The 288,358-nt window shown below is 42.3% G+C and overlaps 4 protein-coding genes across 5 annotated transcripts; 3 read left to right on the top strand and 1 right to left on the bottom strand.

Moving 5' to 3' along the window:
* Window positions 1–65,173: 65,173 nt before the first annotated feature.
* Window positions 65,174–175,026, top strand: exoc3l1 (exocyst complex component 3-like 1). Its single transcript, XM_059992541.1, has 13 exons — window positions 65,174–68,708; window positions 110,243–110,403; window positions 122,491–122,710; window positions 130,131–130,803; window positions 142,486–142,606; window positions 147,634–147,759; window positions 149,396–149,496; window positions 150,074–150,181; window positions 150,696–150,846; window positions 151,903–152,025; window positions 154,232–154,387; window positions 165,072–165,196; window positions 167,203–175,026. Exons 1-13 carry the CDS (start codon window positions 68,675–68,677, stop codon window positions 167,384–167,386), a joined length of 2,283 nt encoding a protein of 760 aa, XP_059848524.1. The 5' UTR covers window positions 65,174–68,674; the 3' UTR covers window positions 167,387–175,026.
* A 10,266-nt stretch (window positions 175,027–185,292) lies between these two features.
* On the top strand, window positions 185,293–205,982 carry tmem208 (transmembrane protein 208). The gene is made up of 6 exons (XM_059992545.1): window positions 185,293–185,399; window positions 185,646–185,744; window positions 189,140–189,199; window positions 194,768–194,904; window positions 199,495–199,579; window positions 203,436–205,982. Exons 1-6 carry the CDS (start codon window positions 185,394–185,396, stop codon window positions 203,571–203,573), a joined length of 525 nt encoding a protein of 174 aa, XP_059848528.1. The 5' UTR covers window positions 185,293–185,393; the 3' UTR covers window positions 203,574–205,982.
* Window positions 205,983–224,838: 18,856 nt separating this feature from the next.
* LOC132406689 (uncharacterized) lies at window positions 224,839–234,229 on the bottom strand. 2 transcript variants are annotated; one of them, XM_059992544.1, is made up of 2 exons: window positions 234,098–234,229; window positions 224,839–228,856 (listed from the first exon to the last, which is right to left on the bottom strand). In XM_059992544.1, exon 2 carries the CDS (start codon window positions 225,935–225,937, stop codon window positions 224,978–224,980), a length of 960 nt encoding a protein of 319 aa, XP_059848527.1. In that variant the 5' UTR covers window positions 225,938–228,856; window positions 234,098–234,229; the 3' UTR covers window positions 224,839–224,977. The 2 variants fall into 2 exon arrangements, 1 of the variants encoding a protein (XP_059848527.1); XR_009516222.1 differs by lacking the exon at window positions 224,839–228,856 and adding an exon at window positions 232,586–233,027 and having other exon boundaries at window positions 234,098–234,228.
* Window positions 233,509–281,752, top strand: trim71 (tripartite motif containing 71, E3 ubiquitin protein ligase). The gene is made up of 4 exons (XM_059992540.1): window positions 233,509–234,571; window positions 257,796–257,963; window positions 273,829–273,963; window positions 274,949–281,752. Exons 1-4 carry the CDS (start codon window positions 233,657–233,659, stop codon window positions 276,398–276,400), a joined length of 2,670 nt encoding a protein of 889 aa, XP_059848523.1. The 5' UTR covers window positions 233,509–233,656; the 3' UTR covers window positions 276,401–281,752.
* Window positions 281,753–288,358: the final 6,606 nt, after the last annotated feature.

Raw genomic sequence — 288,358 nt, 5'->3', positions numbered from 1 at the left:
AAAAAGGGCAGATATATTCTGGTAAGGGGGAATATAGATGGCAATTCAGTTACTCTATTGAATACACACCCCCGGGAAGTGATATTGATTTCTTTCAGAAAATTACTGATATTATGGTAGCGGAAACAGAAGGTCTCCTGATATGGGGGGAGACAACCAAATTTAGACTCCTCCAATAGAAAAACCTATGAAACAAAATCTTTACATAAGAAAGTTAATACACTTTTTGAGGATGTTGGTTTAATTAATATAAGAAGGGTCCTTTTCCCTGACAGAAGGGATTACATTCATTATTCTGCTCCCCATTCTGTTATACAAGAATAGACTATTTCATAACATTTGGAAAAGACAGAAAAAATAAACACCTGCGGAATTGGGACAATAGATGTAAATGACCATGCTCCTATATATTTATCTGTTGATTTTGACCTACAACTAAAAAATACTATTTGGAAACTAAATTCAAGTCTACTCAATGATCCGTACTTTATGGAACAAATTAAAAAAGAAATTGGTCTCTATACAACAATGCCAAACACGACAATATGCGAAGGACACTTCACATTATGGATCATATACAAAAATATAAAATCGAAGCAATAGTGATAAGTGTGGATGCTGAAAAGACATTTGATTCAGTTAATTGGAATTTTCTTTAGAGTTTTACATAGATTTGACACAATTATTAAAACTATACAGACACTATATGACAACCCTACTGCTAGGATTAAAATCAATGGATATTTATCAAATAGCCTTACCCTAGAAAGGGGCATGAGAGGGTTGTGCATGGTCACTGCTACTCTTTGTACTATATATGGAACCATTAGCTCAATACATCAGACAAAATGAAGATATCAGGGGAATTACTATAAAAGGGACACAGCGTAAATTGGCTTGTTATGCGGATGACATTTTGATCGATCTAGAGCAACCAACATACTCTTTACCTAAATTGATGCAATCCTTTGAACAATATGGTCAATTATCAGGATACAAGATCAACATGGATAAGACCCAATTATTTTCATATTACTATAGCCCACCAAGAGAAATTGAAAGTTGATGCCCCTGGGCATGGCACACAGAGTCTTTCAAATATTTGGGCATCATTATGTCAAAAGATTTGGAAAAGTTATCAGAATGTAATTATCAGCCTTTATATAAAAAAATTAAGGAAGATATGGCAAGATGGAACCTGATTCCTACAGCCCAGACTGTTATATCTCTTTTAGACCCTACCAATAGAGATTAATCAAAATCAATTCAATGAATGGAACAAGATGCTATCAAGGTATATTTGGCAGGGTAAAAGGCCTAGAGTTCATCTCAAAACTTTGCAATTAGCAAAGGAAAAGGGGGGATGGGGCCTACCTTCCCTTAGAGATTATTATTTTGCAGCACGGTTGAGAGCTGTGATATGTTGGTGCAACCCATCATATGACACTCAATGGAAAAGCATTGAGGAGCGGGTACTTCCCATCCCCATACAAGCAATTTTGGCTGATAACAACCTGCAATGGTACATAAATACTATTGATAACCCATGGGTGAAATTGACTCTTAAAGTATGGAAAACTACTATAAAAGAATATAATCTAGAGGGAGGTATTGCAATTTGTAAATGGTGTGCGTATGACTTGGATCTTACATTAAATAAATTGGATGCTAGATTTAAGCTGGACAGCTAAAGAAATAACAGTTCTTTGCAACATAATGAAAGAAGGAACACTGTTCAGTTTTGAAATGCTTAAAGAGAAACACATTAGAAAATCAAGATTTTTATCTGTATTTACTGATGTGACAATATGTTAATAAGATGCTTAAAAATGTAACCAAAGCAAGTACGTGCTTGATAGAGCTATTTAGAAAAGCATATAATTCAGATAACGGTAGTGGAATCTTTTCAAGCATGTATAAAGGGTTGTCAAATCTTAAAACACATTCGACTTCATACATTAAAACAAAATGGGAGAAGGAAGCAGGGATAATTATATCTGAGGAAGAATGGACAATAATATGGAGGTGTCAATGGAAGTGTACCAGTTCACAGAAATGGAGGGAGTTTGGATGGAAAAACTTGATATTTTATTACACCCTTTCAGAAATCCCATTATGATGGTAACCTCCCTGTTTGCTGGAGAAATTGTGGAAATCAAAATGCAAATCATTATCATATGTTTTGGGACTGCCCTGTTATCAAACACTATTGGAGGGGGATACACAATGCCCCACAAGACATCTTTAAATGAGAAATACCCTTAGAGAGTAAGGCCCATAAACCTCAAGAATGGTTGAAAAGAGATAAATATTTAATATACTGTTGGTGGCTGGTTTAAAAAAAACTCTTACTAGGAAATGGTTATCACAGGAGAGTTCAACTTTAAATCCATGGATGGAAATTACAATGGACGTTTACAAAATGGAGAAGATAACAGCATCTGTTAATCATAAGCTGGAACAATTTGATTCATACTGGGAAAAATGGTTTAACTACATAATGCCTCATCGGCCTGATTTTATTCTCACAAATCAATGAATATGTTGTAAAAAAAAAGATCACTCCCTACTTGTACATAGTTTTTTCCTTTTGCTGGTTTTTTCTTTCTACTCTTTTCTATGAGAATATACCTCAGATAAATACTTTGTGGAGATTTGTGACATATATGATTGTATGATATACATGTACAATGTCTGAAATACATCTTATGGAAATGTTTGTTTGATGATGAACTTCAATAAAAAAAATAAATTACAATTTTTTTTTTTTTGGAAAAAAAAAATTGGTGACTGACCTCTAATCTACAGGAAGAAGCACTGTTGACGTTTTGAGCCAAAACTCTTTGTCAGGACTAACTGAAAGAAAAGATAGTAAGAGATTTGAAAGTAGGAGGGGGAGAGGGGAAATCCAAAATGATAGGAGAGGACAGGAGGGGGTGGGGTGAAGCTAAGAGCTGGAAAGGTGATTGGCAAAAGAGATATAGAGCTGGAGAAGGGAAAAGATCATGGATGGGGGGCCTAGGGAAAAAGAAAGGGGGAGGGGAGCATCAGAGGGAGATGGAGAACAGGCAAAGAATGATGGGCAGAGAGAGAAAAAATAAGAGGAGGGGGAAATAAATAAATCAGGAATGGGATAAGAAGGGGAGGAGGGGCATTAATGGAAATTAGAGAAATCAATGTTCATGACATCAGGTCGGAGGCTACCCAGACGGAATATAAGTGTTGTTCCTCCAGTCTGAGTGTGGCTTTATCTTGACAGTGGAGGAGGCCATGGATTGATCCCCCCCCCTCTTTTTTTCCTCTCTCTTTGCCCATCACTCTGTTTGTTCTCCATCTCATTTGATCCTTTCCCTTCTCCAGCTCTGTATCCCCTTTGCCAATCACCTTTCCAGCTCTTAGCTTCACCCCACCCTCTCCTGTCCTCTCCTATCATTTTGGATTTCCCCTCTCCCCCTCCTACTTTCAAATCTCTTACTATCTTTTCTTTCAGTTAGTCCTGACAAAGGCTCTTGGCCCGAAACGTCAGCAGTGCTTCTTCCCATAGATGCTGCCTGGGCTGCTGCATTCCACCAATATTTTGTGTGTGTTGCTTGGCTAAGGACTGGTTGGACAACAAATATTTGCTCATAGAGTCACCATCCCAGAAGACTTTTCCTTTTCCAGTTTGAAGTTCCCAACCTTGACAACCTTGTTCTCAGGGTAAGGCAAGCATGTTGCCTTCCCTTCTGAAATACGTATTCTTTTATCTTATGGGTAATGTGCTTCTGTGATTAAATTTGCAGTCTGATGTCATCAATCAGAGTGTCTTTAAGCTGATCCACACAGAAGACAGTGAAAAGTTCTGACTTCAGCTTCACCGGAGTTGTAGGTCATCCTCATCTACAACAGAAGGAGAAAAGGCAAAAGGTGGGTTGCACCTCACCAAATTATTAGTTACAGTGTTGAGCAAAACCCCTTTGTATGTACAACCATGGGAGAGGATTCAGCCTCTGTGCTAGACATAGAAAAATCATATGCACATTTATTATGTCTGTTTGTTGTGTGCAACACACAAGGTGCCTTCCAGATGCTCACTGAGTAGTGAATAACAACTTACCACTGATTTATTAACTAACATTTGAAAGGCATTTGGATAAGTACATGGACAAGTTTCAGAATCAGAATGGCAATCAGTTTAATATCACATAGGTCATGAAATTTGTTGTTTTACTGCAGCTGTACAGTACAATACACCAAAAATACCATAAATTACAATAAGAAATATAGATTTAAAAGTTAAATTAAATAAGTAGAGCAAAAAGGAGGAAAAATAGTGATGTGGTGTTCATGGGTTGGTTCATTGTCAGTTCAAATATCTGATGGTGGAGAGGAAGAACTGCTCCTGAAACATTGAATGTGTGGCTTCAGGGCTAAATATTCTCCTTAGTTACTTTCACTGAGTAGTCTGCTCCTCTCCTCAAGGACGGCATCGAAGCCTTACTCTCTGTGCTGCCCATGAGCCTCATTCTATCTTACATGGCCACACGGTACCCTCAGCCATTACCTTTATTTAGGAGCGACCAGGTGGTGCATGTGTCCTTCTTGCAATCACATCAAATAAATGGGGGGGGCGTAGTGTTGGAATTTTGAAAATACTGCTCCTTTAATACAGAGCCATAAGCTGCTTCCTGTCTTTTATTACAAACAAAAATTCTATTCTAATCTTGCTGTCCATTATTGCCCATTCCTAGTTGCCAGCAAGAAGGTGCTTGTGATTCAAGCCCTTGAACTATGAAAGTGCTTATGAGATGCTGCCACTGTGCTCAGAGCATCCACTGCTGTCGGGTCTGAGAGTTTAAACCAAATCCATCTTGGGCTAGGTTGCTGAAGTGAGCTTTGAATCAGAATCAGGTTTACTATCACTGACAGATATTGTATTGTGGCAGCAGTACAGTGCAAGACATAAAAATGAATAAAAGTTACAATAAATGAATACTGCAGAGGGGGATAGTCAGATCATGTTCATGAGTTCACAGACAGTTCAAGAAATTTAATGGCAGAAGGGGAAAAGCCGTTCTTGAAACATTTGGTGTAAGTCTTCAGGCACCTGTACCTTCTCTCTGATGGCTGTAATGAGAAGAGGATATGTCCCAGATGGTGAGGGTCCCCTCCTTCTCTCTGCCACTTTTGAGTCTCCGTTGTCAAAGCAGCTTATTCTGCTGGTGATTCTGATGGTCTTCACCTACCATTAAGGCTCCAAACTTCTGTTACACAATCATAAAAGGGAATATATGAAATAGATTTTCATATATATGGGGAATCTAAAGATTGGAGTTAAATACAAGAAAGTACAACCTGCTTAATCCTGCTTCTGTTCTTTTGTGTTCTGCCAGAAGATGGAGCTTTCAGTAGGTTTGCTATCATTCAAAGCATTGCTGTGTTTAAGCTGAAGAATAGTTTGTTTTCCTGGTCACTGCACAATTGATCTTTAAACCAGATCAGAACTGTTGTCTCTCTGTTTGGTTTACTGGCCCAGACTTGGCAGACAGGGTGAAGACAGTGTGCCCGAGCAGTCAGCTACCACCAGAGAACTTGGATGTAGTGGACTGCAGCTTTGAGTGTCGCTTCTGATGCCTGCTGGACAATGTATCAGGATTCCTGGTACAGTTGTGCTGACAGATACGTATAAAGATAATCCATGATCAATCTAATGCTTCCCTCCTATGTGCATTTTTATATATCAGAGTGCCTATCCAAGAGTTCTTAAGTATCCCTATTGTTAATAACTCTACCCCTATCCCTGGCAGTGTTTTCCAGGCAACTACCACTTTCTGTGTATATAAAAAAAATCTTCCTCTGACATCTCCCCTAAACTTTCCTTCACTCATACGTGTCCTCTGTTATTGGCATTGCCGCTTTGGAAAAAAGCTGTTGGCTGCCCACTCTATCTATGCCTCTCAATATCTTTCACACTCTTCCTATAATGAGGCCACCCAAACTGATCACAGTATTCCAAGTGTGGTCTAACCAAGGTTTTATAGAGCTGCAACATTCCCTCATGGTTCTTGAACTCAATCCCCCTGACTAATGCAGGCCAGCACACCATACACCTTCTTAACAACCCTATCAATTTGCGCAGCAATTTTGAAGCATCTGTGAACTTGGATCACAAGCTTGATACTGCTAAGAATCTTGCTTTTGATCTTGTACTCCACCTTCAAGTTTGATCTTCCAATGTGTATTACTTAACACTTTTATGGATTAAACTAAATCTACCACTTCTCCGCCCAACTCTGCATCCTATCCCTGTTGTGATCTTTGACAACCTTCTACACTATCCACAATACTTCCAAGCTTTGTGTCATCTGCAAGCATACTAACCCACCTATCTACTTGCTATCCCAGTCATTTATAAAAATCATAAAGAGCAGGAGTCCCAGAGCAGATTCTATGGAACACAACTTGTAGTCTAGAAACATAGTAAACCTACAACAGGCCTTTTGACGACAATGCTGTGCCAAACATATACTTATTTTAGAGATTACCTAGGGTTACACATAGCCCTCTATTTTTCTGAACTCCATGTACCTATCCAGGAGACTCTTAAAAGACCCTATTGTATCTGCCTCCACTACCATCGCCAGCAGCCCATTCCATGCACTCACCACTCTGCGTTTTAAAAAAAAAAGCTTACCCCTAACATCTCCTCTGTACCTACTTTCAAGTACCTTAAAACTGTGCCTTCTCATGTTAGCCACTTCAGCCCTGGGCAAAAGCCTCTGACTATATACACGATCAATGTCTCTCATTATCTTATACACCTCTATCAGATCACCTCTCATCCTCCGTCACTCCAAGGAGAAAAGGCCAAGTTCATTCAACCTATTCTCATAAGGCATGCTTCCCAATCAGGTAACATCCTTGTAAATCTCCTCTGCACCCTTTCTATGGCTTCCACATCCTTCCTGTAGTGAGGCGACCAAAACTGAGCACAGTACTCCAAGTGGGGTCTGACCAGGGTCCTATATAGCTGCAACATTACCTCTTAGCTCCTAAATTCAATTCCATGATTGATGAAGGGCAATACACCGTATGCCTTCTTAACCACACAGTCAACCTGCGCAGCAGCTTTGAGTGTCCTATGGACTCGGACCCCAAGACCCCTTTGATCCTCCACACTGCTGAGTCTTACCATAAATACTATATTCTGCCATCATATTTGACCTACCAAAATGAACCACTTCACACTTAACTGGGTTGAACTCCATCTGCCACTTCTCAGCCCAGTTTTGCATCTTGTCAAAGTCCTGCTGTAACCCCTGACCACCCTCTACACTATCCACAACACCCCCAACCTTGTGTCATCAGCAAATTTACTAACCCATCTGCCCACTTCCTCATCTGGGTAATTTATAAAAATCGCGAAGAGATGGGGTCCCAGAACAGATCCCTGAGGCACATCACTGGTCACTGACCACCATGCGCAATATGACCTGACTACAACCACTCTTTGCCTTCTGTGAGCAAGCCAGTTCTGAATCCACAAAGCAATGTCTCCCTGGATCCCATGCCTTCTTACTTTCTCAATAAGCCTTGCATGGGGTACCTTATCAAATGACTTACTGAAATTCATATACACTACTTCTACTGCTCTACTTCATCAAAGTGTTTAGTCACATCCTCAAAAAATTCAATCAGGCTTGTAAGGCACAAGGTGCCTTTGACAAAGCCATGCTGACTATTCCTACTATGATACCTCTCCAAATGTTCATAAATCCTGCCTTTCAGGATCGTTTCCATCAACTTACCAACCAGTGAAGTAAGACTCACTGGTCTATAATTTTCTGAGTTGTCTCTACTCCTTTGAATAAGTGAACAACATCCTCAACCCTCCAATCCTCTGGAACCTCTCCCATCCCCATTGATGATGCAAAGATCTTTGCCAGAGGCTCAGCAATCTCCTCCCTCGCCTCCCACAGTATCTTGGGGTACATCTCGTTCAGTCCCGGTGACTTATTCAACTTGATGCTTTCCAAAAGCTCCAGTGCATCCTCTTTCTTAATATCTATATGTTCAAGCTATTCAGTCCACTGTAAATCATCCCGACAACTGCCAAGATCCTTTTTCATAGTAAGTACTGAAGCAAAGTATTCGTGAAGTACCTCTGCTATTTCCTTCGGTTCCATACACACTTTCCCACTGTCACACTTGCTTGGTCCTATTCTCTGATGTCTTATCCTCTTGCTCTTCACATACTTGTAGAATACCTAGGGGGTTTCCTGCCTTCTGATTGAGCCGACCATGGGATTCCTTGTCAAACCATTTACAAAAATCTATATGCACCACATTCACCACTCCATGTTCACCATTTCGTTTTGTGGCCTCCTTCAAAAATCTCAATTAGGCTTGTGAGGCACTTGGTTTTACAAAACCATGTTGACCATTCATAATTAGACTATGGTTCTTCCTATGCTTATAAATCCTGTCCAATAGTTTTCCCATGGAGTTTGAGAAAAGCTTTCTAAACCAAAAATACAACCTGGAAGTTATACCTAGCATAACTTTGCTTTTTTTAAATTTACATTGGCATGTAAAAGTTTGGGCACACCTGGTCAAAATTTCTGTTACTGTGAATAGCTAAGTGAGTAGAAGATAAAGGCATAAAGTTAAAGATGAAACATTCTTTTCAACATTTTAAGCAAGATTAGTATATTATTTTTGTTTTGTACAATTTTAGAGTTAAAAAAGGAAAGGAGCACCATGCAAAAGTTTGGGCACCGCAAGAGATTTGAGCTTTCAGATAACTTTTACCAAGATCAGTGGATGCATTAGTGATAATTTTTCAAAACTCTTTAGATTCTGGATTAGTTCCTGAGGATTGGACAGTGGCTAATGTAACTCCACTTTTTAAAAAAAGGAGGGATAGAGAAACCGGGAGGGAGGGAGATAGATCGGTTAGCCTGACGTTGGTGGTGGGGAAAATGCTAGAGTCAGTTATCAAAGATGTGATAACAGCACATTTGGAAAGCGGTGAAATCATCAGACAAAGTCAGCATGGATTTGTGAAAGGAAAATCATGTCTGACGAACCTTATAGAATTTTTTGAGGATGTATCTAGTAGAGTGGATCGGGGAGAACCAGTGGATGTAGTATACTTGGATTTTCAAAAGGCTTTTGACAAGGTCCCACACAGGAGATTAGTGTGCAAACTTAAAGCACATGGTATTGGGGGTATGGTATTGATGTGGATAGAGAATTGGTTGGCAGACAGGAAGCAAAGAGTGGGAATAAACGGAACCTTTTCAGAATGGCAGGCAGTGACTAGTGGGGTACTGCAAGGCTCAGTGCTGGGACCCCAGTTGTTTACAATATATATTAATGATTTAGATGAGGGAATTAAATGCAGCATCTCCAAGTTTGCGGATGACACGAAGCAGGGCGGCAGTGTTAGCTATGAGGAGGATGCTAAGAGAATGCAGGGTGACTTGGATAGGTTAGGTGAGTGGGCAAATTCATGGCAGATGCAATTTAATGTGGATAAATGTGAGGTTATCCACTTTGGTGGCAAGACCAGGAAAACAGATTATTATCTGAACAGTGGCCGATTAGGAAAAGGGGAGATGCAACCAGTACACCAATCATTGAAAGTGGGCATGCAGGTATAACAGGCGGTGAAAACGGCGAATGGTATGTTGGTATTCATAGCAAGAGGATTCGAGTACAGGAGCGGGGAGGTTCTATTGCAGTTGTACAAGGCCTTGGTGAGACCGCACCTGGAGTATTCACCTGGAGTATTGTGTGCAGTTTTGGTCCCCTAATCTGAGGAGAGACATTCTTGCCATAGAGGGAGTACAAAGAAGGTTCACCAGATTGATTCCTGGGATGGCAGGGTTTTCATATGAAGAAAGACTGGATCGACTGGGCTTCTACTCGCTTAATTTAGACGATTGAGGGGGGATCTTATCGAAACGTATAAAATTCTAAAGGGATTGGACAGGTTAGATGCAGGAAGATTGTTCCCAATGTTGGGGAAGTCCAGAATGAGGGGTCACAGTTTAAGGATAAAGGGGAAGCCTTTTAGGACCGAGATGAGGAGAAACTTCTTCACACAGAGTGGTGAATCTGTGGAATTCTCTGCCACAGGAAGCAGTTGAGGCCAGTTCATTGGCTATATTTAAGAGGGAGTTAAATATGGCCCTTGTGGCTAAAGGGATCGCGGGGTATGGAGAGAAAGCAGGTACAGGGTTCTGAGTTGGATGATCAGCCATGATCATACTGAATGGTTGTGCAGGCTCGAAGGGCCGAATGGCCTACTCCTGCACCTATTTTCTATGTTTCTGTGTCTCAGACCTTAATTAGCTTGTTAGGGCTATTTCTTGTTCACAGTCATCATTAGGAAAGGCCAGGTGATGCAAATTTCAAAGCTTTATAAATACCCTGACTTCTCAAACCTTGTCCCAACAATTAACAGCCATGGGCTCCTCTAAGCAGCTACCTAGCAGTCTGAAAATTAAAATAAATGATGCCCACAAAGCAGGAGAAGGCTATAAGAAGATAGCAAAGCGTTTTCGAGTAGTTGTTTCCTCAGTTCATGATGTAATTAAGAAAGGGCAATTAACAAAAATGGTGGATGTCAAATTGAGGTCTGGAAGACCAAGAAAACTTTCTGAGAGAACTGCCCGTAGGATTGCTAGAAAGGCAAATCAAAATGCCCGTTTGACTGCAAAAGACCTTCAGGAGGATTTAACAGACTCTGGAGTGGTGGTGCACTGTTCTACTGTGCAGCGACACCTGCACGAATATGACCTTCATGGGAGAGTCATCAGAAGAAAACTTTTCGTGCATCCTCACCACAAAATTCAGTGTCACAAGTTTGCAAAGGAACAGCTAAACAGCCTGATGCATTTTGGAATCAAGTCCGGTGGACTGATGAAGTTAAAATAGAACTTTTGGCCACAATGAGCAAAGGTATGTTTGGAGAAAAAAAGGGTGCAGAATTTCATGAAAAGAACTCCTCTCCAACTGTTAAGCACGGGGATGGATCAATCAGGCTTTGGGCTTGTGTCACAGCCAGTGGCATGGGCAACATTTCACTAGTAGAGGGAAGAATGAATTCAATTAAATAACAGCAAATTCTGGAAGCAAACATTGCACAGTCTGTAAAAAAAAAAAAAAAAAAAAAAAAAAAAAAAAGCTGAAGCGGAAAAGAGGATGGCTTCTACAACGGGATAATGACCCTAAGCACACCTCAAAATCCAAAATGGACTACCTCAAGAGGTGCAAGCTGAAGGTTTTGCCATGGCCCTCAAAGTCCCCCGACCTAAACATCATCGAAAATCTGTGGATAGACCTCAAAAGAGCAGTCCATTCAAGATGGCCCAAGAAACTCACAGAACTAGAAGCCTTTTGCAAGGAAGAATGGGTGAAAATCCCCCAAACAAGAATTGAAAGACTCTTAGCTGGCTGCAGAAAACATTTACAAGCTGTGATACTTGCCAAAGGGGGTGATACTGAGTACTGACCATGCAGGGTGCCCAAAATTTTGCTTCAGCCCTTTTCCTTTTTTGTTATTTTGGAACCATAAAAGATGGAAATAAAAATAGTAATATTGCTTAAAATATTAAGGAAATGTGTTATCTTTAACTTTATGCCTTTTGGAAATCAGGTCATCTTTTACTCACTTAGCTTTTCACAGTAACAGAAATTTTGACCGGGGTACCGAAACTTTTGCATTTCATTTAAAAGTAATGGGTGGATTAAAGAGAATCAGATTGACCAATATACTTCTAGGCTTTAGAAAGTATTGGCCCAGAGTACTAAATCGATTCAAATTAAATTTATTATCAAAGTATGTATATGTCATCATATACCACACTGATTAATTTTATTGCGAGTGTTTACAGGAAAATAAAAATACAGTAGAATTTGTGAGAAAATATACATAAATAAAGACCGACAGACAACCATTGAGTGGAGAAGAAACTTTCAGTTGTAGGGTGCTGGGTTTGGAATTGTCTAGTTTGGTTTTGTCTGGCTTTGGAATTCAAATGCCCAGGAATGCAAAAATCTATAGAAAGTGGTTGATACAGCTTAGACCATCTCAAGAAAAGCCATCCCCACCATCATCATCATCATTATGTGCCATGTTGTATGACTTGGGTGATCATGGCCCATGACTATGGTTGTTCTTGGCAAATTTTTCTATGTAAGTGGTTTGCCATTGCCACCTTCTGGGCAGTGTCTTCACAAAACTGGTACCCCAGCCATTATCAATATTCTTCAGAGATTGTCTGCTTGGCAGCAGTGGTCACATAACCAGGACTTGTGATGTGCATCATACGACCATTTACCGCCTGTTACCTTATCTTCATGGGAGACCCTGATTGGAAGAGGGGCAGACACCAAACACCTTGCCTAAGTCTGGCCTGCAGGCTAGCAGAGGGAAGGTAGAGACATGTAATGCCCTGGTTGAGATCTCTATTCCTATGCAGAGAGGTATTTTTATTTAGCAGTTTTCTGAGAAAGCGGTGTGTCTTGCTAGTAAGAGTGTTTTGGCTTCGGCTAAAGATAGGAGCCATGTTGTTCAACTTAGGAATGTTGTGTCAGCCACTCAGGGTTGTCTTGGTATGTGTCGTAACTTTGCCCTGTGGACCGCCATGGAGCATTTGAGAGAACTGATTGGATGAGACTTCTGAAGGACAGTAGTCTGGTTTGGAGTCTTTTGGCAGGAACTGCAAAGCAAGGGAAGATGCTCGCAGAATGCTGTTCAAAGGAGAGACCCCGTTGTAAGCTTTATGCAGATGAATGGCTCCAAGAAGGAAGATATAGGGCTAGGGAAGGAGGAATCTGATAGGAGAGGACAGAAGGAGAAAAGGAGAAGGAGCACCAGAGGGAGGTGATGGCCAGGTAAGGAGATAAGAGGGGAAATGGTGAGGGGGGGGGGGGGGGGAGTCAATACTGGAAGTTTGAGACATTGATCTTCATGCCATCAGGTTAGAGACTACCCAGGAGGAATATAAGGTGTTGCTACTCCAACCTGAATGTGGCCTCATTGTGCAATGGATTGATATGTTGTAATGGGAATGGGAAGTGTAATTAAAATGGAATTAAAATCTCTGCCCTCTTGGTTGCTCACATGTGGAGAGGGTATGTATGTAGACATACAAGGACAGCACAAGTTCTACAACTGCCACTGAGGTTTGAAAATGCTTTTCACTTGTTCTCTTATTTATCCCAGTCTTTGGTTCCAAACAACCACTGCTGCCAAAGCTGCAGGTGATACCACCCTCTGCTGGCCAAGGCTGGAAGTTCCAGGGCCATGTATGACGGAGTTCACTCCTACAACAGGAGCTTTCAGTAGCTTAGTGTAATTTCTCTAACATGTTTTTATTATGCTATCCTGCCAGTTCTAATGTGTTAATGTGTGAGTTTTTGAAATTATTTCCTTTTTTAGTTAGTTTCTGCAAGAGGTTTCTGTCATTCAAAAGTAATTCTACATGGATAGTAATTGTTGGCTGATTCTGCGGGCTGTTGGGGGGAAGCGAAGTCTGTGTCTGATATGGACCACATCTGGTGTTGCCTCTCTTCTTGCTGACCAGTAGGCTCTCAGCATAGAGATGGTGAGGAAGATATCTGATGAGTTTTCTCTCTCCCTTAATAATACCACAGTGGGTTAGGGTTTGGCACCAGCTGTAAAACTGGGGCTCGATTTCCACTACTGTCTGTAAGGAGTTTATACATTCTCCATCTGATCCTGTGGGTTTACTCTAGTTTCCTCCCACATTCCAAAGATGTATGGATTAAGGGTTTGTGAGTTGTGGGCACGCTATGTTGGCACCAGAAGCATGGTGACATTTGCAGGCTGTTCTCAGCACCATCCTAGTTGATGCATTTCACAGTTTCTTTTGATGTACATGTGATAAGTAAAGCTATCTTTAACTTTATCCTTGCCAAGGAGAATTAAAACACCTTACATGTAGCTTAACAAAGTGGAGACTGATTCTCAAGACTTCCTGGACAATTGGACCACTGTAGAATACCTACAACAGATTACCAGCAAGGGATTTGCAGGCCTTAATCTGCATTTTAATGTAAAGAAGCTAAGACAGGATTCCAATGCATGGTTTCAAAGTGAGAGATTGCCAATTCCTTTCCCACCACAGATGCTGCCACTGACCCACCACTGAGTCCTTTGAGCAGTTTGATAATGTTCCAGATTCCAACACCTGCAGTCTCTGGTCTGAGTTACATTAGACATGGGCAATGTCTTAATCCACAAAATCATAGGAAGGCATGTGCTAGAGTCTACTAAACAGACTTGCTCCTTGCAAGATTTAAAACAAGTAATTTAAAAAGTGGGAGGCCTTCAAAGGAGAAATTTTGAGAGTGCAGAGTTTGTGTGTTCCTGTCAGGGTTAAAGGCAAAGTGAATAAGGATAAGGAACCTTGGTTCTCTAGGAATATTGGAACTCTGATAAAAAAAAAGAAGAGAGAGATGTATGACATGTATAGGAAGCAGGGAGCAAATAAGGTACTTGAGGAGTATAAAAAGTGCAAAAAAAAACCTAAGAAAGAAATCAGGAGGGCTAAAAGAAGACATGAGGTAGCTTTGGCAGTCAAGGTGAAGGATAATCCAAAGAGCTTCTACAGATATATTAAGAGCAAAAGGTTAGTAAGGGATAAAGTTGGTCCTGTTGAAGATCAGAGTGGTCGGCTATGTGTGGAACCAAAAGAAATGGGGGAGATCTTAAATGGGTTTTTTTGAATCTGTATTTACTAAGGAAACTGGCATGGAGTCAATGGAAATAAGGCAAACAGGTTGTGAGGCCATGGAATCTATACAGATTGAAGAGGAAGAGGAGCTTGCTATCTTGAGGCAAATCAGAGTAGATAAATCCCCAGGACCTGACAAGGTATTCCCTCAGACCTTGAAGGAGACTAGTGTTGAAATTGCAGGGGCCCTGGCAGATATATTTAAAATGTTGTTATCTATGGGTGAGATGCCGGAGGATTGGAGGATAGCTCATGTTGTTCCGTTGTTTTAAAAAGGCTCTAAAAGTAATCTGGGAAATTATAGGCCTGTAAATTTGACATCAGTAGTAGATAAATTATTGGAAGGAGTACTAAGAGATAGGATCTACAAATATTTAGATAGACAGGGACTTGTTAGGGAGAGTCAACATGGCTTTATGCGAGGTAGGTTATGTTTAACAAATCTATTAGAGTTTTTCAAGGAGATTACAAGGAAAGTGGATGAACGGAAGGCATGTTATCTACATGGACTTCAGTAAGGCCTTTGACAGGGTCCCGCATGGAAGGTTGGTTAGGAAGATTCAGTTGCCAGGTATACATAGTGAAGTAGTAAATTGGATTAGACATTGGCTCAGTGGGAGAAGTCAGAGAGTGGTAGTGGAGGATTGTGTCTTTGAGTGGAGGCCTGTGACTAGTGGTGTGCCACAGGGATCAGTGCTGGGTCCATTGTTATTTGTCATCTATGTCAATGATCTGGATGATAATGTGGTAAATTGGATCAGTAGATTTGCTGATGATACAAAGATTGGAGGAAGGTTTTCAAAGCTTGCAGAGGGATCTGGACCAGCTGGAAAAAATGGGCTGAAAAATGGCAGATGGAGTTTAATATAGATAAGTGTGAGGTATTGCACTTTGGAAGGACAAATCAAGGTAGAATATACAAGGTAAATGGTAGGGCACTGAGGAGTGCAGTAGGACAGAGGGATCTAGGAATCCAAAATTCCCTAAAAGTGGTGTCAGAGGTAGTAGATAGGGTAGTAAAGAGAGCTTTTGGTACATAGGCCTTTATAAATCAAAGTAATGAGTATAAGAGTTGGAATGTAATGGTGGGGTTGTATAAGACACTGGTGAGACTGAATTTGGAGTATTGTGTGCAGTTTTGGTCACCAAATTACAGGAAGGATATTAATAAGGTTGAAAGAGTGCAGAAAAGTTTTACAAGGATGTTGCTGCGACTTAGGAAACAGAGTTATAGAGAAAGGTTGAATAGGTGAGGACTTTATTCCCTGGAGCATAGAGGAATGAGGGGATACTTGTTAGAGGTATATAAAATTATTATGGGTATAGATAGAGTGAATGCAAGCAGGCTTTTTCCACTGAGGCTAGGGGAGAAAAAAAACAGAGGACATGGGTTAAGGGTGAAGGGGGAGAAGTTTAAAGGGATCATTAGGGGTGGGGCTTCTTCACACAGAGAGTGGTAGGAGTATGGAATAAGCTGCCAGATGAAGTGGTAAATGCGGGGTCATTTTTAACACTTAAGAAAAACTTGGACAGGTACATGGATGAGAGGTGTATGGTGGAATATGGACTGGGTGCAGGTCAGTGGGACTAGGCAGAAAAATGGTTCGGCACAGCCAAGAAGGGCCAAAAGGCCTGTTTCTGTGCTGTAATGTTCTATGATTCTATGTAAGAGAGCCAAAGCAGTAAGGTAGTGTTCATGGGTTAATTGATATTTGATGGCGGAGCGGAAGATGCTGTTCCTAATATGAAAGGTGATTGATAGGTTTGTGGCCTAAGGTGGAAGGAGAGGAGTTGTACAGCTCTTGTTACATGCACATGCAGGTCATCTCTTTGAGTGATTATGCAGGAAGTTTGAAGTTAATAATTCATCTCCTACTTTAGGCCACAAACTATAACAGGATCTACCAGAGTGCAGAAGACAACAAAGTGTTCAAATGCGAATATAAATAAATAGTAATAAATAACAAGAACATGAAATAACAAGATAAAAAGCCTTTAAATTGAGGTCATAGGTTGTGGGAACATTTCAATGATGGGGCAACTGAAGTTGAATGAAGATATTCTCATTTGTTCAAGAGCCTGATGGTTATGGCTGACTGTTCCTGAGCCTGGTGGTGTGAGTCCTGAGATTCTAGTGTATTCTACCTGAGATTCTTGTATATTCTACCTGAGAGCATGGCCTGGGTGGTGTGGGTCTCTGATGATGGATGCTGCTTTCCTTTGACAGTGTTTCATCTAGATATGCAGGAGAATGGGGATGAGGGGTATCGTAAATCAGCCATGATGGAACGGCAAAGCAGACTCTATGGGCCAAATGGACTAATTCTGCTCTTATTCTTATGGTCTTTTGTCTTAAGAGTCTGCAGCCAGAACTAAAGGTCTGGCCTGCTTGTTCTAGCTGCTCTCCTTGGGTTCACTGGAAAATTGATTGCACTCCTGTGCAACACATTTAAAAACAGAGAAATGTAAGTGAGTTTAAGCATTACCAGGAATGTCATCCGATAGGGGCAGAATGGTAGTTGAGTGTTTTTTTTTTGTTCCTTTCCATGCCTTGTGGCACAATGGGCGACAACTTTGCTGTTTCTTTCGCATTTTTGTCTGTTTTTATGAATTGGAATTGCTAGTTCGATGCTCAATCCAGGACCATTCGCCTTGAAATCCGGTACAAATGGCACTACAGCACCGGCTGGTTAGCATAACACTATTACGCACCATCTAACTGGGTTCAATTGTCACTAAGGAGCTTGTATGTTCTCCCCGTGCCCTTGTGGGTTTCCTCTGGGTGCTCTGGTTTCCTCCCACAGATGTACAGATTAGGGTCAGTAAATTATATTTGTGCTAGAACCTGTGGGCTGTTCCCAGCACATTGTTGGACTGTGTTGGTCATTGATGCTACAGACTCATTTCACCTTATGATTTGATGTTTCAATGTACATGTGACAAATAAAGCTAATCTTTCTTTAGTCTAGATAATCTGCCAATCTGGCATTGACAGTCCTGAGAGTGTAGGATGATTAGAGTTTTACTAATGGGCTTGCTCTCATTGAAGTCAGTATAGACTCAACGAGTCCATTGGCTGACTGCTCTGTTATTATAATCATTCTTAAGGCTTAAATCAACAATAAGTTGAATATTAGAAAGTATTGCAACCGTTCTGTTTATAATTTTAAACTATGAGATTTTCATAAGAAAAACAATTATTGTTGTGAATGTTTTGAAACAGCATCTAGAACAGAGAGAAAATATGACTCGAGTTGCAAGAACCTAATTTGGAACTGCTAAGTAAGTCTTTGATTAGGCAATTTGGAGGACCTTGAAGGCAGGTGGAGCTTAGAGGGGTTTATGGAGAGGAATTCAGGGTTGAAGCCTCTACTACTGGCTCTGTTGCATTTGCTTGATGGTTAGAGGGTTAAAGATGAATCAAAGGGAAAAATAGAAATGATTCATCCAACATGATACAAACTATAATCAATTTACCTGTGGGCTGTCCCAGTACATCCTTGGGTGTGTTGGTTGTTAATGCAAATGAGGCATTACACTGTATATTTTGATGTACATGTGATAAATAAATCTGAATCTAGTACATTTATAAACTTCGCACTTTTTAAAAATTGATAGTTTCTGGAACCTGCCTAACATATTAGTGTAACAATGGCAATGCAGCAAGGCATGTTGGTGCTCACATAAATGTAAAATGATACAGTATGGAAACAAGCCATTCAGCCTTACTCATCCATGTTGACCAATGGGGATCCTTCCATATTAACCCTATTTCCCAGTATTTGGCCCATTGCCTTCCATGTCTAAATGATTCAGTTCAAATCTAAATGCTGTCTGTGACCCAACTTCCACCATTCTCACCAATTTCTGAGACCCTCTCAGATCCCTTCTTAATCTTTTCCCCCTTACCCTATGCCCTCTCACTTTGTCTAGACCACAAGACTTTAACACATAGGAGCAGAATTTAGGTCATGTAGCCCATCATGGCTGATTTATTTTCCCTCTCAGCCTCATTCTCCTTTGATACCCTGACTAATCAAGAAATTGTCAACTTCCATTTTAAATATACCCAATGACATGATGGCTGTCATCTGTGGCAATGAATTCCAAAGATTCACCACCCTCTGGCTGAAGAAATTCCTTTTCATCTTTGTTCTAAAGGGATATCCTTCTATTCTGAGGTTGTGGCCTCTGGTCCTAGTTTCACCTACTATAGGAAACTTCCTCTCCATGCCCAGTCTTTTGAGACCTTTCAATATTCAATGGATTTCAATGACATCCCCCACCCCCCACCCACCGCTCCAACAACTTTCAAAACTCCAGTGAGTATAGGCCCAGAGCCATCAAATGTTAGACATTCTCAGATTTTAACCCTTTTTTCCCACAGAATCATTCTTGTTATCCACCTCCAGACCCTCTCCAATGCCAACACATCCTTCCTTAGATATTGGGACCAAAACTGCTCACAGTACTCCAAGTGCTGTGTGATCAATGCCTGAAAAAACCTTAGCAATACATCCTTGTTCTTATATTTTAGTCCTGAACTGAATGCTAACGTTGATTACCACCAACTCAACCTGTGTGTTAACTTATAGGAAATCTTGCATCTGCCCCTCCTAATTTTATACTGTACTTCAATCATGCCTTTTCTTAACCTCCTCCACTCCAGTGAGAGTAACATCTCTGGTCTCTCCTAAGTAAACTGTCACATCCCTCATAATGTCCTGGTGAATCTCCTTTGTACTCTCTCCAATGCTAAGAGTCAAGTCAAGGAGATTTTATTGTCATGTGCACAACTAGAAACTGTGGAAAGTTTCACAACCATTTAAATTATAATTTTAAAATTACTCAAAAAATTTTCATCAAATGTATTTTTTTTTTGTTCTGCTTTTTTTTCCATTCACTTATTCAGATGATTCAGGTTAGCATGGTAGTGTAGTGGTTAGCATAATGCAACTACAGTACCAGTGACCCGAATTTAGTTGCTGCCGCTGTACATTCTCTCTGTGACCGTGTGGGTTTTCTGTACATTCCAAAGGGTTGGTCACATAGGTGTAATTGGGCAGGGCATGGTCATTGGCTAGAAGGGCCTGTTACCATGTTGTGTCTCTAAATAAATCAAAATAAATTCCAATCAATTGTGCTTTCTTAGTCGCACCACCTCCCAGCCCAATATTCAATGTTCCTAACGACTTACTGCCTTCTGGTATCCCTTGCATACTGCTGTTGGACTGTAGACATTCCCAGCAGTTCTGCGTGTCTGTTGTAGCTGAAATGATGCAGAGAGTGAGGTCATTGCTTGTCTTTGCTGCCGCAGTGCTGGTATTATTGATTGTATTCCCATCTGGCTGCTTCAGTTTCATTTCTGGACAGTTACCCACCTCCTTTGGAGGTTTATATTAATGTTTCCCAACTAGGTGAAGTTCTGTACTACTCTGCAAAGCTGGAGAGGTAAGGGCACTTCCTCAACTTTCATAGAGGTTCATTTTGGTGCTCTTTCATTAAATACGCATTGTTTATTTACCATCAAAACTCAAGTGAAATGTGTTTTACTTAGCTCAATGCAGACCTGGTGTACTTGCTGCTCATAACAAGATTCACAGTTAGAACCAAGGGGAAAGGTTGACTCAAGTTCTTATGTTTGAAGGTGGGCTAATAGCTGAGGTAATCTAACAGATTGTATAACATCCCAGCATAGATCTAGAAGATGAAAGAAGAAGGGAATGACTTGTATTTACAGAGTGTCTGTATTTACACAATGTTCTAAAGCGCATCACACACACTGAAGGACTGGGGTTAAATTTCCTTCCTGAAAAGGCATTATTGAACTAGAAGAACTTTTATTACAATCCATAGATTCATGGTGACAATTACTAATGTTATATTTCTATTTCACATACTACATACACTGGAGGGTGCTGCTCTCTGGTGTTCGCTCCCAGGAAGACAAGTGAGATGGCATTCATCTGCAGCTACAGTTGTGCGAAATGAGGAACTGCTGTAGCTTGTTCTTGCAGAAGCATGGTACCGGGGCAACATTCATGTTCCTTTAATCTATAGGCAATGATTTGGGGACTTGGGCTATGTTATTATTTTATATATATATAGTAACTATATATATTTGTCTCATCATAATTATATGTGCTCTGTGAAACACTGTTTTGCTTTTCCTGTGAGTGGTTGAGTGACAATTAGTTTTGACCTTGAACTTGTTCAGTGAACATCCCTCAGGATCATAACACCTGGTGTTACAGTCACTTCTGGAATGTCATCACTGTATCATCAAATACCATATTCCACTGTGATGTCAATATGAAGGAAGGGTCAGGCCATATGAAGTTAGTATTAAGGGAAGCATCATTGATGCGCTGTTAGAAATAAGCCAAAAGCTAAGCATCCTGGGAGCTCTCACCAGACCAACGTTGAATAATGACCACTTGGGGATGTTACTGCCAGGTTTTTTTTGGTGGGGGAGCTTGGAATTGGTAGTACAGTGAAGAAGTGTATGAATATGTCATAGGAAGTGGGGTTATTTTGTAATCCAATGAACATTTGGTTTAAATGTGATAAAGGCTAATAGATGCTAAGAGGTATAGTTTGAGTGGATAGCCAGAAACTTTTTTTTTCCCCAGAGTGGAAATAGCTAAAATAGCTAAAATGCAGGGCTATAATTTTAAGCCGATTGGAGGAAAGAGAAGGGGGATGTCAGATATATTTCTTTTTTACACAGAGTGGTGGGCACATGAAATATTCTGCCAGAGATGGTGGCAGAGACAAATACATTAGATATGTTTATGAAACTCTTAGAAAGGCACCTGGGTGATAGAAAAATGAAGGGCTATGTACAAGGAAAGGGTTAGATTGATCTTAGAATAGGTTAAAAGGTCAGCATAATATAATGGACTGAAGGGCCTGTACTGTGCTGTGATGTTCTGTGTTCTAAACCATTTAATTTTGTGCCATCCCACTCCCCCAGCCCACTGCAAGTTTTGCTTCCTAGTTTTGGATTTGGGCAGGTTTTATTGCTCACTGCTAATTCTCTAAGAATTACATCTGGCAATGGTGCCCTCAACCAGCTGGTGGGTTGGGCATTCCATGGTTTGGACCCAGCAATGATAAAAGAATTGTGATATATCCCCAACTCAGGATGGTGTCTGACATGGAAGGCAAACTGCAAGTGCTGAGGTGCCTATAAGCTGGGCTGTGAAGATATCAATCAAGATGTAAGGCAGATCCACTGCATGGATGCCTAGCTCTGAATTTGTATTTTTTTATGGCTTTGGTTTATTATTGTCTCATGTACCAAGATACAGTGTGAAAGTCCAGCATGCTACCATTGTACCACAGAAGACTGCAAACCGAGCCAATTGCAGAAACCATGATGCAGACAGGGGTTGATGTGCAGATTCTAAAGCAAATTTTACTTTCTTTAAGCCAAAGTAAGCAAGAAACAGGCCTAGGCAAAAAGAGGCAACTGGTCTAACTGAAAGCTACAGTCATCCAAACACCAATATCTTGATGCACAAATAAGATCCAGAAACAGCAGGCGTAAGCAGACTTCCCAAAAAACACAGCTTACCCAAAGACTGAGCAAAATAAGGTACAGGAAGCAGGGTTTAAATACACAAATGTTAATCAAGAACACATGCAGATAATGATCAATAATAGTTTGGAAAAAAAACCCTGGGGAACTATGTCCCTACTGGCCAACCCCAGAATAGACCGGAGTTCCAACACTGTAACTTCTGCACGAAGAGGGGGAAGAAGAGAAAATGTCTGTGGTGGGTGGGGTCTTTGATTATGTCGATACAGCAAGAAGTATAGATTGAGTCCATAGAGGGAAGACATGTTTCTGTGAATGTGCTGTGCTTTGTCCACAACTTTCTGGATTTTCTTGCAGTCACATGCAGAGCAGTTGCCATACCAGGCCTTTTGCATCCAGATGAAATGTTTGTTATAATGCATCGATAAAAATTGGTAAGAGTTGTTGAGACATGCTGAATTTCTTCAGCCTCCAGAGGAAGTAGAATTGCCAGATCTATTCTGAGTCTGTATTCTTTAGCACAACAGGATGGAGGAGGGGTCTTTGCATCCTCATGATCCGTGCGACAGTCAGCTCTAACCATACTGTTAGCACCCAAGGTAGAAAGGTTGGTGAGGCTAAGGTCAAGAAGACTTTTCCATCCTCTTGGTCAGGTTTGGCAGTTGGCTCTTTCTGACCCGGGCTAACATCAGCACTGCTGTGACTTTATCTGATGAACTCTGAGATCACACATGTTATGATCTTGCACTTAGATTAATTCTGAGTTGTTCAGCAATGAGAGGGAAGGGGGAGCTACTAATCAGGAGCAGTTGGCTCTTTGATTCTTTACAGTCAATGCTGAGGCTGAAGTCGAACTCAAGACAGAAAATGTTTGACACTTTCAGCTGGTAAGGCAGCACTAGTGGAGTGAGAAACAGAGAAAATTTCAGGGATATTTCCCTTTAACAGAGGATACTTGACCCAAAATGTTAATTGTTTCTCTTTCTTATTCCCTTCCTCTGCTGTCATGACCTGCCCACTTCTCTTGGTTCCTTCCCTTTATTGCACTGTCCTCTCCTGTTGGATTCTTTCTTCAACCATTTACCTCTCAGCTTCTCACATCATCCCTCCTTCCCTACCCACCTACCTTCCCTCTTACCAATAACTTGCGGACTTGTACAGCTCCCCTTCCCCCACCTCTGTTGCTGACTACTACCTCATTCCTTTCCAGCCCTGATGAAGGGTCTTGGCCCAAAACGCTGTTTGGTCATTTCCCTCCATAGATGCTGCCTGACCTGTTGAGTTCAAAGTCAAAGTAAGTTCATTCATTTGACATTGAATGAACTTCAATGACACTATCCTGGCATTCATTTTCTTGCAGAACTTTACATTACAAGAAAATAAATAAATACAAATAGAATTTATGAAAAACTATACATAAGCAAAGACTGACGAGGGAAAGGTATGTGGAAAGGAAGACACATTCTGCAAATAAAATAAATATGCACACAAATCAGTAAATAATACCAAGAATATGAGTTTGAGTCCTTACAAGTGAGGCTGTAGATTGTGCTGCTCTCCTGCATTTGTGGGTGTTAATTAAGATTTCCAGAATCTCCTTGGGTCAAATGTCTAACAAGAGCAGATTTTTATATTTTCTCAAGTTGGTAGCTGGGGGCAATCCCACCATTTCTTCTGTGTGGACCACCATATCATACAGTCATAGAGTAAGGCAGTGCAGACACAAGCCCTTTGGCCCAACTAGTCTATGCCAACCACAGTGCCCACTCACAACATGATCAGGAATTCAAAGGGAAAACTGTTAATTGTGGCTCATCTGTGAAGGATGGTTTCTACTGTTACACAAGTGAGAAACATTTCTCTTGTTGCTTTTCTGCTTTCTCAAAGCACCCCATTATTCTGTGATGCAGAGAGAAAGATGCAAGAGCCTATGTCACGGTTTATCTCTGATCTTTGGGCTGTTCCCAGGGACATGCATGGAGATGGACATCGAGTGCTGCTGGCAGATCTTCATCTTGGTGATTGATACCCTTTGGTCTGCCTGAAGCTTGTTCTTCTAGTAGAGTGCTGAGATGTCTGAAGAGGAACCTTATACTGTTTTACATAAACATGTAACTCGTACTTTGTATCAGCCTTTGGCCAAGCCACTCAGGGACTTGTGCTAATATTGTTTTGTGACTGCATGTGCTGGATTGTCACTAAGAGTGCTACATTTGATTGTATGTACTGTGTTCCTGCACCTTGGCCCTGAAGAAATGATGTTTCATTATGCTGTATACGTGTGTGTGGTTGAATGACAGTAAGTTTGAACCTGAATGCTACTGAACTGACAAGTTCCAGGCTGCAGGGCTACGTGCTTTGGGGCATATGAGGCTTGGTGCAGCCATCACATGGGCTTAGTGGGAAGGGACCACATAACGGGTTCTTCTGCTACTGGACAAGGAGGGGCCGAGATGGGTGAGGAAGCCCCTCAATTATTATAGTCATGTACTTTATGAGAGAGCCACATGAGTGGCAACAGTTCTCTTTGTTTTAAGGAATGTAATCAAACATTGCTTAAAGCATTGTCTATGAATGTAGGAATGAAAAGGCATTGCATGGTTTATTCTTATAAATAATTTCTTATTATGAGTAAAGTTTATTCTGATATATAAAAAAAATTAACCCTGTTGAAATGGTTACCTGCCATTGTAGCCAATGGTACAATGATTACCTGCCATTGATGATCGGGACACTTCAGTAGCAATAGCACTGAGAATTTGTAGAAATGCACTAATTTATTGGAAGTTTTTGTTCCTGTTGTAGAACGAGTCTGGTCCTGGGCTGGCCAGAGTCAGAGCTACAGATGCACACAGGTTACCAGTTCATTCATTACCAAGATTTGCTTTACTGTGCTGAGAACCACCTGAAAAGTAAGTTTAACCTGTTCTCTTTCTCCTGTGATGGTTTTCACCCCCAACCTCAACCTTACATTTCTCCTCTCACACCTTCACCTCTACAATTTTTTTCTACAAGTGACCCCTTTCAAGTATCTACTCACCTTGTTGTGTGGACTTGAAAGGTTGGTTTCCCATTCATTAACCAAGTGGGTGAGTGCCAAGTCATCTTCTCTCCAATGTTCAGTATATACTAAGGAAAAGAATATGAAGGACTAAGAGATCAGTACTGAGTGTATGATTACATGAGGGCATTTAGAGGGCAAGGAGGAGCTCAAGTGTTGGGACTCCTAATGAGTATTAAGGTGAATGGCCCCAGGGCCTAATGGGATTTATACCAAGTTATTGAAGAAGGCAAGAGATGAGATTGCTGGGGCCTTGACCAGTATCGCTGTATCATCTCTAGACTCAACTGAGGTCCCTGAGGACTGGCAAGTCGCTAATTTTGTACCTCTATTTCAGAAGGGAACAAGGAAAATCCTGGGAACTATAGACTGGCGAGTCTCACATCAGTAGGGAAATTGCTGGAGGAAATCCTTGGGGTTAGGATATATAACCATATAACAATCACAGCACGGAAACAGGCCATCTCGGCACTCCTTGTCCATGCCGAACACTTAATCTCACCTAGTCCCACCTACCCGCACTCAGCCTATAACCCTCCACTCCTTTCCTGTCCATATACCTATCCAATTTTACCTTAAATGAAACAACTGAACTGGCCTCTACTACTTCTACAGGAAGCTCATTCCACACAGCTATCACTCTCTGAGTAAAGAAGTACCCCCTCGTGTTTCCCTTAAACTTTTGCCCCCTAACTCTCAAATCATGTCCTCTCATTTGAATCTCCCCTACTCTCAATGGAAACAGCCTATTCACGTCAACTCTATCTATCCCCTTCATAATTTTAAATACCTCGATCAAATCCCCCCTCAACCTTCTACGCTCCAATGAATAGAGACCTAACTTGTTCAACCTTTCTCTGTAACTTAAGTGCTGAAACCCAGGTAACATCCTAGTAAATCGTCTCTGCACTCTCTCTAATTTATTGATATCTTTCTTATAATTCGGTGACCAGAACTGTACACAATATTCCAAATTTGGCCTTACCAATGCCTTGTACAATTTTAACATTACATCCCAACTTCTGTACTCAATGCTCTGATGTATAAAGGCCAGCGTTCCAAAAGCCTTCTTCACCACCCTATCTACATGAGACTCCACCTTCAGGGAACTATGCACTGTTATTCCTAGATCTCTCTGTTCCACTGCGTTCCTCAGTGCCCTACCATTTACCCTGTATGTTCTATTTGGATTATTCTTGCCAAAATGTAGAACCTCACACTTCTCAGCCTTAAACTCCATCTGCCAATGTTCAGCCCATTCTTCTAACCGGCATAAATCTCCCTGCAAGCTTTGAAAACCCACCTTATTATCCACAACACCTCCTACTTTAGTATCATCGGCATACTTACTAATCCAATTTACCACCCCATCATCCAGATCATTCAGAAAACTATGGCCTAATAGGGAGAGACAGCATGGCTTTGTGCATGGCAGGCCGTGCCTTACCATCTTGATTGAGTTTTTGACAAGGTGACGAGAGAGATTGATGAGGGTAGGGCAGTGGATGTTGTCTACATGGATTTTAGTAAGGCATTTGACAAAGTCCCTCGTGGAGGGTAATCCAAAAGATTAAGATGCATGGGGTCCGTGGCAAATTGGCTGTTTGGATTCAGAACTGGCTGACACATAGAAGACAGGATAGTGATTGAAGGGACTTGTTCAAGCTGGAGGTCAGTAATTCGAGGTGTTCTGCAGGGATCTGTGCCGGGAACTCTGCTGTTTGTTATGTATATAAATGACCTGGATGAAAATGTAGATCAGTGGGTTAGTAAATTTGTGGATTATACCAAGATCATTAGAGTTGTGGATAGAGTAGAAGATTGGTTAAGAATATAGCACAATATAGATCATAAAACCATAGAAAAATAGAAAACCTACAGGCTCTTCAGCCCACAATGCTGTGTTGAACTTGTACTTACCTTAGAAATTACCTAGAGATACCGATAACCCTCTATTTTTTTAAACTCCATGTACCTATTCAGGGGTCTCCTAAAGGATCCTATTGTATCCATCTGCAAATATGGGCAGAGAAATGGCATGTGGAGTTTAACCAGGTGTTGCACATCGGTAGGGTAAATGCAAGGAGACAGTACACTAGTGAGGGCAAGATCCTTAATGGTGTTGCTGAGCAGAGAAATATTAGGATGCACGCCAATAGCTCCTTGAAAGTGGCTACACAGATTAATAAGGTACTTAAGAAGACTTTTGGGTGCATGCTTTTATTAGTCGGGCATTGAGGTCAGAAGTCAAGAGGTTATGCTGCAACTTTATAAAACTTTGGTCTGTCCACATCTGGTGTATTGCATGCAGTTCTGGTCACCCCACTATAAGATGGATGTTGAGGCTTTGGAGAGAGAGATCTGATAGAGGCTTACAAGGTTATGAGAGGCATAGATAAAGTGGACGAAGAGCATCTGTTTCCCAGGGTTAAAATGTCTAATACAGAGGGCATGAATTGAAGACAAGAGGGAGTAGATGTGAGGGGGAGTTTTTTTACGCAGATAGGAAGTAGGAATTTTATCAATGAAACCATTTTCACAAAGAAATAATGGAAGGCATATAATAAACAAGGGGTTGATTCAAAATATACAGGTTCTTTCCTGCTTGGTTACACATAGCCTTTATTTTTCTGTAAGGTGGAGGAACTGTGTTCTTGTCCAGTCAGATAACAAATAAAGCTGCTCCACAGTGCTTTGTAGCACTGACCCATGGTCTTGTATACTTGGGACGAAAGGAGGCATTTCTTTGATAAAACAAACAATCTACTTGAAGAACTCAGCAGACCAAACAGCATCTGTGGGAGGGAAGGATATGGCAATGTTGTACATATGCTCCTTAGAGACATACCTTTAAGATAAAGTGATATAGTAGAGTCATAGAGAGAGACGCAGCATGGAAACACCCAGCCCATCCATTAACCACCCATTTTCATGAAATTTTACATTAATCCATTTCATTATTATTCTCTCATCAACTCCCTCCAGGATCTACCACTTACCCTCACACCAGGAACAGCTTACTCCACCAATTAACTTGCCAGCACACATGTCTTTGGAATAAGGGAGTAAACTGGAGCACTTGGAAGAAACCAAGGAAGAACAGTCACATAGAGAATAACTGAGGTTATTATCTATGCCACCCAGTATTGGTTTTGGCAACTAAACTTGTTGACTGCATGAGTTTACAGAGGTTGCTTTCCTGATTGCACATTGAACTTTGCAACCAATCACATGGGAGAGTTACACATAACCTTTGTGTGATTTGAAGAAGCTGTCTCTTCTGATGAAGGCTCCATTACACTTAGCAAGGCAAATGTGTAAACTGCAGCTTGTAACCATTACTTAGTCTGTGAAACACATTAAAGTATTTTGTCCTTCGTGAATTCGTGCAGATAACATCAAAACAAGTCACTCAAAATCCAATAACACATCTTAAGTGAAGGCTGGATTCTGTTGAAAATTTGGTACTAGAATTTCCAACATCTAGAACATTCAGGTTCAGAGAAACTTTCCATTGTCTTAGAAAGGTATACTTTGGCTGCCTTAGCCTAGTTTCCAAATAACCTGACAATATTGGCACTTTCATTTGGAGAGCTCAGAGAATGTTTGGATTGTTGATGCTTAGGCATATTGTTCAGATGGACGAGAAGGAATTGGCAGTGCATCAGCTATGCCTAAATTTTAATATCTGAACTTGGAAATGTGTTCCCCGATATTAATCTCTTGATGAAAATCTCTCAATAGCATGCTCATGAAATCAGAAGTAAAATTCATTCTTTGCTGCTAATTCCATCCCTGTGGTTTCAGTGATGATAACAGGATCCAGTGGAGTAACCATTTGTCGAATTCTCTGTAAAGATAATCGCTGGCGGTGAATACAAGCCAGCGCATGCCTTGTGCACAAGGATGGACAACCAGATTACATTGTGTCCAATCAGCACACTTTATCGTAAGCATCACAGGCTCCCAGGGAGAGGGGAAATTCTTGCCTGTAAGAAATGAGCATGGGATTTTTGCCAATTTCAGATCATCTCTGAGTAACCCTTTAATGTCATTGGCAAACTTTTAGTAGCACCACTTTCTAATGCAGCATATACATTTCCTTTCACTTGAACTTGCTACAAAGGGATGTGCAAGAGCAATATTTGGTAGGGAGGGACATATTATAATTGCTTCTTCCTCCTATGTGTGCTGAAGGGGGTCTTTTTTTCTGCAGCATTTTCTGGATGTAATTTATGGAGGAGGTGGCCGGACAAATTACCAATAAGGGTCTGCATTAAAGGTTAGGAAAACCTAGCAATCATGGTCTCTGAACTACTGTTATTAAAGGGTACTGTGACTTTATTGTTTAAGCCACCTCAAAGCTGAAACTGAAAGTGAGATCAATGCACTGCTTTGAAATCCCTGATCCAGGGAAACAAAACTGTTTGCAGGGCATTTCTCAAAATGGGTGTAAGTATTTAGGTAACATTAATAACTCAGCTTGAGTAGCTTGGTTCAATGTGTTTTCTGTGATACATGGTTGGTATCACTGTGGCCTGTTGACTTTATCTTTGGTCTCTGGTGCAGGGATGCAGAGGGTGAAGAGCATCTTCAGAAACGCATAGGTCAAGCCTCCAGCTTCACACAGTCAGAATACGCTTCACTCTGTGAATGCTCCAGTGGCAATCTTCCTCGACCCCAGCAGTATACTCAGCTTCAAGTGGTCAAAATGGATCGCAGAAAAATTGAAAAGCAATTTTCCTTGAAGGCAGAGAAAGATCTTGGTGGAACTAAAACTGTCCACTTGACTATGGTCACCCTTCTACCTGTTGAGGACACCATGGAGAGAAACAGCAAACTTCCAACTCTGCTATGTGATGAGTTGTTATCTGACAGTGACAATGAAGGAGCTGTTGAGTTGGTTGACTTTCAAAGGAATGAAAACTCTCCAGTCAACAGTTCCTCCAACATTTCCCCGGAGGGCTTGGAACAGATGTTGCAATATTATGGTTTGATGCCAGAAGATTTGGAGCTAATTCACCAAGATGAATTGATAAAACATATTGACTCTGAGAACAGGAAGAGTGAGCTCACTTCCAGTTCTGTTCCCAATAAATCTTTTACTAAAACTTCTAACTCGTGTATTGGGCCCAGCTTGTCACTGGTGAGAGAGGACAGAGGCTGTGATCAGTCATGCTCACTTTATTCCTCAGACCTCGGCTCCAGCTGGATAGCAACAGGTGAGGTGTCCACAAGCAGTCAGTTGCTCTCACCACAATACCCTCAAGGGATTCACGATCACTTCCAGTCATCTCCAGGCCCTGAAGTTCCCAGTCTACAAATTCCCTCCATGGATTACATTCCCAACATAACTTTTTCTGTGTCACAACCAGTTTTGCAGTTTAGCAAACCAGGGAAGAAGCAAAGTGAGAACTTTCCTTTTAACAGAGTGGACTCCACTACATTCTCTCAACTGAATATTTGTGACAGTCTATCTAACTGGATGAATGATTCAACCCAATAAAGCTGATTCAGCTTTTATTATAGTGAAGATGCATCAAAGTTGGATGGGCGTCAGCCCTAAACAACTCCAACCCAAAAAGGTAATAGGTTTCATCACTAGTGTTGGTGATCAGCGTGTTTGAGATAAGGATTGGTCTAATGGAGACATGTACTTAAATTGTAGCATCCAGATGCAATTTCCAGTTTCTCCATTATCATCCTTGGAATTGGAGTTCTATGTCTTTAAAACTTTGCTAATCTGGCATAGGGACAGTGATCATATTTGTTTCAAATACATAGCACAATGAAGGGAAATCTCCAATAATAACTTTTTTTACAAATGTCCAAACCCTAATTTGAGTGAAGAAGGCATCTCAATGAATCTGGCTTGCAAAAGAAGAATATGAACATGGGACAAGGAGAAGAACATACAACCCATCAGATTTGGATCTTTAATCCTTCAGCCACTCCATTTCAGAACTACAAAATGGATTTTGTTAAGATGATGTGATGCAAAGCTTTTAAAGTGCCTTTTTGGAGTTATGTAAGGAAGGAATTCTCCTTCTCTCTTCACTTTGGAGAATCAATATTCTGCATTTGTGCAAATGATATTGGATCGCTTTCCAGTCCTCTGGCCTTAAAGTTTTATGTGTTTGTCTGTAGTTTTTGAGTGTTAGCACTTGGATTTTTCACTTCTGCTTGTAGGATAATCTTGCGCCTGTTTGGCTCTTTATTTATCTCAGCACCAGGAAAGTATTGAATGAGTGAGGTCTTTGAGCATTGACCCCTGATTTATTCTTGTACTATAGAAACTGCCTTTTAGACACATTGAATCTCCTGTAGGAAGTTGGTTTAACCCCTTGCAACTTTCACCCGTTAGTGAATAGATACTTCTCTGATGAAGGAAGAGTGTTGGCATCTGATTTCATATCTTGTGTCACTATAGGCTTAATATCTATAACTACTGATATTAAGAGAGAAGGTGCAAGGGTGAGCAAAACCAAAAATTCATCATAGGAGATCTGGTTAAGTGAAAATGCTGGAGAAATTTAAGCTCTTCGGTCTGGATAGGAGAGACTCTCTAAAGTGCAATATTGCTTTTAAGTATGACTGTATTGTAAGAAGAGAATAATGAGATGGCTGTTCAAACTAATCAAAAACAAATGTTATACCTAACTTCATGTTCATCAAATTTCAAAGCTCAAAGTACACTTATTATCAAAGTATGTATACATTAAACAACTTTGAGATTCATCTCCTAACAGGCAGCCACAAGACAAAAAGCACAAAGAACCTATTAAGAAGGACTGTGTTATCATAGAAACATAGAAAACCTACAGCACAATACAGGCCCTTTGGCCCACAATACTGTGCTGGACATGTACTTTATCAGCGCATGACTACAAAGTAGAACAGAGGAGATTAAAATTTATGATAGTTTATGACTCAGAGAATTATAATGACAAAGTACTGGCTCTCTTTCAAAAGGATGTCTCAATTGATCTTCTTGAAATTTATAATGTACACAGTTACATGCTCAATGTAGGACAAATGTCAGAAGAAAGGTCCAATATACATTGCTGTTTCTGGCTGATTAAGAGTGTTGTCTAGTGTTTCATTAAGCTAAAGAGCCTAGGGATACCTGGTTAGTTTGATCTGTCTGATGCTTCATTGGTTTTGGCCAAGCAATACATTTGTTGATTGACAGAGAGGCTAACCTGTGATCTCATCCCGCAAGAAGTTTAAAAAGAATATTTGCCCAAATGTTGCTGTAAAATGTCCTCATCAACTGCAGAATTTCTAGGAGCAGGAAAACACAAACCTTTACCGTTCAGTGAATGTGACTGCTCTGGGAATGAATTTCATATGTATGCAGATTTGTCCCCTGTCCCTCAAACCTTTGCTGAACTAAATCCTGACTGTCTCAGATTTATAATTAAGAATTAATCTAGAAATAACTAACTTAAAAACTTCGAGTGATTTGAGAAACAAGGATTTGGAAAATATGGTACCTGTTTGCATTACATGAAAACTTTACAACAATGTTTCTTTTCATTTATATGCAATCAGGTTCTGTTATATTTCATTCTAGTATCTTTTTCTCTGTGGAATAACTGTACTCTGTAGAAACTAGTGATTCATGTGTGAATACATAAATTTCTCTGATATTAATTCCAGAATCACATCTTTCCCTCGCTTTCCAAGTTTGAAACATAAGCTCCACCCTTCATCAACCTCAGAACTTCACAATCACCTTCAACACCCCTTTCCGTCCCACATTGGTTGGCATGAATAGTAGTGTAGTGATTAGCACAACACTTTACTGTACCAGGGACCCAGGTTCAATTCCCGCTGCTGCCTGTAGGGAGTTTGTACATTCTTGCCTTTAACACATGAGTCTTCTCCAGGTGCTCCAGTTTCCTCCCACAGTCTGAAACCTATCATTGGTAGGTTAATTGGTTATTGTAAATTGTCCCTTGATTAGGTTGGGGTTAAATCAGGGGATTGCCTGGCAGTGCAGCTTGAAGGGTTGGAACAGCAGCCTTTCCTGCGCTATAGCTCAGTAAATAAATAAACAAACAAATAAATGAACCTACTCTAAGCCGTCTGCACTGTCAGGATGATGCCCAACATAAACTGGAGGAACACCTTATAAGACCATAAGACTATGGAGCAGAATTAGGCCATTCAGCCCACAGAGTGTGCAGCACCATTCAATTGTGCCTGATTTATTCCCAATTTATTATCCTTCTCAACTCCATTCTCCTGCCTTTTCCCCATAACTAATCATCCCCTGCTTTAAATGTAAAGTCAAAGTACAAAGTACGTTTATTATCAAACTATGTATACTATATACTGTACAACTTTGAGATTCGTCACAGGCAGCCACAAAACAAAGAAACCCAATAGAACTCATTAAAATAGACCATCAAACAGCCAAAATGCAGAATATGTTCACAAAAGTGAGAGCTTAGCTACAAAGCCAGTTGTCACTGCAGCCAATTCACGAGCCTATTAGTTGAAGGTCACATCCTCAGTTCACCGCAGAGATGAGTAACCCTCATAGTGAAGCAAGCTGACTTGACACATTCCTCTTCTCCAGTCCTGATACCTTGAACTTTTCAATCTGACAAGGCACTTAAATTGTCCAAACCTCAGGTTCTTCCTGACTTTTGGACTCCGCTGCCACTTTGATATGCTCTTGGGTCTGGGCCCCTTTGCCTTGATACAATGACTTGGCCTCTATAGTCTCCTGTGGCAATGAATTCTACAGATTAACTACTAAAGTAATTCCTTCTCATCTCTGTTCTAAAGAGACATCCTTGCATTATGAGGCTGTGCTCTCTGGTCCTAGACTCCTCCACTATTGGAAATATCCTTTCCATCTCCACTCTAGCCCTTTATGCATTTGATAAGTTTCAGTAAGATTACCCCCTCATTCTTCTAAACTCCAGTGAGTACAGGCTGCAGAATCAAACTCTGCTCATATATTAACCCTTTCCTGTCTGGACAGACTACAGCCTAACGGCATGAATCTTGGGTTTTCCAATTTTAGGTATACCCTCTTTATTTTTTCCTTCTCTTCCCCTCTGTCTCCTCCTCCCCCACCCCCACTCCAGTGTTTTGTCCATTTATCCTCACTACCCCCAGACTCTTTCACCCCTTCCCCCCCCTCCTGGTTCCATCCACCTACTTCACACACAACTTCCCTACCCCTCACTATCTGGTTCCAGCTGTCCCCTAATAATTCCTATTTTCATCTTGTTTACTTATCAGTGTCCCACTCTAGTAGCCCTTTGTGTTTCCTGCTTACAACACCGATATCCTGACTCAATCTCCACACTCCCCTTACACACTCCCACTTGCTCCATCAGTTTTTTCTCCCATTTCTCCTTTTCTTCATCTTCCTCCGTCTATCATTCACCTGCCCCAGTCTTTCATCTTCACCAAGCCCACCTCCCCTACTTTGTACATCTTACCCATCTCGTCAGTCCACTGAACATCTCGGACTCCTGCTTTCTTCTTATTGTGATTTATTCTTTATTTATTTATTTAATTATTTATTATTGATGATACATTCTTCTCCATATTTGCCATCTCGCTGATGCAGGGTCTTGGCCTGAAACTTTGACAATCCCTTTCCTCCCTCAGAGGCTGCTCAACTGGCTGAATTCCTCCAGCAGACTAGTTCTTGCACCAAATCTTGATGTATAGCATTTTTATATATCAAAACTTAATTCAAAATAAAAAATAGTTACATCCTTACATTCATAGTCAATCTATTAAGTGATGTTTTATTAGATTCTGTACTGGGTTCAACTCAGCCCTGTAAATAACAGACAAAAATGCTAAAGAAACAACAGGGTTGCCACCCAATGCGCCACAAGGCGAGGAAAGAAACAACACATTTAAACCCAAAGGGCTGCTGTCGCTCATGTGGCCCTCTGGGGTGATTCAATACTACAATAATTGTGGGGCATCTTCACTCAACTGGGCCCGATCCTGTCCAGTAGGGAAAGAACCCAATACTGTAGTCCTTACCCACTCAGCCAGTCTCAATGTGGTGGCATTTGATCTCTATACGAAGCCACTAATTAAAGCAAGAGTTACATCTATATCCATGTGACCAGAGATCAGGCCGTGAATCAAGGAATCTTGTTACACAGCTTCTCTGGATGAACCGTGACACAGGCCCTTCATCTTTCTCTACAGCCTCTTTGTGTGTACACCAGATAACTAGAAGCCTTTTCTTAGGAGCTCAATCCCAACCTTCAAGCCATTCTCACATATGGGACCGTGAATTGTCGTCTCCTTGTTGAAACTGAAAAGAGATGATTTTCACTGAGACACTGGAAGTAGTGGCCTTGTGGAAGTAAGGGATTTCCAAGATGGCGGCGCGACGCAGCTTGCAGCAGCCACTCCAGAGCTGATTATCTGTTATTTGTGAAGTGGGGTGCCATGCGCAATCATAATCGATTGAAAATGGATGTGGCAGCACGGAGGAACATTGGGAAATCTCCAGGAAGCTCTTCTTCGTTGCTGCAGCTGTAAGGTCGTGGACTCTGCTGGGAAGAACAGGCCTCCAGTCCTTGGGGTCACGTTGCTAATGGCCGTTTGCAGGGCTGTCTTAACACGCTTGGCAGAGGATGGTGCTCAGAGAAGCTGTGCCGGAGGGCATGGTCGTCGGCTTGGAGGTTCGACGGACTCGGAGTCCGCTGCAGTCAGGTCGCTTTCGGTGTGTGCTGCGTCTGCGAGGCTGGTTTTGATGGAGCTTTCATTGTGTGCTGCGTCTGTGAGGCTGAGTCGGGCGGCGCCGTGGAAGTCCATAGCGGGGGTATTCTCTTCTGCTGCCAGCATGGGATGGCGAGTCTGTCGGGACTTGTGGAAACTGTGTGGTTTTTTAACTTATAGTTTTTTTTTAACTTGTAGTCCTTTAACATCTTTGGACTATTTTTACTGTGCCCATGGTCTGTTTTTTTTTATCATTTATGCTATTGTTTGCACTGTTGTAACTATATGCTGTAACTATGTGGTTTTGGGCAGATTTTGTAGCTTTAGTTTTTGGTCTTGTTTTGTCTGGTGGATTTGGAGCTCCTTTCCAGGGAACGCGCTAAGACAGTAGCGCGATATTAATACGCAGCAGCCACTCCAGACTCTGGATTGGGGATCGCCAAACGTTATGTGGATTTTCTGGTGTAGTCTGTTTTGTCATATGCTTTTGTGATATCATTCTGGAGGAACGTTGTCTCATTTTTGTGGTTTCTAAATGACAATAAACTAAATCTGAATATGATGTGGAAATCATATAAGTTCTGTGTCTGTATTGTTAATTTAAATAAAGCTTTTCACTTTGTTACAAAATATCCACCTAATAGAATCCCCTCTCTTTTCACTGGAAAATGGGAGCAACACTGAAGCCAAATTGATTGATGTGGAATTATGACATCATAGCCATTACTGAAACTTGGCTACAGGAAGGTCAGGACAGGCAGCTCAGTGTTCCAGGGTTTTGATGTTTCAGACGTGATAGAGGCAGAGGGATGAAGGTTGGGGGGGTGGCTTTGCTAGTCAGGGAAAATATTACAGCAGTGCTTCGGCAGGACAGATTAGAGGGCTTGTCTACTGAGGTCATATGGGTGGAACCAAGAAACAGAAAAGGTATGAGCACATTAATAGGGTTGTATTATATTCCACCCAATAGTCAGCGAGAATTGGAGGAACAAATCTTCAGAGAGATAACAGACATCTACAGGATACAGAACATTGTGATTGAAGGGAATTTTAATTTTCCACACATTGATTGAGACTCCCATACTGTTAAAGGTCTAGATGGGTTAGAGTTTGTGAACTGTGTTCAAGAAAGTTTTCTAAATCAATATATAGAGGTACCAACTAGGGAGGAGCAATATTAGATCTCCTATTAGGAAATGAGTTAGGGCAGGTGACGGAAGTGTGTGTAGGGGAACACTTTGGTTCTAGTGATCATAACGTCATTAGTTTCAACTTGATCATGGATAAAGATAGATCTGGTCCTCCGGTTGAAGTTCCAAACTGGAAGAAGGCTGAATTTGAAAAAATGAGAAAGGATCTAAAAAGCGTAGATTGGGACAGGTTGTTCTCTGGCAAGGATGTGATTGGTAAGTGGGAGGCCTTCAAAGGAGAAATTTTGGGAGTGCAGAGTCTGTATGTTCCTGTCAGGGTTAAAGGCTAAATGAATAAGAGTAAGGAACCTTGGTTCTCGAGGGTTATTGGAACTCTGATAAAGAAGAAGAGAGAGATGTATAACATGTATAGGCAACAGGGAGGAAATAAGATGCTTGAGTATAAAAAGAGTAAGAAAATACTTAAAGAAATCAGAAGGGCTAAAAGAAGACATGAGGTTGCTTTGGCAGTCAGGGTGAAGGATAATCCTAAGAGCTTCTACAGGTATGTTAAGAGCAAAAGGATAGTAAGGGATAAAATTGGTCCTTTTGAAGATCAGAGTGGTTGGCTATGTATGGAACCAAAAGAAATGGGGGAGATATTAAATGGGTTTTTTGCATCTGTATTTACTAACAAAACTGGAATGGAGTCTATGGAAACAAGGCAAACAAGTAGGGAGGTCATGGAACTTATACAGATTGAAGAGGAGGAGGTGCTAGCTGTCTTGAGGCAAATCAGAGTAGATAAATCCCCAGGACCTGACAGGGTATTCCCTTGGATCTTGAAGGAGACTATTGTTGAAATTGCAGAGGCCCTGGCAGAAATATTTAAAATGTTGATATGCATGGGTCAGGTGCCGGAGGATTGGAGCATAGCTCATGTAGTTCCATTGTTTAAAAAAGGCTCAAAAAGTAAGCCGGGAAATTATAGGCCGGTAAGTTTGACATTGGTAATAGGTAAATTATTGGAAGGAATACTAAAAGATAGGATCTACAAGTATTTGGATAGACAGGGACTTACTAGAAATTTCTAAGTCAGCATGGCTTTGTACATGGTAGGTCATGTTTAACCAATCTATTAGAGATTTTCGAGGAAGTTACCAGGAAAGTGGATGAAGGGAAGGCAGTGGATATAGTATATATGGACTTCAGTAAGGCCTTTGTCAAGGTCCCGCATGAGAGGTTAGTTATGAAGATTCAGACGCTAGGTATACATGGAGAGGTAGTAAATTGGATTAGACATTGGCTCAATGGAAGAAGCCAGAGAGCGGTAGTGGAGGATTGCTACTCTGAGTGGAAACCTGTGCCACAGGGATCAGTGCTGGGTCCATTGTTATTTGTCATCTATATCAATGATCTGGATGATAATGTGGCAAATTGAACTAGCAAATTTGCTGATGATACAAAGATTGGAGGTGTAGTGGACAGTGAGGAAGGTTTTCAAAACTTGCAGAGGGATTTGGTCCAGTTGGAGGAATGGGCTGAAAAATGGCAGATGGAGTTTAATGCGGACAAGTGTGAGGTATTGCACTTCGGAATGTCAAACCAAGGTAGAACATACAAGGTAAATGGTAGAACACTGAGGAGTGCAGTAGGACAGAGGGATCTGGGAGTACAGATACATAATTGGCGTCGCAAGTAGATAAGGGTGTGAAGAGAGCTTTTGGTACATTGGCCTTTTATACTCAATACTTTTGATTTATAAAGTTGGAATGTAATGATGAGGTTGTATAAGACATTGGTGAGACCAAATTTGGAGTGTTGTGTGCAGTTTTGTCACCTAATTACAGGAAGGATATTAATAAGGTTTTAAGACTGCAGAGAAGGTTTACAACGATGTTGCCACAACTTGAGAAATTGAGTTACAGAGAAAGGTTGAATAGGTTAGAATTTTATTCCCTGACGTGTAGAAGAATGAGGGGTGATTTGATAGAGTTGTATAAAATTATGATGGGTATAGATAGAGTGAATGCAAGCAGGCTTTTTCCACTGAGACCAGGGAAGAAAAAAAACAGAGGTCATGGGTTAAGGGTGAAGGGGAAAAGTTTAAAGGGAATATTAGAGGGGCTACTTCACGCAGAGAGTGGTGGGAGTGTGGAATGAGCTGCCAGATGAAGTGGTGAATGCGGGCTCACTTTTGACATTTAAGAAAAACTTTGACAGGTCTATGGATGAGAGCGATTTGGAGAGATATGGCCCAGGTGCAGGTCAGTGGGACTAGGCAGAAAAACGGTTCAGCACAGTCAAGAAGGGCCAAAAGGCCTGTTTCTGTGCTGTAATGTTCTGCAGTTCTATAGTTCTAAATTCACTCAACTTCAGTATTCCTGACACCACATTTGAATGCTAGAACCACACAGTTCCACATCCAGGAGGCCATTATTTTTGTCTGTCTTTTAACTTGGAAGTACTCTTTATTTGGTATTGGTATTGTATTATTATTTTGATGTCTACTGAGATATCATGAAAATCTTGCCTTGCATACTGTTTATACAGATCAGAGTGGCAAGATAGCATAGCGGTTAGTGTAACACTATTACAGCACCACTGATGTGGGCTCAATTCTGCTGCCCTCTATAAGGAGTTTGTACAGTCTCCACATGACGGTGTGGGTTTACTCTGGTTACTCCAATTTTCTCCCAAATCCCAAAGACATGCAGGTTGATAGATTAATTAGTCATATGGCTGCTTTTGGACAACATGAGTTTGATGGCCCAGTAGGCAAAAGGTCAAATCGTTACACAGTGCTTAAGGTAGAATAAGGTAAAACAGTAATAATTAAGAATAAATTGTAAATGCTACAGAAAAATTACAGTGTAGGTAAACAAAGTGCAAGATCATAACAAGGTAGATTGTGAGGTCCATCTTGTTGTCCAAGAAGTCCATTCATAAGTCTGATAACAATGGGATGGAAGCTGTCCTTGAGCCAGTTGGTATGTGCTATCAGGCTTTTGTTATCTTTTGTCTGATACGAGAGTGGAGAGAATGCCGGGGTGGGTGGGATTGTGCTGGCTGCTTTACTGAGGCCGCAAACAGACTCCATAGAGTGGACAAACTCGAGGAAATCTGTAGATGCTGGAAATTCAAACAACAACACACACAAAATGCTGGTGGAACACAGCAGACCAGGCAGAATCTATAGGGAGAATCTGTCAAAGTTTCAGGCCGAGACCCTTCATCAGGACTACCTGAAAGGAAAGGTAGTAAGAGATTTGAAAGTAGGAGGGGGAGGGGAAAATGTGAAATGATAGGAGAAGACCGGAGGGGTTGGGATGAAACTGAGAGCTGGAAAGATGATATCATCCCACCCCCTCTAAGCATTTACATGAATATCCTGCAGTGTGCTGTTCCTTTCTGAGCCTTTGCTATCTCAATGCTCAACCCAGCATGCATGGAAAGCGTGCAAGGAGTTGGCCAGATTCAAAGCCAAAACCACCCTCCTCAAATATCAGATGCTACTACACCTCTGGCCTGCATATACTTTAGCTGATTATACAAAAATATAAGCAAGTATAAGGAAGTTATATTACCCAAAAAATAACAATTCTACACCCCAATCCACTATGGCCTCTGACTGTTCAAGAAAGCACCTCAGTGTGACAATCCTATCTTTTGAGATTCCTCTCTGGGCATTTTGTCTTCACAATATCTCTTACTTTGATCTATCTCCTCCTGAATAACGAGAACATCAGAATTGGAACTTCACAGCAAGGTCAGTTTCATGCCGTTAGTCTTTCTTCAGAACATGGGAAAGTTAGAGAACTCAAGTTCTAAGATGCAGAGAAAGGTGGCAAAGAGGACAAAGTGAAAGGGAAAGACAGAAAAGACATAAGATTGACTGAGATGTTAGATGGACGAAACTACATTACTGTATAAGGGAGCAAATGTTCGGTCTGATGGAAATGCCATTGAGTGAAACATTTTTTATCTGAAATTATCAGAGGAAGGTTAGCTGAAATCAATATGTTGGAAACAGTGATGAAATTGAGCTCAGATTGCATTTGGAGGCTATGGTGTACCTAGTCAGAAGGTTAGGTGCTACTCCTCAGTTTATGCTGAGTTTGATTGCAACTGAGTTCAGACTGGGAGTGGGATGAGGGATTAAAGACACAGCTGATTGGAAGCTCAGGTTCTCCTTTGCAGAGGGCTCTAAACCCAATCTGCTCACTCAGCCATCTCAGGTACAGGAGCCTGAAGAGACACATTCAACACTTTAGGAACAGCTTCTTCCCTTCCACCATTTCTGAATGGAGTGTGAACCCCTGAATGCTACCTCACTTTTTGCTCTACTTTTGCACTACTTGCTTCTTTATATATTTCTTATGGTAGCCTATAGCAATTTTTGTATGTATTAATCTATACTGCTACAGCAAATCAACGAATTTCACAACAGGTCAGGTCAGTGATAGTAAACGATTTTGATTCTGAAAAAAAGACTGGGCAGAGGTGCTCTGCAAAGATCTCGCTCAGAAAATTTAGTTTTATATGCATACACAGACAGTATTTCCTCTTATACCATATTGTCTTCTTTGCCACCTTTCTCTGTGTCTCATATAAAAGACAGCTGATGAACTGCACTCATGAAGCCAGGACAATGGGTGTGGCATCTTGCGAGGTTCTTTGGGGCACTGTAAGTGAAGGGGAAAGGAATATGCATTTGTCAGGGATGCTGGAAATGACAAAGGATTATCTACTAAAGGTTCAGGCCAGTAGGCTGGATCATGAAGAAACAGGGAAGTGTTTCCCGGTTCTTGGAGGGGGGAAGAGGTGGAAATAATCATGTGGAGAAGGTCCTGAAGAATTACATCCAAAGCCACTGTTCCCTTTTTTTTATATACAACCCTTCCAGTTTTTGCTTCGATGGTGCTGTATGTTATCGCTTGCCTAGTAATTTCTTTTTGTGAATGAAACTTTATTTGCATCGTATACATTGCATCAAAATGATCAGCAGCATTGCATGTAAGCTGATGCTTCATGCGTCATATGAGTGTTGTGAAATTCAGTGCACCATTCAAGCTAATATTTGTTCTCATCTTCACGCTTTTGAGGAGAAATTACTTTAGTCAGAGGGTGGCAAATCTGTGGAATTTGTTGCCATGAACGGCTGTGGAGGCCAAGTCATTGGGTGCATTTAAGGCAGAGATAGATAGGCTCTAGATTAGCCAGGGCATCAAAGGGTATGGGGAGAAGGGACGGAGCTGGGATTCTCCGTGCGAAAAGTATAGTTCGACTGGGAATCGCAGCGACACGACGTGAAGGAGAATTTAAATCATCTTTAAAAGTTCTCTCCCTTAAATGGACTGTAAGCATTTTGAACTTTTGCAATACTACTTTGAAGAACTGTTTTTGCGACATCGCTTTAAGAACTGTTTAAGCTTCATTGCTTTAAGAACTATTTAAGCTGCCGCACAGCAGCTTATTTCCGGTTATGTTAGTGATTTGTTTACTTTTGGCGGTTTGTTTTTCAGTGTTTAATAAATGTTTTATTTGTTATAAAAAACCCTGCCTCATTCATATATTTATTGTTGCTGAATCCGTAACATAAATATGGGGGCTCGTCTGGGATGAATCATTTGAGTTTAAATGCTTGTTAAATTTTGAATTGATGTTTTGGAAAAGGGGAATACTTGATTCTTTTGTTTGATTGGCTTGTGAGTGGTATTTGGCAACAATGAATATTGATGAGTTTCTGGCTTCGCCAGACGCGGAGTTGTTAGCGAAGGCGAAAAAAACGGAGGTGTCTGAGATAACTATCAGTAGATTGCAACTTAAAGGTATTTTGAAGTCTACATCAAAGGCTCTAATACAGAGAAAAATTGCATCACACTATGTGGATTCAGGTGATTTTGATGAATCAATTTTAGAGTCGTTTCCAATAAGTAATCTGGAGATGCAGTTGCAAATCGAACAAATGAAGTTGAGGCGTTTAGGGTTGGAAGCTGAAAGTAAACAGAGGGGATTTGAATATGCAACGGTGGAATTAAGGTCTGGGAATCAGTCTTCTGGTTCTAGAAAACCGTTTGTTGCTAGTCAAGAAATTAAATTGGTCCCTCCATTTAGTGAAACAGAAGTGGAAAGATATTTCCAACATTTTGAAATGATTGCTCAGATTTCAGAGTGGCCGAAAGATAGATGGTCAGTGTTGTTACAGAGTGTAATTAAAGGTAAAGCACAACAAGTTTATACAGCTTTAACTGCTGCGCAAGCACTTGATTATGATATTGTGAAGATGCATATTTTGAAAGCATACGAATTGGTCCCAGAAGCATATAGAGAAAGATTCAGAAGTTTGAAGAAGTCTGTGGAAAAAACTTATGTGGAATTTGCCTATGATAAAGCTGTGTGTTTTCAGAGATGGGTTTCTTCTAAAAATGTAAATGGGGACTATGATACATTGAAAGAGCTGATTTTAATGGAGAAATTTAAAAGAAGCATCCCTGTTGGACCTACTTAAATGAGAGGGATACAGATACGTTGCAGGACTCTGCTAGATTAGCTGATGAGTATGTTTTAATCCGTAAGAATAAATTTCATCAGGGCAGAATTTTTAAGAGGGAAAATAACACAGAGACTCAAGGTAAATCAGAAATTAAATCAGAAGTTAATGAGAAATGTAAGGAGGAAGGAAACCCTGTGAAGGAAAGACAGTTTGGTCTTATTTGTAACTATTGTAAGAAACCTGGCCATGTAATAGCTAACTGTTTCAGATTGAAAAATAAAGAGAAGGAAGCAGTTCCAGATGCTTGTGTGCGACATACTGAAGCACCTGTAAAATTACAAGGTCTGATAAACACAAATGAGGTTTTGTTAGAGTCTGACCAAGTTAAAAAGGGATATGATTATTTTATAACTGAAGGGTTTGTATCCTTGAAAGAAGGATCTACCCTGGTGCCAATAAAAATCCTTAGGGATGCTGGAGCTTCTCAATCACTGATGTTAGACAGTGTATTGAAGTTTAATGAAGAGTCTGATTCTGGTGAGGTAAATTATATAAGAGGTGTTGGGAGTGATTTTATGCCTGTACATTTGCATAAAGTAAATTTAAAGTCAGGGTTAGTTACAGGATTTGTTAAAGTAGGATTATAGCATAGCTTACCTGTGAAGGATATTTCTTTATTGTTAGGTAATGACTTGGCAGGTGGACAAGTTTTTCCTGAAGTACATTTGACAATAGAGTCAGAGGAACCAGAGATGAATTCTAACACAGATTCTTCCTGTGATGTGACTAGAGCTATGGCTAAAAAGATTGATGCGCAGAATAAGGTTGTTACTCATGACTGCTCAACTCAGGATTCCAGTTTTGAGGATGTGTCAGAGACTTTCTTACCTTCGTTGTTTGAACAAGATTCTTGGAGTAAGTCTGATTATGAAGATTTATCTCTGTCTCAGAAGGAGATGATAGCAGAGCAGAATAGAAACCCTTAAATTATAAAGTTAAGAGAACAAGCTCTACTAGATAGTGAAATTGAGAAGGTGCCAGTAGGATATTACTTGGAAAAAGGAGTGTTGATGAGGAAGTGGAGATCACCTGTGATTCCTGCAAGTGAGGAATGGAATATTGTTTACCAGGTAGTTGTCCCTAAAGTTTATCAAAATGAGATTTTGACTTTAGCTCATAGTGTGCCTTTAGGTGGACATCAAAGGGTAAGGAAAACTGTGGATAAGATTTTAAAACATTTTTACTGGCCTGGTCTAAGAAAAGATGTGGTGATGTTTTGTAAAACGTGCCATACTTGTCAAATTGTGGGTAAACCAAATCAAGTTACACCAGTGGCTCCATTACAACCTATTCCAGCATTTGGTGAACCATTTTCTAAAGTTATTGTAGATTGTGTCGGTCCATTACCAAGGACAAAAACTGGTTATCAGTACTTGTTGACTATTATGTGTCACGTATTCAGGCAACAATAAATATATGGGTTCGGCAAGGGTTTCTTATAACAAACAACACGTTTATTAAACACAGAAAACAAACCCCCCAAAAGTAAACAAACACTAACGTAACCAGAAACAGCTATGGTGCGGCAGCCCAAACAGTTCTTTAAAAAGCGATATTGCAAAAACAGTTCTTAAAGTGATATTGCCAAAAGTTCGATATGCTCACAGTCCATTTAGAAAAGGAGAGACTTTATAAGACGATTCAAATTCTATTTCACGTCGCTTGCTTCGATCCCCGATGTCGAACTTCCCACGAAGAATTCACGAAACAGAATGGCTTAAAGGCACTGACCTTTCCTTCTTCACTACCTTCAATCCTTTCTGGTTAAACCCAGGGATTAACACGAAGATAGTCAATGAAATCCTTCCGAATAAGGATCAAACAAAGGTTGAAACCCGTTTCACCATAGAAAGCGATTCTCCTCAATCTTTAACTTCCGAACTTTGATCTTCACTCTCCACTGTCTCGAACTAGCAGAATTGTAAAAAACCTGCTGGCAATGACCTTTTAAACTTTAGGCATTAAATAAAACTTCATCTTTAAACTAAACTGCGTCATCACTTAAAACACGCAGTGGCATGAAGTCAACCTGGCAAATCCAGCCATGAACTGCCCCTCCTCGCAGGGTGGGGTCTACCTTTTATAACCTGTAAAAAAAAACCTGTCACATGATCTCTACTGGCGGGAAAATGACGTCATTCCACCATCACAAGACCATCACCTCAAGTCCAGTATAGCTTCAACCCCAGTCACGTGACAAGGGCACCACTGTCATGTGTCACGAGTACGTAACATATGTGTACTTTGTCTAGGTTTCCAGAGGCAGTACCACTTAGGAATATAACAGCTAAAACTGTGACAAAGGCCCTTATAAAGTTCTTTACTTATTTTGGATTACCTAAGGAAATACAAACTGATCAAGGCAGTAATTTTATGTCTGGATTGTTTCAACAGATTGTTTATAAATTGGGAGCTAAGCAAATCACTTTGTCTGCATACCATCCAGAATTGCAAGGTGCCTGGGAGAGGTTTCATTCTACCCTCAAGAATATGATTAGGACATATTGTGTGGAAAATGAAAGTGATTGGGATGAGGGTATAAACTTACTTTTATTTGCAGTAAGGGAATCGGTACAAGAATGTTTAGGTTTCAGTCCATTTGAACTTGTATTTGGGCATAGAGTTAGAGGACCTTTAGCTTTATTAAAAGAACAGTGGATTAGTAAGGAAATACACACTACTTTGTTGGACTATGTTTTGAAATTTAAGGACAGGTTACATAAAGCTTGTAGCTTAGCCAAGGAAAATTTTAAATTGGCTCAGGAGAAAATGAAAATTTGGTATGATAAAGGAACTAGGATGAGGATGTTTAAGCCTGGAGATGAGGTGTTGGTTCTTTTCCCAGTGCAAATGAATCCTTTACAAGCTAGATTTCATGGACCTTATGAAATTGTGTCTAAAATCAATGCTGTGGATTACATGATAAAAACTCCAGATCGTAGAAGGCCAATACAACATTGCCATATAAATATGATAAAACCATATTATGAGAAACAATCTGATACTGTGACTGTTGTGGTTAGTGAGAATTAGTTTGATTTAACTAGGAACATGATAGATGATTCATCTGAATTTCATTTTAAATCCAACATTGTTTCTGTCAGGTTACCAAATTCAACCATTCTGGAAAATATTGATGAGAAATTAGCACATTTACAGCTAGAGCAGAAACAGCAGATGAAGGAATTAATTTTTAAATATAAAGATTTGTTTACAGATGTTCCGAGAAGGGCTATTATAGCTTCACATGATGTAGATGTTGGAGATGCCAGACCTATTAAACAACACCCATATAGGATGAACATAGAAAAATATGAACTTGCTGAGAAAGAAATTAAATATATGTTAGAGAATAATATCATTAGACCTTCTAACTCGAATTGGAGTTCACCCTGTGTTATGGTGCCAAAACCAGATGGTAGTATTAGGTTTTGTACGGACTATAGGAAGGTGAATGCTGTAACGAAAACAGATGCCTATCCAATTCCTAAAGTAAATGATTGTGTAGATAAAGTTGGAAAAGCAAAGTTCCTTACAAAGATTGATTTATTGAAAGGGTATTGGTGTGTTCCATTAATGGACAGAGGTAGAGAGATTTCTGCATTTGTAACTCCATCTGGGCTATATGAATATAACGTTCTTCCATTTGGGATGAAGAATGCCCCAGGTACTTTCCAAAGGATGATTAACTCTGTGATTCAGGGATTGAAAGATACTGATGCTTATATTGATGATTTAGTGACAGGAAATGATACTTGGGAAGCACACATTATTGCGGTGGAGAAATTGTTTGAAAGGCTTTCAAAAGCTAACTTAACTATTAATTTAGCTAAGAATGAATTTGGACATGCCACTGTGACTTACCTTGGTTATGTTGTGGGTCAAGGTTAGGTAGCTCCTGTTCAGGCAAAAGTTCGGGCAATTTTAGAGATTCCCACTCCAACGGGGTAAAAAACTCTCAGAAGATTCTTGGGAATGGTAGGATATTATTGAAAATTTTGTAAGAATTTTGCTAATGTTGCCCTTCCATTAACTAACCTTTTGCAGAAGAATGTGAAGTTTGTGTAGACAGTGCCTTGTCAAGAAGCAGTTGAAAAACTGAAAACAATGATATGTCAACAACCTGTGCTCAAGGCACCTGACTTTGAAAAACCTTTTTCATTAGCTGTAGATGTTAGTGATGAGGCTGCAGGAGCAGTATTAATGCAAAGGGATAAGGGTGATGAAGTTGATCATCCAGTAGCTTACTTTTCTAAGAAATTTCATAAGCATCAAAGAAACTATTTGACAATAGAGAAAGAATTGTTATCTCTTGTTTTAGCTTTAGAATATTTTGAGGTATATGTTGGTACAACTCAAAAACCACTTATTGTTTACACTGATCATAATCTGTTAGTTTTTCTAAGATGAAAAACAAAAACAGAAGATTAATAAATTGGAGTTTGATGTTACAAGAGCACAATATTGTGATAACTCATATTAAAGGTAAAGATAATGTGGTTGCTGATTGTCTATCTCGATGTTGAATGTACAATGTAATTTTTTTACAGAATGGTTTTTTTTACAATTGTAACACTCCTACTGTGTTGTAAGATGTTATATGATGATACTATGTATATTGTGTATGTTATAAAATTTATACATTTGTTTTTTTTTCCTTGTAAATAATTGTTAAATTTTTGTTCTTGACAGACCAAAATTTTTTTTTGGAGGGAGGTGTTACGTACCCGTGACACGTGACAGTGGTGTACTTGTCACGTGACAGGTGTTGAAGCTATACTGGACTTGAGGTAATGGTCTTGTGATGGTGGAGTGATGTCATTTTCCTGCCAGTAGAGGTCATGTGACAGGTTTTTTTTTACAGGGTATAAAAGGAGGACCCCTCCCTGTGAGGAGGGGCAGTTCGTGGCTGGATTTGCCATGTTGACTTCATGCCACTGCGTGATTTAATGTGATGACGCAGTTTAGTTGAATGATGGAGTTTTGTTTAATGCCTAAAGTTTAAAAGGTCATTGCCAGCAGTTTCTTTATAATACTGCTAGTTGAGAATCAGTGGAGAGTGAAGATCAGAGCTCAGGAGTTAAAAGATCGAGGAAAGTCGATTTCAACGGTGAAACAGGTTCGACCTTGTTTGATCCTCATTCGGAAGGAATTCGTTGACTGTGCTCGTGTTAATCCCTGTGAAATAGCAGAAAGGATTGAGTACAGTTTTGTAAAGGAAAGGTCAGTGCCTTTAAGTCTTCGTAAATTCTCCATGGGAAAAGTATAGTTCGACTGGGAATTGCAGCGACACGAAGTGAAGGAGAATATAAATTGTCTTTAAAAAGTCTCTCCCTTAAATGGACTGTAAGCATTTTGAACTTTTGCAATACTACTTTGAAGAACTGTTTTTGCGACATCGCTTTAAAACTGTTTAAGCTTCATTGCTTTAAGAACTATTTAAGCTGCCGCACAGCAGCTGATTTCCGGTTACATTAGTGATTTGATTTCTTTTGGTGGTTTGTTGTTCAGTGTTTAATAAATGTTTTATTTGTTATAAAAACCCCTGCCTCACTCATATATTTATTGTTGCTGAATCCGTAACACTTGTTTGAGACAGAAATCCACACTTAGACACAATATTTCAGGGAACCATTCAGGATGTCATCCAGAGACAACCTTCATATAGAACACATTTGAAATCCAGAACTCTCAAAAGGCAATGGTTTTAATAGAGTCAGAGCTGAGGTGGATTTTCATTAGGTTAAGTGTTGTTGGGGAAAGAACAGTGAGATTAAATAGGGTTGTGGATTGTGCTAATCTGGTGACAGGCAACCACAGAGAAAGCCCAGAAGTAGAGACATGGAATGCAGAGACAATACCCAAGTTTCAGGAACCTCATTATTGTGTTATAGTGTGCACCAATTGATGTAATGGATAATTGGATTTGCTGTTAGACCTTTAGATAATCATATTATTCTGTAATCAGGACCTAGTCTGTTACTTAACTAAGTCTTTCTATAGCCACCATTCTGTTATCAAAATATAATTTCACTGGTAATCTCATCAACTGAGAATGTAAAAGCTATGCCAAACTCATGCTCACATAGATCAGGTTGGACTGGTCTCCTGGTTTTAGTAAATCACCTGTTATTTTGAACATTAACTCCCTGTGGCCTTTCAATTTGCTCCTACAATAAGGTATGGAGGGATGTAATGTAAAGGGAGATGCCCAGAGAAAGGACTAGGCTTGAATGAAAGGGATGGCAAAGCAGGATCAAGGATGTGAGTGTTCCTCTGTTCCTTTGCAGCTGAAATCCAAAATATTGTCAAATTCTGTTAATCCAGACTGTGGTGATGCCAGATTAAGAGATTTTCCAGATATGTTTTCCTCTGAACCTTAAAGGAAGTGCAGGAAGGAGTTTAGACTAATATGAGGGGTATCTTATTGAAACTTATCAAATATTGAAAGACCAAGATAGAGTGGACATTGAGAGGAGGCTTCCATTTGTGGGGGGAATCCAGGACCAGAGGGCACAGACTCATAATGTAAGGATATCCCCTTAGAAGAGAGATAAGGAGGCATTTCTTTAGCCAGAGGGTGGTGAATCTGTGGAATTCATTGCCACAGATCCTGTGGAGGACAAGTCATTGAGTATATTTAAAGCAGAAGATGGTAAGTTCTTGATTAGTAAGGACGTCAAATGTTACGGAAAGAAGGTTGTTAAAAGGATTTGAAAAGGATGATAAACCAGCCATGATGGAACAGATTTGATAGGCTGAATGGCCTAATTATGTTCCTATGTCTTGCAGTCTTATAGAACCAGGACCTTGATGAGTGAAAGGAAGTCTGGAACCAACGCCTCAGTCTGTAACAGGGAGAATGGGTGCATCCGAATTGTCAGATGGTGGATTATTGAAGTTCTCCTGCATATCCTGAAAGGAAATGGGAAAAGAAGGGAAAGCGAAACACTTAGATATATAGAACAGGTGTCTCCTTCCATTGTGACAGAACAGTATTGTTGGAAGATCATCAAACTGAAGCCTTAGCTCTGCCTGAGCTAGCTTGTTCCCATTTTTATTTCAGCTTTTTGGCATCTGCAGCCTTTAATTCGTATGCCTTTTAGAGACTTTGATGATCTGAACTAAGACAACAGATTGTCAGTCACATTAACAAGTCAATTTTGACTCAGTAATGAAAGGCATGGAAATTCACTATTCTCAGGAGGAAGATGTTATTTCATTTTGACACTTGACATTTGTGACTATATTCTAAAAAAAAGTCCTGAAGAGATGAGGCTTCAGGCATACTCTCTTACCCAGCTGCCATCAGGTTATATCCTTCACGAAGTGATGAACCTACTATGTAGATTGTATTGGTGATTACTCCAATAGCTGTCAGATCATTTAGTAGATCAGATAAAACAGCCCATGTAGAAAGTAGTGGTCACAGCCCAGTCTATCACAGACACATACCTCCCCACCTTTGCAAGCATCAATGTGGGAGGAGATCTGATAGAGGTATACAAAATTATGAGGGGTATAGACTGGGTAAATGCAAGCGTTTCCCACTGAGAATCTGCAAGACTAGAACTAGAGGTCATAGTTTAAGGGTGAAAGATGAAATAGTTAAGGGGAACCTGAGAGGGAACTTCTTCACTCAGATAATGGAATGAATTACCAGCAGAAATTATGGATGCAGGTTTGATTCCAACATTTGTGTTAGAGAAATTTGGATAGGTACATGCATAGGAAGGGTATGGAGGGCTAAGTTATGGGTGCAGGTCGATGGGATGAGGCAAGGTAACAGTTCAGTTCAGTCTGTTTGGGCTGAGGGACCTATTTCAGTGCTGCAGTGCGCTAAGGCTCTGTGACACTATAATGAAGTGCTTCTTCAAGAATCTGTTATCTATCCTCAAAGATCCCCACCATCTCAGTCATGTCCTCTTCTTACTCACTTCTAAATGGTAAAAGCTACAAAATCCTGAAGCCCCACATCACCAGGCTCAGGAACAGATTTCCTATGTTAGAAAATCTCCTGATGAAGGGTTTCGGCCCAAAACGTCGTCACTACTTCCTCCCATAGATGCTGTCTGGCCTACTGAGTTCTGCCAGCATTTTGTGTTTTTTATTTTTTTCCTATAGTAGATTAGCTTTATCTGTCACCTGCATTGAAACATTAAAGCATACAGTACAGTGAAACACTTTGTAGTGTCAATGACCAACATAGACTAAGGAATGTGTTGCAGCAACCAGCACAACCCTAATCCTATCTCAGCAACAGAACTGTGGGCTTGTATTTTTTCCTTACACTAATATCTTGTTTTGCACAGTCTTGTATAGCATTGGTATAATTTATGTTCTGTGTGACGCTGCTGCAATCAGGAGTTTCATTGTTACCATACCTGAGCCAACTTGAGCCCATGACAATACACTCAAAATGACTTCACTTGACATAATTCTAGGATACTTGGTTGGTTTTGACTCATGCTTGATTGAGCCTCCCTCGAAGTTCAAAGCACGTCAAAGTTCAAAGTAACTGTATTATCAAATTTCAGTGGCATATGCCACCTTGAGATTCAATACAGTAGAATCAATGAAAAAGTATACATAAACAAAGATTGACAAACAACCAATGTGCAAAAGAAGACAAACTGCAAATAAATAGATACAGTACACAGGTAGATAGATAGATAGATAGACAGACAGACAGACAGACAGATAAATAGGCAGATAAAGCTGAGAACATGATTTGTAGAGTCCTTGAAACTGAGACCATAGTTTATGGAATCAATTCAGAGTTGTGAGTGAAGTTATCCACACCAGTTCAGGAGCTCGATGTTTAAAGGATAATGACTGTCCCTGAACCTGGTAGTGTGGTCCCTAGGTCTCCTGTACCTCATTTGGTTTTCCACTCACAACTGTCCAAAATTCTAATAACCCTGGCACGCTTAGATGATTGGTGATGCCAGGCTGATAGGTTTTCTAGAAAATTGAAAGTTATTTCTATTAACACTTCATCATTCTTAATTCTTTGCTTTGATAGTATGATAATCAAATTTTCCAGAGAAAAGATAAGTTGATTGGAACCCGACCCTGGTGTCACTCACTAAAGCTCATGCGGCAAGCATCATCTTATGTGCAAGAGGTCAAACAAGTTGGAATCCGAGTCAGAGTCTTACCGTTGTCTGTGTTTTACTAATGCAAGTAGAGGAACATACTGTTCCCCATTAATGAGGAATTTGGCAGAGATATGGGAGCTTTGCTGCGCAATGTCATGTTACATCTGAAAAAACTTATCAAATTGTTAATCAGGACACAGCTCCCAGGATATAAATGGCTCTCTTCCTGGAGCATCCCTGCTTCAAGTAAAAAGCCCTTGTAGTGGCGAAGCCAAACTACGTCTGATACTTGAAGTTCTATACTGCCAGACATTCATTCTTGAACAGGATACATGGAATAGGTTGACTCCTCTCCAACACATACAAAGCAAAAAATGTTTTGACAATTTGGATTGACTGACATAATGCACATTGGATGCACAGTGGAGAGTAGCCTAACTGGTTGCATCATGGAAAGACCAATGCCAGGAATGAAAAGTCAACAGCCCAGTTTATCACAGGCAAAGCCCTCACCACCATAATGCGCTGTCATTATGACATATGACATAAAGCACTGTCATAAAAAGCACTATCCATTATCAAGGACCCCACCATCCAAGTTAGGAAAGCATTTAATTGGAGTAAGGGGATATATAAAACTATCAGACAGGAACTTGGAAGCATAAATTGGGAAGAAATGTTCTCAGGGAAATATATGGCAGAAATGTGGCAAATGTTCTAGGGATATTTGCATGGCGTTCTGCATAGGTATGTTCCAATGAGACAGGGAAAGGATGGTAAGGTACGGGAACCATAGTGTATAAAGGCTGTTGTAAATCTAGTCCAGTAGAAAAGAAGAGCTTAAGAAAGGTTCAAAAAACTGGGTAATAATACAGATCTAGATTATAAGGCTAGCAGGAAGGAGCTTAAGAATGAGATTAGAAGAACCAGAAGGGGCCATGAGAAAGCCTTGGTGAGCAGGATTAAGGAAAACCCCAAGGCATTCTACAAGTATGTGAAGGGCAAGAGGATAAGACGTGAGAGAACAGGGCCAATCAAGTGTGTCAATGGAAAAGTGTGTATGGAACCAGAGGAGATAGCAGAGATACTTAATGAATACCTTGCTTCAGAATTCACTATGGAAAAGGATCTTGGTGGTCTTACAGATGACTTAAGCAGATTGAAATGCTTGAACATATAGACATTAAGAAAGAGGATGTGCTGGAACTTTTGGAAAGCATCAAGTTGGATAAGTCTTCAGGAGTGGATGAGATGTACCCCAGGCTACTGTGGGAGACGGAGGAGGAGATTACTGACCTTCTGGTGATGATCTTTGCATCATCAATGGGGGTGAGAGAGGTTCCGGAGGATTGGAAAGTTACAGATGTTGTTCCCTTATTCAAGAAGGGGAATAGAGATAGCCCAGGAAATTATAGACCAGTAAGTCTTACTGCAGTGGTTGGTAAGTTGATGGAAAAATTACTGAAAGGCAGGATTTATGAACATTTGGAGAGGTATAATATGATTAGGAATAGTCAGCATGGCTTTGTCAAAAGCAGGTCGTTTCTTACAAGCCTGACTGAATTTTTTGAGGATGTGACTAAACACATTGATGAAGGAAGAGCAGTAGATGTAGTGTATATGGATTTCAGCAAGGCATTTGATAAGGTACCCCATGCAAGGCTTTTTGAGAAAGTAAGGAGGCATGGGATACAAGGGGACATTGATTTGTGGATCCAGAATTGGCTTGCCCACAGAAGGCATAGAGTGGTCATAGTTGGGTCATCTTCTGCATAGAGGTCAGTGACCAATGGAGTTCCTCAGGGATCTGTACTGGGATCCCTTCATGGTTTTTATAAATGACCTGGATGAGAAAGTGGAGGGATGGGTTAGTAAATTTGCTGACGATACAAAGGTTGAGGTGTTGCGGTTAGTAAGGAGGGCTGCCAGAGGTTACAGCAGGACAATAATAGGATGCAAAACTTGGCCTAAGAAATAGCAGATGGAGTTCAACCCAGATAGGTGTGAGGTGGTTCATTTTGGTAGGTCAAATATGATGGCAGAATATAGTATTAATGCTCTTGACGGTGTGGAGGATCAGAGGGATCTTGGGGTCCGAGTCCATAGGACACTTAAAGCTGCTGTACAGATTGACTCTATGGTTAAGAAGGTGTATGCTGTATTGGACTTCATCAATCGTGGGATTGAATTTAGGAGCCGAGAGGTAATGCTGCAGCTATATAATATGCTGGTCAGGCTGCACTTGAAGTACTGTGTTCACTTCAGGAACAATGTCGAACCATAAAAGGGGTGCAGAGGAGATTTACAAGGATGTTGCCCAGATTGGAGAGCATGCCTTATGAGAATAGGTTTAACTGGGGTTGGTTCTATCTGCATTATGAACCAGGAATGGTTCTTTCCCCATCATGAACCAGGGTTGGTTTTATGCCCATCATGCACTAGGGTTGGTTCTGTCCCCAACATTAACCAGGGTTGGTTCTTTCTCCATCATGAACCAGGGTTGGCTTTATCCTCATCATGAACCATAGTTGGTTTTATCCCCATCATGAACCAGGGTTGGTTCTTTCCCCATCATGAACCAGGGTTGTGTTTATCCTCATCATGAACCAGGATTAGTTTTATCCCCATCATGAACCAGGTTTGGTTCTTCCACATCATGAACCAGTGTTGGTTTTTCCCCATCATGAACCAGTGTTGGTTTTTCCCCATCATGAACCAGGGTGGTTTTCATCCCCATCATGAACCAGTGTTGGTTTTTCCCCATCATGAACCAGGGTTGTTTTCATCCCCATCATCAACCAGGATTGGTTCTTTCCCCATCATGAACCAGGGTTGGTTTAATGCCAATCATGAACCAGGTTGGTTCCATCCCCATCATGAACCAGGATTGGTTCCTTCCCCATCATGTGCCAGGGTTGGTTTTATACCCATCATGAACCAGGGTTGGTTCTGTCCCGATCATGAACAGGGGGTGTTTCTGTCCCCATCATGAACAGGGGTTGGTTTTGTCCCCATCATGAACAGTGGTTGGTTCTTCCCCATCATAAACTAGGATTGGTTCTTTCCCACTTATGAACCAGGGTTGGTTCTGTCGCCATCGTGAACCTTGGTTGGTTTTATCTCCGTCATGAACCTGTTTTAGTTCTTTCCGCATTATGAACCAGGGTTAGTTGTATCCCCATCATGAACCAGGATTGTTTCTTTCCCAATCATGTAACAGGGTTGGTTTAATGCCAATCATGAACCAGGGTTGTTTCCGTCCCCATCATGAACCACAATCGGTTCTTTCCCCATCATGAACCAGGGTTGGTTTTGTCACCATCATGAACCAGGGTTGGTTTGTTCCGCATCATGAACCAGGGTTGGTTTTAAACCCATCATGAACCATGGTTGGTTCTTTCCCCATCATGAACCAGGCTTGGTTTTATGCCCATAATGAACCAGTGTTGGTTTTTCCCCAGCATGAACCAGTGTTGGTTCATTCCCCATCATGAACCAGATTTGATTGATTCCCCATCATCAACCAGGATTGGTTCTTTCCCATCATTATCCAGGGTTGGTTTTGTCCCCATCATGAACCAAGGTTGGTTCCTTCCCCATCATGAACCAGGGTTGGTTCTTTCCCCATCATGAAGCAGGTTTGGTTCTTTCCCCATCATGAACCAGGGTTGATTCTTTCCCCATCATGAAGCAGGATTGGTACTTCCCCATCATAAACCTGGGTTGGTTCTTTCCCCATCATGAACCAGGGTTGGTTCTTCCCCATCATGAAGCAGGATTGGTTCTTTCCCCATCATGAACCAGGGTTGGTTCTTCCCCATCATGAAGCAGGATTGGTACTTCCCCATCATAAACCTGGGTTGGTTCTTTCCCCATCATGAACCAGGGTTGTGTTTATCCTCATCATGAACCAGGATTGGTTTTATCCCCATCATGAACCAGGGTTGCTTTTATGCCTATCATGAACCAGTGTTGGTTTTTCCCCATCATGAACCAGGGTTGTTTTCATCCCCATCATCAACCAGGATTGGTTTTTCCCCATCATGAACCAGGGTTGGCTTTATCACCATCAAGAACCGGGGTTGGTTCTTCCCCATCATAAACCAGGATTAGTTCTTTCCCCATCATGAACCAGGATTGGTTCTGTCCCCATCATGAACCAGGGTTGCTTTTATGCCTATCATGAACCAGTGTTGGTTTTTCCCCATCATGAACCAGGGTTGGTTCATACCCCATCATGAACCAGGGTTGTTTTCATCCCCATCATCAACCAGGATTGGTTTTTCCCCATCATGAACCAGGGTTGGCTTTGTCACCATCAAGAACCGGGGTTGGTTCTTCCCCATCATAAACCAGGATTAGTTCTTTCCCCATCATGAACCAGGATTGGTTCTGTCCCCATCATGAACCAGGGTTGGTTCCGTCCCCATCATGAACCACGATCGGTTCTGTCCCCATCATGAACCACGATCGGTTCTTTCCCCATCATGAACCAGAGTTGGTTCTGTCCCCATCATGAACCAGGGTTGGTTCCGTCCCCATCATGAACCACGATCGGTTCTGTCCCCATCATGAACCACGATCGGTTCTTTCCCCATCATGAACCAGAGTTGGTTCTGTCCCCATCATGAACCAGGGTTGGTTCCGTCCCCATCATGAACCACGATCGGTTCTTTCCCCATCATGAACCAGGGTTGGTTTTGTCCCCTTCATGAAGCAGGGTTGGTTCATTTCCCATCATGAACCAGGGTTGTTTTCATCCTCATCATCAACCAGGATTGGTTCCTTCCCAACCATGAACCGGGGTTGGTTCTTCCCCATCATAAACCAGGATTAGTTCTTTCCCCATCATGAACCAGTATTGGTTCTGTCCCCATCATGAACCAGGGTTGGTTCCGTCCCCATCATGAACCACGATTGGTTCTTTCCCCATCATGAACCAGGGTTGGTTTTGTCCCCTTCATGAACCGGGGTTGGTTCTTCCCCATCATAAACCAGGATTGGTTTGTTCGGCATCATGAACCAGGGTTGATTTTAAACCCATCATGAACCATGGTTGGTTCTTTCCCCATCATGAACCAGGATTGGTTCTTCCCCATCATGAACCAGGCTTGGTTTTATGCCAATTATGAAACAGTGTTGGTTTTTCCCCATCATGAACCAGGGTTGGTTCTTTCCCCATCATGAACCAGGGTTGATTCTTTCCCCATGATGAAGCAGGTTTGGTTCTTTCCCCATCATGAACCAGGGTTGGTTCTTTCCCCATCATGAACCAGGATTGGTTCTTTCCCCATCATGAACCAGGGTTGGTTCTTTCCCCATCATGAACCAGGATTGGTTCTTTCTCCATCATGAACGGGGTTGGTTCTTTCGCCATCATGAACCAGGGTTGGTTCTTCCCCAACATGAAGCAGGATTGGTACTTCCCCATCATAAACCTGGGTTGGTTCTTTCCCCATTATGAACCAGGGTTGTGTTTATCCTCATATTGAACCAGGATTGGTTTTATCTCCATCATGAACCAGGTTTGGTTCTTACACATCATGAACCTGGGTTGGTTCTGTCCCGATCATGAACAGTGGTTGGTTCTTCCCCATCATAAACCAGGATTGGTTCTTTCCCCATCATGAACCTTGGTTGGTTTTATCTCCATCATGAACCTGTTTTAGTTCTCTCCGCATTATGAACCAGGGTTAGTTGTATCCCCATCATGAACCAGGATTGTTTCTTTCTATATCATGATCCAGTGTTGGCTTTATCCCCATCATGAACCAGGATTGTTTTATCCCCGTCATGAACCAGAGTTGGTTTTATCCCCATCATTAACCAGGATTGGTCCTTACCCCATCATGAACCAGGGTTGGTTCCTTCCCCATCATAAACCCGGATTGCTTCTTTCCCTAACATGATCCAGGGTTAGTTGTATCCCTATGATGAAACAGGGTTGCCTCATTCCCCTTCATGAACTGGTTTTGCTTCTCTCCAAATCATAAATCATAAATTATAAATCTTTTCCCATCATTAACCAGGGTTGGGTTTACCCCAATCATGAACCATGGTTGGTTTTATTCCTATCATGAACCATGGTTGGTTCTTTCACTATCATGAATCAAGTTTGGTTCTTACCCCATCAAGAACCAGGGTTGATTCTTTCCCCATGATGAAGCAGGGTTGGTTCCTTCCCCATCATGAACCAGGGTTGGTTCTTTCCCATCATGAACCAGGATTGTTTCTTTCTATATCATTATCCAGTGTTGGCTTTAGCCCCATCATGAACTAGGGTTGGTTCTGTCCCCATCATGAACCAGGGTTGGTTTTATCCCCATCATGAACCAGGGTTTGTTGTATCCCCATCATGAACAAGTGTTGGTTCCTTCCTCATCACGAATCCGGGTTGGTTCTTTCCCCATCATGAACCAGGGTTGGTTTTATCCCCATCATGAACCAGGGTTTGTTGTATCCCCATCATGCACAAGTGTTGGTTCCTTCCTCATCACGAATCAGGGTTGGTTCTTTCCCCATCATGAACCAGGGTTGGTTCTTCCCCGTCATGAAGCAGGATTTGTACTTGCCCATCATAAACATGGGTTGGTTTAATTCCAATCATGAACCAGGGTTGATTCTTTCCCCATGACGAAGCAGGGTTGGTTCTTTCCCCAAAATGAGCAGGGTTGGTTTTATCCCCATTGTGAACCAGGCTTTGTTCTTCCAATATCATGAATCAGGGTTGGTTCTATCCCCATCGTGAACCAGGCTTTGTTCTTCCAATATCGTGAATCAGGGTTGGTTTTTACCCGATATGAACCAGGGCTGGTTGTATTCCCATCCTGAACCAGGTTTGTTTCTCTCTCCATCATGAACCAGGACTGTTTCCTTCCTCATCAAGAACCAGGGTTGTTTCTTTCCCCATCATGAACCAGGATTTCTTTTATCCCTGTCATGAACCAGGGTTGGTTCCTTCCCCATCATGAACCAGGGTTGGTTCTTTTCCATCTTGAGCCAGGGTTGATTCTTTCCCCATGATGAAGCAGGCTTTGTTCTTTCCCCATCATGAACCAGGGTTGGTTTAATTCCAATCATCAACCAGGATTGGTTCTTTCCCCATCATGAACCAGGGTTTCTTTTATCCCTATCAAGAACCAGTGTTGGTTTTTCCCCATCATGAACCAGGATTGGTTCTTTCTTTCTTTTTCAATCTTTTTATTATCATTAATGATATGAACAAAATACAATTGATATATTAATAAAGGGATTACAAACATACAAATTACCATTGCACATGAAAGAATACATAAGCAATGATTACAATATAAATGAGTTTTCCCAAAACATGAACCATACAGTATATGTATGAACAAGGTAAATCTAGGTATTTCATAATATATAATATAAAAAAACACAGAAAAAAGAAAAAAGAAATATTATGCAAAAATAACTAAACTACTAATCTAATCGCTAATAAAGAAGAAAAAAAAGAAAAAAGAAAGAAAGAAAAACTAGAAAAGGAAAAAAAAGGGCTGTCTATAAGGGCTGTATCTCACAAGAATACATAATCATCAGTGTCATCAACTCTGATCCTCTCAACATAAATAAGATTAAAGCTGGAAAATCAAATAAGCCTGGAACAGGGTCATATTACATCATATGAAAATATTGAATAAATGGTTTCCATATCTTTTCAAATTTAATAGAAGTATCAAATACACCATTTATAATTTTTTCTAAATTTAAACATAACATAGTTTGAGAAAACCAATGAAATACAGTGGGAGGATTAATTTCCTTCCAATTCAGCAAAATAGATCTTCTAGCCATCAGAGTGAGAAATGCAATCATTCGACAGGCGGAAGAAGATAAATGCAGTAAGTCCATCATTGGTAAACCAAAAATTGCGGTAATAGGATGGGTTGTAAATCTATGTTCAATACCACAGAGATAATATCAAAAATATCCTTCCAATATTTTTTTCAAAAGCGGACATGACCAAAACATATGAGTTAAAGACGCAGTTTCAAATTGACATCTATTACAAATAGGATTTATATAAGAATAAAAATGAGCTAATTTATCCTTGGACATTTATCCTATGTACAACCTTAAATTGTATTAATGAATGTTTGGCACATATAGAAGATGTATTAATTAATTGAAGAATTCTATCGCAATTCTCAATAGGAATAATAAGATTAAGCTCTCTTTCCCAATCATTTTTTGTCTTATAAAGGGGCTCTGAACGTATATTCATAATTATATTATAAAGTTTTGATATAAGCCCTTTTTGAAAAGGGTTTAATTCAAACAAACTCTCCAAAATATCTGAAGACACAAAATTTGGAAACGTAGGAAGTACAGTACTTAAAAAATGCCTAATCTGTAAATATCTAAAAAAATGAAATCTAGGCAAATTATATTTATTAGATAATTGCTCAAAAGACATAAAACAATTGTCCAAAAATAAATCAGAAAATCTTAGTAATCCCTTAGTTTTCCAAGCTGAATAAGCTTAATCTATAATTGAAGGGTGGAAAAAGCAATTAGACACAATAGGAATATTTAAAACGAATTGAGTCAACCCAAAAAATTTCCGAAATTGAAACCATATACGTAAAGTATGTTTAACTATCGAGTTGGCAATTAGTTTCAGCAACTTAGAAAGAGCAAAAGGGAGAGAAGTCCCTAAAATAGAACCCAGAGCATAACCTGGTACCGATTTAATTTCCAAACGCACCCAATGAGGGCCAGAAGATCCATCCCAATCTTTCAACCAACATAACAAATATCTAATATTAACTGCCCAATAATAAAATCTGAAATTAGGTAATGCTAACCCACCTTCCTTCTTTGTCTTCTGTAAATATACTTTACCTAACCTGGGATTTTTATTCTGCCATATATATGAGGAAATTTTTGAATCAACATTAGTAAAAAAAAGAATTCGGAATAAAAATTGGTACCGCTTGAAAAAATATAAAAACTTAGGTAAAATAACCATCTGAATAGCATTAATCCTACCTATCAGAGATAAAGATAATGGTGACCACTGTAAACAAACCTTTAATCTGATCAATTAAGGGTAAAAAAATTAAACCAAAATAATTCTTTATGATTTTTTGTGATTTTAATCCCTAAGTAAATAAAAGAGTCATTAACTAATTTAAAAGGGAAATTTCCATAAATTGGGACCTGTCTATTCAAAGGAAACAATTCACTCTTATTAAGATTTAACTTATACCCAGAAAACTCACTAAATTGAGCCAACAATGATAGAACTGCTGGAATAGATTTCTCAGGGTTAGAAATGTATAATTATAAATCATCTGCATACAAAGATAACTTATGAATATCTGTCCCACGATTAATACCCGAAATATCTTGTGATTCTCTGATGGCAATTGCCAAGGGTTCTAAAGCAATGTTAAATAGTAATGGGCTAAGAGGACAGCCTTGTCTAGTGCCCCGAAATAAACGAAAAAAGGGAGATCTTTGATTATTAGTAAACACTGAGGCTGCTGGAGTGTGATAAATCAGTTTAATCCAGGAAATGAATGTCGGACTAAAATTAAACTTCTCCAACACATTAAATAAGTAAGGCCATTCTACTCTATCAAATGCTTTCCCTGCATCTAATGAAATAACACATTCTGAAGCGCTATGTGAAGGAGTGTAAACAATATTCAGTAATCTCGTAACATTGAAAAAAGAATAGCGATTTTTAATAAAACCGGTTTGATCTTCTGAAATAACTTGGGGTAAAACCTTCTCCAACCTGGATGCCAGTAACTTGGAAAAGATCTTGGAGTCTACATTCAATAAAGATATTGGTCTATAGGATGCACAGTCAGTAGGGTCTTTATCTTTCTTCAGTATTAAAGAAATAGAAGCTCTATAAAAAGATTGTGGCAAATTCCCCAATCTAATCGCTTCTTCAAAAACCCTGCATAACCAAGGAGAAAGAATAGTGGAAAAACATTTAAAAAATTCTACTGTATACCCATCTGGACCTGGTGCTTTCCCAGAATTCATTGAGGAAATAACCCCTTTGATTTCTGCGTCTGTAATAGGAGTATCTAATATTGAAAGATCATCGGATGATAATTTTGGAAAATTCAATTTCCCAAGAAAATCACACATGGTATTACGATCCTGAGGGAATTCAGATCAATACAGGAAACCAGGATTGGTTCTTTCCCCATCAAGAACCAGGTTTGGTTTTTCCCCATCATGAACCAGGGTTTCTTTTATCCCCGTCATGAACCAGGGTTGGTTTTATCCCCGTCATGAACCAGGGTTGGTTTTATCCCCATCATGAACCAGGATTGGTTGTATCCCCATCATGAACCAGGACTGTTTCTTTCTGCATCATGAACCAGGGTTGGTTCTTTCCACATCATAAACCAGGGTTGGTTTAATGCCAATCATGAACCAGGATTGGTTCCATCCCCATCATGAACCAGGATTGGTTCTTTCCCCATCATGAACCAGGGTTTGTTTTATCCCCACCACGAACCAGGGTTGATTGTATCCCCATCACGAACCAGGGTTGATTGTATCCCCATCATGAACCAGGGTTGGTTCTTTCCCCATCATGAAACAGGGTTGTTTCTTTCCCCATCACGAACCAGGGTTGGTTGTACCCTTATCATGAACTGGGGTTGGTTCTTTCCCCATCGTAAGCCAGGATTGGTTCTTTCCCCATTATGGACCCGTATTGGTTCTTTCCCCATAATGAACCAGGGTTGTTTCTCTCTCCATCATGAACCAGGACTGTTTCTTTCTGCATCATGAACCAGGGTTGGTTCTTTCCCCATCACGAACCAGGGTTGGTTCTTTCCCCATTATGAACCCGTATTGGTTCTTTCCCCATCATGAACCAGGGTTGGTTTTTTCCCCATCATAAACCAGAGTTGGTTCTTTCCCCATCATGAAGCAGGCTTGGTTCCTTCCACATCATAAACCAGAGTTGGTGCTTCCCCTTCATCAACCAGGATTGGTTCTTTCCCCATCATGAACTAGGATTGGTTCTTTCCACATCATGAACCTGGGTTGGTTCTATCCCCATCATGAACTAGGATTGGTTCTTTCCCCATCATGAACCAGGATTGGTTTTATACCCATCATGAACCAGTTTGGTTGAGTCAGGGCACAACTGTCTTTAGCATCCCAACTCTTTACCTCTGCCCTGCAATCTCATTTACATTGTAAGCGTATACTTGTGAACTCATGTTACATTGTATATATGTGGAGTCATAGAATACTACAGCACAGAAGTAGGCCTTCCAGCCCTTCTAGTCTGTACTGAATTGTTACTCTAATAGTTCCATCGACCCACACCTGGACCATAGCCTTTATACCCCTCCTGTCTGTGTACTTATCCAAACTTCTCTTAATTGTTGAAATCAAACCCACATCCACCACTTCTGCTGACAACTCATTCCACACTTTCACATCTCTCTGAGTAAAGAAGTTCCCCTTTAGGTTCCCTTTAGATACTTAATCTTTCACTTTTAGACTTTGACCTCTAGTCTACATCCTCTAGTTGTAGTCTCATCCAACCTCAGTGGAACAAGCCTGCTTGCATTTACCCTGTCCATACCCCTCATCATTTTTTATACCAATCTGCCCTCATTTGTCTATGCTCCAGAGAGTAAATTCCTGACCTATTCAACCTTTCCCTAGGACTCAGGTCTTCAAGGTCCAGCAACATCCTTGTAAATTTTTTCTGTTTCCTTTCAGACTTGTTGATATAGGTAGGTGTCCAGAACTGCTTGTAGTATGCCACATAAGTATTGGCCATTGAGATACAATAAGTATTGAGCTCTGCCCTTCCAAGTCGTTTTCTTCTTAAAGCTGTCTCTTAAAGGCTCCTTTTTACCATCTTTCCAACTACCTCCATATTTAGCTCAGAATTAAGTTTTGGCTGGTGATGGATCTTTGGACACTTTGATATGGTGAAGGCTCCACACAATGCAAGCTATCATAACATCCAACATCATCACTTGTTTCAAACGCCAGCTTGGAAGGACTGATCACTGGGCTAAGTTTCCAGGGAACTGCAACTAAATTTGAATTTAGAGAGGAAGGAACCTGGAAAACATTTAATGCATTTAATAACATTTAATACAGGGTGAAAAATATCATTTCTGTCCATGACATTGCAGAATTCAGAAACGTCATGCTTTATTACTAACATATCCTGTGGAATTTGTTATTTTGCAGTACAGTATAAGACATAAAATATACTATAAATTACAATAAAAATATTTATACACTATAATATTTAAAAAATCATAATTAGTACAAAACTAGTGAGGTAGTGTTCATGGACTGTTCAGAAAACGGATTGCTTCTGTACTTCCACCCTGATGTTAGTAATGAGAAGAGGGTATGTCCTGATTGGTGAGCATCCTTAATGATGAATGCCATCTTTATGAGTCATCTTCTTTTGAAGATGTCCTTGATAGTGGGGAGGCTTGTACCCGTGATGGAGCTGGCTGAGTTTATAACCCTATGCATCTTTTTTTCCATTCCTGTGCAGTAGCCTCTCCATATGAGATGGAGATGTAACTAGTTAGAATGATCTGTAGACATTTGCTGGAGCCTTTGTCGGCATACCAAATCTCATCAAACTCAATGAATTAGATGTTTGTCATATTAATAATACACAAAAACTAGACAAGGAAAAATTAAAACAAAAATAGAGGTGTATAAGATGATGAGAGGCATTGATTGTGTGGATAGTCAGAGGCTTTTTCCCAGGGCTGAAATGGCTAGCATGAGAGGGCACAGTTTTAAGGTAGGTACAGAGGAAATGTCAGGGTAAGTTTTTTACGCACAGAGTGGTGAACATGTGGAATGAGCTGTTGGCGATGGTGGTGGAGGCGGATACAATAGAGTATTTTAAGAGACTCCTGGATAGGTATATGGAACTTAGAAAAATAGAGGGCTATGGGTAACCCTAGGTAATTTCTAAGGTAAGGACATGCTCGGCACAGCATTGTGGCCAAAGTGCTTTTATTGTGCTGTAGGTTTTCTATGTTTCTATGTTTCCAAAAATAGAGAAAGCAGGAAATACTCAGTGGGGCAGGTATATTGTTAATATGTGAAAGGAAAGTGGAGTAAAGTTTCAAAGTACATTTATTATCGAAGTATGTATATGGTATAGAACTCTGAGATTTGTCTTCCCACAGAAAGCCTGTTCAAAGGAAAACATCAAAACCCAAATGCACAAAAAAAATCGCACTAACAGCAAAAAACAAGTGAAAAATACAGAATATAAAGCATCAAACCACAAAATAATTGAAAAAGTCCAGGAATGTTCAGTTCCGCTTGGTTCAGTTCAAACTAATGCTTTGTTGCTCACTAACTGCCAGTCTGCCCTCATCAAAACTGTGCAAAGTAACAACAAAAAAGGAGTGATCAGAAACACATCATAACGTGAGGTAGAGTAGAAATCCACCTGATCACGGGGGAGGAAATGCAAATACCACACAGACACTAACAGAAGACAGGATTGAACCTGGGGGCAATGACTCCACTAACTGCATCACTGTGCAATTATATATATAATTTCATCTCAACTCAGAACTAACTTCTAATCTCCGTGCTTCCAGTTGTCAATCATCTCCTCAAGTACGTTCCTCCACCGTAACCACCGGTCCAATAGAAGCAGTCTTGGTCTTTCAGACTGTAATTATGACAAGTAAATATTGCTGAAGAACTTGAGTCGATAATGCAGATCAGGTTTATCATCTATGGAAAAACTGCCATATTTTCAATATGTATATATTGGTGTTTGAAGTGGTTTAACATGGAATATAAAACATTACAGCACAGTAGAGACCCTTTTAACCTACTCTGAGATCATTCTAATCTTTCCCTTTTATCTAGTCCCTATTTTTATTTCATCCACATGCCTATCTAAGAATTTCTTAAATGCCCCTAATGTATCTGCCTCTGCCAACTTCCTGCTGACGCTTTTATTATTTTTCAGAATCTGGTCTTTACTGGCAAGCTCACCATTTCTCGTCTATTTCAAGTTGCCCTTGAGAGGTTAGTGAGCTGTCTCCTGGAACCACTGTATTCCTTCCGGTGAAAGTGCTCCCACCCTGCTGATGAGGAGGCAATTCCAGGATGTAGACCTGAATGATGAAAGAGCAGGCAACTTATTAACCCACAATAGATGCCCCACAACTTGGAGGGATCCAAAAAGGTGGTAGTGTTCTGAGGTACCTACTGCCACTGTCCTTCTTAGTGGTAAAGAACAGGGTTAGAGAAATGGATAAACAGGTAACAAGTAGATGGTGCACACTGCAGCCATCAAGCACCAGCAGAGGAAGGAATAAAGTTTGGGGTATAGTGCCAATCAAGAAGGTAGCTTTGACCTGTAGGTTTTAAGCTCTTGAAATTTTCTGGACATGCACTCATTCAGGCAAGTGGAGGCTATGCCATGGCAGTCCAGATGGTCACAGCCATGATTTTTAATGTCAGTTTACAATGTGGAGAGTTTTTCAATGCAAATGCAGCTCTCTGCACAAGAACTGGCGGACAGACACACCTACCAAAGCTGTCAAGGACACAGAGAATGCTACAGGGCAAGGTTAAGCAGGTTTATCTCGCTGTCTGCAGGTTTGACCTGGAGAGCTCAGTCAGATCTGTGACATACCAAGCTATCCATGGTTATGGGCACTGGAGATACAAGAGTGCATTCTATGCCTTGGCACTGTCAGTACAAACAGATTAAAGATTAGTTTTTTTTCTCACATGTACAATGAAACATAGAAGAAATACATCATTTGCATCAATGGCCAACACAGTCCAAGGGGGCAGCCTGCAAGTGCTGCCGCAGTTCTTGCACCAACATAGCATGCTCACAGCTTACTAACCCATCCATCTTTGGAACATGGGAGCAAACCAGAGCACCCAAAAGCCATAACACTTGAAGATATCAGAGCAGAATTAGTTCATTGGGACCACACTGAGCCTGCTTCACCTTGGCTGATTTATTGTCCCTCTCAACCCCAAGAACCTATCAACCTCTGACTTAAATATATCCAATGACTAGGCCTCCACATAAATTTCACAATGCCAGTGGAGGTAACACATGTGGTCACAGGGTGAATGTACAAACTCTGTACAGAGAGTGGCAGGAACTTAGCTCCAGTTATTGGCTTTGTAAAGTGCTATACCGGTCGTTATTCCTCTGTGCCATCCAGGGAAAGAGCAGTGAAACTAGTTAAAGTAAGTGGGGGGAGGAACAAGGCATAGTGATCAGGTGGTTTCCTTGTCCGCATTTGACCATGAATGTTCAGAGGGGGTGAAGTCAGTGCTGAGGAATCCAAAGGCTGCATCCACCTTTGCAGTGAGAGTAGGAGGAGTGTCAGAGGAAGACAGCTGAGTGGGCCTTGTGGGGTGAGGGGGGCTAGATAGTGTGGGGGTAGGATTCTGAACAGTTGGGCTGACGGTGGTAATGTGGGGGGGGGGGGAGGTGAGGGAGTGGAACGCTGCGGGAGGGCTGTATAATGTTGGGGAGGATCTACACAGGGGTCCCGGGTTCTGTATCCTGCCCTGCTTCTCCGGACGTTACCAGTCTGTCTAGAGAGCGTTGTTCCAGTTTACTGGTTTGTCCCAAGCCGATCACCCTCCGCCCCTCTTTCCTCCTCTTGCTGCCGGACTCTCCCTCCCCGCCGCTGCGGAGGAAACTGACTCAGCGCTCTGTGTCCTGTTTCTTCTCTCCTCCCACTCTCCTCCCCCTCCCTGCTCTCCGCCTCTTATGTGACCACTTACTGCCATCCACAGCCCGTCGGAGACCGCACAGGGGATGTCTACGGAGGCTGGGAACCATCACAAACAAGGTAAGGGAGCCGGCTGCCACAACACTGGCGCTGCCCCACGGTAACACCCGTCCCGGGAAGCTCCGTCCCATGAGCCAGTTGGCCCGTCCTGCCCTGAGGACAGTCCATCAATCGCTCCGAACTTGGGAGTAGGTCTCCTCCCATACACCAGACTGCGGCTGTTCATCACACTGTTCTAGGGAGGGTGAGTAGGGAACAGCCACACTTGAGATTATTATAGACAACAGGTTAAAAAATATTAGGTCTGTCTCTCTAACAGGGCTATAGGAGCATAAGCGAAAGGATAAATATCTATGTTTTAAACGCCAGCTATCTTGATCTCTCTGCGGCGTTTGAATTGGACATTTCTGGAATTTCAATTTCACTTCTGTCAAATTCCGCCGGTTAAAAAAAACTTTAATGAATCCCTTATCGCAGTCAGATCTCTCTCCCCCTTCTCGCTGACCCACCCACAATCTCCAGAGACCCGACTCGCTTAATAATCCTACCCTTGCCTTTGGGAAGATTGTTCTGGGAGGACGTCTGGATGGCAACTTGCAATGACTTAGTGAAGGAACGAGATGGGGTTGGTACGGATATTTGGGCTTCTCTTTCCCCCTTTCACTAGTCCGCGGAGGACAGGTTTTGGTCTCGCCTCGAAATGCCGACAGTCCATATTTTTCAAAGGATGCGGTCTGACTCGCCGTCTTCCCCCAGCATCTTTTTCATGTGTCTGCCAAACCACACCGTAGAAGTGCGCAGGAAGTTTGGTTTTGAGGGGGCGTCCCCCACGCACCAAGGTCCCACAAAAGTCAGTGGGTTCATGGCGAGATTATTTTAGAAGATTAGCTTGATGGAATGTTGATTTGAACTTTAAGTTGTTTTGTAGTATCACCTCTTTAACCAAATCTTCCTTCCCCATACGAAAAAGCTACATCGTCCACTGAATCTGTCCAATTAGATGCTCGGGTGCTGCAGAGGAATTTGGAATATACTGGGTCGGTGCCAGACGCGACCAGTGACTCTGACACACAGACAATATATTTACTATTTTAAAAAATACAGACAGGAACCTGGGCGGAAATGAATATGCATTGTGCAGTCCGAAAATGTCGGAGCACTTCTCTTAGGGATGTAATGGCCAGGATTAGATGCCATGCCTTCATGCAGATTATTATTAACCACATGTAAACACTAGTCTCCAAACTGTCCAAGATGCAGTTCATGAAACGTTAACACGGGAACCGGTATAGAACTGCAAAGAATAACAGGTCAGAAACATAGAAACATAGAAAATAGGAGCAGAAGTAGGCCATTCGGCCCTTCGAGCCTGCACCGCCATTCAGTATGATCATGGCTGATCATCCAACTCAGAACCCTGTACCTGCTTTCTCTCCATACCCCTGATCCCTTTAGCCACAAGGGCCATATCTAACTTCCTCTTAAATATAGCCAATGAACCGGCCTCAACTGTTTCCTGTGGCAGAAAATTCCACAGATTCACCACTCTCTGGGTGAAGAAGTTTTTCCTCATCTCAGTCCTAAAAGGCTTCCTCTTTATCCTTAAACAGTGACCCCTCGTTCTGGACTTCCCCAACATCGGAAACAATCTTCTTGCATTTAGCCTGTCCAATCCTTTTAGTTTCAATATACGTTTCAATAAGATCCCCCCTCAATCTTCTAAATTCCAGGAAGTATAAGCCTGGTCGATCCAGTCATTCTTCATGTGAAAGTCCCAGGAATCAATCTGGTGAACCTTCTCTGTACTCCCTCTATGGCAAGAATGTCTTTCCTCAGATTAGGGGACCAAAACTACACACAATATTCTAGGTGCGGTCTCACCAAGGCCTTGTACAACTGCAGTAGAACCTCCCTGCTCCTGTACTCAAATCCTTTTGCTATGAATGCCAACATACCATTTGCCTTTTTCACCCCCTGCTATACCTGCATGCCCACCTTCAATGACTGGTGTACAATGACACCCAGGTCTCATGCATCTCCCCTTTACCTAATCGTCCACCGTTCAGATAATAATCTGTTTTCCTGTTCTTGCGAACAAAGTGGATAACCTCACATTTATCCACATTAAATTGCAACTGCCATGACTTTGCCCACTCACCTAACCTATCCATGTCACCCTGCATTCTCTTAGCATCCTCCTCACAGCTAACACAACCGCCCAGCTTTCTGTCGTCCGCAAACTTGGAGATGCTGCATTTAATTCCCTCATCTAAATCATTAATATATATTGTAAACAACTGGGGTCCCAGCACTGAGCCTTGCGGTACCCCACTAGTCACTACCTGCCATTCTGAAAAGGTCCCGTTTATTCCCACTCTTTGCTTCCTGTCTGCCAACCAATTCTCTATCCACATCAATACCATACCCCCAATACCGTGTGCTTTAAGTTTGCATACTAATCTCCTGTATGGGACCTTTGTCAAAAGCCTTTTGAAAATCTAAATATACCACATCCACTGGCTCTCCCCTATCCACTCTACTAGTTACATCTTCAAAAAATTCTATAAGATTCGTCAGACATGATTTTCCTTTCACAAATCCATGCTGACTTTGTCCGATGATTTCACCTCTTTCCAAATGTGCTGTTATCACATCTTTGATAAACAACTCTAGCATTTTCACCACCATCGATGTCAGTCTATAATTCCCCGGTTTCTCTCTCCGTCCTTTTTTAAAAAGTGGGGTTACATTAGCCACCCTCCAATCCTCAGGAACTAATCCAGAATCTAAGGAGTTTTGAAAAATTATCACTAATGCATCCACTATTTCTTGGGCTACTTCCTTGCAGACCATCTGGCCCTGGGGATTTATCTGCCTTTAATCCCTTCACCATTTCCCTACTAACATGTATTTCCCTCAGTTCCTCCATCTCACTAGACCCTTGATCCCTTACTATTTCCGGAAGATTATTTATGTCCTCCTTAGTGAAGACAGAACCAAAGTAGTTATTCAGTTGGTCTGCCATGTCTTTGTCCCCTATAATCAATTCACCTGTTTCTGACTGTAAAGGACCTACATTTGTCTTGACCAATCTTTTACTTTTCACGTATCTATAAAAGCTTTTACAGTCAGTTTTTATGTTTCCTGACAGCTTTCTCTCATAATCTTTTTTCCCTTTCCTAATTAAGCCCTTTGTCCTCCTCTGCTGGTCTCTGAATTTCTCCCAGTCCTCAGGTGTGCCGCTGTTTTTTGCTAATTTATATGTTTCTTCTTTGGACTTGATACTATCCCTAATTTCTCAGTCCTCAGGTGTGCCACTGTTTTTTGCTAATTTATATGTTTCTTCTTTGGACTTGATACTATCCCTAATTTCCCTTGTCAGCCACAGGTGTACTACCTTCCCTGGTTTATTCTTTTGCCAAACTGGGATGAACAATTGTAGTTCATCCATGCGACCTTTAAATGCTTGCCATTGCATATCCACTGTCAACCCTTTAAGTATCATTTGCCAGTCTATCTTAGCTAATTCACGTCTCATACCTTCAAAGTTACCATTTTTTAAGTTTAGAACCTTTGTTTCTGAATTAACTGTCACTCTCCATCTTAATGAAGAATTCCACCATATTATAGTCACTCTTACCCAAGGGGCCTCGCATGACAAGATTGCTAACTAACCCTTCCTCATTGCTCAATACCCAATCTAGAATGGCCTGCTCTCTAGTTGGTTCCTCAACATGTTGGTTCAGAAAACCATCCTGCATACATTCCAAGAAATCCTCTTCCTCAGCACCCTTACCAATTTGGTTCAATCAATCTATACGTAGATCGAAGTCACCCATTATAACTACTGTTCCTTTATTGCACGCATTTCTAATTTCCTGTTTAATGCCATTCCCAACCTCACTACTACTGTTAGGTGACCTGTACACAACTCCCACCAGCGTTTTCTGCCCCGTAGTGTTTTGCAGCTCTACCCATATCGATTCCACATCCTCCAGGCTAATGTCCTTCCTTTCTATTGCATTAATCTCCTCTCTAACCAGCAATGCTACCCCACCTCCTTTTCTTTCCTGTCTATCCCTCCTGAATATTGAATATCCCTGGATGTTGAGCTCCCATCCTTGGTCACCCTGGAGCCATGTCTCTGTGATCCCAACTATATCATATTCATTAATAACTATCTGCACATTCAGTTCATCCACCTTGATACGAATGCTCCTTGCATTGACACATAAAGCCTTCAGGCTTGTTTTTACAACACTCTTAGCCCTTATACAATTATGTTGAAAAGTGGCTCTTTTTGCTTTTTGCCCTGGATTTGCCTGCCTGCCACTTTTACCTTTCACCTTACTACTTTTTGCTTCTACACTCATTTTACACCCCTCTGTCTCTCTGCACTTGTTCCCATCCCCCTGCCACATTAGTTTAAAGCCTCCTGAACAGCAGCAGCAAACGCCCCCCCTAGGACATTGGTTCCAGTCCAGCCCAGGTGCAGACTGTCCTGTTTATACTGGTCCCACCTCCCCCAGAACTGGTTCCAATGCCCCAGAAATTTGAATCCCTCCCCCTTGCACCATTTTTCAAGCCACGTATTCAACTGAAATATCTTCCTATTTCTACTCTGACTAATTTCTACTCAGAAGCCCGGACTAATTATTTGTACGTATTCAAGAAAAAGTTTGCATTGTGTGCCCAGCACACACTTATGTTGTGGTGAGAAAACCCCGGTTGAGCACACCAATTCATGGTGTGCCTTGATTCACCTTATTTTGAAACTGATGGCTGTCTTAATCACTTCATTGAACAAGACTTGCTTAATAAAGCAGCTTTTTGAACTTGTGGAATGACTAATTACTTGGGAACAGGATTTTTTGTTGGGGGACCCAGCTGACAGTAACTATAAGTTATTTATCTCTATGCAAAATAGTTATTGACTTGGAGCAGCAGCAGTAATATGATCAATCTAGTCGAGTATGATATTCTCCAAAGGGTTTGTCTGTTGGTGGGTCCTCAGGTGGCTGGTGAGGCCGATTTAGGATCCACACAACAGGGACCTTATGGTGATTATCTTAATGGAGAATGCCTGGGTGTGACTTGTTTAACGTGGAGAGTCTGATGCACAGGCAGCCACCACACGATCCATGACAGTTCGGGGTCAGGATCCAGTCGCATGGAGTGCAGGATGATTGAGGACCATTCACTGCTGCAGCTTTCCTTTGCCTTCACTGCCATTGAGATGTGTCATCATCTCCTGCCAACTCCCCCACTGAGGTCTCGATTAGATTGTTCTTTGTCTGGAAACTTACCCTTGACCTTAACACCATAGGTGACCCTACCAGTAGCTAATCACTAGATGTCTAAACTCCATATCTTAGGAAGACACAAGTCTCTCCACAATGACAAGGTGATTATCCCTGGAGAAGTGGCTTGGAGTACTAATAGTTGGGATACCATAGATGAAAATTAAGTACATAATACTTCCTAATAGAGAAGCTGAGCAAATAGTATTTGTCAATGAAGAAACTGAACTAATTGCTTTCAGGAGGAGAATCTTATGGCTTGAGGATGCGAACCCACAGATGCTGTGAGTTGACTACCTGAACACGTGCCCTCGCTGACACAGTATCTGAAGCAGTTGTTCTCAGCTGCGAGGGATGTGAACCTGCATTGTATCTGATTTAAAGTGTGGCTGGTGGTGTATTTGAAACTGTAGTATTTGCTGAAGTGTTCTCAAAACCAAGACTGCTAACTAATGGGTTACTATTTGATGATGGAGTGTCTGTAGCAACAGTACACGAAGATGGAGCTTGGGGTCAATAACAGTTCTTGCTGATAACTTGTCAAGGATCATTGTTACTTGTTGAGGGATAACTGAATGTTCAATGGATCCTGCTTGTTCCTTTTTTGATTTATTTGCAGTCTTCTTGGATCTTTTGTACGTAGAACATAAAACAGGACAGCACTGGGCAGGCCATTTGGCCCACAATGTTGTGCCAATCTTAACACCAAGTTATATTAAGAGTCCTCATGCTATGTACCATCTATATCCTTCCATTCACCTGTGTCTATCTAAAAGCCTCTTAAACTTCACCAAACTGGCTGCTTCCACTATCAACACTGGGAACACATTCAAGCCACCTCTCTGCATTACAAAAATATCTAGTACTCATGTTTTGTTTAAATGTCCCAAACTTAACCTTAAAGCATGTCCTCTGGTGTTGGACATTTATTTTACCCTGGGAACAAGTTTCTGACTCTCTACTGTATCTATGCCTCTCATAATTTTAAAAATCTCTATCAGGTCTGCCTTCAGCCTCCAGCACTCTAGAGAGAACAACTCAAGTCCGTCCAACCCTTCCTTATAATTCATGCTCTCTAATCCAGGCAACATCCTAGTAAACATATTCTGTTTCCTCTCTACATCCTTCCTGCCATGGGGTGACCAGAAATCCACACAATACTCCAAGTGTAATTCGACTGATGTTTTGCATAGCTGCGGCTTGACTTCCTTACTCTTACACTCAATACCCCTACCAATGAAGGCCACCTTATCCATTAGAGAAACCACTGTCAGTGAGTTATGGATCTCTTTGTACCTCAATGTCACTAAGGGTCCACCAGTAGTGAGAGTATGTTATGCTCATTCTCTTTTGTGGAGTTTGATCCAATGTAACTGATCAACAAGTCTCCCACTTTCTAGCTTCTAATGACAGTTTCACCTCTATCTACCTATACGTACTTCCAATAAAAGGGCTCACACTGAATGCCACCCTACCTTCTTCTCACAATAAATTTGAAAAGATACTTTGGTTTGATTTACTTCCTTAAAAGAGTTTTATTTGTTATTGTTTTCCATACTTGCCTTGGAAACCACTGTCTCCCACTTCATAGCTTCCCCCTTCCCCTGGTTTTATTGATCTAGGCTCACTAGCTCTTTTTTTCAGCAGAGATCAGCCATGATGGAACGGTGAAGCAAACTCAATGTGCTGAATGCCTGAATTCTGCTCCTATGTCTTATGGTCTTAATCTACTGGAGGAACTCAATTCCTTTCTCCCCACAAATGCTGCTCCACTGCTGAGATCCTCCAGGAAATTATTTGTTGTCCCAGACTCTTGGATGTCTCCTTTGTTCTCTAAGGGTTTATCAAGAATATTTTTCATCAAACTTTTTTCCCCACTCCTGAACTGCAGCTTTATCCATTTCCAGTCTTGTATGCACCCCCTGCCTTGCCCTCCCAATGCCATCTTCAGATAAAATTACCTTGTGGTTTCTTAAAATGTTTGGCTCCTAAATTTGTTGAATGTGTATTCACTGTTTTATACGTTGCTACAGATACAGGTACAGTGTGTATATTCAGTGGCCACTTTATTAGGTACTTCTGGTACCTCAGTGTGGCCTTCTCTTGCTATAGTGCATCTACTTCAAGATTCAATGTGCATTCAAAGAATCTCTCCTGAAAGCCTCTGTTGTAACATGAGGTTATTAGAGTTGCAGTCACCTTCCTGTCAGCTTGAACCAGTCTGGCCATTCTCCTCTGACTTATCTGTGTCTGCAAGGCTGGTTTCGACAGAGCTTTCATAGTGTGTTGCGTCTGCGAGGCTGTGTCGCTATGGAAGTCCATAGTGGGGGTATTCTCTTCTGCTGCTGGCCTGGGATGGTGAGTCTGTCGGGACCCTAGGGACTTGTGGAAACTGTGTGGTGATTTCTTTTGAACTTATAGTCCTTTAACATCTTTAGACTATTTTTACTGTGCCCATGGTCTGTTTTTTTTTTATCAATTATGCTATTGTTTGCACTGTTGTAACTATATGCTTTAACTATGTGGTTTTGTGCAGGTCTTGTAACTTTAGTCTTTGGTCTTGTTTGTCTGGTGGATTTGGAGCTCATTTCCGGGGAGTGCGCTAAGACGGTAGCGCAATATTAATACACAGCAGCCTCTCCGGACTCTGGATTGGGGATTGCCGAATGTTATGTGGATTTTCTAGTGTAGTCTGTTTTGTCATATGCTTTTATGATATTCTGGAGGAATGTTGTCTCACTTTTTAACTGCATTGCATTTGTGGTTTCTAAATCACAATAAACTGAATCTGAATCTGAATTAACAAAACATTTTCATCCACAGAACTAACACTCACTGTATTTTTTTTTGTTTTGTTGCACCACTCCCTGTAAATTCTAGAGACAGTGTGCATGGAAATCTCAGGAGATCAGCAGGAGTATTTTGAGATACTCAAAGCACCCCATTTGGAACCAACAATCATTCTATTGTCAAAGTCACTTAGGTCACATTTCTTCCCCATTCTGATGTTTGGTCTGAACTATAGCTGAATCTCTTGATCATATCTGCATGCTTTTATGCATAGAGTTGCTGCCACATGATTGCTGATTGCACTAACGAGCAGGTGCGCAGGTGTACCTAATAAAGTGGCCACTGTCTGTACTGTATATCTGGCTTGGGTGAAAAATCATCTGATTTTAATATTGAGGAAAAACTACCATCTGCACAGAGTTAGCTGCTTTTGGTATGGGTGATTAATGAGGGTTTCTGATGCCTAAAATTAGAAATATTTCTATACAACAACCTAGCAAACATTCCACCTTTCTCTGTGAGGTTTCTCTGTGACAGCTTGATTATGACTCCCCACACAACACAATTTCCTCCTGGCGACCCTAATCTCAGATAAATAATGGTCACTTGACTAAGATGCTGCCAGGTGTGAGACTGACACCTATTAAGAGTCAAGGGAGGAGAGTCTGCAGTATTTGAGGAGGGGCGAGTAATTAGTGATCTTGCCACATACCACATTGCTAGACTGTACAGTCAAGCAGCAGGACATTTCAAATGCCTGCTGACATAAGAATATTGGATGACTTTGCCAAGGGCTGGTGCCATCTGTATCTGTTGTAGTCCAATCTGCCGCTGTCTTTTTGTCTTCCTTTTTCATTTTCTCACTCCATCTCTTTCATCTTTCTTCAAGTTCTCGCTCCCTCTTTTACTTCCCTCTCCCTCCTTCCTTTTACAAGCTGCACCAACTTTTTCCCTTTGATTATTCACATTTATTTTTCTCTTCCTCTCCCCTTCCAGTCTTTTTCATGTCCTTTAACCTGTTCTCTTCCTTCCTCTCTCTCTCTCTGTTTTCCTTTTGCCTCAGTCCCATCCCTGATCTGTCTCTTGGGCTGGATGTTGCATTCAGTGAACCTGCTTCAGTCTTTCAAGAGCTGGTCAAAGTCAAGGCACTATCAGTAATTCAAAAAATTTGGCAAGGGGTTTCTAGGCAATTTTTAAATAGACAACAAGCTGTCAGAGGACAACATGTGAAAGGGCCATTAATTAAAAATACATCTTGAACCCAGACTACTACACTGCTAGTCATAAGCAGCACATGTTATAAAAGCAATAGCTAAATTTTACTCGCAAAAATGATCAAATGATCTGTCCTCTAGGAGCGCTGCCACAAAAAAGCAACATTCATCATCATGAACCCCCACTATCGAGGCCATACACTTTTCTCACGGCTGCCATTGGGATGACCGTACAGGAGCCACCAGGTTCAGAAACAGTTAATGCCCTTCAGCTATCAGCCTCCAGAATCAGAATGGATAACTTCACTCACCTCAACACTGAACTAGTTCCACAACCTACAGACTCACTTTCAAGTACTCTACACTCATGTTCTCAGTATTCCTCATTTCTTTGTGTAACTTGTCTTCTTTTACATATTGGTTGTTTGTCATACTTTGCTATGAATAGATTTTTTCATAAATTCTATTTTTTAAATATCCTGTAAATGACTGCAAGAAAATGAATCTCAAGGTTATCTCAAGGAATCTCCTTTGGGCATTGAAGAATGCAGTAGAACAGAGTGATCTAGGAATAACGGTGCATAGTTCCCTGAAGGTGGAATCTCATGTGGATAGGATGGTGAAGAAATCTTTTGGTATGTTGGCCTTTATAAATCAGAGCACTGAGTATAGGAGTTGGGATGTAATGTTAAAATTGTACAAGGCATTGGTAAGGCCAAATTTGGAATATTGTGTACAATTTGGGTCACCAAATTATAGGAAAGATGTCAACAAATTAGAGAGAGTACAGAGGAGATTTACTAGAACATTACCCAGGTTTCAGCACCTAAGTTACAGAGAAAGGTTGAACAAGTTAGGTCTTTATACTTTGGAGTGTAGAAGGTTGAGGGGAGACTTGATAGAGGTATTTAAAATTATGAGGGGGATAGATAGAGTTGACGTTAATAAGTTTTTTCCATTGAGAGTAGGGGAGATTCAAACAAGAGGACATGAGTTGAGAGTTAGGGGGCAAAAGTTTAGGGGTAACACAAGGGGGAATTTCTTAACTCAGAGGGTGGTAGCTGTGTGGAATGAGCTTCCAGTAGAAGTGGTAGAGGCAGGTTTGGTATTGTCATTTAAAGTAAAATTGGATTGGTGTATGGACAGGAAAGGAATGGAGGGTTATGGGCTGAGTGCAAGTCGGTGGGACTAGGTGAGAGTAAACGTTCAGCACGGACTAGAAGGGCCGAGATGGCCTGCTTCCGTGCTGTAATTGTTATATGGTTATATGGTTAAGGTTGTGTAGGCTGACATATACATACTTTGATAATAAATTTACTTTGACCTTTTGATCTTTGATTTTTGCTTTCAGTTCTGCTGATTGAAGGGTAACAATTGGCCAGGATGCTGGAAATGTTTTCAGACAGCATGTGAAGCCTTGCCTTGAAGTCAGTTCAGAATGCCCTGTCTGACAAAGCACCACTCACCTGGTCCCTCACTGGAGTGTTGTTGCTTGGGTCTCTGGAGTGGAGGTGAAGTGTTCCCAGCGTAGAGTGACGTACATAGCAACAAATCAGACCGGCTGTAGCTTTCCATCCAGTAGGACTGATGTGGGCACTCAAGCAGGGAAAAGCAGGACTAGTGAATGCAGCCACATCGGAAAATCATGGAGTCTTACAGCATGGAAAAAAACCATTTGGCCGAACTCATCCATGCCAAACATATTCCTCAGAGAGCTTGTCCCACCTGCCTGCATTTGGCCTGTGGCCCTGCAAGCTTCTCCTACCCATGTCCTTCCTTAGGTGCCTTCTTAATGGTCCTAATGTGCCTACTCAACCACTATTTCTGACAGCTCATCCCAAATACGCACCACCCTTTGCATGAAGAAGCGGATTCTGTTGTCCCTTTTAAATCTCTTGAACCTCTCATCTTAAAACTATGCCTTTTAGTTTGATCACCCCCTCTCTGGGGAAAAAGACTAAGTGCTTTCATGCTGTTTACACACCTCTCTCAGGTTACCCTTCAATCTCCTATGGTCTGTTGTCCACATGCCTCTGTCAGGTCAGTCTTCAATCTCCTATGGTCTGTTGTCCACATGCTTCTGTCAGGTCACCTTTCAATCTCCTATGGTCTGTTGTCCACATGCCTCTGTCAGGTCAGTCTTCAATCTCCTATGGTCTGTTGTCCACATGCTTCTGTCAGGTCACCCTTCAATCTCCTATGGTCTGTTGTCCACATGCCTCTGTCAGGTCAGTCTTCAATCTCCTATGGTCTGTTGTCCACATGCTTCTGTCAGGTCACCCTTCAATCTCCTATGGTCTGTTGTCCACATGCCTCTGTCAGGTCAGTCTTCAATCTCCTATGGTCTGTTGTCCACATGCTTCTGTCAGGTCACCCTTCAATCTCCTATGGTCTGTTGTCCACATGCCTCTGTCAGGTCAGTCTTCAATCTCCTATGGTCTGTTGTCCACATGACTCTGTCAGGTCAGTCTTCAGTCTCCTATGGTCTGTTGTCCACATGACTCTGTCAGGTCAGTCTTCAGTCTCCTATGGTCTGTTGTCCACATGTCTCTATCAGGTCAGTCTTCAGTCTCCTATGGTCTGTTGTCCACATGCCTCTATCAGGTCAGTCTTCAGTCTCCTATGGTCTGTTGTCCACATGCCTCTATCAGGTCAGTCTTCAGTCTCCTATGGTCTGTTGTCCACATGCTTCTGTCAGGTCACCCTTCAATCTCCTATGGTCTGTTGTCCACATGCCTCTGTCAGGTCAGTCTTCAATCTCCTACGGTCTGTTGTCCACATGCCTCTGTCAGGTCACCCTTCAGTCTCCTATGGTCTGTTGTCCACATGCCTCTATCAGGTCAGTCTTCAATCTCCTACGGTCTGTTGTCCACATGCCTCTGTCAGGTCACCCTTCAATCTCCTATGTTCCAAGGAATAAAGTCTTAGTTATACAACGTCTCCTTGTAACTCAGCTTTCAAGTCCAGGCAATGTCGTGGAAAATCTATTCTGTATTCTTTCTAGTTTACTAACACCTTTTTATAACAGAGTGAACAAAACAGTACAGAATGCTCCAAGTGTGACATTTACCAGCATCTTACACAATTATAACCATATAACAATTACAGCACGGAAACAGGCCATCTCGGCCCTTCTAGTCCGTGCCAAACGCTTACTCTAACCTAGTCCCACCGACCTGCGCTCAGCCCATAACCCTCTATTCCTTTCCTGTCCATATACCTATGTAATACATTTTGGAGAGAAGTATAGGGGAAAGTCAGAGGTAGGTTTCAATACATGGTGCTGGGTGCATGGAATGCAATGTCAAGGATGGTGGTGGAGGCAGGTAAATTAGGGAGATTGATGAGACTCGTAGATAGGCACTTGGATGAAAGAAAAATAGAGGACTATGTGGGAAGGAAGGTTTAGAACATTGGAACAGGTTAAAAAGGGGGCACAAAATTGTGGGCCAAAAGGCCTGTAATGTGCTATATTATTCTATGTTCTGTGTACTTGCAGAACAAATTCTAAGCACTTCCTTACTGGTACAGTAACACAAAGAGATTCTGTAAATGCAAGAAATCCAGATTAATAAATACAAAATACTGGAGGAACTCAGCAGATCTGGCAGCATCTCTTGAAAAGAATAAACTGTTTTGGGCCAAGACCTTTTAACACTGATGCACCATCAATAACTCACACTGAGACGTAAGGCGAGATATCGGCTTTTATTGATTGGAAGAAGGAACCAGGAGTGAGTGTCCATCATACTATGTCCTGGAGACTGAGGCCGAGCGTCAGGCCTCAGATCGCCTTTATACAGGGGCCTGTGGGAGGAGCCACAGGAGCAGTCAGCAGGGGGCGTGTCCAGACAGGCACATAGTTCACCACATTCACCCCCCCCCCCCCCCTTTGTTTGAAAGAGTCCCATGTGGTGAAGTTTCTTACAAGTCAAGTCTATCAGGTGGTCGAATCTGTCGCTGCGATCTACGTAGCACCGGCTGTGACCGCATGGATGCCGGCGACATTGGTGATTGCACAGGGGACGGAGGTTGCGCTTGTTCCTGCCCACTAGGCGCCGGTGATCCCTCACGCATGTGCGAGGCGCCTGGTATAAATGCGTACGAAACGCCCAGTATACAAGTGTCGTGAGGAGTCTGTGTAGGGCCTGGTGAGTACGGTGTCACCTCTGGTGCAAGGTTCATAGTTACCGGAGAGCCTTCAGGGTAGTGGTCTGCTGCACCTGCGGGTGCCAGGTCGCGGACGGAGACCGTGTCCTCCCGCCCATCAGGTAAGACGACGTAAGCATACCGGGGGTTCACATGTAGAAGGTGAACCCTCTCTACCAGCGGGGAGTATTTATTGCTCCTCACATGTTTCCGGAGCAGCACTGGCCCCAGGGACGTCAGCCAAACTGGTAGGGTGGTCCCAGTGACAGACTTCCTGGGAAAAGAGAATAGGTGTTCGTGAGGGGTGGCATTGGTGGACGTACATAACAGAGAGCGGATAGAGTGCAGTGCCTCAGGGAGGACCTCCTGCCATCGAGAGACCGGCAACCCTTTTGACTTAAGGGCTAAAAGTGTGGCCTTCCACACTGTGGCATTCTCCCGCTCCACCTGGCCATTACCCCGGGGATTATAACTCGTGGTCTGACTGGTAGCAATGCCCCTAGCTAGCAAGTACTGGCGCAGCTCCTCACTCATAAAGGAGGACCCTCTATCGCTGTGGATATAGCAGGGATACCCGAACAGAGTGAAGAGCTGGCGCAGGGCTTTTATGACGGACGTGGCAGTGGTGTCAGGGCAGGGGATGGCAAAGGGGAACCGTGAGTACTCGTCGATAACACTGAGAAAATAGACATTGCGGTCAGTGGAGGGAAGGGGGCCCTTAAAGTCAACACTCAGTCGTTCAAAAGGGCGGGTGGCCTTGACAAGTTGTGCCGTGTCAGGATATCATAGGTGTAGGTGGAGAGTTCTATTCTCCACCGCAAAATCTTATCATTTTTGATTTTGCCCCGCTGTTGGTTGCTGAACAGGAACGCAACCGAGCGCTGGTCGGTCAGCAAGGTGAACCTTTTGCCAGCAAGATAGTGCCTCCAGTGCCTAACAGCCTCCACTATGGCCTGGGCTTCTTTCTCCACCGCGGAGTGCCGAATTTCGGAGCCTTGGAGGGTGCGACGAAAGAATGCTACTGGTCTGCCTTCCTGATTGAGGGTAGCAGCCAGAGCAAAATCGGAGGCATCACATTCCACTTGGAAGGGAGTGGTCTCGTCCACGGCATGCATCGTAGCTTTGGCAATGTCCTCTTTAATGCAGCTGAAGGCCGCGCGGGCCTCAGCAGAGAGGGGAAACGAGGTAGACTTGACCAGGGGGCGTGCGCTATCCGCTCTCTGTTATGTACGTCCACTAATGCCACCCCTCACGAACGCCTATTCTCTTTTCCCAGGAAGTCTGTCACTGGGACCACCCTACCAGTTTGGCTGACGTCCCTGGGGCCAGTGCTGCTCCGGAAACATGTGAGGAGCAATAAATACTCCCCGCTGGTCGAGAGGGTTCACCTTCTACATGCGAACCCCCAGTATGCTTACGTGGTCTTACCTGATGGGCGGGAGGACACGGTCTCCATCCGCGACGTGGCACCCGCAGGTGCAGCAGACCACCACCCAGAAGGCTCTCCGGTAACTATGAACCCTGCATCAGAGGTGACACCGTACTCACCAGGCCCTACACAGACTCCTCACGACACTTGTATACCGGGCGTTTCATACGCATTTATACCAGGCGCCTCGCACATGCGTGAGGGATCACCGGCGCCTAGTGGGCAGGAACAAGCGCAACCTCCGTCCCCTGTGCAATCACCAATGTCGCCGGCATCCATGCGATCACAGCCGGTGCTACGTAGATTGCAGCGACAGATTCGACCACCTGATAGACTTGACTTGTAAGAAACTTCGCCACATGGGGACTCTTTCAAACAAAGGGGGGGTGAATGTGGTGAATTATGTGCCTGTCTGGACACGCCCCCTGCTGACTGCTCCTGTGGCTCCTCCTACAGGCCCCTGTATAAAGGCGATCTGAGGCCTGACGCTCGGCCTCAGTCTCCAGGACATAGTATGATGGACACTCACTCCTGGTTCCTTCTTCCAGTCAATAAAAGCCGATATCTCGCCTTACGTCTCAGTGTGAGTGAGGGCGTCCAGTGCCCCATCGTAGGTCGGCAGGTCCCGGATAATGGAGTAAACTTTGGGGGTGACCCTCGAGAGTAGGATTCTGTGCATAATGGCGGGTTCAGTTGCATGAACCTCCTCCAAGTACGATTGGAAGCAGGCAAGCCAGTGTTCAAAAGCGAGAGCTGCGTCAGGGTCTTGAGGGTCCAAATCCAACCTTTCCGGACGCAAAACGGTTTCCATGTTTTAAAACTTCCAGTCAATAAAATTGATGCACCATCAATAACTCACACTGAGACGTAAGGCGAGATATCGGCTTTTATTGACTGGAAGAAGGAACCAGGAGTGAGTGTCCATCATACTATGTCCTGGAGACTGAGGCCGAGCGTCAGGCCTCAGATCGCCTTTATACAGAGGCCTGTGGGATGAGCCACAGGAGCAGTCAGCAGGGGTTGTGTCCAGACAGGCAAATAGTTCACCACAAACACCTTGGCCCAAAATGTCAACTGTTTATTCATTTCCAACAATGCTGCCCAATCTGCTCAGTTCCTCCAGCATTTTATCTGTCTCACAGTTACAGTGTCACTTTAAGCAGCCTGTAAAGGAAGGGTTTCCAACCTGGGCTCCATGGACCCCTCAGTTAATGGTGGGGTCCATGCAACAAAAAAGATTAGGAGAGCCTGCAGTAAAGGGAAACGTTTAATTTTCCAAGGCATAAGATGTATTGAGTGATTGTAAGTAATCCAGTTCCTGTCACTAGTGACCTTTGCTCAATATTGATCTTGGCTGTAAAGTGATTTCAGCACAGAATGATTTCATGATTCACTACTTCCACAGCACACTGTACTGATATGATCAGGCAACACCTACGGAGGGGAATAAAGAGCTGACGTTTTGGGCCGAGATGCTTCATCAGTACTATTAAACAATCAACGTTTTGGGTCAAGACCCTCATCGGGACTTCTGTACTCAATGCAGTGACCAAAGAAGGCCAAGATGCCAAAATCCTTCTTCACCACCCTGTGAGGCCACTTTCAGGCCCTCTATTTTATAATATATTTTTATAATCCTCTGGAGATGAGAAGGTGCCAACAGTAACTGCTGAAGGGTCTCAACCTGAAACGTTGACTGTACTTTTTCCCGTAGATACTGTCTGACCTGCTGAGTTCCTCCAACACTTTGTCGGTGTTGCTTGGATCTCCAGCATCTGCAGATTTTCTCTTGTTTGTGACATTATCCATTTGAGACCCATTTTGAAAATTGCCTAAAATAATAGGTTGGGTTTCTAGCACTGATTTAGGATTTGAGCTTTGCCTTCACTGGAGTTTTCTCTGTTCTCTGCATGGATCCTATCTGATGAAGAAGCTGATTTACTTGCTGTTGAGTTCGGACAACCAGTAGTAAAAAGCTTTGAATTAGTCAAAGTTGATAAGGACCAATGCCTCAAGTCTTCAGCAACCTAACTCCAATCCTGATCTCAGATGTTACCTGCGTATTGTTGGCACCATCTCATCTTCAGAGTATTATAAAATAGAGGGCCTGAAAGTAGCCTCACAGGTGAACAGGGTACCATAGAGCCACAGAACACCACAGCACAGTACAGGCCCTTCAGCCCACCACATTGTGCCGACCCATATAATCCTTAAAAAAAAAGTACTAAACCCACACTACCCCATAACCCTCCATTTTTCTTCCATCCATGTGCCTGTCCAAGAGGCTCTTAAATACCCATAATGTTTTAGCCTCCACCACCATCCCTGGCAAGTCAATCCAGGCACTCACAACCCTCTGTGTAAAAAACTTACCCCTGATGTCTCCCCTAAACTTCCCTCCCTTAATTTTGTACATATGCCCTCTGGTGTTTGCTATTGGTGCCCTGGGAAACAGGTACTGACTATCCACCCTATCTATGCCTCTCATAATCTTGTAGACTTCTATCAAGTCCCCTCTCATTCTTCTACACTCCAAAGAGAAAAGTCCCAGCTCTGCTAACCTTGCTTCATATGACTTGTTCTCCAAACCAGGCAACATCCTGGTAAATCTCCTCTGCACCCTCTCCATAGCTTCCACATCCTTCCTATAATGAGGTGAACAGAATTGAACACAATACTCTAAGTGCGGTCTCACCAGAGATTTGTAGAGTTGCAACATGACCTCTCTACTCTTGAACTCAGTCCCCCTGTTAATGAAACCTAGCATCCCATAGGCCTTCTTAACTACCCTATCAACCTGTGCAGCGACCTTGAGGGATGTATGGATTTGAACCCCAAGGTTCCTTTGTTCATCCACACTCTTAAGTAACTGACCATTAATCCTGTACTCAGTCTTCTGGTTTGTCCTTCCAAAATGCATCACCTCACACTTGTCCGGATTGAACTCCATCTTCCATTTTTCTGCCCAACTCTGCAGCCTGTCTATATCCTCTTGTAACCTTCAACAACCTGCAGCTCCATCCAGAACTCCTCCAATCTTCGTATCATCTGCAAACTTACTCACCCATCCTTCCGCCTCTACATCCAGGTCAATTATAAAAATCACAAATAGCAGGGGTCCCAGGACAGATCCCTGCGGCATTCCACTAGTCACCGACCTCCAGGCAGAATACTTTCCTTCCACAACTACCCTCTGCTTTCTTCCTTTAAGCCAATTTTTTATCCAAACAGTCAAGGTTCCACTTATCACTATGTTCTATAGATTCAGGAACAGTTCCTGCTGATTGGAGAGTGGCTAATGTTGTCCCACTTTTCAAGAAAGGAGGGAGAGAGAAAACAGGGAATTATAGACCGGTTAGCCTGACTTCAGTGGTGGGAAAGATGCTGGAGTCAATTATAAAAGAGGAAATTACGACACATTTGGATAGCAGTAGAAGGATCAGTCCGAGTCAGCATGGACTTACGAAGGGAAAATCATGGTTGACTAATCTTCTGGAGTTTTTTGAGGATGTAACTATGAAAATGGACAAGGGAGAGCCAGTGAATGTAGTGTACCTGGACTTCCAGAAAGCTTTTGATAAAGTCCCACATAGGAGATTAGTGGGCAAAATTAGGGCACATGGTATTGGGGGCAGAGTACTGACATGGATTGAAAATTGGCTGGCTGACAGGAAACAAAAAGTAGCGATTAACGGGTCCCTTTCAGAATGGCGGGCTGTGACCAGTGGGGTACCGCGAGGTTCGCTGCTGGGACCGCAGCTGTTTACAATATACATTAATGATTTAGATGAAGGGATTAAAAGTAACATTAGCAAATTTGCTGATGACACAAAAGCTGGGTGGCAGTGTGAAATGTCAGGAGGATGTTATGAGAATGCAGGGTGACTTGGACAGGTTGGGTGAGTGGGCAAATGTATGGCAGATGTAGTTTAATGTGGATAAATGCGAGGTTATCCACTTTGGTGGCAAGAACAGGAAGGCAGATTACTATCTAAATGGAGTCAAGTTAGGAAAAGGAGAAGTACAAAGAGATCTAGGTGTTCTTGTACATCAGTCAATGAAAGCAAGCATGCAGGTACAGCAGGCAGTGAAGAAAGCTAATGGCATGTTGGCCTTCATAACAAGAGGAATTGAGTATAGGTCCTTCTGCAGCTGTACAGGGCCCTGGTGAGACCCCACCTGGAGCATTGTGTGCAGTTTTGGTCTCCAAATTTGAGGAAGGACATTCTTGCTATTGAGGAAGTACAGCATAGGTTCACAAGGTTAATTCCCGGAATGGCAGGACTGTCATATGTTAAAAGATTGGAGCGACTGGGCTTGTATACACTGGAATTTAGAAGGATGAGAGGGGATCTGATTGAAACATATAAGATTATTAAGGGATTGGACACGCTGGTGGCAGGAAGCATGTTCCCACTGATGGGTGGGTCCAGAACTAGAGGCCACAGTTGAAGAATAAGGGGTAGGCCATTTAGAACAGAGATGCAGAAAAACTTTTTCACTCAGAGAGTGGTGGATATGTGGAATGCTCTACCCCAGAAGGCAGTGGAGGCCGTCTGTGGATGCATTCAAGAGAGAGTTAGATAGAGCTCTTATAGATAGCGGGGTCAAAGGATATGGGGAGAGGGCAGGAACGGGGTACTGATTGTGTATGATCAGCCATGATCACAGTGAATGTCAGTGCTGGCTAGAAGGGCCAAATGGCCTACTCCTGCACCTACTGTCTATTGTCTATTGTCTATCCCATGCCTCATGACTTTCTGAATGAGTCTCTCATGAGGGACCTTGTCAAATGCCTTGCTAAGGTCCATGTAGACCACATCCACTGCCCTACCCTCATCAATTTCTTTTGTTACCTCTTCAAAAAACTCAATCAGGCTCGTGAGGCACGATCTTCCCTTCACAAAGCCATGTTGACTATCCATGAGGGTAGTGAAGAAGGATTTTGGCATGTTAGCCTTCGGTCACTGAATTGAGTACAGAAGTCCTGATGAGGGTCTTGACCCAAAACGTCAATTGTTTATTAGTACTGATGAAGCATCTCCACCCAAAACATCAACTCTTTATTCCCCTCCGTAGATGTTGCCTTTTCAGATGAGTTCTTCCAGCATTTTGTGTATTGCTCTGGATTTCTAGCATCTGCAGAATCTCTTGTGTTATTGAGTATGGAAGATGGGATGTTATTTTGCAGTTGTACAGGTGTTGGTGAGGCCACATTTGGAATATTGTGTAGAGTTTCTGTCACTCTGCTATAGGAAAGATGCCATTGAGTTGGAAAGAGTGCAGAGGTTTACAAGGATACTGTTGGGACTTAAGGGACTGAGTTATGCAGAGAGGTTGAGCAGGTAGTGACTGTTTTCATCGGAGTGAGGGCAAATGAGGGGTGATCTTATGGAGGAGCATAAAATTATGGTGGGCAGTGAAAGTGTGAATGTGGAAATTTTTCTGCCAGGGAAGAGAGGGCACAGGTTTAAGGTGAAAAGGGAGAGAATTAATAGGAACCTGAGGGGAAACTTTTTCAACCAGACAATGGTCATCACATGGAATGAGCTACTAGAGGAAGTGGATGAGGAAAATGCATTAACAACATTTAAAAGGTACCTTTAAGGTCAGGTAGATGAACAGGAAAGGCTTAAGAGGGATACATGTCGAATGCATACAACTAGAACTCACTTAGCTGGGAATTTTGGTCAGCATGGACCAGATGGGCTGAATGGCCTGTTTCCAAGCTGTGTGTCTCCATAACTTCATGGGTTTTTGCCTGGTGTTATGGTTTCCTTCCACATCCCAAACTCAAGTTATTCTGCAGCCGCTCTATATTGCCTCTGCTGTAGAACATGGGGAGAATTAAGTGACAGGTGGGCAGAACAAAGTGGGGCAGGTGTAAATGAACGCTTGTAGATGGGTCAGAGGACCTGATCTGTGTTGTATGACTCCATGATGCAAGATTTGGGGAACGTGTCTCAGGGAGTGAAGGTGCTATTCAGGTGGTTGAATAAAGGCATAGTAAAGGCATTTTATTTCAAAAATACAATCTATGCATGAAAATATACAAGAAATTCAATATGGTACATAACTGCCTTTGCATTGACAGTGTTGTCAAATCTATACAGCTGTGCCCTCAGCGGTTAGTACATTCTATGTGCAAAGCACTATTTCACTTGTGATAACAGTATTATTAAGCAATATCAAAATAAACTATATTTATAAGAATAAACAATTCAATACCTTTTTATACATTCACAGTCAATGTGTTAAGTAAGGTTCTATTATGTTCCTTAATACCAATAGTACTTTTACCACTTATGTTGCCCCTTGGGTGTTACAATAATTGAGGGTCTCCCTCACCCAACCTGGCCCCTCCCTGGTCAGTAGCAGAACTCCAGTGCTGAGGTCCTTCCTCACTGAGACTTTGCAATGGCTGCTCCAAGCTTCAGCACATCCCTCCACAGCTTGGAGTGTGCCAGTCGGCAACATTCCTCTATGGTAAAGGTTCCCAATCTTTTTATGCCATGACCCTCATCATTAACTGTGGACCTCAGTTGGGAATCCCTGCTCTACGGACATCTCAATGTGCTCTTTAAGGGATGTAATTAGTTCCATGCCTGACTACAACCTGTTAAATGTAGTTAGCCAGGTGGTGAAATGAGTGGTGCAGATTTTACATGAGACTGGTTGGGTGAAGGCAGATACCAGAATAGCCTTGAATGCAAATGTTTCTCCTCCATTTGTTCCTAGTGGTTGTGCTTGAACTGCTAAGTAATGACTTTGGAATCGTGCACCTCAAGACTGAATATGTTCTGTTTTAATCATGTGACATTTGAATAATGGAGCTAATGGCAGCACTGAGAGCTCAGAAGATTGATGAGGTGCCTCTGTATGGGAACATGAGCATGTTTATTCCAGAGCCCGCTCTTCCTATAAACACTGTCATGGATCGGGCTGAAAACTTTCTGATTCGCTGTAAACTAGCAGTGTCCTTTAGTGCATGATTCAGTACTTAATACTGACCACGTTAAATTACCAGTCAAATGCTTCTAGCATAATGAAATCTCAGCTGCACACACACCAGTTTGAAATGGATCAGCTACAACAAAACCGACTGCTAGGATTAAGGAGGAAACAAGGTAAATATTTGCACTAAATTTTAGATGGAGGCTACCTGTACGACTTAATTGTACATGACTTTTGAGAAGCTGTCCTGTGGTCTTGGCCTAGTTTGTGTCTGACTGGTTTGTGTATTGACACTGAGTAGGCATTTCCTAGAGATTTCCTCAGACTGCCATCCCAGACTCCAAACTGCCAAGTCCTTTTAAATGACTTTTCACCCAGAGAGACACAAGATGATGCAGGTGCTGGAATCTGAAGCAACCAACAAAGAGATTGTTGGGCAAGTGATGCACCATCAATAACTCTCAGAGACGTGAGTCAAGGTAGGCTTTTATTGGCTGGAAGAAAGCACCGTCAGCAGCGTCAGCAGCAAGCAACCACCACACAACATGCTGGAGACTGAGGGAGGAGCAGTGCCTCCAATTGCCCTGATACAGGGGTCTGTGGGAAGAGCCACGCTCTATGGGAGGAGCCACAGGAGCAGTCAAGGGGGGGGGGCATGTCCAGACAGGTATATGTAGTTCACCACTTTCACCCCCCCCCCCTTTGTTTTAAAAGAGAGTCCCCATGGGGCGAAGTTTCTTAAAAGTATATTTGCAGGTAGGTCTATCAGGTGGTCGAATCTGTTGCTGCGATCTACGTAGCACCGGCAGTGATTCCACCGGTGCCGGTGGTGATTGCACCAGAGACGGTGGTTGTGCTGGCTCCGGCCTGACTTAAGGTGTCAGCCCATTAGGCGTCAGTGATCCCTCATGTGTTTGCGAGGCGCCCGGTCTGGGAGTGTCGTGAGGAGTCTGTGTAGGGCTTGGTGTGTGCGGTGTCAGGTGGGTATACATCTCGGTGGGTACAGGGTTCATAGTTACCTTGGAGTGTTCAGGGTAGTGGTCTGCTGCTCCTGCAGGCGCCAGGTCATGGACTGAGACCGTGTCCTCCCGCCCATCAGGTAAGACCACGTAGGCATACTGGGGGTTCGTATGTAGTAGGTGAACCCTCTCGACCAGCGGAGAGTATTTATTGCTCCTCGCATGTTTCCGGAGCAGCACTGGCCCTGGGGATGTCAGCCAAGCCGGTAGGGTGGTCCCAGTGGCACACTTCCTAGAAAAAGAAAAGAGGCACTCATGAGGGGTGGCATTGGTGGACGTACATAACAGAGAGCGGATGGAGTGGAGTGCCTCGGGGAGGACCTCCTGCCATCGAGAGACCAGCAACCCCTTTGACTTAAGGGCTAAAAGTGTGGCCTTCCACACTGTGGCATTCTCCCTCTCCACCTGTCCATTTCCCCGGGGATTATAGCTCGTGGTCCTACTAGTAGCAATGCCCCTAGCCAGCAGGTACTGGCGCAGCTCGTCACTCATAAAGGAGGACCCTCTATCACTGTGGATATAGCAGGGATATCCAAACAGAGTGAAGAGCTGGAGCAGGGCTTTTATGATGGACGTGGCAGTGGTATCGGGGCAGGGGATGGCAAAGGGGAACCACGAGTACTCGTCAATAATGTTGAGAGAGTAGACATTGTGGTTGGTGGAGGGAAGGGGGCCCTTAAAGTCAACACTCAGTCGCTCAAAGGGGCAGGTGGCCTTGATAAGTTGCATCTTTTCAGGACGGTAGAAGTGCAGTTTGCACTCAGCACAGACTTGGCAGTCACTGGTCCTCACTGATTTCCTCGAGGGAGTAAGGCAGGTTCCGGGCTTTCAGGAAATAGTAAAATCGGGTGACCCCCGGGTGGCAAAGATCTGCATGGAGGGCATATAGCTGGTCGAGCTGCGCGCTGGCACACGCTCCCCAGGATAGGGCATCAGGGGGCTCTTTGAGCCTTTCAGGCCGGTACAGGATATCATAGTTGTAGGTGGAGAGTTCTATTCTCCACTGCAAAATTTTATCATTTTTGATTTTGCCCTGCTGTTGGTTGCTGAACGTGAATGCAACCGAGCGCTGGTCGGTCAGCAAGGTGAACCTTTTGCCGGTGAGATAGTGCCTCCAGTGCCTAATAGCTTCCACTATTGCCTGGGCTTCTTTCTCCACCGCGGAGTGCTGAATTTCAGGGCCTTGAAGGGTACGAGAAAAGAATGCTACTGGCCTGCCCGCCTGATTGAGGGTAACAGCCAGCGTGAAATCGGAGGCGTCACTCACTACTTGGAAGGGAATGGTCTCGTCCACCGCATGCATCGTTGCTTTGACAATGTCCCCTTTAATGCAGCTGAAGGCCGCGTGGGCCTCGGCAGAGAGGGGAAATGTGGTAGACTTGACCAGGGGGCGGGCCTTGTCTGCGTAATGGGGAACCCATTGGGCGTAATAGGAAAAGAAGCCCAGGCACCATTTGAGGGCTTTGAGGGTGGTGGGAAGAGGGAGTTCCAACAGGGGGCGCATACGGTCGGGATCAGGGCCAATGACCCTGTTCTCCACGACGTACCCAAACATAGCGAGTCGGGCGGTTCCGAACACACACTTGTCCCTATTACAAGTAAGGTTCAGGGCTTTGGCCACTTGGAAAAATCATTGGAGGTTGGTGTTGTGATCCGGCCAGTTGTGACCGCAGATGGTGATGTTATCCAGATAAGGGAACATGGCCTTCAGTTGGCACTGGTCCACCATCCGGTCCATTTCCTCTGGAAGACAGAGACTCCATTCGTGACACCGAAGGGGACGCACAGGAAGTGATAGAGCCTGCCGCCCGCCTCGAAGGCACTGTAGGGGCAGTCCTCCGGGCGGATGGGGAGCTGGTGGTAAGCAGATTTCAGATCTATGGTTGAGTACAGCTTGTACTGAGCTATCTGGTTGACCATATCCGCGATGCGGGGTAGGGGGTACATGTCAAGCTGCGTGAACCTATTGATGGTCTGGTTATAGTCCATGACCATCCTATTTTTCTGCCCGGTCCAAACAACAACCACCTGGGCCCTCCAAGGACTTGTGCTTGGTTCAATGATCCCCTCCCTGAGCAGCCGCTGCACCTCCAACTGAATGAAGGCCCTGTCCACCGCGCTGTATCTCCTGCTTTTAGTTGCCTCAGGTTTACAGTCGGGGGTCAGGTTGGCGAACAGCAGTGGGGGAGGGATCTTGAGGGCGGAGGGGCTGCAAGTGGTGTCAGTAGCACGGCTGTTGGCATGGTGCTGGGTGGGATGTGCGGGTCGGTGTGTGTGTGTGTGTGTGTGTGTGTGTGTGTGTGTGTGTGTGTGTGTGTGTGTGTGTGTGTGTGTGTGTGTGTGTGTGTGTGTGTGTGTGTGTGTGTGTGCGGTCAGTAGCGGGGTATATGACGAAGTCTCACAAAACTGAGGATTCCTGACAGTGAGTGGTGGGAGGGGCCCGTCATATGCCATTGTCACACTTTCGAGGTGGCTCTGGAAGTCTAGCCCCAATAGCACAGGCGCACACAGTTGAGGCATGACCAGTAGCGCAAAGTCCCAATATTCTGTGCCCTGCACCACCAATGTCACTACACAACCCACAATCCACAACCCCCCCCCCCGGATCTCTGTGGAATGCGACCCAGAAGCCATGGTGACCCTCTGGCTTACCGGCTGTGTCACGAGTCCAGCGTTGCACCATGTCCAGGTGAATAAAACTCTCAGTGCTGCCCGTGACAAACAGGCAGCTAGTCCAGTGCCCCTCCACCAGGATGTCCATCATTGACCTTGCAAGCTGGTGTGGGGCGCTTTGGTCGAGGGTTACGGAGGCCAGAGTTGAATCACCGTCTTGGTGCCCGGTAAGCACCCATGGGTTGGAGGCAGGGCGAGGTGGCGCCGACAAAGATGGCTGCTCCATGCCTCGCACGAGGCGGGCAGGCAAAATGGCGGCGACCAAGATGGCCACCCCCACGCCTCGCACGAGGCGGGCAGGCAAGATGGTGGCGACCAAGATGGCAACCCCCATGCCCCACACGCAGCGCTGCCTGACCCCGCTCATAGTTTAGACTTACAGACCTTGGTGAAATGGCCCTTCTTTCCGCAGCTGGAGCAGGTAGCTTCTTGGGCCGGGCAGCGTTTTCAGGGGTGCTTTTCAGGTCCGCAGAAGTAACACTGCATGGACTTGCGACTGGCAGCAGCTGTGGTCACTTCGCCGGAGGGTTTTGGGGAGTTTGTGAACTCGTGAGTGGCAGCAGCTGTGGTTGATTCGCTGGCAGGTGGCGGGGTCTGCGGCGTCCACGGGGCTGGCATGAGATTGCGCGGCTGGACAGTGTCAGCGTTGTGCAGAGCAGCCTCCAGTGTGTCGGCCAGCTCAATCGCCAAGCTTAAGGTAAGATCGGCGTTTTCCAGCAGCCACTGGCGCACATCCACTGACCTGATCCCCATAACGAAGGTGTCTCGTACCAGGAGCTCTGCATGCTGTTCCCCTGCAGTCAGTCCCCTGCAGTTGCAGGCCAGCACGAGTGTCTGTAGGGCCCGGACAAACTCAGCGCTCGACTCTCCAGCCCGCTGCCGCTGTGTCGCTAAGCGATGTCTTGCGTAGACGGTGATCACCGGCCGCAGGTACTGTCCTTTGAGGGCGTCCAGTGCCCCTTGGTAGGTCGGCAGGTCCCTGATAAGGGAGTATGCTTTCGGACTGACTCTGGAAAGGAGGATTTTGTGCATGATAGCAGGCTCAGTTATTGGAATCTCTTCCAAGTATGATTGGAAGCATGCAAGCCAGAGTTCAAAGGCAATAGCTGCTTCTGGGGCTTGAGGATCAATGTCCAATTTTTCCGGACATAAAATACTTTCCATGTTTTAAAACTTCCAGCCAATAGAATTGATGCCCCATCAATAACTCTCGGAGACGTGAGTCAAGGTAAACTTTTATTGGCTGGAAGAAAGCACCGTCAGCAGTAAGCGACCACCACACAACGTCCTGGAGACTGAGGGAGGAGCAGTGCCTCCAATCGCCTTTATACAGGGGTCTGTGGGAGGAGCCACGGTCTGTGGGAGGAGCAACAGGAGTAGTCAAAGGGGAGGCGTGTCCAGACAGGTATATGTAGTTCACCACAGCGAGGCAAAGAGATGGCTGATTGTTTTTGATCAAGAACCTGATTCAAGGTCTCACCCTGAAACACACTAGCCCTTTACTTTCTCAGATGCTGCCTGACCTGCTAAGTTCCTCTAACTGTTAGAAGAACAGGAGTTCTTAACCTTGGGGATCTGTGCATAGATTTTAGTGGGTCTGGGAAAAATTTTACATCTTTACTACCACTAACCTCTAACTGAAGTTTAGCATTTCCTTCAATAATGAATGTAGGTAATAAATCACAGTAATATTAGTAGTACCTGTGACTTTGTCACCAATAGAAATCATAGAGATTTTCAAGTCACAATACAGTTGTAACAAGTATCTCAAAACATCGTTTATTGCACAGTCATCACTACTTTGAAATTACGGTAGGCATTAGATCTGCTGCTAGATCAAACATGATTGCAGTCTTCCTGTTTGCAGATGCTCATGCAATGTAGCTGGCTAACTATCGGACAGCCCTGTAATTGGATCTCCAACATGATATGTACAGTATGTTTCTTTCTCCAAGACCACCTCATAGTTTAATGTTCGCATTCAAACTAAGCAACAGCCTTCACACGGATATGTCTTTAAAAAGTAAAACATAATTTTAATTTTCCTATATTTTAAATGTATGGTCTTGTTATTTATTGTGCTCATAAAGCACATATATTACTATACCACAAATTTGTTTCTAATATTTCTAATATTTTTATAACTGTATTTCAATATAATTGCTTTCTTTTGTAATCCTGTGAATTCTATTAAGTACATTATTTTGAGAAGGGGTCTGTAAGCTTCACCAGACTGACAAAGGGGTCCATAGGCTTCAACAGACTGACAAATGGATCAATAGAATAAAAAAATTTTAAGAGTTCAAAAAACACACACAAAGTGCTGGTGGAACACAGCAGGCCAGGCAGCATCTATAAGGAGAAGCACTGTCGACGTTTCGGGCCGAGACCCTTCATCAGGACTCAAAATATACTTTGTAGTTTTTTGACCTGGCATTACACTGACCCAGAAGATAATCTTTAATTCAGGGAGACTACATTCATTAAAGGAGGGTCAGCAAGATGGCAGTAGGTTGAAACCAGATACCTTGCATGACCAGAAGGGTAGAATCTCATCCTCTAGCCCCTCAGTTAGTTTATTGTCTTCACCTGACTTGACACCCTGCTAAATGTAGGTCAACCATTATTTTTGCTTAATGCTTATTTCATCACCAAAGGATCATAAGACTATAAGATATAAACCCTGGAATACTCACACCATGAGTTCAGAGGGAGTACCTTCACCACAATCACTGAAATGGTTTACAAGAGCATCTCACCATCATTTCGTGGTGCATGGCCAAGCTATCTGAAGGTTGTGAGTTTGAGCTCCAGCCAAGGCGGTGTGTTGTGTACTTGAGCAAGGCACTTAACCACATGTTGCTCCAGTCCACCCAGCTGAAAATGGGTACCGGCAAAATGCTGGGGGTTAACCTCGCGATAGACTGGTGTCCTATCTGGGGGGGAGTTTCATACTGTCAGTCGCTTCACACCATGGAAACTGGCATAAGCACTGGCCTGATGAGCCTATAAGGCTCGGGATAGACTTTAACTTAACTTAGCTCACTGTCACTTCAGAAAGGCACAGGTTATATGCCTAGTTACCTAGGATTCCATGAGTGTCATAGAGTAAAACAGCACAGAAAAAGACATTTTGGGCTAATTCATCAATGCCAAGCATGGTCCCACCAAGATAATCCCATTTATCCATAACCCTCTAAACCTCTCCGTTTCATGTACTTATTAAAATGTCTCTTAAATGTTACTTTACCTGCCTCAGCCATTTCATTCCATATACACAAAGAAGTTACCCACAGATTCCTATTAAATCTCACCCCTCTCACCTTAAACCTATGGTTTTCATTTTTACCCAGGGAAGGAGACTAAAAGGTATTCATCCTGCCTATGCCCCTCTTGATTCTGTAAGATCATCATAAAATCTTGTACACTCCAAGGACTAGGCCTAGCCTGCCCAACATTTCCCTATAACTCAGTTTCTTGAGTCCTGTAGGTAACCTCGTAAACCTTCTCTGCGCTCTCTTCTAGTTTAAATACTGTATATCTTTCTTGTAACAAGGGAACTAATTCTGTACACAATCCCCTCAGTGTGTTGTCATCGTCTTGTACCACTGCAACATAGAAGTATGAGCAAATAAAAAGAGGAATTTTGTAGTCTCCTGACTTATCAGAATATGGGAAGAAGACTCAACCTTTTTTCATCTTTGACTCCATACTTCTGGTCGAACATAACAATGTTTCCCGGTGCCTCTCGCTACCAGCCTGTCCCATGACTGTCTGACAAAGGCTCGATCACTCTATGCTTCCCTTCAGGTTCCCCCACACATCACATGGCTTTTATTGTTTTAATTTCAGATGGATTACTGGGCAGGAAACAAAAATTGGACCATTCAGCTCGTGTCCCTGTGGCCACGTGTTTGCTGCAGGAAGTTACCTATGAGAATCAGAAATGGATATTTTCAGTCTATAATCTCTGTGGTCTATGAGTCTGAAAGTTGGGTATCCTTCCATAAATCTATATCTATAAATCTCGGGTTGGATTCACATGGTCTGAGTTCATGAGGTGAGAGGTGATAACTGTCCCGGGTTTATGTATTGGCAATGCAATGTTGCTTCCATTTCTAATATAAGGCTTTGCTTTTAAGCCCTCCTCAGCTAATGAGATCCTAATAATGTTTGGGTTTAATGCTTACTGTGAATGCTTTTCATTTAATGCTTTAATGAAGTCAGTTATTGACTTCCCCACAATTCACCTTCCAAACTGGCGTCTCACCTCCACTTCTCATGGGACCAATTTGATGAGCAACTTTGTTCCTTCCACCGCAACAGCTGGGTTTTTCCTGTGGCCACCCAGTTTAATTCTATTTCCCATTCCCATTTTGACATGTCAGTCAATAGACTCTTCTATTGTAACAATGATGACACTCTCAGTTTGGAGGAATAACATCTCATTTTCTGGCTGGGTAGATGCAAACCTGTTGGAACTTCTGGTAATCTCTCTCCCTCCCCCTTCTCTCTTTTTCCATTCCCCATTCTGTCACTCTTACTCCTTCTCTTCTCCTCACCTGCCCTTCATTTCCTTCTGGTGCCCCACTTCCTCCCTTTTCACCATGGTCGACTCACCTCTCATATCAGATTTCTACTTTTTCAGCCCATTACCTTTTCCATCTATCACCTCCCAACTTCTTACTTCATTCCTTCCGCCCACCTTCCCCGTCACTTGGCTTCACCCGTCACCTGACAGCTTGTACTCCTTCCCCTCCCCCATCTTCTTATTCTGGCTTCTTCCCCCTTCCCTTCCACTCTTGATGAAGAGTCTTGACCTGAAACGTTGATGGCTTATTCCTCTCCATAGATGCTGCATGACCTGGTGAGTTCCTCTGGCACTTAGTGTGTCTACTTTCATTAAACCTGTCAACACCCTGATCCAGGGTCTCAGCCTTTCCGCACGGATTTCAAAGCAGGAAGTCAAATGAGTCATCAATGTCAGAAAAGGAGAGGCAGAAACTAACAGAATGTAATAGGAGCCTGTCAGGTGGTACACACACAAAAAGGAGGAAGAAAAGAAAGAACATCAAAGTTAGACAGAGTTATTTTTGAACTAGTTTTGTAAGGGCAGGTGCAAATGTTTCCTCTCCAATGCAGTAGCTGTGGCTTCTTGTGTATTGTTCCAGTGCATAAAATGTGTTGCTTGCTACCCAAATTAAGCCTTCCAAATTTGCTACCCAAATTTATTATGATTCAGCATCTTAGTCCTAACAAATTCATTAAAATTTTTGCATTACTCTCATTTTAATGCTGTCAATAGATCAAGTACAGTTCACTCATTCCATCTTTGTGAGCTAGCTGGTCCTGACTAGAACTACAATAACACATAGGAGGAAAATAAAGTCATTTCACCCTTCAAGTCTGTTCCACTACTTCACTATAGCTGATTTATTTTCCCATTCTTCTGCCTTCCCCCATAGCCTTTGATGCCCTTACTAATCCAGAACCTATCAACCTCCACTTTAAATATACCCAGTGACTTGACCTGCACAGCTGTCTGTTGCAACAAATTCACAGATTCACCACCCTCTGGGTAAAGAAATCTATCATTTCAGTTCTAAAGGGACATCTTTGTATTCTGAGACTGAGTACCTCTGGTCTTAGGCTCCCCCACTATAGGAAACATCCTCTCTATGTATACACTTTCTAGGCCTTTCAATATTCAATAGGTTTCAATGAGATCCCTCCTCATTCTTCTAAACTTCAGTGAGTATATACCCAGAACTATCAAGCGTTCCTCATTTGCTAACACTTTCATTTCCAGGATAATTCCCATGAACCTCTTCAGGACCCTCTCCAAAGCCAGCACGTCCTTCCTTAGATTCTTACATTCTCCTCATACATTTTTTTTTTGCATTTACCTCTGGATACGAGACAATTACTGTAAGTCTTAAACACCAACTCTAGACTGCACCTGAGCTGGATTGTTGCAAATATCTCAAACACGAGGAAATCTGCAGATGCTGGAAATCAAAAGCAATACACACAAGTTGATATTTTGGGCTGAAACCCTTCATCAGGACTGGAAAGAAAGATGAGAAGCCAGAGTAAGAAGGTGGGGGGAGGGGAGGAAGAAGTATGAGGTGGCAGGTGATCAGTGAAACCAGGTAACCTCCATTCTGATGGCATGACCATCAATTTCTCAAACTTCAAGTAATTGCCCTCTCTTCTTCACCACCCTTTCTTCAACCCTGTCCTATCAGATTCCCTTTTCTCCAGCCCTTTATCTCTTTCACCAATCAACTTCCGAGCTCTTTACTTCACCCCTCCCCCTCTCCCAGTTTCGCCTATCACCTGACTTCCCATTTTTTTTCCGGTCCTGATGAAGGAAACATTGACTGTTTACTCTTTCCCATAGACGCTGCCTGACCTGCTGAGTTCCTCCAGCACTTTGTGTGTATTGGTACTATCTAGCATTCAGACAGACACTGAAACATCCATCTGTAGAAGAGCAATATACAAGGTATGAAAGGTATGCCCATGGGTAGAATAGCCTGGTGGTAATGGTGCCTGACTTACAAGCTGGAGGTTATGAGCTGCAATCGCACTCCAGCGACTTCTGAAATTGAACAGATAAATCTGGGAAGTTGTGGGCTGATACCAAAGAAGACAAGCCCAGGAAAGCTGCTGTGCTGTTGCAAAAACATGATTACGTTGGTGATGTCCCTCATTTATCTTTCTGAAGGGATGTTAAACCAAGGCCAGGTGTGTAAGGGAAGATCCCAGAAGATAAAGAATTAGGGCATGTATCCAATCAAATTATATATCGCAGACACCATTATAAAGCAAATTACTTTGTGCTATCTCTTTGTTGTTTGCGGCATGAAAATTTATAACAACAGAAAATGTGACAACACTAGAAAGATGGCTGTAATAATGAGGGGTGTGTTGAAGTTAGGGAAGGATCAACAGTAATCCCGATCTATCTATCTGTCTATCCTCCTCCCTCAATCTTTTTCTCTCCCTGGGGTGACACAATAGTGTAGCAGTTAGGCTAACACTATTACAGTATTCAATTCCATCTCTGCTGGGAGTTCATACATTTTCCAAGTGACCACATGGGTTTTTTCCGGGTTCTCTGATTTCCTCACACACTCCAAAGCTGTATAGATTACTATGTTAATTGGGTAGCATGGTCTCTCTCCCTCTAGTCCTTTCTTTTTTCTTCCCTCTCTCTCTCTTTTCCCCTTTCTTTCCCCCCTTCCCCCACCTCTCTCTCCTCCTCTCTCTTTTCCCTCTCTTCTTTTTCTGTCTCCTCACCCTCTTTCCCTTTCTTCCACTCTTTATTCTTCTCCTCTTTCACTCCAGAACCCCCCACAACACTTTCTCTCTTTTACATCCACCCAGCCACACACAGTCTGCAAATGTGTCACTGTGAGACACAAGGGTATATCTATTCTGGCGATAGTGCAGATGAGATTCACTAGGATTATGCTGGAATGGAGGATAGGCTGGGTACATTTTCCCTGGAGTGAAGGAGACTGAGGGATGAGCTGACAAAGTATATAAGATTATGAGAGGCATTCATAGGATAAGTATGGTAGGGGTGTCAAAATCAAGAGGTTTAAGGACTTAGGGTGAGAGGTATAAGTTTTAAAGGGATATTGGGGATTTTTTTTAGTACAGAGAGCTGTTGATATCTGAAAGACAATGCCAGAGAAGGTGATGCAGTCAGATGCACTTACTACATTTAGGAAGCATTCAGACAGGCATTTACCCCTGCAAGCAGGACAGGTGCTAACCCTGCTTCTACACTTCCTCCCTCATCACCGTTCAGAGTCCCAAACACTCCCACCAGATAAGGCGACATTTCAATTGTAAATCTATCAGGGTTATCCACTGTATCCAGTGCTCCTAGAGCAGTCTCCTCCGCATCGGAGAGACCTGACATAGATTGTGGCTTTACTTCATCTAGTACCTTCTCTCCATCCGCCAATGAAAGGGTGACATTTTCCAGCGGCCATCCATTTTAATTCTGCTTCCCATTCCCATTCTGCCATGTCATTCTGTGGCCTCCTCTAATGTCACAATGAGGCCACTCTCAGATTGGAGGAGCAACAATTCATATCCTTTCTGGTTAGCATTCAACCTGAGAGTCCAGAGGATGACAAGAATAATTTTGGAAATGAAAGGATTAACATACGTGGAGCATTTTGTGGCTCTGGGATGGTACTCACTGGAGTTTGGAAGAATGAGGGGGATCTCATTCAAACCCAATGAATATTGAAAGGCCTAGATAGAGTGGACGTGGAAACAGTTTTCCTATAGTGGATTAGTCTAGGATGAGAGTGTTCAGCCTCAGAATACAAGGATGTCCCTTAGGAACAGATATGAAGAAGAATTTCTTTAGCCAGAGGGAGGTGAATTGGTGGAATTCATTGCCATAGATGGCTTTGGAGGACAAGTCTTTGGGTATACTTAAAGTGAAAGTTGCTAGGTTCTTGATTAATAAGGGAGACAAAGGTTGCAAAGAATGGGGTTGAAGGGAAAATAAATCAGCCATGACAGATTGGCAAAACAAAGTTGATGGGCCAAATGGCCTAAATCCGCTCCTATACCCTATGATTTTATGGCACATACATAAATTTCACTTACCTGTTCATTTCTTCCCTCCCCTTTCTCTTCTTTCATTACCCGTTCTAGATTCCTCTGAGCCCTTCTCTTATTCTCACCAGCCTCTCATGCCCTTCTTCCTTCCCTTTCTCCCCGGTCCACTCTGCTCCCCTATCAGGTTCATTCAGCCCTTTACCTCTTTCATCTATCGCCTCCCAGATTCTCACTTCATCTCCCTGCCCAACCCACTTATTTCCCCCCTTACCTGGTTTCACTGTCACCTTGCCAGTCTGTATTCATTCCCCTCCCTCATCTTCTTATTCAGGCTTCTTCTCCCTTTCTTTCTAGTCATGATGTCAGTTTATTCCTCTCCATACATGCTGATCTTCTCCAACATTTTGTTTTTGTTGCTAAGGCATAGAAGGATACAGATCTAATGTGAGCAAATAGGATCAGCAAATACAGGCAGAAAGGTTGGCACCTGTGCAGTACGCCGATGGGCTCATTTCAAATCCTTGCCTCTGATGCAAATAGTGGGACTACCTCCTGACACCCTCAAGTCCATTTCAAATAGGCAACAATAAGCTAATGTTGCAGCTATATAGGACCCTGGTCAGACCCCACTTGGAGTACTGTGCTCAGTTCTGGTTGCCTCACTACAGGAAGAATGTGGAAGCCATAGAAAGGGTGCAGAGAAGATTTACAAGGATGTTGCCTAGATTGGGAAACATGCCTTATGGAAACAGGTTGAGTGAACTCAGCCTTTTCTCCTTGGAGTGAAGGAGGATGAGAGGTGACCTGATAGAGGTGTACAAGATGATGACAGGCATTGATCATGTGGATGGTCAGAGGCTTTTTCCCAGGGCTGAAATAGTTGCCACAAGAAGACACAGGTTTAAGGTGCTGGGGAGTAGGTACAGAGCAGATGTCAGGGATAAGATTTTTACTCAGAGAGTGGTGAGTGCATGGAATGGGCTGCCGCAACGGTGATGGAGGTGGATATGATAGGGTCTTTTAAGAGACTTTTGGATAGGCACATGGAGTTTAGAAAAATAGAGGGCTATGGGGAAGTATAGTAATTTCTAAGGTAGGGACATCTTGGGCACAACTTTGTGGGCAACAAAGTATTACAAAGTAATACAACAGTATTGTGCTGTAGGTTTTCTATATTTCTATGTTCCTAACAAATCTGGCTGTTAATCTAATGTCGACATTACATTCCACTATGGTTGGTTCCAGTTGTAACTCATAACCACAGGCTTACAAATCCGGTTTGAAATCTTTCAGATTGTAGGATTCCTGTTATTCAAGATAACATTGCATCCGATCAAATATTGAAAGACTGAGATAATGTGGACATGAAGAGGAAGTTTCTTACAGTGGGAGAGCCTAGGACCAGAGGACAAATACAAGGATTGAGGACATCCCTTTAGGACAGAGATGAGGAGGATTTTTTTTATCCAGCGAGTAGGGAATCTGTGGAATTTTTTGCCATATCAGCTGTGGAAGATGAGTCACAGGGTACATTTAAAGTGTAGGTTGATAAATTCTTGACAAGAAAGGGTATCAAAGGTTATGGGGTTCAGAGGGATGATAAAGCAGCCATGATGGAATAGTGCAGCAGACTCAATGGATTGAATGACCTTATTCTGCTCTGATGTCTTATGGATTGTTGAAAATTCAGAGGCAAGAAATCAGACACAATTTCTGGGCAGTAAGTACTTTGGTATTGTTTCCCATGTTCCCAGAACAAAAAAATAAATTTAAAGTACACCTTTTTATTGACATCATGTGTCTCCAGAGGAGAAAGTATACGCATGTCTACTGCAGGTTGAACAATGCCTGTTCATTGAATCTCTGCAAGTCCACTAGGGGAGTCAAAAGTCCAATGTCTCCAGATTCATGGGTCTGCCGGAGGCTGGAGATCTGTTCTGGGGTTAGAGGACTGCGTATGTGTGCGTGCCGGTGTGTTGGAGGGAGGCGTGGGGCTTGTTTTGCTGTTGTTTTGTTGCTTTGTATGTTCTATTTTCTTGTGTTTGTGTTGTTCTGTGGAACATGGTATGTATGCTATACGTGGGTGTGTGTGGCGACACTTGAGGGCTTCCCCCAGCACACCCTTGGCTGTGTTGGTTGTTCACAGAAATCACTGTATGTTTTAATGTACTTTGGATAAATAAATCTGAATCAGTTACATTGTGGTAAACAAGATAGGAAGGAGGTTGAAATTCATTTTCTGTAGAATGATGAATTGCTGCTTCTGTAACTCATTCCTGACTCCCTGTTGCACAGGCCCTCTCAGTGACATTATCAGTCAGGTGCACCTTCAAAGTCGAGGGTGGCCATTCTTATCTCATCTATAGAAATCCTCCCTTGTATACGTAGTTATTTCTAAGTCAACACAATATCTAAAGCTAATTGGAGCCTGATAGGAATCTGGCTGAACATCAGTGACCTGATTATTGACCAGTCAGTGTTGGTCAGCTGTTCCTCCATCTTCATTGTGTCCAACTGCAGCTTTCTCTACCTCAACAGCACAGTCAGAGTCCTGATGTCAATAGGTAGCAGCTTACCACCAGCTTCCCAAAGGCATTCAGGATGAGCGAAAATGCAGATGCCCTCGTCATATAAACTAACAAAATAGTTGTTACAATCTTACACTCTTGATTTTGTTGGAAATATCTAGAAAAGAGAAAATATCAAAATAGAAAACAGAACAATGGAATTTGAATTATTCCATTTATAAGAAGAGTTATGCAATTGTTCCGTGGTAAGTTTACATTGTTACATTTTTACCCTGCAGTACGCAGAGTTCTTTGTATAATGTGATACTGGGTGAGCTTAGCTTGGCTCCTGGTGACCTTGGGCACGAACATTGTATTTGATGTGTTAGAGAAGGAAATAAGGTTTGCTTTGCCTTTGTGTAACTTCCTGCTGCTCAGGATAGTTTTCATCTTTGTGAGTCTGTCCATCAAAGTCATGAGCAATGTCAGAGCTCACCTGAGCTGCCCAATAGGTCACAGGTCTGAGGCGGCATAGTACGTTGAAAGACTGAAAGAATACAGGGATATTGCTGGCACTAGAGACCCACATTATAGGGGAAGGTTGAATAGATTAGGACTTTATTCACTGGGGCACAGGAGAATGAGGAGAGATTTGACAGAGATATATAAAATTATGAGGGGTATACAGTAGATAGGATAAATGCAAGCAGGCTTTTTCTTCTGAGGTTGGATAAGACTGGAACTAGAGGCCATAGGTTAAGGGTGATAGGTGACATATTTAAGGGAAATCAGAAGGGGATCTTCTTCACTCAGAAGGTAGTGAGTGTGTGGAATAAGCTACCATTGAAAGTGGTGGATGTGGGTTCAATTTCAATATTTAAGAGAAATTTGGATAAGCACATAATGGGGGGGAGTATGGGGTGGGGGGGGGCTATGGTCCAGATGGGACCAGGCAGAGTAATGTTTCATCAGGATTAGATGGGCTGAGGGGCCTGTTTCTGTGCTGTAGTGCTCAATGACTCTATGACCACTGGTCATATCAATGTACAAAAATACCGAAGATCACACAGGAATTTTCTCCCAAAGCAAAGACTGTTTGCTAAGATTACATACAATGGGATCTTAATTGGGCTGAGGAGTGGCAGGTAGAGTTTTAGTTCTGATAATTGCAAGGTGTTGCATTTTAGTAAGGCCTACAAAGAGAGATTGTTTTCCTTGGAAGTGGCAACACCGGTAGACAGGAAGGCAAAGAAGGCATTTGACATGTTTGATTTCATTGGTCAGGAGCTGGGGTGTACAAGACTGCATACAGTTCTATTTGCCCAGCTATAGGAATAGTATCATTAAACTGGAGAGGATATAGATATATTTATGAGGTTGTTTCTGGGACTGAAGGATTTAAGTTATGAAGAAAGCGTGGATAACCTGGGACTTTATTCCCTGAAGCATAGGAGGCTGAGGGGGTGACCTAAAAGCAAGGGTTCCCAACCTTTCTTACGCCTTGGACCAATATCATTAATCAAGGAGTCCATGGACTCCAGGTTGGGAACCCCTAATCTAAAAAGTTTTATAACATTGTATTGGGCACAGATGAGGTGAACAACCACAATCTTTAAGGGAGTCCAAAACCAAAGAACAGAGGTTGAAAGCAATAGGGAATAAGTTTAAATGAGACCTGAGGGGTAAGTGTTTCACACAGACGGTGGTGACTATGTGGAATGAGTTGCCAGAGGAGATGGTAGAGGTGGATAGAGATATGACATTTAAAAGACATGGAAAAAGGTACATGAATAGGAAAAGTTTCAAAATTCAAAGTTAATTTATTGTCAAAATAGATAGAGGTATGTGTTATCATATCCTACCTTGAGATTTCTTTTCTTGCAGGCATTTACAAGAAAAATAAAGAAATAAAATATTATTTACATGGAACATAGTAATCTACAGCACATTACTGGCCCTTTGGCCCACAATATTGTGCCAACCACGTAATCTATTCTAGAAACTGTCCAGAATTACCCATAGCCCTCTATTTTCCTAAGCTCCATGTACCTATCTAAGAGTCCCTTAAAAGTCCCCATTGTATCTGCTTCCACCACTGCCGGCAGTGCATTCCATGCACCCACCACTCTCTGTGTGAAAAACTTACCTCTGACATCCCCTTGGTACCTATTTCCAAGCACCCTAAAACTGTGCCCCCTGACGTTAGCCATTTCAGCCCTGGGAAACAGCCTCTGGCTATCCCATAATCAATGCCTCTCATCATCTTATACACCTCTCACCCTCTGTTGCTCCAAGGAGAAAAGACCAAGTTCACTCAACCTATTCTCATAAGGCACACTCTCTAATCCAGGCAACTTCCTTGTAAATTTCCTCTGCAGTCTTTCTATAGTATCCACATCCTTCCTGTAGTGAGATGACCAGAAATGAACATTGTACTCCATGGGATCTAACTAAGGTCTTATATACTGTAACATTACCTCACGGCCCTTGAACTCAATCCCAATGATGATGAATGCAACACACCATACGCCTTCTTAACAACACTGTCAACCCGCACAGCAGCTTTGAGTGTCCTATGGGCATGGACCCCAAGATATCTCTGGTCCTTCACAATGCCATGCGTCTTACCATTAATACTATAACCTGTCTTCAAATTTGACCTACCAAATTGAACCACTTCATACTTATCTGGGTTAAATTCCATCTGCCACTTCTCAGCTCAGTTCTGCATCCTATCAATGTCCCGCTGTAACCTCTGACAGCCCTCCACACCATCCACAACACCTCCAACCTTTGTGTCATCAGCAAACTTACTAACCCACACTTCTACTTCTTCAACCAGATCATTTTTAAAAATCACAAAGAAGAGGGGTCCCAGAACAGATCCCTGAGGCACACCACTGGTCACCAACCTCCATGTGGAACACGAACCATCTACAACCACCCTTTGCCTTCTATGGACAAGTTAATTCTGGATCCACAAAGCGAGGTCTCCTTGGATCCTCTGCCTCCTTACTTTCTAAATGAGCCTTGCATGGGGAATCTTATCAGATGTGTTACTGAAATCCATATACACAACATCCACTGCTCTACCTTCATCAATGTGTTTTGTTATTTATTAATTTATTTAGAGATCCAACACGGTTACAGGCCCTTCTAGCCCAACCACCCCACGCTTCATAATTACTCCCATGTGACCAATTAACTTGCTAATTCATACATCCATGAACTGTTTGTTCTTCTGCCATCAGATAAACGTTACAGGAGCATCAAAACTAAAACCACAAGGCTACTAAACAGCTTCCTCCCACAGGCAGTCAGACTGCTAAATAGCTGCTCTACCTGACTCTGCTTTGGACACTTTTAACTTGCACTGGACACTTATAACTTGCTTTTAACTGACATGTGGCTGTTATGTTTTACTATTTATTGTTATGTTTATTATTTAGTGTTGCATTTGTTATGTTATGATTGCACTGCTCCTGGGAAATGCTGTCTCATTCTGCCCTGCAGAGCTGATGTACGGTTAGAATGACAATAAAGTTTTTGAATCTTTTTTGAATCTTGAATTTTTGGAATGTGGGAGGAAACCAGAGCACCAGGAGGAAACCCACATGGTCATGGGGAAAATATACAAACTCCTTATAGACTGCAGCAGGATTGAACCCAGGTTGCTGGCACTGTAGTGGTGTTATGCTACTTTGCCATCCTGTGTCTATGAAATAGAAACTACAAAAAAAATAAGCAAAGACTGACAAATGTGCAGAACAAAAATACTGAGTACATGTTTTGTCAAAGAGGTTTAGAGGATATGCGGTAAACTCCAATTGTAACTCATCACCTCAGGTTTACCTCATCACCTCAAATCTGGCTTCAAATCATTCAGATTTCAGGATTCCTGTTATTCAAGATAAGATTACAACCTATTGAATATTATAAGGTCTATACAGAGTTCAATGCAGGAAAATGGGACTAGCTTATATAAAACAACTTAGGTGGCATGGTCAGGTTGAGCTGAGGGTCCAGCTTCCTTGCTATATAACCCAATGACTCTATAACAATCATTGCTAATGTTTCTATGAACTACAGTATGTATATAGATAAAGCTGTGACAAGCATACTTTCTGGCCCTTGAATAAGAGTAAAAGGGAAGCAATCAGCTTCAAGTAGGAGAGGACTACCACTTGGAAGGCCCCAACAGGATTCATACCAACTATTCAGAAACCAACATGGTGAAATAGACCAAAATGATATAGTCTTTTTGGTATTTCAAAGATAAAAATAAACTTTCTATATATAGAAGGGAAGGGATTTTTTTTAACAATCCCATCCCTCTGTTAAGAAGGCAAGACAGTGACTATACTTCATTGGGAGTTTGAAGAGATTTGGCATGTCAACAAATACATTCAAAAACTTTTATAGTTGTTCAGTGGAGAGCATTCTGAGAGGATGCATCACTGCCTGGTATGCGGTGTGGGGGAGGGGCTACTTCACCGGACCGAAAGAAGCTGCAGAGGTTTGTAAATCTCATTAGCCCCATCTTGGGTACTAGCCTACAAAGTACCCAGGATGTCATCAGGGAACGGTGTTTCAGAAAGGCAGCATCCATTATTAAGGTCCTCCAACACCCAGGGCATGCACTTTTCTCACTGTTACCATCAGGTAGGAGGTACAGAAGCCTGAAGACACACACTCAGTGATTCAGGAACAGCTTCTTCCCCGCTGCCATCTGATTCCTAAAAGAATGTTGAATCTTTGGACACTACCTCACTTATTTTTAATATACAGTATTTCTGTTTCTGCATGTTTTTAATCTTTTCAATATACATATACTGTAATTGATTTACTTGTTTATTTATTATTTTTCTCTCTCTGCTAGATTCTGTATTGCATTGAACTGCTGCTACTAAGTTAACAAATTTTACTCCACATACCAGTGATAATAAACCTGATTCTGATTCTGCTAGACAGTGCATGGCCTGAGCTGGAGAAAGCTGAGAAGCTGGCCCGTGGAGCTGCATTAAAATGGGCCTCAGGGATCTTCTACCGTCCAGACCAATTAGAGAGATTGGGCCAGTACCGCAAGAGGGAAACCCAAAGAACGTCCTCTGTTCAGTCCAGGCTGAAGGTAAGTGTGAATGGGATCATGTGTGAAAGTGAGGCTGCAACATGTTAATGCACTGCCAAAGGTGTCACTAGGGTGTGAAAGCGGTCCATCCATCAGCTAAAAGAGAAGCTGAGGGTAGTGTCAGATCAAAGGAAAAGTTGAAGGACAGAAAGCCAAAGCCTTGAGAATATTTCAGTAAATGAAAACCAAAAAAAATGCTGCAGAAGGTGAAGGTTGACTGTGAGAGAAATTCAGCAAGGAATACAGAAACAAAATTTCTGTGTTACAGCCATAGGTAAAAGTGAAATGATTGACAGTAGTTCATGTGGATCCTTGCCAGCCAGAGACAGGAGGTACAGGGGAAGAACAAAAATGGCAGAGAAATTAAACAACAGACACAAAATGCTGGAGGAACTCGGCAGGCCAGGCAGCATCTCTGGAAAAGAGTACAATCCACATTTTGGGTCTAGAAGCCAGGACTATGTGTGTCTTGGATTTCTAGCCTCTGCAGATTTTCTCTTGTTTGTGAGAGGAATTAAACAAATATTTTGTGTGTAGCTTCACATTAGCAGATGTGAAAATCTGTAAGGATTTAGTATTAATGAACGGTACTGGAATTATTAATTACATAAGAAGCCAATAGTTCTGCAGGAACTGATTGTAACACCTGAGTAGTACCAGTCTTACCGTGTGTGAGTCGTCATCCACTCTTTAGAGAAAATCAAATTACACTAGGTGCTAGTAGGCCATCAGTAAGGAGAAGGAGACAATGAACAGAAACCACACACTTCTGGAAATAAGGTTTTGCATATAAGAAAAAAATATGTACAAAATATTTACATGAGCAAGAACAATTCAAAATTCAACATTCTGTTTAGGTTCCAAATCTCAGATATCAACAAAAGCCAAATTACTGTTTAGTTAGAATCAGTGATCTTCATTAGAATAACCTTTGTTACTCCAATTTCTCTAACTAATTATATCCAGTGTTATTTCCTATTTAAAAGTTTACAGACTAATCTCTCCTTCTTACTTATTCCTAGTTAGTTCAAAACCAAATATAATTCCTATTCTCAAGTATTATAGTTAACTTCAGTTTCAGTTTCAGGCAGCACATCTACAAGTGCAAATACAGTACTTTTTAGTACTTAGTACTAAATTTAGTACTTAGGGATACTAAGAGATAGGATCTACAAGTAATTGGATAGACAGGGACTTATTAGGGTGAGTCAACACGGCTTTGTGCATGGTAGGTCATGTTTAACAAATCTATTAGAGTTTTTTGAGGAAGTTACAAGGAAAGTGGATGAAGGGAAGGCAGTGGATGTTGTCTACGTGGACTTCAGTAAAACCTTTGACAAAGTCCCGCATGGGAGGATAGTTAGGAAGATTCAGTTGCTAGGTATACATGGTGATGTGGTAAATTGGATTAGACATTGGTTCAATTGGAGAAGTCAGAGAGTGGTAGTGGAGGATTGCTTCTCTGAGTGGAGGCCTGTGACTAATGGTGTGCCACAGGGGTCAGTGCTGGGTCCATTGTTATTTGTCATCTATATCAATGATCTGGATGATAATGTGGTACATTGGATCAGCAAATTTGCTGATGATACAAAGATTGGAGGTGTAGTGGACAGTGAGGAAGGTTTTCAAACTTGCAGAGGGATTTGGACCAGCTGGAAAAATGGGCTGAAAAATGGCAGATAGCAGCTGAATACAGAGAAGTATGAGGTATTGCACTTTAGAAGGACAAACCAAGCTCGAGCATACAAGGTAAATGGTAAGGCACTGAGGAGTGCAGCAGAACAGAGGGATCTGGGAATACAGATACATAATTCCCTAAAAGTGGTGTCACAGGTAGATAGGGTAGTAAAGAGAGCTATTGATAAATCAAATAAACCTTTATAAATCACAGTATTGAGTATAAGAGTTGGAATGTTATAGTGAGGTTGTATAATGTATTGGTGAGGCCAAATTTGGAGTATTGTATACAGTTTTGGTCACTGAATTACAGGAAGGATGTTAATAAGGTTGAAAGAGTGCAGAGAAGGTTTACAAGGATGTTGCTGGGACTTGAGAAACTGAGTTACAGAGAAAGGTTGAATAGGTTAGGACTTTATTTTCTGGAGCACAGAAGAATTAATAGAGGTGTATAAAATTATGATGGGTATAGATAGAGTGAACACAAGCAGGCATTTACCACTGAGTATAGGGGAGAAAAAAACCAGAGGACATGAGTTAAGGGTGAAGGGGCAAAAGTTTAAAGGGAGCATTATGGAGGGCTTCTTCACACAGAGAGTGGTGGGCATGTGGAATGAGCTGCCAGATGAAGTGGTAAATGTGGGGTCACTTTTAACATTTAAGAAAAACTTGGACAGGTACGTGGATGAGAGGTGTATGGAGGGATATGGGCCAGGTGCAGGTCAGTGGGACTAGGCAGAAAAATGGTTCGGCACAGCCAAGAAGGGCCAAAAGGGCTGTTTCTGTGCTGTAATGTTCAATGGTTCTTCACAGTTTGTGTCTTCAGCTTCTAATCGATGCTGCGTTTCTCTCCTTGTCTGTCCTGTGTCCAGCCCGCCCCTTCCTTGCATAGTGTTTGTTTTCAAATTTTCTTTTTTAAAATCATTTCCATTCCTCTGCAGGTAAAACTTTCTAACGTTATAATTTTGGGTTTAATTAACCATGATGATCTGCATGTTATGGAGAAAACCGATGGACTGATTTTCACTTTGCAAAGTTCCACTGATTTAGAGATAAGAATAGCTTTACTTCAACCCAGTTAAATGTGAAATGGTTCATTTTGGTAGGTCAAATATGATGGCAGAATATAGTATTAATGGTAAGGCTCTTGGCAGTGTGGAGCATCAGAGGGATCTTGGGGTCCAAGTCCATAGGACGCTCAAAGCAGCTGTGCATGTTGACTCTGTGGTTAAGAAGGCATATGGTGTATTGGCCTTCATCAATCATGGAGTTGAATTTAGGAGCTAAGAGGTAATGTTGCAGCTATATAGGACCCTGGTCAGAACCCACTTGGAGAACTGTGCTCAATTCTGGTTGTCTCACTACAGGAAGGATGTAGAAGCCATAGACAGGGTGCAGAGGAGACTTACATGGATGTTGCTTGGATTTGGGAGCATGCCTTATGAGAATAGGTTGAGTGAACTGAGTCTTTTTTCCTTGGAGCAACGGAGGATGAGAGGTGACCTGATAGAGGTGTATAAGATAAGAGGCATTGATTGTGTGGATAGTCAGAGGCTTTTTCCCAGGGCTGAAATGGTTGCCACAAGAGGACACAGGTTTAAGGTGCTGGGGAGAAGGTACAGAGGAGATGTCAGGGGTAAGTTTTTTACTCAGAGAGTGGTGAGTGTGTGGAATGGGCTGCCGGCAACGGTGGTGGAAGCTGATATGATAGGATCTTTTAAGAGATTTTTAGATAGATACATGGAGCTTAGTAAAATAGAGGGTTATAGGTAAGCCTAGTAATTTCTGAGGTAGGGACATGTTCTTTGTGGGCTGAAGGGCCTGTATTGTGCTGTAGGCTTTCTATGTTTCCATTAGTTGTCACATGTATCTCAAAACATACAGTACAGCGAAATAGGGTGATTGCGTGAAATCAAATCAATGAAGATTGTGCTCAGTATCGCCATATCTCCAGCACTCTAAAAGCGTGCCCACAGCTCACTAACCCTAATGTGTATGTCTTTGCAATATGGGAGGAAACTGGCGTGGTCATGCAGAGAATGTACAAACTCCTTTCAGACAGTAGCAGGAATCGAACATCGATCTTACAGCTGGTACCGTAAGAGTGTCACGCTTTTCAGAAGCTGAAAGCACTAAGTGTAACTGCACTGCTTAAAAATGAAGGTTGAGAGAGAACTGATGGCCAATTAGCCTGCGATATGTTGATTGAAATTCTACATTTCCTTAAGACATAGAAGGAACATATTAAGCCCATAGAGTCCTGCTGACTCTCAGTGCCATTCCATTCCCCCCACCCCACTAACTTACCCTGTCACCTATTCTTCACACAGTCCCATCAAAGCGCAACACCTCACCCCCAGATTCTACCTCTTACCTACACAGGAAGAACAATGTACAGCAGCCAATCGGCCTATCAAACCACATGTCCTTAGGATGTAGAAAGAAACTGGAGCACCCAGGGAAACCCATATAGACACAGGGAGAATGTGCAAATTCCACAAAAACAGTAGCTGGGATTAATGTTGAGCATGGGTTACTGCAGATGTGACGTATTAGCCACTGGGCCGACCACGCTAGAATCTACAATGAAGAATGCGGTAGTGGTCTTAAGATATCTTGCACAAGCTTTAGTCAATGCCCCACCTACTCATAAACCTTTGTCTTCTCTCTCTGTGACCATCTTATGATTCCTCCCGAAGCTGAACCAGAACCAGGCTTTCCACAAGGACTTAACCTTTCCCATTGTCTGGGCTGCAGTTGTATTGTCCCTGGGTACCCTCCTGCTGCTGCCCCTACCTCCAGACCAGGAACTGATTGCTGATTGCTGGCATCCCACCTAGAGAACTGCCCTCTTCTGCTGCCAAAATGGGATGGTGTCCATTAATCAAGTCAAGTCAACTTTTATTGTCATTTCAACCATAACTGCTGGTATAGTGCATAGTAAAAATGAGACAACGTTTTTCAGGACCATGGTTTACATGACACAGTACAAAAAACTAGACTGAACTACGTAATTAAAAAAAACACAGAGAAAGCTATACTAGACTACAGACCTACACTGGACTGCATAAAGTGCACAAAAACAGTGCAGGCATTACAATAAGTAATAAACAAGACAGTAGGGCAAGGTATCAGTCCAGGCTTCGGTGACCCATAAAAACAGGGAAGTCGCTGCACTGTGGGGAAGAGTAGCAATTGGTAATTGGCAATTGGCAATTGGTAGATTATTGTCACATATACTGAGATACAGTGAAAAGCGTGTCTTGCATTATTGTTCAAACAGATCAGATCATTATACAATGCAATGAGGTAGAACAAGGTAAAGCAATAACAGAATGTAGAATAAAGTGTAACAGCTACAGAGAAAGTGCAATGCAGGTAAACAGTAAGGTGCAACGTTTCAACAGGTCATCAACAAGATACTCAGTTATGCTGAAAAGTGGCCAATGATGTTCAATGCAAAAAAAAATGTGAAGTGTTGCACATTGGAAGGCTGAACAAGGTAAATGGCAAAATTCTTGGCAGTATGGAGGAACAAAGGATCTTGGGGTTCACATCCATCCAAATCAGAAGCAGGTTTATTATCACTAGCATGTGTTGCGAAATTTGTTAACTTAGTAGCAGCATTTCAAAACAATACATAATATAGAAGAAAATTAATAATAAGTAAATAAGTCAATTACAGTACACGTATATTAAATAGATCAATCGTGCCAAAAGCAAATAATATATGTTTAAAAAGTGAGTTAGTGTTCAGGGGTTCAATGTCCATTTAGGATTCGGATGGCAGAGGGGAAGAAGCTGTTTCTGAATCGCTGAGTGTGTGTCTTCAGGCTTCTGTACCTCCTACCTGATGGTAACGGTGAGAAAAGGGCATGCCCTGGGTGTTGGAGGTCCTTAATAATGGATGCTGCCTTTCTGAGACACTGTTCCTGAAGATGTCCTGGGTAATTTGTAGCCTCGTACCCAAGATGGGGCTAATGAGATTTACAAATTTCTGCAGCTTCTTTCGGTTCTGTGCAGTAGCACTCCCATACCAGACAGAATGCTCTCCATGGTGCATCTATAGAAGTTTTTGACTGTATTTGTTGACATACCAAATCCCTTCAAACTCCTAATGAAGTATAGTCACTGTCTTGCCTTCTTTATAATTGCATCAATATATTGGGACCAGGTTAGATCCTCAGAGATCTTGACACCCAGGAACTTGAAACTACTCACTCTCACCATTTCTGATCTCTATGAGGATTAGTATGTGTTCCTTCATCTTACCCTTCCTGAAGTCCACAATCAGCTCTTTCATCTTGCTGAAGTTGAATGCAAGGTTGTTGCTGCAACTCTACTCCATTTGTTATCTCCATCTGAGATTCTACCAACAATGGCTGTATCATTAGCAAATCTATAGATGGTATTTGAGCTATGCCTAGCCACGCAGTCATGGGTATAGAGAGAATAGAGCAGTGGGCTAAGCACACACCCCTGAGGTGCAGCAGCGTTGATCGTCAGCGAGGAGGATATGTTATCACCAATCCACACAGATTGTGGGCTTTCAGTTAGGAAGTTAAGGATCCAATTGCAGAGGGAGGTACAGAGGCCCATGTTTTGTAACTTCTCAATCAGGATTGTGGGAATGATGGAATTTAAATGCTGAGCTCTAGTCGATTTACAGACCTTCGTTGCCAGACTTCAGCAGATGATTTACCTCCTGGTTCATCCACAGTTTTGATTTGGGAATGTACAATAAGTCACATACTCATCCACACTGATTTTAATGAAGTCAATAGCAACTGCAGCAGACTCATTCAGATTTGAAGACAAATCCCTGAATACAGTCCAGTCCACCGATTCAAAGCAGTCCTATAGGCTCTCTTGTGCTTCCCTTGTCCATACCTTCTCAGTCCTCACTGGTGGTGCTGCAGTCTTCAGTCTCTGCCTGTACTCAGGGAGTGGAAGTACAGCCAGGTGATCAAACTTCCCGAAGTGAGGGCATGAAATAGAACAGTAGGCATTCTTGATGCTGGTGTAGAAATGGTGCAGTGAGTTGTTTCCTCTGGTATTTCAAGTGGTCTATTGAAGGTAATTGCTTAGTAATTTTTTCAGACTGACCTAGTTAAAATCTCTCAAAATGATGGTGAAAGCATTAGGATGCGCTATTTCATTCATTTCGCTCAGATCATCTAAAGCCTGATTGATATTGGCCTGAGGTGGAATGTATACCACTACCAAAACGATCACAGAAATCTACCGCAATAGGTAAAAAGGATGGTACTTAACCCTTCCCTCAATTCCTCAAAGTTGCCTTGCAAGTTGATAGTGGTGAAGGATGTGTTAAAAGTGTTGGCCTTCATTAGCAGGGAGATTAAGTTCAAGTACAGTGAGATTATATTTCCGCTTTATAAAACTCAGGTCTGCCTGGTTTACCACCAATCATGCAGCTAGACTTCTGAGGGGACAGGAATATGCACGACCAAGTCTCATCCAGTGAAAACCATTGCAAAGATTCAGTAATGCCATACTTAGACTTTGGGAAACACAAGTGCTTAGTTTCACTTTTTTAGCTATGATTCTAAAACAGATACTCACTCAACAAACAAGAGGATATCTACAGATGCTGGAAATCCGAATAACACACACAAAATGCTGGAGGAACTCAGTAGGTCAGGCAGCATCTATGGAAAAAAGTACAGTTGACATTTCGGGCCGAAACCCTTCAGCAGGACTGGAGAAAAAAGCCGAAGGGTTTCAGCCCAAAATGTCAACTGTACTTTTTTGCATAGATGCTGCCTGGCCTGCTGAGTTCCTCCACCATTTTGTGTGTGTTACTAACATATTCACTCTGCCTTGCAGCATTGAAATATTTCCATTGTGGCTACTCACTCTTCCATAAACAGAACTCACAGGACCCCTTATCTTTCGGAAATGCTCAGGAGAATGCAAGGGAAGTTCAACAGAAATGTAGCAGAGCTGAGGTGACAGGGGATGATATGTAGAGAGGGCAGAAAAACCAAAGTTATACATAGAGTAAAGAGGATTAAAGGAATATGTAGTAAAGTCAAGTTGACTTTCGTTATCATTCGCACGCAAGTTATAGGTACAATAAAAAAATTGCTAGCAGCAGTATCACAGGCACATAAAGTTTAGATCAAACACCGAATAATGATTATACATGAATTACACAAACTGAAAATAGACTGTGCAATTAAGACATTGGTGCAAAAGAAAACACAATGAGAGAAGTCTATGGTAGTGCAAGAGGTACCCCATAGTGTTCAGTTGCTGAAGTAGGGATAAAGTTTTACAGGTTGGTTCAAAAATCTTATGGTTGTGAGCAAAGTAGCTGTTTCTGAATGCGGAGGATTTTGACGAAAGCAGTGGGAAGAGAGCATGACCTGGAGTGTGAGGATCTTTGATGACCCAGCACCTCATTGATGGGAATTGCTGTGTGTGTAATGGACCGGTCTGTGTCCTCCACTCCCTGCACCTTGTTGCATTCCTGTGTGTTGGAATTGCTGTACCAGACCATACATGATGCAACCAGCCAGGATATTTTCAGTATTACTTTGATTTAAGTTTTTTTAAGAGTATGTGATGACATGGCAAATCTCCTTAAACTTCTAAGCAATATTCCAAATTTCAGAATCAGGTTTATTATCACTGAAAGATAGAAACACAGAAAACCTACAGCACAATACAGGCCCATCGGCCCACAAAGCTGTACCGAACATGTCCTTAGAAATTACCTAAGGTTACCCATAGCCCTCTATTGTTCTAAGTTCCATGTACCTATCCAGGAGTCTCTTAATAGATCCTATCGTATCCGCCTCCACCACCATCACTGGCAGCCCATTCCACGCACTCAACACTCTCTGTGTAAAAAATTTACCCCTGACATCTCCTTTGTACCTACTTCCAAGCACCTTAAAACTGTGAGCTCTCATGTTAGCCATTTCAGCCCTGGAAAAAAAGCCTCTGACCATCCACACGATAAATTGCCTCTCATCAGTTTATACATCTCTATCAGATGTTGTGAAATTTGTTGTTTTGTGTCAGCACCACTGTGTGATAAATAAAATACACTACAAATTTAAAAAAATAAATAAGTAGTGCAAAAATAGTGAAATAGTGTTCATGTGTTCATTGTCTGTTCAAACATCTGCTGGCAGTGGGGAAGAAGCTATTCTTAAAATGCTGAGTATGTGTTTTCAAGCTCCTTTACCTCCTCCCCAATGGTAGTAATGAGATGAGGCAGTGGGAGGCCTTAACCTTGGATGTTGCATTTTCAAGGCATCACGTTTTGACTATGTCCTCAATAGTGAGAAGATTTGTGACTTTGATGAAGCTGTTTATAATATTACAATTAAGATGAATTCTGCTAAGAGAGAAAGGGAGGAACTGTTTCCACTAGCAGGAAGGTTAGTGCTTAGAGGTCATAGACAAGACGATTGGAAACTAATCCAAGGTAAGTGAGGAGCAAGATAATTTTTTCCTGTGTAACAAGGGTTCATATACAAACTTGGCTCGTTAACTAACTCTGCTAACAGCCACAGACTCAGTGATGAGAAGGACGCCTTTCATAAACAATATACATCTAGGGCTGGTGTGATTTGGGTTTCAACCAAATAGGAATGTCATGATGTTCCGTTTAAGGAAACCTCGATTTGAGTGAATACTGTGTAAGAACTGCCCATACACAGTTATTGGTAGCCCAGACATGACAGATCATACACCAGAATAAAATTATAAAGGAAGTATATTTACCAAGTTCATCTTTATCAAACAGTTAATAGAAAAAGAAAAGAAAAGGGCCCAATGTGCACATAGTCGTTGGAGATTATATTGGAGTTTTCGGGTGTGTATCTTTTATTCAGGTGCTAGACAGCACCGTCCACATTCTAAACTTCACTTGGAATCCATCTCAAATAGACAGACTCTCTCAGGAGTATTGGCTCTTCCTCCTTGTGGCCATTCATCTGCACAAAGCACTTCTTGTAAAGGGATCTCTCTTTCCAACAGCATTCTGTGGCATCATTTGGGGGTTATATGGGAGGCAGGGTTTGAGGGTCGGCACAACATCATGGGCCGAAGGGCCTGTAATGTGCTGTACTATTCTATGTTTTATGTTCTATGGTCTATCCCTTGTGCCCCGTTCCAAAGCTTCCAGCAAAAAGACCCCAAACCAGACTACTGTCCTTCAGAAACTCTTCCCCACAGCTCTCTGGAACCTTCTCTCACATCCACAAACCTGATTGGCTGACTCACATTCCAAAGTTGGACAACATGTGTTTAAGATAAAGACAAAATGTCTTTATCTTTAAAGACAACATGTCTTTATCTTTAAAGACAAAACACAATTTCCAGCATGGCACATCGCCTTTAGCAGAAAGCTGCTAATATAAACTACCTCACAGCATAGTATTAGGAATCTTAACCAAGGAATTTTACCTGTTACTCAGCATACAGTGTATTACAAAAGGCTGGATAACATACATGAAGAAGTAAGTTAGAATAATGCTTGCAAGCATAAAAACTACAAGGTTATGAGGAAAGAAAGGGACTTCCTTTATTTCAGAATGGAAACCTTTTGTACGATGCTGTCTCTGTCACTCCAGAGAAAGCGGGATAACAGCAGAGAAGGTGCAGAGGGTCTTTGGTGCAGCGGGTTCATGCTGACCATCCAGCATCCACTTACACCACGGGTTCTTAACCTGTGGTCCATTGGCCCCTCGGGGGTCTGTAGATAGATTCCGGGGACCCTGTAAACTTGGATGGGAAAAAAATTTACGCCTTTATTTTAATAAATCTCCAAATGAAATTTAGCATTTTACATATATTACTATATCACAAATTTATTTTTTCATATTTTGATAACTGGATCTGAATATAATTGGTTTCTATTGTAATTCAGTTTCACCAGTTTGCCAAAGGGATCTATGACATTAAAAACGTTAAGAACCCCTGATTTACATTAATCCTCTGCTAATCCCATTTCACTCCCCCCATGTTCCTATCAACTGCTCACACACAGATTTTCCCACTCACCTACACACCAGAGGCAATTTACAGCAACCAACCTGCATACCTTTGGGGTGTAGGAGTGAAGCAGAACACCCAGGGGAAGCCACACAGTCTCAGGGAACATGCAATCATGTCTCTGATCTTGTTAGCAGGATTGGAGGGTGTAGTCATTACACAAGGCTGTCTCAGCAAGTCCTTTTCTGTTTGGAACACAAAGATTTGGTTTGGATACCTAAAATTCTGAGGCACTTATATGGGCCAACAGGAAGAACTGAAAGAGCAACATCTAAAGGATACAGACTTAACTTAGTTGGGATTAGATCAGACTTGAGCAATTTTGTTTACCCTGTCAGTAGTTGGTATACCTAACTCTTACAGGGGTTGGTGGAGGCAGAAAGCTTCCCTGTACTTGGACGTGGAATTCATCTGACTTTTTGCCCAATATGCACACAGCATGTTGAATGACCTTCTAGTGTAAATTTCTATGATACTTTTCACAGAAAGGCTCCTTCAAAGATTTAGCATTGTGTAACATAAAATATTTTTGGAATTTGTTCTTTCCTGATTCAGCAGCAAGAGGTATCCAAAAACAAAGGAAGCACAGTACGTGCATTAAGGATTATGCAATTAATTTATTACAGTAAAGAGTGAAATACAAAAAGGATGGAAAATGCTTAATAGAGATAGAGAAGCAAACAAAATAAAACTCATAACCAATCACTGAACCAATCTATTCAGAGGAATCACAAGTGACAAACAGCCTTTTCTAGTCTCACTTTCTATGCTGTTCTCTCTTCCTCTCTATTTTTCTACATAGACGTAGAACAGTACGGCACAGTACAGGCCCTTCGCCCACAATGCTATGCCAAACATGTACTCACTTTAGAAATTATCTAGGGTTCCCCATTGCCCTCTATTTTTCTAAGCTCCATGTACCTATCCAGGAACCTCTTAAAAGACCCTATTGTATCTGCCTCCACCACCGTCACTGGCAGACAATTCGATGCACTCACCCTGACATCCCCCCCGTACATACTTCCAAGCACCTTAAAACTGTACCCTCTTGTGTTAGCCATTTCAGCCCTGGGAAAAAGCCTCTGACTATCTACAAGATCAATGCCAGCTTATCATCTCATCATCATTATTTTGCATATTTTTACACGTACCAAGGACAAATCAAGTTGACGTCTTTCCTTACACATAGGCATGACTGGCTGAAGAGTAAGTGTATGGTTCCGATGGAGGGGTGGGAGGTGAGGTGAAGCTGAAGCTGCATTTTTCTTTTCTTTTCCGATACTGAGTATATTGACAGATGGGGAGGAATTGTGAGCCCCTGCTGGGAATGGTGAGAGGGGTACTCCAAAGCTGCACTTTGGCTGCTCTTTTGTTTCACAGTCTGCTGTTCAGTCCTACCTGGAAGGGGTAGGAACAGGCCTCGGGCAGCTGAGAACCTCACTGGACGATGTCCGAGCTGTGTGCCGCACGATGGTGGAGGTGCAAGAGGAGTGCCAGAACAAGGTGAACGGTTTCGAGAGCCTCAGCCAGCTGAGTGGGCTGGTTTCTGACCATGTCCAGTTGGCCACTGCAGTGCACAATCTGCATCAAGTCTTCTCAGGTAAGGAGCCTGGTGAATATTTCACTTGCCTACTTCCCGTTTCCCACCTATTTAAGGATTTTGATGTGATCAGCTTTCTAACAAGTCCTGTTTTCCAAGAGGCTGGCTGGGCCATAATTACTGACCCAGTACACCGAATGGCCTCACCACCCCAGTTCACGTGGATTGGAGGAAGCTTAAAGTCAAAATCTAGGTCAAGTTCCTGGTCAGAGGAGCAATGGAAAACTGAGTTTCAGCAGCATCTCAGCCACATAGCATCAGATACACAATGTTCACATAAACTAACTGTAAATTATACAGCAGCACAATTTGAACTTCCATCTTGGGCAGACACTGGGTAGGTTGGTCTTGTTTTCCTGGAGTGAAGGGGACTAAGACAGGATAGGTGGATGTAGATTATGAGAGGTACAGATAGGGTAGGTGGTCAAAATCCTGATGCCTCATTGGGGTTTCAAATACATCATAGCTTCAGGGTGAGAGGAAGAAGTTTTAAAGGAATTTGACAAGGGAGACTCATGAGAGACTCATCCAGAAAGTCATGAGGCATGGGATAAGTGGAACCTTGGCTGTTTGGATAAAAAAAATTGGCTTAAAGGAAGAAAGCAGAGGGTAGTTGTAGAAGGAAGGTATTCTGCCTGGAGGTCGGTGACTAGTGGAGTGCCGCAGGGATCTGTCCTGGGACCCCTGCTATTTGTGATTTTTATAAATGACCTGGATGTAGAGGCAGAAGGATGGGTGAGTAAGTTTGCAGATGACACGAAGATTAGAGGAGTTGTGGATGGAGCTGCAGGTTGTTGAAGGTTACAAGAGGATATAGACAGGCTGCAGAGTTGGGCAGAAAAATGGCAGATGGAGTTCAATCCGGACAAGTGTGAGGTGATGCATTTTGAAAGGACAAACCAGAAGACTTGAGTACAGGATTAATGGTCAGTTACTTAAGAGTGCGGATGAACAAAGGGACCTTGGGGTTCAAATCCATACATCCCTCAAGGTCGCTGCACAGGTTGATAGGGTAGTTAAGAAGGCCTATGGGATGCTAGGCTTCATTAACGGGGGATTGAGTTCAAGAGTAGAGAGGTCATGTTGCAACTCTACAAATCTCTGGTGAGACCGCACTTAGAGTATTTTGTTCAATTCTGGTCACCTCATTACAGGAAGAATGTGGATGCTATGGAGAGGGTGCAGAGGATATTTACGAGGATGTTGCCTGGTTTGGAGAACAAGTTATATGAAGCAAGGTTAGCAGAGCTGAGACTTTTCTCTTTGGAGAGTAGAAGCGTGAAAGGGGACTTGATAGAGGTCTAGAAGATTGTGAGAGGCATGGATAGGGTGGATAGTCAGTACCTGTTTCCCAGGGCACCAATAGCAAACACCAGAGGGCATATGTACAAAATTAAGGGAGGGAAGTTTAGGGGAGACATCAGGGGTAAGTTTTTTACACAGAGGGTTGTGAGTGCCTGGAATGACTTGCCAGGGATGGTGGTGGAGGCTAAAACTTTAGGGGTATTTAAGAGCCTCTTGTAGAGGCACATGGATGAAAGAAAAATGGAGGGTTATGGGGTAGTGTGGGTTTAGTATTTTTTTAGAGGTTATATGGGTCAGCACAATATGGAGGGCTGAAGGGCCTATACTGTGCTGTAATGTTCTATGGTTCAATGGGATTTGAGGAGAGAGCTTTTATAACACAAAGAGTAGATGCTACCTGAAACATGCTGGAATCAAAGACAATCACTATGTTTAAGTGGCATTTAGAGAGACACTTAAATAAACAAAGCATTGAAAGATCCTAACTTGCACATTGGATGAATGCCGGTTGGCTAAAAGGTCAGCATGTAGCAGATCAAAGAAACTGTTTTTGTGCTGGTGGAATCTATGTTGACCAGCACTAGGGCAGCACTGACTCATTGCAACAAGTCTGATGCCTCATCCAGCGACTGGGCAAACACTGACGGGCTCCCTCTGTATACAGGGGATCACTGAGCAGAATTGCTGCCATAAATCTCTGCCATAGCACTTTTGCCTGAAAGCATTCTGTCTGAGACTGAACCGCAGGAAAAGTTCACAGATCAGAAATTAGTACCTCTTCTTGGACAGACAGCACTTTTACCCACTGAAGTTTGAATGAATTATTAATGAGCAAACCTGTAGTGTCCTGTCCCTTTGTATAATCAGAATCAGGTTTAATATCACTGACGTGTGTTGTGAAATTTGATGTTTTGCAGCAGTAGTACAGTTTAATACATAAAAAGACTATAAATTACAATAAGAAATAAATATTAAATTAAATAAGCAGTGCAAAAGAGAGCAAAAATACTGAGGTAATGTTCATAAATCATTATTGGTTCATTGTCTATTCAGAAATTTGATGGTAGTTTCAGTGAAGGGTCAGAAAATTGCTCACTCACAACCAGTGACCAGACCAACACTACCCTTCCAAACACCCCAGTACAATGATCAATGTTCTAGCCATATTGATGTAGAAGGGCAGATAGCGTAAGGTGGATGTAAGGAACAGGAACAGGTTGGGGAGGGAGAATAAATTGAATAATAAATATGTTTAAATACTTAAGCTGAGGTTGGGTGAGACAAGAACCAGAGGTCATAGGTTAAGGATGAAAGGGGAAATATTTCAGATGAACTTCACTCAGAGGGTGGTTCAAGTGTGGAACAAGCTGCCAGCAGAAGTGTTGAATGCAGGTTTGATTTCAACATTTAAGAGAAGTTTGGAGAGAATCATAGACAGGAGAGGTATAGAGGTCTACAGTCCAGGTACAGGTTGATAGGACAAGAGACAAAGAAGAATAACAGTTCAGCATGGACTAAATGGGACAAAGGGTGTGTTTCTGCATGGCAGAGCTCTATGACTCTAGAATTCCCAAGCTGTTGAAGGAAGATAATAAACAAGAGATTCTGCAGATGCTGGAAATCCAGAGCAACACACATAAAATGCCAAGCAGCATCTATGGGCTGAGACTTTTCATCAAGAATGGAAAGGAAGAAGGAAGATGTCAGAATAAGAAGGTCAGAGAGTTGAAGGAGGACAAACCAGGTGGGTGAGGTAGGGAAGGATGAAGAGATGAGAGGTCAGAGTGGAGAAATAGAACAAGAAGAAAGGGAGGGGGAAAAAATTACCAGGAGGAAAAATTAACATTCATGCTATCAGGTTCGAGGCTACCTTGACGGAATATAAAGCGTTGCTCCTCCACCATGAGACTGGTCTCACCATGGCAGCAGAGGAGGCCGTGGATCAACATGTCAGAACAGGAATGGGGATAGGAATTAAAATGGTTGGCCACAGGGAAATTCCCTTTTTGTGGATGGAGTGGAGGTGCTCAGCAAACATGTCGCATCTCACCAACACAGAGGAGGCTGTATCAGGATTAATGGAATGATAGCTGCAGACAGTGGAGAGTGGAGGGGGAGGTAAGGGGTGGTAGGGTCCCATTGAAGATGGCGGAAGTTACAGGGAAGCAACATATCTTGTTATTGACAGCCCTCAATGGCTGTTATTCTTGGAAGGATTGTTGCAGATGATGGGAAGATTTTCTTGCTGCAGCTATGAAGTGGAACGCTACCAAAGTTGGTCACATTCCAATGGTAAATTGATATATTCTTCATTCACAAAGCTATTCACTGGATATGATTGCAATCAAGATTGAAACCAATCAAAAATTAATTTGTTGGTGGCATGGTGATGTTTGGCTGAGGCTGATGTTAAATAAGTTCACAGTGAGAAAACAGACATCATTGATTCTCTCTTCAGAACTAGATCTATGCACTAGAATGGAGCAGTCATCCCAGCTATAGTTACCTCCACCTCTTTCCTGCCTGGTTTTTGGCCTAAAGATTCCCTGTTGCTATGTGGACAGTGCTTTCTTTGTTCTTCCTATTTAAAACAGGAAACAAATATTTTCCTGGAATTTCTTATCTTGGGTACAGAGAGATTGTTGGGAGGGAGCAGCCAGATGACTGACTAAGCAGGAGGAATTGTTTTTGTCCTTTGGTAGAGATGTCAGTAATTACAGTATTAGGGCACCGAGGGCATCTTCAAAAGGTGATGCCTCAAAAAGGCAGCATCCATCATTACCCTCTTCTCACTGCTACCATCAAGAAGGAATGTGTGCCTGAAGACACACATTCAATGCTTTAAAACAGCGTTTTCCCCTCCCCATCAGATTTCTGAATGGACAATGAACCCACGCACACAAACTCACTTACGTTTTCTTTTTTGCTCTCGTTTTGCACTACTTCTTCAATTTATTTTTCATATATTTTTCATATTTATTTTTCATGTATATTTCTGATTGTAATTTATATTTTTTATTATTATTATATATTGCGTTGTATTGCTGCTGCAAAACAATGAATTTCACGACCTATGCCAGTGATATTAAACCTGATTCTGATTCTGACTAAAAAAGGCAGCTGGATGGAAATAGAAAGCTATGGTCTGAATGCAGACAACTGGATTAGCATAGATGAGCTGAAAACTCAGCACAGAAATGATGGGCGAAGGCAGTGTCCCTCTGCTGCATGATCCTCTGACTCTTATCTTCATTAACCATAGAGTACATTCAGGTTACTTTCATCTTACTGACAATTTATATTGTCCTCTGACTGCATGGGCTTTCTTCTTTCATTAACCATGGAGTACATTCATCCTGCTGACAATTTATGTTGTCCTCTGACTGCATGGGCTTCCTCCAGGTGCCCCGGTTTCCTTACACACCCCAAAGGCCTACTGGTTGGGAGTGTTAATTTGTCATGGTAAATTATCCCTAGTATAGTGGAAGAATCAGGGTGGAGTTAATGGGAGTGTGAGAGGGTTATTGGGGTATAGCAGTGATAGGATTGCTCTAAGAGAGTTGGTGTCTTCTTCGATGGGCAGGATGGCCTTCCTCTATGTTGCAAGGAAATATTTGACAATCATTCTAGTTGGTCCAAGGTGCAATGTTTCCACATCCAGTATATCCTTTCTTAAGAACTGATATAATCCGATCAAGACTTCCTTACATTTAAATTTTATGTTTCATGCAGTAAAATCCATAGCTCATTTGCCTTCCTGCTTTCTGAGACCATTTGTTAGCTTTCTGCTCTTCTCAAAATAATTCCCTATATTCACTCTCCACTTCAACATCTAATTCCATCTCCCAATTCTAATTTTCTCTTATCCCCACTCTCGTTATCTCTTCTGCTACCCTCTTGGTCATTTATTCACTCTGACTACATCTCTGTCTGGGCTTTTTGTGCCCCACATACAAGATTCAAGTTTATTTATCACCTGTACATTGAAACATACAGCGGTATTTGATATTTGAGTTAACAACCAACACACCCAAGGATGTGCTCAGGACAGCCCACGTGTTGTCACACAACCCAGACCAACCTATCATACTGACATGCTTGGCAAACAACACAGAACACAAGAAACAACAAAAGTGAAACAAGCCCCATCCCTCCCTGTCTCCCACGGTCATACTCCATTGTCACCTCCTATTTCTTTTACCCCTTTTCAGTTACATGGTCCTCTTTTTCAAGCTGAAACATAAAATATCTTAACTGGCATACTTTCAAAAAACCTACTTATCTTGACGACTTAAAAAGTTTCACCTGGCTATCCAAATTAAACCAGAGCTGGAGACAAATTGAAAGTGGGAAATCATTCATGCACTTTCCAAAACCCAAATACATCACCAGCAATCTGGATACATGAAATAGCATCTTTCCATCTAACAATATTTTACTCAGACAATATCCACTGGAAATTTTATGTAACGAACTTTTAAATGTCCCATTGCCAAGTGTCTTTTGAAAACCCAGATATAGCACTGGGCGCCACAATAAGGTAGCAGTTAGTGCGACATTAATACAGCTCGAGGTTTCGGAGTTCAGAGTTCAGTTCTGTCATCTGTAAGGTGTCTGTATGTCCTTCCTGTGGAATGTGTGGGTTTTCTCCGGGTGCTCCGGTTTCCTCCCACAATCCAAAGACCTACCAGTTGGTAGGTTAATTGATTATTGTAAATTGTCCTGTGATTAGGCTGGTGTTAAATTAGTGTTTGCTAGGCTGTGCAGATTGAAGGGGCAGAAGAGCCTATTCTGTGCTGTATCACAATAAATTTTTAAAAATCCCTGATTCCCCCTTACTTAAACTGTTTGTTACTGTCCTGAAACAATAAATCCCATGAGATTTCTTAAAAAAAGGATTTGTTTTCAAGCTGACTCTGTCTTATCATTTATTAAACTCCGTAACAATGGAATTTAACATTTTCCTACCATATGATCTCACGCTAACTTTTCTTCCTTCTCTAGTGGCATTGAAGTGATTTCCACCATAATGCACTGGCACTGTCCCAGAATCTGGGGAAGTTTAGAAAATAATCATTGATGCATTCAACACCTCTAATGGTACTGCCTTTAGTGACCACAGTGATATCAAATGGATCAGTGATGATCTCCCGAAGTATCACTGGGTTATAGTGAATGACTTCTATGTTCTATTTGAATGGATAATTGGAGACATTTTGTTTAGAGGGATATGGATCAAACACGAGTAAATGGAACAAGGAACGTAGACGGAGGGGAAATCTGATAGAGGTATACACAATTATGAGGGATATAGATAGGTTAAATGCAAGCAGGCTTTTTCCAGTAAGGATTGGGTGAGGCTAGAACTAGAGGTCCTGGGTTAAGGATGAAAGGTAAGATGTTTGAGGGCAATATGAGGGGGAACTTCTTCACTCAGAGGATGATGAGAGTGTGGAAGGAGCTGCCAGTGGAAGTGGTGGATGTGGGCTAAGTATCTTAGAAGCCCCTAATGTATCTAACTCTACCACCACCTGAAGATGGGCTGAAGGGCCTGTTTCTGAACTATGGCTCCATGATTCTATCCCCCAACAATACAAAAAGCCTGCACACCACAACTTCACAAAAATCACACACAATTTATTCTTACAGTAGCTTCCCTTTAATTGTTGTTCAGTTGTTGTCGAATCCAACTCTATGTGACCTCATGGACCATATACTCCATAGGTACAGAAGCAGATTGCCAGGCCTTTCTTCTGTACAGATACTGCTGCTGCCCAGGTTGGGACCTGGCTGGGTTTGAACACAGGACCATCTGCCTTGAAGTCCAGTGTTGATGCCATTTCAGCAACAGCAGGCCCAAACTCTACTTAATATCTGAGCTGTGTTGCTCTATGACTCTCATGCTCAGTTAAGATGGTTGGCATGAAGGAGTTGGGCTGTTGGACTTCTTGCTGTGTTATATAACCATGTGGCTCTAAGGAGGAAGTCTACAACAAGGGATGGGGGGATGAGTAAATAAAGGTTTGCTGTGAGTACATAATTTGGATTAAATATGAAGTGACTTGTCAGTCTGAAATGTTAAGTGCTATCAATCTGTGTGAGCTGTTTGTTGCAGTCCCCGAAGTTGTGGCTGAGACACAGCAGCTGATTGAGGAGAGGAGGCTGCTGGAGGCACACACCAAGCTGATGGAGATGGAGTGCTGGCGTGACGACATCCTTTACCAGCTGCACCGAGCTGGCAAGCAGAAGACGGAAGGCGAGCAAGTCGTCCTGTCATACTTCAGTGGTGTCGGCCAGCTCAATGAGGACCTTGCTAAGGAACTGTGGGATGTTGTGAGCTGCGGCCTGACCTTGGTCAAGCAGGACCCTGCCCTCTTTGTCTCGGCTATTCGCGTGATTGAGCGGGAGGAGAAGATCGACCAGGTGACCATGGATAGTCAAAGCCAACACAAATTTCTCCCGCCCGGACGGCCCAAGAACCTGAGACAGATGTTTTTTAAGGTTATTGAGCAATCAACTGCAGCGCAGTTCAGAGCAAGGCACACAGACACGAAGGGGCCAGGCCTGGCAAATCATTTATCAGCCTTACAGAACAATGTCCTCAATGATTTGAAAGTAGTAAAACACTTGATGGTTCAATGTTGTCCTCCGCACTATAACATCCTTCAGACCTACGCCGTGCTCCACCACACTTGCCTCTCAGGACATCTGCAGGATATAATATCCTGGGACCTGGAGAAGGGTGAAATCTACACTGTGCTGCACTGGATCCGACATGTCTACCACAGGTATGTGGCAGGGCAAGTGATCACCTTTAGACATGCAGTACTTTGAGAAATGATCCAAATGGTAAATGGTGTTGCTTGTAATCTCAACAAGCAGAGAGGAACCAAAAGAAATGGGAGATATTAAATGGGTTTTTTGCATCTATATTTACTAAGGAAACTGGAATGGAGGCTAAAGAAAAAAGGCAAACAAGTAGGGAGGTCATGGAACTTATACAGATTAAAGAGGAGGAGGTGCTTGCTGTCTTGAGGCAAATCAGAGTAGATAAATCCCCAGGACCTGACAGGGTATTCCCTCGGACGTTGAAGGAGACTAGTGTTGAAATTGCAGGGGCCCTGGCAGATATATTTAAAATGTCGATATCCACAGGTCAGGTGCCGGAGGATTGGAGGATAGCTCATGTAGTTCCATTGTTTAAAAAAGGCTCAAAAAGTACGCTGGGAAATTAGGCCGGTAAGTTTGACATCGGTAGTAGGTAAGTTATTGGAAGGAATACTAAGAGATAGGATCTACAAGTATTTAGATAGACAGGGACTTATTAGAAAAAGTCAGCATGGCTTTGTGTGTGGTAGGTCATGTTTAACCAATCTATTAGAGCTTTTCGAGGAAGTTAGCAGGAAAATGGATCAAGGGAAGGCAGTGGATGTTGTATACATGGACGTCAGTAAGGCCTTTGACAAGGTCCCGCATGGGAGGTTAGTTAGGAAGATTCACTCACTATGTATACATGGAGAGGTAGTAAATTGGATTAGACATTGGCTCAATGGAAGAAGCCAGAGAGTGGTAGTGGAGGATTGCTACTCCGAGTGGAGGCCTGTGACTAGTGGTGTGCCACAGGGATCAGTGCTGGGTCCAATGTTATTTGTCATCTATATCAATGATTTGGATGATAATGTAGCAAATTGGATCAGCAAATTTGCAGATGATACAAAGATTGGAGGTGTAGTGGACAGTGAGAAAGGTTTTCAAAGCTTGCAGAGGGATTTGGACCAGTTGGAGGAATAGGATGAAAAATAGCAGATGGAGTTTAATGCGGACAAGTGTGAGGTATTGCACTTTAGAAGGTCAAACCAAGGTAGAACATACAATGTAAATGGTAGGACACTGAGGAGTGTAGTAAAACAGAGGGATCTGGGAATACAGATACATAATTCCCTAAAAGTGGTGTCACAAGTAGACAGGGTTGTAAAGAGAGCTTTTGGTACATTGGCCTTTATAAATCAAAGTATTGAGATTAAGAGTTGGAATGTAATGGTAAGGTTGTATAAGACATTGGTGAGACCAAATTTGGAGTATTGTGTGCAGTTTTGGTCACCTAATTACAGGAAGGATATTAATAAGGTTGAATGAGTGCAGAGAAGGTTTACAAGGATGTTGCCGGGACTTAAGAATCTGAGTTACAGAGGAAGGTTGAATAGGTTAGGACTTTATTCCCTGGAGCGTAGGAGAATGAGGGGTGATTTGATAGAGGTGTATAAAACTATGACTGGTATAGATAGAGTGAATGCAAGCAGGCTTTTTCCACTGAGGCTAGGGGAGAAAAAAAACAGAGAACATGGGTTAAGGATGAAGGGGGAAAAGTTTAAAGGGAACATTGTGAGGGCTTCTTCACATAGAGAGTGGTGGGAGTGTGGAATGCGCTGCCAGATGAAATGGTGAATGCAGGCTTACTTTTGACATTTAAGATAAACTTGGACAGGTATATGGATGAGAGGGGTTTGGAGAGATATGGCCCAGGTGCAGGTCAGTGGGACTGTGTAGAAAAATAGTTCAGCACAGCCAAGAAGGGCCAAAAGGCCTTTTTCTGTGCTGTAATGTTCTATGGTTCTAAGTAATAGAGAGAGATCCAAGTAACAGAGTAATAGAGATCCATTTAATAGATTGTAAGAGATCCAAGTAATCAACCATCAACGATGACCTCACCTGCATTTCTTCCATTTCACGCACATCTGCTGTTACCCCATTCTCCTGCCACTCTATCAGGGTTCCTCTTGTCCTCAGCCCTGCATCCAGCAAGTAATTCTCTGAAATTTCCACCACTTCCAATGGGAACCCACCACCGAGCACAGCTTTCCTCACCCTCCCTCCACTTTCTGCTTTCCGCAGGGATTGATCCTGATGCATTCCCTTGTCCGTTCATCCCTCCCTACTAATCTCTCTCCTGGCACTTATCCTTGCAAGTGGAACAAGTGCTACACCTCCTCCCTCACTACCATTCAGGGTGCTAAACAGTCCTTCCAGGTGAGGCAATACTTCACCTGTGAGTCTGTTGGGGTTACTTACTGTGTCCGGTACTCCCAGTGCGGCCACCGGTATATCAGTGAGACCCAATATAGGTTGGGAGACCACTTCGCCAAGCACCTATGCTTCATCCGCCAGAAAATGTGGGATCTCTCAGTGGCCACCCATTTTAATTCCATTTCCCATTCCCATTCCAATGTGTCCATCCTCCACTGTCATGATGAGGGCACACTTAGGTTGGAGAAACAACACCTTCTATTCCGTTGAGTAGCCTCCAACCTGATGGCATGAACAATGTTTTCTCAAACTGCCTCCACCCCTCCTCCTTCACCATTCCCCATCCCCATTTCCCTCTCTCTCCTTACCTCCTTGTCCTCCCTCTGCTGCTGCTCCTCCCTTTTCTTTCTTCCATGGCCTTTTGTCTTTTTCACCCAATCAACTTCCCAGCTCTTTACTTCATCCCTCCCCCTCCAGGTTTCACCTGTCACCTGTGTTTCTCTCTTCCTCCCACCACCTCAGCTTTTTTGTTTCAGCCTAAAACATTGACTGTACTCTTTTCCTAGATACTGCCTGGCCTGCTGAGTTCATCCAGCATTCTGTGTGTGTTGCTCAGATTTCCAGCATCTGCAGCAAGGAAATAGACTCTTCAACCCATCGATTCCATGCTGGTCAGCAACTATGCATTTTATAGGAACTAGTAGATCCATCCATCTTTGTTTCCCTCTTGCATTCCCTTTAACTTTCCCTAGATTCTTTGAAGGAATTATAGATTTCTATTCCCAGCACCCTTTGTTCTTTGACACACTTCATTTACTTTGTAAGTCCTACTCTGGTTTGTTCTCCCAAAATTGCAAAACCTCAGACTAGTTGGCATTAAATTCCATTTGCTATTTTTCAATCTATTTTCCCACCTGGACCAGATCATGCTGCAAACTTTGATAGCCTTCCTCACTGTCCATCACAGCACTCAATCTTGGTGTCATTCACAAATTAGTTGATCCAATTTACCACATTACCGTCTAACCCAGCACCGATCCCTGCAGCACACCACTTTTCAGTCTAGCAACCAGTCTTCTCCCATCATGCCAATGCTGAAACCAATTTACTAGACATGAATGCCAAGCAACTGAATCTTCTGGACCAGCCTTCTATGCGGGATTTTATTGCGAAAGTCCATGAAGACAATGCCCTCTGCCTTTCCTTCATCAAATTTCCTTGTTACCTTGTCTAACTAATCTTATTGAGTTTTTGATCCACCATGCACAAAGCCATATTTATACATCATGTCCCTTAGAATATCTTCCAATAATTTACCCACAACCGATGCCTGGTTCACTAGCCTACTGTTTCCTGGCTTATTCTTGCAGCCATTCTTCAACAATGGAACATTTATTATCATCCTGTCCAAACTGAGCACGTGGATAAGGACAGTTCAGATGCAATGAAATATGGAAAAATATGGAAATATGGAAAAATCCTTTTGACAGAAAAGTGTGTGAGAGATTGATGTTGAGGTGAATGAAGAGTGCTTGTATACAAGCCCACTGAAAGCCAATGTGCAGTTGCAACAATTGATTAGGAAGGTGAATGCTGTGATAGTTTTTATTCCAAGACAGCTTGCATACAGGAGTAGAAATGTCTTACTGCAGTTATGGAGGGCCTTGCTAAGATAGACCTTAGACCTCACCTGGAGTGCAGTATACCTTTCTTGACTCCTTCACCTAAAAAAGGGCATACTGGCCATAGTGGGAATGCAGCATAGATATGTTTAACTATTTCCAATGTGCATAGGTTGCCAGATGAGGAAAGATTGAAAATGTGCACTTGCAAAAATTCGACTGAATCAAAGGAGATATCACTGGGAATGACAAAATTGCTACACAGTTTGATAAGGTGGTTGGTTACACCGCGGTTATCTCCCCTGGCTAAGGGGTCTCAAACCAAAGCATCAAAGTATTCGAATAAAGGAAGGAGATGTTTTATATAGAGTCATAGAACACCACAACACAGAAACAGACCCTTCAGCCCATCCAATCTGTGTCAAAACATTATTCTGCCTAGTCAGCTGAATATGGACTACAGTCCTATGTTCCCTTCCCATCCAGATTTCTCAAATGATGAAATCAAACCCACATGCACCACGTCCACTAGCAGATTCTCACCATCCAGAGTGAAGATGTTCCTTCTCAGCTTCGCCTTAATATTTCACCTTTCACCCTTAATCTATGACCTCTAGTCCTAGTCTAATATTCCAATCAGCAGTCTATAGTCAAGGCTAGATATATTTACAAAAGTCTGAGTTGTCGACTGGTTATCTGACAATGCGACCTCAGAATGGTTTTGTGAATGGGATTTACCTGTGCAAAGATTGCATATGTTTGATTTGTATTGAAATGCTGGCCAGAGGCACAGCTAAGTGCAGATCACAAACCTTCAGTATTTTAGCCAGAATGGTATAAAGAGTTAAAGTCCTTCACTGTATCAATTGTTTTCTGATACCTTGCGAAGATACCTTAGAAAGGCATATGGTGCGTTGGCCTTCATTAGTCAAGGGATTGAGTTCAAGAGCAGTGAGATGATGTTGTAGCTCTATAAAATCCTGGTTGGACCACACTTGATTTATTGTGTTTAGTTCTGGTCACTTTATTACAGGAAGGATTTGGAAGCTTTAGAGAGAGTGCAGAAGAATTCACTAGGATGCTGCTTGGGTTAGAGAGCATGTCTTATGAGGACCAGTTGAGCAAGCTAGGGCTTTTCTCTTTGGAGCAAAGGAGTATGAGGGGTGAATTGCTAGAGGTGTACAAAATGATAAGAGGCATAGATCAAGCAGATAGCCATAGAATTTTCTCCAGCCAAATTTAGCTAAAACAAGGGGGCATATTTATAAGCTGATTGGAGGAAGGTATGGAGGCAGATAGCAGAGGAGGGTTTTTACAGAGAGAGTCAAGGGTGCATGGAACACCCTGTCAGGGATCGTAATAGAGGCAGGTACAAAAGGGGATATTTAAAAAAACTTAGATAGGCACATGGATTATTAAAAAATTGAGGGCTATACAGATATATTGATAGGTTGAGCTTAGAGTAGGTTTAGTGTTCGGCACTACATTGTGGGCTGTTGTTGTGTAAATGAAACCATCAGAGAAAAGTACTGGTAAATATGAAGCAGCCCCTTTATTTGATAAAGCAAAATACAGCAAGCATCAGATGGATATTCTTTAGCTGGAAAGGTCTTCCTGTGCACAGCACTACACACATTTTATGCGCAAAAGATTAAAAAAAAATTCAGGACAATTAAAACAAATCTATAGTTCCAATCTTCCCAACATCACACTGAAACAAGCGTTACTCACTCTCACAGCCATGCAATAGAATGTTGATTGGACTCGTGCATTTGCAGACAATCAGCCAAGTGCCTGTTTCCTGGTCTGCCTGTTCGGTGAATCTATTGTTCAGAACTGCATTAAAATCAAATCCACAATCCATATTCAGATCTGAAGACTGCTGGCCCAAGTTATCTGCTAAATCCAAAAATCACTTGAACATGGGCAAAGGGCATAATCTCTGTTGTAGTGTTCTATATTCTATGAAGTTAATTGAATTCACAGAAGTCCAGAGGTGTCAGGGGCTAGATGAGCAAGACAGTCCACTTGATATTTCATGTGCCTCATCCTTGCATTTTGAATCAAAATGCAGAGTTTTGCCTTTGTTGGGAAGGTTCATGGAGCCTCCTCCTCTTATCACTGCTTAACATTAGTGTGTTGCCAAATGACAGCTTCTACCAAGGGAGTCTAGGACACCTGAGCAGCATGGTTGTGAAGGAGGAGAGCTGTGTCAGTGTTGACTAAAGTACTGGAAGTTCAAAAGGGACAACTAGCTGAGTCTGCTTTGGTTGTCATCAGTCTTGTTGGTCATTAGTAGCTTAGCAATGCAGGATGGTTAATCTATAGGAATTGAGGTGATATATGCAGCTCATCATGATTGATAATATGTTTGGAAATCAGATTTTACTTATTTAAAATAAATCAATTAAGACTGCAGATACATGAAGTTTGAACTCTGGGTACCAGAAAGGCTCACCAGGTCAAGCAACATCTGTGGAACGAGGCAGGTCCAAGTTACACACAATTCTGATTTTCATTATTTGTCCCATTGAAACATACAGTGAAGTGTGTCAGATCAAGTCAGTGATTTCCGGGGGAACCTCATTTCCAGCCCCAACATAACATGCCCACACCCCTAACCACACATCTTTGGAACATGGGAGGAAACCTACAGAATGACAGTGACAGTTACACTAATAGACTGTGTAAACTCCTTACAAACAATGGTGGAAATCAAACCACAATCTTACAGCTGTCTGCTGTAAAGTGTTGCACTAACTGTTACCCTACTGTGCTACACGTGATCTATTTAACTAAATGAACTAAATCTCTACGATGATTGGGGTCTGAACTTATCTCTGCAAATCATTAGCTCAGGGTTTTAAAGTATTTATTGAATAACCAAAGTGCTATGTATTGTGGCAACTGGTCAGTGAGGTAGCAGGGCTGGGTACAGAAGTGCAGCAGTTATACTTATTGGATACGTTATCCTGGGGAATGCGAGTTCAAATCCCACCATGGCGCTCTGAGGAAGGAGAGATTTATTTAATTGGATATTATGGAATCAGAATTCCAATGGTTGATGAGGATTGTGTGTGTTTTATTTGGACAGCTAGGTTCACTGGCAATCACCAGCAAAGGCTCTTCCAGCTGCTTAGTGCCTGGACAATAGCAATAAAATAGAACGGATTTATTTGTTAAAGCCTTTTCAGTCTCCAGGATGCCATAAGTTGTGTTATCTTTTCTCAAATATTATTCTTGCAAAGACTCCCTGCTCATGCTCAATCTTTCAGCCTGGAGGACTCTCCAAAACATTGAATTGCACTGTCTTCATGTGCGGGGAAACAAAACCAGTGTCGGCTACTCCAGAACTGTCTGTATGGGTTGGGTGTGTGTGTTTCAGCTACTTTGACAGAAAACTTGTTTTGAGTCCCTATATTGGTGTCATTGTATTTCTATTTATATATTTCCCACTTTTATGAACAGCTTTAGTAAAGCCAGTGTTTACTGCCCATTCTTAATTGTCATTGACGAAGTGGTGATGAGCTGCCTCCTTGAAGCATTGCGTGCCCGTAAGGAACAAAGAACCACAATGCAGTAGAGGAGGGAGAATCTGAATCAGTCACAAAATGTATTCATCTTGAGGGCAGGATAAATCTTCAGAGATGTTGACAGCCAGGAACTTGAAACTGCTCACCCTTCCACTACCGACATTTTGATGAGGACTGGTATGCATTTCCTTGACTTTCCTTTCCTGAAGTCCTCTATCAATTCCTTGGTCTTACTTTAGTTCAGTGCAAGGTTGTTGTGGCGACACCACTCCACCAGCCAATCTAGCTCTCTGCTGTAAACCTCCTCGTCAGCATCTGAGATTCTAACAGCAGATGTATCCTTGACGAATTTATACCGTAGGTGGAGCTTGGAGCTGTGCCAAGCCACACAGAAAGAGTTCAGAGTGAGTAGAGCAGTGGGCTAAGCACATATTCTGGAGGTGAGCCTGTGAGGATTGTGAGCAAGGAGGAGATTTTGTTTCTGATCGGCAGTGACTGTGGTCTCTGACTGAGAAATCAAGGAGGTCATTACAGAGGGAGGGAGAGAGGTCCAGATTTTGAAGCTTATTGATTAGTACTGAGGTAATGCTGCTGTTGATTGTTGAAGAGCAGCAGGAGCAGGAGTTCTCAGATTTCAAAATGGAGCTGATGAAGGAAAGGGTATGCTCTAGAAGGGTACACATTGGAACCAGTTCTGATTCAGGTTAGATTTGTTTATTGTCACATACAGCAGGTGCAATTAAACAGTACTGCAGCATAAAAGCCAGGACCAACAGGCTCCAGGACTGCTTCTTCCACCAGGCCATCAGACTGCTTAATTCATGTTAACACAACTATTTCTATGCTATATTGGCTATCCTGTTGTACATAATATTTATTATAAATTACTATAAATTGCATATTGTACATTTAGACAATGAAAAGACTTTTATTCCTCATGTATATGAAGGATAAAGTCAATTCAATACCGTGCTCCCGTGAAGCTGACAAATTGAACTATATACATGGCAGTAATAAATGCAACAATATCTGTGCACACAACAAAGTGTCAGAAAAATAGTCGTGGAATCTGAAGGGTCAATAACAGGGATGGAACAGTAGCGTGGAGTTTAGTGTAATGCTTTAAGGCACAAGGAATCACCAATCAGAGTTCAATTCCCATTGCTGCCTGTAATAAGTTGGTTCGCTCGCCTCACAACCGCGTTGGTTTCCTGTAGTTTCCTCCCACACTCTGAAGAGTTATCACAGGCTAGGTTTCTGGCCATGCGATGATGGTGTCGGAAGTATGACCACACTTACGGGCTGCCCCCAACACATCCTTAGACTGTGTTGGTCGTTGATGCAAATGACACCATTCACTGTATTGATGTATGTGTGGCAAATAAAAGCTGATCTTTATCTTTTAAACTGTTAATAATGGAGGTAAAATTAAGAGTCCAAGGACATGGCTGCACTTTGTCCAGCAGTGGAGGGAATGAGTCTTCAGGGTGGTGAATGGACCAGGCAGCTTTGCTTTGCCCTGGATGGTATTGTGCACCTTGAGAGTTTTTTTTAAAACTTTTTTTATTGAGTTTTCAAATAACTTTTGAGCTACAACCATCCAGGCATGTGCAGAGTATTCTCTCGCCATCCTTGTAGGTTTTACATTTCAATGAGGTCACTCATACAGGATATCAAGCCTCCTCACGTAGTCCTGCTATTTATTTGGTTGGTCCAGTCAAGTTCTGGGATATTGATGCTGGATCAGTCAACAATGTTAATAGCATTGAAATCTTTAAATCTTCAATAGTCAAAGCTAGAGTGTTTGACTCTCCCCAGAACTTTTGTGATGTGTATGTTACTTGCCTGTCTGAATATTACGAAAATTTTGCTGCATACAGGCACAACTGCTTCAAAGATTCAAAGTACATTTATTATCAAAGTTTGTATGCAGTACACAGGCAGCCATGAAACAAGAAAGAAAAACATCAACCCCTACACACAAAAAACAGAACAAATCACACAAACATCAAAAAATGAGTGAGAAACATAGAATGCAAAGCACCCAACCAGTCCAGCCTTATTCAGCTCAGTTCAATCCAGCTCTGTGTCACTCGTTATCTTAACCTCAGACCGCAAAGCCAGTCCACCTCAAACAAAATCGCACAAAATAGCAACAAAAAAAGGAGTAAGCAGAAATCCAAAACACATGAACTACAGTGTTCAATCCACAAACCACTGAGGAGCTGCAAATAGAACTGAACAATCAGTGAAACAGAACAGTGTAAGTAGTATCATTAATAATGAAAGCGCATTAAAGAAAGGGCAGCAAATATCACTTTGTTGTTACTCTCAGCTTAAGAAGGAAGAGTCTCCAGAGCTATGGGGAAGGGACAGAGAAGTAGGGTTAAAAGCAACCAAAAGCTGCGGGTGCTGGGGAACAGAACAAAAACAGAAAGCACGGGAAACACTCAACAGGTCAGGCAGTGTCCTTAGAGAGAGGGATAGAGTCAAACACCTTTCATTAGAACTGGAAAAGTGTTAAACTGCAGAGTGGGGTAGCGGAGGATTAATTGGACACTCTTTGCAAAGACCTGGGACAAATTTAATAAATATAGTCATAGTCATAGAGACATAGAACAGTACAGCACAGAAACAGGTTCTTTGGTCCACCTAGTTCGTGCCAAACTATTATTCTGCCTAGTACCATCAACCTACACTTAGACCATAGCCCTCCATGCCCCTCATCCATTCACTCAAACTTAGTGGAAAATGTCTGCTTGCATTTACCCCTCATAATTTTGTATACCTCGATCAAATCCTGCCTCATTCCTGAGCTCCAGGCAAATAAGACCTAACCTTTTCAACCTTTCTCTATTACTCAGGCTCTCAGGTCTCAACAACATCCTTGTAAAATTTGTCTGCTCTCCTTCACTCTTAGAGATATCTCCTGTAGATAGGTAACCAGAACTGCACACAATACTTAGACAACTTTAACATAACATCCCAACTCCTGGACTCAGTACTTGCAATAATTTGATAGCTGCGCAGGAAATTGGGAGCAGGAGTAGGCTGTGCAATAACTCAAACCTGCCACATCATTCAATATGATTTTGGCCGATCTTCCCCAGTCACCTCATCTGTGCCAATACCCCACTACTCTCAGTTTCCTGAGCTATGGATCTATTTCCTCATTAAATATCCCAAAGATCCAGCCTCCACAATTCTGCAGGGGAGGGTATTCCAGAGATTCACCATCCAGTGTCAGGAGAAGTTCCTAACTACTTTAGTTATGATTGACTACTTCCTACCCCCACCCCTCAATCATGTAGCCATTGTAATCATTGGGAAATCGAAGCATAGAAGGCATGGGCGTAAATGAAAGGGGAGATACTTAATAGGAACCTAATGGGCCACTTGCACCAAGAGGGTGGTCAGTGTATGGAACAAGCAGCCAGAAGGAAATGTATTTAGACACGTTCAGGGACAGGAAGGCATGAACAGGAAAGGTTTTGGGGGATACGGGCAGAATGGGACTTGGTTAGATGGAAATCTTGGTCGGCATGAACTGGGTGGGCAGAAGAGCCTGTTTCTGTACTGTATGACTCTCTAATCATGTCCTCATTTGAGAATCTCCTCCTAGTGGCAACATCTCAACATTTACTTTGTCATGCCTCTTAAAAAGAGATTCCTCTCAACACCATTCTCTTGCCTTTTCCCTGTGACCTTTGGCACCCTTACTCATTAAGAACCTATCAACCTTTGCTTTAAGTATACCCAATGACTTAGCCTCCACAGCCGTCCACAATAAATTCCACAGAATCGCCATCCCCTGACTAAAGAAGTAACTCCTCATCTCTGTTCTAAAGGGACATCCTTGCGCCTGTAATTCTAGATTTCCCCCACGATAGGATTCATAGAGTATTAGAGTCATAAAGGACAGGAATGGGCCCTTTGGCCCACTGTTTTCCTGTCAACACTTGCACCCTGACTGTACTAATCCCATTTATGCATATTAGATTCACGGCCTTCTTATGCTCGCAGAGCATCTGTCCTCGTTCTGCTAAACTCCAAACATTCTGTACCTGTTTGTTCTCATTACGCTCTTTAACTAAATTGGCTCCCTAATTCCTCGGCCTTGAACATTCCTGCTGACAGGAAATGTCCTCTGATGGAAGGGAAGGAGGTCTGCCTCAGAAGCAACTGCTGGTAATAATATGCTTGTAATTGCCTCTGAAGGTTAATCTTTCCTAATGGTGTTATTGCTTCCTTGTTTCCTGTTTTTCTTTTTGTTAATTTTCTTTTTCCCCAGCAGTCCTGAAATGATGGATCATCCCGATCTTTTTCCTGATGTTGATGTCGCCTCACTGGGCCCTCTGATTTCCCAGGATGCACTGGAACAGCTGCAGATTAAATATGTAAATGCTGTCCGGGTGAGTGTATGAGGTTTTAAGCTTGGGAGGGCCAGCCAGCACTCAAATTTATCAGATGACTTTTGGAAAAACCCAACTTTAAGCAGCAGCTCTGCAGATACTTGTAACGACAAATCAAAGCAGTGACTCACAGTGTTGAGGCTGGGACTTGCAACTGCAGGGTTCTGCAGATGCCAGAAATCTTGAACAATAAACACAAAGTACAGGGAGGAACTCAGCAGATTAGGCAGCATCTGTGGAAGGAAATGAACAGTCAGCATTTCGGACTGAGACCCTACATCAGGACTGGAAAGAAAGAGGGCAGAAGCCAAAATAAAAGGGGTAATGGGGAGGGCAGGAGCTTGAGCTGGTAGGTAATAGATGAACCTGGAGGAGAGAGGGTAGGTAAGTGGGTGGGGAGTGGGAATGATGTGAGAAGGTGGCAGGTGATAGAGCAGACTCAATTGCCTGAATGGCCTAATTCTATTCATATGCCTTATGGAAAGTGCTTAAGAAGATGGAATAAGACAGGAGAGGACAAGTGGACCATGGAACCAGGTATAGATGATGAGCAGGTCGTGAGGATGGGGGAGGGAAAAGAGAAGGAGGAATGAGCCTAGAGAGATAAGAGAAAGCAAAGAAGAGAACAGAAAGTTAGGGAAATCAATGTTGCTGCTAGCTGGTTGGAGACTAAAAAGACAGAATATGAGATTGTGTTCCTCTAATTTGTGTCTAGCTTCCATGTGACAGTAGAGGAGTCCATGGGCAGACTTGTTGGTGTGGGAATGGGAAGGGGAATTGAAATTGCTGGCCCAATTGAGATCTTGGCTGTTATAGCAAAAAGAACCCCTCCACCCAGCCCACCCCCCAACTTGTTTGGTGTTGAGGTAGTTGATCAGACTTGATTTTACTGGGTTGAAACTGGCTCAATGGGTTAAATTTGATTGAACAAATAATGAATAAGTAGTCACATGAGCTTTCTGGTAGTACTTATATCAATAGCATTCATGTGTATGCCCTGGGAACCATAAGATGATATTGTACAATAAAGAATTCATAGACGACTGCAGGTTTTGTTATTTCATCACTAGATCTACACGCACACAACACTGGAGGAACTCAGCAGGTCAGGGACAATCTATGGAGAGAAATAAGCAGTTGAAATTTCAGGTTGACAATCTTTGGACCACTGTCCTCTCCTATCAGATTCCTTCTTCAGCCTTTTACCTTTTCTACCTATCAACTCACAGCTTCTCACAACAATGCCCAATCCCCAGCCACCTTCTTTTTCACTCAGTCTCACCTCTCATCTGCAGCTTGTACTTCTTACCCTCCCACCCCTTTCTTATTCTGGTGTCTTGTCCCTTCCTTCCTTGTCCTGATAAAGTGTTTTGTCCAGAAATGTCAACTGTTTATTCCCCTCCAGAGATGCTGCCTGTCCTGCTGAGTACCTCCAGTATTTTGTGTGTGTTGCTCAAGGCTTCCATCATTTGCAGAATTATTTGTCGTCACTAGATCTGGCATTTTGTAATATTTATTCATTATCCAGAATGAAGCCAACACTCATTGCTGATCCTGAAAGACTCCTGAACAGCATGGCTTGTGGCCATTTCAGTTAAACACATCAATGAGTCTGGAGTCACATATAGACCGGTCTTTGTGAAATATGAATGATATTGATGGATATTCTCAACAATCAGCTGTGGTCATCAATAATGAGATAAGTTGTTTTATGCAACAGTGGGTACTGTCCCCACAGTGTGGATATACAAAGTTATGCAGTGATTTAAACACCTTCTCAAAATTCACCTGAGGTGGAAGCTTCCTTCTGCTTCAAATATATTTCAAATAGAAAATATATTGCTGCTTCAAGGGCAAATAAAGAGAGGCTGGAGACAAATGTCTTTCCACCATGTACTGCAGTTGAAATCCAATTAATCCATTCAGGAAATGATAGAAAATAAGCTTTCACACAGGAAGTGATGTTCATACAAATTGAACTACACCAGAACAATAAGAATTAAACCTGGGTCTCAGGAATGTTAGTCCCGTAGCTTAACAACTGTGCCACCACTGTACCAAGGCCCAACTCTGCCCTGTCCAAGCAGTGTCCATATCTAGCATTACCCTGATAGAGAAATGCCTGACTCCCCTCCTCCACCACCAATCATCTCCTTGAACACTTCACCACAGTTTCTTCTGGCTTTCAGTCTCAAAGGTTACAACAAACGTAATGCTTATGATCCACTGTCCAGTGACCTTTGTAACATTCCCTGCCCCACCCAAACTGGGATTCATGCAAGGGATGCCTTCCTTTGATTTTTCTCCAAACTACCCACTATCACACATGTCCCACACTCACTTTGTCAATAAGACCATAAAACTAGAAGTAATAGGAGCAGAATTAGAGCATCTTGCCCACTGAATCTGCTCCACCATTCCATCATGGCTGATTCATTATCTCTCTCAACCCCATTCTCCTGCCTTCTCCCCTTAACCTTTGATGCCCTGACTAATCAAGAACCTATCAACTTATCAACTTCCATTTTAAACATACAAAATGACTTGGCCGCCACAGCTGTCTGTGGCAATGAATTCCACAGATTCACCAACCTCTGCCTATTGCAATTCCTCTTCACCTCTGCTCTAAAGGCATGTCCTTGTATTCTGTGCTCTCTAGTCCTAAGCTCCCCCACTGTAGGAAACATTTGTTCCATCTCCATTCTATCTATGCCTTTCATTATTCAACAGGTTTCAAAGGTTCTCCTCCCCCCCCCCCCCCCCGCATTCTAAACTCCAGTGAGAACAGGCCCAGAATCATCAAACACTCCTCATATGCTAACCTTCTCATTCCCAGGATCATTCTCGTGAACCTCCTTGGGACCTACTCCACTGCTAACACTTTGTTTCTTAGGTAAAGGGCCCAAACCTGCTCACAATATTCCAAGTGTGGTCGGATCAGTTCTTAAAAAGCATCAGTATTATACCCCCCTTTAGTGCAAAAGACCACACTCTACCAAACTGTTGAGCATCATGAGATAAGGATTAGGGCTCGTATGAACGTAGTTCTTTTTTTTGCCTTGTTGAAGAATTCAGAAACAAGCCATGCATCTCCCAAGACAGTGAAGATTGGCAACCAGCATAAATGAGACAATGAATCAGATTTCAGGGAACAACCTGTTTCCCACGAAGACAACACAGCAGTAAGCTCACTGATAACAACACTCAATCTCGTCAATGGATCTTCTTGTGACTTTCAATTTCTCAAGCAATTAACTTGAAATAAAGCCATTTCAGTTCCCAGCATGTTTTCAATCAAGACACCCCTGGATGTATATGAGAAAGTTAGGTTAAGAACCAAGATGGGGGGGTTGGAACAGGAGTCCAGAACGAATCCGGAGACAATATTAGGGGGTAAACAGGACAAAGGATGGCACAGTAGAGCAGCCGTTAGCATAACACTATTACAGTGCCAGTGACCTGTGTTCAATTCCCACTGCTGCCGGGAAGGAGTTTGTACGTTCTCCCATGATCACATGGGTTTACTCATGGGTTGGTGAGTTAATTGCTCACGTAGACATGTTTGTTTGTTTGTTTGTTTGTTTATTTATTGAGATACAGCGTGGAAAAGGCTCTTCTGGTCCCTCCAGCTGCACTGCCCAGCAACTCTCAGATTCATTCCTCGCCTAATCACTGGACAATTTACAATAACCAAATTAGCCTACCGACCAATATGGCTTTGGACTGTGGATGAAAACCAAAGCACCCAGCGGAAATGCACACTGTCATGGGGAGAATGTACAAACTCCTTATAGGCAGTGGCGGGAATTGAACCCGGATCACCTATACAGTAAAGTGGTGTGCTAATCGCTGTGCTACCATGCTACCCATTTGGGTGGTGCGGGCCTGTGGGCTGGAAAGGCCTGTATCTCTAAATAAGACAGCTCTTTCAAGTTAACAAAATACTTTATTTGACCAGGAAGGAAGAGTGTAAGCAATAAAACTTTATGGTTCGTAAATTCTGTAGTGTAAACTATAAAGGGAAAAAGACACAAACAAATGTAGCACTCATGTGGCATCCTGATAGGGATCCAGTGTGAATAACTTCACTCTCCTCACTGCTGAACTGATTCCATAGCCTATTGATACAATATGAAGGACTCCACCTCATGTTCTCAGTATTATTTATTATGTTTTTAATTTATTGTTGGCACAATTTGCCGCCTTCTGCAGATTGGATCCTTGTCAATGTTGTCTATGGTTTTTCATAAGCTCTATTCTAATTTTTTTAATTTTCCTATGGATGCCTGCAAGAAAATGAATCTCAAAGTAGTATATGGTGACGTATATGTAATTAGATAATAAATTTACTTTGAACATTTAACTTTGAGACGATGCCTGTTTCATCATTCCAGGGGCTTCCCCACCTGACTTAGCCCCATCATGTACAGCAGTAAAAGCTCAGACATGGTCCTTCCCCACAGAGCCTTAGTGTTGGCTTCACTGAGTTCCAGTGCGTTCTGCTGCCAAGGAGTTTGGGTGCCCCAGCTAGAACAGGATTCTGTTGACATAATGTGATCCCACCCACCATCTCAAAATGGTATCAGATCCTCTTTAAGGAGCAACAGGCCATTTCCTTGCCCTACTGGCTTGTCATCTTTGTGTCACACATGCAAAGGAGGAGGTTGTTGTTGAGATGAAGCCCTGTCTGTCACTCAGAGTTAACAGATACCAAGTTTATACCAAATTATTCATTAATTAAGATAATAAGTGATTTGGCAACTCTCTCATATTTCTTCCATACTATCCAGGTCCACAACTCTACGCAGAAACAAAGTGACCTATTGCCATTTTCCTCCACCTCACCATGTGAAACAGCTGTCTCAGGGGTGGCCCAGCCCAGTCTCCGATCCAGTTTGAAAGGCAAGACCAGGTTAATAAACAAGCCCAGTGTCAGAACCAGACCTTTGCTCAAGGAAGCCTGGTTACCTTGGGAAAAGCACTCATGAGGTCTGATGTAACTGAATTCTGAATCCTCCATGTTTCAGGTGGCACTGTCTGACTGGATGCAGAAGGCACTGGACGCTGAGGTGAGCGACTGGCACAGTGAAGGGGGGCCAGAGTCTGACCACGAGGGCTACTATCACACCAGCCTGCCGGCCGTCGTGACTCAGGTCAGTGGAACGGCGACATCGTACCGGTGCACATGCTGTGGCGGTCCAAGGACCTTGGGCGTGTTGGACTAGGGACTAAATTATTACTGATTCTCACTTCTTTTTGTAGTTTAACTTTCTTTATGCTTGCTTATATGTTGGTATAACCACCTGTTTGTCCAAAAATATTCAGTGGATTTTCAGTCATTTGTAGTATAGCTGGTTCTGTATTTTATGTAGTTTTTTTGTCTGTAAATCAGTGTCACGCCAGCATAAATTGAATTGTCTCATAGGCTGTTCTTATATAAAAAAAATCCCCTTGTCACTCCAACTGGAACAGCTTTCAGTATAAAGAAGGATCACCAGGAAGGTTCTTTGTTAAAGTGAGTTCATTAAAGGTAAAGTTAGTTATAAACACAAGAGATTCTGCAGATACTGGAAATCCACAGTAACACACACAAAATACTGGAGGAACTCAGCAGTTCAGGCAGCATCTCCGAAGGGAATAAAGAGTCAACATTTCAGGCTGAGACCTTTCTTCAGGACTGGAAAGGAAGTGAGAAGAAGCCAGAATAAGAAGGTTGGGGGGGAACGGAAAGAGTATAAACTGGCAGGCGATAGGTGAGACCAGGTGGGGGATGGGGAGGTGGTTAAAAGCTGGGAGGGTCTTCCTCTCTTTTTACATTCCCTATTCTGGTTACCCTCTCACTCAATCTCCTCTCCTCAGCTGCCCTCATTTCTCTCTGGTGCCTCTCCTCGTACCCTTTGGTCCTTGGTCCACTTCCCTCTCATATCAAATTGTTTCTTCTTCAGCCTTTTACCTCTTTCACCTATCACCTCCCAGCTTCGTCCTTCATCCCCCTTCCCCCACTTTCTCCCTCACCTGGTTTCACCTTTCACCTGTCAACTTGTATTCCTTCCCTTACCTTACCTTCTTATTCTGGCCTCTGTCTCTTTCTTTTCCAGTCCTGATGAAGGGTTTCGTCCTAACATATCAATTGTTCATTCCCCTCCATAGGTTCTGTCTGATAGAGTTTGTTACCTGCTGCTGTTATTTGCTCGCACTGCTTTACTGTTATGAACATCTAATAACAAAATGAGCATCTCTTTCTGGGCTTGAGAAGAATCTGTTGGACAGTGTCATCTCCAGATCCAACAGCTGTCAACTGCTGCTTGCTGCACTCTCACCATCTACTAGTGTCGCAGGGCTGGAACACCTGCTTCCAGCCAGCAGTTATCAAGTGACCCTATCTTCCTCATGGGTCAACTCAACTTCCAGCTCCATGTCCATTTGTGGCACTGGAGCACCCAGAGAGACCCTCAGAACATGCAAACTTGATTGAATGCCAGAGCAGACTCAATGGGCTGAAAGGCCTAATACTGCTCCTACATCGTATGGTCTAACTCCACACTGATGGCACCCGAGATCGAACCTGCATCGCCGAAGTAGTGATTCAACTGGCTGTGCTGCTCGGCTGCTCTGTGGGTGAGCCCTGAAGTTTTGCCATCGCTCACAATCTGCTGCAGCCAACAGGCCTCGAAGCCGGTTGGTCACACAGGGATGCTGACACAGCTCATGAAGGATGTCAAATGATGTGTTGGAATGTACCCTGTGCATTCTTGCCTTGAGCATCAAACTTTTTCCTCTCCCATCCAGATGCTGGAAGAGAACGTCCAGGTGGCGATGATGATTGGTGACCACCTAAGGGACCAAATGATTGTGATGGCTTTGCAGGAGCTCGAGTCCTTCCTGTACAGGTAACTTCCATAAGGTCAATGGAGGGAGGAGTCACATGTTCTCCACTGCTGCCAACTCGCACAGTGATGAGGAAACCATGGAGTGTATTCTGTCAAGTTAAATTTACTATCAAAATATATCATGTCACCATTTAATCTCTTGTAGGCATTTACAGGAAAATAAAGAAATACAATAGAATTTATAAAAATCTGTTATTTGTTTATGTACAGATTTTTATAAATTCTGTTGTATTGTACTGACAAACAACAAAGGAAGACAAATTGGGAAAATGAAATAAATAATAATGAGAACTTTAAAGTGAATCTGTAGGTTGTGGGATCAGTTCAGAGTTGAGGTGAGTAAAGTTATCCACACCAGTTCAGGAGCTGAATGGTTGTAGGGTAATAATTGTTTCAGAACTTGGCGGTGTGGGACGTAAGGCTCCTGTACCTCCTACATAATGGTGGTAGAGAAAAGAAGGCATGACCTGGACGGTGGGTGTCCTTGATGATGGATGCTGCTTTCCTATGGCAGTGCTCTTTGCAGATACCTCCCATCCTGATCCATTGTACTTTACGGACCTGATGTATATTTTAGGTTCCGGGAGGCTGTCATCAGCTATGGGAGGGAACGGAATAAGGATACCCAGCCTAAGCATTACATGCTGAATCTCCTGGCTACCGTCAACAACTGTATCGCATTCAGGTATGAGGAGATTTCTCAGTTACTGTCTGTACATCAGATCACTGGCAGAAGGGAATGTAACAAGCATTTCTTACAACGCAGAGTGCAGGATGAATGTACAATGAAGCTGGTGTCTGGGTCCATGTTTGCATGCGTGCACTATTAGACTTCACCCTCTTCCCAGCCTTGATCCAAGAGTATCTAGCACTAAAACATAGAACACTACAGCACACTATAGGACTTTTATTCCACAATTTTGTGCCAAGTGTGGTCTAACCAGGGCTTAATAGAGCTGCAGCATTATCTCATGGCTCTTGAACTCAGTCCTCCGACTAATGAAGGACAATAGACCAGAGCTTGGGATTTGAGCTGGGGTGATATTGATCAAGGTCCATAGAAACAAGTGTCTTGGCAGAAGGGGAGGACTGAACCTGCCCTATTGGCTGGATGAACAAGAAAAGTGGTTTGGAGGAGGAGGAAACAGATTGTTTCATTTGGGCATGGGTTGAGTGACGTTGTCCCCCTTGTGTTTCAGGAAATCAGTTCAATGGCTGCAGCAGCAAAGCGACGGAGCATCCCACAATGACTGCTGCTTAAAAGCTGCTCACACCGTTGACGTGGCCGTGGATCGAGCCATGAAGAAGAGCTGCAGGCTACTGATAGATGAAATGCTCCTGGAGCTGCAGGTACTCAACTGAGCGTTGCTTACTCACTGAAGAACTGGAGTGAGCGGGAACACCAGTTTAATAAGCAGGGATTGTAAGTGCTAATACTGGATCACTTCAGGCAATCAGAACAGCAAGCTGTGGGTTCATATCCGAAACAGACAACTTAAGATTTACAATTCTGTAAAGAGTTTACAATTCTGGCATCAAAAACCTATTTACTTCAGGGAAGTAAACTTTTGATCTTCTTCAGACTGAATCACAGAGCACTACAGCACAGAAACTGGCCCTTCAGCCCATCTGGTCCATGTTGTACAATTATTATACCAAGTCTCATCAATCCACTCTTGGACCATAGCCTTCCATATCTCTCCCATCCATATACCTATCCAAATCTTAAATATTGATATCAAGCCCACATCCACGACTTCTACTGGCAGCTTATTCCACACTCACACCACCCTCTGAGTGAAGAAGTTCCCTCTCATGTTCCCATTAAATATTTCACCTTTCACCCTTAACCTATGACCTCTAGTTCTGGTCTCACACAACTACAGTGGAAAATGACTGCTTGCATTTACTGCATACCCCTCATAATTTTGAATACCTCTATCAAATCACACTTTCATTCTCCTACGCTCCAAGGAATAAAGTCCTAATCTATTCAACCTTTCCCTGTAACTCAGGTCCTCAAGTCCTGGCAACATCCTTGTAAATTTTCTCTTTCAATCTTATCAATAATTTTCCTGTAGGCAGGTGAACAGAACTCCACACAATGCTCCCAATTAGGCCTCACCAACATGAATCCTGTCCCATAGCAAGTTGGCAGACTATTGTCTCCCCTCTGAAACTGGCTGATGAAATTCAGTAACTGGTGGAGTACTGTAAAACCAACCCATGTTTTATCAGCCTTATGCAAATTTGGATAGAGACCAGGGATGGTTAAAAATAGGGGAATATCCTATTTATCTGATCAAAGGTCTTTCATGTCCATTGTGCAGTCTTGAATCTCATTATTTAAAGTGTATTTTGGCATTAGTTGTCGGGTGTTAAACTCACTGGGAACACTCTCTTTAGCCTCATTTCCTTACGTTGATGTCTGGGTCCTGGCTCTCTGGTTCCAAGTTCATTGACTCCGCCTGCAGTGTTTTGGATACATACTACAGTTATTTCATCTGCATCAGGGAGCCCATCTTCCAGGTGAGAATTGAGCTCTGTCATTTGCTCAGTGTCCGCCTTCTGCCCATTTCTAATGTGACCCAGCAAGAAGTTTAATGAGTTGTTGTAAAGGGACAGGAAGCGGGATGCTTGAGTAATCCAACTATGAACCAATAGCAACTTCCTTTGTTTATTTATTTAGAGATGCAGCATGGTAACAGGTCCTTTTGGTCCAATGAGCCCATGCTGTCCAATTACACCCATATGACCAACTAACCTACGAACCCAAAAACCTTTGGAAAGTTGGAGGAAACCAGAGCGCCCGGAGGAACCCCAGGCAGTCACGGGGAGTACATACAAGCTCCCTACAGACAGCGGTGGGAAATGAAACCGGGCTACTGGTGCTGTAATTGCGTTATGTTAACCACTCATTTTCTTTATTTTATTTTGACATGGAACATTTAACTGTTTCTCTTTCCACAGATACCCCAGTCTGCTGGTGTAGCATTTCCAGCATTTCCTATTTTTATTTCAGATTTTCTGCTGTTCTTTTGATTATTATTTTATATCCATCCCCATTTTGATTTTACTATGGATGTTAAATGGTGAAGGGGAAGCCCATGATTGTCAGTAGCCTTTGTGCATTTGAGATTGTTTAATGTCATTTCCAGTACACAAGTATAAAGGAAAACAAAATAATTATTACTCCGGATCTGATGAAGAACAAAGGAAACACAATGAGATAAAGAACACAATTAAAAAACACAATAAATATAAATCCATAAGATACCTTATGTACATAGATTGATTGTATATACATTTAGTGACTGTAGGTACAGGAGTTTCTGTACTTAAGGTGACTGACTGGAAATGATAAAGTAGTGGTGGAGGATGTGTTAGTGGGTGGAGCTGTTGATCAGCCTTACTGCCTGGGGAAAGTAACTGTTTTTGAGACCGATGGTCCTGGCATGGATGCTACATAGTCTCCTCCCTAATGTAAATTGGGACAAACAGTCCATGAGCAGGGTGGGTGGGCTCCATCATGATATCCTTTGTCCAGCACCTTTCTGTATATATGTCCTTGATGGTGGGTAGGCTGCTGTTGGTGATGCATTGGGCAGTTTTGACTGCTCATTGTAGAGCCTTCCTACCCATTGCCATGCAGCTTCTGTACTCTACGGTGAGGCAGCTTGTTCGGATGCTCTCTACTGAGCATCTGCAGAAGGTGATGTGCATTCTACTTTAATTTCCTTTCAATCTTTATGATTCAGTGGATTCGCAATGCAAGTGTGTGAGTATGTAAAAGGCAAGTCAGTTTATGAGGGACTCGCTGGGGCTCAGAGACGATGAGGCCATAGAGCCCAGACACTAATACCCATCATCCCCATTGTCATGCTGTTGTTACAGCCAGCTGACAACAAGCTAGGATTAAAAAATAGAAAAGTAAAGGGGATACCCACTGGTTGGGTAGAGTCTGTGGGAAGAGAAGCAGAGTTAATGTCTCAGGTCACACAGCATGAAAACTGGCTTTTCAGCTCAATTGTCCATGCCAACCAATATGTGTGTTTGAGCAGGTCCCATTTGCTGGTATTTGACCCATTTCCCTCTGCGCCATTCTTATCAGTGTGCCTGTCCAAGTGTCTTGCCACGTTTTATTGGCACCCCACCTATACCACTTCCTCCTGGTTATTTCTTCCAAACATCCAGCACACTCTGTGTGAAGAGGGTTCCCCTCAGGTCCCATTTAAAGCCTTCCTCTCCCACTTTAAACCTATGTACTCAAGGTTCTGACTCCCCTACCATGGAAAGAGGACTGTGACCACCACCTTATCTATCCTCCTCATGAGTTTGTTGATGTCTGCAAGACTGAAGAACTTTCATCAGAGCTGGGAAGGCAATAAAAGAAGCTGGGGGCTGGGGGACATCTCTGATAGGGCAACCTTAGAGATAAGCTGCAGGCAAGGTCAGTGGGTGACTGGGAGAAGTCAGAGGGTGAGAATGTAAACAAGTAATGTAGGAGCTGTGAGAAACAATGTAAGTGGACAGTGACCCCAGGGATGGTCTGCATCCTGAGCCATGTATCCACATAACGGGGTACTCTAATTCATTGGGTATTGATGATTCCCTACTGAGGGTAAGAGAGGGTGATTCACTAAGAAGCAGAGCTATAATGGAAAGGGAAAGTAGTGGCAAAGTTGCATATTCCCGGGTGTCATGATGAAGTCTCCGTGCTGTGTTGACCCCACAGTTCATGCTGGTCGAGGGCCTTCGTATGGTGGTCGTTGAATACTTACGCAGGCTAATGCTGAAGAAGATTGTCTGCAAGAACCCTGCTGAGCGGGAGAAGATGGCACACAGAATGTCACACGATGCCACACAGCTGCAAGAACTTTTCTGTAATCTGGTGAGTGACCTACAGTCATAACGTTTGTTAAATTCCAAAGCACTTACCTGTGTTGTCCTTCATTCAGCTTTTGTGCCATTTGTTGCATGTTTATGTGGGTTGGAGCATTGGTCATGTGCTTAGGGAATAACTGTTGATGCTCAGTCCCCAACCATAAGCTTGTCAGGGTAAGTGTAGATGGAAAGAATTCACATGGAATCCAGGGTTTGTGTTCATAACAGACTCTCTCATTATTACAAGCTGACGTCAATTGGGGAGTCACTCATCCAAGAAAGAATGCTCCCGGATCCAAAGTTTCTATTATTCTTATAGTATTTATCTACTTTTCTCCCACTGTCTCTACTTCACATGTGCTGTGTATACATTGAGTGAGGTAAGCCCTTCTGCAGTGTCAAGCGTTAGCACCAAATTTTGATGTGGGATATGTGCAGTTCCACTTTTACCTGATGAGTACAATGGCTGGCTTCCATCTTGGAGTTTTAAGAAGCCATTGCTAGGCTATTAACCAGCCATAAGTTTACTCTTGTGCCGTGATGAGGCCATCCCGAGGATGGAGGAGAAACACCTTGTATTTCAGCTTGGTAGCCTCCAAATTGGTGGCATGAATATCAATTTCCCCTTCTGGTAAAAAAAATTTTGATCCCCCCCCCATTCTTCTTCTATTCCCCACTCTGACATTTTACCTCTTCTCACCTGTCTATCACTTGCCCCTGGTTCCCCTCATCCTTCTCTACTCCTATGGTCCAATCTCTCCAGTGTTCCCTCTCATATGCAATGACCAGGTGCGGAAAAATCTTGTGTTCTGCAATGTTTTGCCTGGTTACAACAACTCGTGCTCACTGCATTTTATATATAGAGGTATTCATTTTGACAGCAACAAACACATCAATAAGAACTTTGATCTCCTTGGGGTTTGATCGTTTTCACTCTCATTCATCTGCACTCTCATAAAACATACATAGCAGGTCATGAAGGATTTTCTTGCAGAGCTTTTGCACACCATCCATGTGTGATTTCCTTGCTAAATGATGCTTCAAAAAGTCAAGTTTCCAAATATCACTCCACTTTGAGTGATGTTTGAGAGCACTTTGAGAGGCCCCACAATTACTAAACCATCAATTATTGTTTTAAGATCCATTCGGTTTACTGATGCCCTTCATGGGAGGAAATCTGCTCTCCCTACCTAGACTAACCAATATGAGTCAGAACTATAAATATCTATACAAATACTTGAGTCACAAAGGCAAAGAGAGCAATTGGACCTTATGCAAGTGAAGATGAATGCAGATGGCCATTGCGGGCCAAAGGACTCATTTCTGTACTCTACCAATCTATGACTCCAACTGTACCTTCCACACCTTTGACATTCTCCCCTTTCATTCAGTATGGAGACTATTCCTGTCTATGGAATCATTAAAATGTTGCCACTGCTTATTAACCAGCAACCTTTAGGGTCATTGAGTACTAAAGTTCAAGGTAGAGTAAATTCATTATCAAAGTACATACATATCATCATATACAACCCTGAGATTGATTTTCTGTGTGCATACTCTTAACTATAAAAGATCAGAGTGCAGAAGATAACAAACTGTGCAAATGTAAAATATAAATAAATAGCAATAAATAACAGGAACATGAGATAACATCATAAAGAATCCTTAAAATGAAATCATTGGTTGTGAGAACATCTCAATGGATAGGCAAGTGAGTGTAGTTATCTCCTTTTATTCAAGAGCCTAATGGTTAAGGGATAGTAACTGTTCTTGAACCTGGTGGTGTGAGTCCTGAGACTCTCATACCTTCTACCTGATAGCAGCGAGAATAAAGGATAACCTGGTTGGTGAGGATCTGATTATGGATGCTGCTTTCTTATGAGTGTTTCATGTAGATTTTCTCAATGGATTGGAGGGCTATGCACAGAAACAGGCCCTTTTGTCATAAGGAGGGCATGGAGACTGGACCCAAATGCAGGACACAGACACTGAAGTACTAAGAACAGGACTGGGCAAAGCTAGAGGACAGGACAAGTCACGGAGACCATGGCATTCGTGGAGATCTTGGAGTTCAAGGAGATCTTGGAGTCCTAGGAGACCTTGAGGTTTGGCTTGAGGCTAGCCTCCTGGATGGGCCGCGGAACTCCTGGGCAGTTCACAGAATTCCCGGACAGGACGCAGAGGCCTGGGCAGTTCGCAGAACTCCTGGGCAGGATGCGGAGCGCAACCCAACAGAGGCAAGGAACAGGAAGGGACAGAACCAACTGCAGGGCAACGGCAATCTGGCCTGGCTTACCCAACAGAGGCAAGGGACAGGAAGGGACAGAACCAACTGCAGGGCAACGGCAATCTGGCCTGGCTTACCCAACAGAGGCAAGGGACAGGAAGGGAGCTTGGTCTGGGGTGGCTCCAAGACTCAAGGCAGCAGGAAGACTTGGGCAGGCTACAGAACAGCCAAGTCCATACCTCACTCAAAGAACTCATCTTTCAACAGTGGGTACTCCCAGCAGAACAACAACCCCCAACTATGCTCAATCCCAGAGCCACTTATATTCACAGCCAACTGATGAGCTTCAGGTGCAGATGCTTGAGCCCAACTGAACCAAGATGAGCCTCAGGTGCAAGTGCCTGAGACCAAGCCGAAGCGAGGGACAGTTGGAGGACCCAGAGTCCGGAGTCTGCGGACCGGACCGTGACACCTTTAGCCTATCTAGACCATGCTGACCTGATCTTTTGCCTAGTTCCATCTGCTTGCACCTGGACCATATCCCTCTGAAACCCTCTCATCCAAACTTCTTTTAAATGTTACAATTGAACACACATCTGCTATATCCACATTCCACCACCCTCTGTGAAGACGTTTCACTTCAAATTTCACATTTCACCCTAATTATGACCACTAGTTTTAGTCTCACCCAACCTGAGAGGAATAAACCTGCATGCATCCACCACATCTGTATCCCATATAATTTTGTATACCTCTGTCAAATCTCTCCTCATTCCCCCGCACTCCAGGAAATAAAGTCAAACTTTCAACCTTTCCCTGTAATTCAGATCCTCAGCTTCCAGCAACACCCTTGTAAATTTCCCATTTTATTACATACTTGTAAATTTTCTTCAATTTTGTGTGCATTCTGTTGGGTTTGAATTTGCAGTTCCTTCCACAGAGAACATACAGGTCTGTAGGGTAATGTAATTGGGAAAAAGGTACATAATTCATAACCACTGACATTGAGTTGGGGTTTCTCTTTAATAGGCTGATCTGACGATGATTTTGTTACATATGGATTTTTTAGCACATTTTGTGTTCAGATTTAGGAGTTCAATAAAATGTGTTATGGATTTCATTGAACATAAAACACCTTACTTGGTTTTATTTCTGAAAACCTATGTTGTTGACCCCAATGCTCTGGGACAGTTATTGAACATGTTGGCCAACACAGTCACTTTGAAACTGACAGAGTTTTGAGAGCAAAATGCTGTCATTTGGCTTGTACAAGATGAGGCCAAATTCTCACTTTGAGAAATTTCCACCAACAGCACCAAATTCTATGTGGTAGCATCATTCAACAATCCCTCAGCTGCAAGTATTGTGTCTGCTAGAACACCTCCTTGAACAAGATAAACACTGATCCCTCAAAACTCACCTTTTACAGACTTTTACAGCACACCTAACAATTGCTTTTTAAAGAACTCTTCATGCAACAAATGCCTGGTCAAGTTTGCATAGCCTTCGCTAATGCTACAAGGTGCTTGTTAAGATGACTGATAGTCCACATTCAGCTAGGCTGCAGTGCATCATTCCTCCTCTTTCCTCTACCTCAATAAGCCCAGTCAGCAAGGCCCCCAACATAAGGACACCTGTGCCTGCAAAACAGATGGAAAAGAGCCAGGCCTGTGTTCTTACGTGCTTGCTTTGGTACAAACACTAGGAAGTGCTGACTGCCTTGCTGCTTCAGCACTCCCAGCGCATTGGGACATCAGAGATTTCAGCTGCCAGGGTCTTCTACTGTTGATGAGAAGGCAAAGAGTGATGAAACCTCGCAGGAGGCCAGCAATGGCAGCAAGATCCAGACTTACGGGACACAACAGGTGATGTTCTGCTTCAAAGGCAACGTTACTTATGTGACTTTGTCCTGGCTGAAGTGGCAAGACCTCTCCTCGGTGTGGATTTCCTGTTGATCTTAAGAACTGCCAGCTTGTTGATGTCAAGGACTTTGGGTTGTTATCCTGCTCTGCCAGTAAGTTTCCCACAGCAATCCTGTCAAGCACATAAAACAACACATGTGAGTTTACTCAACTGTTGGGCGAACTCCCAGACTTCACCAAGCCCATATCGTCCACTACAGTCACAAAACAACCTCTCCCTCAATGTCACAAGAATAAAGGAGTTGGTTGTGGACTACAGGAGGAATGGAGACAGACCCCTATTGACATCAATGGATCTGGTGGTTGAGACGGTGAACAGCTTTAAGTTCCTCAGCATCACCGAGGACCTCACATGGCTGTACATACCAGCTGTGTGGTGAAAATAGCACAACAGCACCTCTTTCACCTCAGATAGTTGAAGAAATTTGGCATGAGTTCCCAAATCCCAAGGACATTCTACAGGGGTGCAATTGTGAGCATCCAGATTAGCTGTATCACTGCCTGGTATGGGAACTGTACTTCCTTCAATCACAGGACTCTGCAGAGAGTGGTGTGGACAGCCCAGCACATCTGTAGATGTGAACATCCCTCTATTCAGGACGTTTACAGAGCCAGTTGTGTAAAAAGGGCCCGAAGGATCATTGGGGACCTGAGTCATCCCAACCACAAACTGTTCCAGCTGCTTCCATCTGGGAAATGGTACCAGAGCATAAAAGCCAGGACCAAAAGATCATAAGACATAGCAGCAGAATTAGGCCATCTAGCCCATCGAGTCTGCTCCGCCATTCAATCATGGCTGATCCTTTTTTCTATCTCCTCCTTAAGCCCAGTTCCTGGCCTTTTCCCCATAACCTTTGATGCCATATCCAATCAAGAACCTATCAATCTATGCCTTAAGTACACTCAACAACCTGGCCTCCATAGCTGTATGTGGCAACAAGTTCCTCAAATTCACCACCCTTTGGCTAAAGAAATGTTTTCACATCTCTGTTTTGAAAGGGTCCCCCTCTACCCTGAGGATCTGCCCTCGTGTCCTAGATTCTCCTACCATAGGAAACATCCTTTCCATATCTATTCTGTCTAGGCCATTCAACATTTGAAAGGTTTCAATGAGATCCCCTCTTGTCATTCTGAATTCCAGTGAGTACAGACCTAGAGCCTTCAAACATTCCTCGTATGATAACCTTTTCATTCCTGGAATCATCCTTGTGAACCTCCTCTGGACCTTTTCCAATGCCATCACTTTTCTAAGGTGAGAGGCCCAAAACTGTTCACAATACTCAAGGTGAGGCCTCACCAGTGCCTTATAAAGCCTCAGCATCACATCTTTGCTTTTGTATTCCAGACCTCTTGAAATGAATGCTAACATGTCATTTGCCTTCCTCACCACCGACTCAACCTGCAAATTAACCTTCAGGGTGTTCTGCATAAGGACTCCCAAGTCCCTCTGCATCTCAGATTCCTGGATTTTCTCCCCATTTAGAAAATAGTCTGCACACTTATTTCTACCACCAAAGTGCATGACCATGCTTTTCCAACATCCCACCAGGCCATCAGACTGATTAATTCATGCTGATACAATTGTATTTCTATGCTATATTGACTGCCCTGTTGTACATACTATTTATTACAAATTACAATAAATTGCACATTGCACATCAGAATCAGAATTAGGTTTATTATCACCGGCATGTGTTAACTTAATTTGCTAACTTAGCAGCAGCAGTTCAATGCAATTACATACTATAGAAGGCGGAAAATACATAAATAAATAAATTGCAGTTTCTGTATATTGAAGATTAAAAATCGTCAAAATCAGAAATAATATGTACTGAAAAAGTGAGGTAGCGTTCATGGGATTCAATGTCCATTTAGGAATCGGATGGCAGAGGGGAAGAAGCTGTACCTGAATCACTGAGTGTGTGCCTTCAGGCTTCTGTACCTCCTCCCTGATGAGAAAAGGACATGCCCTGGGTGCCAGAGGTCCTTAATAATGGACACTGCCTTTCAGAGACACCATTCCCTAAAGATGTCCTGGGTACTTTGTAGGCTAGTACCCGAGATGGAGCTGACTAATTTTACAACCCTCTGCAGCTTCTTTCAGACCTGTGCAGTAGCCCCCCACTATCTGATGCAGCCTGTCAGAATGCTCTCCACAGTACATTTATAGAAGTTTTTGAGTGTTTTTGTTTACATACCAAATCTCTTCAAACTCCTAATGAAGTATAGTGGCTGTCTTGCCTTCTTTATAGCTGCATCGATATGTTTCTTCGAATGAGGTTGGAGGCAACTGAGAAGAATGAGAACAGGATACTAAACTAGACCAATTGCAAATAAGAGAAAACCCACAGATGCTGGAAATCCAAATATCCAGTCAACTATTTTCCATAGATGTTGTCTGGTCCATTGAGTTCCTCCACCATTTTTTGTGTGTTACTAAACTAGACACTAGATGATATTCCAAGTAGAGCTGATGATTGAGGACTGAACCTCAGAGAGACAATGTTGGTAGTCAAGGGTAAGAGCTGGATCCAAGATGTCCCTTTCAGAAACCCAGCGCCTTTCCTTTGGTCCAAATCCTTTCCAGTCCATGAGGAACTGTCAAACTCCCCGAACAGTTCATGAGTCCAGAATTCTTTTTATGGTGAAGACCTGTTCCCCATTGATAAATCTGGGTGACAGTGGGATTGATTGTGGTGGGCTAAAGGACTGGTGTCCACAGGTTTTAATTTAGAAATGTGGAAAGTGGAATTGATCTTGAGGGTCTTGGGGAGCTGCAAGGTGTAAGCCACTGGGTTTGCTTTCTTGAGAACCTTGAAGGATCCAATAAACTTGGGTGCCAACTTCCTAGACTCCACCAGGAGAGGCAAATCCTGAATAGACAACCAGACCTGGTTCCCAGGCTGTAACGTTGGTCCCTGTCTTCTCCTGTGGTTAGCCTTTATTTCAGCCTTTGGGTAGAGGCCAACAAAATCTCCCTTACCCCAGTCCATTTTACTTGTAGCATCAGACAAGATCTTCAGCCGCAGGGACCCCAACCTCAGCCTGCTGCTCAGAAAAGAGAGACAGAGAATATCAAAATTGGCATTCAAACTGGTACAACCCATCTGCAGAATGCAGTAAAGTGTGAGCAACCTCTGCCCACATCAAATAGTTGCACCACTCATCTGAATTTTCTGAGGCCAGGCACCTTATGGTTCATTCCGTATCCTGGTTCACCCATTCCATCTGGCCATTGGACTGCAGGTGAAACCCAGAGGAAAGACTTGCTGTTGCCCCAATCAGTGCACAGAACACCCTCCATAAATGTGATGCAAATTGAGGACCGTGATCCAAGACAGCTTGACATGAAGTCCATCATCTAGAAGCCTCTTTTGATATCTCTGACATGAGCGACACTCTCATCCATAGGCTTCAAGAAGATTAAAATATCATCCAAGAAGACAAAGGCGTATTTATGGAAAGCATTCCAGAGCACATCTGGAAAACTGCTGGCGTGTTCACGAGGTCGAAGGACATGACCAGATACTTAGAGTGCCCTGTCAGTGTGTCTAATGTAGTTTTCCACTCATCCTGCTTATTCATAGTAATAGCAGCAAACTTGACCCCAACACAGGGACTTCTCATCAGCGGAGAGTCTTGTGCAGCCGATTTGCTTGGGCTCAACAAGACCCCGAGCAGGAGATGGACTGGACATTGTCCAGATCAGGAAGTGGAACTGTGATACATTGAGGCTGGGCTCAGGCTCGCCCCCTTCAACCTTTTAAGGTAGCCCACTTTTCCTCCACCAAGCGATTATCGAGGCCTCCCTGTTCCAGCCATTCTCTTCGGCCAAAGTCTGAAACTCAATAGCTTAGTTGGCTGCTGACCAACTGCCCTGGCACACCTTCATCAGACGGTCCGAGGTTCTGTTTGCTCCTGATAGATAATGGAACACTTTCTTCATGGTGACCATGAACTCTTCCAAACCCGAGAAAGTCTCCAGCCTCTGCTCCCAATGCCCCTTGGCCCATGCCAGTGCTCTCCTGGTCAGGAGAGAGATCATGAAGGCCACGTTTCTGCACTCTGTAAGGAGCCGGGACAGCTGGAGTTCAAACACCAGCGAACACTGAGCGAAGAAGCCGTTGCAAGAGCCCAGGTCACCACCGAATCTCTCCAGGGTTGGAAGATGGACTGACTCTGCAGAGTGACGGACAGCCTCAACCAAGTGACTTTGGTTTCCACCTTGTGATGCTTGGTGACCTGGAGGTCGTGATTCTCCCAGCTCTGTCTAGAAATTTTCTCACTGTGGCTACCCACAGCTGATGAGAAGCTCTAAAACCCCACTAGATCCATGTTAGGCTCAATCATACTGTAACGAGAGACCTAGATGAGGGTGGTTAGGACCCAAGTGCTGGAGTAGAATTGAGACACAATATGAGACTGAAATGAGAACAGAGTACTAAACTAGACACTAGACACTCAAAAATTTCTATAGTTGTACCGTGGAGAGCATTCTGTCTGACAGGCGGCTTCACTGTCTGGTATGGAGTGGCTACTGGACCAAAAGAAGCTGCAGAAGGTTGTAAATCTAGTCAGCTGCATCTTGGGTACTAGCCTACAAAGTACCCAAGGAGCAGTGTCTCAGAAAGGCAGCGTCCATTATTAAGGACCTCCAGCACCCAGGGCATGCCCATTTTTCACTATTACCATCAGGTAGGAGGTACAGCTTGAAGGCACACGCAGTGATTCAGGAACAGCTTCTTCCCCTCTGCCATCTAATTCCTAAATGGGCATTGGATCTTTGGACACTACCTCACTTTCTTTTAATATACAGTATTTCTGTTTTTGCATTTTTAAAAGCTATTCAATATGTGTATACTGTAATTGATTGACTTGTTTATTTATTGTTAATAATTTTTTTCTCTGCTAGATTATGTATTGCATTGAACTACTGCTGCTAAGTTAGCAAATTTAACGTCATATGCCAGTGATAATAAACCTGATTCTGATTCTGATAATTCAAGTAGAGCTGATGATTTAGCACTGAACCTCAGTTCAGTTGCTATTTAATTATTAAAATCCTAGTGACAGAGCATGGCTGCTAATTAGCTGGGTGGGCTTGAATCTTTCAAAGCCAGCTATCCATATTCCAGATAGTTAGAGGATCTAAACCCCGGGGGCTTGCAAGGTTGTGCTCATGTCATAACATTGATGTTGTGAAGCTGATATCACTGCACCAAGCCCAACCAACTCATTGAAAGATGAAAAAGCAATGAAGTAGTGAATAGCTGGACTACAGATGTACACTTCAAAATAGTTTTACTGTAATTAAATAAAGAAATAATATTATTTGTAGCTTTAACTAGATTTGAATGTTTTTGTAACTATTTGTCACTGCTTTGAATTTACAGTTATTTCATTCACTGTGTATTGTAAATCAAAATTCTTTCTAGTTTTTATGCAATGGCTGGAAAAGGGAGAGGACAGTGGGGATGTGTTCTGGGATCCAAGGGGTGGTAACCCAAAAAGCTTGAGAACTTCTGTGACAGATGGAAGAGGTAAAGGCTGAAGAAAAAGGAATCTGATGGATGAAATCTGATCAAGTTTATCATCATTCAACCCTACACAGTTAAACGAAACAAAAGTGGGACAAAAGTGCAAATCACAGTACATAGAATCACATACAGCATCTAGAGTTATGATACAGCAAGTACAATCACACACAGCACCTATAGTTATGGTACAGCACATACAATCACACACAGCACCTATAGTTATGATACAGCACATACAATCACACAATAATATTAGCACAATTTGATGGTGCGTGGCATGTTGTCCTGGAGCCATGTTTCTATAAGAATAAGCTCATAGCAATTCCTCATTTCACCTTGGGGCAGTTACAGACAAAGATAATCCAGTTTGTTTCCTGGGAGCAACACTAGAGAGCAGTAACAGGAGAGCCAGCCCGCTGGGGGTAGCCTATAACCTAGCACGAATTCCATCATGCCCTCTCACACCACTCCATCACTAAGTAGCTGTAACAAGTGACACCGTCATGTTATGAAGGGTACCACATACCACTTACACTCAGTGCACAGACACTCAAGGGAGAGTTTTTCTGCTTCCAAAGAAAGAAAGCCTTGCATTTATATAGGTCCTTCAAAACTGCTAGACACCCTAAAAGCACTTTATAGGCAATAAGTATTTTATTTTTGTGATGAACTCAGCAAGGAAGGAAATGGCCAGTTAGTTTCTGTAGCAGTGATAACTATTAATTGTGAGTTGGTGGTGGTGGTGAAGGATCTGGGAGAGAAGTTTGCTCCCAAACCCTTTCCTTACTGAAGTACTGCCATGTTATCACTCACATTGAGCAGCGACACCATGCCTTCATTGGACATTTGCTCCAAAGATCTCATTTCCAGTGTAAAGGAGCTGGATTACTGAACTAGATGTTAAATTTGAGGCTTACCAGGCAAAGGTTTTAAGATGGTAAGGAAAGGCAGGGATTAACAGGGTGAACTTTGCTGACATCTCCCCTTTGCTTCTGCCTACTACAGGGACTGGGAGATGCTGATCGGCTCACCAACGTGATTTCCTCCATCTCGGAACTCATCAAGCTAACAGACAGCTCCCTGCTCAGTCTGGAGGTCTCTGGCTTGGTGGTCAATTATCCCGATATCAGGTAACTCTTCCCACCAAAGCTGCACTTCCTTCACCAGTTCATATCCAACAGTGTGGCACCGAGCATCTCAGCCACACTCCAATCCTCAGCCCACCTCCCGAACTGACTGAGATCTCTTTGTGACCTGTTTCACTATCAACAACATTAGCAACCTTGCTGTTTATGCCCTGTGCACTCATATCCAAATCATTTCCATAAATAATGAATAACAGAGGTCTCAATGCTGGCCTCTGCACCCCACCCTCCCCACCCCCACCCACTAATTACAGGTCTCCAGTCGAAGAATTGAACTGAACCTTTACCTTATCACCGAGCCAAATTTGAATCAGCCTCGCTAGTTCCCCCTAAGAACATCTGAGAACATCCATATTTGTGCAATCATGATGCAACTATGTGTCCTTCCCTTGGAAGAATGAGAGAGCATAATGCTACATCTCTCCTCTCAGACTGCAGCAGTGCCCACTGGTCATGGGGAGTGGAGAGGGGTGCAATGCTCTCATCAACACTCTTAGTACTCGTGCACTCATGTTTCATGATCTGGACATCACTGGCAAGACAGCACTTATTGCCCATCCTGGAGTGGCTATCATTTATTACTCATCCCTGAGTAGCCAGCATTTATTACTCATCCCTGAGTAGCCAGCATTTATTACTCATCCCTGAGTAGCCAGCATTTATTGGCTCTCTCTGATGAACAGAGGGCTTTGTTTGGCTGTTCAGAAGGGTATTTTAATGGTATAGGTGAGCTTGGTGTCACATATAGGCCAGACTATATAAGGGCAAAGATTTCCTCTACTAGAAGACTTTTAGTGGAGGAAATACAGTAAAACCCAGTTAATCTACCACCTTGGGGACTTTGATGGTACTAAACAAGCAGATTTTCTAAACTAACGGATGTAATTCCATTAATGCTCCAACACACTTCCAAATCACTTCTTTTTGATGTTATACAGTAGATAGTACATTTTTCAATTAACCCAATAAGTTCTGGTAAGTTTAAAGAAAGCACATGAAACTAAACCTGGTGATTGTACAGGGAGATGGGAACTTGGATAGGGATGGGAGGATGGTGGCAAGGAGTGGGCTTGATAATTGAAGTGCAATCAGTGTGGCCTGCAGCAAAGGTGAACAAAACCCGATGGGGTAGAGTGCATGACCATGGATTAAAGCAGGGGAAAGCCAAAGAGAAACAAGGGGCCTGGTGTAATCAGCAGGAAGTGTGAGCAGAATTCCTGGCAATGAGGAGTAGGTGTGAGTTAAAGCCGGAGATAGCCGATCAATAGCAAATGTCAGACCATCCACCCTGAGTTTCTTGCTGGAGTTTAGAAGAATGGGGAGGCCTATTGAATTTAGGAATCATTGAAACCTACAAAATAATGAAAAGTCAAAATAGAGTGGGCATAGAGTGGATGTTTCCTATTCCTATATGTTCAGAGGGCACAGCCTAAAAATAGAAGGACTTTCCTTTAGGACAGAGATGAGGAGGGATTTCTTTAGCCAGAGGGTGTTGAATCTCAGAGTTGTATATGGTGATACATGTACTTTGATAATAAATTTACTTTGAACTGAATCTGTGGAATTCATTGCCACAGACAACTGTGAAGGCCAAGTCATTGGATATATTTTTAAAGTGGAGGTTGATAGTTTCTTGATTGGTCAGGGTGTCAAAGGTCATGGAAAAGGCAGGAGAATGAGTTTGAGAGGAACAACAAAGCAGTCATGGCAGAATGGTGGAACAGAGTCAATGTTTTGAATTGCCTATGTTTTATGGTCTTATGGTCTATATTTGCCTTGATTTAACTTTGTGGCAGCTACAATTCCGTGTTTCAGCCAGCCCTCCCACTGATTTAGGACTTTGCACTTGAGGGCATCAGGTGGACTGGATGTTCAACTATTCTGTGTTGATAGGTTGTGTATAAGTGAGGATGAATAGGCCAGGAGACATTAGCAAAGACTTGTGCAGACTTCATCTTTGTTCCTTACTAAGAGACTGTTTCCTTTCCCAGTGATGAGCATGTTTCGGTGCTGCTGGACATCAGGGGGGACGTGTCCAAGGAGGTCCGCGGCACAGTGCTGGACATGCTGGAACAGAACAGCCAGCCTCCAGAAGGCTACCAGTCCATCTTCTCCGATATCTTGGTGCCAGCTCCAATCCTTCCCTTCTGCCTCCCCACTGTCAAATGCGGTTAGATCACAGGGCATCAATTCTGTCCTCAGAAGAGGCTCCCTCAATAAGGATCAACTGATGTGGTGATTGTGGACAGCTGAGTGGCAGTGCGAGTTGGGATTTTTTTCTACCACTATGCCCAAGCCTGATAGGTACAGAAGCCCTGACAGAAAATGTGGGCTTTTTGGGCAGGTAACCTTGGGCACCAAGGGTCTCAGATCTCTGCAGCACGTATAAACCCCTCCTACTTACACAGCACGTTGCAGGTTCCTGGAATTACCTCACTTCTTGGCTCAGTCGATGAAGCCAATAGGCATGTACCCCACACAACCTGGATTTAACTCTGCCTGGCATTCCCAACGGATTATCCATTATTCCAAAAGAGCATGTACGACAACATTGAGAGCAGCATCAGACTGGCCTGGCTTTTCTAGCCTCTCCCATTTGCCTATTTCCCTCTCTCACCTGCCAAGTCCACCCACAAGGAGGATGGGATTAGAATGAGGTCTGTTAGACTCTGTGTGACAGTCAGGATTACTTTGGATGGTTATCGTGATGGCTATGGGCTGAAGGGCCTGTTTTGTGCTGCCTTGTTCCCACGTTCTATGACTACAGACACTCCCACAGACGACAGGGAAAATGTCTCCAAGGCAAGGGGTTGCCAGACATCATTCTGCCCAGGGGGTATTCCCAATGTAGCATTCCCAAGGGCCCTCAAACCTTGGAAATAAGGGCACGTTCAAAGACATTGTCCCTGGTCTGCATCAGACCATGGATTATGGCCACCATTAGTCTCTTGAGTCACAAATTTGGGGGCTGCCCTTCATCTAGGTTAGGTTGTGGTGGATTGGCAGAAGAGAGGGGAGGGGAGGGGAAATGTTGACTGTTGCTGACCTTGGTTTGCTCCACACCCCAGTTCAACCTTCCACTCCCTGAGCTGCCCTCAGTTTGGCTGGGCCTCTCCTATCCAGAGGAAGGAAGCAGCTCAGAGGATAGGCTCTCCAGCTGAGGGCAGAACCAAGATGCCTTGACCCATTCCCCCAATCCATCCTTTTGCTGGTCTCACTAAGCACTGTCTTTGCTGGATTCGAGACCCTGAAGCTAGCCATGTTCCTTCTGGTGAATGAAAAACTACAGCATTGTTAATTTCCAGAGGAGCCATCAGTCAGTACAACAGCGTACTGACATGTCCCTGCAGTCTATGAGGTAGGAAGACATCAAAGCCAGATGTCACTGCAGCAAGGATATACCAACAACAAACACTTTTTTACATTGTGCCACATTTCTATGTTGGATTGGTCACAGATTAACAAGAGGAGACCAACACACGGTTTGATCTTCTGAAGACTTCCTGAAACAGATCAAGTCTGATTCTGCCTGGAAGTTAAGGAGGAGATCTGGTGGGTGAACCCACATCTGTCTAATACTGCTGGTGGTGAGCCAAGACAAGGATCCATTGTACTTGTCCAGTTCAGGTCACAGAGACCTGAGGCTTTGCACTGAAGTTCCTGGAGCCAAGCCAGGAGACACCAGGGTCAAATGCAGAGCTCACCAGGTTATCTGTGTAATGAAACTCTTCAGTCACTGTATAGCTTCCTGCCTACTTCCACCCTGCCATTTCATCGTTATTGGAGAGGCCCCAGCACACAATCCCTGAGTTAGAGTACCATCCCCTTCCCACTCACTGAAAACCACCCAAACCTAGTTCGGGGACAGTCACTGTAACTCAGCCTTACTCACTGAGAAGTCATAGACATAGATATAGAACAGTACAGCAGAGGAACAGGCTCTTCATCCCACAACGTTGTGCCAAACCAGAAACGTAAACAAAACATCCCCAAAAACTAATCTCTCCTACCTACATATTCCTCCATTTTCCTCATATTCATGTGCCAATCTTAATGTCTCTTAAAAGCCTCTAATGTATTTGCCTCTATCACCAAACCCAGCAGTACATCCCAGGCATCCACACATCTTGAAGTAGAAATCTTAAACCACACATCCACTTTCAACCTACCCCCCCCCCCCCACAACCTTCGATGCATGCCCTCTGGTATTAGACATTTCTACTCCAGGGAAAAGATACTCAATATTTACTCTATCTATGCCTCTCATAATCTTATAAACCTCCATCAAATCTCCCCTCACCCTCAGCCGCTGCAGAGAAAATAACCCAAGTTTGTCCAGCACCTTCTGATAGCACATGCCCTCTAAACCAGGCAGCGTCCTAGTAAACCTCTTTTGGACCCTCCCCAAAGCTGCAACATCCTTCTCACAGTGGGGCAACCAAAACGGTATGCAACACTCCAAATGTGACCAGAGTTCTACAAAGTTGCAACATAATCTCTTGAGTTTAGAACTCAATGCCTCAATTAATAAAAACCAGCATTCCATAAACCTTCTTAAACACCCTATTGACCTTTCTAGGAGCTATGAACTTGTCCTAACAGGGTACTGTCTCCTTACATTTCTACCAAGCTGCAACACCTCACATTTATCTGAGTTAAACTCCATGTGCCATTTCTCTGCCCATATTTGCAAGTACTCTATACCCTGCTATATTCTTAGCCAGTCTTCTACTCTATCCACAACTCTACAAATCCACAAGTTTACTAACCCACCAATCTACATTTTCATCCAGGTCATCTATGTACATTAGAAACAGCAGAGGTCCTGGAACAGATCCCTAATTATAGACCTCCAGCTCAAATAAGTTGCTCCGACTACTACTCTCTGACTTCTATGCGCAAGCCAGTTCTGAATCCAAACAGCCAATTCACTGCGGACCCCATGCACCTTGATCTTCTGGATTAGCCTCCCATGAGGAACTTTGAAAAATGCTTTTTATCTGTCTAAATATGTAGACAATATTTACTGCCCTATCCTCATCAATCTCTAAGACTCTCCCGCAAGGACCATACCTAACCTAATCTGTAGCTATTCTGAAAGTTAAGGAGTTGTGGTTACTGTTCCCTAACTGTTCCTCAATTGCCTGGCCATACTCATTATCCAACACCAAGTCCAGTACAGCTCCTCCTCTCATTGGACCATCTACATATTGATTTAAGTCTCTGGTCAAACACTTCAAATGTAGCGAATTTTGTTTTCTGTTGCATCCCCTATGTTTGCTGTATTGAGCGATGTCTCTTTCACTGCTCATTAGCTTTACATTCTGATGGGAGAAACAACCTCTTCATCCTTGTCCCAAAGGCTGACCCTTCCCAGCCATGAATCTAGAGGCAGGTATTTCCCTGCTCTGTTGGTGGAGCTGAATCCCCAGCTGTGAACCCATGCCTTGGGCAAGTCCTGACACCCTTTCCAGTTGCCCTACATGCTGCTTAGCCATGTTCAGCCAGAAGAGGAAATGATTGATCCATCACTGGTTCATCCTGAGATCCCCTCCATCACTGAACCTGACTTCTGCCAAATCAATACTCCCCGGTCTATCAAGAAATTATTACAAACCCAATACAACAAACACTGGAGGGCCCAGACTACACCTGGCTGTTATACTAAAGATCTGTGCTCCACAATTAGCCCAGCCTCTAAGCAACTCTTCCAGTACAGTTACAATATTGACATCTACCTGGCAATGTAGAAAATTGCCCAGGTAAGTCTTGTGCACCAAAAGCAGCACCAATCCAATCCAGAACAAACACAAAATGGGGAGGAACTCAGCAGGTCAGGCAGCATCTATGAAAATGAATAAACAGTTGACAGATAGATGTAGCCTGATAGGCCAAGTTCCACCAGCATTTTTTGCCTGTTGCTCTGGATTTCTAGCATCTGCAGAATCTCTTGTGTTTATGTTTTGCTATTCCAACCCAGCTGAATGCTACCTAATCTGTCTACTTACAGTCATCAGCAAAGTGACAGAAGGCGTCGTCAATCATGCTGTCAAATGCCACTTGCTCTATAGTCCCTGGTCTGGATTCTGCCAGAAATACTCTGTTCCAGACTGCTTATGGACTTGTCAAACCATTGCTCCAAATCCCATTAAGACTTCCTGTTATGTTTCGTAACTTCAAAACTTCAAAGAAAGACACATGACTTCAAAATCCAGGTCTAAATTCAAGTTTACTTTCAGTGAGCCATGCACGTATCATGTGGTACCGTGATGAGGTATGCAATTAATGTATTTTTACATATAACCCATAATTAATTATTTAAATGAACAGGAAAGCTAATCAACATATTTCTACAAGACCACTCAAATATACACAGCACTTCCCATCATCTCCAACGCACAAATCAAGAGGGTAATAGATTACCGTGCACTAGCCTGGATGGGCGCAGCCACAGTAAGTCTCACCAGCATCAACCAAGCAACCCAATTAATTGGCACCCCCTCAACTGCTCTGAACCTCCATTCTCTCCACCTGCAGCACAAGTGCTATAGTGTGTACCATCTACAACATATACAACAGTTCCTTGTCCAGACAACTCTGGTTAAAAATGTCCTAAGATTATGAAACACAGTTTATAAATGCAAGACCATACAAACAGGTATTAAGTTTCCTTATTATTGTCAAGATTGCTTATCATTAACTTTTTGCACTCAGAAATATGGAACTAAGTTAACATCAAATCATTAATTATATCCATCGAAAAAAGTTTGAATCAGAGGAACAATGACCTCCATTACCATAACACAGTACCCTAAACAATTTGTTCTGTTAACAATAGGTGCTAAAAGGCAGTGAATCTGTAAGTATTAAAACAAATGTATACAGTACTTATTCCAATAGTTGGGGGAGTCTAGGACCAGACAACAGAGCTTCAGAATGCAAAGACATCCCTTTGGAACAAAGATTAGGAGGGATTTTTTTAGTCAGAGAATGCTAAATCTCAGGGTTGTATATGGTGACATAATTGAAGTGAATTACGTAATTGTACTTTAATAATAAATTTACTTTGAACTGAATCTGTGGAACTCATTGCCACAGATGGCTGCAGAGGCCAAGTCATTGGGTATATTTAAAGCAGAAACTGATAGGTTCTTGATTAACAAGGGTGTCAAAGGTTACAGAGAGAAGGCAGGAATATGGGGTTAAGAGGGAAAATAAATCATCAGTGATCAAATAGTGAAGCAGAACCAATGAGCAAAATGGCCTAATTCTGCTCCTATATCGTATGATCTAATGAACAGCAACTCCCAAACCGGTAACCTGTATGATTTGAATGCCCAATAGTGCAGGTGCATGAAAATACTATAACCTGCAGATACCCCTCCAAGTCACACACCATCCTGACAGGCAAATATATCATCACCCTTTCATCATCGCAGGGTCCAAATCTTCCATTTTGCTCCCCAAAAGCACAATAGGAATACCTTCACCAGATGGAATTGGAGAAGGCAACTCACAACTACCTTCTCAAAGGCATTTGGGAACAGGCAATAAATGCTGGCCATCAGCAGTGCCCAGATCAGGGAAATTAAGACAAGAAAAAGCCACAGCTGAAAATCCTTCCCCCACTAACCCCTCACCTACCAACCCTTCAGGAGTCTGCTGCCCAATTCCAACACCAACCTACCTGCTGCCCAATTGCTAGACAGCAGTTTACTCCAAAACTTGGGCTTCAAATGCCTGACCACATCCTCAGGGTCCCATCCCTACAGCTGGGACTGGAACTCAGACCCCACCCTGGTACCCTTCATCTGCTCTGTCATTGCAGATTGGGAAAAAAAAGGCTTCTGAGAGCTTGTGGTCTCAGATTCAGATTTATTTAGCACCTGTATAGTGAGACGTGCAATGAAGTGTGTTGTTTGTGTTAACAACCAAAACACTGCTGGGGGCAGCCTGCAAGTTTTGCCTCACATTTCAGCGCCAACATAGCTTGTCCACCTTTCTTGGCAGAACAACACAGAATGCAGCAAAAATCTGAACATGTCAAGCAACAAATTAACAACAGTATTCCTTCCTCCCTCTCACCCTCTCATGCACACACACAATTCTGTAACCCACCACCAACCATATTCAGCCTCCAGCAGACTCGTAGATTCGCAGACATTGGGCCTTCGACTTCCCCAGCAGACTCGCAGAGAGTTGTAAACTCACAGTTGGCCATCTGTACTGCGTGAAGCTGTGTGCAGGCCCTAATGGCTTGGTAAACACTGCCACAGTCAGGCAGCCACTATTCACAGGCAAAGCTCTCTCCCTGACACCAAAGAGACTGCAGATACTGGAATCTGAGGCAACAGGCACAATCCCACAGGAGGAACTTGGTGGGCGTGGGGCATCTGTGGGAGGAAAAGAACAGTCAACATTTTGACCCAAAGCATGGACAATTCCTTCCCCCCTCCCCCCCCCCACACAGATGCTACTCAACCATCTGAGAACCTCCAATGGATTGCTGAAAGCTCTTTCTTCTAGGGCCATGCCGAGAGATGTAGATTGAAAACCCAGTCCATCCTGGTAGGTGGCTCCTAATGTTGTCTCACTCCAGGACCACTATTCGTTACCAATGTTTATAATCCTCAAGCAGAACCAGGATCTAGCTAAACCAGTCAGTCTATAATAAATGGCATACATTTATGCCACACCTTTCACAACCTCAGAACATGCCAAGAGGCTCCACAGTCAGTAGATCTATGGATATCGAAGTAAATTGGAACAGCTGAGAGATGAGATCCCACCAACACTCATGATGTAATAATGTTATGCAGATCAAAACAGGCCCTTTGGCACATTGAGTCTTCACTGACATCAACCATCTTAATCCTGTTCACTCACTCCACATTCCCTTCAACTCCCCCCAAGTTCTAATTCTCACCTACTTACAACAGCCAATTAATCCACTATCCTGCACGTTTCTAGGACGTGGGAGAAAACTGAAGCATGGGGGGAAAGGCAAGAGCTCACAGAGAAAATGTGCAAACTCCACACAGACAGTGCCTGAGGTCAGGGTTGAACATGCATCTCTAGGGCTGAAAGGCAGCAGCTCTACAGCTGTGCCACTGCACCATATGGTTCACTCACACTGATCTGATTAAGGCAGGGACATTGACTAATAACAGCCTTCTTCAGTATGCTGCAGATGAGACAATACTTATCCAAAAGGCAGCTTGGACATACCGTGTCTGATCTTTGGCTTGTGAAGCTGGCACTCCCTCATTTGCAGGGCACCAATGAACAGAATGCAGAATTACTCTGCCAGAATGCATCATAATCACCCAAGATAATCGTCATAATCACCTCATCCACCAAAGATGATCCTCTCAGATGATCTTCCCCCGAATGAGAACCATGGAATCCCAGATTTAACAAAAAAAATTGAAGATGATTCTTTGTTCTGAGACTATGCAATTTCCCCCTCTCCATTCTACCACCAAAACCTAGAGGAGCAAGGCTCCCCACAGCCACTCTGCACATTGGCTTGCTAGATTCAAGCAGACTGTGCGAGGGAGGTGGAACACTACTTGCTTGTTATTGCAATGTAAATACTAAAAGTAGCTGCAAGAAAATGCCCTAACACCAGGAGGCAGCAACACAACCCAGTAACACAGCCAATGAACTGCCCATAGTATCTGAATTTTCCATGGTTCCAGGAACATTGTGTAAACTGGGAGAGAAACCATGGATATTTTTGGTTCAAAGACACTTTTGCTTGCTTCCTAGATATATTTATTCCTGCCTAAAAATAAAAGCACAATGGACTTGGACTCTGGCTCTTTCTTTGTGAATGACAAGTTTGCAGCCATTGGTTTAATCAGGATCTGGTGTGCAATCAGCACTGGTAGGATTATCCAACACATTCCTCACAATGGGATCATCACAAACTTCCAGAGCCTGGGATTGAATTCAAGATTATTTATTGTCATTCTTCAGTACAAAAGTGTAAAGGAGAATAAAATGATTGTTACTCAAGATCCAATACAGCATAAAAAAACGCAATAAACATAAAGAACACAACAAAAAATAAATATAATTACATATTATTAGCTGGTATTAGATAGATTGATTATATATACAGAGTGACAGGACCTACGTACAGGAGTTTCTTTACATAAAGTATGGATGAAGATGGTTGTCAAACTTTTCAAATTACTCCAGAGATTTAATCAGGGTTTAATATATTTAACCTGACGTTGCTGGTCTTGCAATATGATCAGCAATAATTTTCAAAGGTTTTGAACTGTTCTCCAACATGTTGTATATGTGTGAGATGGAGTTTACAGACTGTGGTAGACATTGAGGATGAATGTGCAACACACACAAAAAATGCTGGCAGTCAGGCAACATCTGCAGAGAGGAGTAAACAATACATTTTGGGCTGAGACCCTTCATCAGGACTGGAAACAAAGGGGCAAGAGGCCAGAATAAAAAGGTAGGGGGAGGGGAAGGAGTACAAGCTGACAGGTGGTAGGCGAGACCAGGTGAGGAGGAAGATGGTTGGGTGGAGGAGGGTGATTGAAGTGAGAAGCGAGGAGGTGATAGGTATAAGATGAAAAGGGCTGAAGAAGAGTATATCTTATAGCAGGGGAGAGTGGATCATGGAAGAAACAGAAGGAGGAAGGGCACCAGAGCAAGGTGACAAGCAGGTGAGAAGAAGAGAAAAGGGAGGGGGGAAGCCAGGGTGGGGAATGGAAGAAGAGAGAAGGTGAGGGGAAAAGAATTCTGGAAGTTAGTGAAAGCGGTGTTCATGTCATTTAGTTGGAGGCTACCAGATGGAATGTGAGGTGTTTTTCCCCTGACATGAGAGTGTCCTCATTGTGGCAGTTGAGAAGGCTGTGAACTGACATTTCAGAATGGGAATGGGGATTGGAGTTACAATGGTTAATCACCAGAAAATCTTGTTTGTTGCAAATGGAATGAAGGTACTCAACAGAGCAGTCCCCCAGTCTATGCCAGATCTCACAGATGTAAAGGAGGCAACACCACAAACACCAGATGTGTAGACCCCAGCAAACTTGTAGTTGAAGACCTAAAACATAGGAGCAGAATTAGGCCATTCAGCCCATCGAGTCTGCTCTGCCATTCCATCATGACTGACCCTGCATTCCACTCAACCTCATACATCTGCCTTCTTACCATATCCTTTGATTCCCTGACCAATCAGGAAATGATCAGCTTCCACCTTAAACATACCCATGGACTTGGACCCCACCACAGTCTGTGACAGAGCATTCCACAGATTCACCACTATCTGGCTAAAAATGTTCTTCCTTAACTCTGTTCTAAAAGGTCACTCTTTTATTTTGAGTCTGTACTCTCTAGTTGTGGATACCGCCACCATAAGAAACATCCTCTTCACAGCCACCCTATCTAGTCCTTTCAACATTCGGTAGGTTTAAATTAGATACCCCTGCATTCTTCTAAATTGCAGTGAGTACAGGCCCAAAGCTGCCAAACGTTCCTCATATGTTAAACCCTTCATTCCCAAAAACACCCTTGTGAACCTCCTCAAGACTCTCTCCAATAACAACATATTCTTTCTGAGATATGGGGCTCAAAACTGTTGCCAATATTCCAAGTGCACATGACTAGTGTCTTATAAAGGCTCATCATTATTGCCTTGCTTCTATATTCTATTCCCTTTGAAATAGATGCCAACACTGTATATGCCTTCTTTAGCATAGACTCAACCTGTAAATAAACCTTCTGGGAGTCTTGCACATCTGATGTTTGAACCTTGTCTCCATTTAGATAATAGTATGTACTATTGTTCCTTTTACCAAAATGCATCATCATACATTTCACTGGAACACTGTATTCCATCTGCCACTTCTTTTGCCCATTCTTCCAATTAGTCTAAGTCTTGTTGCAATCGCATTGCTTCCTTGGCACTACTTACCCCATCCACCTATATTTGTATCATTTGCAAACTTTGCCACAAAGCCATCAGCTCCTTCATCCAAATTACTGACAAACAATGTGAAAAGTAGTGGTCCCAATACTGATCCCTGAGGAACACCACTAGTCACCGGCAGTCAACCAGAAAAGGCCCTTTTTATTTTTGCCTCACCTGGAAGAACTGTTTGGGGCCCTGAATGGCGGTGAGGGAGAAGGTGTAGCACTCCCTCCACTTGCAGGGATAAGTGACAAGAGGAGATCACATATCAAATCAACCATTACCATCTGGTTTGAAGCAGAACCATAGAACCATAGAACACTACAGTTCAGTACAGGACCTTCAGCCCTCCATATTGTGCTGACCCATATAACCTCTAAAAAAATACTAAACCCACACTACCCCATAACCCTCCATTTTTCTTTCATCCATGTGCCTCTACTAGAGGCTCTTAAATACCCCTAATGTTTTAGCCTCCACCACCATCCCTGGCAAGTCATTCCAGGCACTCACAACCCTCTGTGTAAAAAACTTACCCCTGATGTCTCCCCCAAAACTTCCCTCCCTTAATTTTGTACATATGCCCTCTGGTGTTTGCTATTGGTGCCCTGGGAAACAGGTACTGACTATCCACCCTATCTATGCCTCTCACAATCTTCTAGACCTCTATCAAGTCCCCTTTCACGCTTCTACTCTCCAAAGAGAAAAGTCCCAGCTCTGCTAACCTTGCTTCATATAACTTGTTCTCCAAACCAGGCAACATCCTGGTAAATATCCTCTGCACCCTCTCCATAGCTTCCATATTCTTCCTATAATGAGGTGACCAGAATTGAACACAATACTCTAAGTGCGGTCTCACCAGAGATTTGTAGAGTTGCAACATGACCTCTCTACTCTTGAACTCAGTCCCCCTGTTAATGAAACCTAGCATCCCATAGGCCTTCTTAACTACCCTATCAACCTGCTCAGAGACCTTGAGGGATGTATGGATTTGAACCCCAAGGTCCCTTTGTTCATCCACACTCTTAAGTAACTGACCATTAATCCTGTACTCAGTCTTCTGGTTTGTCCTTTCAAAATGCATCACCTCACACTTGTCCGGATTGAACTCCATCTGCCATTTTTCTGCCCAACTCTGCAGCCTGTCTATATCCTCTTGTAACCTTCAACAACCTTCCTTTATCTCTACTCCAATGGTCTTGAGGCCCCTGTATTTCCTTGCCAATGGTCTTGAGGCTCCTGTCTTTCTACTGTAATGGTCTTGAGGCTTGTATCTCCTCTCCAATCATATTGAGACAATTCTACCTCCTTTCTAACAGTCTTCAGGCTCCTGTATCTCTTCTGCAATGGTCTAAAGCCTACTGTATCTCCCATTTAAAAGTCTTGACACTCCTATATCTTCTCCCTAATGGTGTTGAGACTCCTAATGATATCTCCTCTCTATTAGTCAGACTACTGTATCTCCTGTCTAATAGTATTGAGACTTTTATATCTCCTCTCTAGTGGTTGATATACTCCCATAATTGCCTCTCTAATGGTCCTGTACCTCCTGCATCTCCTCTCTAATGGCCTTGAGGCTCCTCTATCTCCTCTCTAATGGTCTTCAGGCCCATGTATCTTCTCTCTAATGGGTCCTGAGGGCCTGTATCTCCTCTGTTATGGTCTTGGGATTCCTATATCTCCTAACTAATGGTCTTCAGAATCCCATATCTCCTATCTAATGGCCCTGAGACTCCTATATCTCTTCTCTAATGATCTTGAGAATCCTGTAACTCCTACTAATACTTTGAGGCTCCTGTATCTCCTGTTGAATGGTCTTGAGTCTCCTGTGTCTCCTCTCTAATGGATGTGAGACTTATTTATATCCTCTCAAATGGACTTTCAGACTCCTGTATTTCAATAGGTTTGAATAGGTACATTTAATGTCAGAGAAATGTATACAATATACATCCTGAAATTTTTTACTTTGCAAACATCCACGAAAACAGAGGAGTGCCCCAAAGAATGAATGGCAGTTAAATGTTAGAACCCCAAACCACCCCCAGCTCCCCCTCTCCCTCATAAGCAGCAGCAAAGCGATGACCACCACCTCCCCAACCAGCAAAAAAGCATCTGCATCCTCCACCAAGTACTCAAGCGTGCAGCAAAGCATCAATAAAGACACAGACTTGCAGCACCCCAAAGACTATTCTTTCACCCGGTATTCGAAAAACCACAGGCTCTCCCTCTCCCTAATAAAGAAAAAAGAGGTGTCCCTGCTTTCACAGTGAGAGGGGAGACATAACAAAACAACTCGCTGATTTACTGTGTTAAAAGTCCGTTGTGTTGCTTTTTCCGAGCTCTGTGCCCAAAAGAACTCAGATCTCTGGGCACACAGTCAGCTCGCTGCTTTTGATCTTCTGTGTACTCAGGCGGTGGCACCGACCTCAAATTTGCCTACCTCCAGAGCCATGAAAATCCGGCACCCTGAAGTGCAGTAGTCTTCCAGGCCGCGTCCTTGGCATATCAAAAAGCAGCCAGTCGTAAGGCCCTGAGAGCGGGTCCCATTTCTGCAAAGAACCTAAGTCAGTATGTAGCTCCAGGTCAGGGTCTTCAAAAGAACCCTGAAAGGGAAATAAAGAGATATTAAAGATAGAAATAGAACGGTTTCAAGTATGCAAGCAAAGGAGTTGCCATTAGGTGCCATCATCCTAAGCACTCTCCTTCCTAAGCATCTTGAGACTCCTGTATCTCCTCTCTAAAGGCCATGAGACTTCTATATCTCATCTCTAAAGGTGTTGACAGATCTGCATCTCCTCTCTAATGATCGTGAGACTCCTATATCTCCTGTCTAATGGTCTTGAGATTCCTGTATCTCCTCTTATTGTCTTGAGAGTCATGTTCCTCCTCTCTACCGATCTTGAGGCTCCTGTATTTCCTCCCTAAGGGTCTTGAGACTCCTGTATCTCCCTCTGATGGTCTCGAGATGCCAGTTTGTCCTCTCTAATCATTGTGATACTCCTGTACCTCCTCTCACATGGTCTTGAAGCTCCTGTATATCCTTTCTAATGCACTTGAGGGTTCTGTATTTCCTCTCTAATAGAATTGAGACACCAGTATATCTTCTCTAAAGGTATTGAGACTCTATAGGTCTCCACTCTATTGGACTTGAGACTCCTGTATTTCTTCTCTAATAGTCTTAAGACTCCTGTATCTCTTCTCTGATGGTGTTGAGAATCCTGTATCTCCTTACTAATAGTCTTGAGGCTCCTGCACATCCTCTCTGATGGTGTTGTGGCTCCTTTATCATCTCTGTAATAGTCTTGAGACTCATGTATTTCTACTCCAATAGCCTTGAGGCTCCTGCATCTCCACTCTAACACTCTTGAGACTCCTGTATCTCCTATAAAATGGTCTTGAAATTCCTGTATCTCCACTCTAATGGCTTTGAGACTCCTGTAACTCGTCCCTAATGGTCTTCAGACTCCTGGATCTCCTCACTAATGGTCCTGAGGCTTCTCTATTTGCTCTCTAATGGACTTGAGACACTAGTATATCTTCTCTAAAGGTATTGAGACTCCACTCTAGTAGTCTTGAGGCTACAGTATCTCCTCTCTAATGGTCTTGGGAGTACCTATCTCCTCTCTAACTATCTTAAGACTCCTATATCTCCTTACTATAGTCTTGAGGTTCCTGTACCTCCTTTTTAATGTTGTTGTGGCTCCTACATCACTAATTGCTTTGAGAGTCTTGTATCTTCTCTTTAATGGTCTTAAGACTTGAGTATCTCCACTCCAATAGTCTTGAGGCTCCCGTATCTCCTCTATAACAATCTTGAGACTCCTGTAACTCCTACTAATGACCTTGATGCCCCTGTATCTCTTCTTGAACGGTCTTGATTCTCCTGTATCTTCTCTCTAATGTTTGTGAGACTCCTTTATATCCCCTCAAATGGTCTTTCAGGCTCCTGTATCTCCTCCCTAAGAGTCTTGAGGCTCCGGTATCACCTTTCTAATGGTCCTGAGACTCTTGTACCTCCTCACTAATGGTTCTGAGACTCTTATATCTCCTCTCTGACTATTCCTAATCATATTACACCTCTCCAAATGTTCATAAATCCTGCCTCTCAGGATCTTCTCCATCAGCTTACCAACCATTGGAGTAAGACTCACCGGTCTATAATTTCCTGGGCTATCTCTACTCCCTTTCTTGAATAACATCTGCAACCCTTCAATCCTCCGCAACCTCTCCCACTTGCATCGATGATGCAAAGATCATCGCCAGAGGCTCGCCTCCCACAGTAGCCTGGGGTACATCTCATCCGGTCCCGGCAAAATCCAACTTAATGCTTTCCAAAAGCTCCAGCACATCCTCTTTCTTAATATCTACACGCTCAAGCTTTTCAGTCCGCTGCAAGTCATCACTACAATCACCAAACACAAGGAAATCTGCAGATGCTGTAAATTCAAACAACACACACAAAATGCTGGTGGAATGCAGCAGGCCAGGCAGCATCTATAGGGCGAAGCACTGTCGACGTTTCGGGCTGAGACCCTTCGTCAGGACAAACTGAAAGGAAAGATAGTAAGAGATTTGAAAGTAGGAGGGGGAGGGGAAACTGCAAAATGATAGGAGAAGCCCGAAGGGGGTAGGGTGGAGCTGAGAGCCAGAAAGATGATTGGCAAAAGGGATACAGAGCTAGAGAAGAGAAAGGATCATGGGACGGGAGGCCTAGGGAGAAAGAAAGGAAAGGGGGAGGGGAGCACCAGATGGAGATGGAGAACAGGCAAAGAGTGATGGGCAGAGAGAGAAAGAAAAAAAAAGGGAGGGGGAGAAAAACTAAATATATCAGGGATAGGGTTAGAAGGGGAGGAGGGGCATTAATGGATGTTAGAGAAGTCGATGTTCATGCCATCAGGTTGGAGGCTACCCAGCTGGTATATAAGGTGTTGTTCCACCAACCTGAGTGTGGCTTCATCTTGACAGTAGAGGAGGCCATGGAAGCCATGGATGGACATATCAGAATGGGAACGGGATGGGGAATTAAAATGTTTGGCCACTGGAAGCCCCTTTGTTTAAAAAAGGAAGACATCTCCTTCGTCCTGGAATGACGTCCTCCTCCTACTCTCAAATCTCTTACTATCTTTCCTTTCAGTCAGTCCTGATGAAGGGTCTTGGCCCAAAACATCGACAGTGCTTCTCCCTATAGATGCTTCCTGGTCTGCTGCGTTCCACCAGCATTTTGTGTGTTACTACAATCAGCAAGATCCTTTTCCATAGTGAATATGGAAGTATTCATTAAGTACCTCTTATTTTCATTTAAAATACCAAAGAAAAAAGAATCATCACAATAATAAATAAATAAACAATAATATTGAGAACATGAGATGAAGAGTCCTTGAATATGATTCTTAAATTTGTGAAAACAGTTCAGTGAAGGGGAGTGATGCTGTTTCAACTTGTTCAAAAGCCTGATGGTTGAGGAGTAAACACTGTTCTGGAACTTGGTGGGGTGGACTGAGGGTACTGTACCTTCTTCCTGATGGCAGCAGTGAGAAGCAATCATGGCCAGGGTGAAGGGAGTTCTTAATGATGGATGCTGCTTTCCTGTGACAGTGTTACTGGTAGATGTACTCAATGCTGGAGAGGGCTTTACCTATGATGGATTGGACCGTATCCATTACTTTTTATACAATTTTCCATTCAAGGGAATTGGTGTTTCCATACCATAGTGTAGATGGGCAAAAAGGTCTACATGGAAGTGGTTGGCTAAGGGATTATTTCCGTCTGGTACAACTCTTTGATTAAACTGATAGGGCATTTTGACAACACTGTACAGTTTCCGTCTCCAAATTTAAGGAAAAATGTACTTGCGTTGGGGACAGTGCAGAGAAGTTCCACCAGATTTGTTCCCAGTGTGAAGAAAGATTGTGCAGGTTGGGGCTACGCTTACCAGAACAGAGATGAAAGAATGGTGATTTTGTTGAAGCATAAGATTCTGCGGGGCATTGACAAAGATGGATAATTAGAATATGTTTCTCTTAAGAGAACAATGGGTTCCATTTCAGATTAAGATTTCAGCATTTCCAACAGACACAAGGAAGAATTTCTTCTCTGAGGGTGCTGTGACTTCTTGCAATTGCTTACCCCGCTGTCCATGGTGGCACTGTCATAGAACATAGAATGGTACAACACAAGAACTTGTCATGCCAAACAGGTGAAATTAATAATTAAATTCCCAACTAAACTAATCCCATCTGTCTACATTTCCTGCACATTCCTGTGCCTATCTTGAATACCCCTCACATATTTGCCTCCACCACCATTGGCACTGCAACCACCAACCACACTACAGTAAAAGCATGCTACACACATCCCCTTTGAACCTACTCCCTCTCATCTTAAATGCATGCCTTCTGGTATTGGACAGTTCAACCCTGGGAAAAATATACTGGCTATATACCCTGTCTGCATCTCTTATAATCTTATAAACCTCTATCAGGTCTCTCCTTTGCTGTCCCTGCTGCACAGAAAACAATCTAAGTTTGTCCAATGTCTCCATTTAATAAATGCTCTCTAATTCAGGGAGAATACAATAAGCGTCTTTTGCACTCTCTCCAAAGCCTCCACATCCATCCTGTAATGGGCAAATAGAACTGAAGGAAAGAAGTAGATTTTTTTGGAATCTATTATTGTCACATATACCACGACACAGTGAAAAACAAAGTGTAATAACTGCTGAGGAGGTGCAAGTAAGTAATCAGGATCATGACAAGGTATATTGTGTGGTCAAAATTCCATTTTATCACAGGGAACTGTGGGATAGAAGCTCTCCATCAGCCTATTGTTACATGCCTTCAGGTTTTATATCTTCTGCCTGATGAAAAAAGGGGAGAAGAGAGATTGTTTGGAGTGGGTGGAATCTAACTAGATTTCTATAAAACTGCAACTTAACTCTTGAACTCAGTCCCTTGATTAATGAAGGCAAACATTCTGTAAATCTTCCTTACCACTCTAACCACTGGAGCCTCTTTCACAGAACTATCTAATTTCTAAGGAAGCTGAGATCCTGCAATTTGTGCAGCAGGATGTTGGAGATCTTTTACCAGTCTGTTGTAGCAAGTGCACTCTTATTTGCTGCTTTTTGTTGGGGAGCTGCATTGGTGCTGGTGGTTTAAAAAGACTATACAATCTAAATAAAAAGGCTGGATTGTCCTTGGTTACAACCAGATCCTTTTGAATTACTGATGGAGAGGAGGTCACTAAACAAGCTGTTATCCATGAGGACAATCAGGCACATCCTCTCCATGACCTACTGAATAAGCAGCGGATTCTCCCCGAAATGTCGTCACTACCTCCTCCCATAGATGCTGTCTGGCCTGCTGAGTTCTGCCAGCATTTTGTGTTTTTTATTTTTTTGAATAAGCAGGGGAGCACCCTTTCAGAGTCATTCAGCTCCTGTCACAAGAATCGTTACAGAAAATTTTTCCTACCAAATGCAATAAGCATAACAACAGTTCATCTCTGTGCAACAGGAGAACACATCATAGTACAATAGTCTGTTTTATTATTTCATACATTACCATTGCACATCATTGCAAATTATTGCTCATTGGTAAATTATTATTGTGTATATTATCCGTCTGTACTTTATTATTAGTTAAGTCTGCACACTGCTAAGTGAGTTGTAAACGTTGCTGCTGTAACGAAGGAATTTGCCACTCGAGATCAACAAAGTACTATTATTAATAATAATAATTTGAACCACAAGATCCATCCGCTCATCAGCATTTTCAAGGATCTTGAAGGCAGTGATTGACACATGTTCGAACTACAAGGAGATCAACGGTAAGGGAAGTGACATGAGTGTTCCGAGGTTAAAGCTGGATCGGTCATAATCTTACTGAATAGTGAAGCAGGTTCGAAGAGCCGAATAGCCCACTAAGAATTCTTATATTATATGTCAAGGGCGGGTATGCACATGAAAGGATTTAGGTACAGGCATCATCCAGCGGAAGCTGTGGAGCAAGCCGAGCTGCTTGACCCGCAGATACTGCCAAAGAAGCAGGTGAGGAGGGCGGTCCGAAAACATGGTCGGGTCTCACCTGTCTGACATAACGCCAGAGCGCTGCCCGAACATTCGACGTCGATGCAGATGACGAAAACACTGTGCGCCGGAAATACGATGGAGCGCTGACTAGCCGTTCAACGGCCTCGGTGGGCAGTTCGGTCACCGGTATTGTGTGAGGGCCGGCAGCCATGGCGGTGAGTGCGGAGCATCGGGAGACTGGTGCCAGGGCTTGGGGCCTCCGTGAGCCAGAGTGCAGGGTGGGTTGGAGCAAGGTGCAAGAACGGATTGGGAGGGGAAAATCTATGTAGATAATCAAATTGAAGGACTTTGCCTTCGTTGATAATGTCCCATGTGTGTTTTTGGAATATCTCAGGACGGATAAAATATAACTTTATACTTTGCCTCACTGATTCTGATTAAATAATTTCTGGCTTGTGCAGCCGAAAACCGGCAAGGTTGGAACAAAAGGCAAGAAGCAGATCTTTGAAGAGAACAAGCAGACGTTGAAGTTTTACCTGAGGATTATTCTGGGAGCTAATGTAAGTTGAAGGTTTTTGGGAGGGGAAGATCTTGGGGTTTCTTTTGCATACTTCAGTTCTCGCTATATTCCAAAGACAAAGGTTGCTAGGGTAATTGGCATAGACTCGGTGGATGAAGGGCCTTTATCTATGCTGTTTTGCTCTAATCTTTATAAAACACCATTCAACTATTTTTGTTGACTTAACTAGCTCCTAACCATAACTGCTCTGTATTGAATTTTTTAGCATAACCATTTCCCTTTTCCGTTTCAAAATCAGGTTTAATATCACCAGCTCTCAATCGCAAGATAAAGTTTGTCAACCTGGTTTTCTGCATTAATTATTCAAAATGTGGTCTGATCTTCATCTCAGTCACAATAATAAACAACCACATTCTGCCTAAATTAATGACATACAAACAGTAGTACTTTGCATGTCTTTATTGAACACATTGTTTAATTATTCACAGTCCAGGTTGGAAAATGTATGTGAACCCTTGTATTTAGTACTAGTAGAATCTCCTTTAGCAGCAATGACCTCCACCAAATGTTTCCTGTAGCAGCTGATCAAACTTGCACAACAGCGAGGAGGAGTTTTAGACAATTCCTCCATACAAAACTGTTTCAGTTCATCAATATTTCTGGGATAACCTTACATGAATAGCCCTCTTCAGGTCATGCCACAGCTTTTCAATTGGATTAAGGTCTGGACTCTGACTCAGTCATTCCAAAACAGGAATTTTCTCCTTTTTAAACCATTCTGTTGTTGATTTACTCTCATGTTTCGGGTCATTGTTATGTTGCATCATACATTGGCTACCCTGACTTTCTCCTGTAAAAATGCCTTGGTACAATTTTGAATTCATGGTTCCCTCAATGCTTGCAAGCTGTCCAAGATCTGAGGCAGCAAAGCGGCCCCAAACCATGATCCTCCTTCCACCATGCTTCACAGTTGGGATGAGGTTTTTGGTGTTGGTTTCAGTGCCCTTTTGCCTTCAAGCATAACAGTGTACATTTATGCCAAAAAGCTCAAGCTTTGTCTCATTTGTCGACAGGACGTTGTGCCAGAATTATTGTAGAATATCCAGGTGGTCTTTTGCAAACATGAGACATGTTTGGAGAGCAGTGGTGTCCTTCTATGAACACCATTCTTGATCAGTGTTTTTCTTGTAGTGGGCACATGAACAGAAACTTTAGCAAGTTCCAGAGATTTCTGTAGGTCTTTTGCTGTTATCCTTGCATTCTTTTTCACTTCCTTCAACATTGCACGCTGCGCTCTTGCTGTGATCTTTGCAGGACATCTAGTCCTATGGAGGGTACCAACAGGACTGAATTTCCTCCAATTGTAGACAATTTCTCTTGGTGTGGACTGATGAACACTCATGTCTTTAGAAATGCTTTTGTAGCCTTTTCTAGCTTCATGAATCTCTACAGTTCTTATTCTAAGGTCCTCTGAAAGTTGTTTTGATCAAAGCATGGTGCACATAAGCAGATCTTTCTTAAGAAGAGCAGGCTCTGTCAGTAACCTGACTTTGTGTGTCTTTTTTTATAGGGCAGGGCAACTCTACAACACACTTCTCCAATCTCATCCCCTTGAATGGAATGCCTGACTCCAAATAGTTTTTGTAGAAGGCATTACCCCAGAGGTTCACATACTTTTTTGAACCTAGACTGATTGTAAATGGTGTTTTCGGTATTGATGAGTAGTAGTACAGTTGTTAGTTTAGGTAGATTGTGTTTGTCTATTATTGTGAATTAGATGAGATCAGACCACATTTTATGATAACACAGCCAACCAGATAATTGCAAAGGATTTACAAACATTTTCTTGCAAAGGTACAATTCGTGAAATTGGTTGTGTTATGACAGCAGTGTGTTGCAGTACATAATAAAAAGAACTATAAGTTACTATACCCCTTTGATGTGGACAATGCCCATGATGGAGTAGGCTGAGGTTACAACTTTATTGTCTGCTTTATATCCATCTTCCTCTCCAGCTTTATTTACTGCAATACTATTAATTGATTGACTGCAATACATTGTGGAATAGGTCTTCCAAGCAATCACCCAGTAATCCCTGATTTAACCCTAACTTAATCAGGGCCATTTTAAAATGACCAATTCACCTTCTAACTGGTATGCCTTTGGACTGTGGGAGGAAACCAGAGCACCCAGAGGAAAGCAATGCATTCCATGGGAAGAACGTACAGACTCTTTACAGATGATATTGTAATTGAACTCAGAACTCCATTGAGCACCGAGCATTAATAGTGTCAAGCTGCCACAGAGCCCGTTTCTCTTGCCCCTTCTGGCAAATGATGCCTGCTTTATCATCTTGGCTTAATCTCTAACTTGATCTATGTTAACCTTCGTTTCCTTGCAAGCCTGATCCTCTCAGCTTTTACTGGATATCTGACTGAATGTCTCTCTGTTCCTATTCAGCTTCATTCTTGCCTGTTAAAACATGATTTTCAATCAAGTATAAGTAATACAGTGGACTACACCAGTAAGGTGTGCTTTATCTATGAATTTATTCCAGCCCTGTGATTAACATTTTCTTCCTACTATAAGAGATATTAAGACCATTGATGTGGCGTGCAGACATAATGGTTAGCATAACACTTTACAGTACAGGTGACTTGGGTTCAATTCCCACCGCTACCTACAAGGAGCTTGTACGTTCTCCCCATGACTGTGTGGGTTTCCTCCAGGTGCCCAGGTTTCCTCCCACAATCCAAAGACCTATTAGTTGTTTGGTTAATTGGTCATTGTAAGTTGTTCTGTGATCAGGCTAGGATTAAATCGGGGGATTGCTGGGTGGCACAGCTGGAAGGGCCTCTTCTGTGCTGTATCTCAATAAATAAATTTTTAAAAAGACTTTAAGATATAGGAGCAGGTCATGTGGGCCATTGAGTGTGCTGATCCGTTTCCCTCTCGGCACCAATCTCCTGCCTTTCCCTGTATCCCTTTATGCCCTGACTAATCAAGTATCTCTCAGCCTCTGCCTGAAATGTGCCCGATGACTTGGCCTTCACGGCCACCTGTAGAAAAGAATTCCCACCTTCTGGGAATTCTAAAGAAACTCTGTTCTAAATGGATTCCCCTCTATTCTGAGATTGTGCCCTCTGGTCTTCGACTCCCCCAGCATAGGGAACATCTTCACTCACTCATCGAACAGCCACTCGATCGATGCCTTTCAACATTCAATAGGTTTCAATGAAATTCCCCCTCTTCTGAATTCCAGTGAGTAAAAGCCCAAAGCCTTAATGCTCCTCATAAGATGTTTTTCAATCCTAAAATTATTTTTGTGAACCTCCTTTGAACCCTCTTCCGTGTACCCTAGAAAAATGAACAAGGGTTTGCTGTTCTATCTGGTTTGTTGCCCTCTTCTTAACCTCCTCATTCTCTTTGCCACAGGCTATTTATGGAGCAGTGAAGCTTTTCCTTTTCTATAGCTCAGTCACATTCTGGACCTGGGTAAGTCTGTTTGGTCTTCACAGTTCCTATTATCAGTGTTGAAACTGATGGTTTTCAATTCAATTTAGTTTTCGTTTATGCAATCTGACAGAAGCCTCAAATCTTCTTGTATTTAGTGGCTTTGTAGCCAAGTGGTAGAGGGCAGTTACCTGAAGATAAATGTTTCCATGAGTATCATGTGCCTTTTGATTTTGTGTTTTTAGATTCTGTGCTTTTGCTTGATCTTTTTTGTGGGGAAGATGAATTCCAGGGTTGTAAACTGCATACATACTTTAATTAAAAAATGTACTTTGAACGTATCTCCAGCACTGAACACTTTGGTACCACAGATGGTGATTCTTTTTGTTGCCTTAACTAGGTGACTCTTGACGGTTACAAAAATAATGTTAGGCTATTTGCTTGCAAGAGCGACCATCTTGAGTTCAAGCAGGTAATGAATACTGGATAGTGAACTACACAGTGGTGCAGCAAGTAGAGTTATACCTCATAACTCCCAACAACCCAGTCTGACCTCTGCTCCAGAATCAGATTTATTATCACTGACTTATGACATAAAATTTGTTGTTTTGTGGCAACAGTACTGTGCAAAGAAATAAAATTATTCTAAATCATGAAAATAAATAGTGCAAGGAAGGGATTGAGGTAGTGTTTGTGGGTTTGTGGATTACTCACAGCTTGGCATAGTGGCTGCAATGTACAGGATTTGAAGAGGATTGTAGACTTAGTCAGTTCCATCTCGGGCACAACCCTCCCCACCATTGAGGTTGTCTTCAGGAGGCGGCAACACAAGAAGTCAGTATCCATCATTATGAACCCTAAACATCCAGGACAGGGCCTCTTCTCATTGCTACAAGCAGGGGGATGTTACAGAAACCTGAAGACCTGCACTCAATGATTTAAAAATGGCTTCTCCCCCTCCCCCATCAGATTTCACCAGCTGGTATGGAAATAACCGAGCCATGAATGCAAAAGGTGGATTTAGTCCAGTCTATCACAAGCTAAGGCTGCTCCACCATTGAGTACATTTCTCTGGAGCACTCCCACTACGAGAAAGCAGCATCCATCATAAAAGACCTTCCTCCCCTCCCCCCCCCCCCCAGCCACCAGCCAGGTTATGCTGTAGTGATGTGCTACACACAGCGCTGAAATAACGACTGTGCCCCGTCTGGGGCAAGATGCTGATCTCTGCTCCAGTGTCGACCAAGAAGCGGCGTCCCGACTGTTTGTCCCAGACGTACAAGAGGCTGTCCTGGTGGCCAGCCGCCGTAGTCATTAACAGCAGCTGGCCCTGGCCTTTGCAGGGCAGGCGACAACAGCGGGCTTTTGTGCCCCATCGCTGGTGGTAGAAACACCACTGTTCAGTGGCCTCTGTGTTGTGTGTGTCCCCCTGCCGGGCCTTGTCTGGTCTGCTTTTGGGCGCGTGGCCTGGTAATCTGACCGACGGACTTGGCTCTCCCTCTTGGCTTTCCACAGCATGTCTGCCCGGGCCGCCACCTTCCGGGAGTCGCCGAAATCTACGTCGGCCAGCAGCAGATGTATGTCCTCGGGCAGTCGCTCTAGGAACGCTTGCTTGAACATGAGGCAGGGCTTGTGTCCGTCGGCCAGGGACAGCATCTCGTTCATCAATGCTGAAGGTAGTCTGTCTCCCAAACCATCCAGGTGAAGCAGGCGGGCACCTCGCTCACAGCATGAGAGGCCAAAGATCTCAATGAGCAGCGCTTTGAATGCTTCATATTTGCCTTCTTCCGGGGGTGACTGTATGAAATCCGCAACCTGGGCGGCCGTCTCCTGGTCAAGGGCTCTCACCACGTGGTAGTAACGCGTGGAATCAGAGGATATCTGCCGAACCTGGAACTGGGCTTCTGCTTGGCTAAACCACACACGCAGTCGCAGCATCCAGAAAGTCGGCCGTTTTAGCGAAACTGCGTGAACAGATGAAGAGTCGGTCATCTTTGGTCCAAATCCTGTTTGGACCGTTGGGGTCACCAATGTAGCGATGTGCTACACACAGCGCTGAAATAACAACACGCAGTCAGTATGTCGTTTGGAGACTAGTTTATTCAAACTTCGCGGCGCTGGCATTTAATCCCTAGCGCCCGCCCTCTCCGGGCGGAAATGACGTCAGAGGTGCATTACCAAATTCACCCCCTGTGCACTGGCTGTTTGTGAGCTGGTTCGCCTGCGCAGGCCCAGCAGGGGGGTGCACACAACACTGAGGCAGGAGTGAGGAGGGCAGTGAACAGTGGTGTTTCTACCACCAGTGGTGGGGCAGAAAAGCCCACTGTTGTCGCCCACCCTTCAAGGGCCAGGGCCAGAAAGTGGGTCGCCACAATGCCCTCTTTGCTGCTACCATCAGGTAAAAGGTACAGAAGTCTTGGGACCTACATCACCATGTTCAGGTACAGTTACTACACTACAACCACCAGGTCCCTGAACCAGTGTGAATAACTTCATTCTACAGCCTAATGTCTCGCGTACAAGGACTCTCTGCAGCTTGCGTTTTCAGTGTTATTTTTGTTTGCACAGTTTATTTTGCTTATAGGTTGTTTGTGAGTCTTTGTTTATGTATAGCTTTTTGTAAAATTCAATAGTATTTTTTCTTGTAAATGGCTGCAAAAAATGAATATCAAGGTATTATGTGGTAACATATACATACTTTGATAATAAATTTACTTTCAACCTTGAACACTGTAAATCTCCTGAAAGATGATTTTGAACAGTCCAAGATGGTTGTGGTTTTCCGATTCTGGCTTGATGTTAGAGATTTGCGAGTGACCTTTGAGACTGGTCTTTTTATTTGGGATGGAAGGCTTGAACTACACAGTACCAAACTTCCAATTGAATGCCCTTTGGCCTATCTAATCTGTGATGAACTATTATTCTGCCTTATTTCAATTGACCTGCACCTGGACTATAGCCCTCCATACCCCTCTCATCCACGTACTCATCCAATTTCTCTTAAGTGTTGAAATCAAACCCACATCCATCACTTCTGCTGACAGCTTGTTACGTTCTCTCACCATCCCGAGTGAAGAAGTTTCCCCTAATGTTCCCCTTAAACAGTTGACCTTTCGGCCTTAACCTCCATTGTTCTAGTCTCATCCAACCTCAGTGGAAGGTGCCTGCTTGTATTTACCCCATTTATAGCCCTCATACTCTTGTGTACCTCTATCAAATCTCCTCTCATTCTCCTAAACTCTATAGAATAAAGTCCAAACCTATTCACCTTGCCCAATAACTCAGGTTCTCATCTCCTAGCAGCATCCTTGTAAATTTTCTCTGGAGTTTTTCAAGCTTACTGGCATCTTTCTTGTAGATTGTAAATTGTACAAATAAATAAATGTGTGGAAGGACCATGAGGACCTTGTGCCCTGTTGACATAAACTGACTGGATTGCAGACGAAAATTGACCCTTTGGATAGTTAGCATCCAAGAACAGTCATAGTACGTCACCTTGTTGGGAAGGTAGGGCTACAGTGAGAGAGAATGCCATACACGACTCGCAGCTCTCTTCAAAACCCACTCAAAATACACAATCCATGGAAGTTGCAGCACAACGATGCTCTTCGCTGTTTTATGAATATTGATTGCTGAGATTGACCTAGTCCTGAACATGTCTGCACCATCCCACCATCTAATATGGAGGGGCCAGTGCACAGCATCAGAAAATGCTACAGAGGTTTGTAAACTCAGCCAGCTCTATCATGGGTAATGGCCTCTCCATCATCGAGGACATCTTCAAAAGTTGATGCCTCAAAAAGGTGGCATCTGTCATTAAGGACCGTCACCTCCCAGGACATGCCCTCTTCTCATTGCTGCCATCAGAGGGGAGGTACAGGAGCATGAAGACATATTCAACATTTTCAAAATGGCTTCTTCCCCTCCACCAACAGATTTCTGAATGGACATTGACTCCATGAACATCTCCTCACTTGTTTGCTCTCATTTTGTACCACTTGTTTGTATTTTATATACAGTGGATTCCAATTGATTGTACAATATCAGGGCCAGTATGTTTTGGCACAGTTAAGTAGCTGCCCTAATTAGCTGGAGTTTCATGGAAATAGTTAAAACAAAGACAAACTGTCATTTAACTGATTAACAAATTATGTATTTAAATGAAATATAGAACAAATTAGAATGCTACCCATACTACTACAGTACTATAAAACTATTAGTTTCTAATAGATGTTCGCCCAGTTTAGCCTGCCGTGATCTTTTGATTGACTGTAAATGAACAAAATCAGTGCAGCCATTGAGTACAGATAATAGACTGCCTTCATTGCCTTTCTGTGTGAAGTAGTGTTGTATTCCAACAATAAATAAATAGTGTTAGGTAGATGGTTTTTAATTTGGTCCATTAGTGTCATCTTTTCCAGCTAGAATCATATCTTTTTCTGATGTATTGGCAAGTGTTTGAATCATTTTAAGTCAAAAAGAGCAAAATTATCGAAGATTGCTGCATTTTGAATCGGTGCCCGTCAACTAAAATAAGATAATATTACACAGGCACATGCAACTGATGCTAATTAGAAACTGTTCACTCTAATTCTGGTGTAGTGTCTAATGACTGCACAAGTTCACATGACTGGTAGCTAGTTAGAAACTTCGGCAGGTCTCCCATCCCAATTAACTGGCATAGAGACATTAGTTTTTCATCTCAAATAAGTGGCTGTGCTGATTGACAGATGGCCCAATTACCCAGAATCCACTGTATATATTTCTTATTACATTTTATAGCTGTAGTCTCAGGCTCGCTCAGCTCGCTTCCATCTTGAGGGAGCAGCCTTAGGCCCTGCCAAACTGGGTAATCAGCTTGTGTAGGTGCTGTGTGATGTCCCCAACACGCCAAAAAACAGACAGTACACCTTATACAATTAAATGGGTTCACTTTATAGATCTTACTGGAACAATGTACTTAATAGAGATACAATATAAAAGGAAAAGTATAAGGCGCCAAACTTATCAAAGTTCAAATCACTTTGTGCACAAATGTTGGAGCTCAATTAACGAAGTCTTCTGGCCACCATTCGATCCCCTCCGACCTCCTCGACTTGTAGCTCAGGACCACTGGAAGTGATCAACCAAGCACCCCTGGCACGTCTGTCTTCGTCTCCTCTCCTTGTGGTAAACCCTGGCCTCGGACCCCTGCTCGGGGTCCGTTCCATCGCCCAGCTTACAGCATCGCGTCCTCTCTCTCTCACCCACTCCCGCTGACTCCCCAAAAGCCCACCAACAATAGCTTACAGACCCAGAAGAGCGAATAACATCTATCCCAAATGGTTAACAAATGAATACGATTCTCGTTATCAGTAATTTTAACCCAAAGAAAGCACTCTCTCTAGTTACCATAACAAAGAAGCATTCCTACTTTTAACAAAACAAAGAAGCCATTTTGATTAAAATATCTTTATTAACATAGAAAAAAGAAACCCCTTTACACCAAGAAACCCCCTTACATAGCATATATTATGTATTGCACTTCCTGTAACTAAACAACAACAGTATGTCAGTAAATAATAAAATTGAATCTGATTCCTTCAGTAAACTGCTTTCTTTCTGCGGCAGGGATTGCTGGCCTTCGCCGTGGTTGTCTACAGCTTCAGCTACCGTTGGATGCAAGGGATGGCCCAGCCCGTGTTCTCTAGTGACAACACGCTTCTCGATGGCGGCATTGACCTGAACATGGAGCAGGGTATGGCAGAGTGAGTGTCCACAGTGCTGCTTGTTCAAGTATTTGAATGTTGTATTTTAGTCAATTAGCCAAAGGAGAAACAGTGTAATTGTTTGAAAAATAAAGAAAAACATTGGTTTTGTCACTCGAATATCTAAATATACAGTGAAATACAGCAGTTTGTCTATTCAAATCAGCAAGTATTGTGTTGAGCAGCCCACGGGTGTTTGCAGTGGCAACGTAACATGCCTAAGCTTACTGACCCTAACCATATGTCTTTTTGAATATGGAAGGAAACCCACATGGTCATGGGGAGAATGTACAAACTCCTTGTAGGAATTCAAACCTCAGTACAGGTTGAGTACCCCTTATCCAAAATTTCATAATTCATTTTTATTTATCGCTGACATGACATCAAAAATGGAAAATTCCACAAAATGCTGGAAAGCTCAGGCGACAAACAGGTCTCTGCACCACAGACAGTCTGAGAAGTAACCTCATGAATGTAATGAACAGAAACTAATGAAAAAAACAGAAAAAACACTATAAAGCAAAAAAGATTAAGATATTGATCGTGGATAGAAAGAATAGATTCGTCCATGTTGGAGCGATGAGGTTATGGAGTACTTGCTGACACAGGACAAAGTCAGCATGGTTTCCTTAAGGGGCAAATCTTGCCTGGCGAACCTGTTTGAATTATTTGAGAAAATTACAAGTAGGACAGATAAAGGGAATGCAGTGAATGTTGTATATTTGCATGTTCAGGCCTTTGACGAGGTACAACACATGAGGCTGCTTATCAAGTTAGGAGCCCAGGAAAGTTACTGGCATGGTTAGGGCATTGGCTGATTGGTAGGAGGCAGTGAGTGGGAATCAAAGGATCTTTGTCTGGTTGGCTGCCAGTGACTAGTGGGGTTCTGTAGGTGTCAGTGTTGGGTCCACTTCTTTTTACACTATATATAAATGAGGAAACAGGTAGGCTGAAGAAGGACTTGGGACAGATTAGGAGAATGGGTAAGAGAGTGGCAAATGAAATGCAATGTTGGAAAATGCATAGTCATGCACCTAGGTAGTAAAAATAAATGTGCAGACTATTTTCTAAATGGGGGAAAAGATCCAAAAATCTGAGATGCAAAGGGACTTGGGAGTCCTTGTGGACACCCTAAAGGTTAACTTGCAGGTTGAATCAATGGTGCAATGGTGAGATTGCAATGTTAGTAGTCATTTCAAGCTATCCAGAATACAAGAGCAGGGATGTGATGCTGAGGCTTTATAAGGCACTCATGAGGGTGCAATATGAGTGTTGTGAACAGTTTTGGGCTCCTCAAAAGAAGTGCTGGCATTCGAGTAGGTCCAGAGGCAGTTCACAGGATGATTCTGGGAATGAAAGGATTATCATTTGTTAGCTTTGGGTCTGTACTTGCTGAAATTTAGAAGGATGAGGGGGTTCTCATTGAATCAGGAGCAGGTTTATTATCACCGGCATGTGACATGAAATTTGTTAATTTAGCCGCAGCAGTTCAATGCAATACATAATCTAGCAGAGAGAAAAATAATAATAATGAATAAAATAAAAATAATAATAAATAAGCAAGTAAATCAAATATATTGAATAATTTTTTTAAACGTGCAAAAACAGAAATTCTGTATATTCTTAAAAAGAAAGGTGAGGTAGTGTCCAAAGATTCAATGTCCATTTAGGAATCGGATGGCAGAGAGGAAGAAACTGTTCCTGAATCACTAAGTTTATGCATTCAGGCTTTTGTACCTCCTACCTGATGGTAACAGTGAGAAAAAGACATGCCCTGGGTGCAGGAGGGCCTTAATAATGGACACTGCCTTTTTGAGACACCACTGCCTAAAGATGTCCTGGGAGGCTAGTACCCAAGATGGAGCTGACTAGTTTTACAACCTTCTGAAGCTTCTTTCGGTCCTGTGCAGTAGCCCCTTCATACCAGACAGTGATGCAGCGTGTCAGAATGCTCTCCGCAGTACAACTACAGAAGTTTTTGAGTGTGTTTGTTGACGTGCCAAATCACTTCAAACTCCGACTAAAGTATAGCAGCTGTCTTGCCTTCTTTATAACTACATCGATATGTTGGGGCCAGGTTAGATCCTCAGAGATCTTGACACCCAGGAACTTGTGGCTGCTCACTCTCTCCACTTCTGATCCCTCTATGAGGATTGGTATGTGTTCCTTCATCTTACCCTTCCTGAAGTCCACAATCAGCTCTTTCATCTTACTGACGTTGAGTGCCAGGTTGTTGCTGTGGCACCACTCCACTAGTTGGTGTATCTTACGCCTGTAAGCCCTGTCATCACCCTGAGATTCTACCAACAATGGCTGTATCATCAACAAATTTATAGATGATATATAACCACATAACCATAGCTGAGCAATGCCTAGCCACACAGCCATGTGTATATAGAGAGTAGAACAGTGGGCTAAGCACACACCCCTGAGGTGCGATAGTGTTGATCGTCAGCAAGGAGGATATATTATCACCAATCTGTACAGATTGTGGTCTTTCAGTTAGGAAGTTGAGGATCCAATTGCGGGGGGGTGGGGGGGGCGGGGTACAGAGGCCCAGGTTCCTCAACTTCTCAATCAGGATTCTCAAATCTTTTGAATGTTGAAAGGCCAAGACAGAGTAGTTGTGGAAATGGTGTTTCCCATGGTGGAGGAGTCTAAGACAAGAGGGCACAGCCTCAGGATAGAGGGGCATCCATTTAAAATATAGATGCAGAGTAATTTTGTCAGCCAGAGGGTGGTGAATTTGTTACCACAGGCCGTTGTGGAGGCCAAGTCGTTGGGTGTATTTAAGGTGCAGATTGATAGGCTCTTGATTGGATACAGCATCTAGGGTTGCAGAGACTGGTGCTGAGGAGAAAAAATGATCAACCATGATCTACTCCATGGTGGAGTAGACTAAATTTGTCAATTCTGCTAATTCTGCTTCTGTCTTATGATCTTTTGGAATATATGCCGCTTAACAGTATGCTGATCTTGAAACAAGCAAAGATCTAGCATGACAAAGTGAAAATTGAGGGTAATTGTGAATATTCATTAAGCTAATTGCAGAAATTGAAAAGGCACAGCATTAAATTTTTAGTGTCTGCAGATCACGAAGATCTAACACCAAAACAAGTCTATGATGCTGATTGTTTTTATACCTGATGTAAAATCTGAAGAAAAAGTAAAATACCAATACAGTGTACTGTAACCTTTTTAATCAAAACACAGCATCATAGGTGCAGACTAAAACCCTGCTGTTTGTTGTTCAACACCAGTTATTCTCTTGATGCTGCTGTGCTGCTTTTGTTACCCTGCACAGATTATATTCTCATTTTATTAATGTGTAATAATTTTCATTGTTAAGTACATAATGTAGGATGAACAAGTATCGGTAGCACATAAATTCAGAGTCAGAATCTCTTTCCCTTCCCCCCCATTCCTGTGACTATGTGGGTTTCACCCAACAGTCCAAAAATGTATGGTTGGTAGGTTAATTAATCATTGTAAATTGTCCCATGATTAAATCGAGGGATTGCTGATCTGTGTGGATTGAAGGGCCAGTAGGACCTGTTCTGCATTGTATCTAAATAAATGATGCAAATGACCAGGTTGAGAGAAAAACAATTTTCATTTCACACAAACACACAAGCTTTTCAAGAGTTATTGAGTGGAATCTGACTTGCTCTTTAAGAACATTAACGACCACTTTTACAGGAAGGAGCATGTAACAGAGAATTTGGTAATCTCACCCAATCTCTTACTCTAGAATTAACGATGGGCCTAACTGAATTTCATTCACATTTACACCTTTGGACCTGCCCATCTGCGCTTTAATACAGTTAGCTGATCAGCCAGTCATGTGGCAGCAACTCAGTGCATAAAAGCAAGCAGACATGGTCAAAAGGTTCAGTTGTTCACACCAAACATTTGAAAGGGAAAGAAATGTGATCTGCGTGACTTTGACTGGAATAATTGGTGCCAGACAGAGTGGTAAGAAACTGCTGATCTCGTGAGATTTTCATGCACAAAGACTCTAGAGTTTACAGAGTCTGGTGTAAAAAATGAAAAATGCATCCAGTGAGCCGCAGCTCTGTGGGCGAAAACACCTTCTTAATCAGAGAGGTCAGAGGAAAATGGCAGACTTGTTCAAGGTGAAATTAACTTAAATAACCACGTGTTACAACAGTGGTGTGTGGAAGAGCATGTCTAAATGAACCTTGAAGTGGATGGGTGACAGCAGCAGCAGGCCATGAACATAAACACACTATGGCTACTTTATTAGGTACAGGAGGTATCTAACAAAGTGACCACTGAATTTATAATGGCCCTATCTTAACTTCATTTACATCTAACATGAGTATTCTGCACACGGAAAGTGGCAAAAGCTCAGATGATGCAAAGTTGATTGTTAATTTTAAAGCTTGTTTAATAGCCAAAAAGGAATGAAGCAATGCTGCCTGTATGGTAAGAAAGCTGCAATCTCATTGGAGCAACACTGAGGGACTAAATATGTGTGTTTAAATGCTGTTTCTGTCAATGAAAATTGTTGGCAGTTCCATAAAGCTTGCCTTGATGGGTGCTAACCTGCCATTCTTTCTCTTACAGGCATTTGAAGGACATTATTTTGCTTACTGCTATTCTGCAAGTCCTCAGCTGTGTGTCTATGTATTTCTGGTACTTATGGCTCCTAGTAAGTTCAAACTAAATTCATTATCAATGTACGTATATGTCACCATATACTACCATGGTTTTTTTTTTGCAAGCATATAGGAATATAAAAAATACAATAAAATTTCTGAAAACTACACATATATAGAGAGGAAGTCTAAGACCAGAGAACACAGCCTCTGAATAGAGGGGTGTCCTTTTAAAACAGAATGAATGAACTACTTTCGCCAGAGAGTGGTGAATCTGTGCAATTCATTGCCACAGGCAGCTGTGGAGGCCAAGTCATTGGGTATATTTAAGTCAGAGGTTGATACATTCTTGATTAGTCGGGGAATGAAGGGATACAGGGAGAAGGCAGGAGATTGAAGTTGAGGGGGGAAGTGGATCAGCTGTGAAGAAAGGGGCTGAATGGCCTAATTCCGCTCCTATGTTTTATGATCTTCTAAACAAAGACTGAGACAAGCAACCAAAATGCAGATGAAGATAAAATGTGCAAATAAAAAATAAGTAAATAACTAACACTGAGAACATGAGTTGTAGTGTCCTTGGAAGTGAATCTGAAGGGCCTCAGTGCAAAACATCGGCTGTTAATCTTTTTTATAGATGCTACTTGACCTGCTGAGTTCTTCCAGCACTTTTTGTGTAGCTCTAGATTTCCAGTATCTGCTGAATCTCTAATGCTTATAGGTTGTGGAATAGTTCAGAGGTGAGGTGAGTGAAGTTATGCTTGTTCAGGAGCGTGAGGGGTAATAACTGTTTCTGAACCTGGTGATGTGAGACCAAGGTGGTACCTCCTGCCTGATGGTAGTAGCAAGAAGAGAATTTAGCCTGAATAGTTCAATAGTTCCATTTCATATCAGAAATGTATACAGTATACATTCTTGTTCTTCGTAGACGTACATGAAAACTGAAGTGCACCAAAGAATGAGTGACAGTAAAAACGTTAGAACCCCAAAAAGTCTCCCTCATTCCATCTCCCATGCAGCAGCAAAGCAACAGCCCTCCCCCCACTTACTTCAAAAATCATCAGCTCCACCCACGAAGCAAGCAATATCAAAGCCCCAAGACAGAACATATCACAAAAACTAATCGTTCACACAGCAAGAGGAGAGACATAAACAAAACAACTCGCTGATTTGGAATGATAAAGTCTGCTGCGTCACTTTTATTCCAAGTTCTCCAACTCCAGAATCAGCACCAAACTCTTCCCCCACTATCGAGAGAGAGCGCACGCAATTCAGCGTGTACAGAACACCGGACAGCTGATCCACTGTTTCTGATGTTCTATTTTCACCTGCAACATTTCAGTCGGTGAAGCCGCAGAACCCTGAAGGCATGCTAGTTTTCTAGTCAGCATCCTTGGGATATCAAAAAGTGGCTGGTCGTGAGTTCACAAGAGCAGGTCACACCATTGCAGGGAACCCAAGTCTGAGTGTAACTCTGGCTCAGGATCTCCATCCTGAAAAGGAAAGAGTGACATCAAAGGAAGAAAATAAGCATTTCTGTTTCCACCAATTAGCTCAAAGGAGTCGTTGTTAAGCGTCATCGTAGCTCTGTGGGGGTCCATGATGATGGATGCTACTTTCTTATGGCAGTGGTGTCTTGTAGATGTGCTCAATGCTGAAGATGACTTGGCTTATGATGGACTGGGCTGATTCCACCACTTTTTGCAGACTTCCATTCTCAGGGATTCTTACCATCCCAGGCTAAGATGCAATCAATTAGGATACTCTCTACTGTACAGCTATAGAAGTTTGTTGAAGATTTAAAACGAGGTCAAGATCTATTTACTGCATGCTTGTGTTTTCAACTGATTTTTTCCGAATAGTGATGGGGTGTGGTTCAAGAAGGAACCAGGGTTAAGGGCACAACATTATGTGCAGGAGATGAAGAAGGAACAAACTGCCAGTCTAGACATTTTAGTTTAATTGTACTGCCTGTGCATTATAAAGGCTGACTGCTCTTGTAGCCAAACTTGTGTTTGGTATAGGATATGCATATTGAATGATATGGCCCTGGACAATGAGATTCAGAGAGATCTTAATGTATGTCTAAGAATCCCTAATGCACAAGATGATGAGGAAGTATATAGGAAACATGCCTTCATTAGCTGGGCCATTGGATAGAAGAGCAGGAAGGTCACAGTACTATATCATAAAACATTGCTTTGGCAGGTGTTGAAATATTTTGTACATTTGCTGTTGCGGAGAGGTTTGAGGAGAGCTTTATCAGGATGCTAAGTCAGATGAAGCATTTTGGTTACATGGATAGGCTGAGTTTCTTTTCCGTGGAGCAGACAAGGAAGCTAATAAAGGTGTATACAATCACAAGGGACAAAGATGTTACAAACTTTTTCCCTGTCATGGAGATACCTGAAATGAGAGGATATGGGCTTAGAGTAAGGGGCAAACGGTTTACAAGGAATCCAGAGAAGAAGTTTTAATTAACCCTGAGGGTGATTGGAATCTGGAATACAGAATTCAGCAGTTAACATTTAATCAGTATCTACACAAGCACTTGAATTGTGAAGGCACAAAGGATATTTGATGGACAGCATATGCATGGATGGGCCATGTGGCCTGTTTCTGTGCTGTAGGACTCTAAACTCCGTCTGAGCAGTGCTCAGAACTGTAATGAGAATCCCCCACAATGAGTACAGTGTTGGATGAAGAGTCAGGTCTAGTGTTGATGCTGACTGGAAAATAAATATTACCATCTTTTGAACATGGTGGTTTTAGTTCAACATTTATCTACTTTATCTTCTCTAAATTACAGCCCTGTTGCCTTGCCCCTACTGGGCAGAGCAATAGATACTTTATCGATGCCAAAGGAAATTACAGTGTCACAGTAGCAGTCCAAGTGCATGGATATACAAATATTAGAAAAGAAGTAAGAAAGAATTTAAAAAATAACCTCAACAGTCTAACAGGAGGGGAGGGGGGTTCATCGCATCCCTGGCTATAGGTTGGCTCATTATTGAGCCAAATGGCCAAGAGTAAGAATGACCTCCTTGTAGCTCTCTTTGGAGCAGCACAGTTGTCTTAGTCTATTACTAAAAGTATTCCTCTGTACAGCCAAAGTGGCGATCAGAGGGTGGGTAACGCTATTCAGAATTGCCAGGATTTTTCATAGGGTCCTTTGTTCTACCACAGCCTCCAGTGTATCCAGTTTGACTCCTATAACAGAGCCAACCTTTCTGATCAGTTTATTGAGCCTGTTGGCATAACCTGTGTAGATGCCATTGCCTTAGCACACCACCACATAGAAGATTGTACTGGTAACAACAGACTGGTAGACATGTGAAGGAGAGGCCTGCATACTCCAAAGGATCTCAGTCTCCTCGGGAAGCAAAGGTAACTCTGGCCCTTCTTGTGATAAAGCTTCTGTGTTGGTGCTCCACTCAAGTCTGTCATACAGGCGCACCCCCAGGTACTTGTAGGTCCTCACCTTCAGCAGGGAGCAACACAGGCTTAGTCTTTCTAAAGTACACCACCATCTTACTGATGTTGAGCTACAAATTATTCAGCTTGCACCATTTGACAAAGTCCTCCATCAGAGAATTTCTGCAGATGGCATGACTTGGTGTTGTATCTGAAGTCTAAGGTATATAGGGTAAACAGAGCTGCTTAAAGCCATGAAGGTGTTATAGTTATAAAGGTGTTTGAAAGGGGCTCTTGAACCCATAATCCATCAGTTCATTCATATCAACAAGATGTATGGAATTGCAGAGTGACGGAGAGCAAAGCTGAAATTCCCAGTCTGACTCCCTTTGTTTCCCCTCTGCATAATCCCTACAAAACAGTTATAACCCTGAGGAAACTTATGCTCCCACTCATTTAAGCTTGTACTCCCAGATTGACTCTCACATTTTTTTTTAGGCACCAGCAAGAGCTCTTTACTTACTGTGGGTGAATATCCTAGGACCCTGGTTTACTGCGGAACCTCCCACAAACTCAGATGTATCCGAAAAGAAACAGAAGAGGCAAGAACGACGACAGATGAGGAAGCTGCAGTAGGGTGGCAGAGCTGTTCCCAGACCCTTGTTAATAGATGGATTGCTGGAAGCTAGTCTCACCTTCCCCTCTCCCCCACCCCGCCCCTCCTGTTGCCAAGTTCCCAGTCATCACTTTGTTGAAGCCCTGTCTGCACTGAGAGACGGTCACTGCTTCTGAACCACAGCCCCCACACTTCTATGCTGCATTTATCCCGAGCCAAAAGAGAGCATTACTCAAGCTTCGAATCCTGCCTTGTGTCACTGAACTGGTGGGTGAATCGAAGGTAAATGTGATGTGTTGACATTTGTGGATCACTACCTCATGCTGCAGTTTGTTAGTTAGCCCCTGTGATTGTTCACTGCAGTACTCCTCCCCAATGCCTTGTCTCCCCAAATTCATAACCGGGGCGTAATTCCTCAGGTGTTAGTCATTGTTTGGGACTAAGCGACTTGGACATTGCTAACGTGAAAGCCTTGGCCAAAGGAAGAACTGTGGATGAACTGAGCTCTGCTTTTGGTGTCCACATCTGCTTTGCACTGCACAGCCCGAGTGTGGAACTGTTGGCATCAACGGAGACTCATCTCTGACCCAGCTGAACATCAGTGGAAACCCATGGTCAATTATCCAACATGAAGCCTGTCACCGCTTGACCAGGACCTGAGTCTGGAGATCCTTGTGTTTGCTGTTGTCTCCAATCTTTTGCTAATAAGACCAGTCATGTGCCATTACCATGCAACTGCATGTCTTCTGAGTGCAACCCCAGCAGCCTTCATCCCCATACACAGACACACACTTTTTCAACTTTCGTACTACAAGCTAGCAAACCTGATTCTGGCAGGTCATTGCTCAGGATGTAGTCCATGGCCTCAGTTGTCTGCATGTGGAGACAAGTACAGAAATAGCAAGAGGAATCTGTCCTTCAAGCAATCAGTGACTCCATCCACCACTTTGACTCTATTTCCCATAGTTTCCTTGGCTAGAAAAATCCTACTAGTATTGTCTATTAAATTAATTGAGTTAATTCCTGCTTAGTAGAAACTTTGCTATGCAGGAACTAATTGTTTACATCTACTAATTTAGTAGAAGTTCATGAACTTCTTCCTTGTTCCTGAGTACCCTGAATTTATGACCCCTTTACCATTAGTGATTGGAAAAGTTTCCAAATAGAACTTGAAATTATTTCATAGGATCTAAAGCCTGCAGTATGATACTGCTCCAGTAAGTTCAAGTGCAGTTTGTAATACTTCCTCAAAATGTAAAACTCCTTGGAATGTTGGAAACCTTCTGCTGGCATGCTTAATCAATCCTCCCCTGCAGGACTTGTTTTCTTAGCGTTCTCTTTTTCCTACCTCAGTTTTCCACAACACCATAAGTTGAACTCTGCTACTCACTGAGTCTTTGGAAACACAAGCACAAATTCTCAACAGATACTGCTAAGCCATTCGGAGCGGGCTTATTATCTGGAGGTGGTGTGGCTCAGATGAGGGTGTATATTCATGAAAGATTCAAGACGTTGTTATAAGAGTAGGGGATTATCCTGGATGCCATGGTAAGTAATTATCTCATGATGGTATTATTGAATCAGATTTGGGTTATTACTATGTGTGGAATCTTACTGTGTGTAAACCTTTTGCCCAGATTATTACATTGAAACAATACCTTCAATGAGTACTTCATTGGCTGAGCCACCCTGAGACTATATGAATGCAAGAACACCCAAAATGGTGGAGGGACTTAGCAGGTCATGGAAAAGAATAAAGGGTCAACCTTTCAGGCTCAGACCCATCATCAAGACTGGAAAGGAAGGGGAAGGAAGCCAGAATAAGAAGGTGGAGAGGGAAGGGGGGTGTTGAAGTGAGAAGTTAAGAGGTGATAGTTGGAAAAGGTAAAGGGCTAAAGAAGGAATCCATTATGAGAGCAGAGTAAATTATGGGAGGAAGGGAAGGAGGAGGGTCTCCAGACAGGTGTTGGGCAGGTGAAGAGGAGTGAAAGGGGAGTCATAATGGAGAATTGAAAAATAAGAAGATGAAGAGAGGAGAAATATAAATGCCAAGACTACCTTCATGTGAATGAACTCCTCCTTGATTCTTAATTTCACCTTGATATAATGCTGTGCCTCTCAGTCAGACACTGAGCTGCAGACAGTCCACCAGTTCCATAAGTGCAGGCACTGGGGATTGGAAAGGGCATTGGCGGGATTGGCACAAGGACCAAGGGTTTTCACAGTAAGCCATCTGCTGTCTGAATGCATCGCTTGAAGTGGTGAATGAATGAGGAGGCAGTGGCTGCATGGGCCAACAGTCACCACCGAATGACTTCGATCTTTATTTACTGTGTTACATCAGTGACAATTAATTTAAGGTTTTATTAAAATGAAACAACCAAATTTACAGAATCAAATATTGAATAAATATTATATAATGTGCTTCATTGTGCCTTTGACTGCATCAGATTTCATATTTTGCCTGAGTGTATTGTTACTGCCTGTGTGAATTACAAGGAAAAGTCACATTTCAGTCTCCCAACTCAATCTTGAGTTGAATCAGCAATTATGTGACTTATTCATTCACAGGGTATGGTCATCCCACTGAGCTAGCAGTTTGTTGCCCATGGAAACACAGACTTCAGATTTTGAAATCTGGGGCAATGAACAAAATACTGGAGGAAATCAGCAGTTCAGCCAGCATCTATACTCACCATCTTCTTTGTATTCAATTATCCATCCCTAAGCTGCCTCATGAAGTATTGCAGTGTGGGTGTACCCTCAATGCTTTTGGGGTGAGATTTCCCAGATTTTTACCCAGCAATAGTGAAGGAATCCCTGGATGACGAAGGGGAGGGTCAGCAACAGAGGGAGATAAGATGAGAGAGGGAACTGGGATGGTGAAGAGAAGGGGGGCATTACTAGAAGTTCGAGAAATCAATGTTCATGCCATCAGATTGGCGGCTACCCAGGTGGAATGTAAGGTGTTGCCCTTCCAACTTGAGCGTTGCCTCATCACAGCAGTAGAAGAGGCCATTGACTGGCATGTTAGTATGGGAAGATGAATTAAAATGGGTGACCACTGGGAGATCCTGCTTTTTCTGGTGATTCTCGGCAAAGCTGTCTTCCAATCTGCATTGGGTCTTGTGGATGTACAGGAGGCTGCACCGAATATGGTAGATAACCCCAACAGACTCACAGGTCAAGTGTTGCCTTAACTGGGAGGAATGTTTGGAGTCCTGACTGGTAGCGAGGAAGGAGGTATAGCGTTCCACTTGCTGGAGAAGGGTTGGAGGCTGTGCCATTTACTATCAATGTTACAAGCCAGTGAGAGGACAGAATGGGTCTGATGCAATGATTGATTAACCAGCATGTAAGTTGTGAAATTGCACGTGAACATCCTTTGGTGACAAGATATAAAATAGAAGACTTGGTAGCTGTAAGATACAGAAGCAAATTGATAGGTTTGCTTCAACTCTGAAGGATTTATGTTTGGTTGTCTTCCCATGGTTCCCACCACTGGTGGTGATGCTCTAGCCACAGATCACAATAGCGTTGATAGCACTGAACATTCTGGCTTACGGTATGTCATAGGAACAGAGGTAGGCCATTGGCCCATCAGGTCTGCTTTGCCATTTAATCATGGTTGATTTATACCTCTCAACCAACTCTAATAATCAAGAACCTATCAACTTCTGGTTTAAATATACCCAATGACTTGGTCTCAGTAAATGTATTTAAGACAAGGTTGCATAGAGTTTTGCATAGTAGGAGGATTAAGGGTTGTGAGGAAAAGGCAGGTAGCTGGATATGAGTCCATGGTCAGATCAATTTGTGACGTGTGAAGTTGCATTGAGAAATTACCCTAAAGCAGTAATATGATCATGACTAGAGACAGTAAAGATCTTGAGAGAGTTTAGGGAGCTAGGTAGAAAACTAAAAAGTGCAACCTCCAAGGTAGTAATCTCTGCTGCCTGTGAGGATAAGAATAAGATAATTTGGCAGGTGAATATGTGGCTGAGGAATTGGTTCAGGGGGCAGGTATCCAGATTTTTGTATCTTTGGGATCACTTCTGGGGAAAATAGCTGTACAGTAGGGTTGGGCTACACATGAACCCAAAGGGCACCAGTATTCTTGTGGGTAAGTTTGCTAGAGCTGTTTGGGGGGGGGGGTTAAATTAATATGGCAGCGGGTGGGGTAGTAGGTTTACAAACAAAAGCAGTACTTTGTAAGGCATCTAGAAGAGACGGTCTGGTGACGACAAAATTGCAGACAACAGGATGAGCTGCATTGTAAAAGGGGGGCAAAAATTCAAAAAAGGTGATGAACACAGGACTGAAGGTGTTGTATCTGAATGCACACAGTACACAAAATAAAATAGATGAGCTTGTAGCACAGTTAGAGATTGGCATATATGATGTGGGCATTATTGAGTAATGGCTGAAAGAAGATTATAGTTGGGAGCTTAGCATCCAAGGATACAGATTGTATTGAAAGGACAGACAGGTAGGCAGAGGGAGTTGGGTGGCTCTGTTGGTAAAATGAAATCAAATCATTAAAAAGAGATGACTTAGGATTGAAAGGTGTAGAATTGTTCTGGGTAGAGCTAAGAGACTGCAAGGAGAAAAAGACCCTGATGGGAGTTATATACAGACTTCCAAACAGTAGTATAGCAAAGATATGATTTTAAAATTACAGCGAGAGATAGAAAATGAATATCAAAAAGGGAATGCTACGTTAGTCATGAGGGATTTCAATACGCAGGTGCACTGGGAAAATTAGGAGGGGAATTTGTAGAATGCCTATGAGATGGCTTTTCAGAGCAGCTAGTGGTAGAACCCACTAAGGGATCTGCTATTCTGAATTGGGTGGATTGCACATGAACCAGAATTGGTTAGAGCGCTACAGGTAAAGGAACCCTTAGCCAGTGGTCATAATATGATAGAATTCACCCTGCAATTTGAGAAGGAAAAGCTAAAGTCAGTGGTATCGGTATTGCAGTGGAGCAAAGGGAAAATCAGAGGTATGAGAGAGGAGCTGGCCAGAATTGATTGGAAGAGAACACTAGTAAGGATGTCGGCAGAGCAGCAATGACTAAAACTTAGGTCTGAAGGTAGATCAATCAACTGGACCAGATGTGTACACTCCAGGGTTCTGAAAAAGGCTGCTGAGGAAATTCTAGAGGCATTATTGAATTGAATTTATTTCTTACATCCTTCACAAACATGAGGAGTAGAAATATTTACGTTACATCTCTGTCTGAGTGTGCAATGTGCAAATTGTAATATTTAATAAATATTATGTACAGTAAGATTTACAACAGAACAGTATCGCTTAGAAATACAATTGTGTCAGTATGAATTAACCAGTCTGATGGCCGGGTGGAAGAAGCTATCCTGGCTTTAATGCCACTGTACCATTTCTCAGATAGTAGCAACTGGAACAGTTTGTGATTGGGGTAACTTGGGTCCCCAAAGATCTTTTGGATCCTTTTTACACGCCTGTCTGTAAATGTCCTGAATGTTTTTTCAGGAATCAATTGATTCTGATGTGGTTCTGGAGGACTGGAAAATTGCAATGTCACTCTACTCTTCAAGAAGGGCAGAAGAAAAGAATTACAATTCACTTAATCTGACTTCAGTGGTTGGGAAGTACTGGGATTTGATTGTTATGGATGTGGTTTCTGGGTACTTGGAGGCATGTGATAAAATTAGACTAGTCAACATGGTTTCCTTCAGGGAAAATCTTGCCTGACAAATCTGTTAGAATTCTTTGAAGAAATAACAAGCAGGATAGACAAAGGAAAATTGATGGGTGTTGTTACTTGGATTTTCAGAAGGCCTTTGACAAGGTACGCCACATGAGGCTGCTTAACAAGTTAAGAGCCCATGGGATTACAGGAAATATACTAGCATGGATAGAGCATTCGATGATTGCAGCAGGCAAAGTATGGAAATGAAGGAAGTCTTTTCTGGTTGGCTGCTGGCAACTAGTGGTGTTCCACAGAGGTCTCTGTTGGGACTGTTTCTTTTTACATTGTATGTCAATGATTTGGATGAAGAAATAGATGGCTTTGTGGCCAAATTTACAAATGATACAAAGCTAGGTGGAGGGGCAGTTAGTGTTGAGGAAGCTGAAAGGCTACAGAAGGACAGATTAGGAGAATGGGAAAAAAGTGGCAGATGGAATACAGGAAGAGTATGGTAGAAGAAACAGAAGGGTAGACTGTTTTCTAAATGGAGAGAAAATTCAAAAGTCTGAAGTGCAAAGGGACTTAGGAGTCCTTGTGCAGGATTCCCTAAAGTTTAATTTGCAGGTTTAGTTGGTGCTGAGGAAGGAACTGCAATGTTAGCACTCATTTCAAGAGGATTCGAATATAAAAGTAAGGATGTAATGTTGAAACTTTATAAAGCAATGGTGAAGCCTCATTTAGAATACATGAGCAGCTTTGGGTCCCTTATCTAAGAAAGAATGTATCAGAGATGGTTCAAAAGAGTTCCACAAAAATGCTTCTAGGATTCTTAGGAGAAGCATTTGATGGCTCTGGAATTCAGAAAAAAGAGAGGGGATCTCATTGAAATCTATCGAATGTTGAAAGGCTTTGATAGAGTAGATTTGGAGAGGATGTTTCCTATGGTGAGGGAGACTAAGACCAGAGGACACAGCTTCAAATAGAGGAACATCCATTTCGAATTGAGATAAGGAGGGATTTCTTCAGCCAAAGAGTGGTAAATCTCTGGAATTCATTGCCACAGGCAGCTGTGGAGGCCAAGTCATTGTGTATATTTAAGGCAGAGGTTGATAGATCCTTGATTAGGGAGAAGGCAGGAGATTCGGGCTGAGAGGGAAATGGATCACCCCTGATCAAATAGCAGAGCGGACTTGATGGTCTAATTCTGCTCCTATATCTTATGGTCTTGACATGAGAGACTGATGGAACTTAGAACATTACCTTTGGCTCACAGTGCTGTGCTGATCCATTAACCTACTCTAAGATCAATCCACCCTTCCCTCCTACATAGCTCTGCATTTTGCTATCCATGTACCTATCTAAGAGTTAAATGTCCCAAATTTATCTACCTCTACTAATATATCTGGTAGGGCATTCCTACTTCTGACATTCCCCTATACTTTCCTCCAAAATCTTAAAATTATGCTTCTTTATACTATCCAAAGGGAAATGCTTTAGCTCGCTCAACCAAAGAGCTCTGCAGATATTTGTTGTCCCCACTATCACCTCCCAGACTCTGTCAATATTTCCACCCCTCCTCCTCCTACCCAATTCCATCTGTCTATCAACCTCAACTCACCTGGATCCACCAATCTGCCTTGGTAACTGGCAGAAAGGTAAGTATTGGTCACACACTGGGCACAGCTCTCCTCTTCTCCTTCATGTTGTCCCATTGGTTCCCCGCAAATCCTTCCAAGAGAACATGTACAGCATCAGTTTAATGTCTCATTTTTAAAATGACAATCCAGTTACTTCGCCCTCGCCTGGTCTTTCTTATCACCTGCTAGCTTGTGCTACTTCCCCTGCCCTCACTTTCTTATTTTGGCTTTTGCCCTCTTCCTTTCCAGTCCTATATGAAACATTTGCTATTTATTCCTGACCTGCTGACTTACTCTGGCATTTTGTGTGTGTTACTGTGGATTCCCAACATCTGCAGAAATGATCCCATTTTCTTGCTGCATGTACCGAGACACTGCGGACATTGTGCCAAAGAGAAGTGGTTTCTGGACACCCTGTTGTAGGAAGGATGTGGAAGATTTAGTCTGATTTTTAATGACCAGTGTGCACAAAAATCTTGTGCTGTGCAATTTTTTGCCCAGTGACAACATGTGCGCACTGAATTTTATATATATTTTGATCTCTGGGTTTGATCATTCGACTGCACTCTGACAAAACAGACCTAGCAGGCCTGTGGTGGGTAATAAAGGATTTTCTCACCAGAGCTTTTGCACACCATCCATATGTGATTTGCTTGCTAAATGACATTTTTTTTTAAAAAAGTCAAGTTTCCAAGTATCACTCCATTTCTTTGTACTTGCAAATAGTGAATCAATAATTTCTTCAATAAAAACTGTATAAATACGTCAGTTCTAAAATCTGCAGACAAATCATCGCAAACACCACGTTGTCAACACCATCCTCATCAGAGACTGGAAAGGGAAATGTGATTGTGTATGATCGTGAAATATACTTAACATGCCAATGAGGTAGAGGGTGACAACCATTTGTGCTCAGTTTATATAACCATATAACAATTACAGCACGGAAACAGGCCATCTTGGCACTTCTAGTCCGTGCCGAACATCTACTCTTACCTAGTCCCACCTATCTGCACTCAGCCCATAACCCTCCATTCCTTTCCTGCTCATATACCGATCCATTTTTTTTTAATAACAAAATCAAACCTGCCTCTATCACTTCTACTGGAAGATCGTTCCACACATCTACCAGTCTCTGAGTAAAGAAGCTCCCCCTCATGTTACCCCTAAACCTTTGCCCCTTAACTCTCAACTCATGTCCTTTTGTTTGAGTCTCCCCTACTCTCAATGGAAAAAGCCTATCCACGTCAACTATCTATCCCCCTCATAATTTTAAATACCTCTATCAAGTCCCCTCTCAACTTTCTATGCTCCAAAGAATAAAGACCTAACTTGTTCAACCTTTCTCTGTAACTTAGGTGCTGAAACCCAGGTAACATTCTAGTAAATCTCTGTACTCTCTCTAATATTGACATCTTTCCTATAATTTGGTGACCAGAATTATACACAATACTCCAAATTTGGCCTCACCAATGCCTTGTATAATTTTAACATTACATCCCAACTCCTATACTCAATGCTCTGATTTATAAAGGCCAGCATACCAAAAGCTTTCTTCACCACCCTATCCACATGAGATTCCACCTTCAGGGAACTATGCACCATTATTCCTAGATCACTCTGTTCTACTGCATTCCTCAAAGCCCTACCATTTACGTCCTATTTTGATCAATCCTACCAAAATGTAGCAACTCATACTTAACAGCATTAAACTCCATCTGCCATCTTTGAGCCCACTCTTCTAACTGGCCTAAATCTCTGCAAGCTTTGAAAACCTACTTCATTATCCACAACGCCACCTATCTTAGTATCATCTGCATACTTACTAATCCAATTTACCACCCCATCATTCAGATCATTAATGTATATGACAAACAACATTGGACCCAGTACAGATCCCTGAGGCACACCACTAGTCATAAGCGTCCAACCTGACAAACAGTTATCCACCACTACTCTCTGGCATCTCCCATCCAGCCACTGTTGAATCCATTTTACTACTTCAATATTAATACCTAACGATTGAACCTTCCTAACTAATCTTCCGTGTGGAACCTTGTCAAAGGCCTTACGGAACTCCACATAGACAACATCCATTGCTTTACCCTCGTCAACTGTCCTTGTAACCTCTTCAAAAAATTCAACAAGATTTGTCAAACATGACCTTCCACGCACAAATCCATGTTGACTGCTCCTAATCAGACCCTGTCTATCCAGATAATTACATATACCATCTCTAAGAATACTTTCCATTAATTTAACCACCACTGATGTCAAACTTACAGGACGATAATTGCTAAGTTTACTCTTAGAACCCTTTTTAAACAGTGGAACCACATGAGCAATACACCAATCCTCTGGCTCCAACCCCGTTTCTAATGACATTTGAAATATTTCTGTCAGAGCCCCTGCTATCCACCAGCATTTTGAGTGTGTTTGAATTTCCAGCCTGGCCTGCTGTGTTCTACCCGCATTTTGTGTGTGTTCCCTGCTATTTCTACACAGTTTATATTCCTTTGTGTGCTAGTAGCAAAGGATGTGTGCAGACACACACATCTTGGAGGAAGCATTGCTTCAGAGTGAATGCAAAAGAGTTTTACCAGGATGCTGCCTGGATTACAGAGCAGGAGCTATGAAGAGAATCAAGAAAACCTAGGGTTATTTTCTCTGGAGCTTCAGAGGTTGATGGGAGATCTGATGGAAGTCTATACAATTATGACAGCCATAGATAGACAGTTGTTATCTTTTCCTCTAAGGTCATAATGTATAATGCTAGAAGGTGTGCATTTAAGGTTTTCTACACAGGATTGTGGGTTCCTGGAATGCACAGCCAGGGGTGGTGTTCGAGGAACATGCGGTGGAGGTGTTTAAGATACGGCAGGGATGTAAATATGGAAAGCATGCAGGAAGATGGACGATATACAGGTAGAAGAGATTAGCTCAATTAAGTGGCATTACCTTAATTAGTCTGGCTGGAGGACTTGTTATGCTAGATGTTCTACGTCCTGACTTCGAAGCCAAAAAGACAGTGATGCAATAACTCAAGGAGTTAAAAAAACCAAAATTTTTAAAAATAGTCTAGCTTATCTACCAAATATGCATATAAAGTCTTGAAATGTTTTGTAATTCCACAGTCCTGTCTCACCTTCCAAATCAAGTCCAACTGGACAATTCTTTTCCCATTCATTTCCAAAATCCAAGTAATTAATAGCTGCAACCATAAACTTCCTTAATGTTTTAAAGGAGTAAATTAGGGGACCACTTTGTCGAGCATCTCTGCTCCATTCACCAATAAGCAAATTTCCCAGTGGCTAACCATTTTAGACAATAGACAATAGGTGCAGAAGTAGACCATTCGGCCCTTCGAGCCTGCACCGCCATTTTGAGATCATGGCTGATCATCTACTATCAATACCCGGTTCCTGCCTTGTCCCCATATCCCTTGATTCCCCTATCCATAAGATACCTATCTAGCTCCTTCTTGAAAGCATCCAGAGAATTGGCCTCCACTACCTTCCGAGGCAGTGCATTCCAGACCCCCACAACTCTCTGGGAGAAGAAGTTTTTCCTTAACTCTGTCCTAAATGACCTGCCCCTTATTCTCAAACCATGCCCTCTGGTACTGGACTTTCCCAGCATCTGGAACATATTTCCTGCCTCTATCTTGTCCAATCCCTTAATAATCTTATATGTTTCAATCAGATCCCCTCTCAATCTCCTTAATTCCAGCATGTACAAGCCCAGTCTTTCTAACCTCTCTGTGTAAGACAGTCCAGACATCCCAGGAATTAACCTCGTGAATCTACGCTGCACTTCCTCTATAACCAGGATGTCCTTCCTTAACCCTGGAGACCAAAACTGTACACAATACTCTAGGTGTGGTCTCACCAGGGCTCTGTACAAATGCAAGAGGATTTCCTTGCTCTTGTACTCAATTCCCTTTGTAATAAAGGCCAACATTCCATTAGCCTTCTTCACTGCCTGCTGCACTTGCTCATTCACCTTCAGTGACTGATGAACAAGGACTCCTAGATCTCTTTGTATTTCTCCCTTACCTATCCCCATTTCCACTGCAGCATGCTAATCCATAGCCTCCTCTTTCACCATGTTGAATCCACTCCCAGTGTGGAAGAGCAACATCTCATATTCCATCTAGGTAGCCTCCAACCTGGTGGCACGAACATTGAATTCTCCTTCTGGTAATTTTATTCAATTCACCACCCCATTCCCTCTACTTCTGTTCCCCTCTCTGGCCTCTTACCTCTTCTCCTCACCTGCCTATTACCTGCCCCACCTCCTTTCCTTTCTCCAATGGTCCACACTCCTATCCTATCTGATTTCTTTGTCTCCAGTCCTTAACTTTTCCCACCCACCTGTCTTCACCTATCGCCTTCCAGCTTATCCTCCTTTCCCTTCCCCTACCTTTTCATTCTGGCATCTTCCATCTTCTTTCTCTGTCCTGAGGATAGGTCTTGGCCCAAAACCTTAGGCTTTTTATTCATTTCCATAGATGCAGCCTGACCTGCTGAGTTCTTCCAGCATTTTGTGTGCATTGCTGTCTTAGAGGGTGTTTGTCAGGTATTTTAGTCCTGGAATATCCAGCAAACTGTCTGTTCCACTATCTACCCCTCCCCCCCACACACACACTCCCTGTATCCATAGCACTTAACGTTCACCCACCCCCACAAACACCCTGTACTCCCAGCACTTAAAGTTCACCTCACCACACACGCCCTGTACTCCCAGCACTTAAAGTTCACCCCCCTGCACACACACACACCACCCTGTATCCACAGCACTTAAAGTTCACCCCCCCCACATACACACACACACACACACACCACCCTGTATCCACAGCACTTAAAGTTCACCACACACACACACACACACACACACACACACACACACAGAACCCTGTATCCACAGTACTTAAAGTTTAGCTTTATTTGTCACATGTATATCGAAACATACTTTGAAAAGCATTGTTTATGTCAATGACCAAAGCAGTCCAAGGATGTGTGGGCGGATATTGCAAATGGTTCCACATTTCTTGCACCAGCATAACGTACTTACTAACATAACTTAACAACTCTAACATTCTATCATGCTTTGGAATTTGGGAGGAAACTGGAGCACCCAGAGGAAATGCATATGATCACAGGGAGAACATCCAAATCAGTGGCAGGAATTGAATCCTGATCATTGGTGCTGTAAGCACTACACCATGCCACAGATTGCTCTTGATTAAAGCTGCAGCTCCTTCTTTTGGAGTCTGAATCAGCTATTTCTCATCATCAAGAAAAACAAGTAAGGCGGTTTGTGCCCCCCCCCCCCCATATTTTTGTACTGAACTAATTCCAAGATGATTTCATCTCAGGAAATGACGGAATGATGTCCATGATAACGTGAGGGTGGAAATGATGAGGGCATTCATTGGCTGTGGTGATTTATTCTGCACAGCTGCAAAGAGTTTCTTGAAAGGTGTAAGAGTGGTCTAGTGGTCACAACAGATCCTGTCTTTAAGGATCAATCCAAATCACAGTAGCAGTGTTTCAACATGAGAGAGGAAGAGGAGAGAGGGGAGGGGAAGAGAGAGGGAGAAAAGGACAGAAGGGAGGGAGAGGCGAGTAGGAGGGAGGGAGGGACAGGGAGAGGGTGAGAAAGAGAAGGGAGAAAAAGTGAGAGAGAGAGAACCTCTTCTATATATAATGTAAACAAGTATGCCCAATTAACAAATAATCAAAATGGCAAAATTGTAGCATTTTGAAATACCAGTTTCCCAGTTTGGGTTTGGGGATGATAAGGCTGGGAGTTTGGAACTTCAGGTGTTTAAGGTAATACTTTAGCATGAACCTGATTTGTGTGTAGATGGAATGTTAAATATCCTACCTATTGTTTTAATCTGGCACCAGATTATCTGCATCTGCTCTTCGTGCCCATGCCTTTTCTGTATACTCCCGGAGTTATTCTAACAGTTTTAATCACAGGAAGATCTACTTTAAAGCCCACTTGAGGGAGGGGGTGAGAATTGGTAAATTAGTTTATTAATGTCACATGTATCAAATGCTGGAGGAACACAGCAGAGCAGGCAGTATCTATGGCATGCCACAGTACATGGAACAGAATTACGTAGTTTAGCCCATTCAAATCTGTTTTGCCAGGTTATCATGGCTGAGTTATTTTCCCTCTCAAAACCATTCTTCTGCCTTCTTCAAGGAATGATGCTTCATAAAGGCATCATTAAGGATACCACCCTCCCATCACCCAGGAGGTGCCCTCTTCTGATTGCTACCATCAGGAAGGAGTACAGAGGTCTGAAGGCACACACATTCAGGAACAGCTTCTTCCCATCCGCTATCAGATTTCTGAACAGGCATTGAACCAATGAACACTACCTCACTAGCTTTTTAAAAAAATTTTGCACTACTTATTTAATTTAACTAGTTAATATACATTTGTATATACGTACTATAATTCACAACTTTTCTTCTCTATGATTATGTATTGCATTGTACTGCTGCTCCCGGCTCCAGCTCCCGGCCTTCACATGGCGGAACTGTTCCTACCAACAGGAGAAGGGGCAAAGGCGGGTCTCTGGCACCTCAAAACCAGATGCTTCGGGCAGGTGGGGCTCGTTAGTCCTGGTCGACTGCCCACCTAGGAGAAGGAAAACACTGATTTTAAAACTTCCGCCACCTTGCGGCCACACCCAATCATGGGAAAGGCTATGGGAGTAAACCCTGAGAAGAAATCCGGAGCCGGAGTCCCGTAGGCAGTCAATAGGGAGGAATTCATCAATCTATTGTCCGGCAACTCCTGCAGCCGAAGAGGCCACTATGTGTAACGATCTTCGTGCCAGTGGGTCCTGACCTCTGAGGCCAAGAGAATGAGACTGTCTCCGTGCTAAGACTTTTTCACTATAATATCTTTCATGCACAGATCCTTGTGTGTGCATCTTCGTCTTCTATACTGCTGCTGCAAGGACAACAAATTTCACAACATTTGACAGAGATATGAGACCTGATTCTGATTCTCCCCAAAACTTTGATGCCCTGTCTAACCAAGAACCTATCAACCTCCACTTTAAACATACTCAATGACTTGGCTTCCACAGCCATCAGTGCCAATTAATTCCACAGATCCACCACCATTTGGCTAAAGAAACTCTTTCTCATCTTTGTTCTAAATGGACATTCCTCTATCTTGAGGCTGTCCCCCAGTACAGGAAACATGCACCATATCTAGGCCTTTCAATATTCAATAGGTTTCAATGAGATGCCCCTGTCATTCTTCTAAATTCCAGTGAGTATAGGTTCACAGCCGTCTATTGTTCTTCATACATTAACCCATTCATTCCCACAATCACTCTCATGAACTCCTCTGGATCCTCTCCAATGCCAGCACATCTTTTCTTAGATAAGAGGTGGACAGGTCAAAAAACCTCTCTGGGAAGAGTAAAGGAGATGATGAATGCTTCATGGTTAATAATGCTTGGTGCGACCCCTGGAATTTGCATGTCCTCAAATCCTTCTGTTCCCTGGATATGGAGTACCTTGTGTTGCTGTGTAGACCTTTCTGGCTGCCTAGGGAGTTCATGGCTGTTATTATTACAGCTGTGCATATTCTGCCACAGGCTGATACTGACCTAGATTTCAAGAAACTGTACAAGACCATCAGCACCCTGGACACTGCCTTCATCATCGCCAGAGACTTTATTAGGGAGTCATTGTCTAAAGTCTCTCTGAAGTTTTGTCAACAGATCCAGGTGAGCACATGGGGAGATAGCATTCTCAACCACTGCTACTCTCCCTTCCTTAATGCTTACAAAGCGCTCCTCCATCTGCTATTTGGGAAGTCTAACCATTCCCATCTTTCTTCTGCTGATGTATGAACAGCACTTACAACGTGACACAGAGCTTTTGCCACCAGTAACCACCAGAAGCTCAAGAAATGCAGCTACAATCTGCACAAAGTCACCAAGGCAGCATAATGACAATACAGAGACAAGATTCAGACTCAACTTTCCATCAACAACACAGGCAGCTTATGACAAGGTCTGCACAGCTTTGCAGACTTCAAAGCTAAATGCAGTAGTGCTGCCAAAGTCGCTGCCTCTCTCCCAGATGAGCTGAATCTTTTTTTACGCACAGTTCGATGTCGCCAACACTGATCCCCTGAGGAGAGCCACCTTGGTCATCTCTGAAGCTGAATTGCAGGTGTTTCCAAAGAATGGACAATTGCAAGGCTGCGGGACCAGATGGCATCCCAGGGAGGGTACTTAGAGTCTGAATGGCACAACTGGCAGGTGTGTTTACAGACAGTTTTAATCTCTCCCTCTCTCTGAGTTTTAATCTCTCCCTCTCCCAGTATAGAGTGCCCTCCTGCTTCAAAACATCTACCATTGTCCCTGTACCTAAAAACACCGAGGTAACATGTCTGAACGATTGATATCCTGTCACACTCACTTCAATAATAAGCAAAGGCTTTGAGAGGCTGGTCAAGGACTACACCTGCAGCATGCTACCACCCATACTGGACCCCCTACAATTCACCTACTGACATAACCGAATAACAGATGACACAATAGCCACACCTCTACGCACTGTCTTTACACAGCTGGAAAAGAAGGTTGCTTATGTGAGAATGCTATTCTTGGACTACAGTTCAGCAATCAACACCATAATTCCCTCCAGGCTTGACAAGAAGCTCAGAACCGTTGGCCTTCACCCTGCCTTCTTGTTGATACCTGTGTTGTTGGTGCTGCCTTGAGTAGCTGGATCCTGGACTTCCTGGTAAGAGTGGGCTCTCTCACCTCTGCCCCTCTGACCCTCAACATAGATACCCCTCAGGGCTGTGTACTGAGCCCCCTCCAGTACACTCTGTATACCCTTGATTGTGTCACCACTGCAGCTCCAATCTGCTTATCAAATTTGCTGATGATACTACACAAATGGGCCTAATCTCAAATAATAATGAGGCCGCCTACAGAGAAGAAGTCATCTCTCTTATACAGTGGTGTTAAGGAAACAACCTCTCCCTCAATGTCGCAAAAACAAAGGAGCTGGTTGTGGACTACAGGAGGAATGGAGATAGACCAAGCCCTATTGACATCAATGGATCTGGGGTGAAAGGGTGAACAGCTTTAAGTTCCTTATAGATGGGAGAGGATCCATCACCGAGGATCTCACATGGTCTGTACATAATGGCTGTGTAGTGAAAAAAGCACAACAGCACCTCTTTTACTTCAGATGGTTGAAGAATTTTGGTATGGGCCCCCAAATCCTAAGGACTTTCTACAGGGGCACAACTGAGAGCATCCCGACTGGCTGCACCACTGTCTGGTATGGGAACTGTACCTCCCTTAATCGCATGATTCTGCAGAGAGTGGTGTGGACAGGCCAGTACATCTGTGGATGTGAACTTCCCACTATTCAGGATATTTACAAAGACAGCTGTGTAAAAAGGGCCAAACAGATCATTGGGACTCAAGTCACCCCAACCATGAACTGTTCCAGCTGCTACCATCTGGAAATGGTACCACAGCATAAAAGCCAGGACCAACAGGCTCTGGGACAGCTTCTTCCACCAGGCCATCAAACTGATTAATTCACACTAATACAATTGTATTTTTGTGCTATATTGACTGTCCTGTTGTACATACTATTCATTACAAATTACTATAAATTACACATTGCTCATTTAGACGGAGATGTAATGTAAAGATTTTTACTCCTTATGTATGTGAAGGATGTAAGTAATAATAAAGCCAATTCAAAACTGCTCACAATACTCCAAGTGTAGTCTGGCCAATGCCTTATAAGGCCTCAGCATTACATCCTTTCTATTAAAAACTCATCCTCTTGAAATGAATGCTAACATTGTGTTTTCCTTCACTGATTCAACCTGCCAATTAATGTATAGGAAATCCTGCACAAGGTCTCCCAAGTCCCTTTGCACCTCTGAGTTTTAAATTTTCTCTGCACTTAGAAAATAATCCAAGACTTTATTCCTTCTACCAAAATGCATGACCATACACTTCCCTACACTATATTCCATCTGCCACTATTTTGCTCATTCTCCCAATCTGTCCACATCTTTCTGCAGACTTCCTGCTTCCTCAACATTACCTGCTGCTCCACTTATCTTTGTATCATCTGCAGCACTAAGCCATCAATCCCATCATCTAAATCGTTGACATATAATGTGTAAAGAAGCAGTCCCAATACCAACTCCTGGGAAACACTGCTAGTGACTAGTAGCCAATCAGAATAGACCCTCTTTATTCTGATGCTCTCCCTCCTGTGGGCAGCCAAAGTTCTATCCATGTTACTATTTTTCCTTCAGTGCCATGGGATCTTACCTTGTTAAGCAGCCTCATGTATGACATCTTGTCAAAGACCTTTTGCAAATCCAAGTAAACACCATCCACTGCCTCTCCTACATTTATCCTGCCTGTTATTTCCTCAAATAATTCTAATAGATTTATCAGGCATAATTTCTTGAGAAAACCATGCTGACTTTGGCCTATTATCATGCACCTCCAAGTACACCAAAACCTTACCTTTAATAATGGACTCCAATAGCTTTCCAACCACTGAAGTAGCCTAACTGGCCTATACTCTCCTTTCCTCTGCCTCCCTCCCTTCTTAAAGAGTGGAGTGACAGTTACAATCTTTCAGTCCTCACGAACCATTCCAGAGTCCAGTGATTCTTGAAAGATCATTATTTTATTAATTACTCATTAAATGGCAGATGAGTTGAACAGGTATTTTAGATCTGTCTTCACTAGGGAAGACACAGACAATCTCCCAGATGTAATAGTGGCCAGAGAACCTAGGGTAACGGAGGAACTGAAGGAAATTCACATTAGGCAGAAAATGGTGTTGAGTAGACTGATGGGACTGAAGGCTGATAAATCCCCAGGGCCTGATGGTCTGCATCCCAGGGTACTTAAGGAGGTGGCTCTAGAAATCGTGGACACATTGGTAATGATTTTCCATTGTTCTATAGATTCAGGATAATAATGTTATCCCACTTTTTAAGGAAGAAGGGAGAGAGAAAACAGGGAATTATAGACCAGTTAGCCTGGCATCAGTGGTGGGGAAGGTGCTGGAGTCAATTATAAAAGATGAAATAGCGGCACATTTGGATAGCAGTAACAGGATCGGTCCTAGTCAGCAAGGATTTATGAAGGGGAAATCATGCTTGACTAAGCTTCTGGAATTTTTTGAGGATGTAACTATGAAAATGGACAAGGGAGAGCCAGTGGATGTAGTGTACCTGGACTTTCAGAAAGCCTTTGATAAGGTCCCACATAGGAGATTAGTGGGCAAAATTAGAGTATGTGGTATTGGGGCTAGGGTACTAACATGGATAAAAAATTGGTTGGCAGACAGGAAACAAAAAGTAGGGATTAACGGGTCCTTTTCAGAATGGGAGGCTAGTGGGGTAACGCAAGGCTCGGTGCTGGGACTGCAGCTATTTACAATATACATTAATGATTTAGATGAAGGGATTAAAAGTAGCATAAGCAATTTTACAAATGACACAAAGTTGGATGGCAGTGTGAAATATGAGGAGGATGTTAGGAGAATGCAGGGTGACTTGGACAGGTTGGGTGAGTGGGCAGAATCAGTGTAATGTGGATAAATGTGAGGTTATCCACTTTGGTGGCAAGAACAGAAAGGCAAATTACTATCTGAATGGTGTCAAGTTAGGAAAAGGGGAAGTACAATGAGATCTAGGTATTCTTGTACATCAGTCACTGAAAGTAAGCATGCAGGTACAGCAGGCAGTGAAGAAAGCTAAAGGCATGTTGGCCTTCATAACAAGGGGAGTTGAGTATAGGAGCAAAGAGGTCCTTCTGCAGTTGTACAGGGCCCTGACGAGACCACACCTGGAGTATTGTGTTCAGTTTTGGTCTCCAAATTTGAGGAAGGACATTCTTGCTATTGAGGGAGTGCAGCATAGGTTCACGAGGTTAATTCCTGGGATGGCGGGACTGTCATATGCTGAAAGATTGGAGCAACTGGGTTGTATACACTGGAATTTAGAAGGATGAGAGGGGAACACATAAGATTGAAACACATAAGATTATTAAGGGATTGGACACGCTAGAGGCAGGAAACATGTTCCAGATGTTGGGGGAGTCCAGAACCAGAGGCCACAATTTAGGAATAAGGGGTAGGCCATTTAGGACGGAGTTCAGGAAAAACTTTTTCACCCAGAGAGTTATGCATCTATGGAATGCTCTGCCTAAGAAGGCAGTGGAGGCCAATTCTCTGGATGCTTTCAAGAAAGATAGAGCTCTTAAAGATAGCGGAGTCAAGGGATATGGGGAGAAGGCAGGAATGAGGTACCGATTGTGGATGATCAGCCATGATCACATTGAATGGTGGTGCTGGCTTGAAGGGCTGAGTGGCCTACTCCTCCACCTATTGTCTAATGCCTCCACAATCTCCTCAGCCACCTCTTTCAGGACCCTGGGTATCGGTTCCAGGTGACTTATCTACCTTAACACTTACAGCTCCCCAAGTACCTTCTCACTTCTGACCCCTGACACTTATACATTTCTGGCATTCTACAATCATGTTCCACAATGAAGGCTGATGCAAATTTCTTATTAAGATCCTCTGCCATTACACGCCGATGTCGGATTGGCAGAGGGAGGGATGTACAAAACAATCACAATTCCATGTGAGATTTCCCTTGGCAAATAATATGGCCGGAGTCTAACAGCAAAAAGTTCAATATCCGGGCTACAAACACGTTCCTTGATCATAATATGACCAGGATTGCATGATCTGTTGTTAACCAGAACAGCAAGCCCCCCTCCTTTACGCTTACCACTCTCAGTGCAATTCCGATCGGCCTGAACAGTCTGGAAGCCCTCTATGGAAACATTTTGATCGGGTATGTCCTTGTGCAGCCACATTTCAGTAAAACACATAACACTGCTCTCCCGAAAAGTCCTCTGACTCCTGACTAGCGCTGTCAACTCATCTATTTTATTACCCAGCGATCTCACATTGCCCATAATGAGAGAGGGGAGACACGGCTTATAACTCCTCTTCTCCATAAGTCTCTGTTGTCTCAACCCGGTCCTCCTCCCTCACCTTTTTGATCCCCTTCTGCATCCATTGCAACCCGGATATATCTGACTATTTTCTCTCTTGCAAACTCCAGAGTGAATTCTATCATATTGTGATCACTGCCTCCTAAGAGTTCCTTTAACCTTAGCTCCCTAATCAAAACTGGTTCAATACGTTACACCCAATCCAGAACTGACTTTCCCCTAATGGGCTCAACCACAAACTGCTCTGAAAAGCCATATCATGGATATTCTACAAATTCCCTCCCTTGGGATCCAGCACAAATCTAATTTTCCCAATCTACCTGCAAAATAAAATTTCCCATAATTAGTATAACATTGCCCTTATTACATACTTTTTCTTAACTCTACCCTCAAGGATTCTACATCTTCGATCCTATGTCATCTCTTTCTAAGAATTTGATTTAATTACTTAACAGAGCCACCCCGCCCCTTCTGCCTACCTGTCTGTCCTTTTGATGCAAGGTGTTGTTAAGCTCTCAACTATGATCTTCTTTCAGCCATGACCCAGTGATGCCCACAATGTCATACTTGCCAATTTCTAGCTGTGCTACAAGATCATCTACCCTATTTCGTATACTGCGTGGATTCAAATATAACACCTTCCATCCTGTATTCATTACCCTTTTTGATTAACCCCCATGTTACACTTCTCCCACTTACATAAATTTTGCCCCTTCATCTATCTTTCCTTCCTTCCTCACAGTCTCACTAACATTGACTTGGATAACCACTGCCCCATCCTTAGCCCTATTACTCCGGTTCTCCAACTTAGTTTGAAGTCTCCCAAACAGCCCTAGCAAACCTGGTTATAAGGATATTGGACCCATCAACAGGCCTGGTGAATGATCTTGGCCTAAAACATCAACTTTTTATTCACCTTCATAGATGCTGTCTGACCTGTTGAATTCCTCCAGCACTTTGTGTGTGTCGCTCTGGATTTGCAGTATCTGCAGGATCTCTTGTTTGTGACATGAAAAACCTGTCCTGCATACCGTAGATCAATTTATTGTATCAGTACTTTGAACTTGTACAAGAAGAAACAATAATAGGTTGCAGAATGAAATGATACAATTACGGAGAAAGTGCAGTGCAGGTCGACAGTAAAGTGCATTTATAATGAGGTCAAAAGTCCATTCTATTATAATCGTCGTCGTGGCTATCCCTCGAGGTCGAGAATGATGGTCTTCGTTCCATTTCCACAGAGCGAAGACACCTGTGCGTGTATTTTTAAAATGCCTACTTGATGTTGCACTCCAAGAAGCACACGATACTTCACAAATCAACCAACTGATTCCAATGGCATGGAAACCACGGCGATTGGAGCTGATGGATTTGTTGCAGCCTTCACCCGTCTTCACAGCCATTGAGTTCGAAGTAACTTCGTCCACCTGTTCCACCGTTGAGGTCTTGGTTGGATTGTTCTTTGTCAGGGACCTCATCCTCGACCTTACCGCCATGGGTGACCCTACCAGGAGCATAGCTCCAGACGGCTTTGCTTTCGGGATCTCAGGACCACACAAGCTTCTCCACCATGACAAGGTGACAATCCACAGAGAAGATTCTATTGTACTAGGGAACTGTCCTACAGTGGGATGTAGGATATCCTTGAGCCTGTTGGTATGCCCTTTCAAGTATCTTCTGCATGATGGAAGAGGGAGAAGAGAGAATGTGTGGGATGGGTGATATCTTTGATTATGGAAGCAGTGAAGAGTATGGACAGAATCCATAGGGGCAGACTGTTTTCTGTGGTGTGCTGAGCTGTGTCCACAACTGTCTTGTTTTTTTGTGGTCGGGGCAAAGCTGTGATGTATACGGATGGGATGTTGTCTATGGTGCATCGATAGAAAGTAAAGGGGATGTTTCAAATTTCTCTGCACCCTGAAGTAGAGGTGTTGGTGAGCTTTTTTGTCTGTGGAGTCTACATGGTTGGACCAGGACAGGCTATTGGTGATGTTCATTCCTAGGAATCTGAAACTTTCAATCCTCTTTGTTAGGGAATATTCTGGAGTTAGGGTATGCAGCCAATATTAATTTCTCCAGCAGCCGGTCTTCAGACCTGAATGTGGATTATAGATTGAATTTAAAATGCAGTCCTGAATAATAGTATACCTGGAGCTGCATGCTGGAGTTGATTGCAAACCAGACAATGCTGATTAACATTTATAAGGTGTTGGTGTGAAGAAGGAAGTGTTTGAAAACTATATGTAATTCAAAGGAAGCATTGTAGCTGCTTTGTATCTATAGAATTGTCCTGTTGTTATCTTTGATCTTTGGCATATAAAATATTATGTAATATGGAGTTGAACGGGCCTCTTCTTACAAGGGTGTGTCTCCTGTGATTGTGTTCATGTGACAACCTCTTGACCACAGTTGATGTAAACAGGACTAACCTCCACCTCTTTCTGAAATCACCAACTCAGTCAGTTGCCAGAGAGAATGACAACAGTATCTAGTGAATGGAATTTGTGTCAGGAACCAAAGACAATATCTGAAACATATCACAATATCATTTCAGTACTTAATTGGAGCATATTTCTCCTCCTCTGGCACTAGATGTCAGACATGCTGCATCACAGTACATACAAAATACTGGAGGAACTCAGCAGGTCAGGCAGCATCAAGGGAGGAAATAGAGGAAACAGTTGATGTTTCAGGATTTGACAGAAAGGGGAAGAAGACAGAACAAGAAGTAGGGGGGACAGGAAGGAGTATTAGCAGGCGATAGGTGAATCCAGGTGAGGAGAATGTACAATAGATGGGTGGGAAAGGGGGGAGATGAAGTGAGAAGCTGGGAGGTGATAGGTGGAAAGGGTAAAGGGCTGAAGAAGGAGGATTCTGATAGGAGAGGAGAGTGGACCATTAGAGAAAAAGAAGGAGGAGGGACATCTCCTCCAAGATGAAGGAGGAGGATGCTATACAGCAGTCTTGAAATTCTTGTTTAGTCAAGAGAGATTCAAGACCAGTCAGACTGCTCCAAGAGAGATGCAGGTCCTACACCAAGAGAACTAGGTCCTGTGCAGTGATTATAGGGAGGTAGGGAAGAGGCTGAAGAGCAGGATCTCCAAGATAGTAATCTCTGGATTACTCCCAGTGCTACATGCTAATCAAGGCAGGAACAGGATGATAGTACAATGGATGAGTGGCTGAGGAACTGGTGCAGGTGGCAGGGTTTCAAATTATTGAATCATTGTAACCTCTTCAAGAGGGACTATTTTCACCTGAACTGGAGGGGATTCAATTCCTGGCTGGGAAGTTTGCTAGAGCAGCTTGGAGAGGTTTGAGCTAATTTGGCAGAAGGATAGGAAACAGAGCACCAGGTCAGAAAGTAGAGGAATGGAGAGGAAGGTAGAAGAAGGGAGGAACAAAGTAATATACATATATGTTGGGATGTATGGTTTGAAATGTGTATATTTTAATGCTAGGGGTATTGTGGGCATAAGTGATGAAGTTAGAGAATGGATCAGTACATGGGACTATAATGTTGTGGCCATTACAGAGACTTGGCTGAAAGAGGACAGGAAATGATGTTTAATATCCCATTCTTCAATGTTTTAGAAAAGCTAGAGAGGGAGGGGAAGGCATAATGGAGAACTCATCCACTGACTATATGAGTAGGACTTAAAAATAGGAGGTGTGCAATCACACTGATGGGATTGTACTACAGAGCCCCAATGGTCACCAGGATATTAAGAAACAATAGGATTGTTTTCATAGAGGACTTCAACTTCCCTAATATAAACTAGGATCTTCTAAGTGCAAGATGTTCAGAAGGGACAGAATTTATTGGGTGCCTTCAGAAGGGTTTCTTAATTCAATATCTAGATTGTTCAACAAGAGGAAGGGCTGCAATAGAACTGGTGTTGGGTAATAAACCTGGCCCGTACAGTGGGTGAGCTGTTAGGGAATAGTAACCACAACTCCTTATGTTTTAAGATATCTATAGATAATGATAAATATGGACCTTGTGGGAGTGTATTAAATTGAAGCAGAGCAAATTATGAGAGCATTAGGCAGGAACTAGGGAGAGTTAATTAGGAACAGTTGTATTTCAGCAAGTCCACATCTGACATGTGGAGGGTGTTTAACTACCAACTTCACAGAGTACTGGACAAGTGTGTTCCAGTCAGAAGGAAGGACCAGAATGGCAAGGGAAGAGAATCTTGGATGCCAAGAAAGGTGATGAATTTAGTCAAGAACCTATAGGAAAGTATGTAAAGCTTAGGAAGCTAGAATCTTACAGAGCCCTTGAGGATTAAAATGAAGCCAGAAAAGAACTGAAGAAGGGAATTAGGAAAGCTGGCAGGGGGAGGGGGGGGTGGAAGGACATGAAAAGTCTGGGGCAAGTAGGATTAAGGAGAATCCCAAGACGTTCTATACATATAGCAAGAGTAAGAAGACAACTAGGGAGAGAGCAGGACCATTCAAGGATAAAGGGTGGGGGAGACGAACATTTGCTTGGATGCAGAGGTAGTGGGTGAAGTCCTTAGTGAGTACTTTATATCAGTATTTACCAAAGAGGAGGATGTGGAGGATAGGGAGATCGGTGTTAAGAGTATTGATATGCTAGGGCATCTTGTGGTAATGAAGGAGGTGGAGTTGTGTTACGTAAAGAGCATTAAGATGGATAAGTCCCCAGAGCCTGATGGGATGTACCCCAGATTATTGAGAGAGGCAAGAGAAGAGATTGCTGGGGCCTTGGCCAATATCTTCGAGTCCTCTCTAGCTACAGGCAAAATCCTGAAGGACTGGCAAATAACTAATATTGTTCCAGTATTCAAAGATTCAAAGTACATTTATTATCAAAGTATGTATGCAACATACAACCCTGAGATGTGTCTTCTTGCAGGCAGCCATGAAACAAAGAAACACCATGGAACCTGTTCAAAGAAAACATCAAACACTCAAGGTTCAGAAAAAAATTAACAAATCACACAAACAGCAAAAAGTCATGTCTTATTAACTTAATTGAGTTTTTTGATGAGGTGACAAGGGTGATTGATGAAGGTAGAGCTGTACATATTGTCTATATGGCTTTTAGTAAAGCTTTAAACTAGGTCCTTCATGAGAGGTTCATTCCAGAAGATTAAGATGCTTGGGATCCATGGTAACTCGGCTGTTTGGATTCAGAACTGACTTGGAGATCTGTGATTAGTGGTGTTCTGCAGGGATCTGTACTAGGACCTCTGCTGTTTGTAATGTATTTTATGACTGGAATGAAAATATAGATGGGTGGGTTAGTATGTTTGCAGGTGATACAAAGGTTGGTGGTATTGTCAATGACTGGCATTGACTGGCAAAGAATACAAAGGGAAAAGATCATTTGAAGATATGGATGGAGAAATGGCAGATGGAGTTTAGCTCAGCCAAGTGTGAAGCATTGCACCTTGATAGGTCAAATGAAAAGAGACAGTACAAGACCTGTAACAGCGGGATCTTGGGGTCCAGGTTCATGGCTCTCTGAAAGTGGTTACATAGGTTGACAGCGTGATTGAGAAAGCATATGGCATGCTTGCCTCTATTAGTTGAGGCATAGAGTTCAAAAGTCAAGAAGTTATATTTCACCATTAAAAACTCTAGTTAGGCCTCATCTTGAGAATTGCATACACTTCTTGTCACCCCATTATGGGAAGAATGTCGAAGTTTTGGAGAAGACGCAGAAGATGTTTACCAGGATACGGCTTGGATTAGACTTCATTTGCTATAACAAAAAGTTGAATAAACTTGGGTTGTTTTCTCTGGCGATCGGATAGAGGTTTATAAGATTATAAGAGGCATATATCAAGTAGACTGACAGCATCTTTTTCCCAGGGTTTAAACACCTAATACCAGTGGATGTGCATTTAAGGTGAAAGGGGGTATTTTTAAAGGTGATAAGATGGGCAAGTTCTTTTAAACAGTGAGTAGTGGGTGCCTGGAATGTGCTGCCTTGGGTAATAGATAGAGGCTGATATGTCAGAGACTTTTAAGAGACATTTAGATAGGCACATGAACGTGAAGAAAGTGGAAGGATATGGATAGTATGTTTGTAGAGGGCATTAATTTAGTTGGCTGTTTGATTACTAATTTAACCTGCTGAGTTCCTCCAGCATTTTGTGTGTGTTTCTCTGGATTTTCAGCATCAACAGAATCTTTTGTGTTTACTCCCATAGGAGTATTTTATTTGCAGTCATGTCTCTAATGTGGACCTGGAACTCGAGTAAAGAGAGAGTATTTGGACTATACCAAAACTGATGCTATTTTGATCCTGCTTGACATTTCTTTTGGATGTAGTGGAAGCTGAAAGAGCCTGTGTCCTGAGCAGGTGCATGATAGAAGACTCTCTGATCTAAGGGCTGTTCCCAGGGACACACGTAGAAATGAATATCCTGATGCTGTAAGTTTATCAAAGGCGTCCTTTGACCAGCCTGAAACTTGTTGGTCTGCCAGCACATCCAGATGTCATAGACACATGCTGCTGACTGGCACTGTTCAAGCTGGAGGAGAACGTGCTGAAGGGACACACTGAAGTTTGGAGCAGCCACAACAAGAGCTTAGCTGGGAAGGACTACTGCATAGGGTTCTTCCATGACTGAATGGGAAGTGGCTGTACTGAATGAGGAAGCCCCTCAATTATTGTAGTAGTGTACCACACCAGGGGCTACATGAGCAGCCACAGTCCTCTGGTTTTAAGAAATGATCCTCTCTGCAGTCTTCACAATCCTGGGGATTTGCTGTCAGATGCCTTGCAATTCACATACCAGATGGTGATGCAACTAGTCAGGACACACTCGATGGTGATCCTGTAAAAATTGGTTAAAATGGTGGGGATGGTGGGGGGGGGAGCCTCAATTTCCACAGGAAGTGTTGTGCTTTCTTGATTAAAGAGATGGCATTGAGGGACCATGGACCATGTGCTACTGTTATGGTCATGTGGAGGATGTCCACAAAAAGAATTGTGATAAGCTCCAGATCATTTTGGTTGTACACATTGGATCTCAGATATCATTGTTATCATTCCTACTCTTTAATACAGAAGGTATGATTATGATATTTAGAAATGTAAAATAAGCCATTTGATTGAATGTTTCAAGATCGCACTGGCAATATACGGCAACGTTTGTGCAGGCAGCTCACAAAACTACAGGATACTCTACTTGCTATTCTTCTTCTGAATTATGATCACTGCAGTCTGCATTTCCCTTTAAAAGTATATTTTTTAAACAGTCTAAACAAACTAATGACTTTACAATCTCCTGAATTAGAAGGTGAACTTGACTCTTGTGACTGCAAGTACGGCTATTGCCGGGGCAGCCATCACTGGTGGCAAATGCTGTGTTGAGGCCCATGAGCAGAAAATGAACCCATGCTCAGCTCCATTACTTCACACTGATTAAAACATCGACCCAGGTTAAAGCAGAGTGGAAAGCAAACCCTTGTCCTTCTCAATGTTAGCCAAGATCCCCCACCTGAACCCATCCCATCTGCTTGCATTTGAACCCATCTCCCTCTATTCTCGCTGCTACCATCGGGCAGGAGGTGCAGGAGTCTTGGAAAGGAAATGGGCAGAAGCTAGAACAATAAAGTAAGGGAGGGAAGGAGTACGAGCTGGAAGTGATAGCTGAAGCCAGGCGAGGGAGAAGGTAGATGGGTGGGTGAGAGAGGGAGACCTAAGACCTCAGCAGGTGAATGTGATGTGTAGCACTCACATCAACAGTGATGAAATGCTTTGAGAGGTTGCTCATGAATAGAATGAACTCCTGCCTCAGCAAGAACTGGGATCCATTGCAATATGCCTATCACCACAATAGGTCAATGGCAGACACAATCTCAGTGGCTCTCCACACGGCTTTAGACCACCTGGACAACACAAACACCTACGTCAGGATGCTGTTCATTGACTATAGCTCAGCATCTAATGCCATCATTCCCACAACCCTGATTGAGAAGTTGCAGAACCTAGTATTCTGTACCTTCCGCTGCAATTGGATCCTCGACTTCCTAACAGAAAGACCACAATCTGTGTGAATTGGTGATAACATCTCCTCCTTGCTGATGATCAACACTAGTTCACCTCCGGGGTGTGTGTTTAACCCACTCTGCTCTCTATATACATATGACTGTGTGGCTAGGCATAGCTCAAATACCATCTATAAATTTGCTGACAATACAACCATTGTTGGTAGAATCTCAGGTGTTGACAAGAGGGCGTACAGGAGTGAGATGTGCCAACAAGTGGCGTAGAATGTTGCAAGGACAGTTCCAGCCACATCATTGTAGGAAGAATATCCTACCTGCAATGATCTGTTCAGGACATTCTTAAATAAAATCTGGGAAAAGGATTCTACCCACCCCAGTCCATTGGCTGTTGCAAGTCTAAAAGTCACCACATGGGACATGAGATGAAATACTTGGGTCCTGTATCTCCTCCTTGATGGTAGCCATGAGAAGAGGTCATTTCCTGGGTGGTGTGTTGCCTTAATGAAGGATGCCACCATTTTGAGGCATCGTCTTTTGAAGGTGTCCTTGATGCTGGGAAGGCTAGTGCCCATGATGGAGCTGGCTGACTATGCAACTCACTGCAGTTTTCTTCCAATCCTATGCAGTGGCCTCTGCATATGAGACGGTGATGAAACCAGTTAGAATACTCTCCATAGTACATCAGTAGAAATTTGCTAGATAGAGTCTTTGGTTACATACTAGATCATATATGATGCCAGTTGGATGTGTTCTGTAATCTACAAATCTGAAAATTGAGTATGAGGAAATGGGACATAGTTGCTTCTATACTCAAGGTGCTGGAGTGAAGGGTAACAGAGGACAGAAAAACTCAATCCCACTTACATGGAGTGTACATGTATGTTTTCATGATTCTTGTGTGTGCTTATTGGTAAAATAGAATGAGAGAAAGCTCATGAGAGTTGAAGATGAAGATATTTGTCAAGTAAACAGGAACCCAGCAAATATAGGGTTCGTCCAATTCTCTCCAGATGCTGCCTGGCCCGCTAAGTTCCTCCAGCGCTTTGTGTGTTGCGCCAGATTTCCAACATCTGGGATATGCGATTTTTCTTTCTGAAATTGGTGTATGAGATTGAATTATTCTCTCGCCGCTGGTTTCTTGCAACAAAGAAACGAGCAGTGACACCTCCCCCCCCAACCCCCGCTCAGTTTAGCATTGCCACAGTACATGTCCAGCACAGCGAGGGCCGCTCCGAACGAAGATGCCAGTGTCCTCTCAGATAATCTCCTCTCAGATATTATGAATGGTTTATATTTTTTAAATAATGAATGGACGCTGAGACAGCAGGCCGGTTACGCTCTGTCGCTCACACCTGACGCTAAGGAGGAGTTACGTGGTGACATCAGCGACGGCGCCCCGCCCGACGTTAGAATGCAAGCCGGCTGGAAAGGGGGAAAAAAGAAGCGGGCGCGCGAGGTGGCCGGAGCTGCTGCTCGAGAGGGAAAGCGCGAGAGAATGGAGCGTGCGCCGGGGCGAGGCGGCGGCCGGGGACGACGCTGAGGGGGGGGGGAGGTGTCACCGAGGAGTGGGGGACCTAGGGGTCGATTGGAGTTTGGGGGGTGGGTGGGGTGGGAGGGGAGGGGAACCCCCACTGTCCCGGCTCGGCCTTGCCCTGCCCTCCGCGGGCCACCCCGCACACGGCGCCTCCGCGGGGGGAATATGAGCCCCCGCCGGCCCGTCAATGTGGCTATCTCGCTCGCTGCACAGAGGAGCGGTTCTCGCTGAGGAAGCGGAGCGGCTGCCCTCCCGGCCGGCCGAGCTGGCCCAGGGCCACTTCTACCCGCGCTGCTACCAGCGCTCCGAGGCCGCCATGGCCGCACCGTTCTGCGGCCAGGAGCAGCAGCAGCAGCCGCCGCCGTGCCAGGAGCAGCAGGGCCTAGGCCCAGCCCGACCCGAAGCGCCGCCGCCGCGACAGGAGTCGCTACCTCCGCCGCAGCAGCAGCAGTGCGGCCTCTGCTGCGCCCGGGGCCCCGGGTCACGCTCCCGTTCCAGCCCGGCTGACGAGCTGCGGCTACTGCCTTGTCGCCACTCCTTCTGTCAGGCCTGCCTAGAAGCTCACGGCGGCAGGCGACGGCGGCCCGGGGGCCCTAGCAGCAACAACAACGGAGGGCCAGCCCCTCACCGTGTCCGGCCCGAGGCCGAGCCCTCGCCTCCCGCCGCGTCTTCCTCCTCCTCTTCCTCCTCCTCCTCGGCCAACTCGTGCGGGCCTCCCGACCTGGCCTGCCCCATCTGCGACAGCCGCATGCCGGCCGCCGACAATGACGGGCTGCCCGCCGACCTGCTGCTGCTCAACAACCTGCTTGACGTGGTGTCGGCAGCCGAGGACGAATTGGACGGAGGCGTGCAGCGGCGGAGCCGCGCCAAGGGCTCGCAGTCGGGCTGCAGCTCCTGCGACGAAGGCGCGCCGGTGACCTCCCGCTGCATGGACTGCGCCGAATACCTGTGCGATCACTGTGTCCGGGCGCACCAGCGGGTCCGGCTCACCAAGGAGCATGTCATCCAGCGCTTCAGGCAGCACCATTACAACCAGCAGCCGTTCGCCAGCCTGCCGCTCGCACATGACCGGCTCAGCTACTGCCAGCACCACGACAACCAAGTAGGTCTGGGGTCAGCTCGGGCATTGGGGGCAAAATAGTTCTACACTTGCAAACAAAGCTAAGGTGTGCATTCTTCAAATCGGAATTTTGATAAGAATTGGTGGAATTTTAGCACTTGATTTACGAAATCGTCATTCAATCCTTCATTAATGAAGTTTTATTTGCTGTCATTTTAATTTTTCGTATTTGTATCAAGTAAACCCGTGTCATCAATAGCTATATTCGCGGTATTGTATACTTTTCATATCGGGAAGTCACAGAATGTTAAACGTTTGGGACGAGCTAAGTTTTCATTAACACACGCAAATTGCGGGAGGCACTTAGGCAGCATCTCTAGAAATATATAAACAGTCGACGTTTCGGGTCGAGACCCTTCAGGACGGCTTTAATTATACTTTCAAATAAGCAAATTTGATTTCTGTAGAAGTTTTTATTCAACGTGTTTAGTGTTCCATGCCCAGCGTTAAACAGAGTTATTCGTTTACTTTTTTCCCCCAAAAATGTTGCGATGACACTACTTTGCTTGCAGATCGATCCACGAAAGTGTTCACAAAGATAACAATGATTCATTCAATCATTGCATCCGTCGTTTGTTAGTATTTGTCTCAAAAAGTTACAAGCAAACCCAATTTGCAGGCAATGTCTTTCCGTGGGATTTGTAGTCGAATTCAAATTCTTTAGTGCGATAACGATATGTATCGCTCGATATTTTCGTTTCAACGATATTTTTTACCTTTGGTTATAAATTCCGACAATTATGATTTTTCATGTCGAAGTATGTTAAAATTCAGCAATGTAATTTAAGTTTTAACCAGAAAAAAATTGCCAACAGTGTGTTTTCACTCATAAAATGCGAACATTTTTAAGACTTTAATCCTAAAATATATTTGATTGATCTTGATTTTATTTTGGTAATTTTATTTTCCTAGCCACGATTAAAGACGCCGACCATTCTCCTTCGATGGTGTCAGTTCGTTAATGTGCCACCTTGAAACAATGTGTTTTGGAAAACGTGGTATGGGAGCAACAACAGTTTAGTGTAGCAGGCCATGTTCCTCATCACGAGCTAGTGATGCGCCGTTTCCATTCATGTCCCTGCCACAACATATCAATAGCGTATCGATTCGTCCTGGCATGTCGTCCGGTCGGAAATAATTTAATTCAGCGCCCTGGAGAATTTTTAAAAAGTCTTGATTTTTTTTTTAAGATTTGGCATGTGTGCGCGTACACGTGCCCTCCTTCCCTTCCAATCTAGGGTTGCTCGGCTTGTTTTTCGAGAAGAAAATGGTGCCTGCTGTTGGGCGGGCTGAGTCAGAGCGTGCGATAAAGCAATTAGATCCATTCATGTTTTGCATGCTGCAAGCGAAAGGGCTTTGTCCCCCTTCGCAGATCACTCTTGGAACAACCTTCACCGTTCACTGTTAACTCGCTTTAAGCGAGAGCACGATATCAATTGGCTGTTATCTAATTGTTTATAAACGAATATTTTCCAACCAAAATAGAGAAAAAGTACCCAACTATTTAGCGTACGCTACATAAATAATGGGTTTGGTTATTGGAATTAGGTAATTTTTGTAGGGAGTGCTTCAGAATCTAGATGAGAAACTACATTCGGTACATAACCCCATTTCAAGGGTGCTTTTCACTGAAATCCAAAGGGCAAATGTCCAGGGTTATTGGGAAGACTTAAAAGGCTGAAGAAAAAACTTCAAACAGCTCCCAGATTAGTTTTAGTTTAAGTTAGTATGCTACTATAAAGTCATGAACATTTCAACATGCTTCATATCGGTGGTTGTAAGAAGTACTTGAATATGTTTGGTGTTCATTTTTCTATGTTTCTGGTACTCCCATGGGTGAAACAATTGAGTTATTTTTTTCTCTCTAAGATTTAGCTACATTTTTGGGGGGTTGGATGTTGGCTTTAGTATTCTTCTTGGTAAGATTTTAGAGCAGGGCTGACCACAGTAGTGCATTTCTGACCAGTGTTGATCTTAGAACCTGAACCATGATTGATTAATTCTGTCATTATTTGAGTAGTGGCGTCCTTCAGTATTATTTGCAGATGTTATTAGGATTTGTTAATTGTTGGAGGACTGAAGGGTGTTCCACACGTGGCTAATCAAAAATGGCATCAAGTTGAAAAGGAAGTTACACAATCTTGCAGAGATTTGTGGAATTGATTTTAGAAACTAGGAAAAATTAAGTTGAAATTGAGGATGAAATTAGTTTGAGAAACTAGCAAGAAAACTAAAAATAGAATGCTACAAAGATCTGCAGAGCGGCTGAGGTAAGCATTTGTCTTTTTGTAGGACAAGAATTTATAGCAAATAGGAATTGTTAGAGATGGAACAAATATGTTTGTCTTCATAGCTGGAGATGTGTCGTTTTTTTAAAAACAGTGGTAGAAAGCCATGGGCAAGAGGGAGGGGGAGAAAATTTATTTCCCCTCACTTGATGGATGAAACCCACTGGGCATCCAGCGACATAACAGCAGACAGATTCCATGGGCTTTGTTATGGAACCTTAAAGAAGTGACTCCAGAAATATTGGATTCAGTAGGTGCAGTCTTCCAAATCTGTGGATCTTGGGAAAGTCATTTACCAAAAATTGTAAAGTGCACACTATAAGAGAAACGCTGATTGACCTGCATTTTTTGGTGGTGGGGTGGGGGGTGAATGATGAAATCCAACATTAAGAAAGCCCGAGCAGGATGTCGAGAAAATCGAATGATGAATATGGTTTTCTGAAAGGGAAATGGCTTTAGATAAGTTCATCGCAGCTCTTTTAGGGTATAACAAGCAAGAAGGATAAAGGTGGGAACCAGTAGATATCTTGTAATTGGACTTCTAAAAAGCAGTTGATAAGGTGCCATATGGTCTTCATCCAAGGTATTGACATGAATAAGATTGTTTTCTATTAATTAGTCAGCCTGGATAATTAACTTTGAAAGTTGGGAAATCATTAATTAGTACAGTCTATGGTGTAACTTGCAATCAAAGTTCATACAGAATGTATTGTCAAATTTACTGAGAAAGCAAATTATGGGATCTCATTTGCAGAAGATTACACTTACCAGATGGAAGATAATTCAGGAAATTGTGAAGCTACTCACTTAGCTTAGGAAGAATAGTAAAGCAGAATGATTAACATGAAAGACATTGGGGCATGTGTCCTTGTACATGTAACTGAGTTATGGGAAGCAAATTGGTCTTCATTGTAAAAGGGAAGGAGCAACAAACTTGTATGTCAACACTTGCACAGCACCTAGAGTACTTGGTGCATGCTACTTTTACTTAAAGGGATGAAAAGTTCATTATTTTACTTCCCTTGAAGGTGTTTAAAGAAACAGTAAGTGGATTAGGCCCCTTATCAGTTGAAGTTTTAGAAGAATAAGATGTAATTCTATTGAAATGTGAGATTTTGAAGGGTTTGAGAGGCAGTGGGTAATGCAGAACAAGGGAGAACAGTTTTAAAGAAAGCTGCTAGCTCTAAGGACTGAAACTATGCAGTTCTTTAGAAAGCAGTAGGATGCTGCATTATTAAAATCTTCATGAAGATGGAAGCAACTTTGTATATGGGAGCAGGCAGCAAACGCTCATCTATCTCCTAATTTTTTTGTGAATAAATACCTATTGCATTCACACCTTAAAATCACAGGTATGCAGACATTCTGATAAATAACATGTTAAAGTGTATTAGGTTTGTGTTGCATAGGTTTTACATAATTAATTTCTGGTCATGGTCTCATTAGCTTCAGGAGTTGCAGCACAGTTCAATGGTTGAAGTTATGATTTGTATAAATATTTGGATGGTCTAGTTTTCTGAAACAGCAGATCATGTTATAGATAGCATTTTCATTGAAATGTGGGTTTAAGTCTGCTTTAATTCCCTCAAATCATTGCATTGGTTTCTGAATAATCTGCCCATGTTTTTGTGCATAGATTATTCATTTACCATCTAAAAGCTACTATTAAATGTTCTACTATTATAAATATCCTTTATGTAACTTAAAATTTTAACATGGGTTCTCTTTAGTGATTATACTCCTGGGTTAGAAACTAGTATTCACTTGGGCTTTTGATTACAAGCAAGCCACACAGGCTGTGCTGGTGATGCATTAAGTTATCTCCACACACTGCAACCAAAAACCCTGTGCCACTTCCAAGAGCGGAAGAGCTTTGGCTAATGATTCTCACTTGTTATCATTAAAATAGCTTATGTGGTGGCTTTTTTGTGATATTATTCAATTGTCCCACACATTTTTCTATATTACAACAGTAACTAAAATTTAGGTGATACTTTATTTTACAGAAGTCTTGCAGATATAAATGCCAAATTATAAGTACAATAAATAGAAGTCAATTTCACTTTACATAGAGAATCTAAGAACTGGATTATAATAACTGATATCAATTGAATTAATTTATGGATTTACTCTAATGAAAGATGGCCTATGATTATTGGAATTATTGAATTTGCTTTGGATCCTCAATTTAATGCTAGAATAATTTCTGCACAATTTTTATTAGAATATTTATATATTCAGCTCTCAATACAAATAACTGGTTTTGAATGTAATTCTGATGTTCACCTAAATCATTTTCAGTTCACCAAATCTCCCTTTTTTTGTGGTACCTTTTGAAAGGTGCTAGTGGAAAAAAATTATTCTGTTCTTATCAAGCTTCCATCACTTTGTTCTGGTTTAATGTTTGTGATGAACCAAGATTCAGAGTGTAAGTTGGCACTTGTTTGAAGATTCGGTGCAGGACGGTGGTAGGGGAGAGAGAGAGCAATTAGTGTGTTCTTTTCTTCAAATTTCTTTTCAAAGGATTTATTCCATCTTTCTATTATGTCTCATAGATCCAACATCTCTCAGCAGGCCTCCTTCATGGAAAATCATGGCGACAGTAAAAGTTGTGTGGGAGGGTAGCTGGCATTTGAACCTTATGGTCAAAATGGAGCTAAAGTTGCAGGATGTTGGCATGGCTGGTTCAGTGGGAACAAGTTGCTAATCAGGAAGATTAAGTTTGAAAAATGTTAAAGAATTTGAATGCCAAGATGATGCCTTTGCACGAATTGCATTTTTTTTGTGTATCGGTTCACAGCTTGGAGTTGGTCATGGGAGATGCTTGGTGAATATAGTTATAGTTAATTTTTGTACGGGAGCTATCGATTTTCTGGCTTTTTAACAATATCACAATGAGTTACTGAATTTGTGATCTAAATGGTCAAGACTTCATTAGTGAATAAACAGAGCAATCCCAGTACAAATTTACAACATTGTTCTCGACTTCATGAATTTGAGTACAATGGAAGTATTTAAGGCAGTAAGAAACTTCTACAGATTGTTGGCCAGCTCAAAAATGTCCCTGCCCAAAGGCTTCATTTGGCCATTTAGATACATGAGGGTGGGTGGGGTGGGGGGGGGGGGGGGACAGATGCTTGAAGAAAATACTGCTTTCTAGTGGCAACAATTGGCCCTTAAATCAGTAAAAGTTGTTACATTTTGGTTGGCAAGTGAGTTCAATGAAAACATGAAACACATACTAGAGTGACTGACTAGAGTGATACAGTGTAGCTGTGTATGCTGTTTGGCTAGGGGGTGCCATGTTTACCTGCATATGGTGTTACTCTTGCTAAACCAATTCTACCCGGCTGATTCTGCTCACTTTTGCTGACTGGAGAGCTCAATTTGTATAATTGGGAAGTCATTGGGCATTAACCTATATCCTGATGCTAGGAGCTTTTGAGTGAATTAATAAATACAACTGAATATGCTGCTAATTTTGATAGTTTTGGCTAGTTAAGTATTTTAAACTGTGATTTCCTTGCTGCATTTGCTCCATGTGACCTTTTTCCACTGCATGCTGCACAGCTGTGTAGTTTTATTGATTGTGCAGAGTGGGGACCCCATGGTGGTGAACTAAATTTAATGTTGTGCTTCAGGCATTTTCTTCAAATCTATATATAGGTTTACTTCTTTTGAATTTGTTAAGGATGTCTTCAGCTTCATCATTTTTCTGGGCGTAACCAGGAGACACTTGCTATGCTCAACTGTTTTAATGATGAACGGCACAACAGTTGGGCCTATTCCATTTCCTACTCACAGCTGCTTTCCATGTGTGCAAGCCAATTGCTAACTGGTAATAACTTGAAGTAAATGTGTATGTTAATTGTTAAGCATATAGTTGGTCTAAGTTTAAACAAGTTATTTGCTAGATGTGTATATGAAATATTTTGATTTATCCAATTTCTGTCTTGCCCTACTGCACAGTTTTCATTGAACTCCTTGGTATCATGTTCAAACTGATCTTCAAAAATGTTTCTCAGTGGATAAGTACAGTGACACTGAAGCTTATGGAGTACTCATTTGTCCGTTTAAAAGTTACTTAGAATAGATTTGGATCGACTTTTGGAATTGACCAAACCTTTTTGGTTAAGTAACACACACAAAATGCTGGTGGAATGCAGCAGGCCAGGCAACATCAATAGGAAGAAGTCCAGTTGACGTTTTGGGCCAAGACCCTTCATCAGGACTAACTGAGAGAAAAGATGGTATGAAATTTGAAAGGGGGAGGGGGAAATCCTAAATGATAGGAGAAGATGGGGGGGGGGGGGAATGAAGTTAAGAGCTGGAAAGTTGATTGGCAGAAGGGATACAGAGCTGGAGAAGGGAAAGGATCATGGGACGGGAGGCTTAGGGAGAAAGAAAGGGGAGGGGAGCACCAGAGAGAGATGAAGAATAGGCAAGGAATGATTGTGAGAGGAGCAGAGAGGAAATGGGGGGGGGAATAATAAAGGATGGGGTAAGAAGGGGAGGAGGGACATTAATGGAAGTTAGAAAAATCAATGTTCATGCCATCAGGTTGGAGGCTACCCAGATGGAATATCAGGTGTTGTTTCTCCAACCTGAGTGTGGCTTCTTCTTGACAGTAGAGGAGGCCATGGATGGACATCAGAATGGGATGTGGAATTAAAATGTGTGGCCACTGGGAGTTCCTGTCTTTGGTGGACAGAGATGATATCCATGGCCATTCTGATATGTCTATCCGTGGCCGCCTCTACTGTCAAGATGAAGCCCCACTCAGGTTGGAGGAACAACACCCGATATTCCAACAACCCGATGGCATGAACATTGGTTTCTCTAACTTCCATTAATGCCCCTTTTCTCCTCCTTACCCCATCCCTGATTTATTTTCCCCCCTTCTCTTTTTTTTCTCTCTCTGCCCATCACTCTTTGTCTGCTCTCCATCTCTCTCTGGTGCTCACCTCCCCCTTTCTTTCTCCCTAGGCTTCCCGTCCCATGATCCTTTCCAGCTCTTAGCTTCACCCCACCCCTCCTGTCTTCTCCTATCATTTCGGATTTCCCCTCCCCCTCCTACTTTCAAATCTCTTACTATCCTTCAGTTGGTCCTGACAAAGGGTCTTGGCCCGAAACTTCAGCAGTGCTTCTTCCTATAGATGCTGCGTTCCACCATCATTTTGTGTGTGTTGCTTGAATTTCCAGCATCTGCAGATTTCCTCGTGTTTGTGTTTTTAATCCTTTTTGGTTGTTTGGCGTTTTTTTTTAGCTCAAGTACTTAGTTCCACTTGTGAAGGAATGTCTCTTGTTATACATCATCCCAATTGGGAAGTTTATTGCATTTCCTTTGGTGGTTTAAGATTTTGGAATTCTCCAATTGTCATTACTTGCTTGCAGATGGATTTCACTTGTACAGGAAGGCTGAAAACAACCATCTCCTATTGTTGATAGGCCACATTAAAATGTCTGACTTAACAACATTTCCAACAATGAACACCTTTACTATCTTTGTCCCCACCCTCTTAAGAAATTTTAATTTCTGAAATGCTTTTGCATTAAGGGTGAGAAGAAATTAGTTTGGATAGTTAAGTTTCATGGGCCTCTAAAATGAATCCACCAGATGCCATCAGGCAGCATTTGTTCAGGAAGAACTGTCCTTTAATGCTGGTAACCTTTTGTCAGACAATATTGTGGGAAAACTGATACAATTAAAAATCATCTGGTTTTCAAATGCTGCATAAAGGCATGTGTGTGGACAGCTCCTGGCTGATTTGTCATCCTAATCTCTAGGGGGTGGGAAAAGTGGATGCTTGCTTGTAATGAGGTCCTGGTTGATTTATGGCAGGTGGTATAACTGGTGTAGTGTAACTGCTAGGCACTTTCTAGCTGAGTTGCCAATGAATTTTCTTGTAGTGACAACATAGAAGTTGTAATTTAATGAGGTTTAGTGACTAGATTTATACAAGTAGTTACTTATTTTTCTACTGGTTACTATTTCTCCCCTTCCTCAATTCTCAAGAAAGTGAATTTAAAAAATCAGTTCAGGCAACATTTATGAAGCAGAAAACAGTTAATGTTTTGGGTCAATGATACTCATCTGTGCTGTCCCCCCCCCCCCCCCCCCCAAATAATTTGTCCTCACAAATTAGTAATTTCTCAATTATAACTGGTTAGCAAATCCTAACTGTTAACAGAATGAATTGTGGGTTATTTAGGGGTTTTGTTGCACATTTATGGATTTAAGTTGACTGCATTGTCATATTATCTGCATTAAGTTGTTTGGTGTTGTCTGACAGGTTTATCACATTTCAGTTAATATGAAGCACAGCACATGCTCAGTGAATTACTTCCCACTTGCCTCTGTGGTAGCACGTCCAGTATTGATTCATTAATAATTAGTGATAAGAAATGACATGTTAACCTAAAGTTTGCTTTGCTTTAAAGATACTGGCCTGTTTCCAGCATTCTACAGTTGGAGTGCTGTAGTTATAACTTGAAGATTTAGATTTCAAAATTTAAAAATCCAGGTCTAGTGCCCTCGATTTCTGTGATATGAGATATCTGCAGCAGGCACTTCAAAACACTGGAGAGATATTGTGAGCACTGTCTATACAAAATTCCTGAATCTGTTGGCAGTTGGTGTGTGTGTCAGCCTGATCTCCCAAATCTTCTATAGCAATTGTTCTGATTCCACTGAGTGGGTTCTGGTCTTGTCACATTTGCACACTTCAACAGTATGCTTTAGAAATGGATGCACTATCCTTGTGGCATGAAATGACCAGATGGGCAGAGAAAATATTGAGGCATTCTGAAAATCTCTTGCAACAACTGCACTTTCTAAAGGGAATCTCTGCCCTGTGACCACAAAATGAACATTTGAAATTGCATTAAGCTCTTAAAGCTATTTCAGGAACAGCTATAATTCCGATGGAAAGGATGGCAGGGTTAAGGTTCTCTCCCAAACTAGTCACCTGCCTTCCTATTACGTACCTTCTGCTCATGTGGTAGAAAATGCTGTGTCCACAATGGTCTCATCAGTTACAGAACTGGGTCTGAAAGAATCTCGACTTAAAGGATCCCCTGAGAAGAGCATGGCAAATTTGGTTCGCCTCTGATCTGAGATCCCAAAACAGGAGAGCTAAAGAATGGGTAGTTTGGGAGTATGGGAATTCTAATGTGACAAAGGAAATGCATTTTGAAATTGGGAGTGGTTCAGCTGAACACTTGAACTCAGCAAAAGCAATTTTATTTTCTGTTCTTGATCTTTGGGTGATGTTGACATGAGGTGGCCACAATGGGGAGTATCTTGTTCCTTGTGTGATCATCCTTTACACTGAGCACAAACTGGACATCATTTGAAAATTCAGAAATCATTTACATATAGCTTTTGATTCCATGATAACTGTCCACCAGCTTGGAGGTTAATAATGGTCTTTATTTCACTCTGGAATTGGACTGTTATCAGTTTGGCTGTATTTTAAAAATGTGTGTGATCTGAGAGTAAACTGTACTCTACAATTTAATAAACCTTAAATTTTGAGGAGAAATTGTTTCTGTATGGGTCACTTAAAAAGAGACTGGCTAATGTTTTTGGCTCTGGATTGTTTTTCATGTAGGTTGGAATTGGGTCTGCTGGGAAAGATTTTCTGTGCAAGTAGTTGAGGGGAAAGTTAATTTGATTCTGCTTCTAGTCACTTTTGAGTAAATTTGTGTGTATATTCATACTTGACCAAATCTCTGGTTTTAAGAATATACAGTAAAACGGGTTCCCAAACTGGGGTCTATGAACCTTTGCTTAATGGTATTATTCATTGCATTAAAAAAAGGTTGGGAATCCCTGCACTAAAGGAAGAAAGCATTGAGTTGGTTGTTACTTTTAAAGGAATTTGATATTAGAACTGGATAGGAAAAAAATACTTATACACAATAGTGTAGCAATTAGAGCACCAGCGATCACTGATCAGTGTTTGATTCCCACCACTATCTGTAAGGAATTTCTGTGTTATCCCTGGACTGTGTAGGTTTCATTCAAGTGCTCCAGTTTCCTCCTACATTGCAAAGACATACGGCTGGGGTGAACATCCAAGTATTTGTACTCCTCCACTGCAACCTCTTCTTCCAGAATGTATGCAGGTCTCGTAACAATCTTTTTCATCCTAAAATTAATCTTCCTCGTTTAGACCACATTCAGGAGCAGGTGATTCCTCGCATACCACTTGTCCATCAGTCCCCTATACTCTGACTGCTGCCCATCTCTGATATGTCTAACCACTGCAGAGTCATCAGAGAATTTCTGCATGTGGCAAGACTCAGTTGTACTGAAAGTCAGAGGTGTTCAGTATGAACACAGACTGTACAGTCAGTCCCTTCTGGTGCTTCAGTGCCAGTCACCACCACCTCAAGACAGAAAACTACCCAGCCCTACAAAGTCTGTCTGCCAGGTAATCAGTAATCCAGGGGATAGCGTATTTGTCTATGCCCATCCATTGCAGCTTCTCACTCAGAAAAAGTGATTTGGATTGTATTGAAGGCACTAGGGAAATAAAAAAAATGTGATTCTCACAATGTCACCAGTGTCATCCAGGTGCGACTGAGCTCACTGTAACAGATGATAGCATCATTCAGTCCCACATGAGGTTGGTGGGCAAACTGTTAGCTTAAACAATTTAAGAGGCTAAATGACAATTAACTGGTATGATTCCTGATATCTTCACTACTGATTCAATACATATGAATTGTTATTTGAGGACGTAATGATCTGGTTTTACTATTTTGGAGCAACTGATACCAAATTATTGTAAATGTGCTGCTACAATGTATTAAGGAAGCAGCATCTATTCTGATGCCTGCATTTATCTTCTAAGATATGCTTTGTTCTAACCCTTCACTCCTTAAATGTCTTCATTCTCAGGGAGGGGGCAATAAATGCAAGAAGGGGTGGCACGGTAGCATAGTGGTTAGTACAGTGCTATGTGTTACCAATGACCTGGGTTCAATTCCCACCGCTGTCAGTAAGGAGTTTGCACGTTCTCCCTGTGACCATGTGGCTTTCCTCCCACAGTCCAGAGACATACAGAGAAGGGCCTTTTTTGCGCTGTATTTCAATAAATATAATTACATTCATGTATATGTATATTTTCTTGCACGTTATTACTTCAATTCTAGGCTATTATATATTTTAATAGTAACATAGATTATAGTAGTTGTGTATGTTTGTTCAAAGAGTAGTGATTTTTGTTGCTGATGGTGATAAATAAACAGGAAGACTATTTTCAGCTGTTTTGGGGCCTCAAGCTTTTCAGGCTTGGAGATGCTGGAAATGACGACGAGTAAAAATGAAATTATTTTTGCTACTTCAGGTTGGGGACTATGGAGAAGCTGAAGAAATCACTTTGAATGTTACAATGAAAATGAAGATTTCGAGGATGCAATTGTCAAAACATTTTTTGAGGGCAGTCCATTGTCTGCACTAATGATTGTATTGTGGCGGCTCATTTCCTAGCGTATGCGAACCGACTCACAATTAGATAGCCTACGGGGGTTTGCGAGCACAGAGCTTTGGAGCCTCTTCAACCGGGGGGCCGGTTGACAGAGGCTTAAAAGTGAGGCTGAAGTTTTCGAATAAAGTTTTTCCTTCGACTGCAGTTACCGACTCCGTGTCGTAATTTTAGCGCTGCTTGTAGCACACCGCTACAATTGGTGACCCCGACGGTCCAAACGATTTTTGGACCAGAAATGACCGACGCCGCCTCTGTTCATGCGGTTTCGTTGAAACTGCCGGGTTTCTGGACACAGAGCCCGGACCTATGGTTCCAGCAAGCCGAAGCCCAATTCCACGTTCGCCGGATCACCCCAGAATGGACACCCCTACCGCCCTCACAGTGGACGCATCAAACACGGCAGTCGGTGGGGTGCTGGAGCAGCTCATCGCAGGTCGCTGGCAACCCCTGGCGTTTTTCAGCAAACACCTGCGGCCACCCGAGCTCAAGTACAGTGCTTTTGACCAGGAACTGTTGGCGCTCTACCTGGCAATCCGGCATTTCAGGTACTTCCTAGAAGGCCGGCCCTTCACCGCGTTCACGGACCACAAACCGCTTACCTTTGCGTTTACGAAAGCATCCGACCCCTGGTCATCCTGCCAGCAACGCCACCTGTCCTACATCTCTGAATACACAACGGATGTCCGGCACGTCTCGGGTAAGGACAATGTCGTGGCGGATGCGCTCTCTCGCCCTACCGTTCATGCCCTTTCCCAAGGGGTAGACTTTGAGGCACTGGCAGAGGCACAGCAGGTAGATGAGGAGATTCCGAGTTACAGGACTGCAGTCTCTGGTTTGCAGCTCCAGGACTTCACCGTGGGCCCAGGTGAGAGGACCCTACTCTGTGACGTCGCCACTGGCCGGCCCCGTCCGGTCATCCCCGCAGCCTGGCGGCGACGTGTTTTCGACTCCATTCATAACTTGGCGCATCCCTCCATCCGGACAACTGTCCGGATGGTTTCCAGCAGGTTCGTTTGGCACGGACTCCGCAAACAGGTCAGTGAATGGGCCAGAACGTGCATGCACTGCCAGACGGCCAAGGTGCAGCGGCACACCAAAGCCCCACCGCAGCAGTTCCATCCCGCCCACCGGCGTTTCGACCACATTCATGTGGATATCGTGGGCCCCCTGCCAGTGTCGCGCGGAGCGCGTTACCTCCTGACTATCGTGGACCGGTTCACAAGATGGCCAGAGGCGGTCCCGCTCACCGACACCACCTCCGAATCTTGCGCCCGAGCCCTGCTCGCCACCTGGATATCCCGCTTTGGTGTACCAGCCCACATTACCTCCGACAGAGGCGCCCAGTTCACCTCCAGCCTGTGGTCAGCTATGGCCAGCCTTTTGGGGACTCAGCTGCACCACACCACTGCCTACCACCCACAGTCGAACGGGCTAGTGGAGCGTTTCCACCGTCACCTGAAGTCGGCCCTCATGGCCCGCCTGCGAGGAGCCAACTGGGTGGACGAGCTTCCCTGGGTCCTACTCGGCATTCGCACAGTGCCCAAGGACGACCTGCACGCCTCGTCGGCCGAGTTGGTATACGGCGCGCCCCTGGCCGTCCCCGGGGAGTTCCTACCAGCCCCAAGGGGGCAAGAGGAAGCTCCCGCAGCAGTCCTGGGCAGACTTCGCGAGAAGCTCGGTAACCTGGCCCCCATACCCACTTCACAGCATGGGCGGCACCCGACCTGCGTACCCAAAGACCTACGGAACTGTAAGTTTGTGTTTGTACGAAGGGGCGGGCATCGGCCGCCGCTGCAGCGGCCATACGAGGGGCCGTTTACGGTGCTCCGGAACAACGGGTCCACGTTCGTGCTGGACGTTGGGGGGAAGGAGGAGGTTTTCACGGTGGACCGCCTCAAGCCGGCCCATGTGGACCTGGCGCAACCGGCCGAGTTTCCGGCGCCTCGGCGCAGAGGCCGACCTCCCAAGCAGGTTCTGGCCCAGGCTGTGGACATTGGGGGGTGTATCGCCAGTTCTGGGGGGGGGGTTATGTGGCGGCTCATTTCCTAGCGTATGCGAACCGACTCACAATTAGATAGCCTACGGGGGTTTGCGAGCACAGAGCTTTGGAGCCTCTTCGCCATGGGGGGCCGGTTGACAGAGGCTTAAAAGTGAGGCTGAAGTTTTCGAATAAAGTTTTTCCTTCGACTGCAGTTACCGACTCCGTGTCGTAATTTTAGCGCTGCTTGTAGCACACCGCTACAGTATGGGTTTTGTTCATTCAATCAAAAGTGTACTTCAGATGAATTCCTTTAACTATTAGGAACTAATAGTTCCTGAGAAGTGGCAGATGGAGTTCAACCCAGATAAGTGTGAAGTGGTTCATCTTGGTCAAATATGATGGCAGAATATAGTATTAATTGTAAGACTCCTGGCAGTGTGGAGGATCAGAGGGATCTTGGGGTCCGAGTCCATAGGACACTCAAAGCAGCTGCACAGGTTGACTCTGTGGTTAAGAAGGCGTATGGTGTATTGGCCTTCTTCAATAGTGGAATTGAATTTAGGAGCCCTGAGGTAATGTTGCAGCTACAATCGGCCCTCCTTATCCATGGGATCGGTTCCGGGGCCTTCTGCGGATACCAAAAACTGCGGATGCTCAAGTCGGTAGACCTTAGGACCCGGCAGAGCACTGGAGCTTATAGTATTTAACCTGTCTCAGTGCGGTGGACTTTAGGACCTGGCGGAGCTTGGGACCTGCTGCCCGCAGTGTTTCTGTTCCGGAAAGTGATCACGATTGAAAGTAAAATGGAAATATAAAGAGATCGGAACAATTTTAAAGGGAGAATAATGGATCATGTGAATGCCCTGCCCTGATGAAAGCTACAATTATTACTAAGCAATGCAATGGTTTAATTATTGAAATACATGTATTTTAAGTGTTTTATATGCATAGAAAGGTAAAATATACAGTATACTAAGACAAACGTTTGACTAACTGACACTAAATAATACTGGATGTACCTGTTCAGGAACTTTTTTTTTATTCTTGATCCGCAGTAACCTCTGTACATCCTCCCATATACTTTAAATCATCTCGAGATTACTTATAGTATCTAATACAATGTAAATGCTATGTAAATAGTTGTTGTACTGTATTGTTTAGGGAAAATGACAAGAAAAAAAGTCTGTACATGCTCAAACAACAAGTGCTGGAGAGAGAATTTACGGGTTTTCCCAATCCGTGGTTGGTTGAATCCGTGCATGCGGAACCCGCGGGTAAAGAGGGCTGACCTCCTGTTCAGACCCCACTTGGAGTACTGTGCTCAGTTCTGGTCGCCTCACTACAGGAAGGATGTGGAAGCCATAGAAAGAGTGCAGGGATGTGCAGAGATTTACAAAGATGTTGCCTGTATTGGGGAGCATGCCTTATGAGAATAGGTTGAGTGAACTTGGCCTTTTCTCCTTGGAGTGATGGAGGATAAGAGGTGACCTGATAGAGGTATATAAGATGATGAGAGGCATTGATTATGTGGATAGTCAGAGGCTTTTCCCCAGGGCTAAAATGGTTGCCACAAGAGGTTTAAGGTGCTGGGGAGTAGGTACAGAGGAGAAGTCAGCGGTAAGTTTTTTTACTCAGTGGTGAGTGTTTGGAACGGTCTGCCAGCAATGGTGGTGGAGGGGGATACGATAGGGTCTTTTAAGAGACTTTTAGATAGGTACATGGAGCTTAGTAAAATAGAGGGCTATTGGTAAGCCTTGTAGTTTCTGAGGTAGGGAAATGTTCAGCACAATTTTGTGGGCCGAGGGCCCTGTATTGTGCTGTAGCTTTTCTGTTTTTATGTAAGTGAATGGAGTGGTACACATGAAGGTAGAAGCAGAAGATCAAAGTTTTAGGTTGAGAAGTGATGAGGCTGACTGCTTTCAAATCTTTGGAGGCCTGTTATGAAAATATTTTGAAACCAAGTATGGGAGATTGAAGTACAACAGGGAAATGTAGGTCATTGAAACTGGTACAAAACAATGAAGAACTTGGTGGAATTTTACTAAGAATAGAAAATTGGTGACCATAGAAATAGTGGAACTATTGAGTTTATAAATAACAAAAGCAAGGTTAACATTTTCCTCAGGTTGGACTGGGGAAATGTGCCTCTAGATAATAGATGCCTTTAGTGTCTTCAGCTGCATTGACAATTCACTGTTATGCAGTAGCTATATAGCAGTATGTCAGTGAAGTTGTAGTTGATAAGAGTGAAATATTTGATTTTGAAATTTCGTAATTTGTTCTTGTGCTCCAGTTAAGTTGGGCAATGTTTAACATTTTGATCTGTTCCAGTTACCACAATAATACTAGTTTAGGCATTTCAAAAATGGTTTGGTTTTAGAGCATGGTAACTTTGTGGTATTTGATTATTTGCGCTGTTCATGTTAAAGTAGCAGAAAGGGTACTAGTGTAATTATGGCAAAAGCTCATTTTTGTTTTGATCAAGTAAAATGCCAGTATGGTTTCCATTGCCAGTTATTGGAATAGTTTTCTGCTTGTTCTTCTAACCAGCGCCTCTTGTTTATTGAAAGGAGATAATTTAACAAAGTAATCAAACAAATTTTAGAAGAGATACTTAATGACATCTTGCCATGTGTGCTGTTTTAGGAAGAATTTTAGATCTTTTGCAAAGTCTGTTTGTACACAGTTGCACAAGCTTTAAAGAAGTAATTGGTTGACACAAGGTGAAGTTTAAGTGAATTACTAGCACTTAATACTGTTTTGGCATGTTGGTAGAACAGTTGAACCTGGCTTGTATCCAAACATTGACATGTCAACAATTGAGAGTAATGATTATACATTTTGTACCACCCTGTAGGCAAAGCTGAGGAAGGTTACATAGAAGAGCACAATCTGGATGTTAGTTTTCTTTGTTTTTTTCCCCCCCAAGTTTTTGTCCATGAACGAAGATCTTATCTTATTTAGTATTTTCCCCCATTTGTGACCACCCATTCACATTTTATGCTTTTGAACAGTTGAGATTATGGATTTAAAATGCTAGTGTACTCTTTTACTTTTCATGCTACTGGAATTACTAATGGAGTCAGGCAGTGTAGATTATGATCTTCTATCCTGGATTTCAAAGTTCAAAGTAAAATTTATTATCAGAGTACATACATGTCACCACATACTACCCTGAGATTCTTTTTCTGTGGGCAGTTTGATTTAGCTGTTGGAATGTCTTCAGTAGAATGAGTGAAGCTCAGAAGTGCTGAACTTCAACAGTTGAGTTCTTGCAATATTTGGTACTTATGCTTTTCCTACACTTTTATATTTGTTGAGCTTTAAAATATGGGATTGCTTGAACTGGATCAGAACTCGTGCTGAAAAAGTTCAATGATTGCCAGCATTTTGGTACGAATAGTGGTGATACCAGAAAGCTAGTCAAGGGGTGTATTTCTTAGAATTACGTACATTAATTTTTCAGGGAACCTGAATTAAGGTTTGTGGATGGTACTCTTGCATTTTATTTTTTATCATCTTTCTTTATGGAAATGTTTTACTTGTGAATTAGTACCTGAAGAATTTGAGTAATTAAATTTCTTGGAAAGCACCTATTTGCGGTTACAGAAATAACCACAACTAATTTGTCATGAAACCAAATCGGTAAAGTGTGCTCCTTGTGTCTTTGGGAATTGGCTTGTGTATTAGTCCTTATTGACAGTGGTGTTGTGGTTTAAAAAGGTTTAATACAGTAACATTTCACATCTGGGATGTTGCCAGCAGCAGCATAGCCTGGCAGACATCCAAATGACTCATTGTGTACTGTGGTTAGTGTTATGAAAGCCAGAGTTTTAAATTCTAATAAACATGTTGTTCACTCCTGGATTTTTAAATACTTTGTCTTTATAAAATGTAAATGCCTGCCCAGCCTGTTATATGGACCAATTGCATAGGTTCAGTATATACATTTTTCCACTAGCTATGGAATTGTACAAGATGATAAGTAAAGCACTAACTGGATGTTGAAGTTTAACCTTTTTATGTTAGAGTTTATCAGAAATTGGCATTTTCCCTTGTGCTTCCTTATCCACTTAACTAGTTTTGCCTCCTGCTATGGAGGTATTGCATTTAATCTTTCATAGCTGTGGGAAGTTTCTAAGTACATCAATATCAAAACATGAACAAGATTCCACAAAAGGTGTAATAATCTGTTTCAATAATATCAATGTAACGATAAATAATGCTGACATATGGAGATGAACTCTTTTCTCTTCAAAAGTGGTTCTCCAGGATTTCTAGCATCCATTGGAGAACTTGGATGGGGGGCTTCTGTTTAATATCACAAGGATTAAACGTTTTCAGTTTAAACTCAGAATAGGAATCGGGTTTATTTTCATGGTCTTATGGCAATGAATTTGCTTTGCAGCAGTGGTACACAACAGAGGCATAAACTTACTACGTGTTTATTCATGAGTCATAGAGAAATCTGGCAGAGGGGAAGAAACTGTTTCTGAATCACTGAATGTAAGTTTTCAAGCTCCTGCACCACCTCCCTGTTGGTCATGAGAAGATGACATGTCCTGGAAGGGGAAGATGCTTAATGATGGATGTTACCACCATTTTTCCCAATAATCTTTTTTGTATGTCCTTACTACATTCATTTTTTTTAACCATCGCACATTCGTAATGCCTGACTTGCTGATTTTCCCCTCTTTTGCTGTTGCATGAAATAGAGCCCTATAAGCTAATGCCATGCAAAATGAGACTTTGTTCACCCTGGTTAATTGGCAGCTGTGCTCTGTGTCTTTATTGAGTACTTAAAGTGAGATGGTTTTGGCCTTTGATTAAATAGCCAAAATGCCACTAAAGGGGATTTTTTTTTCAGTGTTTTAATGTTGATATCTTAAGTCAATATGTCATTTTGTGAGTCAGTCAACAATGACTCACAACTGACTTTACACCTAGGGCATAGATAATTGAGAACTTTGAAATTCTCTGGTGGAAAGCATTTTAGACAAAATTTAAACTATTTTATGTTATGGACTTGGAAATTGGGCACAGGCTATGAGATGTCTATGGTCACAAATCTGATGGCAGCCTTTTTTCATGAAAAATTATTTGTGGTAAAATAAAGTGATGGATTAGTCTTTCATCATTGAGAAGGGAAGGGCTTTTTTTCTATCTATACAAGTTCCACCGAACCAAGTTGGATTGATACTTTTTCTAAGTTATGAACTTTGTATGAAAAATAACACCAAAGGAGTTTATTGTCAAACAGACAAAAAATTGTATGTAGACTTAAATTGAAGTTGTCTTGTGCTTCCTAATTCAAACATTGAGTTACTGTAATGTAGGTGTGAACAGTTTAACTACTAACAGACATGTTGGTCCAGGATTGCTGTACCTTGACAGTCATCTTATGCAGAAAGTTGTCTTTATCTTAAGAGCTGTTAATTCAAAGTCTTTGTCTGCTCTGCTTAACAAAGTTGCGACTGAAATCTTAAAAATAACTACATTTTATAGATATGGGATTATTATTGAAAGTTGTAAACCTAAAGGTCATACCCAAGGAAATGCATATTTGTATTTTCCAATAACTAATGCATTTCTCCTCTATATTTTACAATTTGCAAAGGAATATCGGTTTCGTTTGAACACCATGGCTTAGTAATGGGTTATCTGTTATGTTTTGCGTAGACAAAAACTTCAGTCACATCTTGTGCACATTGGAGTCCAGTATAACAAAAGTTCACCTAGATTGAATTCTGGAATAAGATGGGTTTTGCTATGAGGAGGTAATTAAGCATCCTTGGGGATCCAATACTCTGGGTTTATAAACAGAATTTCTTGCAGGTCTTGATGGTCGTTGCAAAAAATATTCCGTGTGGTATGTTTGTAACCAGGATTGTGGTCTCTAAGCAAGGGCCACTGGGGTAGTGCACCTTTTGGAACTCTAGTATTTGAAACTAAGATTGATAAATCTTCAGATATTAAGGAAATCAGGTGATGTGGAATCAATGCAAGTTCAAGGGGACAAGTGTGTACATCTGATATTTCTGTTGTTAAAATGGTTTATAGGAACAAGAAGTCCAATTGGATTTGAGTGAACTCCATCTAAATTATTTGAGGTTCCTTAATTTCACAAGATGAAAGCAATCATATTCTGATTGAGTGACTTACATGAAGTTGCTTTTAAATTGGTTTTTGCCCAAATGGACGTCCAGACTGTGGATTTCCAGAATTAGTCATGTTTCATAATCAACCTTTGTTACCAGGTAGATCTGGCATATGGCAATTGTTCAATGGCATTAATTGCAATTTCTATGTTTTACTTCATTTGCAGTTCATTTATCATTTAAATGGTTTTTGTGGAACTTATGTGTACAATCTGGTTGATCCTGCTTGATGATCATTGTGACCTTCTCAAAACAATTTAATTGAATAGAGGTACTTTTTTCTTGAGACTAGATATTTAACAGAGTATTAAGACTTCATTCTGGTCTGCAACCTGAGGATAGGGATGTAGTTTGATTTTCCCCATATGCTGTCCAGAAACCTTGGAAGATGCTAAGGGAAGATCGTGCCCTTTCTCTCCATGCTGTCACTGAGGTACAAGGGTATTTTCATTGGGCAGTTGTATTACCAGCACCAGGTTTGGAGAAATTATGATGGAATCCTAGAAATCTGAAATAAAATGTTAGGAAATGCCCAGCAGCTGAAGCAGAATGTGTGGGAAGAGAAAGAGTTTTAAGTTAAAAGCTCATTGTTTTACTAATCTACCGCAAATGATCATGTGTTAGCCTCAGTACCTTGATCTCATCTGTTTTTAATTTCAAAGTAGATAGTTGTGGTTTGGAAGCTGAAAATGGGGGAAATTACAAATGCAGTATAGGGAAATGGCAGAAATATTAAAGAATGAAAATCATAAGAAATTGGAAATCCAAATGTAGTATTACTGATTTTTTTTAAAAGGGAAACGTAACGGAGTTCAGACTATATAACAATATTTGTGTAATGAGAGGGGTAACAATTAGTGCCAATGTGGTTCTGTGGAAGGGAAATTCTTTTCAACTTTTTTTTAAAATTGACCTGCTAGGGTAGTTAAAAGGTATTTACCAAAAGGCATTTGATAACAGGCTGTTTCATGCTGTATGATTCTAAAATGCCACAAGGTGTTGCCTTGTCATACTGAGGATCATGTGTTATTTTGTGTAAAAGAATTAACATAAGATGGGAATTCATGGATTTATGGTTAGCAAGCTGTAAGGAATAGCACATTGTGGACTCCAGCTATTTGCAGTGTGTATTGATAAATGAAAAAATGAAAACTGTTCATTGATTATTTATGTTAGGAAGAATATTATTTGAACCATGTCACTAATGAATACTGGTAAATTGAGAAATTAATGTACCTTGTGAAAGAAAGGAATTATAATGGTTTTCTTTTTGTAGGAATGGTGAAGTAGAAAAGTGGGTTTTGCTGTGACAATGTAGTTTCCTTTCCACAGGAAAAGTGCAGTACACCCTACCCTCGTTATATGCGGGGGATACTTTCCTCACAGTTGATGCATAATGTGAATAATTATTTAAATGGAGAAAATAGGGATGCGTTCCAGAGGGCTTCCTAAATGTTTTATCTGTAATTTATTCACATTTTTATACCAATATGACACAAAAGCAGTACCACAATGCAACATTTGTATTTCATCAATTTAAGGTAATATTCAATGTAATAAATCATAGAAAGTTAACATACTAGGGTGTACAGTACTCGCCAACAGTGCTGTGGGAGATGAGTGGTTGTTGTGGTGTCGGGCAGCTTTACATGGATAAGGTGGATGGTTGTGGGTCGTCAGGATTATATCAAGCACAGCAAGAGGCGAAGGAAGACACAGAACTCTGAACTGCGGGCAGCAGAAGATGACACTGGTTTGAAGAAAGTGGTGAGGTTTGTTTGCTTGGCAGCATTTTGTTTTTCAGCATAAATTTGCTTGTAGGGAAGAAGTTTTGATGCAGGGAATGACTGAAATGCTGACTCCATTCAAAACTTGGGTCCATGTCCATCGCCATTTGTGCCAATTGTTCTGACTTCTACCATTCTCTCACCATCAGTAAACTTCTGGGATTTTCAAAATCGTCTGTTGCTTGCAGCATCTGAGAGAGTTCGCCGTAAAAAAATGTGGTTCACACCTTGGTCGAGTGGTTGAATCAGCGATGTTGTGTTAGGTGGCAGGAAATGCACTGTTATATTATGATGAATGCTGTCCAAATGTTTAGGATGGACTGGCATATGGTCAAGCAACAAAAGAACTTTAAAGGCAAGATTCTATTCCCAGCAGTAGCGTCCCAGAGCTGTGTTACCTTTACCAGATGCTGAGCTGTTTATAATTTCCAACTTTTTTTCAAGTGTTAAAGCAGTTCTCTGCCACTCGGCTGATGGCCCAGGACGTGACATTGGACACTTAGGAGGCATAGTTAAACATTTCAAGCACAAAATTACTGCACCATAGGTAAAACCAACAAAAGTTTAAGAGCGCAAGATAGCACATCCACACCTTGCCAAAACCAATGCGAGACTGGTGGGAGTGAGATTGTGAGGCGCGCACACCTAACGTATTGGCAGGAAAGCAGTGCTCCTCGCATAACTGAGTTTTGGACACATATAAGGAGACATTGGTAGAAATAGGTTCCTTGCATAACTGTGAATCTGCATAGTCTGAAGATGCATATAACGAGGATAGGGTGCAGTTGATTTCTCAGATGGAATCCAGTTCCATCCAGTTATCCAGTGAAGAAAGATCAAGTAAAGTGAGCCTAAATCTTTAAAGTTTAAAAGAATCCAAGTGATTGAACACAGCATCTTGGACCTGCATCGTTTTTCTCATCTGTCAGAACTGCATTATCTATTTTTTTTTAAATTAGGGAAATTTGACAAGCTCAGTGCTGCGAGGGACCTAGATAATCAGTATTCAAGGCTGAGACATTTCTTCTGTTGAATGTTGTGAATCCTTGGAATTCTTTTCTCAAAGCTTTGGGTGCTAGGTTACTGAGTATATTAAAGGCTGAGGTGGTTTCTTTTAATTTGAGGCAATCAAAGATTGTAGGGATCAGAAAGGAATGTGGAGTTAAAGCCAGTGGTGAGATCAGCCATTGAATACTGGAGTGATCTTGTGGGGAATAAATTACCTGCTACTTCAGCGTTTTGAAATAACTTATGAATATTTAAAATTGCTGTGATTATTAGGAAGTGGAGCCATGGTTACCATTTGAAACTTATAATATTTTGCCAAAAAATAATTATAACACGAACTGAAGTTCCTTTTACAGAGCAATTTTGCAAAATTATTCGTTAAGGCATCATTTCATTCGTGCTTTCGTGAACAAATTGAAGATTTTCTCTATTAAATGAATGTCTTAATTTGAAATTTATCAATGCTGATAGGTTTCTTCTGTTTCAGGTGATGCGTCTGTACTGTGATACCTGCGCTGTGCCGATTTGTCGAGAATGCACAATGAGCCGTCATGTAGGTCACAGCTTTGTCTACCTCCAGGATGCCGTACAGGACTCCAAAGAAATAACCTTACAGTTATTAGCAGATGCACAGCAAGGCCGGCAGGCCATTCAGGTTTGCAAATGTGTTGTTGTAACTTTCCTGAGTTTAATTTGCTCTAATCTTTTCTAATCACTTCTACTCTTATTCCTTTCTGATTTCCACCCTCCCTGCCCACCTCTCCCTGAACTTGTATGCCTTAGCAGTAGTAGAGACGTGGCCATTCAGAAACCAGCCATTCTGAATGCGATTAGCATTTAGAAATAGAGCTCGGTAAGTTTCAGGTCATAAGTAGCTACATTTGTGCAAATGTGCTAAACATCCAGCAACATTTACAACTTTGGAAATAGTAGATTAAAAAGCAAATAACCACTCCACCATTTGCTTTCCTACCCACAACCATAAATTTGCCATTTGAACTTGTGGAATCTCATGTCCTCTATCAGTACTGAGTGATTGAATCCTAGAACTTGTATGTTGAAACATTCAGTACACAATTCTGTATAAGGCTGCTGAGTCATAATGGGACCTTTAACACTAGAACCACCGTAATGGCTTCCTTTTAGATTTTGGCATTTTCCATATAAATGTTTTATCAAGGATTCTTTCTGTAAATCTATTAAGGAGATACTTCAGGTAAGAGTACTTAAAATAAATTGTACATCTTTCTCATTTTCCTGTCAATTGTGGTTTGGAAAGTGATGGTGAGGCCTGTGTCGGTCAGGGTGGACCATGGATGTTGCGTCCTAGCCACCTTAGCTACACAAGCCAGGGCAGTATGATTTGGAGAGCAAGCTGTTGCCTGTGTAGCGAACTTCCCCTCTCTAAGCATCATTTGAACCCAAATGAAGGGCAGAGACCAGCAGTGTCGCAGGAGTTGCCAGTCAGCTTTGAACTCAATGTAGGACTTTTGAGAGTTCAGCTCTGACTTTTCCCTCTGGGTTTACTCCTAAAGCCTTCACTATGAGAGGATATAGTCACAAGGCAGCAGAGGCTTAAGATCAAAGTTTTCCTTTTCATAGATGAGCTGCCAACCATGGCTGACGAGCCCCATCTGTCCAAAGTGATTGGTTTTAAGACTCCAGAAACCAGTCATGTAAAAACAAATCTAGAAAAGTTTTTATTCCCTTAATTTTGCATGTTAGAAAAGCCTTATCCAAAGTTGATGGTTTAAAAAGAAATTAGAATAAATATTACTAGAAAGTAAAAAAATCATTTAATTTAAAAAAAATCTACGAAATTGAAACCAAATTTTTTAAGTATGTTTAACAATAGGGTTAAGAGCTTGTCTACCTATTCTGGAGAGCAAAAAGGGAAGAGGAGCTCCTAATAAAGAAGCTAACAAAAACCTCACTACCGAATTTTCCTCCAGTTGGAGCCATGAAGGGCGATCTTGGTCATCTATATCATAAATCCAAAAAGTAATATAGCGAATATTCTATGCCGTGCATAGAAGCTGAGCCACATATGAAGGCCAGGAGCTGACTTGGTCATCAGAGGCTATTTGAGTTGTATAGCATCTAATAGGTAGTGGGAGCTTGTTGCCAGTACCACTCCTGGCTGCAACAACCTTAAGGAGCCACAGGAAAGTGAATGCTGCTGTGAACCATGTTTACTTAGCACTGCTATTTAAACATTGCTTGCACCACAGCAGTGTTCGGAAAATAATTTGAGCACAAAATCACTACCTATTTTAAGGGAAGACAGCAATGCATTCAGTTGTGAGATTTATGGGGTCTTTTATGGTTTTTATCAAACATAGGCTTAGCGTTCTTCTAATACTTCCCTCCCTGAAAATAACTGCCAAGGCTAGTACCTTGTTTGAGTGTTATTAAACTCTTTGATACTTAGGATAGAAGATTCTGTGCTAAACTAGCTTTTAAAAAAAATAATAATAATAATTCCCCAGAACCATCAGTATTAGTGTCTTCTGTGTTTGGGAATATAATTAGTTTATTATGGGAAATTTGAGGGTGAGTATAAATCATCAGCTTCTATTTGTTTGATTCTGCATGGCTGTTGAGTATACCTGTTGCAAACTCCTGACTTAACTGTTAGATTGTTTACTGGTCTTTGGGATGTTTCAACTTGAGTTTTATTTTGTCCTCTTACAAAGACAAATTTTGCAGGACCTTAAGATTGCCTTGATTTAGCATTCAAGTCCACAGAGCACTTAGCAGTTGGCTGCCATTGACATAATCTGTAGAACCACCTTCAGTTTTGGTTATACATTCTTTATTCCTGATTAAGTTCCCACTGTGCCTGTATTTATCAGAATGGCAAAACGCCTTCTAAAGTTGCAGAAGGTTCTAGAAAGCCACGCTGCACTATGAGCAATCTCCAGTTGCCATTCTACCAAATTGTTTGGATTTTTTTGTAATGTTATACCTCTGCTTTTCTTGCATTTCTTTAATTCTCTCTTTTGGTGTTTAGTTTGTCTCATAACTGGTCATTTGTGGGTGTGGTGCTGAAGGAGACCTGTCGTCGGATTAAAATCAATATTGTTGGATAGAAAGGCAGGACAGAGATGGATATTCCCAAGGTTTATCAAGATGAATGCAGTTCCAGTAGCACGTGTTCTTGGTACCACCTAGGATGAAACAGCTTGGTTTTATTCACACCAATTGTCATGTCTCTATCTTGGTTGCAATGTACAATCCAAAATGTGTACTGGTGTCTTTGCTAGTATGTTCCAAAGCCTTAGCCTCTTTCACTTGGGCAGGCTAGGGCAAATAGACACATGCCAAACTGGCTGCCTTATTGTGATAGGACATTCAGCCCATTAATCCAACCAGCTTCCAGCAGAGCAATCCCATCAGTCCTACTCTTGATTATGCTGTACCCCTGAAACGTTTTCCCTTCCATAGCCATCAATTTCCCCTTTACTTATTTTGCCACTTCAAACAAAAGTTCACTGTAGTCAATTAAACTACTGTCTCCTATACCATCACCAACCTTATCAGCTCTGGGGATCTCCCATCCACTGCCACCAACCTCATAGTTCCCACACACACTTCCTGTTTCTACCTCCTACCCAAGATCCACAAACCTGCCTGTCCAGGTAGACCTATTGTCTCAGCTTGCTCCTGCCCCACCAAACTCATTTCTGCATACCTGGACACTGTTTTATCCCCCGTTGTACAATCTCTTCCCACCTATGTTTGTGACACTTCTCACGCTTTGAATTTTTTCAGTGATTTTAAGTTCCCTGGCCCCCACTGCCTTATTTTCACCATGAACGTCTAGTCCCTATATACCTCCACCCCCCACCAGGACGGTCTCAAAGCTCTTCGCTTCTTTTTGGATTCCAGACTAACCAATTCCCCTCTACCACCACTCTCCTCTGTCTAGCGGAATTAGTTCTTACTCTCAATAATTTCTCCTTTGGCTCCTCCCACTTCCTCCAAACCAAGACTGTAGCCATAGGCACCCGCATGGATCCCAGTTATGCCTGCCTTTTTGTTGGCTTTTTGGAACAGTTCATGTTCCAAGTCTATATGGGTATCCGTCACCCTCTTTTCCTTAGCTACATCAACGACTGCATTGGTGCTGCCTCCTGCACGCATGCTGAGCTCGTTGACTTCATTAACTTCACCTCCAACTTTCACCCTGCCCTCAAATTTACCTGGTCCATTTCTGACACCTCCCTCCCCTTTCTTGATCTTTCTGTCTCCATCTCTGGAGATGGCTTATCTGCTGATATCTACAATAAGTCTACAGACTCCCACAGCTACCTGGTCTATTCTTCTTTCCACCCTGTCTCTTGCAAAAATGCTATCCCCTTCTCACAATTCCTCCATCTCTGCTGCATCTGCTCTTAGGATGAGGCTTTTCATTCCAGGATGAAGGAGATGTCTTCCTTTTTTAAACAAAGGGGCTTCCCTTCGTCCACCATCAACTCTGCTCTCAAACACATCTCTCCCATTTCCCACACATCTGCCCGCCACCCCACTCAGGATAGGGTTCCCCTTGTCCTCACCTACCACCCCACCAGCCTCCAGATCCAACGAATAATTCTCTGTAACTTCCGCCACCTCCAGCGGGATCCCAGTACCAAGCACATCTTTTCCTTCCCACCAATCTCCCTCCTGGCACTTACCCTTATAAACAGAACAAGTGCTACACCTGCCCTTATACTTCCTCCCTCACCACCATTCAGGGCACCAGACAGCCCTTCCAGGTGAGGTGACGTTTCACCTGTGAGTTGGCTGGTGTGGTATACTGCATCCGGAGCTGGCATTTTATATATTGGTGAGACCGGACGCAGACTGGGAGACTGTTTCGTTGAACATCTATGCTCGGTCCTCCAGAGAAAGCAGGATCTCACATTTTAATTCTACATCCCATTCCCATTCTGATATGTCTATCCATGGCCTCCTCTACTGTCAAAATGAATCCAAACTCAGGTTGGAGGAACAACACCTTGTATACTGGCTGGGTAGCCTCCAACCTGATGGCATGAACATTGACTTCTCTAACTTCTGTTAATGTCCCTCTCCTTCTTACCCCATTCTTGACATATTTAGTTTTTTTCTCTTTCTGCCCATCACTCTGCCTGTTCTCCATCTCCCTCTGGTGCTCCCCCCTCCCCCTTTCTTTCTCCCAAGGCCTCCTGTCCCATGATCTTTTCCCTTCACCAGCTCTGTATCACTTTCGCCAATCACCTTTCCAGCTTTTAGCTTCATCCCACCCCCTCCGGTTTTCTCCCATCATTTCACATTTCCCCCTCCTGCTTTCAAATCTCTTACTATCTTTTCTTTCAGTTAGTCCTGACGAAGGGTCTTGGCCTGAAACGTCGACAGTGCTTCTCCCTATAGTTGCTGCCTGGCCTGTTGTGTTCCACCAGCATTTTGTGTGTGTTGTTTTAACCTATGAAGATATCTTTGGGATGCAAATGTACACTCTGTACAGACTGCATCCGCTTCCCTGGCATGACAAAGCATTGAAATGAAGGTGCAAAAGAGGTTTTTTTTGTGTCTGTGACCGTACAAGTCATAGGAGTAGAATTAGGCCATTCAACTCATCAAGTCTGCTCCACTATTCAGTCATAGCTGATTCATTATCCCTCGGAACCACATTGTCCTACCTTCTCCCCATAACCTTTGAAGTCCTTACTAATCAAGAACCAATCAACCTTCACTTTAAATATACCACTGACTTGGTATGTCAAGTATATGTCAGCTTCTTTTAGAATAATACTGCCAGACCTCCATTAATACTGCTTGATCCTCCAGACTGCAAATTATTTTCTCAGGCAACACGAGTGAATCTGCAGATGCTGGAAATAAATAAAAACACAAAATGCTGGCAGAACTCAGCAGGCCAGACAGCATCTATGGGTGGAGGTAGTGATGACGTTTCGGGCAGAAACCCTTCATCAGGAGTGAAGCACCATCCCATGTTACTTCACTTAAGTGGCTTTCAGGAATCTGTGATGTGTTCCTTTTTCTTTGACGCATGATAGTGCTTCCAGTCCAAAAATGTAACGTATTTGCTGTTAGTTCACAGATCTACTGTTAATTCTTGTCATGCTGATGTTTGGTGGAGAAACCAGGACACCTCACAGATGCTAATTATGGTGAACTTCAGTGCTCTGAATACTTCATGACTTCTTTTGGGTCAGAGTTAGGTTGTCTGTTAAAATAGAACAGCTCTGTTTTTAGATTGAGCAAACAGGTTAATTTGTAAGCATTCAGTGGCTCTTGCATAATCTAGCTCCTGCCATTTGTCAGGTATTTTAACAATTAAGTCCTGCTTTTTAAAAAAAGCATTGAATATTTCCAATTTTCAAGGCTAGTTGATTATTTTGAATTTAAAAACTTGTCTTTTAAAGACTAACTAGTGCGTTAAACTTTGTTATTTGTGAAGGGAAATTGACTTCCTTTCGCCGCAGTGTTACATTTACATACATAGAAGTCCCTTTTTTAAATTTGCGTTTGATTAAATGAAATATGTGGAATGTGTAATAGATGGGCTTCCCAGACTTGAAACGTTACCATGTTTTTCCATGGGGGTAAACTGCCAAGTAAAATAAATGAATTTATTTACTTGGGGGTGTTGCTGTCTAGCTGTTAAAATGGAAGCAGAGTTAACTGTAGAGAGAAATGTAAAAGTATGAAGCTTGCCAGATTATTACATCTCAAAAGTCTCCCAATGAAATGTAAACATTGTAACTCGGCTGTTATGAATCTGCTTAGATAATCAAAACTCTTTAACATTAGTGAACCGCAACTTAATGCCAGTAATGTTTCTCTTCAATTCAGCTGTTTAATTTTGTACCCTGAAACTGTTAAAGTAAAATTGAGAATTTCATCATACTCAGAATGTGCTGAATGACTATTCCAGCATTTATTGCCCATTCCTTAATGTCCTGGAGGTGGTGATTACCATTGGCAGTGGCCATTACTGCTATGTTGAATAGGAAGTCTGAGGCTTCAATCTGTCAGTGGAATGACAATGTTTCCAGGTCATGGTATTGCCTCACTTGAAAGGGTACCAGCATATATTAAGCTGCTTACAAGCTTCAGCACAATATATTCAGTTTAGTTTGATTTCAGTTTTCTCTTTACTGCTATAGTTCAGCTCCTTGAATAGGTTTCCTTTCAGCATAGTTTGTCATTTTCCTTTGTGAATAACTGCACGTTTATCAAGGCTGCTGCTGCAAAAAATGGAGGTCATGTTTTTGATACTTGTACTGGACATTTAATTCAGTATTGTAAAAGGCAAACCTTTAAAAATTGAGCTCCAGCAGCTGCTGTCTCGGTAGGTATGGCAAGACCTAGTGATCATAGCTTTTTACTTCGGCTGCTGGAATGAATTTCTGGTTCACCTGGATAATGGAGCAATGATGGTTTTATTTATGCAAGTGCCTTGGATTCCATTTAATTGGACCATCAGTTATTTCAGGGCAGCCACTTATTTGAGGAAACTTAAAGAAGGTTGAAAGTAGCCAAGATTATTTCCATTATTTGGGACATTATGCCACTTAATTGGGACTGCAGGACAGTTTCTAACTTGCATCAGAGGCGTACACTTGCATGGCTGTTAGATACTACATCGCTGTTAGACACTACATTGTGCTTAGAACGAACAATTTTTAAATAGCGTCAGCTGTGTGTGCGTGTTCAAACAGCAGTGATTTTTGTCACTGATAGTTGGTGAGAGCTAAGCAGTAAGACAACTCTGAAATGTTGCTTACTGAGAATTCAGGCTGGGTGTGAAAATGAAACAATTTCACTACAAATTAAGAACTATGAAAATTTGAAGTTATTGGAAATCATCTTTAATGTTACATTGAAAATGAAGATTTGGAGGATGCAGTTGTCAAAGACATCCTATGAAGGCAGTCGCTAGATTTCTGTGCTGATTTTATGCTGAGTATTAATAGAACATGACAGTGTACACTGGGTAAATTCCTCTGTAAATAAATAGTAGGAGCTAGTAGTTACATAGTACTGTATTAGTATTCTAATTTGTTCTGTATTTCATTTAAATACTTAATTTGTTATTCAGTTAGTCATAGGATATGACAGCACAGAAACAGGTCCTTCACCTCATTTAGTCCATACCCCGAACATTAATCTGCCTAGTCCCATTAACCTGCACCTGGATCATAGCTCTCCATGCCCTTCTCATCCACAAACCTATCCAAAATTCTCGTAAGCGTTGAGATCAAATCTGCATCCACCACATGCACTGGCAGCTCCTTCCTACTCTCGCCATCCTCTGAGTGAAGTTCCTCTTAAGCATTTCAGCTTTCACCCATAACCTATGATCTCTAGTTGTAGCCTCAATAGATCTGGGTTTGAGAGGGTAAACAGCTTTGTTCCTTGGCATTCCCATCACCAAGGACCATAGTGGTCTGTACACACCAGCTATTTTATTTCTATCTTTCCTGCAGGTAGGTGACCAAAATGTTTCAAATTGGGCCTCACCAAGGTGTTAGACAATTTCAACATAGCATCCCAGCTCTTGTACTCATTAATTGATTTATGAAGGTCAATGTGCCAGAAGATTTCTTTATGACCTTATCTACCTGTGACTTGTTATCCTTTTGCTACATGAAATATCTCTCAAAGATTCCCTAAACCCGTTATACTTGCCTTTTATCTGACAGGAACATACAAACATGGTACTCTCAAAATTTCACTTTTGAAGATCTTTCCGTTACCAAGTACACTTTTGTCAGAAAACAAACTATTGCAATCCCTGTACACCCATGACTGTCGCCACCCACTAATCTACTAATTAAATTTGCCGATGACATTACATTGATTAGCCTAATCTCAAACAATAATGGCAGATGGAGTTCAACCTGGAAAAGTGTGAGGTGGTACACTTTGAAAGGACAAACTCCAAGGCAGAGTACAAAGTAAATGGCAGGATACTTGGTAGTGTGGAGGAGCAGTGAGATCTGGGGGGTACATGTCCACAGGTCCCTGAAAGTTGCCTCACAGGTAGATAGGGTAATTAAGAAAGCTTATGGGGTGTTAGCTTTTATAAGTCGAGGGATAGAGTTTAAGAGACACGATGTAATGATGCAGCTCTATAAAACTCTAGTTAGGCCACACTTGGAGTAGACAGAGTGGACAGCCAGCACCTCTTCCCCAGGGCACCACTGCTCAGTACAAGAGGACATGGCTTTAAGGTAAGGGGAGGGAAGTTCAAGGGAGATATTAGGGAAAGGTTTTTCACTCAGAGTGGTTGGTGTGTGGAATGCACTGCCTGAGTCTGTGGTGGAGGCAGATACACTAGTGAAATTTAAGAGACTGCTAGACAGGTATATGGAGGAATTTAAGGTGGAGGGTTATATGGGAGGCAGGGTTTGAGGGTTGGCACAACATTGTGGGCCGAAGGGCCTGTAATGTGCTGTACTATTCTATGTTCTGTGCTCTATAATGAGGTGGCCTACAGGAAAGAAGTCATCTCTGACACAGTGGTGTCAAGAAAACAACTTGTCCCTCAATGTTTCAAAAACAAAGGAGCTGGTTGTGGATTACAGGAGGAATGGAGATGGGCTAACCCCTATTGACATCAATGCATTTGGGGTTGAGAGGGTAAACAGCTTTGTTCCTTGGCACTCGTATCACTGAGAACCTCACATGGTCTGTACACACCAGCTATGTGGTGGAAAAGGCACAACAGCACCATTTTCGCCTCAGACGATTGAGGAAGTTTGGTATGGGCCCCCAAATCCTCAGAATTTTCTGCAGGGGCACAATTGAGAGCATCCTGACTGGCTGTATCACTGCCTGATATGGGAACTGTACCTCCCTTAATCACTGAATTCTGCAGAGAGTTGTGCAGGCAGCCCAGTGCATCTGGAGTTATAAACTTCCTAAGATTCAGGACATTTACAAAGACAGGTGTGTAAAAAGGGCTCGTAGGATCATTGGGGACCCAAGTCACCCGAACCACTATCTATTTTAGTTGCTACCATCGAGGAAACAGTACCACAACATAAATGCCAGGACCAACTGGCTCTGGGACAGCTTGTTCCATCAGGCCGTCAGACTGATTAACTCACACTGATTTGAGTGTATTTCTATGTTGCATTGACTGTACTATTTGTTATAAATTACTACGATTGCACATTTAGAGGGAGATGTAACATAAAGATTTTTACTCATGTCTGTGATGGATGTAAGAAGTGGTCAGTTCAATTCAATTCAATCCACACTTGCAAGAAGCTTTTTGATAGGATCTAAATAGGTCTTTCTCAAATTTATGTCTGTCTGTGGACTAGACCTATGGTCTAAGCACACATCCCTGAGGTTCATGAGTTTTGATTTTCAGCAAGTGGAGGTGTTATTTCCAATCTGCACTGATTGTGATCTCCTGGTTAGGAAGTCAAGTGGCAGAGGGAAGTATAGAGACCCAGGTTCTGGAACTTTTCAATCAGAACTATAGGATATCTTTTTATCTATTTCTATGAATTGGGGCAGGCACTTAATTGGGTCAAAATGTACTGGTCCTGATGCGTCCAATTAACAAGAGTCCACTGTAAATAATAAGTGAATCATGCTTTTCTCTGCTTTTGTGCATACAATAGAATGCCACACAGTTTTTGTCTTCCCCTATCTAGACAAAGACATTGAATCAGTAACTTGCTAGATGCGATGTGTAACTTGCCAGACTCAGAACTGACCAAGCTCCTCCAGACAAACATTCTGAATATTGGTCTCAAAGCTGTAGCACTTGGTGTAGAATAAACTTGATGCAAATTTTCTATGTCTTTATGCCCTAGTCTGTTGCTGCTGCCATATTAGAAATCAGTGGTTGTGCATAATAGTCCATTTACAACTGAATTGGTGTCAATAACTTTTTTCTAAACTTATTATCATGACAGGTAGAAAGAGCGGTTGAGCACAGTCTGAATTGAATTGACTTTTTTTTACATCCTTCACGCATATGAGTAAAATCTGTTACGTTTCCATTTGAATGTGCAATGTGTGATTTATAGTAACTTGTGATGAATAGTACATACAGTAATATAGAATAAAAATACAATTGTATCAGCGTGATCAGTCTGGTGGAAGAAGCTTTCCGGATGATAGCAGCTACAACAGTTTGTGGTTTGGGTGACTCAGGTCCCCAATGATCTTTTTTATACACTTATCACTGTAAATGTCCTGAATAGTGGGAAGTTCATATCTACAGATGTGCTGACCTGTCTGCACCTCTCTCTGCAGAGTCTTGTGTCTGATGAAAGTGCAGTTCCCATACCAGGCAGTAATGCAGACAGTCAGGATGCTCTCAGTTGTGCCCCTGTAGGAAGTCCTTAAGATTTGGGGATTCATGCCAATCTTCAACCATCTGAAGTGCTTTTGTACTTTTTTCATCACATGGCTGGTATGTACAGAACACACAAGATCCTTGGTGATGTGTATGCCGAGGAACTTAAAGCTGTTCACCCTCTCAACCACACATACATTGATGTCAATTGGGGTTAGCCTATTTCTATTCCTCCCTGTAGTCCACAACCAGCTCCTTTGTTCTTGCAGTATTGTTTTCTTGATACCACTGTCAGGGTGATGACTACTAATCTGTAGACTGCTTCATTATTATTGAGACAATCATGTAGTATCGTAAGCAGATTTAATTAGCATATTGGAGCTGTGGATGACAGCACTGTCTTGGGTAAAGGATCAATGTAAAGGAGAAGGCTTAGGACACAACCCTGAAGGGCTCCTGTGTTGAGGGACAGGTGAGGGAGCCCACTCTTACCACCCGCAGGTGATTTGAGTCTGCCAGTGTCTTGTTTGAATTTTAATAATTTGATTGAATTAATGTTCCGTTTCATGAGACCACATTTGATCAACATACCATAAGTGTTTCAAATTCAAGGCAAATAATTAACTTTATTGCTGCTAAAGAATGACAGTTGATCTTTTTATTCCCACAGGCAGTAAGAGGAAAAATATTCTAGCAGCAGTATTTTCTGCAGATAGCATAGGTTAGAGTTGTATAGAATTTTTACAGTGAGCTCTTTCTTGCACCATGAAAGGCTGCATTCATTCACAGGATGTGGATATTACTGCAAAAGCCAGCATTTCTTGTCTCTTGGACTGAGTCATTTACTAGGGTCTTTCAGAGGACAATTGAGTCAACCATCCTGATGAGTTTAATGTTTGATATGGACCATGCTGGGTAAGGATATCAGATTTCCTTCTCTGAAAATTGTTTGGTATCAGATTCTTTTGACTATGTGGTAGCTTCTTTCACAATGATAGATTTTATTAATATAACTAAAGATTTATTTAAATAGTTTTAAGTAGGGAATGGGGCATGAAGAATGGTAATCCAGCTGAAAAATGGGAAGATGATTTTTCTTAGTGGGTTCTAAGTCATTTAGAGAATGTCCTACTTTGCATTGAGTTGACCTTTCAGCAGCACCATATTGCCTTTTTTATATATTGGAACTGATTAAATGGATTTCTAGACCAAGATGGTAATGCATTTCATCCTTTTGCTCAAGTATCTGCAAAATGGATTCTAAAGGGAGGACATGTTTGACTTCTTTAAGGATTTCAGAAGCTTGGTGGATGAATGAGAACTATTGTATACCTACCCTGTGTTCATTTGCAAAAGATGCTTGATAAAGTGCTTTGAAAGGTTACTGCAACAAATTAAAAATTCATGGAATAGATAGAGGATTAGCTAATTCGAAGAAAATAGATTTGGGCCAAATAAAATGGGCCATTTTAGACCATAAGACATAGCAGAATTAGGCATTTGGCCCATTGAGTTTCTCCCCCTCCTCAGCCATGCTCCCCAGCCTTCTTCCTGTAACCTTTGATGCCATGTCCAACATGTCCAATCAGGAACCTATCAATCTCTGCCTTAAATGCACCCAATGACCTGGCCTCCACAGCTGCCTGTGGTAACAAATTCCACAAACTCCCTCTGGCTACAGCAATTTCTCTGCATCTGTTTTAAATGGACACAGCTCTATCCAGAGGCTATCTTAGATACTCTCTCTCTCCCCCCCCACCACCACCACCATGGAAAACATCCTTTCCACATCTGTGTCTAGGCCTTTCAACATTTGAAAGGTTTCAATGAGGTTCTCTTCTCTTCCCCCCCCCCCCCACCCCCCCCCCCCCCGATCCTACTGAATTCCAGCAAGTACGTCTCAGAGCCTTCAAATGTTCCTCGTGATAACTCTTTCATTTCCGCAATCATCCTTGCAAACCTCTGGACCCTCTCCAATGCCAGCACATCTCTTCTAAGTTGAGGAGCCCAAAACTACAATACTCAAGGTGAGGCCTCACCAGTGCCTTATAAAGCTGCAACATCACATCCCTGCTCCTGTATTATTGACAACTTGAAATGCTAATATTTTATTTACCTTCCTCACCGCTGACTCAATCTGCAAGTCAACTTGTAGGCTCCCAGTCTCTTTGCATGTCAGACTTTTGAATTTTCTCCCCATTTAGAAAATATTCCAAATTTATTTCTACTACCAAAGTGCATGACCATGCATTTCCATCATTGTAATTCATTTGCCACTTTCTTGCCCATTCTCCTTAGGTCCTGAAATCTTAAGTCCTTCTACATTCTGCTTGTTTCCTCAACACTACCTACCCCTTACCAATCTTCCTTATCATCTGCAAACTTGACAACAAAGCCATCTTTTCCATCATCTAAATCATATATATACAGCATAAAGAGAAGTCACAACACTGACCCCTGTGGAACGCCGTTAGTCACTGGCAGCCAACCAGATAAAGGATTCTTTTATTCCCACTCAGCCAATGTTCTAACCATCTAAGTAACTTTCCTGTAATACCATGGGCTGTTAACTTGGTAAGCAGTCTCATGTGTGGCACTTTATAATGTTCTATGAAACAATATGTTCATGGCATTTCCAAAAATTGCTCACTGAAAATGTGATTTCAGTGTAAAAAGCTAGTTAATCCCTTGTTTGGGAAATCCCCTTCCTGAATGAAATTAACATGTGAATAAATATTTAAGTTAGTGTTAGGAAATTTATGGCAAGGCAGATCTGTTTTTGAGCAATTTGATATTTTTGACCAAACTGGTCATTGCATTATTTGCTACAGTAAACTTGAACTGCGCTTCAGATGTTGTCCTTGGAAACAGTTGATGAAAGGGAGGCTTTTGGAAGAAAATTTTAAAGCAAGTAACATTGTGAATAGACGTGAACCTGTAGAATGAGAGGGCTTGTGTTTTGTAGCAACTTCTATTAGATAAATTGAGCAAATTCAAGGTTACATTAAAAGAATAACAGCTCACTGTTGCATAAAGGCCTAGAGCTTTTGAAATTCATGTTGGGAGCTCAGCATGGTTGATAAGAGTTGAGATGTACAGTTGGGCAATGTTATTAAAACCCCTTTTGGAAGCATTTCAGTAGCATAGTGAATGTCTAGTGAAAGTCTATAGAATGGGAGTACTCCAAATCTGCACCTATTGACGTCATAAAGCAAACTAACAAAGCATTGATACCCCATCTGTTTATCAGTTTCAACATTACAATTACCTTGAGCAGATTTTAAGTTTACTTCGCAGCTTGTAACTTGTCTATTCAGAAAATGTTTAATTTTAGAATTTGATTTCACAAAGGAATAGACAGGATTGAATTATCCAGTTATCCAATGATCAGATTTACTGCTGTTAGAAAAATAAATGATATCAAGAGTGCTGGAGGCAGTTGAGTCTTTTATATGACAAGCAGCTGTCTCAGGTTACGATCTCAGAAGTTATGATGCATTGGCACAGCCTGGCACTGAAAAGAAAATGTTTATAACCCACGAAATAGTATTGCTATTAAGGGTGCTACACATTTTTAAAATACTGTAGAATAAGTTGATCTGATAGACTTCGATAAAAGTACTGTGTTTTGTTTGTGCAATTGGAACTGTATGTAGATCAGATTGAATGATCCAGCCTCAAGATATGCATCATATTTTGGCCTATGATAATTCATTGTTGTAATCTGAATTAGAAAGAAATGATGGATTTCAACAGGTTCTTAACCTGTAGTTAACTATCATCCTTGGAGATTATTTCTGAAGTGTGATCGCTGCATTTACAATTCCCGTTTGTACTGCTACAATTTGCTTTTGTCTTGTTTTTTTTTGGAACTGGAGCATTGGTAGTAAAAGCTGAAATTTTTGGCACCTGTTTACCCTTAATGTCTTTTGATTTTAGTTTTAATTAGCACCCTTGAAACCATGCAGTTAAATAGTGCTTAGCAGCATTGACACTAAAGATCCAAATACTACTTTTATTAATCCAGGATGTTTTGGGGGTTAATCCTGAGGAAAAATTCCTTCTCAAAAATTTATTGCAGCCTTGATCAAAATTTTGGTTGGCTGTCAAGGAGTTTGGGGTGGATAAGTTAAACTAGTCATACGTTGAATAAAAGTAGTTCTGCACCGAAGGTTATGGTAGTAACTGTATTGACAGTAAATTTTTTGTTCAATGCTGGAAAACTGGCTCAATGATAAACTTTGAATCCTCCTCTACTGCAGTAAAATGTTCAGAAATTGTATCCCAGGTTGCAGATGGCAAAATTTATTTTGATTTTGTCATTGTTAGTATGAAATGTATCCTTGGAAAATGAGGTTTTTAATTACAGATTTGAGTGAAGTGTAGTTTTGTATAAATTAAATAGCTAGTAGACCCGCAGTGATGAGGAATCTCCATACATAGGTGTATACCTTAGCAAAATGCTAGAAGAAATCAGCAGACTCAGCAGCATCTATGGAAACAAGTAAACAGTCAATGTTTTGGGTTGAGACCCTTCTTCAGTCCCTTATCTGTGTTTGAGCCTGAAGTAGTGTGACTGCTGGCAATTTTACTCTTCATTTGAGACATTATACAAATTAGTCTAATCCTGTCAGGTTCTTGCAAGAAAAGGAAGTTCAAAGTAAATATATGTCACCATATGTGACCATGAGATTCACTTTCTTATGGCATACTCAATAAATCTGTAATACAGTCAATGAAAGGCCACATTTGATGTTCAACCAGAATGCAAAAAGTGACGATGTGCAAATACAAAAATAAATAATAAACAAGTTAATGAGATGAAGTCTTTTGAAAGTGAGTCAATGGGTTGTTGGAACATTTCAGGGATGGAACTAACAGTTCAGTGAGTGGTTTGGGCTCCTTTTAATTTCCTTACATTTGAAATTTAATTTATCATCTGTCCTAAAATTAAGTAGAATTACACCTTGAAGCTTTGGGCACTGGGGGCAATTTTAAAATATAAAAATGAGAGGAGTTTTGGATAAGAGTCTTATATAACTGGCCCTCTGAACATGTAGTTCAAATATTCTAGAGCATTCTTGTGACGCCACTGCTTTTTGTTCAGTGGTCATATTAGTGTAAATAATGTTATTTGTGACATTAATTATACTTGCACCTCTTCCCTATTATTACCATTGCCCTGTACTTCCTCTCCATCTTGCAGCTCAGTATAGAGAAGGTTCGAGCTATGGTGGAACAAGTAGAGATGAAAGCTCAAGTTATTCGATCAGAAGTCAAAGCGGTAACTTCACGGCACAAGAAGGCTTTAGAGGAACGTGAATGTGAGCTATTACGAAAAGTGAGTTGGAGTTTGCTCTATTTCTTTTTCTCTGAACATGCTTTCCAGTCTATCAGTTTGATTCTATTTCAAATCATTGTATTAATTTGGATTAAGTTCATACTCTGATAGTTTGAACTGCAGCATATAGTTTGACTGATGCAACTCAATATTTAATGTCATGTGGAATATTGCCACTTGCCCTACTACAAAATTTCTTTGTGTCTCAAATATTGTATTTGGACTTGTATATGGATTTAGTGATGTTACTCATGGTGATGGATGCAGTGTGGATTCAGCCCACTGAGTCCACATTGACCATCATCCACCCAATTACAGTAACACAAGATTAATCCCATTTATGTTTTATTTAGAGATACAGTAACATGGGATAACCCACATTATCCAATTGTACCCATGTGACCAATTAACCCACTAACCTCTATGTTTTTGGAATGCGGAGGGAAACTGGAGCACCCAGAAGAAACACACCATCAAGGGGAGAACATACAAACTCCGCACAGGCAGCGGTGGGAATTGAACCCTGGTCACTGGCACTGTAATAGCTTTGCTATCCTACATTCTCATTAACTTCCATCATAATCTACCAATCACTTGTGCAACAGGGGCAATTTACAGTGGCCAGTTAAACTCCCAACCCACACTTTGTAGTAGGAACAGAGGGCATCCAGAAGAAACAGCATCGGAGACCAGGATTACTTCCTAGATCTCTGGTGTTGAGATCTCTAGTTCTTCTAATGTGCCACTGTCCTGCTGTGGTAATGATGGACACAAAGGTGGTGGTTGCAGGTCAGGAGGTCTCATCCATTGATAGTGATGGTTCTCATCTTTCTGTCTTTAAAAAAAAGTGCAATCTGTTTGAGTGAAATGTCAGAGGCCAATTGATAGATGTATTTCAGCAGAGAAGAAAATTATTAAATTAAATATTCATAGAAGTAATTTTTGGAATAATGTTCAATATTAATTAAAATCTTCATATGAATAGGTGGAAAAGATCCGGCAAATGAAGGCCAAGACTCTACACCTCCAAGTAGAAGCACTGCGTGAGAATTTATCCAGGCTGGAGAGCACAATAGACTGTGTGCAGAAGGCCCTATTAGATGGGCGAGATGTGGATGTACTCTTGGCAAAAGAGCAAATGTTTGTCCAAATCCAAGATCTGAAGAAACTTAGGAATCTCCTTCAACCTCAGGACGACGACACCCTTTCGTTCATTCCGCCTGATGGTGTATTATACAAGGCCATCAAGTCGTTAGGCATAATCAGTAGCAGTGCATATGCCCCACTATCTACAGCTGCTGGTGAGGGACTGAAACGAGCACTGCGTGGGAAAATGAGCAGCTTCACCGTGATCACCAAGGATCACACTGGCGAAGGGAGATCATCTGGTGGTGATTTGGTAGTAGTTGTTATAATGGGACCTGATGGGTGTCTCTTTCGAGCAGATGTTCTTGACCATCATGATGGCACCTATACAGTTAATTACTCCCCACATCTGGAAGGAGAGCATGTAGTTTCAGTTACAATTCGTGGGCAGCATATTGAGAATAGCCCCTTCCGTGTAATTGTCAAAGCAGGTCGTAACTACACTGGGATTGGGCTTCCAATTTGCTCTTTTGGTGGAGAAGGGGATGAGGATGGGCAGCTCTGTCGGCCATGGGGTGTGTGTGTCAACAAAGAAGGTTATATCATTATTGCTGATCGTAGCAATAACCGTGTCCAGGTGTTCACACCAAGTGGGACATATCACCACAAGTTTGGCACAGCAGGTTCCAGACCTGGACAGTTTGATCGTCCGGCTGGTGTTGCATGTGATCAGAATTGTCGGATCATAGTGGCCGATAAGGACAACCACCGTATTCAGGTTTTCACTTTTGAGGGGCAGTTCATCCTTAAATTTGGGGAGAAAGGAAGCAAAAATGGCCAATTCAACTACCCTTGGGATGTTGCCGTCAATACTGATGGGAAGATCCTGGTGTCAGACACCCGCAATCATAGAGTTCAGCTTTTTGGGCCAGATGGAAACTTTGTCAGTAAATATGGCTTTGAGGGGGCTTTGTGGAAGCACTTTGATTCTCCTCGTGGAGTGGCCTTTAACCATGAAGGACACCTAGTGGTAACAGATTTCAACAATCACCGGCTGCTGGTAATCCACCCTGACTTCCAGTCAGCACGCTTCCTTGGTTCCGAAGGCACAAGCAACGGGCAGTTCCTCCGACCTCAGGGTGTAGCGATTGACCAAGAAGGCCGCATCATTGTAGCCGACTCCAGGAATCATCGTATTCAGATCTTTGAACCAAATGGCAACTTCCTGTGCAAGTTTGGGACGCAAGGCAGTGGCTTTGGGCAGATGGACCGTCCATCTGGAATAGCCCTAATGCCAGATGGACTGATAGTAGTAGTCGACTTTGGCAACAATCGTATCCTCTTGTTTTAATGCTGTGTTCTTGTTTTTCTATATTGTGGATTTGTTGCTCAGGGACAATATCTTAATTGTTTTCCCTATAGAAGACAGGTATTTTTTTCTGTCATCTACCTCATGTTGGTATAGTGTGAGCTTGAGCTGTGAGACTACTTCAAAACTACATAAATTTATAGCAGACCTACCTCACTGCCTGCAGATGTTGGGCTGACTAATGTTTGAATATTTCCATGGAACTGTGCAAGTGTGTCCAGGCAATTGGTGCCTTTATGATCTGAATCCAAAGACTTGTATCTTAGTATTAAAAGTTGTCTTGTAGCTTTATTTAATGCAAATCTCTCAGGTAGGAAGACTATTGGCCACTTGTATAAGCCTAAAAATAGCCAATTGTGGGTGACTGATAAAGGCTTTGGCTGCCTACCTGCATACATGTTGTTTTCAGGGATTATTTGATATTGAACATCTTGTATGTTTAGCCCTATGCTTTCTGAATGTAACCCTACACTCCACCTGAATGTAAACTAAATACCTCTTTTGTTTTGTTTTAGGGTGTAATGTTCTTTGGCCTGATGCACATAGAAGCTCTTGAGGGGTTCTTCTGAGTGTTAATTTTGGGGTGTTTCATAAAACAAAAATATTGAGTTATCATGTGATACCCTGAAGCTCAATCTATATTTATGGCACCTGGAATAACAAAAATATATTTACCTCTACTGCAATCTCAGGTACCTGTATGAAATCTATTTCCTACTCAATTAGTAGGCTGTATTTGGTCTTGGAGGCAGTATTACTTAGTATTGGAAGAAAATTGGCTGTTTTTTTTAAAAAGCTGTTTTTGGCTCTTGTATAGTCCTATTTGGGATCCACAGAAAAATGGTGTAAATCTGCATGGCCTTTTATCATGTGCTGTGACCAATACCATAGACAGAAATTAGGTATGGGCCTAATTTGAATATCCAGTCTGTTCTCAATGCCAGCCTTTCTCAATGGGAAAATATTCAATCATCTAAGTAATTGTACTTGGATATAATAGTGCTTTATGCATTATTTCTATTGCATTTTGAGAAGACCTGATCAGTTCTTTATTGCTGGGATTAAGAGAATGTGGTTGTATTCTGTCCTTTGGTAGAAATTAGGTCAGTTCTTTTCAGCTTGAATATAATAGTTTTGTTTGCCATGTGCTGAAGCAATGACAGTGCTGTACGTGAATACTCTGATAGAACTTTGGTTTAGTAATGGACCAAGGGTAGACTCCATAGGTGTAATTCCTTCTCTCAATCACCTATTTCCTTGTAGCCCAAAGCAGCCAGTTTATTTAGAAATGAGACAATGTCTCTTTAAAACTACTCTACAATGTTTATGCAAATTTCCATCACAGCCTTGAATTGAGATTTGAGCTTTAAAGAATCAGTATTTATAGTCTAGGAGCTGCAGCATATAAACATGACACTTGCTTAAAAATTGTTAACAACCAAAGTAGTATAATTTTAACACAGCCAGTTTCAGTTGACATTCTCGGATGCTCCACTATTTCTGCTGCCTTACTAGTCTGGTAATCAACGTTACAGGCACAATTTATTTCATGTTTAAAGCCATCTTCCTGCTGTTGTAGACAGCAGCAAAGCTACAAAGAATATATGTACCATCCTGCCAATCGTAAGATAAGGGTCCAGTAGTTCTTAAAAAAAACAGTGAACACTATGGATTTCCAAACGTCTCCCTGTTTTAAGATAACTGCTTTTGTCTCAAAATTTAGAATTTGATTTTTGAACTTCACTGAAGTTCAGCTACTTATCAAAACATGGTGTTGCCCCAGAAAGGATTCGCTTTGAGCTTCAACAACAATGAATGCTTTGGCCAACCTCTGGATGCAGTCTTTCTGAATTCTAACGCACAAGTTCTGAAATGCAGAGTAATTTTAACCCTACTCCAAGCTGGCTTAGCTGTTTAGTAGGAATTGTTTAGAATGGAGGTGGGTGGAAATGTTGGTCAGCAAACTATTGGGAGATCTATTATGACAGGGTAATATTGATAAAAATCGATTTCTATAGGTTCCAACCAATTATGCAGAAAGGTGATGATTTCTAGCTGGTCTTCAGTAGAATTGGAAATTACCTTAGAATGTACATGATCCAGAGACAATTTAAAGTGTGTGTACTGCATAATTGTGAAGTTCCTAATGGAGTGGTTTAGCTTTCAAGATGAAACTGGCTAATGTGCTGCTTCAGGTGGACTGTAACAGTTGATTTGATAAGTTGTGGTTAGCTGTTGTAGTGTAGAATGGCTTTTATTTTACACAATAGGAAATTGCTTGAGCATTGGTTAATAATTCACACTAAACTGTTGTGGAACCAGTCAGTCTGAAATCTACTTTAAAGCTGTCCAATGTTTTGAAATTTGAAATAAGCTTTGTCTTTAGAATTAAAGCTCTACTGAGTCTAGTTCCTGTACTTTGAATGCTGTGCTCTTAGCTTTGAGTTTTTTTACAGTTGCAACATTATGTGGGCTGCTTTAGATCTCGTGGGCATTTTTTTCCCTTCAGCACAAATTTAGAGATGCAAGCACACACCTGGCATCCCTACTTGGGGTGTTATCAAAGGTAATTCCACTGCCTTTAAAAAAAACAAAATAAATAACTTGTATAAACCAAGTCAGTCTGTTAATGTACCATATTATTGAGTTCCTCTGGGATAGCAGTGATCCACATTTTTCAAAGCGAAGTATCTTCTGAAAGTAAAATAGGATGACCCCATTCCTAGTGTTCAAATCATTTCTGTTGATACTGTGAGTTATTTGATGTGAAGTAGGACTCAGTGATTTCTGGAGTAATGGAGTTTTGACTTCTGACCATTACTGTGCTTTGCTGTGGCTCCTGGGGACTTCACTAGTACAAAGTATGATGACCTGTCTGATTATGTTGCTTCCCAATGAGATCATCAGAAAGGATTTGGTGGAATGGCTGTTCAAAGCTAATTTGTTCGTGAATTTGTCTCTTGAACATTGTTTTGATGGGACCATATATAATGAAAGACTGGGGGACCTTTTCCAGATGTAAACTGCATGTTAAAGATTGGATTCAGGGGTGATGAAGTTAGTTTTTTTTTCATAAGATTTATTCCTTATTCTTTCCTGCCTATTTGGCTTAGATGTCTGCTATCCAACTGGTAACTTAATATGTTCTTGATTCAAATGTGTGTAATGTTGAATTGTGTGATTTAAGACTCGGGAGTATTCAAAACACGTCACTTTCCAATTTTGTACAAATCTCCATAGTCTATTTTAGCTTGAATTCAGAAAAAAAAATTCACACAGCCTTACAAAACAAATGTGTAGAAAATTCACTAAAAGTGCTTAATGGATTTATGTTCACAATTCTTAAACTCAATCAGGCACAGTATCTTACCTCAACAAAAAGATCAACTTGCAGAACCCTAAGTAGCCAATAATTTAGAGACTAGGGTCTTAATGATACATAATTCTCAGGGAAGTGATCCTACTCTCTGAAGGTTTTAGGGTTGCAAGATATGGTTCTCGTGCCTTGTCAGGTAATGGCTTTTGTCTACCTCGGTGCTTCTTTCTGCAGCAGCTTCAAACTACCTCAAGTTTAATCCCAGTTGGCTCACATGTCACTGGGCAAACGGCTTGCACCGGGGGCTAATGTGCATTGTTTTGATACTGGGATTTTAATGGAACCCATGAATCAGCTGCTGAAAAAGTGTAGAACAAAGTAGTAATTGCATACTGGTTGGTGTAAAACCTTACTAGTAGATCTAGGTTTATCTCCTTTGGCCACAGAAAATCCCATTCTGCCTGCAGTGACTTCATTAACAGTATTTGAAGTTCCGTTAAAATGTTTTACAGGAAAGAAAGGGCTTTTACAATTGCAACATTCCTCTTTATTTGTAGCAAAATGTTACTAAAGTAAGTCATCTATTATATGAAGGACCTTTCTTCCTTTCAACTCAATGGCATCAAAAAGAAGATCCTGGGAAAATTTGAATTTTCTATCTAGTCCTGCTGAATGTTGCCAATTTATTAATATGATAAGCACACCACTTTTGAACTTTCAGTGCATCAATATAATTTCATCAAATTGTGGTGTTTCACATCTGATGTTATTGAGTTGATAAAATGGTAGCCACCAGTTTTCCTTTCTCTACACGTTGAATGTGTATACTTAAAAGTGTAGAAATAGTTGGAGACAGATCTTCGGAATTATTGCTGGTGAGAGGTGGCAGGGCCATGTTTGGCAGAGAGAGGTCTCGGATAAGGTAGATTTGGGAACCAGTTGGACTACTGGCCAAAGAGGTGGTTCATAATCCACTGGTGTGCCTGCACAAATGGAACTTGGTGATTCGGGCACTTAGAATTGGTGAGTTTTCTAAGCTTGCCAGTAGGTCCAATTTAGTCTTGCAGGATTTGGCCTTTTGTTACTAGCCAGTGCAGTTGTCTCAAACCTGACTTGAAATACAGTAATCCATTTCACATACCTAAATAGTTTGATGTTAAAATGTAGACAAGAGTTGTTGACTATTCATTGACAAGATGTGACCCCAGTTGTTAATGGGAGCACCTGATGTGCTGTTTGTTTAAAACAGATTTTGTTTTTGTGGACTGATTTTATGAAGTGCTTAAGTTTTTTTTTATATTCTGAAACTGGGTTTCAAACCACTAGTTAAGCAGACTTTATTCAAAATTTATTCTTGAGAATTTAAGTGTCTGGTCCAAGATCCAGAAATCCTGGTTGAGAAGACGTAATATATAGCTTAAAAGAAGTTTTCGCTGTTTTCTAAAAGCAGGGAAATTAAGTTCTGGGCTCATTATTTTAGAGGCAGAGCTGCAGTAAAATCAGAAGTTCTATTGATTTGTGTAAGAAGTGATTTTGCTTATTGCCTCTGTTCTAATTTTAACTGTAGTCTGTGTTCTAGATTAAGGGGATAGCATTAAAATGTCTGGTGCAAGTGGTCAAAGGCCCTTTTCTCAAACTTAGACAAGTGCCTCAAAATAACAGAGCCTGTATCTGTATTTAAAGATGTCCAAGCAGTATTTAAGTTACTGTTGTGCAACAACCCAGCATTTAATGTTCATTGGTGGTTACCACTACTTAAAGGAGAGGGGAAAATGGGGTCCTAGACTACCAAAAAGTTCATTTTAATAGAATATTCCTCTTGGGTTTGTCTTTACAGTAAGGTGACGGGTATTTTTTTCCTCAGTTATATAATTTACCTCTGAATCATAAGACCCAGCCTCTGCACCAAAGAATGAGGTTTACTGACCTGGAACACTTCTTATTCCTGTGTGTTTGAAAGCCTAAATTGATGTTTGTGCAATTTTATCTGGATGAAAGTTCAATAAAATTTGTTTACAAGTTAATACATTGTTGTATCATTTCTTTCAGAAACATTAAATTAATGTAATGTGACCTTCAGGATTTTGTGGGGATTTTTCACAATGGACTGCAACCCAATTTTCTATTGATTATAAACAAAGCATGTTTAATTTGAAGGGTGTTAAAAGTGGGAGGATCCGAAGTTCCATAATTTATTATGGGGCTAAGTTAAAAACCCCTGTTTTAAGTTTATTAACCCCTGGGGTACAAAATTACCTATGCAATTGGCTACACTGAAATGAATTCATTTTAAACATGAGATTCTCCTGATGCTGGAAATTCAGAGCAATACACCAAAAGCTTGAGGAATTCAGGTCAGGCAACATTATTGATGGGAATGAACAGTCAACATTTTGAGACAAGACCCTTTATTTGATGGATCCTTGCAAATTGTTGTAATTTATTGACAGTACAGTGCTCTTAAAATCCCATCTTCATCTTCACTTGCATCCATCATCTGCAACTACCCCCTTAGAAACAGAGGAACATCATTTCCTGTAAATTTTCCAACTTTTTTTAGATACTAGCTGTACTCTATGTACAAGAAATTGAGTTCCTTGCACTGCTTTGGCTCTTTGTTAGAGATCAAAGATGGTCTGGGTGACTAATATATTCTCCCAAGCATACGATTGAAGTTAGTGAACTTATTCTCTGGACCACATTCTTAGTCAAGTACTCAATCTATATGAAACCTATATATAGTCTGATGAATGTACTGTCTTTACATAGATTAGATCTTTTTGTCTCCATTAGCTGCAATTAGAAGATCTGTGAAATACCATAATTGGTTTTTTACTTGTTAACTTATTTTCATCCTTATTGATTTTTTTTTAATGTGATCTTTCATTACTTAATCTCCATTTGTGCCACTAAGTTCATCTGGTTACAAATGTTTTGTATGCTCAGCCACTTCAATTTGGTCATTGATTTTAACATTTTCCAATGTTAAATGTGCTTTAAATGGGGCTGTAAATCTGAAACATAAAAGCCACATCTTTTGGGAACAAATATCACATGTAAGTTTTTCCAGAATTGATAAAGATTAAACTATTTGGTAGTTCAAGACTAATGATTGAGTAAAGTGCGCAATTTCAGAATGATTCTTAATGTAGATTAGAAGCAGATGCTGAGAAGACAATGTCTTGATGGGTTATAAAATTCAGGCAGTTGCCAAGATGTATAATGCTCAAATTTTTTTTGGGAACTTCCTAGACCTTTTAATTGTGCCCCAAAATTAGATAATGTATTTTCATTATTAAAGTGCTATCCAGCAGAAAATGATTTTACCTGGAATAAAGTGCAATTTTAGCTATGATTTCACCACCCTTGAAATTTGATTGGCCACTTTCATATCCTAAGTAAATCTTACCATGCATACTTGTACAACCGCAGTATAATCTGGAGCTAAATCCAGCCAATGTTCACAAAATGCTGGAAAAAATCATTCTTCCCAATGATGTATAAAATATTTATTTATAATTTATCATTTTATGTATTGCATTGTACTGCTGCAAAGCAACCACATGCCAGTGGTATTGAACCTTATTCTGACTTCTCAGCTTTATGCATATCATTAACTAATCTAACTGATCCATCCTGGTAGTCAAAGCTGGCTGCACACGGAGGGATGGCAGCCAGGGTAGGAAACCCACTCTAAGAGAAGCAGGACGAAACTGACAGAAAAGGAACAATATGAGATTATGCTGTATCTATAAGGCCAGAGGATTAACCTGATTTTATCAAATTTTAAAACAAGATCATTTGATCAAGGGTCAAAGGGCCCATTCTATGCTATACTGTTCTTATTTCTATCACAAACATATGGCCTTACTACTTGTTCCATTTTCAATAATCGCATCTCTATATGAAAGGCAATAATAAAATAGGGTCTAACCTGTCACTGTAAACCTGTTGGAATGGTGAAATCAGGTGCATGTGAATGCCTGTTATACTGAGTCACACACATTGCTGCCTCCCGAAACACTTGTGAACTACTAATGCATAGCCTTTGAACAGCTATTGAAGTTCAGTGCTTTCTAATGTTCAGTTGTACTGGGGTACATTATAACATTTGGAAAGCTTGTTTCTTGCTACTGCCTTCATTCAAAAGCAAGACAATGCATGTGGTAAGGAAAATGTCATGTGACTTGTGAATCCAATAATGTATCCTATTTGGCCTTTTCAATAAAGCTATATTAATAATAGAGGTGAAAGTAATGTCATTCTAGTTTGCTGATTGCGAGGAGGGCAGCAAAATAAAACACAGCAGATTTATGAAATAATACATGGTCAAGCCTTACAATGACACCATGGTGGCCATAGTGGGATAACAGTGTAATAACTTGTTCATTTTTCTTTCGATGTGTGGGACATGGAAGCATGTTGCAGCAGCATAACTACCCCTTATGACAGATCTGGAAGTGGAACTTAATTCTAAGCCATGAAACTTGTCAGCAATTCATTTGGCTCTCTATTCTATCTGTGCTGAAGGGTGTAAACATTGTCCTGTTGACAATGGCCTGCAAGTGAATAGCCGCTATAAAGTAATGCAAAATCCAAGGTACGACAAATCCCATTATTGAAAACAATCACATCAAACAAAGAAACTAGGAAACCAGAATTGGTTTTAGAAAGCTGTTAAATTGGGAGACAGTATCAGATAAGATAAAAACCAAATGAGACATTGAGTTTGAGGTTTGCAAGAGCACAAATTTGAGAAGTTATTATGTAGGGAAGTATCAAAATAGTCAAAAGTTCCAACAAAGGGTTGCAGAAACATTTATTTTTAGAACCATAGATGAGCGGAATGGGCCTAGAGTGAAAGTAGGGGTAATTGGCAATGGAAGCAATATGTAGCGGAAACCGTGGTTCTGTGTCAACTATAGCTAGACTGCAAAGCTTCTGGCTGTACTTTGGACAACTTCCTGGTGACCCAGCAGCTGATTTACTTGTCCAAGGACCAAGAACAGTGGCTTCAGACTGTTAAGAGTATATAGCAAATGTTAATTTCAACAGCCACCTGTCTTCAGATCTAAATATGGATTATAGATTGAATTTAAAATGCAGCTCACAACAATGGCCTTCCTGGAGGTGTATCTCAGAATAAATTGCAAATCCTGACATGCCCAAGTGACCAACGATGTCTGCATATGCGTGAATGCAGCTCACATCAACACCGACTGTTGGTGTGAAGACCTCAATGTTTGAAACTATGCAACTCAAGAAGCACTATGAATACATTGTAGCTATAGAAATAGTGATGTGATATTGAGATAAAGGAGGCCTCTTCTTCCTAGAGTGTCCAAAGTATGATGGCTGCTTGTGTGCTGAATAAAGACTTTCATATTCCCAGCTTCAGTGTCTCTCCATTCGCGATCACAACATTTGGGGGCTTGTCAGGGATATGTTTGTGTTATGTTGTGTGGGCAGTGAATGAGTATTTTTAAAGATTGGCACTCATGCTTGGATCTGTTTGGGTTGCTGACCACAGCATCATGAACACGGCGGAGAGCTGAATGAGTAGATACAAAAGTAGTGTGTTGTGCATATGTGTAAGAGGCTAGATGTTTTTGTGTAATTTTGTGAGATAGTCCCACCAGTTGTGAAAGTTTGTTACAGTTTGGGGTGGGGGGGGGGAGGAGGTTACATTTATACTCATTCAGGGAACTGTATGGTAGCAGACAATCATAACACAGTCCTTACCACAAATGGTTTCTATTTGGGAAATGGTGTGCTGAAGCGGTCTGCAGGTGTCACCATGCATACTGTTGCCAATAAAACATGCCCAAAATGCATGACAGAACACAACAAGTAACAGCAAAACCAAGCCCCTTTCCTCCCATTCACATAAACAGTCCTTTAACCTCAAGACTGGCCTTCAGCCTTCCCAGTGGATTTGCAGACTTGGAAATCAACTCCCAGCCATCTGATTTGACACTTGACCCGTGGTTCCAGTCAATTTAATTTCCCAATTCTGGCCAGAACAGGATGCCACCTCTGTTTCCAAGGTTTTCTTCAAAATGCCCTCTGTTTAGGGAAGCAAATACTGGGAACCACTGGATCTGGTACACTGACTGCCAGGTCATAAGGACCAGGGTTACCAGGCCATTGGCACTCTCTCTATAGTATCCACATCCTTCCTAGTGAGGTGACCAGAGCTAAACACAATACTCCAAGTGGGGTCTAACTAAAGTCTTATATAGCTGTAACATTACCTCTCGGCTCTTGAACTCAATCCTATGGTTGGTGAAGGCCAACACATCATGTGGCTTCTTAACAACACTGTCATCATGAGTATCAGCTTTGAGTGTTACAGAGTCCAAGATCCTCCACACTGCTCAGAGTCTTACCATTAATATCAATGTGTGTGATGTGCTGGAGGAACTCAGCATTTGGGCAGCATCCATGGAAATGAGCAATCAATGTTTTGGGCAGAGACCCTTTGTCAGGACTGAAGGAGGGGGCAGGGGCCCTACAAAGAGGGTGGGAAGGAGAAGGTTGGTAGGTGCCAGGTGAAAAGCCAATCAGCAGAATGATCAAGTGGTGGGGGAAGGGATAGGCAGGAAATGTGAAGAAGGAATGTAAGGTTTGTAGTAGAAAAATCATGAGAGAGGTGATAGGCAACGGAAGAGGAGGCAGAGTGAAACTGGGATTGGGGAAGGGAGAGGGAGGGAATTACTGGAAGTTGCAGAATTTGATGTTCATGCCAAGGGGCTGGAGACTACCCAGACAGTATATGAGGTAAACACAAGGAAATCTGCAGATGCTGGAAATTCAACACAGACAAAATGCTGGTGGAACACAGCAGACCAGGCAGCATCTATAGGGAGAAGTTCTGTCGACGTTTTGGGCCAAGACCTTTTGTCAGGACTAACTAAAAGGAAAGATAGTAAGAGATTTGGAAGTAGGAGGGGGAGGGGAAAATGTGAAATGATTGGAGAGATCCGGAGGGGGTGGGGTGAAGCTGAGAGCCCGACAGGTGATTGGCAAAAGGGATACAGAGCTGGAGAAGGGAAAGGATCATGGGACGGGAGGCCTAGGGAGAAAGAAAGGAGGAGGGGAGCGCCAGAGAGAGATGGAGAACAGGCAGAGAGAGAGAAAAAAACTAAATATGTCAGGGATGGGGTAAGAAGGGGAGGGGCATTAACAGAAGTTAGAGAAATCAATGTTCATGCCATCAGGTTGGAGGCTACCCAGCCAGTATATATAAGGTGTTGTTCCTCCAACCTGAGTGTGGCTTCATCTTGACAGTAGAGGAGGCCATGGATAGACATATCAGAATGGAAATGGGACGTGGAATTAAAATGTGCGGCCACTGGAAGATCCTGCTTTCTCTGGCGGACAGATCATAGCTGTTCAGCAAAACGGTCTCCCAGTCTGCATCGTATCTCACTAATATATAAAAGGCCACACCGAGAGCACTGGACGCAATATACCACACCAGCTGACTCACAGGTGAAGTGTAGCCTCACCTGGAAGAACTGTCTGGGGCCCTGAATGATGGTGAGGGAGGAAGTGTAACGGCAGGTGTCTGGCTCTCAGCTTCAACCCACCCCCTCCAGTCTTCTCCTATCATTTTGCATTTTCCCCTCCCTCTCCTACTTTCAAATCTCTTAGTATCTTTCCTTTCAGTTAGTCCTGACGAGGGGTCTTGGCCCGAAACGTCGTCAGCGCTTCTCCCTATAGATGCTGCCTGGCCTGCTGCATCCCAACAGCATTTTGTTTGGGTATATGAGGTTTTGCTCCTCCAGCCTGAGTTTGGCCTCATATGGCAGTAAAGGAGGCCGTGTATGGACATATCCGAATAGGAATGTGAAGCAGAGTTGAAGTGGGTGGCAACCAGGAGACCCTGTCTGTTGTGGAGTTCGAGCAGAGGTGCTCGAAGAAGTGGTCCCCCAATCTGCGTCAGGTCTCGCTGATGTAGAGGAGGCTGCACCAGATGCAATACATTACCCCAACAGACTCACAAGCGGAAGTGTTGCCTCACCTGGAAGGACTGTTTGGGGCCCCGGATGGTGGTAAAAGAGGAGGTGTAGCACTTACACTTGCAGGGATAAGTAGCAGGTGGGAGATCTGTGGGAAGGGACGTGTGGACCAGGCAGTCGCAGAGGGAACAATCCCTGTGCAAAGTGGAGAGGGATAGAGAGTGAAAGATGTGCTTAGTGGTGGGGTCCTGTTGAAGGTGGCGGAAGTTGCGGAGGATAATATGTTGGATCCGGTGGTAGGTGAGGACAAAGGGAACATGGTCCCTTTTCAGGTGATGGGAGGATGGGGTGAGGGCTAAAGTGCAGGAAATGGAGGAGATGCAGGTGAGGGCATCATTGATGACGGCAGAAGGGAAAACACAATTCTTAAAGAAAGAGGACATTTGAGATGTCCTGGCATGGTAAGCCTCATCCTTGGAGCAAATGCAGCGGAGACGGAGGAACTGGGAATAGGAAATAGCATTTTTACATTTGGTAGGGTGGGAAGAGGTATAGTCGAGGTAGTTATGAGAGTCAGTGGGTTTATAGAAGATGTCAGTGTCTGTCTCCAGAGATGGAGACCAAGTGAATTTGAGGGCTGGGTGAAAGTTAGAGGCAAAT

Source organism: Hypanus sabinus, chromosome 17 (assembly GCF_030144855.1).
Source record: "Hypanus sabinus isolate sHypSab1 chromosome 17, sHypSab1.hap1, whole genome shotgun sequence".
Lineage (NCBI taxonomy): Eukaryota > Metazoa > Chordata > Chondrichthyes > Myliobatiformes > Dasyatidae > Hypanus > Hypanus sabinus.
Note: the sequence above shows the minus strand (reverse complement) of the source record. Positions and strands in the feature narration are given on the sequence as shown.

Coding starts and splice junctions, on each gene's coding strand:
- exoc3l1 (XM_059992541.1), top strand. CDS start 68,675: ATGTCTACGGAGGCTGGGAACCATCACAAACAAG. Junction 152,026..154,231: donor TCAGGGAGCCCATCTTCCAG/GTGAGAATTGAG, acceptor TTGACCCCACAG/TTCATGCTGGTCGAGGGCCT. Junction 165,197..167,202: donor GTCAATTATCCCGATATCAG/GTAACTCTTCCC, acceptor TTCCTTTCCCAG/TGATGAGCATGTTTCGGTGC.
- LOC132406689 (XM_059992544.1), bottom strand. CDS start 225,937: ATGAACATCACCAATAGCCTGTCCTGGTCCAACCATGTAGACTCCACA.
- tmem208 (XM_059992545.1), top strand. Junction 185,745..189,139: donor GGATTATTCTGGGAGCTAAT/GTAAGTTGAAGG, acceptor TCTTTGCCACAG/GCTATTTATGGAGCAGTGAA. Junction 194,905..199,494: donor ATGGAGCAGGGTATGGCAGA/GTGAGTGTCCAC, acceptor TTTCTCTTACAG/GCATTTGAAGGACATTATTT.
- trim71 (XM_059992540.1), top strand. CDS start 233,657: ATGTGGCTATCTCGCTCGCTGCACAGAGGAGCGGTTCTCGCTGAGGAA. Junction 257,964..273,828: donor AAGGCCGGCAGGCCATTCAG/GTTTGCAAATGT, acceptor TCCATCTTGCAG/CTCAGTATAGAGAAGGTTCG. Junction 273,964..274,948: donor AATGTGAGCTATTACGAAAA/GTGAGTTGGAGT, acceptor TCATATGAATAG/GTGGAAAAGATCCGGCAAAT.